Source organism: Musa acuminata, chromosome BXJ2-1, assembly GCF_036884655.1.
Source record: "Musa acuminata AAA Group cultivar baxijiao chromosome BXJ2-1, Cavendish_Baxijiao_AAA, whole genome shotgun sequence".
In the NCBI taxonomy this organism is placed as follows: domain Eukaryota; kingdom Viridiplantae; phylum Streptophyta; class Magnoliopsida; order Zingiberales; family Musaceae; genus Musa; species Musa acuminata.
In genome coordinates, this window is record NC_088338.1 from 3,545,364 (window position 1) to 3,781,289 (window position 235,926).

The 235,926-nt window shown below is 38.9% G+C and overlaps 31 protein-coding genes and 1 non-coding gene across 48 annotated transcripts in view; 18 read left to right on the forward strand and 14 right to left on the reverse strand.

The window, feature by feature from the left end:
• LOC135598475 (tubulin gamma-2 chain) overlaps positions 1–4,053 on the reverse strand; it is a 10,695-nt gene extending 6,642 nt beyond the window's left edge. The window contains exons 1-3 of the mRNA XM_065092313.1: positions 3,787–4,053; positions 2,558–2,758; positions 477–588 (exon numbers count right to left, since the gene is read on the reverse strand). Of these exons, the coding sequence (XP_064948385.1) occupies positions 477–588; positions 2,558–2,758; positions 3,787–3,915 (442 nt within the window). The 5' untranslated portion in view covers positions 3,916–4,053. The remainder of the gene's footprint in view (positions 1–476; positions 589–2,557; positions 2,759–3,786) is intronic.
• Positions 4,054–5,445: 1,392 nt separating this feature from the next.
• LOC135598016 (translationally-controlled tumor protein homolog) lies at positions 5,446–9,032 on the reverse strand. The gene is made up of 5 exons (XM_065091542.1): positions 8,879–9,032; positions 6,723–6,796; positions 6,345–6,470; positions 6,091–6,248; positions 5,446–5,760 (listed from the first exon to the last, which is right to left on the reverse strand). Exons 1-5 carry the CDS (start codon positions 8,904–8,906, stop codon positions 5,643–5,645), a joined length of 504 nt encoding a protein of 167 aa, XP_064947614.1. The 5' UTR covers positions 8,907–9,032; the 3' UTR covers positions 5,446–5,642.
• Positions 9,033–11,634: 2,602 nt separating this feature from the next.
• Positions 11,635–18,687, forward strand: LOC103985503 (importin subunit alpha-1b). 2 transcript variants are annotated; one of them, XM_018818211.2, is made up of 12 exons: positions 11,635–11,773; positions 11,853–12,127; positions 15,314–15,410; positions 15,526–15,617; positions 15,732–15,863; positions 16,005–16,190; positions 16,279–16,442; positions 16,526–16,604; positions 17,263–17,391; positions 17,624–17,751; positions 17,830–18,202; positions 18,287–18,687. In XM_018818211.2, exons 2-11 carry the CDS (start codon positions 11,918–11,920, stop codon positions 18,197–18,199), a joined length of 1,587 nt encoding a protein of 528 aa, XP_018673756.2. In that variant the 5' UTR covers positions 11,635–11,773; positions 11,853–11,917; the 3' UTR covers positions 18,200–18,202; positions 18,287–18,687. The 2 variants fall into 2 exon arrangements, with proteins under 2 accessions (XP_018673756.2, XP_009401503.2); XM_009403228.3 differs by lacking the exon at positions 11,635–11,773 and having other exon boundaries at positions 11,791–12,127.
• A 389-nt stretch (positions 18,688–19,076) lies between these two features.
• On the forward strand, positions 19,077–20,235 carry LOC135598476 (GATA transcription factor 16-like). Its single transcript, XM_065092315.1, has 3 exons — positions 19,077–19,548; positions 19,638–19,739; positions 19,831–20,235. Exons 1-3 carry the CDS (start codon positions 19,525–19,527, stop codon positions 20,122–20,124), a joined length of 420 nt encoding a protein of 139 aa, XP_064948387.1. The 5' UTR covers positions 19,077–19,524; the 3' UTR covers positions 20,125–20,235.
• Positions 20,236–21,589: 1,354 nt separating this feature from the next.
• Positions 21,590–26,896, forward strand: LOC135598017 (beta-galactosidase 11-like). The gene is made up of 19 exons (XM_065091543.1): positions 21,590–21,972; positions 22,428–22,523; positions 22,606–22,718; positions 22,824–22,890; positions 23,036–23,128; positions 23,245–23,385; positions 23,520–23,614; positions 23,857–23,962; positions 24,038–24,122; positions 24,224–24,342; positions 24,483–24,650; positions 24,755–24,936; positions 25,146–25,255; positions 25,343–25,452; positions 25,546–25,653; positions 25,729–25,830; positions 25,895–26,040; positions 26,115–26,460; positions 26,532–26,896. The coding sequence occupies exons 1-19, from the start codon at positions 21,766–21,768 to the stop codon at positions 26,661–26,663; spliced, it is 2,526 nt and encodes an 841-aa protein (XP_064947615.1). The 5' UTR covers positions 21,590–21,765; the 3' UTR covers positions 26,664–26,896.
• Positions 26,897–28,601: 1,705 nt separating this feature from the next.
• Positions 28,602–34,375, forward strand: LOC135598477 (rac-like GTP-binding protein 5). Its single transcript, XM_065092316.1, has 8 exons — positions 28,602–28,925; positions 29,156–29,356; positions 30,169–30,256; positions 30,373–30,482; positions 30,606–30,669; positions 33,730–33,794; positions 33,902–33,967; positions 34,056–34,375. The coding sequence occupies exons 2-8, from the start codon at positions 29,258–29,260 to the stop codon at positions 34,155–34,157; spliced, it is 594 nt and encodes a 197-aa protein (XP_064948388.1). The 5' UTR covers positions 28,602–28,925; positions 29,156–29,257; the 3' UTR covers positions 34,158–34,375.
• Positions 34,376–34,740: 365 nt separating this feature from the next.
• LOC103985487 (basic leucine zipper 19) lies at positions 34,741–39,711 on the forward strand. Its single transcript, XM_009403203.3, has 3 exons — positions 34,741–34,967; positions 35,215–36,081; positions 39,352–39,711. Exons 2-3 carry the CDS (start codon positions 35,280–35,282, stop codon positions 39,375–39,377), a joined length of 828 nt encoding a protein of 275 aa, XP_009401478.2. The 5' UTR covers positions 34,741–34,967; positions 35,215–35,279; the 3' UTR covers positions 39,378–39,711.
• Positions 39,712–40,657: 946 nt separating this feature from the next.
• On the forward strand, positions 40,658–46,370 carry LOC135598478 (uncharacterized). Of its 4 annotated transcripts, none has more exons than XR_010481566.1 (3): positions 40,658–42,520; positions 45,931–46,176; positions 46,252–46,370. XR_010481566.1 is itself a non-coding variant. In XM_065092317.1 (2 exons), exons 1-2 carry the CDS (start codon positions 40,713–40,715, stop codon positions 45,935–45,937), a joined length of 1,815 nt encoding a protein of 604 aa, XP_064948389.1. In that variant the 5' UTR covers positions 40,658–40,712; the 3' UTR covers positions 45,938–46,370. The 4 variants fall into 4 exon arrangements, 2 of the variants coding, with proteins under 2 accessions (XP_064948389.1, XP_064948390.1); XR_010481567.1 differs by having other exon boundaries at positions 46,325–46,370; XM_065092317.1 differs by having other exon boundaries at positions 45,931–46,370.
• A 907-nt stretch (positions 46,371–47,277) lies between these two features.
• Positions 47,278–52,158, reverse strand: LOC103985461 (SKP1-like protein 1). 2 transcript variants are annotated; one of them, XM_009403172.3, is made up of 3 exons: positions 51,770–52,158; positions 47,545–47,723; positions 47,278–47,452 (listed from the first exon to the last, which is right to left on the reverse strand). In XM_009403172.3, the coding sequence occupies exons 1-2, from the start codon at positions 52,067–52,069 to the stop codon at positions 47,550–47,552; spliced, it is 474 nt and encodes a 157-aa protein (XP_009401447.1). In that variant the 5' UTR covers positions 52,070–52,158; the 3' UTR covers positions 47,278–47,452; positions 47,545–47,549. The 2 variants fall into 2 exon arrangements, with proteins under 2 accessions (XP_009401447.1, XP_009401439.1); XM_009403164.3 differs by having other exon boundaries at positions 47,278–47,723.
• Positions 52,159–53,603: 1,445 nt separating this feature from the next.
• TRNAA-AGC (transfer RNA alanine (anticodon AGC)) lies at positions 53,604–53,676 on the forward strand. Its single transcript has one exon. It is a non-coding gene; the product is annotated as a tRNA-Ala (tRNA).
• A 1,065-nt stretch (positions 53,677–54,741) lies between these two features.
• On the reverse strand, positions 54,742–58,827 carry LOC135598480 (uncharacterized). The gene is made up of 5 exons (XM_065092319.1): positions 58,659–58,827; positions 58,450–58,546; positions 55,539–55,617; positions 55,327–55,408; positions 54,742–55,024 (listed from the first exon to the last, which is right to left on the reverse strand). The coding sequence occupies exons 1-5, from the start codon at positions 58,689–58,691 to the stop codon at positions 54,884–54,886; spliced, it is 432 nt and encodes a 143-aa protein (XP_064948391.1). The 5' UTR covers positions 58,692–58,827; the 3' UTR covers positions 54,742–54,883.
• Positions 58,828–61,691: 2,864 nt separating this feature from the next.
• Positions 61,692–62,356, reverse strand: LOC135598018 (uncharacterized). Its single transcript, XM_065091544.1, has one exon. The coding sequence runs from the start codon at positions 62,261–62,263 to the stop codon at positions 61,808–61,810; it is 456 nt and encodes a 151-aa protein (XP_064947616.1). The 5' UTR covers positions 62,264–62,356; the 3' UTR covers positions 61,692–61,807.
• Positions 62,357–63,297: 941 nt separating this feature from the next.
• On the reverse strand, positions 63,298–64,739 carry LOC135598019 (putative UPF0496 protein 2). Its single transcript, XM_065091545.1, has 2 exons — positions 64,332–64,739; positions 63,298–64,249 (listed from the first exon to the last, which is right to left on the reverse strand). The coding sequence occupies exons 1-2, from the start codon at positions 64,369–64,371 to the stop codon at positions 63,342–63,344; spliced, it is 948 nt and encodes a 315-aa protein (XP_064947617.1). The 5' UTR covers positions 64,372–64,739; the 3' UTR covers positions 63,298–63,341.
• Positions 64,740–66,599: 1,860 nt separating this feature from the next.
• On the reverse strand, positions 66,600–68,749 carry LOC135598481 (pentatricopeptide repeat-containing protein At1g20300, mitochondrial-like). Its single transcript, XM_065092320.1, has one exon. It carries the CDS (start codon positions 68,694–68,696, stop codon positions 67,104–67,106), a length of 1,593 nt encoding a protein of 530 aa, XP_064948392.1. The 5' UTR covers positions 68,697–68,749; the 3' UTR covers positions 66,600–67,103.
• A 603-nt stretch (positions 68,750–69,352) lies between these two features.
• Positions 69,353–78,734, forward strand: LOC135598482 (DNA-directed RNA polymerase II subunit RPB1). Its single transcript, XM_065092321.1, has 13 exons — positions 69,353–69,643; positions 69,756–70,019; positions 70,594–70,896; positions 70,979–71,137; positions 71,250–71,411; positions 71,490–71,710; positions 71,792–71,933; positions 72,019–72,354; positions 72,469–72,755; positions 72,849–73,107; positions 73,189–76,313; positions 78,181–78,234; positions 78,330–78,734. Exons 1-13 carry the CDS (start codon positions 69,560–69,562, stop codon positions 78,430–78,432), a joined length of 5,499 nt encoding a protein of 1,832 aa, XP_064948393.1. The 5' UTR covers positions 69,353–69,559; the 3' UTR covers positions 78,433–78,734.
• A 1,027-nt stretch (positions 78,735–79,761) lies between these two features.
• On the forward strand, positions 79,762–80,352 carry LOC135597911 (uncharacterized protein At1g76070-like). Its single transcript, XM_065091419.1, has one exon. It carries the CDS (start codon positions 79,762–79,764, stop codon positions 80,350–80,352), a length of 591 nt encoding a protein of 196 aa, XP_064947491.1.
• Positions 80,353–80,813: 461 nt separating this feature from the next.
• LOC135598483 (phospholipase D delta-like) lies at positions 80,814–101,155 on the forward strand. Its single transcript, XM_065092323.1, has 10 exons — positions 80,814–81,807; positions 93,446–93,566; positions 94,698–94,888; positions 96,080–96,364; positions 96,437–96,505; positions 96,745–96,892; positions 97,436–97,586; positions 98,219–98,381; positions 99,181–99,378; positions 100,733–101,155. Exons 1-10 carry the CDS (start codon positions 80,833–80,835, stop codon positions 101,024–101,026), a joined length of 2,595 nt encoding a protein of 864 aa, XP_064948395.1. The 5' UTR covers positions 80,814–80,832; the 3' UTR covers positions 101,027–101,155.
• A 41-nt stretch (positions 101,156–101,196) lies between these two features.
• On the reverse strand, positions 101,197–101,986 carry LOC103985417 (plastocyanin). Its single transcript, XM_009403105.3, has one exon. The coding sequence runs from the start codon at positions 101,862–101,864 to the stop codon at positions 101,352–101,354; it is 513 nt and encodes a 170-aa protein (XP_009401380.2). The 5' UTR covers positions 101,865–101,986; the 3' UTR covers positions 101,197–101,351.
• A 3,599-nt stretch (positions 101,987–105,585) lies between these two features.
• On the forward strand, positions 105,586–122,128 carry LOC103985404 (serine/threonine-protein kinase STY46). 3 transcript variants are annotated; one of them, XM_065092324.1, is made up of 19 exons: positions 105,700–105,997; positions 106,466–106,580; positions 108,519–108,616; positions 108,741–108,857; positions 109,528–109,582; positions 111,258–111,368; positions 112,402–112,452; positions 112,802–112,977; positions 113,064–113,171; positions 114,116–114,186; positions 114,287–114,462; positions 115,602–115,697; positions 117,765–117,845; positions 117,945–117,998; positions 119,356–119,490; positions 119,582–119,624; positions 121,017–121,300; positions 121,371–121,422; positions 121,513–122,128. In XM_065092324.1, exons 1-19 carry the CDS (start codon positions 105,774–105,776, stop codon positions 121,980–121,982), a joined length of 2,517 nt encoding a protein of 838 aa, XP_064948396.1. In that variant the 5' UTR covers positions 105,700–105,773; the 3' UTR covers positions 121,983–122,128. The 3 variants fall into 3 exon arrangements, with proteins under 3 accessions (XP_064948398.1, XP_064948396.1, XP_064948397.1); XM_065092325.1 differs by having other exon boundaries at positions 105,701–105,997; positions 108,519–108,610; XM_065092326.1 differs by lacking the exons at positions 121,017–121,300; positions 121,371–121,422; positions 121,513–122,128 and having other exon boundaries at positions 105,586–105,997; positions 108,519–108,610; positions 119,582–119,864.
• Positions 122,129–123,324: 1,196 nt separating this feature from the next.
• On the reverse strand, positions 123,325–124,427 carry LOC135597912 (high mobility group B protein 9-like; the record flags this gene model as incomplete). Its single annotated transcript, XM_065091420.1, has 3 exons — positions 123,325–123,995; positions 124,083–124,199; positions 124,265–124,427. Coding segments are annotated over 3 exons (951 nt in total), but the record flags the coding sequence as incomplete, so codon positions are not given.
• A 2,472-nt stretch (positions 124,428–126,899) lies between these two features.
• LOC135598484 (uncharacterized) lies at positions 126,900–134,492 on the forward strand. Of its 4 annotated transcripts, none has more exons than XM_065092328.1 (7): positions 126,900–126,918; positions 127,012–127,122; positions 127,966–128,046; positions 128,584–128,724; positions 129,882–129,944; positions 130,544–130,668; positions 132,450–132,934. In XM_065092328.1, the coding sequence occupies exons 2-7, from the start codon at positions 127,027–127,029 to the stop codon at positions 132,640–132,642; spliced, it is 699 nt and encodes a 232-aa protein (XP_064948400.1). In that variant the 5' UTR covers positions 126,900–126,918; positions 127,012–127,026; the 3' UTR covers positions 132,643–132,934. The 4 variants fall into 4 exon arrangements, 3 of the variants coding, with proteins under 3 accessions (XP_064948400.1, XP_064948399.1, XP_064948401.1); XR_010481568.1 differs by lacking the exon at positions 126,900–126,918 and adding an exon at positions 134,131–134,492 and having other exon boundaries at positions 126,958–127,122; positions 132,450–132,693; XM_065092327.1 differs by lacking the exon at positions 126,900–126,918 and having other exon boundaries at positions 126,958–127,122.
• Positions 134,493–140,115: 5,623 nt separating this feature from the next.
• LOC103985355 (ubiquitin domain-containing protein DSK2a) lies at positions 140,116–145,258 on the forward strand. 2 transcript variants are annotated; one of them, XM_009403032.3, is made up of 8 exons: positions 140,116–140,577; positions 142,704–143,480; positions 143,547–143,755; positions 143,843–143,950; positions 144,023–144,081; positions 144,473–144,504; positions 144,680–144,766; positions 144,878–145,258. In XM_009403032.3, exons 1-8 carry the CDS (start codon positions 140,337–140,339, stop codon positions 145,024–145,026), a joined length of 1,662 nt encoding a protein of 553 aa, XP_009401307.2. In that variant the 5' UTR covers positions 140,116–140,336; the 3' UTR covers positions 145,027–145,258. The 2 variants fall into 2 exon arrangements, with proteins under 2 accessions (XP_009401307.2, XP_009401299.2); XM_009403024.3 differs by having other exon boundaries at positions 140,132–140,577; positions 143,544–143,755.
• A 1,063-nt stretch (positions 145,259–146,321) lies between these two features.
• LOC103985338 (uncharacterized) lies at positions 146,322–148,196 on the forward strand. 2 transcript variants are annotated; one of them, XM_009403005.3, is made up of 2 exons: positions 146,322–146,422; positions 146,757–148,196. In XM_009403005.3, exon 2 carries the CDS (start codon positions 146,906–146,908, stop codon positions 147,872–147,874), a length of 969 nt encoding a protein of 322 aa, XP_009401280.1. In that variant the 5' UTR covers positions 146,322–146,422; positions 146,757–146,905; the 3' UTR covers positions 147,875–148,196. The 2 variants fall into 2 exon arrangements, with proteins under 2 accessions (XP_009401280.1, XP_009401287.1); XM_009403012.3 differs by having other exon boundaries at positions 146,324–146,422; positions 146,718–148,196.
• Positions 148,197–149,671: 1,475 nt separating this feature from the next.
• LOC135598020 (histone H4) lies at positions 149,672–150,323 on the reverse strand. The gene has a single exon (XM_065091546.1). The coding sequence runs from the start codon at positions 150,247–150,249 to the stop codon at positions 149,938–149,940; it is 312 nt and encodes a 103-aa protein (XP_064947618.1). The 5' UTR covers positions 150,250–150,323; the 3' UTR covers positions 149,672–149,937.
• Positions 150,324–151,410: 1,087 nt separating this feature from the next.
• LOC103985320 (callose synthase 3) lies at positions 151,411–179,698 on the reverse strand. Its single transcript, XM_009402983.3, has 43 exons — positions 179,547–179,698; positions 179,230–179,441; positions 177,754–177,854; positions 176,975–177,099; positions 176,788–176,881; positions 176,424–176,534; positions 176,215–176,331; positions 175,978–176,070; positions 175,777–175,868; positions 175,463–175,589; positions 173,334–173,471; positions 173,186–173,262; positions 172,986–173,079; positions 172,381–172,503; positions 172,164–172,278; positions 169,077–169,411; positions 168,940–168,992; positions 168,791–168,851; positions 168,420–168,501; positions 168,297–168,346; positions 168,115–168,201; positions 163,803–163,940; positions 163,588–163,682; positions 163,416–163,509; positions 163,079–163,242; positions 162,844–162,964; positions 162,659–162,756; positions 161,727–161,862; positions 161,470–161,621; positions 160,630–160,739; positions 160,382–160,510; positions 160,160–160,228; positions 159,885–160,074; positions 159,414–159,567; positions 156,716–156,835; positions 156,523–156,641; positions 156,358–156,441; positions 154,561–154,673; positions 154,250–154,479; positions 153,369–154,166; positions 153,209–153,259; positions 151,975–152,160; positions 151,411–151,891 (listed from the first exon to the last, which is right to left on the reverse strand). Exons 2-43 carry the CDS (start codon positions 179,414–179,416, stop codon positions 151,646–151,648), a joined length of 5,859 nt encoding a protein of 1,952 aa, XP_009401258.2. The 5' UTR covers positions 179,417–179,441; positions 179,547–179,698; the 3' UTR covers positions 151,411–151,645.
• A 4,367-nt stretch (positions 179,699–184,065) lies between these two features.
• LOC135598021 (calcium-dependent protein kinase 26-like) lies at positions 184,066–191,473 on the forward strand. Its single transcript, XM_065091547.1, has 8 exons — positions 184,066–184,927; positions 185,620–185,763; positions 185,841–185,993; positions 186,653–186,768; positions 188,197–188,364; positions 189,723–189,947; positions 190,640–190,788; positions 190,964–191,473. The coding sequence occupies exons 1-7, from the start codon at positions 184,201–184,203 to the stop codon at positions 190,769–190,771; spliced, it is 1,665 nt and encodes a 554-aa protein (XP_064947619.1). The 5' UTR covers positions 184,066–184,200; the 3' UTR covers positions 190,772–190,788; positions 190,964–191,473.
• Positions 191,474–193,177: 1,704 nt separating this feature from the next.
• Positions 193,178–200,937, forward strand: LOC135598485 (plant UBX domain-containing protein 7-like). The gene is made up of 10 exons (XM_065092330.1): positions 193,178–193,424; positions 193,788–193,894; positions 193,973–194,089; positions 197,093–197,264; positions 198,981–199,058; positions 199,137–199,205; positions 199,397–199,540; positions 199,689–199,791; positions 200,173–200,435; positions 200,522–200,937. Exons 1-10 carry the CDS (start codon positions 193,323–193,325, stop codon positions 200,684–200,686), a joined length of 1,320 nt encoding a protein of 439 aa, XP_064948402.1. The 5' UTR covers positions 193,178–193,322; the 3' UTR covers positions 200,687–200,937.
• A 764-nt stretch (positions 200,938–201,701) lies between these two features.
• Positions 201,702–206,421, forward strand: LOC103985292 (uncharacterized). Its single transcript, XM_009402949.3, has 5 exons — positions 201,702–202,082; positions 202,191–202,403; positions 205,268–205,351; positions 205,445–205,573; positions 205,948–206,421. Exons 1-5 carry the CDS (start codon positions 201,891–201,893, stop codon positions 206,083–206,085), a joined length of 756 nt encoding a protein of 251 aa, XP_009401224.2. The 5' UTR covers positions 201,702–201,890; the 3' UTR covers positions 206,086–206,421.
• A 1,300-nt stretch (positions 206,422–207,721) lies between these two features.
• On the reverse strand, positions 207,722–213,448 carry LOC135583685 (uncharacterized protein At2g02148-like). Of its 4 annotated transcripts, XM_065092334.1 has the most exons (10): positions 213,319–213,448; positions 212,939–213,220; positions 212,707–212,833; positions 212,278–212,616; positions 212,017–212,179; positions 211,521–211,644; positions 211,358–211,423; positions 209,367–209,444; positions 209,184–209,261; positions 207,722–207,970 (listed from the first exon to the last, which is right to left on the reverse strand). In XM_065092334.1, exons 2-10 carry the CDS (start codon positions 213,104–213,106, stop codon positions 207,863–207,865), a joined length of 1,251 nt encoding a protein of 416 aa, XP_064948406.1. In that variant the 5' UTR covers positions 213,107–213,220; positions 213,319–213,448; the 3' UTR covers positions 207,722–207,862. The 4 variants fall into 4 exon arrangements, with proteins under 4 accessions (XP_064948406.1, XP_064948404.1, XP_064948405.1 ...); XM_065092332.1 differs by having other exon boundaries at positions 209,184–209,444; XM_065092333.1 differs by having other exon boundaries at positions 209,184–209,444; positions 213,323–213,438.
• A 2,170-nt stretch (positions 213,449–215,618) lies between these two features.
• LOC103985266 (zinc finger CCCH domain-containing protein 32) lies at positions 215,619–220,806 on the reverse strand. Of its 2 annotated transcripts, none has more exons than XM_009402920.3 (3): positions 220,439–220,806; positions 218,859–218,969; positions 215,619–218,010 (listed from the first exon to the last, which is right to left on the reverse strand). In XM_009402920.3, exons 1-3 carry the CDS (start codon positions 220,550–220,552, stop codon positions 216,085–216,087), a joined length of 2,151 nt encoding a protein of 716 aa, XP_009401195.2. In that variant the 5' UTR covers positions 220,553–220,806; the 3' UTR covers positions 215,619–216,084. The 2 variants fall into 2 exon arrangements, with proteins under 2 accessions (XP_009401195.2, XP_018678977.2); XM_018823432.2 differs by having other exon boundaries at positions 218,859–218,984.
• Positions 220,807–223,251: 2,445 nt separating this feature from the next.
• LOC135598022 (peroxisome biogenesis protein 22-like) lies at positions 223,252–227,359 on the forward strand. Its single transcript, XM_065091548.1, has 8 exons — positions 223,252–223,486; positions 223,596–223,823; positions 223,925–223,972; positions 224,818–224,874; positions 224,955–225,056; positions 225,862–225,927; positions 226,886–226,987; positions 227,080–227,359. Exons 1-8 carry the CDS (start codon positions 223,382–223,384, stop codon positions 227,176–227,178), a joined length of 807 nt encoding a protein of 268 aa, XP_064947620.1. The 5' UTR covers positions 223,252–223,381; the 3' UTR covers positions 227,179–227,359.
• A 5,732-nt stretch (positions 227,360–233,091) lies between these two features.
• Positions 233,092–234,449, reverse strand: LOC135598487 (small ribosomal subunit protein mL103 (rPPR7)-like). Its single transcript, XM_065092337.1, has one exon. It carries the CDS (start codon positions 234,399–234,401, stop codon positions 233,262–233,264), a length of 1,140 nt encoding a protein of 379 aa, XP_064948409.1. The 5' UTR covers positions 234,402–234,449; the 3' UTR covers positions 233,092–233,261.
• Between the last annotated feature and the right edge of the window lie 1,477 nt (positions 234,450–235,926).

The following is a 235,926-nucleotide window of genomic DNA, read 5'->3' on the forward strand; positions in this document are numbered from 1 at the left end:
CTAGTCAAAGAAACCAACTATAGATTTCTGTGTAGCTCTAACCTCTGACTTTATAATCTATATTGTCGCCTCTCATATCTGTCCTTCATGAAATTGCCTTAATAAAATAATAACAAAGAATTGCAGTAAAAACTAAAACAACCATATCAGGTATTGGAATTAACCATGATATACTGCAAAGTTAATTAAGCACTAGGACGCATGTTCTTCAGCTAATAATATGCAAGTACTCAAGAACTCCAAAATACATATAGATATGTCATGATATCATCAGAATAGACACTAATAATTATTGCTCATATGTGGTTGGAAAACCAACCCTAAACTCCAATTTGGTACAAGCTGTTAAGTCCATTTGAATGGACAAAAGGGATGCACTATAATTACCCACATGAGAAAGGTGTCAAAAGTCATATGAGAATGTAAGATGAACATTTTCAGATATTACAAATAAGAGAGAGGGAAAAGTCCAGCACCTGATCCGGTTCCACCAGCAATCGAGTGGCATAGAACAAAACCTTCAAGGCTATCACTTCCATCTGCTTCTCGGTCAACCATGTCCATGATATCATCTACAACTTGCTCTCCCTAGGTTTTAATTGTGTTACAGGAAATCAACATTAGGGCACGCCAACATTTAAAATGTGGTTAAAGAACAAGTATGACAACAGAAAAGATCACATTTTTTAAACATGCTGATAAAATTGAAGTGTGATGCCTGTATGTCTATTTTCAGTAGAAATTACTCACCGAAGAAGAAATCAAGAAAACTAGATAGATAAACCTCATTAGAATCAACAAGGCAATCATAGAATAACTACGACCTGACAATGTATTGTGAAGATATCCAATATCTAATGCATTGCCATCAGCCTTAGCATGCTTCTATGATCTATCAACAAAAAGATGTTCTAATCTCTAAATCACTAAAGAAAAAGAAATGGAACAAGAAAACTGTGATAAAAAATTTGCTAAAATATGAAGTCCTTCATTGCAAAATTCTTGTGAATAAACAGGTTATATTTCAACTTCTAAAAACAAGGTATCTAACAAAATAAATGATTATTAATGACCACAGAATGCAACTTGGCCGAAGTATGTTACATGATAAAAACTAAAGTTGCAAGAAATTCTTCTTGTATGGATTTACACTTCCAACCGAATAATCAATCCTTGCAACCGCTATGTTTGACAGTTAAAACTGCTTTGCAAAAGCTAACAGCTTTATCATGAACATGTCTAAATGCATGGATCCTTACAACTTACTTTTTATATCATTTATTATATTCAATAAAAGGTCAAAAGTAGCATTTACAGTGCCTGCACTCACCACTGTCCATATTAGGCTACACACCAACACCAAAAGTCATTTGATAAGTGTACCAAATAAACAAGTTTATCATATTTTTTTTGTAAAAAACAATTGGTTAAGAGCCGGAAAACTTCAATTCACCTAACAGAGCATTGAAAACTTTAATACTCCATGATAAAGCATTATAACATCTAAAGTTATCATCGTGACAAACTTTGCAACAAAGAGTGAAATGAAATTGCACGTTGTTTGCAATTAAGTTATCGATTTGCTTTCTACCAAAAGTTCATTATGTAATGACCTCAAAGTTCAGTCATAAGACAAACAAGATGACTATTCTGAACACAATTATGGAGTAACAGATGGGACTGACATAGAAGAGTTTTATTTGGTTTGTGAAAACTGAACAGCACTAACGAACTTGTCTATTTCCATCATCATCACATGGATTTTTCCTTGAATTAATTGTCCATATAGCAAAAATCCAACAAGTTAAAACACAGTGCCAAACTAATGCTTGACTGACATTCCAATTAAATATGCATTATGTGGTAAATGAAAAGATTTTTCCATTATCTGGTAAATTCAGATTAAATTGCTGGACACAAGAAATCATCACAAATAAAACAACAACGGGTGTCAGGAAATGGTAATCAGAAGTTACCAAATATTTGGTTCTCTCTTGTTCTTAATTGCAGGTGCATGTTAAGAGGAATGACACCTCACTCTATGTTTAAGAATTTATGCAGACAGGAAACACAATCATGGCTTAACTAATAAAGCTTATTCAGCAGTTCAAACTTCAAACTTCAAAGGACACAGTATCATGGATTTCCAATTCATGTTCCAAAATTCCAACCTGCAATACGGCACCTCTAGTTTTTCTTTCAGAGTTCATCTCATTGAGTATGTTTTCGAAATTGTTGTTTCTAGTCAGTAGTATTATGTGCAAACAGGAAATAAGGTGTGCAACTTTGAATTTCACAAGAAAAATATCCAGGAGGACTATCATTCTAGTAAGTTTAGCAATGTGTACAAGTTAGCAAAATATTTCAAAAATAATATGCAGAAAATTCAGTCTATATTTAGCATGGTTCCCTTAAACAGAAAGGTGCAATTGAATTATACAAAATGATCAAATACTGAACTAGTGTATACCAGAAACTGGAAATTACATGGTCACCTAAATTAAATCACAAAAAGAAGAGGAAGAATCTGATAGGATTTACCAATGTCATGTCATACCTGGTGATATCCACTAGCCCAGTTGTTTCCGGCACCACCTCCATGATCTGAGACAAAAATGTTTTCATGATTGTAAAGGTTTCTGTATTCACTATTTTGTATGCCATTAATAACCCTTGGTTCTAGATCCATTAGAAGAGCTCTTGGTATATAGTGTTGATCATCTGCTTGATAGAAGAAGACATCCTTCCTGTCACCACCCTGCAGCAAGTAAATAAATATTTATTATGTTTTAGTATCACATAAACCCTGAACTCCAAAATTTATCTGCATAGTGCTCTATCATCATGGTGTTTCACATTTTTGTCCGATCATGCCATTGTCTCCAGCCATCAGAGTGGAGAAACTCCATATGGTATAACATCAATAGGTTACAAACTTATCTACAGCAAGATTTTTAATAGAAACTAAGTAAGCAGGATGATCCAAAGAAGAACGGAAATCTTTTGTCGATAACTTCAGTTGCTAATAGAAGGAACCATATAGAAGAAAACATAGGAGCCACAAAGACTTTGAAAGAAACATAAAGCTTATCTTTTTTTACATTTGTAGCAGGATATTAAGTAATTGTGATCGATGACTGTCAAACCTAACATCAAATGGACACCAAGGCTCAGTCACTACTATGGTAATCACTTTTTCCATAAAGTCAAATTACAAGACCGTATAAGTCTTTTTTCATGTTTCATGATCCCAAGGGAAGTCACATAGGAGTAAAAGGAACCTGATAACAAGTGATAAGGTACAAAAAAACGATTGTCCCAAGAAGACTGATGCACAACTTCTGCCAACTCCTCCTCATTGCATTAAGAGATTACTTAAATAGGCCCTTAATGTTAAAATGTATAATAATTTAGAAACGAGCCACAAAATCATATATGTTTTATAACCACCTAAGCCGCTTAAATCACATCCTCTCCCGTGAAAATTCAGCTCAAACTGGTTGTCCTAGAGTATACTGCAGCAATCTTAAACTCCTTGCTACGGAGACAACACGCATCTCGTTGGAACTGGCAAGGCAAGACAAGTATCTGGGTAAATAAACTGCCTTCAGGTGAAAAAAATCCAATCTCGGACACCCGAGATGAATTCATTCCGAATCAAAATGGGAACCGATGACTAGGTGTAACTATCAAATCTTCGGCGTTCGATACGGATATATGCTAACGGACAGACAAAGCCAAACCGGATCCAGAGAGGGCGGAGAGGGAAGTAGGGATCGGACGAGCCTGAGTGGCGAAATCTTCGAGGAGGCCGTCCTTGCCGATGCCGTGCTCGAGGCAGAGCTGCTTCCAGAACTCCATGCCGATCTGGTTGCCGCATTGCCCCACCTGAATGGTTATGATCTCGCGCGGCATCCCTTCGAAGCAGATCAAAAGCAGAGGATGGTGTTCCTGGAGGAGAAGGGTTAGGGTTTCTTCCTCCCTCGCGACCGGACTCGATCTCCCGCCCCTCTGCCGCTTCCTGGCTCGCTCGTGGGAGAACAAAGAGGGGTTTAAGAGAGATGCGACGGAGATTGGCGAATACTGAGGAGTTAAAGCGGCTGGGTCGGGTCTGTTCACGACAGAATCCGACCCGAACTATGTTTTTGTTCATAATTCGTTGATTTTTTTTTTAACCGGTTTTAAATTTGTTGAATCGAAGAAAGATGAAAAATAAAAGAAATAAAAGAGGTGGGAAAACAGAACATACTGCTTTGGTGATAACATTAAACCCCTACAGTAAATACTCAAAATGGGGGCCTCTTCAGGGTAAAAAGTAAATATTCTTTTTCCAAGAAAAAGAAACTGTGGATTGTTTATAATACTGTTAACTATCTGTCAGAGTTTAACGAATAAAAAATATTTTTTTATTAAAAAATAGTATATTATTATATAAGTGATGAGTTATGTACGTCATTTGATATAATAAATAAAAAAAAGGCTAATATGTTTAAAAGAATAAACAACAACGCTTCACGAAACAGAGGATTTGTTAACCAAAATGTCTACGATTATTTTAGAGTACTATTCGAAAGTTATGCATTGGATTCAATCTTGTTTTGCCACTATTCGAAGATTCTCCATAATAGTTGTTGCTTCACTGTATTGGCATTAATAATTAATTTACAATTTGGATATTAAAACTAATACTTTTATCTTTCAACCCAAGTCAGTTGATGCCAACTACAATGTGCCGCGTTGAACCAATCTTGAAAGGATATATATATGCTGCCAAAAATCTTAATATTTGAATATATATATATATATATATATATATAATTTTAATTTAGTTAATGCTTGAGTATTTAATTTTACCCACAATTAAGAGATTTTGTATTTTGCATTTATATCTCTATAAACCTTATACACTTTCATATATCATTCTAGGTAATCTTTATGTTGAATCCTTGATGCAAAATTATAACAAGGTAGATCCTCCATCTACATCGAAACAAAATGCACTAGAAAAGAATAATCAACTTAATTAATCAAATTTTCCTACATAAGTGAATATATGACAGATGAGCCCGTGGCAGCGTTTCAACATATGCTTATAAGGTGGCTAAGGAGCATTGTGATTGAAATGGTAACAATTCTTGTTGCCCTTTTCGGATTCAAATAAATCAACTGGAAACAAACAAATCTTTAAAGCTTTGAGTTTATAGTGCAAAGACTACAACATCTACAGTAAACAATCCTTTCCCTGTTGTGACTTGGCATCTCGGCAAGAACTCGCAAACATATGAGACTTATTACTGATATTTTTTTGTAGGTGTAAGGACTATATATACATGTATAAACATATAGCTTATGGTAAGCACAATCAAATACCACAAATGCTTACTATTTCTTGAATCTGTAAACATGTTTGCTTACCGAAGTGATTTTGGCTCACCTCCTTGCAAATTTTCTGATAGCAAACCAGAGAGTAGAAACTTAATTAATTCAATAATTGGTGGTGGCACAACCCATGAAAAATCAAAACTGAATACTTGTTCTGTTTTCTTGACTCCAAACCTAAAATAACTCCTGAATTCCTTGAAAGCATATCCAAAACAATATTTAAGAAAGCTTGACCATCCAAAGTACATGCAGCATGACATTCAGCATTTGACCTCCTTCAATCCATAGGCAAAGTATAAAAATGTCGGATCAGTCGCACCATCCTTATAATATGCAAACACCACGCTGCCATCATCGTGCATACTTTCACCCACAAAACTGCCAAAAGATATTTGTCAGAAAGAAAGAGATTCTAAAAGAATCACAACCTACCTTCAGAACTGTCATTCGATTTAAAAATATAAAGTCTGATGTCTTAATAAAAAGTGACAAAGTGCAGTAATTTATACTAGTATTATGTGCTAAAAGGCAAAAGAATGAACAAAGTTATGCTACAAAGAGTAAGAGTTTGATGAAAACAACAACAATGATATGCAAGGAAAAAATGTAACAAAGATTGTGATGGTTTTTAACAATTTTATTCTTTGACAAATAAATGAAAGAAAAAAGTAAACTAACATAAAATATTAAAAAAAAAAAGATCCTTACAATTGTAGGTCTTTGAGCTTTGAAAGTAAGAACTTTGTAGCTCCCTCGATATGTTTTTTGAACAGTTCTTGCTTCTCTTCATCAAGTTTCGGTGTCAATAACTTGATATAACGTTTCATATAGGTCACAAATTGTTTCTTGTCAAAAGCTGGTTGTTCCTGAAAATGATATGAGGCCACTTTCATACTAAATAAAGTCCAAAAATATCTAAATAGATCTAACGAACCACATAAAAGACATTAAAAAATGTTGACCTGGAGCCTGAACGTGTCGACTATATCGACCACCTTAATAGCAGAATCATCAACCCCTTCATCTTCTCCACCTTCTGCAGAAGGGTTTGCACCAATGTCTACATCAATAGCTCCTTTAACCACCCACTGCCAAATGTCAAGAAATTTGAGTGGCATTGAGGTAACATATATGCAAATTTATGCATAACAATTACCCATCTTGATATGGTGTCATGGATTAGTACAAAAGAAAGCAGCAGAGAGAGTAGGTGGTGTACCAAAAACAAAGGGCATACATCAATAGTATTATAAAAGTAACATATAAAGAAAGGCATAAGAAAAAAACATACAAGTTTAATATTCAATTGATAACAACGTAGAGTAAAACCATATCCTTACCTTCCCTTCAACTTCCCACAACATCCCATTTTCAATTTCCTTGTAACAGAATGAGTCCGACAATAGCTCATCATCTGTAAAAACACAAAAGACAAATTTACAAGTTTTAAGGCGTCGTCGGCAACTTTCAAAAACAAAAATAAATAAATAAATAAAGCTTCTCTCCATCGACAACAAGCATAGATAAAGTCATAGAATCAACCAAGAAGTGAAAGTGACAGACTTTCTTTCAAGGAACAATTTACTAATTACGAATATTAGATATTGTCATATGAAATGAACAAAAAAGTGCCATAATCTGTTTAGCCAATCTCCAAGGTTCAGAAAAACAAAGTGTCACAAGCTTCTCAAAAGCAAAATTGGAGATATTTTGAAAACTATAGTATACATTACAATGGAACTTTATCATATTGTACACCATTCTGACTGCCACATAAACACCACAGTACCCTTGCAAGTCCTAAAGGCCTGTATGTTATAGATATGTTACAATAATCAATTTTTTAAAGCGGTTCTGTAACTTTCCTTTTTCAGTCTTAATATATATTTTGTGAAAATATAGCATGTAGCAAGTACATCAGTGCAACATGATGAGACATAACAGTGGAACCTAACAAGGAGCACCTATACCAATGAAATCTAGTGTGATAAAAGGGATTGAAAAGCTATATTCTCCGACTTCCGAGGAATCAACTTAGTTCCATATAATTGATGAGAAATAAACCACATATTAGCTTCTGTCATGAATTTTATTTCATTAAAGCCTAGGTGGAATACCAATTCTCCAAACAAGAAGGACTTGATACCTCCATTTATAATGGTGCTTCGATTTGTATTCCTAATTATTTCAAAAAGTGTATCAAAATTCCACCCATCTAAGATCATATTCACATTCTTGTGATCATGACACAGAAATGTACAAGGAATTGGCCATTCAAATCTAAGATAAAATTTAGTTCGCCATTGAAATTGGAACAGTGGAATTGAAGTTAGATCGACTACTTTTGGTTTGCACATTTACATAAATCATGTAAAAAATCAGAATCTAAAACATGGAATAACCCACCTCGATCGTATACAAATTCCCTTGATGGGATCAGATTCAATCAAAATCATAAAGTGATATCTGATTCCCCCAAGCAGTCATTATATTTACCAACTTCCAATACTCAAGCTCTTCAAATGAAATAAAATGTTTGTTTCAAATATATCTGACTGCTTCTATATCTGATTTGATGAAGATCAAGAACCAAAAGCCATTCAATGATGACTGAGATAATGGACAATGTCCTGGCCTTCTCCGTTCAGGTAATGGACAAAGACAAGCACAACCGACATCGACAAGGCATAGAGATTCCGACCCAAACAAAATTTACCGGGCCAGTTACTGTACATCATTTTTATGTTTTATGATTCATGGAGCACAAACAGACATGAACCAGAGCACTCATAGCGAATAAAAAGCGCTCTTAAACACCTACAGATAACAACATAAGCTCCAAACAATCACCCAATAACATAAGTTGAAGACCAATATGATACAAATCTGATATTGACATACAAATATCATTCTGTAAACCATGACACCAACTTCGACTTCCAAGACACTCAGCCCGTTCTCCCATCCATACTCAAAATCGACTCAAGGACCACAATAGTTGATCAACAATAAGCTCTGATGCTGGTTTGCAGTATTCTTGAAATATAATTCAATTGCTTAATGTGATCAAAGTTCTGCAGTGCCCGGATTACAACAATAATCTAAGAGTGATCCAAAACACAAGCACAAACAGAAAAAACAGATGAAGAAGTAATTTAATAACGAGTATAGCATAAGAAAATGGGTCTTGTACATCAACAGAACGAAAGCGACTATCCCACCCCAATCCAGTAACACCCGAAGATAATTAACCACACTACAAATAAAAGCGAAACAACACGCAAAATACTATCGAAGATGCGGGAATCAAATCAGGAGGAAGACAAGAAGAGCAAGTTAAGAATGCAGCTTCAATTATGAGGTCGTGATTCCCAAGATCCAATGTTTTCTTCGGATCTACGAATTAGTTTCACTGTGCAATCCGATTCCGCCACAAGGAACGGCATCGGGAGTTCAAATACTTGATGAAAAAAGAGATAATAATCTTTATTCATACCAGTGAGCAAATCCTGATAAAGCAACATAGTTCCACCCGAGATCAAACCTAGCGAGGAGAGCGGCGGCGAGAGAGGGGAAGGTGGGGTTTGGACCGACGCAGAGACGCGCTATTTATACCAAAGGTTTGGGCGTCTTCCGCGGTGCGGTGTTCTGCTCGGGTTATTTCTATTTTCAATTTTCTTTCAAAGACACCAAATTTGACGAACATGTCGATTTTTGACCGCCCGATATGGAATGAACGGCTGTGACCTTCCTATACTGCGGAATGCGAGTGGCTTTCCTCGGACGCCCGAAAAATAAACAAAAAAGCAACCTTGAAGTGATGATTTACCCAAATAAGACCTAAGCTCCGAAAACTATTCTTTTTTTCCGAATTTATCTGTAATTTTTTGAGTAAATTATGAGATAATTGTTGAGAATTTTGAGATTGATATGTGAAACTACCACTAAAGATAGAAAATTTATATTTTTATTTATGAATTAAGTATTACTTAGATAAAAGATAAGAGAAAATTATTTAAATTTATATAAACATTTGTATAGAAAACTTTCGGACACGAAAAATCTGAAATGATTTATGTTATGATATGAAGAGAGATAAAATAATATCTAAAAAATATATTAATATAAATTATAATTATATATTTAAGTAATCTAAGCTTAATTAAATATATATATATATATATATTTTTTTTTTTTATATCTCAAACCTTAAATAGTTGAGACTTATGGTTTTATCGTTGTTGTTGTATATAATATAAACTTCTTTGAAATTTTTTTAACCATCAATTGATTTTTTTTATCCAATTAGCTCAAAAAAAAATTTAGTTGAATTTTGGATCACACCCTTAGGGTTAGGGTAGACCGTAGACCTCTCGTCCACTCATGAACTTAACATTATTTTAAAAGATGAGACAAGTGAAATCAATTTAAATACATCAAGTTGGCAATAAAAAATAACTAATAGATAGATTCATGATGTTAAAATACTTAACAAAATTTGATATTATGATCTTACAAATATTAACATTGTATTATATATGTATATAAATGTACCTTCAAATTTTTAGATTTTTAATTAATAAAATTGGTTGTATGTCTATTAAATCGAGTTGTGATATGATGTGAATAACATTGATGATGCTTGAATCAACTCAACTCGGTTTGGCCTATGTGAGCAACAAGTCTAGTGTAGTAGTTAAGGAGGACTTGAATGCTTGCTCATAAATTGAGAAGAGCTTATATGCTTATTTGATAGTCGAATAATAAGGTTCGGTAAGTCTTTCAACATAATCCATCTCATGCTTGAGTCAATGATAGAATGAAAATAATAATAATAATAATAATAATAAATAATAGCTAACATTGATTACCATTACTAAATGGCCTTCTATAGTGAGTCGATGAAATATTTTTTAGATATAGGTGAAGTATTCTCTTGGTATTTGTCTCATGTCGATTGAGTTGTTAAGTGTTTGAGTCATAATCGAGACGAATATTTATCATATCATTTGTGCTCCCACTCTCTCCAAATAGGTGTATTACACGATTTCTCCCAAAGGGAGAAATTATGTGATGGGCATATTATGTGCCTTTTGATGCTTAGCATAGGGCAAATGCATCGGTAATGGGTGAGACAACATGAACTAATATAATATTATTGAGGAGTTTACGTTATGTGGTAGAGTACATCGACGATTAGTTCATCAATCCTCTTTAGACGACAGAGGGTGAACGTGATTGACCCAATATAGTGGTATAAAAGCATCCACATTAAACAATAGAGAAAATGATAATCGATTCATTACAACCACTAACTGATTTGCTATAAAGTAGTCGTGATGGCCACATCGAGTGGTATAGGACATGATGACTGATTATCAATTATTGATTTATGTTTTTCTGCTACGCATGTGATGTTGCTCGTAGATTTTCCTTCAAAACACTCTTGATGATTTTATTCACAAAAAACACACAATACATCATTCGTCCACGAATAATGAATTAGTTATCTCCGAAGCTTTTATCTTGCTCCTCGTGTTGATTGGGCTGCCATATTTTAAGTCTTAATTCTGATGAATATTTCATATTTTTTTTAATTAATTTGATATAAAATTAAATAAAAAATAGATACTAGTGTTGGTTTATGTTTGAATATTAGTATTATTAGAATTCCGGAGAAGAAGGCACTCGATTACCGTAACAGGTTCATACCCATTGTATAGTACAGATATCCAACGGTTGATATTTGATCATTTTCCACCCACGATATCTAAAGCCAAAGCCGGGAGAACTCGCGTCGGTACATGGTCCCCTGCTCCGTAAACCAATTTAACTAACATACACCAAAATAATTGGCGTGATACTATACCACTTATGACGGCACCTAAGCCGTCAGCTCATCGGACCACATTTATTGACGTCGAAAGTGCCATCCTCGATCGGGTGTTACGCGTGGCACCTGCCAGCTTTGCGAGTCGAGTGAGCGATGGTCACGTGGGTCCGCGTCGGCGGTCCAATCACAAGAAGCTATGAAAGGGTTTGTATGACGCTGTTCTTACTCTTCGGGCCTGCTTCGGAAGGCAACTCATCCTAACGTCACTCGGCCGGTCAACCACCTTGCTTGTGTCGGAGGCCTAGTGGGGCCTGTGTCGGAGGCCTAGCGGGGCTCGCGTCGGGCGGAGACTGAGTGCAGAAACGGGTGGCGACGGAATTGAGCTGTGTTGAACTGGAACCAACTTAGCCGCTAGGGTTCGGTTTTCGGCAACCAGAAAAGAAACTCTGGCCGTCCAACAGGTATATTGCACAGATCTAGAAGCATAGTCTACGCCAATCTTCCGTTGGAGTTGGCGTGCCGTAGTCCCCGGTCTCGTCATCCTTCGCTCCTATAAACGTACTCGCTTTGACGACTCCTTCCCTCTCTCCTATTGGTCACTCGATTTCACCTGAACTGCGTAATCTTCACTTTCTAGGGCTCCATCCGATCCCTTCCTGCTTTCATTATTGTCGTTGGAGTCGGTGCCTGCGGCGGGCAGAGATGTCTCTGAGGCCGAGCGAGCGGGTGGAGGTCCGGCGAAACAGGTACAAGGTCGCCGTCGATGCGGAGGAGGGACGACGGCGGAGAGAGGACAACATGGTGGAGATCCGCAAGAACCGTCGGGAGGAAAGCCTCCAGAAGAAGCGGCGGGAGGGGATGCAGGCGCAGCCATTTCCGCAGCCGATCCACGCCTCCGCCGTCGAGAAGAAGGTGATCCCCCTCTCGTCGATCCTTCAATTTAGGGGTTCGATTGGTAGATCGGATTAGTGTAGGTGTTCTAGGAAATTGGATCCGCTCGGTTAGGTTTTGTAATGGCTGAATATTTTCCCATAATTAAATAACTATAATTAATGTGTTGCCTTAGTTAATGATTAATTGACTTGTTTGTACTATAGGGTTAAAGAAATGATTAAAATTGATTATAGTGGGCAAGTTAAGAATTTAGTCCATCAATTAATTAATTAAATAATTTTAAAATTATTAATTGATGTATTTTCTAGATGTGACTTTTAGGAAGTAATTCTTTCGATACGAACCATATGAAATAAATATTGCAATTAAATAAAATAAAAATAAATTAAATATGAAAATTAAATTAGATATTGTCTTTTGGGGAGGGCTCAGCATCTCTTATAAAAAGGGACTCTTATCTTTCTCATTCCTAGTTGAGCTTGGTAGTGAGAGGATTGAGGAAATAATCTCCCCTCTCTCCATTCGTGTCAGGCAATAGGAGGATTGAAGAGACCTCTCGAGGAGAGGTAAGATTCTTTGTTCTTTTCTTATTGGTTTTATTCATTTTATAATTATTATAATTTTTATGAAATATAATAATATTTTAATTTCGAAAATTTATGATTAACAAATAATAATCATTTAATTGTAATGTTAAAGTTGTTATTTAATTTAATGTTGATAATGCTTGACTTATAATGGTCTCTTAAGCTTAAATGAATTTTAAGATATATTTAATTATTAAATTCTTATTTTTGAATTAAATAATAATTTTAATTGATATATATAGGCATATCTTTCTTTTAAGGAATTATGTAAGATTTTATGTTTAATTATTTTTAAATTTAAAATCATGAATTTATTATATTGTTTGATTCATGAAAAATAGATTTAGAAAGCTATTTAATGAATCAATATTGTATTATTGAATTTTTTTAATGAAATACTTATTATGGTAATAAAACTTGGGTTTGACCTGAGTCAAGTTGATCGGTTTGATCAACCCATGTGGTCAGGTACGGCTCAGTCCTTGTGGTCAAGAATAATCCAACTCATATGGTCGGGCACAACCTAACTCATATGGTCGGCCACGACCCAATTCATGTAGCTAGGCATGACCTAGCTTATGTGACCAAATATGGTTTAGTCTATGTGGCCAAGCACGACCGAGCCCATGTGGCTATGCATGGTCCAAACTATATGGCCAAGTACGATTCAGCTCATGTGATCAGGCATGGTCCAGCTCATGTGGTCAGGCATGACCCAACCCATGTTGCTAGGTATGACCCAACCTGCAAGCCATGCATAACTCGGTTCAATAGTAAGGCTTGGTCTAACCCGTGAGTGAGGCTTGACCCAACTTGTAAGGCCCAGCTATGTGACCACTGCAAGGTATGTTGTTGCCTCTCTATCCGGCCCCCTGCACTTCAACCCAACCTGCTATCTGAGATAGGCATGTGCAGTGCACGTCAAGGTTCGCAATACCGTACCGTACCGGAGTTTCGACCTGGGCTCGGTACCGGTACGGTACGGTATACCGCTCGGTACACCCAGGTGTACCGAGCGGTATATTCAGGCGTGCCGAGCACTGTTACAGTGCTACAGTGTCAGAACGGTAACATATGGTCCGCGTACCGGAAGTCTGGCGGACCGGTACGTACCGCCCGTACCGGGCGGTACGGACCGGTACTGCAAACCATGGTGCATGTGACCATTCCAGGGCTCAGGTGGGTCGGTTCAATCCGAGTTAACACTGTGTAGTCTAGTCCAACTTCCTCTTCTTTTATTGGTTTGAGCTCCTTAGATGATTGAACTAGATCGAATTGATTGGTTCAAGCCAATTCAGGGTGATTTCAGACCAATTTGATCGGTTCAAATCCACTTGACCTAATTGAAACTAACCAAATCCAAATTAAACCAGTCGAAGGTGATTCTAGATTGATTCAATAAGGATTTAAGACTAGTTTTGTTAGGTCCTAATTGAATTAAGTTTGATTCAAGTTAATTGGGCTGTGCTATTTAGGGTTTAGATCATTTGAAGGTTGTTAAAAAATTGATACCTCATGCTTTTATGATTTAAAAAACTTAAAAGTTATATTCGAAGTTATGATTTAAAAAATAATTAGTGGTTCTCCATTATTTTTTAGATTAAGTTGATATTAATGTGACTGCTACCTTGTGATTATATGATTATGCTGAGTGATCCACATTGGAAGTGCACCATCTGAAAGGTGATACTGGCCTATTAAGTGTGAAGCCACCAATGGATATAGTCTAGTCGGTCATACACGAAGCATAGTCTTTCATGATATTTTATCATTTCACTTCTCTGAATGCATGAATGATCATGGATGATTATGTATCTCTGCCGAGGGTAGCTAGGGAAATTTCATTCGGGGATTAGCAAGTCCTCAAATATGGCTGCTAGATGGTTCCTCCATCCGTTGTTGGGAGGAATGTGTCCCTACTTGGACAGGTGAGGGAGACCAGTCCATTTATTGCTGGGAGTGTAATGTAGGTTTTCTTCATTCGTTGTTGGGAGGAATCCATCTTGTGAAGTATGTTTCTCCGTTCGTTGTTGGGAGAGTGCACAATTGAGTGTGATATACGTGTTTGTTGCATGACTAGTATGCATGTCATCGTGATGTGTTGCATGTGATTGATGCATAACTTTGTTTACTAAATAAGAATTATTATTATTTATCTAATACATGAGTTTCATAATAAATTGATATATTGTTATTTCATATTAAATTGTTGATATGTGTATCATGAGTATTAGAAAATTTTTAATGATTTTTTTAGAGGTTACTACCAGCATATATAATTACTGTTATGTTTTTATCCTATATTTGCTTTTAAAGTATCCTACTAATTTGTAACAGATCCGAGGTTTGGATGAAAGAATTTTTCGTCACTTGTGGCCCTACCAAGAAGATGCGATCTTTTTTTTAGTTAAAAATATTTAGTGTTGTAAAGATAGGGATTTTGAATTCAAAATAATAAACAAGTCTTTTGCAAATTATGAAATTTGAAATGATGATTTATTTTTTTATAAATCCAGTGTGTGATAGGTTTTTGGATTTTGGATATTTGGATTTGGAGATCATGATAATTGCCCTTGTTTTTCTGTCATCTTTAAATGTGCTCTCTGCTAATTTGCAGTTAGAAAGCCTTCCGGCTATGGTGTCGGGTGTTTATTCGGATGATAGAACTCTGCAGTTGGAGGCAACCACACAATTCCGTAAATTGCTTTCTATAGGTATTTAACCGAATGAATTCCTTTGAATAATTTACTTTATATGATTCCTGATGCTCTATCCGAACAACTAGATCACTAATTATACTGATTGTGAGTACTTTTTTTGTTTTGTCAGAAAGAAACCCTCCAATCGAGGAGGTTATTCAATCGGGGGTGGTTCCTCGATTTGTGGAATTCCTTACTAGGGAGGATTATCCGCAACTTCAGGTCAGCATACCATTTGTTTAAATTTATGAAAACAAGGATTCGTAACTTCCATACTACCCTGTTTCAATCCGTTTCTAGTTTTGTCATACACTTTGCAACGGATCATGCTTGCAGTTTGAAGCTGCTTGGGCCCTCACCAACATTGCCTCAGGTACCTCAGAGCACACTAAAGTTGTGATAGATCATGGGGCCGTTCCAATTTTTGTGAAGCTTCTCAGTTCCCCTAGTGATGATGTCAGGGAGCAGGTATAACTTATACCAAAAAACTTTGAAAGTAGTTGTTTGAGATAGCTTAGTGTTTGTAAGAACAGCTCCATGATTTTCTTTTTGTTTTTTTTGTTGTCTGTGTCATCTTGGCTTATCGAGGTATATCTTACTGAATGGTAGGCAGTGTGGGCTTTAGGGAATGTTGCTGGTGACTCTCCAAGATGCCGAGATCTTGTCCTTGCTAGTGGCGCATTGATCCCCCTTCTGCTGCAGCTAAATGAGCATTCCAAGCTATCCATGTTGAGGAATGCCACTTGGACCCTCTCAAATTTCTGCAGGGGCAAGCCACAACCAGCATTTGAGCAGGTCTGAATTGGGTTGCATACACATCATGAAGTCTACTAATATGCTTCATAGTTGAATTGAACTTTTTTTTTTCCCTACTTATGACCAGGTTAAGCCTGCTCTTCCAGCACTTGAGCGGCTTATTCATTCAAATGATGAGGAAGTTCTAACTGATGCATGCTGGGCGCTTTCATATTTGTCAGATGGTACCAATGACAAAATACAAGCTGTGATTGAAGCAGGTGTTTGTGCTCGCCTTGTTGAGCTTCTTATGTATGTATTATGTGTCTCATGCCCTTTATGAAGATTTTATGTTTTTGTTTGGGGCTTAAACCTTATTGTGCTTGTTGTGGTAGGCATCCTTCACCTTCTGTGCTTATTCCAGCCCTTCGTACTGTTGGTAATATTGTCACTGGAGATGATATGCAAACACAGGTATTAATTAGGAGGATTAGGTGTACATATATTTGCTGTATTTTTTAGGTTTCTGTGTTCTTTTTATCCTCTAATGCTTACATTTTCTAATTGCTAAGATATTTACTAAGAAAAAGAGCATGCATTAGTATGTTGTCTCATTACCTGGCCTCTATCTCTGCAAGTATACTGCATATGATGGCTTGCAAAGTTGAGTTATTTGAACATGTTACCAGTCAGACAAATGCAGTCTGATATTCTTCGCATCCAAAATTGGTCAGAAAATTTCTGTGTTGCCAGATTTGTTGCTTTTTAATTATAATATTAGAAAAATCATTTAGTGCATGATAATCATCCTTTATTTTCGTGTCATGCTAGCGAACTTAGTGATTGAAGTGTTATGACTTTTTGCATCATGTTCACTTATTAATGCATGAGATAACATTAATTCATGATCACATTGCAGAAACAAATGGTTTATAGAGAATCATGGCAGAAACATGATAAGTTCTAACTAGCATTTCTTATTATTCAGAGTTCACTAATTTTAACAGACTAGCAATTCTGGGATGAATTTTGATTATATTTCATAACCTTGTTTCTCAATCGATCTGTATTGTGATGCTTTCTCTTCTCTGCTACATTCTTGTCTCATGATATTCATGTTTTCCTGCTTCAGTATGTAATAGATCACCAAGCACTTCCTTGTCTGTTGAACCTCTTGACCCACAATCATAAGAAAAGCATCAAGAAGGAAGCTTGCTGGACCATCTCAAATATCACAGCTGGAAACAAGGAACAAATTCAGGTTTGACTTACAACAACAAAAGAATGATAACATACTTCAGTTGTGCCTTTCCTGTTGTATAAATTGTATTGTCGATGGACTACACCTAATTTCTTGATCTTCATGTGAAAAAATGGTTGCCATTAAATCTGAAACAAAACCTCTTGTATTATGCATTTAATTTGAATCACCTTCCCCTGAGTTCTTCCCTCCATTATCAGAGTAAGAATATGTGCTATGGGATTAATTGCAGGCTGTGATTGCTGCTGGTATCATGGGTCCTTTAGTGCATCTGCTGCAGACTGCAGAATTCGAGATAAAGAAAGAAGCTGCATGGGCCATTTCAAATGCTACTTCCGGTGGTGCACATGAACAAATAAAGTATGATACATGTGTTTCACCCGTAAAGGTTTTCCAAAGTTACCTCTTAATTCAATTCTTTCTTTTATATTGTATTAGGTATCTAGTTTCCCAGGGCTGCATCAAGCCCCTGTGTGACCTCCTTCTCTGCCCTGATCCAAGGATCATTACCGTGTGTCTGGAAGGGCTTGAGAATATCCTGAAGGTCGGTGAGGCAGAGAAGAACCTCGGAGTTCCTGGAGGCACTAATCCATATGCCCAGCTGATTGAGGACGCCGAGGGCTTAGATAAAATTGAGAATTTTCAGAGCCACGACAACACTGAGATATATGAGAAATCTGTTAAGATTCTTGAAACATATTGGTTGGAAGAGGAAGATGATGCAATGCCAGGTGATACTACTCAAACAGGATTCGACTTTGGCAACAATGACCAGTCAGTTCCTTCTGGTGGATTCAACTTTGGCTGAAAGGTAGATAGCTAATCTTCAGGTGAGACTTGCTGAAAGACTATTGACATTTTCATATTGAAGAAGGCTATTATGTTTAAATTGTAGGGTCTCCTATGAGGAATGAGTGAAGGACTGTGCCCGGCTCGGGGCTATGGTTTTGCTTAAAAGTCAGTTTGTGCGAAGTGGCTACGTTGTTAGTTGGGTCCCGTTGGTCAAATCAGGCGTCCATGGAGGGACCGACAGTCGAGTTTACTTAAGATGCCATGTTTTGGTTCTCTGCAGATTTATATGATTTCTTGCTGTCAGTTTATGTATGTCAGGGAGGAAGACATGATTTTGCATTTCAGAGGTTTTTTTTTTAATATCTCATTTCAGTTTATTTATAAGGATGCCATTTCTTGCTTCCTGTATGGTGTGAGACCATGTTTTTCTTTTTTGAGTTCAGTGAAGTTTGTTCTTGGTTAGTCAGCATGAATTAATGCAATCGATTGGCTGCTGGATTTTTAGATTGTGTTTATCTAGATTTTGTATGATCTAAAATTTCATCAACTCTTTGTACCAAATTGTTTAAGTGTTCTTCTTATCAAGGTTCGCAATACCGTATCATATCGGTATTTCGATTTAGGCTTAATACCGGTACGATATATCGAACGGTACACTCGGGTATACTGTAGCACTGTTATAGTGCTACAGTATGCTACTGCGATATTACGGTACACTGCTACAGTGCTCTTACCCCTTCTTAACAACTCGTCTAATCAATCCACCAGATTACTTTCCGCCGAGTACTGGCCCATTCACCCATGGCAACTGCCCAAATGCAAAGCCTCCCCTCTCTTGGAAGAACCTTTACCTATTCTTAGACAAGTCTAAGCAAGGTTGGATTGACCTGAAAGGACGCTTCAGGTGGCGTCCTTTTGATGCTCCGCGTTTCTTCGAGGGCAGTTGTGTCGTTTCCTGATTCCTCCGCCGCAAAGGGAGGCGTGGCCGGCGGTGACCACCAGCTCGCTCCTCGCGACAGCGAGCAGGTTAACAGGCTACGGGTATCGTCGGCCCTATTACGACACGTGCCCGCTCTCGTTGATTCGACGGCTTCCCCCACACCAGGTGGCGTTGCTCCGGCCGTCGGTCGATCGCCCCCGGCGATAGCTTGTGCCGCAAGCCTTCTCATGGCACCCGGTGATGGACTCTGTTTCCCTCCACTCCGCCCTGGGAGATGATCTCCCTTAAGAGAGAAGTCTCGAAAGGGCTTCCATTCTTCATCGGAGAGGGTTCAGCTGCTAGTTCTATTGGCGATCGGCAGACGAATCATGGCCTGATGATTCAACGGATCACAGGGTAGGATGGATGATCCAACTCACGAGATGGTGAGCCCCCTCTCTTGCTCCCTGTTTCTTGTTCCCGATCGACACGGCTCGTGTCGGATTTGTGCTTCTTGCTTCCGTTCGATCTGCAGCCCTCCATGGATGCAAGCAGCAGCGACTGCCAGCTGAAGTGCTGTGCGGATTGCCGGACGACCAAAACCCCTCTTTGGAGAGCCGGCCCTTCTGGCCCCAAGGTACCACTACTGCTACTACCCCCGCTTCGACCTTGTGTTGTTCTTGGAACGAGGCAAGGCTGATCTGTCGATCTGTGACGTGTGATGCCAGTCGCTCTGCAACGCGTGCGGAATCCGGTACAGGAAGAACGGGAGAGCCTTACCGGTGTCGAATAAGAAGAAGGTGGAGATTGGCAGCGGCGGGGGTGAGGGGTTTGGGGTGTCTTTCAAGCTTCGGAAGCTGGGGTTGGGTTTGCGGGAGCAGAGATCCATGATCCAGAAGCAGAGAAGGAGGGGCATGCTGGGGGAGGAGGAGGCTGCCGTCGTCCTATGTTGTGTATGCTGGGGGAGGAGCAGAGATCCCTTGCAGTCTCTATGCTGTGTATGCTGGTGTTGTAGAAATTAGTCGAAAACAGTTTTTGTTGTGGGAAACAGCTCAGAGAGCCAAACGATAACACTCCTTCCCCATGTTTACGACAAAACACAATTTAATGACATCATTAATCTTTGCATTAAATGTATTAAGAGTGATAATTCACAATATAAAGAAGGATAAAAATGGTATGTAACCATTTTCTATGGCCGTGTATAATATCAGACCGGGAATCAAAGGAATCTCTTCCTTTATATGGGTTCAGACCGGCATTAACCCTCACCAAATGTACATTATGTTACATAATGTACCAAATGACATTATTATTTTTATCTTAATCGAACTAAATATAGACATAATGGGGTTCATCTTATACCCATGTGAAGAATGCATACTTTTAGTTTGGTATAGGAATCATTGTCTATGAATTGATAAGCTAACTTTTATATTTTAAAATATAAAATGAGCTTCAAAATCAAGCTTTATTATTATTTTATATAATTCAGGGTATTAATGATAAATTCATAAGAAATAAAGAATATGTGAGCTATGCGTTGGATCAAGACCTAAATCTTATAATCTCTTTATAAGATCATGATAGGAAAAATATTTATTTCAATTAGGGCTCCGTGATAGGAAAAAAAATATATTTTATATTAAAATTTCATCAGATTATATTAATTGAGATCGGTTATTACTTATTTAAATTTTTTTATTTTATTCTATTCCTGAGTTAAGAGTTATAAGAATCAGATAATCTTATTCGACATTAATCTTTGTGTAAGTCTTTTCTTAAAGTTTTCATCAAATTATATTAATTGAGATCAATTATTATTTATTTAAATATTTTTATTTTATTCTATTACTGATTTAAGAGTCATAAGAATCATATCGAGAATCTTATCCAACATTAATCTTTATGTAAGTCATTTATTAAACTTTCTTATGCACATTAATCATTGACATCTTTCGTATGATCAGAAGTAACATTTCTTAACAGCTAAAACTAAAGCATACAGAACCAAAGGCAGGCTATAATATAGTTAAGATTAAAGAAATTGAACAAAAGCTATGAATTTTGATGAAATCAATTTTATGACATGGAGTTTTTATTTAGAACAGAGAGATTAATGAGATCAGGATTACAGTGGTATGAGTTTTCATCTAAATCGTCCGTCTCACTACAAGTTTTAATCTCAACCATTCAATCCTAAAATCAGTTTAATGATATTTATCTTTATTTGAAAAATACGAACGGTTTAGATCAATTTTTATGGTGGAATAGACGTTTTCAATGGACGCATGGGATTTGCACTTCGAGGAAGCGAGGCTTCGTCAACGTCACCACGATTCCCGCCTCCCACATCGACCGGAGCCCAACGCTGCCGAGCAATGGCAAATGGCCATTCTTTGGACGCCTCTCCTCCCTTTTCGTGGCCTCCCCACGGCCTCCGGAGACCGAGCCTTCCTCGCCTTCCTCCCCTCTTTCCTCTCTTTAAACTCCTCGCCCCCTCCTCCCCTACCCGAGTGGGTGCATCCGGATCTCTTCCTCTCGCCCCTCTTCCGCAAAGAAGAGGGAGCGCGGCCCACCTCCGCCGTTAGCCTAGCATCACCTTCCTGCTTCCGTTCGACGAGCCAGGGCGAGACCACGTTTCCCCGTCGAGGTGAAGAACCATGGCAGCGCTGCAGGAGACCGCGGCAACGCGGTCTCTCGCGTGCTTCTTTCTCCTCCTCCTCCTCCTCGTCCTGCCCAGCACCGACGCGGCCCGCCAACTCACCGACCAACAAGGGGTGTCCTACGACGGCCGCTCGTTGATCATCAATGGGAGGAGAGAGCTGCTCTTCTCGGGGTCGGTCCATTACCCTCGAAGCACTCCTGAGGTAGAGATTGGGCCATTTTCAAGACATTGTTTAAGCTCTTGAGATCATTAGTCATCCAATTCCAAATTTTTATTAGTGATTTTAAAGCATATTGGTAACCCCAATTAAAATCATCATCATGGTATCAGATTAGGTTATGAGATCGAAGCCTTTATCTGCTCCTCTCGATTCCATCTGATATTTAATTAACACACTACAATGTCTTTCTCTAGTTGGCCTTCATCATTCGCTTGGGATGATATCAGAATGTATCCTTTCCTAAAATCTTTGATATATATTTGTGCAATGCTATTCTTTAATTCGATTACATCATGAATTTGGTTTCAGTTTTACTCATAATCCGACTTGCACATGAGGGGATTCTATAATTCAATGTAGATTAGGTCCTTTCCTAATGGTTTAAACTGTTGGGATTATTGTGGTGCTCATGAGAAGTATCTCTTCTAATTGATCAGATGTGGCCGGACATCATCAAGAAGGCTAAGGAAGGCGGGTTGAACACGATCCAAACATATGTCTTCTGGAACGCCCATGAGCCTTTGTATGGCCAGGTAAGGCTACCCGCACGCTGCCTTTGCGGAGACCAACCCATGCCCCAGATCATTGAACTGAGAATTTGATTGCTTGCAACAGTTCAATTTCGAAGGAAGATATGACTTGGTGAAATTCATCAAGTTGGTGCAAGCGCACGGGATGTATGTGACCCTTCGGATCGGCCCCTTCATTCAAGCAGAATGGAATCATGGGTGTGTAGCAGTGGGCTTTTCTTGTGCAGCTGCTTTGGCATTGTTTACATTGCTTACAAAGGCCATCAGTGTCATTCTAATGCTGTCTTCTCTGATATATTGCAGAGGGTTGCCTTATTGGCTCAGGGAGGTCTCCAACATCACTTTCCGAACAAACAACCAACCTTACATGGTAATTGCACTCTCTAATTATTTTCAGCGCCTGGAGTCAGACCAAGCATACGTGATTCGTGTGCTATCTGTATAAATGCATAAGCCAAGAACCATTGACATGTTGCTAAGCTCCTCTTGGTAAAGTTGTTGATTTGTTCATGCAGTCCCATATGGAAAGGTTTACAAAGATGATTGTGCAAAAGATGAACGATGAGAAGCTATTTGCCCCTCAAGGAGGTCCCATCATTCTAGCACAGGTTCAATTAACTCAAGATTTGCATTTCCTTCTTTTCGTGGTTGCTTCCTCATTTACCTCACTGTTCAATTATGATAGTTTACTGACTGAATCATTGCATGACTCTGAATGCAATAGATCGAGAATGAATACAACAATGTGGCACGGGCATTCCAAGGTGGCGCTGATTACATTCAGTGGGCCGGTAACATGGCTGTTGGGCTCAACGTCGGAGTCCCATGGGTGATGTGCAAACAGAACAATGCTCCTGGTCCAGTGGTATGTTCTTTCAATTGGATTCAATTTGGTGAAATTTTAGATTAATGATACCGATGGATGCTAAAAAAATTCACAGTTGTAAAGATGAATGACCATGTAGTTGTCTGATCCAATTACCATCGTGTCACATGTAGATCAACGCATGCAATGGAAGGAACTGTGGAGATACTTTTGCAGGGCCTAACCATCCGAGCAAGCCTGCCTTGTGGACTGAAAACTGGACTGCTCAGTAAGTTTGCATTCGGTATCGATTCTGTTCAATTCCTGTCACTCCAGTGAACACACAAAAATGTGATTTTCAGAAGAAAAAAACAACTACTAGAACAAATATTATCTCTAAAATGGTCTGCATCATTGCAGAAATGAATCTGATTTGAGTGCCTTAGATTTTAAGTAGCTCCTTCATTTTGACACACGGGAATCTGATTTTGGTTTTGCATTGTGCTAAAAAATCCTTTCTGATTATTTCAGATATAGAGTATTTGGTGACCCACCATCTCAAAGATCAGCAGAGGATCTGGCATACTCTGTGGCACGCTTCTTCTCAAAGAATGGCACACTCACAAACTATTACATGGTATGGAGTTTTGCTCTGAAATCATGTCTAATATAAGAATAAACATGTAATCCTCTAACATCTGGCTGTATTCAGTATCATGGAGGAACCAATTTTGGGAGGACTGGTGCTGCCTTTGTGATGACTAGATACTATGATGAAGCCCCACTCGATGAATATGGTCAGATTCCAGGAACCTTCATCCCTGATCTCTTTGTCCTTTTGGTTTCCTTGTCTAACTCATTCTGAAATCATTCTTTCTACCGCTTTATCATGATTCAGGTTTGCAGAAAGAGCCCAAATGGGGCCATCTGAAGGACTTACATAATGCGCTGAAGTTGTGCAGGAAGGGATTGCTATGGGGGACTCCTTCTGTCCAAAAATTTGATGCTGGTTTTGAGGTAAGCAGAGTGACATTTATCAAGCTCAATCAGCACTTGGATCCTATTCACCTTTAGAGAAGAGTTGGATCTGATGACTGAAGTACTTGCCTAATGAACAAACTGTGTTGCTGCAATAAGATGAGTTCTTGGACTTGCAGGCTAGATTGTATGAGATACCTGAGAGTAAAGTTTGTGTTGCCTTCCTAACAAATACCAATGCGAAAAAGGATGGTGTTGTGAATTTCCGAGGTGTGGAGTACTATCTGCCTCGCCACTCCATCAGCATCCTCCCAGACTGTAAGACCGTTGTGTTCAACAGTCAGCAGGTAAACAGAACACGAATACCATGCACCATATTCTTCTGCAGCAATACTATCAAGAACCAGCGACAGAATATTGCCAGTAGCGTAACTTTTGTGCATTTTGACAGGTTAATTCTCAGCACAATGCCAGGACATTTGACGTAGCGAAGGCGACAAAGGAGAACAACCAGTGGCAGATGTACACAGAGCATATTCCAACCACCCGTGATGCCAATGTCTCAGCAAAAGGGCCCCTGGAACTTCTGAACATGACCAAGGACACCACAGATTATCTCTGGTACACAACAAGGTAACTGTAACCTTAACCTCAAGAGACTGGAGATGGTTTGGATGCCATCAAATTAAGCATATCGAAATCCTTTGATTGGATTTCCTGTCTGAAAGACCATTCAGATTACTTCAAGAATGTTAATCCTATGCGTGCTGTCGCTAACGTGACTAACTGTTAGCTGAATGCTATGTAATTAGTGATCATTTTCTCTCCTCATAAAAATTCAGCTTCAAGTTGGACGACGATGATTTACCTATGCGACATGACATCCGCCCTGTGCTCCAAGTATCAAACCTTGGCCATGCTATGCATGCCTTTGTGAATGGCAAATTCATAGGTATCATCTTTTTGTTCCTCAACAACCAATTCTGGGAAACACCATGATGCGTCTTCTAACGATGTTCGTATCTGATACTTGTTTCAGGATCTGGACATGGGACCAAAATCGAGAAGAGTTTTGTCTTCCAGAAGCCGATGGATCTGAAAGCAGGAGTCAACCAGATAGCCATTCTGGGATTGACAGTAGGATTGCCGGTAAAATCCATATCGAAAACAGGATGAACTAGATTGCATGACAAAGCATGATTATGTCTTACTGATTCAAGTTTTGATGGTTCCTCCATGAAGGATAGTGGAGCATACTTGGAACACAGGCTTTCTGGTGTTCATACCGTCGTCATCCAAGGTCTCAATGCCGGCACATTGGATCTGTCGCAGAATCTGTGGAGGCACCAGGTACATGAAGAACCGTGCAACCTTATAGTTTCCGGAGTCAAAACTGTAAATTGAGTTGGATTTCTCGCCCTACAGGTTGGATTGACCGGAGAGAATCTGGGCATTTTCGATGAGCAAAGAGCGAACGCTGTCAAGTGGGAGGAGGCTCAGAGTGACACTGCAGTCACATGGTACAAGGTAAACGATGAGATGATCCTTGTTCGATCACAGTAGACCGTGCTTGACATGAGGTCCTTCCCAGAGATACTTCGATGCTCCTTCGGGGAACGACCCGGTCGCCGTGGACATGAACTCCATGGGGAAAGGACAGGTGTGGATCAATGGCGAAAGCATCGGTCGCTTCTGGGTCTCCTACCTCAGTCCTCTCGGCAAGGCTTCTCAGTCAATGTAAGTCATCATCATCAAGCTCTTAGTCGCCATGCACAAACAAGCTCACAGTGTTAAGACGCTGCATGTTGCAGCTACCACGTGCCGCGGTCGTTCCTGAAGCCGAAGAACAACCTGATGGTCGTCTTCGAGGAGCACGGGGGGAAGCCGAAGGACATTGTGATCCTAACGGTGAAGCGGGACAACATCTGCACCTTCGTGTCGGCACAGCACCCGGCGCAGATCGGGACGTGGTCGAGGGAGGACAGCCAGATCCGGAGCGTCGTGGGCGACGCCAAGCCGGAGGCCCGCCTCAAGTGCGGGGAGAAGAAGGTGATCCGCTCCATCGTCTTCGCTAGCTTCGGGAACCCCGACGGCATGTGCGGCAACTTCACCGTTGGCAGCTGCCACACGCAGCAGGCCAAGAGCGTGGTCGAGAAGGTAATGGTCTCCATGGAAGCCACCAACGCCAGCTTGTTCTCCCACTGACTCGTACTGTTCCGCCATGGCAGGCCTGCTTGGGGAAGGAGTCCTGCGCACTGCCGGTCTCGGCGGAGGCATACGGCGCGGACGCTGCGTGCCCGGGGACGACGGCCACTCTCGCAGTCCAGGCCAAGTGCGCCCGGAAGAGCAAGAAGGATTGATCTCTGCGGTCTCATCGAGTGCAGATGGAGAGTGTTGCTGATAGTACCACCATGAACAGTCGATCTGATGGAATCTTGAGGACTTAGTCTTCCTTGTCGAGATGGAGATGGAGATGATGATGATTCGTGAGCTTGCTTTGTCTCGGTAGCAAGTGTAGTCTTGTGTACTACGCTACTAATTTGGAGATCTTTATTATAATGGTTAATGAAATCTCTCGGTGACACGTACGACTTTTGATGCATTCGACTCATTAGTTATTCGATCAAGTCGAATCGTGATATTTGTTATCAAATAATTGATTGATATCATAATCGATCTAGTATTTAAAAAAATAAAAAAAAATAAATATTTAAAATTATTAAAACTTTGTGTAAATGTGGATCCAAGAAGTCAATCAATCGAAACTCTTACAATTGTTAATTTATATTTTAATTTAATTAATAAGTGCCTATAGAGGGGAGATTTTGAGTTTTCGCCCTTACTTTCTAACATAATAATTATAGTGAATGAGAAATGATATGGTATGGTAACCATAAATAAGTCCCTCCTAACTTCTCAAGTAGTCAAAGGTAAGAGATACTCTTTGCCTCAAATGACATTGAAGTGGTAGATATGTTGTAAACTATATATGAAGCAAGATTTTGTTCCTTATTCTCATGAATATTTATCAATACATGCTTGATGTTATCATATGATAGCACTATTACATTCATTGTAAATCATTTAATTATTTCCTATGTAGTTCTATGTTCCTATTTTTTTGTAACTTAATACTTCAATTAATCTTTGCATGTCTTCTTCTACTTTGTATGTTGTATATTTATATTTGTATGGTCAAGATGAAAGATTTGTGCACATTGGAAAATGGAAATGGTGTTATGAGGTGAGACTTGTTGTCATGGATGACCACAGAGTTCCAATTAGAGGCTTAGGTGGGGAGGATCACTGTCCATCAAACTCTTCATGCCTCCTAAATAAGCAAGCATGAAATGACTTATTTGCTTACCGAGAGAGCAAGCAAGTATATTTAATTAGTATCACAATTACAATATATATATATGATCGTAACATATTTAGTTATATATTTTAATATTATATATATATAATATCCACATTATAAAATCAAGTTTATCTATCTCGAAAGTCATTATATAATAAAAATCAAATTTTCGAGGGATTGAATATTCAAATATGTTCGATAAAATTAATATGAGATGTTCGATAAAATTACTCAAATATTCTAATGAATGAAAGGTTATATGTGATTAAATTTTTGAATCACAAAACATACTTAAAATAAGTAATATTCTAAGAAAAATAAGTAATGACTCTGAGATAAATCCTTTAGGTCACGGTAAAACTATGTTGGGAAGATATTTGAATGATCAAATCAATTGGAGGATTGATGCAAAGTTGAAAGTAAAATTTTGAATTGTAAAGCATCAGTGATATGCTGAAGAAATATATTATAATTTGATTTAAATTTACATGTTTATTTTATTTAAAAAACATAAAAATATCAAAATAAAAAATCCCTATTTAATCTTAATAAATTTAACAATAGTACATATAAATATAAAGATGGATATACAGATAATTTTGCCTAAATAATTTTGTTGCCAAGTATAATTGGTGAACATGATATTTAATCCAACACCTCACTATCAACCATCAAAGTTTCTCACTCCTTTGTATAACTTTATTGATTGAGATTAAAAACTAAATTTTTATTATTTTATATTAAATTAGGTATGAGATATTTTTACACCGATTAAATTCTAACTTCTATTAACTGTGTAGTATTATACTGATTATTTTTGCTAGAAAAATCAGATCAAATTAATAAGATGTTAATCAAATAAATCTTAAATATTATAAATATTTTCCTGCTATATATATATATCATTTTCCCATGAGAAAACATTACAGACAATCTTTCCTCAACTTGTGGGGAAGACGGAAGAGAAGAAGAGGCGTAATGATGCTAGCTGGCGTTGAACTGTGTGTCAATTGCCTTCCGTTCGCTCTCCCTCTCCATGTCTTCTTCTTCTCCTCTCTCTCTCTCTCTGTCTCTCTCTCTCTCACGCACACATTTAGTGCTGCTTCTGTAGATGAATAATTCACAGCACAACTCCCAAATATACATATCCTCTTCCCTTCCACGCTGTTGATCTCCTCACCGCTCGCTGCCTCTTATCGGCGACCGATTCAACCGCACCATTTCTGGCGAAGGATTTTTTTACAACCCCCGACAGCCGAAGGTGCGTCGCTCTCTCGTTCTTTCTCTATCTTGCTCGCCCTTTCTTTAGGGGAAAGAAACAGGGGGCGAGAAGGAGGAGGAAAGGGAACCCAAAGGTGATCTCTTGATCTCTTTGTGGATCTCCTTTCCCTCCGGAGATAGGGTTAGGGCTGCTTCCTTCTTTCCCCTTTGTCCTCGATGGAAGCCTTTGGGTCGGCTGAGCAATGTGGGGCTTCCTCTTGGCGCTTTCAGATGTGCACTAGCTAGAGCCGCGCGGAGGCCGACTAGGACTCACCGGACGAGGAGGAGAGAGAAAGGCGGCGTTTTGTGGGGGGAAAGGCACCGGCCGATGAGATGAGTGCATCCAGGTTTATAAAGTGCGTCACGGTGGGGGACGGCGCCGTCGGCAAGACCTGCATGCTCATATCGTACACCAGCAACACTTTTCCCACGGTGAGTGCCGAAAAATCCCATCTTTTATGATATTTTAGGTGCTTCATGATGGTTTGCGTGTGCTTCTGGGAGAAAATTGCAGGCTTTCCGTCCTTTTTCGGGTCTAATCTTCAGGAAGGGGAGAAGGGAGGGAGGGAGCTCGAATCGAGGATTTATGCTTTTTTCGTGTTGTTTAAGGCAGTGTGTTTCGAAAATATATCCTTCCATTGTTTGCTACGTTTTTTATCCGGTTTGAATACCTATTTAACTAAATGTGCAATATATCATGAGCATGCTATTGCTTTTAGCCGATGCTTATATCTTGTGATGTACTCACAAGAAAAAAACTTCTTTTTGTTGTTTCTCTTTTCTGGCAATGATCCCAGGAAAAGAAAAAATGGTTCGTGGATTTTGTGTTTCTGCAGCACAATCTCCTAACTCCATTTTATTGGAGAGCATGTCAGTCATGTCCAGACAGGTCATATTTTAGTGAGATGTTTGTAGATCGAGTTTCACGAGTGTCGAATCCGAGACAATGCTTTGTACGAAGCCTCAGCATCAATTTGGATTTGTGGAGCTATGCATCATGCACCAAAGAACCATCTTTCGTAATTGCTTTCAGACATGAGCCTAGTTCTTTTCTTCCTGGTCCTGGATATGATATTCCACATGCCAACATTTTGAAGCATCTGGTCCTATGAAGTTCATTTAATTTGGACATAATTTTAATTTCCCTATAAACTTTTTGCTGTTGGTTATAGCTTAGAGAGATAAATGTGGTTATGGTTCTTTTTTGTAAATCTTAGATATAAGTTCTATTTTTATGATGACAGGATTATGTCCCGACGGTCTTTGACAATTTCAGTGCAAATGTAGTGGTCGATGGCAACACAGTTAATTTAGGTTTGTGGGATACTGCAGGTAATGTTTTGCATTTTCTTTTGCTTGATTACCTGTTTCATACTTTTTACTTCTGTAATAAGGCCCTCATTTGCATTATAATGCACTCGATGTGATGTTATTCTTTATTGGATCAGGCCAGGAGGACTACAACAGACTAAGGCCTTTGAGCTACCGGGGTGCAGATGTTTTTCTGCTGGCCTTCTCTCTCATAAGTAAAGCCAGCTATGAGAATGTGGCTAAGAAGGCAAGAGATTGATCCCTTTTCTTTCATGAATATTAATTTCTGCTTTGTCAAACTTGGTTTTCTCTGCCGACTCACTACTTCTCCACTTTTCCTTATCTGGTTTGTTCCTTTTTCACCTTTTAGTGGATTCCTGAATTGAAGCACTATGCGCCTGGTGTGCCCATAGTTCTTGTTGGAACAAAGCTTGGTAATTATTTTGACTTTGATCTTTTCGGTCAATTTTATGGCTATACCAATACATATATCAATATCAGATACATGTTATACTGTCTTTTAAATTTTTATTGTGTGAAGCAGGTAATACGTATTCACACATGAAGTTGTTGATATTTTTATTGCTATGATTATGTTGTTGCATCACATAGTGCCAAGAGCATTCAAATGAAAACATAGAAACATCAAAAGTCCATGTTATGATTCCATTATAACCACGTATAATTGACCATTCAATATCAAATCTTCAATCCATATAGTTGTGTACTGACCATTCTTGGTGGTATTGACAGTTAACCTTTTTTTGTTTATTTTACTAGTTCACTGATGCTTTGCTATACCATATCGCTTGTTATGTATGAGTGTAATATGATTCCGATCCGGTTTTCAGTACTGTTATCTAAACCTTGTACTTGACTATAGCAAGTACATTTTGATGATGGCCAGAATAATCTATTTTAGCCTTTTAATTGCCCTTTTCATAAACAAGGTAGCTTGTATATATGTAGGGGTTAGATTCAAAAGCTTATGATGTCATATATTGTATTCTATTCTTTCCTGGAATGGTTAAAGGTAAGTAACAATGACATGGTTCTTCTGCATTCTTGCTAACTGGAAAGAACTTGTAGTGGCTAATGCTCATGTATATCTCCCATGGCTGCAAATATCACTCAATAAGTATCCGATTGACTTTCCTTGTTCCAGTTCACTATTTGTTTTCTCTCCATACAACACTGGAGAAAGCAGTGTCTTTGCTCTAATACTGATGATTCAATTTGGTATTGCACATATACCATCTTCCTGTACAGCCAGATTTAGATAAAACAAGGAGTGAAGGTTTTTGCCCGAGTTCTATGCATGTTAGTTTTACTTAATTGTTAACTTTTGTTTTATATTCAATTACTTGTAAGGTTTGTAAGTTATTGTTCTGTCTATGCTTTGAATGCCTTCCAATTTTACCTTAGTTATGGTAAATAATTTTTTCTTCTACTGAAATCCCCGTACAATTAACACATGCTTCAGTGCTACAATCTTCTCTTTGTTTCATGAAAAAAGTTTCATTCATTGCATCTTCAGATACATATAATAAGAGTATAATGGGCTAGTCCAAGCACAATCCTATTAGCTTTCAACCTAACACACCAGCTGTCAGGATCTCTTTATCTTGGAACAACCTATTTAATTGATTAAATCAGGTCAGGTGAAGTGGGCAGGTTAAGGAAAGCTTTGCTGTATTTCAAGGGAGGTTAACCTATTCAATAGATTAGATCAGATCAGGTGAAGTGGGCAGGTTAAGGTAAGCTTTGCTTTATTTCGGGTGAGCAGGTTATCTAGGTCAGGCTGTGTTGGTTTAAAGCTTACAATCAATGAAGAATATGCTTATGTTGAACTCAAACTGACTCCAGAACAGGTCAAATTTTAACTTACCATGCCAAGCATCTTAATGGCCATCTTTGATTTTGGTCTGGTTTCCTATTTTTAGAGTTCGGAATTATTATAGGTACAATGATGGAACCGTGAATGTGAAGATTTTGCCAACATGGAAATATGTCATTCATTGAGCAAACAAGTTCCTCAACAAAACTTTATCCACCGTCACCATTTGGCATCAACAGTTATTGATTATAGAAGGATAGTTGTTCATATTGAAGTTTGAAGGCAGCTATTGTTCAATGTGTAGCTGGCATCTTGGAGAAAAGCATTTTAGGTTATGAGCATGAGGAGCATTTGAATGATGTTTTTGTGGAAAAATTAATTATAGAGCTCAAGTTCTTCCTAGCAGAAAGTAATCTATTTACATGATCCATTCGTGGAAAGTCAATAATGAAACCTGATTTATTACTGGCAGAATGTTATTTTTTTCACATGAAATAAGATAACTGGTTTCATTGCTGATCAAGTGTATAAAAGCAAGGTATGTGGACCAATGCTCGGTCAAATTCTGAATTCTGAGGCAATAAGAATAAGCATTTTGGGTAATCATATCAGAGACAGTTGAGATATTAATGTGATAGATGTGACTAGAATTACATGATGTTGCACAACTAACTCCGGTGACGACTGAAGAGGGGAGATTATGCTGGTGATGTTGGGTTTCCGAGAGATTTCCACTGAACACTGAACAATTTAGTAACACTTTGAAGCGCTATAGTTGTTGTTTTATGCTCATCATATTTTACTTAAAATATGCGAGAGCAATGAGAAATAATTCAAGATATTATCCCACTAGTGAAAAATCCTGTTAAATGGGTGTGTATTGGTCTTTGATATACTGCTTTTGAGTTTGCAAATGGCTCCAGCTTTGTTGGAAACTTGAAGATCCTATTGCTTCTAGTTCCGGAGTTGGATGCACAATGGTGCCTATTCATGTTGAAGGTTTGCATCAACAGAAGTAACCATGCTATTTACTAATTGTTTATTGTGTTTTACATTATTCATAAAGACAATGATTATAATAAGAGGTTTGTAAAGATGCTGGATCTCATATCTAGATTCTGAAGAAATACATAAACCAAGAGATATTTGTTTAATTTGGAAGTTTGGAGCTTCTCGTGCATGGTTCTGTAGGTAAGGATTTTAGGCTCTTGGATCCCCTTGGGGCTCTAAAAGTTAGGAAATATAGAATTGGTTGCACTTCTTAGTCTAATCCCACTAGCCCAAGGTAGGTTTTCTTGACTAATCAAGTCGTTGTAAGTGCATGTTACATGTATTCTGAAACTTCAGAATCAAGGGTGTTCAGTTAGACTCTGTGTTTCTCAGCATTGTATACGTACCGGTCTTTGGATGGTGGAATGGCATACAGGTTCACCTCTTTTGTCAGGCATTTTGACTGTTGACAGATTTATAAGATCAGCTTTTAACACTGTTCTTATGACTTACGAGTCAGGGAATTTGTGTTAAAGAATGTTGCTTGGTTAGTCATTCTCCTGTAGTTTATTTTTCGCTCACACTATTATAATCCTAACTTGATCATGTTCGGTGGATTTTGGCTTTTTTGTTTGTTGCAAATAATTGTGCATGACTTTGTTGGCAGATCTCCGGGATGACACGCAATTTTTTGTAGATCACCCTAGTGCTGTACCAATAAGCACCGCACAGGTACAAGTTGCTGCAAATTCTGCAGCCTGAATTGTTGTTTCTTTTTTCCTTCTACTGTACCATATCACCTTGCCGAATTGCTTATGGTAATTCTCGTACGGTTCAAGGGGGAAGAGTTGAGGAAGGTAATTGGTGCTCCTGCCTACATCGAATGCAGTTCAAAGACCCAGCAAGTATGTTCTTCCTCTTCACCATACATTTAAAGCTTATAATGATATCTTGCTCATCTATATCCACCGTCATGCCAAATTCACTGTGCAGAATGTCAAGGGAGTTTTTGACGCAGCCATCAAAGTGGTACTTCAACCACCCAAGCAGAAGAAGAAGAAAAGGAAGTCGCAGAAGGGTTGCTTCATCATGTGAATACTATGCACATGAACAAGAAATATGTAATCTACCTACAGCAAGTCATGGAAGCTTCAGGTTATCGGTTTCATTTCTCTCTTATGATCTGTCGCAGATTTATCAATCATGTAACCTCCTATGCACATCTGATGTTTGGGTAAATATTGGAAGTCTGTTTGACTTGCAGACATGTTGTACTTGGTGTTTTTTTTACCTCAATTACTCGTGTTACTATAGATTTGTGTAGTGATTAGGATCTGCAAGATGGCTTGCCGTGCATCTGTCTTAGTGCATTTGATGTTGCATGTTTGTTGCAGTGAGCTATTTGCAGCTCTTTTCCATAGCCTCAAATCTGTGTTCTCTTTTTGGGGTGTCGAAATAGATTCTTGTCGTCTGTGGCTGTGCTGCGGAGTTCACTCACGCATCAGCATCAAGCCCGTTTCGCTGACGCGGAATCAAAATCCTCCACCGTCCCCTCTACATCGGACGCTCGAGATTTGATCTCACGTTTCCAACAATCGGAGCCTTGGACGGTTAAGATTGATCGAACCGTCCTTTCAGAGATTCGTATAAAGCATCGTCGTGGCATCTGTGGTTTCGTTTCCGCTCGCCCTCTCGTTTGTTTCCCATCGATCGATGTGTGGATCGCGATAACTGGGAGTAGCTTCGTGTTGTCTGTTCTTTCTGCCGATGTCTTTGCTCCTTTAGGGTTAGGGGATTTGGAGCGCACCCTCTCGGTTGGATCTGGGATTCCTTGGTCCTGTTCTTCTGCTGCAACGGAGATCGAGTCGCTTTCCCTGCTTCATCAGCAAAATCTTCGATTTTGAGGTTCTCTGGTGGCTTTTCCTGATTCGATTCCTTGCTTTTTGCTCTTGGTCTTGGTTAAAAATCGTTTCTTTGCTCCGCGACTTTCGTGATTGGTGTGGCCATGTGTCGACGTTCCTCGCATTGGATGATGTTTCTACTTGATCTTGTATTTCCGGTGTTCTGGTTTCTCGGCTTTCCTTGGTGCGCTGCTGGTTGAGATCCTTATTGTGTTTGTCTGGAATCTGAAAATTGTCGTCTTTTGTAACAGCTATCGATCGCTGGCCATTGAATTCCTTCGCGAAATCGACACTTGGTTAGCTTTCGCTCTTGATTATGGACGAAGGGGACGTCGATTTCTCTAATCCGGAGGTCTTCTCTGGCCCGAGTGCTGGTGAAGATCTTCCAAGTAGCTGCTCAATGGATAGTTTCTTCGACAACATCTTCAACGAGAGCCAGCAGCATTCATGCACCCATACCCACACTTGCAACCCTCCCGGGCCTGACCTCTCTCACACCCATACTTGCCTCCATGTCCACACCAAAATTCTCACTGCTGCGGCGGATGAGACTGCCGAGTCTGTGGAGAAGAATTCTTCGACAAAGAAAAGGTCTTGCGGTAATCGAGAAGCTGTTCGGAAGTACAGGGAGAAGAAGAAAGCTCATGCGGCGTCTCTGGAGGAGGAGATTGCTCAACTAAGATTGATTAATCAGCAACTGGTGAAGAGACTTCAGAACCAAGCTGCCCTCGAAGCTGAGGTTGCAAGGCTGAGATGCTTGCTTGTAGATCTAAGGGGGAGGATTGAAGGAGAGATCGGAACTTTTCCTTATCAGAAACCGGTGAAAGGGAGTGGAGATATTGGTTCCAATGCGTTCCAAGCAAACCTGCTGGGTGATGCCCAGGTTCTAAACTCATGTGGTTTCCGTTGTGACGATCAGGTTTCCTGCCTCCAACCAGGGATGCAAGGAAAGAACATTGGAGAAAATGGTGCATTTAATGGTCAGGGTGTTCGACACTGTGAGATTGGTAACATCCAGTGCATGGGGAGTTCAACCTCTGGATCTAAGAACTTCTTTGGCTGCGGAAGAGGGCCTGCAAGACAAGTTGATTGCTCGTCTAATACCACAAAGATAGAAGGTGATTTTGTTTTCCATTTTGGTTAAGTGATATTTCCAATATATTTCAGTTGTTATCTGCTCTCTCCAATAAATATTTTGGTTAATTATATATCTATGTTTTGCATGTATAATTTGCTTCAGCTATAATGGTGGGCATGAACGATTTTAATAACCTTGAAATCCATGTTGTAATCGTCAGACGAATCAAACTGATCCTATTGGTAACTACATCACTGATCTTTGAAATTGGGCATATATCAATTGGCCTGTAAGGATTAACTAAGACCACCTGTTTAAACTATACTTAATGCTTCAATTAAGTCTGACCACTAATTTTCATCTATAAACCGTGATAGGAAGTTGATCTAGTTCGATGGCAGGATTTGATTGTCAACCTGACATAAATGACAGTGAAAAAGGTTATCCATCATGCTCATATAGGTTGACAAATCAATGGAAGTAGTTCAAGTTGTCCTATGAGGTTTCCGAACCACACATAGCACATTGTACAAGTTGGATGCAGATAACCAGATTGGCAAGTCAATTCTTATCATGCAGCTGTATTAGCTTTTGTTACGTCTTATGAATACAAGTTGACAATAAGACTAGATCAACACATTAATACATGGAGTTCTCTGCACAATTTAGTTCAGTCACCCAATTGACATTTACCCTAAGGTTTAAGGAGTTATGGTGTTATCTATCAAATTATATTTTATATGCTTATGATATTCAAGCTTGAGAAGAGCTTGGATTTGGATCCATTGAGGTCATGATGAGTTCAAACTTTTCAAATTCGATAAGTTTTCTAAAGAAAGAGCTTTAAATTTTGTCTCAAAGTCAAGTTGAATTTAAACCAACCAAAATGCTAAAGCACAGCTTGGCTCAATTGCATTATTGAGCCACTTGAGAGGAACATTCCTTAATCCAGTTGCACCAAGTTGCATTCCCAAATTCCTTTCTCTTTGTTCAGGTATGTATGTATGTTGTTAATTATGTTGCTTGGTTAATTTGTGTGGAACACATAATATATCCAAAAGATTAGTGCAACATAGCTACAAATTGTTTGTATGGACACTTGGTGTTACTAGGACAAGAAATGCTTGCAATTTATACGAAGTCATCATAGTACCACCAGGTGATTAAATGATGAACAATTGTTGAGGTATTTCATGGTCCCTAAGTCCATCGACAAGGTTGGTTTAGTTTATTTAGAGTACAATAGGAGAGAGATAAGAGAAGGGAACAATGGAAGGGAGGATGGGCAAAAGGAGTCAGACACTTGACATGAATGGTAGCCATAGCAGGGGAAGAAGAAGAGGAGGGGAGAAGTTGAGGAGAGCGGAAAAATTGACATGACCTTGAAAAAAGGAAAACATTTCACTACTATTACATCTATATTTGGTCGCTTAAACAATACATTGTTAAGATGGGAATAGGCTGAAGGTTGCCTGAGCGCCATTACTCATTTTCCGATGCTGTTGGTGGAAATATATCCATGTTTGAAGATATGTTTGCCTAGAGTTCAAATGTATTTGATATGGTGTCTAGATCTCTGATTAGTTTTTTTCACTCAAATGGCCTTGCGCTTAACTACGATTTTAGTTTTTAAGTCTAAGGCTTATTGTTGAAGTGTAATTGTTAATCCTTAAAAACCAAGCGACATGGTTTGCATAAATAGTGAATCTTGTGCAGCTATGCTGCAAATGGGCTCCTGGATAAAATGCCCTGCTTGCACCAATACAATCTCCTATCACTACGCAGTTCAAAGTGCAACTGAATACATATGGGCCGAAGACCGTGGAAGAGGAGATGCCAAGCTCACTGGATATAACCTAGGATGAAAATGATGTGGACCTTGTATTAGATTGGACTTTCTTGGTGATTTTAGTTATGTTTATTGCACAATGAACTAATCATGGAACTAATACAGAAAATTTGCCAATTTGATGAAACATGATTGAATAATAATCTACAAAAATATTTGAATTTTCTTTTGATATCATCTCCATGTGAAACATATCAAGTTGATATATCAGCTAGTTTTCCAAGATTATTCTTTAAAAGTTGATAGTCACTGTTCCCTTTCTTCTGATAAGTAACAAGTTATAGACTAAATCGAGTCCAAAACCATAGAATAATTCTGTAGCTGAAAAGATATCAATTCAATCACCATAGACTACATGCATTAGAAATTAAGAAACATTTTGAACTTTCTATTGCGTTGCCTGAACACCATCAGGAACTACTTTGTTTTGTGCTAGTGTATTATTAGACATTGTATACTGGACTCTAGTTGCAAGATACACAAAGAAAAATTATATGTTGGTACTCATATTGCTGTCAACTTTGTGTTGACTTCTTGTTGAAGAATCTTTCTTATGTTAACATTATTAGATGCGCAAAATGTGAACCGTTGGCAATTAGAGTTTTTGGCTGTTTCAGAAGGAAACATAACATGGTCATGCAACTGGTTGGTTTTATAAAAAAATTAGCTATTGATGGGTTGGACATGTCAAAATGGTAATTTGCAAAGAGCCCTTAGTGATCCAAAAAACTATTGTATTTATACGTTTAGGCAACAGAACATATTATTTTGATGATAAGCATGTGGTTTTCATGCTTTCTGCAATGACTTGGATTTTTAAACATTGCAGAGTTAGTTTTGTGAAAATTGTGTGGCTTGGAGTGCTTATACAGCAAACTTAAATGTCATATTCTTTCACATTTCTGTATCTGGTGAAGACTTTGAATTAGTTCTTGTGTTGTCACTATATCTACCTTGGAGTTCTAGTTTCTTTATAGTTCTTGTTGTTTTGCATTGGATATGGAAATGAAAACCTTAGTAAAATGCTTAATATGTATGGCATTCAAGAACGTGTGTCTTACTTCCTGCAGTTTTAGTGGAAACATATTGTTTGTGTTGAATTAATACTTATTTTCATGGTTTGACATTTTGGATACCCAACCTGTGCCGATCCTCAGCTGGATTGGTATGAACCGTAGCAACACATGGTGTAGGCACAGGCTATGGAATCTTCTTTCAGTGTATATACGGTGTTGGAAGGCACATGCCGTGACTTGTGCCGCCGACCTGACTATGTACTAGTCCCGACAAAACATAGAATTGTGCTTATTTTGTTCACTTACAGAAGGTGTTCATATCATGTTGCTCTTGTGATACTCATGTTCAGATTTCTCTTCCTCTATCTTTTTTCTTTTACTTTTTTGGCCTATAGCTTGTTTTTCTTTCACTTTCTTATTGTTCCTTTTCTGCTGGTTTCTGTAGGTGCTCATGCAGCGGAGGATTTATGATCTGTTTTCCAAACATCCACGGTGGTTGAGGTTGTGAATCAGTAGTGGTTCAGCTTTCTTTTGGTCTTACTTTTTATTCCAATCTGTAGCCTTATGAATTGAACTCAGCAGCTATCTTTGACGATCCTTGAACTATCGATTTGTCAAGTGATTTTGCAGTTAGTTTCTTTGTTTTTTTTTCCCCTTCAAGACTAAATATGATGTACAAGGTAGAATTAAGTGAACAAGACTGTTCTGGATGAAGCTATGATCATATGCATTATCAAATACACTCCAATTGTAACAGTTGCAGATGTTTTTATTGGAATAGTTACAATAAGGAACTTTATGGATACATTTGTATTTTAGTTGGACTATGTCTTCAAAGTCCTTAATTTACTGGTGAATGCATACTGCGTTTTAGCTCCTGTGGATGCTTGAATGTTCTTCAAGCTTGGCCTTGTTTTGATAACTTCACTTATCATCCTACTACATCAATCATTTATGCAAAATTTGTTCTGTTCTTTATGTATCTGAATGATTGTAAGAGTCATGATCTATTTCTTCTGTTTCGCTTAGGAAAGAGTTTATCATTTTGGAAATAAGTAACAACCAAGGAAAAAGGAAGGATAAGAAAATAAGATATGGCATGAAAATGTTGTATATTTTTGCTACTTTTTATACACAAGTTGTGGAATTTTATATGTTGCATTCTATGAAGATGAAACATTTGATTTTTCTGGACTCCAAACTCAAATCTTACAGTAAATTCGGATCTGGACAATTTAAATGTAACAAAAATTGGAATTTATTAATTTTATTTGCTTTCTTTATTTTGTTAATCAGTCTACACTTTGCCTGTACATGTATTTAATCCTTCTTTTAATCCTTTAGAACCTTCAATTTTGAGAAAAAAGTTGAATTTCTATTGTTTCATTTTTTCTTTATAAAACAAAAAATTCCAAGAAAGTTCTTTGGATAATTTTTAAGATATATCAGAATTTTCTTCTTCTTTTTTTTTTTTTTGCATGTTAAGCACACCCATAAAATTTCTTTTCCAAATAACAATTTATCTCTGTTTTATGTAAATAGAATTATTGAAAACTACTTTTCACTTGCGACGAAAAATTCTTAATGTCATTTATGCAAAAATGGGCCCAAATTGAGTTAACCGGTCTATGAGACGATTCGAATTGGTCCGGAAATGGGAAACGGTTCGGTTTTCTTGATCCGGTTCGGCATGAATTCGAACCACGGCTCGACCAACACGGGCCTATTTCTTCTCTTTATGATTTGCTGTTTTGCCGTTGCTCTCTTCCTCTCGCGGTCACCGTCACCGTCTCTAGGGTTTCCACCATGGATCTCCTACGAGGCTACACAGAAGGCGACGACGACAACGACGGACCCGAAGAGATGTCACGAGGAGGAGGAGGAGAAGGAGAGAGGTTGGAATCCGCCGCAGCGACGGAGGGGGAGGGGGAGGCGGAGGGCTCTTCGTCGCCGGACTCTTCCCCTCCGCGCCTGCCAGCGAAGTCCTCCGCCCCCCGCGTGGACGACACCACCCTGGCCCTTGCCGCCGCCGAATCGGCCCGCGCCATCCACCGACCCCTCGATCCGGCGCAGCATGCGGTGGCCTTCAACCCCACCTACGATCAGCTCTGGGCGCCCATCCACGGCCCCGCCCACCCCTTCGCCAAGGACGGCGTCGCCCAGGGCATGCGCAATCACAAGCTCGGCTTCGTGGAGGACGCCGCCATCCAGCCTTTCCTCTTTGACGAGCAGTACAACACCTTCCACAAGTACGGCTACGCCACGGACCCCTCCGGCCTCTCCTACGTCGGCGACCTCGAAACCCTAACCAAGAACCAGGCCCTCTCCGTCTACAACATGCCCCAGCAGGAACAGAAACGGCGGCGCCTCCAGATGAAAGCGCCCGATGCCGAAGAAGCTGACCCTTCCGCAGCAGGGCCTGAGGTTGAGAACCCCGCGTCTGACGAGTGGCTCCTCAAGAATCGAAAAAGCCCGTGGTCCGGGAAGAACGAGGTCGTCCAGGGCGAGCTCACGGAGGAGCAGAAGAAGTACGCCGAGGAGCACGCGGAGAAGAAGGCCGAGAAGGAGCGCGGAGAAGGGCGGGCTGGCAATAAAGCAGAGCATTCAGACAAGAGCACATTCCACGGGAAGGAGGAGCGTGACTACCAGGGTCGTTCATGGATCGAGCCGCCCAAGGATGCGAAGCCTAAGAACGACCACTGCTACATCCCAAAACGTTGGGTTCATACATGGAGCGGCCACACCAAGGGTGTCGCGGCAATACGATTCTTTCCGAAGCATGGCCACCTTCTACTCTCGGCTGGTATGGACTCGAAGGTCAAGATATGGGATGTGTTCAATTCTGGTAAGTGCATGCGGACATACATGGGCCACTCGAAGGCGGTTCGCGACATCTCCTTTTCAATTGATGGTACCAAGTTCTTGAGTGCTGGGTATGACAAGAACATCAAGTATTGGGACACTGAGACGGGGAAGGTCATCTCCACCTTCTCCACTGGGAAGGTTCCCTACGTAGTGAAGCTTAATCCAGATGAAGACAAACAGAACATTCTTCTTGCAGGAATGAGTGACAAGAAGATTGTACAGTGGGACATGAATTCGGGCACAATCACACAAGAGTATGATCAACATCTAGGAGCAGTTAATACCATCACTTTTGTTGATAATAATCGAAGGTTTGTTACTTCTAGTGATGATAAGTCACTTCGGGTATGGGAGTTTGGGATTCCAGTTGTTATAAAGTACATCAGCGAGCCTCACATGCATTCCATGCCTTCAATCTCGCTTCATCCTAATTCAAATTGGTTGGCTGCTCAGAGCTTGGATAATCAGATACTTATATACAGTACGAAGGAGAGGTTTCAGCTGAATAAGAAGAAGAGATTTGCAGGCCACATTGCAGCAGGGTATGCTTGTCAGGTGAATTTTTCTCCGGATGGACGTTTTGTTATCTCAGGAGATGGAGAAGGGAAGTGTTGGTTTTGGGACTGGAAGAGTTGCAAGGTCTTTAGGACGTTGAAATGTCATGAAGGAGTGTGCATTGGATGTGAGTGGCATCCATTGGAGCAGAGCAAGGTTGCAACTTGCGGATGGGATGGCATGATCAAATATTGGTGAGTGATCATTCTTTGTACTCCATATCTGTATGTGGAATATAATTTTATTCTGTTTTTCATGGTTGTTCCAGTATAATTTTTGTGCTTGCCAATTGAATTTTTGTATGATTGCTAGTATGTTGCCTTTCGATATTTGGTCAGTAGCTGTAGATGTAAAAGCCAACTGCCCTGTGGTTTCCTCTTAGTGCATCAGCCGAGTTCAAAATTGGTGGTCTTAAAATACTTGATAGGTGAAGTTATAGCATATAGAAAACCATATCATTTTTTCCATGCCAAAGTCTATGTTGACTGAATTCCTGTGAGTGACTCTGAATTATAAGTCGATAAAAAAGCATCATAATATATTTTTATCTGCTACATTATGTTATATAAAGAAATCCTGAGACAAAGAATCTTGATTCTGGTAATAAGGGTTAATGATATCTGATGATTGACCTGTTTCATGTTTTAAAATTGGGAATTATCATCATATTCTTGTGTATTTATTAAATGCTGATTTGTGCACTTTCTGGCACCTCATTATTGGTTATCCAGTATAGCAGTCTAGAAAGGACATTTGCAATTTTATAGGATATCAAAATTTCACATCATATTTTGAAAATGAAACCTCATTTTTATGCACAGTTACTATCTCATAGAATTTTTTGCATCATCTTATCTGGCTCCTTGTTTTTTTGTAATTATCTAGCACCTACTAGGGATCAATTAGTAATTGTATCTAGCCATCATAGTTTCTTTATTATTCTTTTTCTGTTGATCTGTAATCAAATTTGTATAAAATTAATGAGTCGATGATTCGACTCATTAAGTTAAACTAGCAAGCACACTTTTCTTGATTAACAACTCTTCAAGCTATATATAAATAGCTTATAATTTAATTTTAACTGAAATTGGGCATCACCAAATGGGTAATATCTGTAATCTGATGGCATAATGTACTCTATTGGCTATGATCTCTATTCTAGTGGCTAACATCTTTATGGGATGACATGCAATAATTGATGCATGCATCTAGTATTGTCCAAAATTATATTATAATTAAGCATGTGATGGCTCTATGAAGGTTAATAACATGAGATACTTGATTAAAGCAATCAAGAAGTTAGAGAAGATCTCACCAATCATGAGAATGCCTTGATGAAAATTGCATGGTTTCACCTGTCAAAGTAAGGGCTATCAGATCTCTTTTGTATTATTTCTAACAAAGTTTTCTTAGGCATTCATCAGCCTCTCCCTTTACTATTAATCATGATTGAATCACCGCATAAATGATGCATCTATTGATATTCTCTGGACATTCTTATAGTCTTATAAAAGGCCTCCCCTCATGTTAGTAATAGAATTATCTCTCTGTCTTATCTTGTCATCTCTAATAATACCCCAATCATCTTAGCATTATAGACAGTGTTTCCTGACTATACACAAGTTCATTTCCTCTCACACATCATAATCTCTCTCTCTCTCTCTCTCTCTCTCTCTCTCTCTCTTTCACACACACATATTTTGTTGACATCTGTTATCATAAGAAAATTTGCTCAGGTGGTGACATTTGTTCTCAGAAGGATGTCATGGTCACTAAATTTTATTCTAATACGCATATATTAAGATATTGTATGACTATATATTTGAATTTGCATTTGACCTTTGTGGTGCCTGCTGTGACTATTGCAATTAAAGAAATATCACCTTTTTTTTTCATGTACCTCATGTCACGTTTGTCCTTTTGCATGGATTCTTCTTGTGTAGACAATTGACAAGGTGTATTATGCATTAAACCCTAGTTTATGGGCTGTCAATTTGGGTTGTTTTACTAGGTTTAGAATGCATAATACTTGCCACATTGCTATGGTAAAATTGCAAAGGATTTTTTGGGAGGTTCTAAGATCTGGTCTGTAAGTTTATGGTCTATGGGTAATAGTTGGCAAGTTGAAGTTTTGGCAGGAAGACACCTGTAAACAATGTTTTTAAAGCAGCCATGGTATGGAGGCAAAAAAGGTCTTACATAACCCATACACATATAAATTGCAGACATGTTGCCACATAATCGGTTCATATTAGAATATTGGAGATAACATTTAATTAAGTATAAAGAGATATAATCAAGCTTAAAGTTTTAAAAGGTAAACATGTGCTACAGTTTAAGTAAACAAGGGTATGGGGGCATTTCATCTCCTGATCTTTTTAAGTTGCAAATAGTAATGAGTATTCGTGAATCACATGATCCAATTTTTCATATTTACGTGGATTGTATATGCTTCCATAGATTCTGATGCAAAGTAGCAGCCATATAGCCACACATGTGGCTGCATAGAGTGTATCTTGCAACACTGTATAATAAATAGGTGCATAGGACTTTAACCCTTGGTTGTTGGAATCAAATACGACTTAGATTTTCTTTCAGAGATTCTATGTCATGCTCTTCTTTTTAAGGATGTGTATTTCAATCAAATGTTGTTCATGATCCAGTATCCTTTCTCTTCAACAAGAATTGTTGATCAGCCTTGGTGACTACTATCCTCCAAATTTTGCCTGGCATTCTGCCAACGCGTTACACATGATGTTAGTTATTCATAACTATCTACCCACTGTCCCTGAAAAAACAAGTTTCCAGTATTTATTATAAACTAGAAAAAAGTGTTACAGTATGACCTCTGAAGGCTTAATTCTTGATGTCTTCATGTTTTGCACAACTTGGTCTTTGTTCTAATTATATGCAACATGGAATATGAAATTTGGACAGACGTGGGTCTACAGGCTTAAGAATAGTGTTTGGGGTCCATGAACTGAGTATTTCAATTGTACGAGGGGAGTAAGAGGAAAAGAAGATAGTTGTCGTAAGATATTCGAGATGGCTTATTGGTGCTGTGCTTGAAAGGAATTGAGATGGTAGATGTACTTTCGTTGATAATTTGTTATGTATTATTGCACATTGCAATGTGCCATCAGTTGTGAAGTGACTACAGTAGAAAGGCGCACACATGCAATTAGTGTTTCCCCAATTTTGGTAGCGTGAGTTGCAAAAACTGATAACATCTATCTATCAAGAATCAAACCAAGCTAAGCACGAGTTGCAGCACATAAAAAATTTACCTGTCATGACAAATTCACTGAATTTTGTTAAACCTATTATAAGTTGGAAGCCATCAGTTGGTCAATGCTGTAGAGTCTGATTTCGTTAGTAGGTAAAAATATAATTCCTTTGCATTGTCATGGTACTACTGAGACCACATCAAGGTTCAATTCCTTTTTGTTCCCTTTTTTGGGTTATGTTATCAAATTTTGCATATTTTAAGGAACTATTTAGTTTCTGGCAACAGATGATAATATTCCACACTCGGCCCCTTATTCTCTTCCCCACATGATATTTACATTTTCTATTTGTACTCTTTTTTTTTTTTTACTTTCAGGGATTAATTCCTGTGGCAGCGTGAAAATTTGCTGGTTGGGTACAACATCATGACGATGTTGGAAGGCGTGCATATGCTGTTCGAAAATACCTGTCACTTCTGTACGAATCCAAAGGCGTATGCATTCTCCAGCTTCGAAGTTGTGGACCTTCTGGTCATGACAAACTGGTATTGCAACAATTGTGATGCAATAGCTTCCCAGCAGAATGTTGAGGTCTTATGAACAATGGGACTCTTGTATTTTATGTAAGCTTGTTTCCGAGGTCTCCTTTTTGTCGGAAGACAATTACGCTGATTTATTCTCTGTTCATGAAATTTTAGGAAGAAGTTTGTCAGCAACATCCTGGCTGTCGAGGAAACGTGACTAACATTCTATTATACTCATATTATGCAGCTCTGATACTTCCAACGGAAATGAAACTCGAGTTGTCTCATGGTAATTTCTGTGTGGTAGTCTGCTCACGCCATTATTCTTATCGCACTTCGTTTGGCATTTCCTCTCTATTCTTCTTGGGACTGACATTGCCGGTTGTTGCTCCCTGTGCCCAGAATGGTTGCGGTTCAAGTGATGCTTCATGAATACCTCTCGACCTCTGCTGTTTCGGGTAATGTCATGTTGCACATAATTCTCTATGACGTTTTTGTGTTTACCGGTATCCTACTCCTGCATTGATGTGAGAATATGACCGTAGGGACCATATGTTTGATTAAAATGCATCATGAAATATGTCATATTATAATTTAAAATTATATATAGTATCAGATATTTTTCCATAAAAAGGATGACGGAAGGGAGGGTAAGGGGTATGAAGAGAGCGAGAGAGAGAGAGGGAATGGTCCCGTGATGCACACACCCCTTATCTTTAAAAACAGTGCTCTCTTATAAAATTTTAATATAGAGTTAACATATGCATACGTAACATTCCTAAAACAAACTAGAATTTACTAATAGAAGACACTGCTAGTGTCAATCAAAATTTCAACTGACAGTGAAATAATAATGACAAAGGAAGGTTAATTAGAAGAACATAATTTATGTGCGCTGAACTCGAGGTATTCATATACCATTAAGAAAATAATTGTTTATGTGGACATTTTGATATTGAAGACGTCGACATCACTCCACATTTTGATGAAAGGGAATCAAAGGGGTAATCATGGGAGAGCCAAGTATCTCGTGATAGCTAGAAAAAGCATCGCTCTATTTGAGTTTACCTCATAACCTGCTATAGTGGAAGCAAAAAAAAAAAAAAGGAATCACAGAATATTATTTACTGAACATAGGCAACATAAATCCATAAAGATTTATGCTGTGCGGGCGTGTAAGCAGACCAAACGATCCATGGCTCAAAACCAAACAGGAGGAAGTCTTCCCATATCAGAGTCAGATGATGCATACAACTGGTAGCACTAAAGAGGGTCATAACATTACAGAGCCAAAGTGAACACCGAAGTCACCATCCTGGAGCCCTTTGACACTTTCATATTGGGACTTCTTAAGCCAACTTACGGACCGGAAACACTGCATGTAGAATCCACAATACCACTACTAGCAATCATAATATGAGAGACGTTAAAAGGAAGCTTTAATGGACAGGAGAGGAGACACTCAACTCGGATCACTCGAAGGCCCACTGGTTCTCCCTCCGCACCTCGTCTTCCTCCTCGGGGGTGAAGTCATTTTTTATGTTGAAGGTCTTGCGGATTTCTTCAGGAGTCTTCCCCTTTATCATGTCGGCGACAGTTTGACAAGTCAAGTCAAGTAGCCCCTTTATGTTCAGATAATTTGCAGCCTGAATGCACCACATGATCGTTGAAACAATTCATCCGTATTAAACTTGTGAATAAAAATTTGTATCTGTAGAAATTTACAATTCCAGTTTAAATGGGTATAAGATACCAAACAACAAATGTGGCAAGGACACCGTGAATCTAAAATCCAACAACAATCAACTCTCAGCAAGAATCACAAACAGCTACAACCGTTAATACCCGAATGTTAAGTACACAAGTAAATCAATGGGCACATTATACTTCTTAAATTACTATAAGGTCTGCCCATTATACTTCTTAAATTACTATAAGGTCTGGAATTTGATATACTAGGCACTATACTACTTGCTAACTTCTCAAACATATCATGAGAACACTCTGATCTTGTGGATAAAAAAGAACAGCCCTTCCATCAGAGAAGAGACCTTTCCGTCGACACAGGATCGAGTTTATAACCACCTACAAGAGGTTAAGCTCTCTACACTACATGATTGAACACATATCCAATCCAGTTGAACCACCCTTGTCCTGATGTCCTTCACTGGTCTTGCCTCATTACCCTTCACTCCGTCGTACACAAACAAGTTCTTATATCCTGTGGGACCCATGAGCTGTGCTCACCACACAAGATGGCACGATTCACAGCTTCCCTAGTTGAAATCTATTAGCCTAAAGATATAGTTAAAGCCATGGTAAACACTCTTTCACCTGAATTCAAGCCTTACTGCATTCATAAAATATGGAGGACCAGTAACATCTTCAGGTTCAGAGATGATTACCACTATTTGGTTATGTACCCATGTAAGCTAAGAGCACTGACTGGAAAATGTCAAGGACACCATACAGCTCAAATTGCAGAAATGGAAGACCAAAATTAATTGTTTAAGACAAATGTGATTTACATAAATTATGCTTTGCTTGAATACTAGTGTTTTGGTTGCTCTCCAAAAATGGATGGAATACAGGTACTGATAAAACTGATAAAAATGTAATGTGTGTGTGTGTGTGTGTGTGTGGAAAGAGAAAGAGAGAGAGAGAGAGAGCATGCAGCTCATTTCAGGTCAATCTGATGTCAATTCAGTTTATAAAATCTTTACTATCTTATGAAGAAAAATCAAAATCAATGTTCAAAATATTGAAGTTGATCCACATCATCCAGAGTCTCTTTCTTTAATTAGTTGTTACATTTGGAGTTCACTTGTCCATTGGTTGACTACTTGGCTTGTCTAAAAATTAATTATGTAAATCATCCTATATGGTAGAATCATTGCATCACTCGATATATGATTAAATGCTTTCAGGATCTCATAATTTATCACATAATTCTGAGGAAACAAAATCACATAAAAAAGTTTGATCATTGATTTTTGACTTGGTGTTTTGATCTTTGTATGAGAATTTTCAAATCAAAATGTGACTAACCACATTTATGTGTTTGTGTGTATATATGTATGTATGTGTGTGTGTGTGCGCGCGCGCGCGCTTTCAACATAAAGAACCTAAGTGAAATTAATCAAGTAAACATGCATGTCTAAAATGTTTGATTTTGAACCAAAAAAAACAGGCAGGACAAAGCTGAATAAGTATGACTACAACTATGCAGGACCTTAAATGTTTAATTTCCTATAAAAAAATTGATTTATTGTAGCATAACCCTCATGGATTTAGAGTTGATATCTCCTCAAACCTCAGTCAGGCACACACAATACAGATTAAATATCCATAAATATCAAGACATAATGACGTGTTAGAAGTCTAAACACCTGATAGTAATGAATGTGACGAAAGAGAATGACTCAATTAGAATTATTGCTTAATTCTTCTTCACTTTCATGTTTATCATTTTCACACTCTCTATGTGTGCACTCTTGTCACCATAGACCCTATCAATTGAACCAACAGCTTATTCTACGTCAAATACAAACCAGAGAATAAAACCTCTTTATCATATGCTCAGCTCAAGGAGAGAGAAAAAATTTAAACACCTTTAGGCAAAACAAATACTCTACAGAAATAAATGGTTTTTTTTTCTACGAAAAGGCCAATATTTAGAGGTCAAGAGCTTTAGGCGATGATTTTATATTTCCCATTCATATCATTAGTGGGAGGAAACTTGGGTGCCATACAGTAAGCTTTCACCATTCAGTTCTTCAAACAATGCCTGTGTGTCAACCTCATTGTCACAAGACACCAAAACCAAAACAAGGCAAACCACTCGTAATCAAGATAAACCAGGTTCCATGAGAGGCTACCTTCATTTGAAGAAAGTAAAGAAGATGTTCAGGACAAGCTCCACAATTAGCTTCAAAAAACGAGAGGAAAAAAATGGCCAGATATTTTTTGCTTTAGAAGCATGCCAAGTATCTGACTCAAACTTGAGGGATAATACATGGCAAGGGACATCGCTTGTGAACTTATATATACATATCAAATAGAGTGCAAGAAAAAAGGCAACAGAAAAATTAAAGAAAGTCTCTAAACTTATGATGAAACCTCTGACTAAATTGAGTAGCAAATTCTTCATTGTGGGCTTCACTGCTAAATAGGAAATGCACCGAAAGGTACACCACTAACTTTGGCAAGGGACTCAACTTCTGCTCTTACTGTACCAAAAACTTATTCTACTAGCGCACCAAAAAGTGATGAGTCTAGCATTCCTTAGAAAGCTTGAGTAGACCATTGCCAAACATAAACATAACAAAATTTCATAGCTAAATGGCATGCACTATTTTTGGTCGAACTATGAACTATCAATCATGTATTATTTTCTTGGACGATGAACTATTAACTAGGTAACTACTGTGTCTTAGACACTAAACTGGTTACTCTATGACCACTAACTGCTTACTCTTTGCCTTTGATCCACCGCTGACCAGTGACCATGTCAAAGTCTGATTGAACAAATTAGTTCCTTGTTTAACTCAACCTAAGATGTTAATAGCATTGACTGCTAATGTCACTCTACCTTTTCATGCTACCTCTTTTTCTAGGTAGAGGAAATAGCATTCAACAATCATTGAACTCTACTGTTCATCTTGTCATTTGACCCCTTTTAAATAGGCTAGAATATTGATCTCCATAGAATTTCCCTTTATCAAAAGAAATTATTAATAAAGTAAAAAAAAATCCAAAACAGTAAATTAAAGGTGAAAGCCACACACAAACATAAAGTAACTATAACCTAAAACGTAAAAGAAACAAAATGAATACAATTACTAAATTTTAATTAAATTTAGAAAACTAAATTTACCATCTACACCACCAAAAGTTAGTATCTACCAGTCACCACTCTATTCTAGTAAATGCAAATACTGGAAACGGTAAAAAAAAACATTAAAAAATGTCACTCTTCTTCCATTGTATCAACAGCACAACTTCCTCCCATGCTTATTCTTTCTTATCCTACCTCTAAATGATTGACCATTACTCTTCTTCCTTACAGCCAGTGCCATGTAATCCTTCCCTCAACTTGTCATCCACCTTATTGTGTTTCTTCACCTGATTTTGGCAGCGAAACCCATCATACTTCTACCTATTTACTAGCTAAGATATCATCTCCATTTCTATTCTGTACTCGTAGGTGTTCTTGAACTACAACAACTTATCATGGCCAACAAAGAAGATGGACAAGTGCATGAGGCTCCTGCTTATGAGGGATCTGATGTGGGTCAATATGTGCTCATTTAGTTGCTAAAATATCATCAACGTTTCTATACATTACTATTCTATATTCATAGGAGTTCTTGAATTAAAACAACTAATCATGACCCCAAAAAAAAAAAAAATCAGTGAACGAGACTCTCGCCAAAGCGGAGTCTGGGGAGGATCAATGTGAGCACCCTCACCCCAATACCCATGACCAACAGATAAATAACCATGTAGACTTTATAGTAGCAAGGCCATCCTGTAAAGGAGATCTGCAGAAGTCCTTTTATGGAAGGACATGATCTGACTTAGAGTCTTCAAGGACTAGCAATAAAATTCAGAAATAAGTTGCTGAAAATTTCCATAAGCAGACGGTCATTAATGCAACAAGTAAAAACAGGGAAGAGGAGGAGATCGGTACCAGAATGAGGTCGAATAGGGTGGCCTGATCGACCTTGACGAACTCGGCGTCCCAGGGCTTGAGCTCCTCATCAACCTTGGAAGCGTCGTCGGAGGACTTGGAAGCGGCGGCATCGACGTGCTTCCTGCAGTACTCGATGACCTTGGCGAGGATCTTGGCGTTGACATTGGGGAGGGGAATCCCGTTCTCGGCGCAGTCGTCCTCGATCATGTGCTTGATGGTCTGCGACTCCATCGCCACCGCCACATCCACCTCGAACACCTCGCCGTCGGAGCTCCTGAGGGTGATCTTCTTCTCCATGTCGGCCGCTCAATCGGATCGAATCGAAGAAGATACCCGACGACAAGGAGATGGAAAAGGATAAAGACGAGGATGAGATTGAAACCCTAGCGTTGAACCGACCCTCGATATTTATAGATAACTTAACATTTATGCAAATATTTTATTTTAGGGGTATTCACGACATTTGAATTTTTTTAAGGGAGGCATATGGCGATATTTTACATATGTTAAGGGGCACAAATGGAATTGCACTGTTCCACATCAAAAGTCCACGACTATATCATAACTGACTTAATCCGTTCATCACATCATAACATATATATATATATATATATATATATATATATATATATATATATATATATATATATATATATATATATATATATATATATATATATGCTTTGTAGTGCATACATCAACATATCGATACGATTGATTGATTATACAGTAAGTAAACATATAGTATAAATAGTTATAGCACTATATTAAGACTATGATCACTATTATCTTATAGCAATCATGTTGATTCCATGATATAATTGATAAGACATCATTTTGCTGTTGAAAAATCTTAAAACGACAAGTAAATCATAAATAGATCAATGCCATATTTAGGTCATGAAATCACACCAAGCACAAGTTGCAATGATTCAATAATCTCCCTTGTTAATGCCATGACCATCTGATTTCAAATTCTAGCTGACAATTAGCTCGCCCGAGTCAGATGACTAAGGCATGTAGGAACAGTTTATTGCGCAGTCAATTAAAGACTTCTTGGGTGATTTATTGCAATTATTATAGCCAAATTATTTATTACAATTATATTTTTATATTTAAAATTTCGTACTTCATTTTCATATAATTTTGCTGTACTAATTTATGTCAAAATAAATAATCGTGACAGGATTGTTATAATGAATTTAGAGTCAGTGTAACAAAAAACAATATGAAGGCGGTATAGCTTAAATGATATAGCGCTCATTTAGCATGCAAGAGATATGGGATCGATACTCCGCACTTTCAATTCGTTTTTATATTTAACTCTGTTATATTAATTTCTGTCAAAATAATTGTGTAACAATAGATATATTACTATATATAATTATTAGGTAAATAAAAAAAATACGAAGGGGATGTAGCTCAAATGGTAGAGCGCTCGCTTAGCATGCGAGAGGTACGGGGATCGATACCCGCATCTCCAATTATGATAGATTTTCTTCATTTATTATTTTAAGTTAAAACTCTATTATATTAATTTATGTCAAAATAATTCTTGTGATATATAGTTTAATTTTTATAGCCAAATTATTAATTACAATTATATTATTATATTTAAATTCAAAATAATTCTAGTGATATATAGTTTAATATTTATAGCCAAATTATTAATTACAATTATATTATTATATTTAAATTCGTTTTCATATAATTTTGCTATACTAATTTCTGTCAAAATAATAATTGTGACAGGATTAAAATTTGTATATGTTATTATTTGCTAATTGTTATAATGAATTTAAAATGAGTGTATAATGAAAAATTATATTAAGGGGATGTAGCTCAGATGGTAGAGCGCTCGCTTAGCATGCGAGAGGTACGGGGATCGATACCCCGCATCTCCAATTATTATAGTTTTTCTTCATTTATTATATTCAAATTAAAACTCTATTATATTAATTTCTGTCAAAATATTTCTTGTGATATATATAATTTAATTTTTATTACCAAATTATTTATTACAATTATATTTTATATTTAAATTCGTTTTCATATAATTTTGCTATACTAATTTCTGTCAAAATAATAATCGTGACAGGATTAAAATTTGTATAGCTTATTATTTGCTAATTGTTATAATGAATTCAGAGTCGGTGTAACAATTTTATTCTCATAAAATGAATTTATACACATTTCTATCCTCATTTGCTAATTCATTTCATTTTTATACTTCATTTGTTGGTGGGACTCGAATTCCATTTAATTTTCTGATATTTGTTTTTTTTTTTTATCAATGTATGATATTGTCCTTTGTTTACCAATGCAAATACTACAACAACAAACATGGTTTAATAGTTAAGTGATCTATATATGAATCTCTAATTTCGTAACCATACTATTTCTGTAGTTGTATTTTTCTAATAGAATATGATTCATGGAATACCACTGTGTTTTATCATTTTCTAAGTCAAATGAAATCCACTGATGAAATGAATATTTCATCTTTGGTTTAAAATAAAGAAAATAGGTTGAAGAAACAAAGAGGATTTAAAAAAAATAAAAATAATATAACTCAGAAAAAGAGTATTTTCAATGCAAAAAGAAATGAACCAATAATTATCATGATTCAGAACTCCATATAATGATCCAACTTAAGTTGTATAAGTGAGAATAAGAAAATATAATCCACTTTCTTTTAAAATTACAGAGAAGAGAATCCATATATTTCATCTATTCTATTTTGGATTTTGACTAACTGTCCAAATGATCATACTTATCCCACATAATAATAGTTCAAGTGGTCAAGAGTTTGAATGATAAATGAGACCGTGATGATTAGAGCAATGTGAGCATAATCATGTAAAAAAAAGCATATATGAAGTGAAAAAAACTTATAAAAGAAACAGGCTTTATGTATTTTTTTTTAATATATGATGGTGAAAGCTTTGTGAGCATAACCAAATGTGAAATTCTACAACATATATTTGTATATCAATGGTTGAAATATATTGGTCAAAACCACACAAACCAACCATGTAACAGAAGAAACTAGAGCATATACTCCAATTGTTTCAAATTTCACAAGCTTAATCGACGCAGAAGAAAGTTCATTTACCCAGTGGTTATGGGTCCGAACGATTTGACGATACCACTGACTCTTTCCGCAAAGGCTTTGGAGGTTATCTTCTTCCCTGGAACGTGGAAGGGGTTGGAAACAGCATCCACGTACGCAGCATGAAACCTCCTAAAGAACTGATCATAAAAAAGTACACTTAGGATGATAATGACGACTGATTGCATCGATGATGATTTACTTAGATGACGCAAATGTATCAGAGAAGTGAACAATTGTTAGGTTATATGTAAGCATATACATATACATGATTTTTGAAGGGGGAAAAATGGCAATAGTAATGTTTTTAAAGCATATGCAACTTTTCCCGCTTATAATTATGGGACTATCAGGAAAAAACTTACAGAATCAAATCAAATTCATAAACAGATGAGGATTAGCAAAAAATACAGAATCAAGAAATCATGCGTGAAAAACTCACACTTCTGACATCTGCATCTTTGACATCTAGATCAGTCGTAACCATAAGAAATTTTACCTTTGTGTTGGTTAGATAACCATACCTGTAAATGGCAGAACAATAAGAACGGAAACAGAGATACGAAAAACCACTAAGCCTCATAAACAGATGGATGTTAAAAAGGATGCATAAGCAGTGTAAAATCAAAAAGAAAAAATCTTACAATTACTTACACTTTGTAGTTCTCTGTTGGATATAACATACCAAGAAATGTCTCATTCAATGTAGGTCCACTTTTCTTTGGGTTGTTCACTGCCAAAAGGAAAGAGAACTCACAAAGTCATTTATGATTTCATATTAAACTATACAATTAAGCAGCTCCTACGAAGCAATTTCAGAGTACTTATAAGAGAAGAGCCCGTATGGTTGGAAACTTGGATCATAAGGTATTCTTGTTGGTAAGTCTAAAGAAGTGATAGGAACTTTTGCAACTCTTGATGTTTGATGAACCTTTGGTGGGAAGATACAAAAGATCATTTAACAAGGATATATATATATATATATATATATATATATATATATATATATATATATGTGTGTGTGTGTGTGTGTGTGTGTGTGTGTGTGTGTGTGTGTGTGTGTGTGTGTGTGTGTGTGTATGCATATATATATATATATATATATGTATATATTTATATATGTTTATATATGTTTATATATGTATATATGTATATATATATATATGTATATATATATATATGTATATATATATGTTTTATAATATATGCTTAAATAAAAGCTTTGGACAAGGGATCATTCACATATGATACACTGTATTGGGAATTCTGTCTAAGCATTTCAATATAGCAATGTTGCAACTGATGCATCAAGTGAAACCTAGAGTACGAAGATAGAGTAAAACTTTAACAGTAGACAACTTAAAAAACAATAAAAACAAACCACAGTAAGCTTCAGTTGGATATGGATAATAATATGAAGTCATAATCTTTGACTGATTGACAAACAATATCATACTAAGTTACCTAAAAACATCAAGCACAGAATAAAAAAAAACAATCTAATTATTTAAGATAGCAGTATTGTACTTAGTGTAAACAAGAAATGAGAATTTTGTACCTAGTATTAGTTGTTTGGTTAGACATTCAAATTACTGAATGCCTAGCATTATAACAGAGATCCTCAACTGAAAGTGGAAAGAGATGATCTCACAACAAAAATGGAAGCTAGGCTAAGACTCATTTCTTGCATTGTTCTTGGATAGATAGAAGTTTAAAAGATTGAATTGGAACATTTGAGGGTAACTTTTTACAAACTGAGGATGATTTTCCTTGATGATTGATCAGAATAGTATTATCATTCATACAATTTAAAATGATTCTAAGTATACAACCACGTATATGCAACTGATCCACAACATTCAAAGATGAAAAACTTATGACAATAAAAGTTAGCAATCAATGTCGAATGCATGATGATGTCTCAGAAGAATCAAGGATTATCTATAATGAAAGAGCAGGCCTTATTAGGTGTTAGGGCATACAAAAGATGTTTCCATATCAGAATGGTGAATATGTGAGTTAGATATTAACCATTAACCAAGTAATATGATTAACGAGTTCATCATGTGTAACAGAATTCTGACCATCTAATGAGTTTCAGTTACAAACTGGTAAGTATATTATTATGTGAATCACTAGACTGGGAGGGCTACTTGTTTCTGAAATGATATGAAACACTATAGTGTTTCCTATATGTGAATCAAAATACATGCACTAATGATTCTTCAATAGACCAAAATGAACTATTAACAGGATACACATGTAAATGTCATCCATCATAAGAATTCAGAATCCGAGGATGTTTAGCATTCTCAAAATAGTTCTTCAGTTCCATCAACAACGAAGGATGTCCCCATGTAAGAAGTATATGGAATTCTTGTGGACTAAATGAAGTGACAAACAGTTTGAAGAATCAATGTACTAGATATTCTTATATGAGGCCATGAACAGAAGAATGAACCTTAGTAACTTACATACAGAAGTGATATTATGCCCAAGGTTTTCAGAAAGCAAGTGTTCATCTGCGTTTAAGTTAATACAGGCAAAAAACAGAAGCAATATGCAAAACATGTACATGATAAAGAGTAAATACCACAAATCCTTCATGATGTTAAGTAAAATGAAAACATTCCCAAAAAAAAAGCAATTGCTTCTAGTATGCTTCAGCAAGGACTGGACATAAAGTGATAATAGAAAAATACAAGAAACTTATAGGCACGTATAAGAAAATTTTGGCTGAAATATGAGTCAACGTTTCTTTACACGTACTTAGAATTTCTCACTAGATCAAATTGAACCAATCCTAGTGAAACTCAGTGGTTTCTTTCACTTTACACAAAAATGTTAATTTACCATAAGTCAACAACTTTACCATTAAAAAATATCCACTGCATCATCTAGCTTAATTCAGATTTTGTTAACAAAAATATCCTAACTCGTAGAAAGTACTCGATTGTTAGTTTTCCAACAACGAATCACCGATCCTTTTATCATCCAGGAGACATGACCATCTTATGCAATTATCAATCTTCTCCAAGATCCAATCGCCTAGCTTAATTCGAACAAACCGCAAAAATTTCATAATTCTTATGAAACCAGTAGATAATTGGTACTACAAAAATAGATCCTAGTCTTTGTTAGAATCACAAGAAAAACAATGATATAGGCAGAATCCAAGTTGTGAAATCGATCCTCTTGTCATAAAGGATACAGCTTATGACCATCTTATGAGTTCTTGATCTTCTCTTATACTGAGCTCAAAACTTTCTTAACAAGAAAATATCCAACCAACACTGTCATCTACTCAAGCAAAAATGATATGGCCTCTTTCAACAACATAAAAGACTCTCCCATTACTCGTAGACCAAATCTACATCCAGACCACCACCACACAGTAACTTATGTCTGATGCCGCATCCGACCAACCATTGAGTACCAAGATCACTCCAAACGGACCATAGCTATGTGACGAGTCCTTCGTTAGATCCACGACCAGTTAAGCACGCTGGGCATAAGAAATCAGTAGAACAATCAGCGAGTACCAACGAAAGAGGAAAAGGGGAACCTCTCTCGTCGACGACGTCCAAGGAGCAATGGACAATGTGGTGAAGCTTCAGCGCGTCGTCCGCCTCCGTGAAGCTCTGCAGGTACAGCGGATTGTTCTGTGGGCCGCAGACAGATCAAATACGTCAGATCAAGGAAGAGGGGGGGGGGGGGTTCTAACCCTTGCAGCCGCGCGGAAAAGGGATATACGTAGACGGAGACGGATGTTACCTGATGGCCGACGACGGCGACACACACGATCATCTTCTCCGCACCGGCTTGTGGCGGCGCCGGTGGCCGTGCAGGCGGAGGGAGCGAGGGAAGGCGGAGATTGGGGCGCGACCTGGGCCGATCTGGTAGTCTAAGGAGTCGCTGTTTTGTCCGGAGCAGCGGACCGCAGATTTGTTTGGGATGAAACGGTTGGACCCGTCCGCCTCGTGCCACGTGTGCTTTGGACTCCGGTTGAAGGCGGTTTTACATATCTATCCTTTTACGGTTTCCAAATCACATATTTATCCCTCAAAATTTTGGTATAGCATATATCATTTTAAATATTCAAAGATATATATAATCACTAGAAATAGTGCTTCCAAATGAATTTAAAATAATATTAAAGTTTCTTCAAAGTACAATCTTTAAATTGTAATAAGAAAATTTTTTAAGTACAATCTCATAGGATAGATAGGAATTGTCGAACTAATTTAAACATAATGTTTTTGAAAATTTCTCTCTCTCCCCAATACGATTGATATTTGATGATAATTAGATTTTATTTTTTACCCGTGTTTAGTTTCGAATGGACACCGAAAAATAACTTGAATGAATTGTTAATTTCTCTCTGATGACTTGATCAATCCTTTTTTTCATGTTTGGGATCCAATCCTATCCAATGGGAAGAGAGCAGCGCTACAAGAAGACAGTATGAGTCTGCTACCAGATTAGCCACCAGATTATTCTTTCAAGCTAAAAGTCGATTAGATTTGGGTTTACGTTTCTGGAAGTACATCAGATGAGGAGGATAAAAATGACGACTTCCATGTTTCCAGTACTTTCATCATTTTCTTGGTGATGGTAATGGACTTCTCATATACAACTTCTGCATATTTTCATACAATTCAATATATACTTACACATGATTCATTGATGGTAATGTTTCATAATTAAGTAACGAGCTAATTATATATTAGTCGATGTAATTAATTATTTTTAGCCTCGTTTTTCCTTGTAGAATCTACTAACTAACAGAAATACCACGTCTCAATAGTAAATCGAAATAAAATAGAATCAATATATACTCAATGATAAACCTTGTGATATTTTTAGAATCTACATGAAGAGAAAAGAAACAAGACTAAATATTTCACTTATAAAAGTATAGAGATCCCAATTAATTTAAAAAATATAAGAATTAAAATACTAAACATAATTAATTTTAAAAAATAATCATTAATTAACCCGGTGTTGTAGTCTTAACAAACAAAATGAGCACAATCAAAATAAGATATTTTTATTGCACTCATTGCCTCTTCTTCCACACTACTAACTTCATAGCAACTTAGAACATCTGCTTCCTTGAGGTTCAAACTATCCATCTTCCCTCTTTTCCCAGAAGTCAGTCAGCAATACAAGAACAAATTTCACACAATTACAACTTTCATGATCATTTTGACATAGCCTCAGATGTAGTTTGGAAAGGACATGGATATTCCACCCAGGAGGACAACTCAAAGTTCAGATAATTTCAGGGAACCAGATTTACATGGCTGACCAAGAAAGAATAAAAACTAGCACCTGCTCTGAAATTGCCAACTTGAAAATGAAAACATGTTATGAGATACAGAGCAAATTTTCTCAAAGCTGGAGATGTCCTGAGCAAATTTGCTCCATCCCATTTACACTGCCCTTGTCTATCTATCTATCCATGCAAATGGCCTTGGGATGAAAATAAGAAGCTTACTTGTTTCCTTTGAGAACTAGAAAAAACGGCATTTTTTGTCTGATGATACACAAGAGGACAAGTCTCGTCGCTGGCCAGTGGACTAGAAGTTAACCTATTGTTTTGGCAAAGCACTTAACCTTCGTTATCCTCTTTCACATTCCTAATTCATAATGCATACATCCATATTCTCCAGCGGTACCACTAATTTATCCGATTTCAAGTTTATTCCTTATGTACTCTAATAACATTTGGCTCTAGATAACCAAGCATATGAAACTTCTTGACAACTACAAGATGAATAGTTTCACCTTATTAAGAAACTACTACAACATAAAATATGAAATGTTGTTGAATCGCACCTACACGAGTTTCATCCCATCAAGTCAACTAGGAGTTAACCTATTGTTTTTACATATCACTGAACCTTCATTATGCACTTTCACATTCCTAATTCAAATTGCAGACATCCATATTATCCTGTAGCACCGGTACTATCAGAACATTTAGCTCTACAGAAGTAAACCACATGAGACTGGACCAAAGACCATGACAAATAGACAACAAGTTTTCACCTTCTTAAGAAACTATAGGTAGTAGTCACATGAAATATGAAAGTGTTTTTGAATCACACTTTGCTAGTATACTCTTCCTAAGCAACACTAAAGCCAAAAGAATAAGTTGAAACTTGAAGAATTTGGCAAACACACATAAAGAACATTGTTTACAATACTTATTGAGATAGAACTTTTATTTAGTTACAATTATTCCAAGTGATCTTAACACAACAAGAAAGAAAAATGAAATACAAGAGAGGAGGTAGAAATAGAAAGTCAAGTGAAAATAATCCTGAAGAGGACTAGTAAAATTAGCCTCAGAAATATTACATTCATGATAACAAACTAGCGAGGATACCCACAATAGAGGCAGAAATTTAATATGAAAATGTACTTTAAGTGCTATTATTCATCCATAATTGTGCATGAGATTTAACATCTAATGTGCAACCAGTATCCTTGCCATATTTACTCAACAATATATCCAAGCAAAAGCGTGTAATGAGACTAGATTTTGTTGTACTTCATAATCACAGTCTATACCAAGCAAAAACATGCAATGAGACTAGATTTTGTTGTACTTCATAATCACAATCTATACTCATATTATAATGCATTTAATATTGATAAGAGTCAACTATTAACAACCTAATAGGATGAAAAGAAATGAGATCGAAGACACTGAATGTTCACATCAAACACTTATGAAAGCTCAAGTTATTCATTATTGAACAAAACCACAACAAATACTCGTAGTAGAAACCAGAAGCAGGTCAAAATGCAATCTTTCCATTATTTCTATTCATAAACTCAGCATGTCTACTTCCCAAAAGCATTTCAAATCAAGAAGCACAAGGTGAAAAGGATCACAGATTTGGGCAGAGTTATCACACGTGATTCTTGAGGAGGTTCCTCCTCGCCAGGAACCGGGCTATCGGCGGCGTGAGGGCGATCGTTATCGGGACCCGAACCGGAAACAGGGCCTTGTTGCAGAGTATCGCCAGAGCTAGGGCTCCGCCGCTGGACGCCGCCAGCTCCGCCGTCCTGTTCCTTCTCCGTTGCTGCTGCTCCTCCCTCGGCGCCGAAGAGTCAACGCCGTCCAAGATGACCGCGTCGCCTGAGGGGAAAGAGGAAGAGGAGGATGAGGAGGTATCAGCAGCGCGATCCTTCTCCGAGACGCCCGACGAGAGGCCGACCCTCTCGAAGACGGACTCGACGTCGACGTTGTTCTTGATGGCGACGTAGAAGCCGGTGATGGATGCGAAGGAGACGGAGAGGTGGACGCCGAGCGCCACCTTCCCGTACTTCTTCATCAGCTCGCGCAACCGCCCCGTGAACGCCATCTTGGGCAAGGATTTGGGTTCCGGCCAACGGCTCGATGATACGATCGATCGACAGCTAGGGTTTTGATGAGGGGGTGTTTGGGGGCTGGGTTGTGGTACTTCGCGGTGCGTTATAACCCTTGCGACCCCGACTCAGTTTAGTCAAAACGTAGGAAGTGTTAAGCCAGTTTGGTTGTGTTTCGAGTGAGCTAACTGCATATTACTTCACCATTTAATTACCTTTAGTACTTTTAATTTTTATATTTTTTAAAAATATATTAATTTTTTATATTTATGAAAGTAAAATATTTAATCTTATTTTTTATATATAATCAATTTTGTTATCGAAAATACTAAAGAATTTATTAGTGAGTACGGTATTTCCAGAGTCGAGGTAAATAGAAACGAAATTAAATAATTTTATTATTATTATTATAAAATCTTAATATTATTTTTAAAAATATAAGAAGTAGAATACTAAATAGTTAATTATAAAAGATAATATGTAATTAATCTATTTTTCAAGTACTATTTTTTTATATTAATAATACTATTTTTGAAAATAAAAATTTAAACCTATTTTATAAAAATAACAAATAAAAAATAAAATATTTTCTTATCCCCTCCTTATCAGAAAAAAAAAAAGTTTAATTTGATTACGAATAACCCTTAATTTAGTCATATATGGGATGTAAGAGGATGAATAACTAATTTGGATTCATGTCACTTCCATCTTAATCTCAACAAAATTATCAGTCAAGTTTTCTCTGGATCTTCACCAGAGATACTTATGTTGATTTAAAATTAGGTTGATCTTTATAGTAAATTTAGATCTAAAGAATAACTCTTTGCACACTTAAAAATGAAACCACTAATCTTACTAAGGCAATTTATGTTCTATTATTATTATAAAACAGTAATAATAATAATAATAATAATAATAATAATAATAATAATAATAATAAAGTCCTAACTATTTGAGATAGATTTATATTATTGTTACTATTATTATTACTATTATTATATTAAAAAATTATGAGGTATATATACCATGATTAAGATTCACAGTTGAAATCGACTAAATACACATTAAAAGAGCCTAATCCAAGGCTTCAGTTGTATAGATCTGTCGTTGCTGGTGAGCCACTATCTCCTGTATCACCATCCTCCTCGTCCTGTTGATGTTGAGGAAGCACGTAGAGACGTGCTCTTCGAGCTCCGCGAGCTTGTTCATGAACTCGCACCCGCTCACCTGCAGCTCCCTGGCCACCTCCTTCAGCATCAGCCCTTCTCCCATGTCGTCGTCACCGTCGTCGGTGAACAGCTTGATCACGTTCCTCGTGTGCTCGATCTCGTCGCCTAACCTCCTCACCATGCTGCCCATGGTGTCGAAGTCCCGGTCCAGCGCGAACGCTCCCCTCGCGGCGGCGCCGAGCTGCGCCTCCGCGCGCGCGAACGGGGCCTGGATCGTCACGGCCACCCCGCAGGCGAAGAACGACGCGGCCCTGGCGGCCAAGTCGGCATGGCTCAGCCGCCGCATCGCCCGGCGGTGCGCATGTATGAGCCGCCGCACCAGCGGGTCGAACGCCTGGTGGATCCTCTCGAACTGGAGCCGTGCGGAGTCGGAGAAGGGGTTGTGGAGCCTGGAGAGGCGGCGGAGGGTAGCCGTCACGGGCCGCCGCCGAGCGTCGGGGACCGGGAAGCCCTCGTGGAGCTCGATCTGGTCGACGCGGGCGCGGCGGATCGACTCGACGAGGGAGCCGCAGAAGTCGCTGGCGCCGAGGGTGGCGTTGAAGAAGTCGGGGAGGAGGGAGGGGAGGCGGTGCCGGGCGCTGCGTATGACCGCAGCGAGGGCGTCTTGTTTTGGCTCGAGGAGGAGCGTGTAGTCCGGCCGTCGTGACGCTTCGCCATGGGCGCATGCGTTATCGCCTTCGATAGAGCGCCAGCACTCCTCGGTAGCGGAGAAGCTGCTGCCGCTGCTCCTCGTATGTGATTCTACTGGTTCACCTGCAAGATTACAAGTTAGCGATGACACGAAAAAGGTAGATAGACACAAGAAAGGTTGATACAGGCGAACCCATGAACTCACCACTGATATGGTACCAGAGCAGAGACATGGAGGGAAACATTCTAGGCTTCCTCCGTTGCAGAGGTGGTAAAAGACCAGAGTCAGGTGCTGCCTTCTTCCCTGGACATTGAGGAGAGGAGATGGAGGAGGAGGGGATATAGGCCTCATGCTCGTCCCTGTCTCCAAGATATTAACGCAAACGCCGTCATTTTCGAATACACGTTGCAGACACCACCACAGCACACAACGTCGACAACGTACATACAAACACGGACAGATTCGGGAGGACAGAATCGTGGGAGTTCACAGCGCGCCACCGAAATCGGAGGGCGAAAAGGACGCGTGACGAACCTCAAAGTTTGGAGATGTGGAGCCACCTGCGCCTCGTCCGCTGACGCGACGACGAGATTCCCGCGGCTTGTGGCTTCACTTCCCGCACGAAGATACTGAGCTCGAGAGGGACGGAGGGAGGGGGGGGGGTTGTCTTGGCGTGCACGAGCCATGTTTAGGGTTAGGTGATGACGGTGACGGAGATCTCTTGCGATGTTTCTCTTTGGATTTGTTCTGTTCTTTTCTTCGCCTGATGAGTTGGCGATGACATGGCATCGGCATCGGTGTCGGTAGACACGACGAACGGGTGGGGAGTACTCACGAATTTGTATCCATTTAAGTGGGTTGAATAGAGTATGTTTCACATCAGGAATAATTAAGGATGGAGTGATAAAGTCAAATCCCAGTATGATTAACTATTTAGGTACTTTGGACTAACTTGGTAAATATTTTCCTATGCGTACGTACTATCTTAGATCAAATTGAAGTGCATCATAAATCAATTTAAGTTGATCGAGTACAAGGTGTATTTGAAGAGAAAAAGAAAAAGAAAAAAGATCTTTAAATTTTGTTTCATGAATATAACTTTAATTACCTGTAGCAATTCATGAATAAAAAAGATCTATATTTTTGTATGAGAGTTCAGATGTCTTCCTGCAATGCTATTCTATTAAACATGAAGTATATATTATAAAATTAAAATAATCTTATGTTGCTAGACATTAAAAGCGTTCATTAATATATATTGAGTTTGAATCACAATTTAATAGCTTAACCTTACAAAATATATTTTGTTCAGTCTCATATATGTTAATTCTAATATTTTTGACTTGGATTCATTCAACTTACACACACACACATAATAAATAATATATATGATTTATTTTTGGCCTTTTCAATTTAATCTAACAAACTCACAGAACATAGCATGATGCAATCCTTTATTTGTTCTTTCAACTTGTAGGTCCATGCAACCATGAGTTCTCTTTGCTGAAGCTTATCTTTCATGTAAACCAAACAAAGAGGGAAAACAACAGGCAAAACTGCAACAGTCTACATAAGCTTATAGTTTCTGCAGATCAATCATCACACAGAGAAAAGGAGAGACAGACAATTAGTCAGAAGAAACACAGACAATGAGAAGTTGAAACACTAATGTATCACACACAGGTACAAGGAGAGACGATTAATCAGAAGAAACACAGACAATGGGAAGTTGAAACACTGTAATGTATCACATAGCCATCTCAAAAACACCAACAACAGAATTGATGTTATGATCACAGTTCTTACAAAGAGAGAGACATTAATCAGAAGAATCAGAGACAATGGGAAGTTGAAACACTGTAATGTATCACGTAGCCATCTCAAAAACACTATAACAACAGAATTAATGTTATGATCACAGTTCTTACAAAGAGCAAGGATAGGCCATGCATTTAACTGCTTGTTATATCCAAGGGAAGAATATGAATCAGAATAGGCAACAGGGAAGAATATATGGCAGCTCAATTGCTTGTTATATATATATGGAAAAAAAAGACAAAGTTCAAGACACAGTATTTAACTGAAAAAAGAAACTAGAACATAAGATATTAAGAACTAAGGATCACATTTAATGTACTTACAGATATTTTTATTGGGTCATCATAAATTACAAAAGCTTAAAAGCTTAAGTTGTTAAGAAAGGATCCAATATAAAATTTAAACTCATAACATGTAATATCCAATGCATGATAAGAACATAGCCCTATATACAGCATCATCTTCCCAGAGGCATATGTCATATATTGGAGGCTGCTAGTTTTCTTCTACATCTTATTTTAAGTACTGACAGTTAATAACAAAATATGGGCTCATGATATCTCTGCTTGCATACAAAAACACCAAAATCGTATGTCCCAAGCATTGCATTTTAAAAGGATGATACTTCTTCCTAGTAGAATCACATACAACAAATTGCTGTAAAAGCGTAGTTCTTATTAGTACTCACTGATAAAACAACAAAATACAAATACACCAAAAATCTTATGTCCCATGAATTGCAATTTAACAGAATGACACTTCTTCCTAGTAGAAACACACACAACAGACTATAGTTGCTGTAAAAGCCTAGTTCTTATTAGCACTCACTGATATATCACAACAAAGTATGAGCTCATGAAATCTGCTTGGATACAAAGACACCAAAATCCTATACCCCACGAACTGCATTCTAAAAGAATGACACTTCTTCCTAGTAGAAACGCATACAAAAAACTACAGTTGCTGCTAAAGCCTAATTCTTATGATTCAGTACTCAACGATATAGCAACAAAGCATGGCTCATGAAATCTCTGCTTGGATATAAATAAAATAAAAGAGCATATCCCGTGAATTGCCTTTTAATGAGATGATACTGCTTTCCAGTAGACAAGCTATAGTTGCTCGTAGATGATCATCAGTCAGTACCACATTGTGCCATCACGAGGGTCGATTAATGAATCCACGCTCAACCATCTTCTCCACAAGTTCCTCATGCTTCATCAGCTGCCCTGCTCTCCTCAGCAGTGTCATCGCCATTTCATACACCGGAGCTGTTGGCTTGAGACTTTTCTCCTCCAACATCTCCTTCATTAACCCATAAGCTCGCTTCCAATGTCCTCTCTCGCAAAATGCTGTGATCAATACCCCATATGTGTTAATGTTTGGCTCCAAGCCCTCCTCCACCATCTCCCTCTTCATCCTCAGCATCATGTCCATCGACTTCTCCTTGCTAAACATCTCCATTAACAGATTATATGTAACTGTGTTCGGCTTGCATCCAAGCTCTTTCATCCGATCATATAGCTTGTGTGCTGCATTAATATTCCCAAGATTTATGATGCAACGAAATATGGGGTTGAAGGAGTGGCAAGTTGGGATGCACCCTCTTGCAGTCATTTGGTTAAGCACTTTGAGGGCAGCATCGAGGTTCTTCTGGTCCTTCCTGCAGTGGGTTTCAATAAGGAAATTGTAGGTTATAATGTCAGGCTCGCACCCTAATTGCTTCATCTGGTTATTGACCTGCAGCACCTTCTCCGACCGCCCAGCCTTGACATGCGCTCTCATCAGGCTATTGAAAGTAGCTGCGTTGGGCGAACACTCAGCGTCAATCATCTGGCAAAGAAGCTCATTTGCACGGGGAATCTGTCCCGCTCGGCACATTGCATCAATCACAGCAGTATAGGTATACACATTTGGTGGAATTCCATTCGCCACCATCTCGGCAAAAACACGCTCGGCCTCGTCGAGCTTACCGGCACGGCACCAGGCATGGACGAGTGAAGAGTAGATTACAACGTCAGGAGGAAATTGGTGCTTGAGGGCGTCAAAGAGAGACTGGGCCTCAGCAGCAAGGCGTTTCTTTGAAAGGGCAGCAAGGAGGGAGGCAAATGTACTGGGTTCGGGTTCGCATCCGTAGTTCGGCATGCGGCGGAAGGCCTCGGCGGCATCTTCGGGGAGACCAGCACGAACATAGCGGCGGATCAAGGTGAAGAACGTCTGATTGGTGACGGGGATTCCCAAAGCGCGCATTTTGTCGAGCAGGTGCCAGGCGATGTCGAAGTGGCGTAGCTTGCCGCAGAGGTCAATCATTTCGATGAAGGCGGCAGCGAAGGCAGGGGAAGGGGAGGAGAAGGGCGACGCAGCGAGCCACCAGTTGAAGAAGGCGAGGGCCTGCGGAAAGGGAATGCCGTGGCGGAGGGAGGCGCAGCGGTCGACGAGGAGAGCGGCGAGGGAAGCGGAAGGAGGGGAGGGGGAGAGGTTGGAGAAGGAGGAGGAGAGGGACGGGATGGTGAGATCAGGGGGAGGAGAAGCGGCAGACGGGGCGAGGTGGGGGTTGTCGCGGTGGTGGTCCCTGATGAGGACATGGAGGTTATCGAGGAGCTTGGACTCGGTGGGGGAGATGGAAGCGGTGGCGATGGTGATGTCGGAGGGGGGAGAGTCGATCGGAGAAGGAGAAGTGCAGAGGGGTTTGCAAAGGAGAGGGAGAAGGAAGGAGCGAGGAGGCCTTCTTGGTGTGTGCAGGAAAGCCATGGCCGACGGTTGGCGACAGCAGCGGACGAGTGCGGTTGTAGGGTTTTGTTTCCAGAGTACAGAGAGACGAGGTTTAATTGGGCCGGCTTAGGCCCAATTCCAGATATTTTCGCCTTTAACAGATCGAAATTAAAGCTTATATATATATATATATATATATATATATATATATATATATATATATATATTCTCAGTATTTTTTTTTTGGGATTTGATTTTTGGCAACTTCTAATTACTTTGTGGATATAGCAGCTGGATTTAATCTTATTCTCGAGCAACAAAAATTATAATAAATAACTTTTTGTTACTAAAAGCTAACATTGGGACAACAAAGCTAATTAATAAACAATTATTTTCCCCCAAAAATATTTGTACGAGACTAAATCTCGTTTTTGCTTAGAAAAAGTGAGAAGTGAACACTTACAGAGTCATGTAATCTATCAGCCAAAAAAAGGATTTTAAATCCGATAAAATGAAAGTCCAAGTCAACCGCGCACGTGCCGACAACAATCGGATGGTCCAGATCAACCATCACGAAGCCAAACACCAATTGTCCTCCGGCGCACGATAGCAGAAACCCGTCGCCCTAGGTCGGCCTCCGTCTATAAATATAGACCCACCCCCCTTCCATCCCCTTTCCTTTTCTTTCACTGGATTCGGCTCGCGGTTGCCTCCTTTTCCGCGTGAGATGGGAGGAGATCGCGCTATCCATCAAGTTTGCCGAAGCAAAAATTGACCGCCATAGGACAAATCGAACTCCAAAAACGAACTCGAAGCAGGAATTCGATTGGATTCTTTCTCTCCGTCGCTGAAAGCCCCAATTTTTTGATCAAAACCCTAGTGTTTTCCCCTCTTCTGCAGTCATGGACACGCGATTCCCGTTCTCACCGGCCGAGGTCGCCAAGGTCCGCACCGTCCAGTTCGGCATCCTCAGCCCCGACGAGATCGTAATCCTCGCAATCCCGCCCTGTTTTCTTTCCCATTCTAGGGTTCTACTGATGCTTGGTTTCCGTGGTTCGTTGAGCCTGATTTGGTTCTTGTTTGGGTGTCGGGCGGCAGCGGCAAATGTCGGTGGTGCAGATCGAGCACGGAGAGACGATGGAGCGGGGGAAGCCGAAGCCAGCAGGGCTCAGCGACCCGCGGCTCGGCACCATCGACCGGAAGATGAAGTGCGAGACTTGCATGGCTAACATGGCGGAGTGCCCCGGTCACTTTGGTCACCTCGAGCTCGCCAAACCCATGTTCCATATCGGGTTCCTCAAGACGGTGCTTGCTATTATGCGTTGCGTCTGCTTCAATTGCTCCAAGATCCTTGCTGACGAGGTACGATTGATCGGCACCTTTCAGATGGCTCTCTTAGGAATCATTTGCTCAAGTGGAAGGAACACGAAGAAAATGGTCCTTTAACTTGAGTATACTAAAAAAGATCTAGACTTTAAGGTTCTTAGTAAATTTAGAACTTCGTTTTTGGTATTCTTCTGGTTGTATTGGTGGATGTGAAGTTTTAGCTACTATATACAATCTGAGCGAAATTTAGTTTGTCTGCACAACTTAGAGAAAAGAGCTGCAACATGACTTTGGTGGGAGTACTTTTAGTTTTTTACTCTTCAAAAAACTGATATTTGACATGATAGTTACTTGATCATTGGTTTAATTGTTATCTAAATAATAAGATTGTTCCTTTTAGTCGAATTTTTGCGCCAAACTTCAACTTATTTGGATGGCTAGGATGTGAAACTCTATGTTGTTTTTGCAGCAGCAAGCTTAGGTTCAGCCTCTCTTCTATTTCTAGAATTGTGATAGACAGTGGTTTTATGGTTGTATATGTGATGAGCATATGACTACTTAGCATTTTAAGCACAAACTTCCTTCTTACCACATTTGTTCTTTGTTTCAGGAGGATACCAGGTTCAAGCAAGCTTTGAAAATTAGGAACCCAAAAAATAGGTTGAAGAGAATATATGATGCCTGTAAAAGCAAGAAGAAATGTTCTGGTGGTGATGACATTGATGTCCAGGGTCAACAAGACTCAGAAGAACCAATGAAGAAGAGCAGGGGTGGATGTGGTGCTCAGCAGCCAAACATTACCATAGATGGAATGAAAATGGTTGCAGAATATAAAGCTCCAAAAAAGAAATCTGATGAACAAGAGCAGCTTCCTGAACCTGCTGAGAGAAAACAAATTCTTTCTGCTGAGAGGGTATTTCCTTGGAACTCTTCATAATGGACTACATAACTGGAGAATGCATGCATAAGTCTACCTTTTTCAAACATGTTTGCAGGTTCTTAGTGTTCTAAAGAGGATAAGCGATGAGGACTGTTTGCTATTGGGTTTAAATCCCAAATATGCCCGCCCTGATTGGATGATATTGCAAGTTCTTCCAATTCCTCCACCTCCTGTAAGACCTTCTGTGATGATGGATACTTCTTCGAGGAGTGAGGTGAGTTCGTTCAGAGTTAAAGGCACATGAGCCAGAGCACTTTAACCTGTTACAATTAAGCTAGTTGCATTTTTTTAGTGTCTTAAATGTGCTGACTTTTTATTGACAACAGGATGATTTGACACATCAATTGGCAATGATAATTAGGCACAATGAGAATTTGAGGAGGCAAGAGAGGAATGGAGCTCCAGCTCACATTATTTCAGAATTTGCTCAATTATTGCAATTTCACATTGCCACATATTTTGATAATGAGCTTCCTGGTCAGCCTAGGGTATGACTTGCCCAGTTCTGTGCTTCCCTTATGATTTTGTATGTTTGTTTTTGTGAAATCCATTTTCTGTTTGTGCAGGCTACACAGCGGTCAGGACGGCCCATTAAATCTATATGCAGTAGACTAAAGGCTAAAGAAGGCCGAATTAGAGGTAACTTGATGGGAAAGCGTGTTGATTTTTCAGCACGAACAGTTATTACACCTGACCCTACAATCAACATTGATGAACTCGGAGTTCCTTGGAGCATAGCTTTGAATCTTACGTACCCAGAGACCGTAACCCCATACAATATTGAGAGGTAATTTGCTCATGTGGTGCCTTGTATAAATGTCACATAGAGGATGATAGACAGTTTCATAACAGTTGTTTGCTTCTGCAGATTAAAAGAACTTGTGGAATATGGGCCTCATCCTCCTCCTGGAAAAACCGGTGCAAAATATATCATACGAGAAGATGGTCAAAGGCTTGATCTTCGATACTTGAAAAAAAGCAGTGATCACCATTTGGAGCTTGGATACAAGGCCAGTTTGTATAATTGGTTTTTTATATTTATTTTTACTTTCGTTTCTACGGTTTACATTGTATTAACTTATTTTATTTTGGTAGGTCGAGCGCCATTTGTGTGATGGTGACTTTGTTCTTTTCAACCGGCAGCCCAGTCTCCACAAAATGTCCATCATGGGGCACAAGATAAAAATTATGCCTTACTCAACTTTTCGCTTAAATCTATCTGTAACATCTCCGTATAATGCTGATTTTGATGGTGATGAGATGAACATGCATGTTCCCCAATCTTTTGAAACCAGAGCAGAAGTCATAGAGCTAATGATGGTACCAAAGTGTATTGTTTCACCTCAGTCAAATCGCCCTGTTATGGGTATTGTCCAGGATACCCTTCTGGGATGTCGCAAGATTACCAAAAGGGATACATTTATAGAAAAGGTGCTAGCAATAGAAAAGTGTTGTTTGCTTGCCTTTTTGTGCTTTTGCTTCACAATATCTAGTCTCGATGAATCAGTATTGAAGAGGGGATTTTTTTTTATTATGTTGTGACAGGATGTCTTTATGAACATCTTGATGTGGTGGGAAGACTTTGATGGAAAGGTACCTGCTCCTGCTATATTGAAACCTAGGCCATTGTGGACTGGAAAACAAGTTTTCAACCTGATCATCCCAAAGCAAATAAACTTAATAAGATTTTCAGCATGGCATTCAGAATCAGAAACTGGTTTCATTACTCCAGGTGACACTCTAGTTCGAATTGAGAAGGGTGAACTTCTTTCAGGCACCCTTTGCAAAAAAACTCTAGGAACATCTACTGGAAGTCTTATTCATGTCATCTGGTAAGTCTAACTAAGCTGTTTGTTTGGAAAATGATGACTTTGCTTTGTATCCCATTAGCACTTATTTTGCTTTGTTTCATACTTGTATATCAGGGAAGAAGTTGGCCCAGATGCAGCTCGCAAATTTTTGGGGCACACACAGTGGCTTGTGAACTATTGGCTGTTACAGAATGCTTTTAGTATTGGAATTGGAGACACAATTGCCGATGCAGCAACAATGGAGAAAATCAATGAAACAATCTCAAAAGCTAAAAATGACGTGAAAGATCTTATCAAGCTTGCACAGGAGAAGCAATTGGAAGCTGAACCTGGGCGAACCATGATGGACTCGTTCGAAAATAGAGTAAATCAGGTACAACACATGAAATTTTCACTTAGCCCATCATATAAAAAATATCATGTTCATCTACTGAACAGGTGCTTTGCCTCTCAGGTACTGAATAAGGCTCGTGATGATGCGGGTAGTAGTGCCCAGAAGAGCTTATCCGAAAGTAACAACTTAAAGGCCATGGTTACTGCTGGATCAAAAGGTAGTTTTATCAATATCTCACAGATGACTGCCTGTGTGGGGCAGCAGAATGTTGAGGGCAAACGAATACCCTTTGGTTTCATTGATCGAACATTGCCTCATTTCACTAAAGACGATTATGGGCCTGAAAGTCGTGGTTTTGTGGAGAATTCATACCTTCGTGGGTTGACACCACAAGAGTTCTTTTTTCATGCCATGGGTGGTAGGGAAGGTTTGATTGATACTGCTGTCAAGACTTCTGAGACGGGCTACATCCAACGTCGTCTTGTAAAGGCTATGGAAGACATAATGGTTAAATATGATGGTACTGTCAGAAATTCTCTGGGGGATGTTATTCAGTTCTTATATGGAGAAGATGGTATGGATGCTGTTTGGATTGAGTACCAGAAATTTGATTCGTTGAAGATGAAAAAGGGCGAGTTTGATAGTGTTTTCAGGTATGAGATCGATGATGACAACTGGAATCCTAGCTACTTACAACCTGAGCATGTTGAGGATTTGAAAACTATCCGTGAGTTTAGAAATGTGTTTGATGCAGAGGTTCAGAAACTAGAAGCTGACCGTTACCAGCTTGGCACTGAGATTGCTACTACTGGTGATATCTCAATTCCTATGCCTGTGAATCTCAAGAGACTTATCTGGAATGCACAAAAGACATTCAAGATTGATCTGAGAAGGCCATCTGACATGCACCCAATGGAGATTGTGGAAGCTATTGATAAGCTTCAAGAAAGGCTCAAAGTGGTTCCTGGTGATGATTTTTTGAGCATGGAGGCTCAAAAAAATGCTACTTTATTATTCAATATCCTTCTTCGTAGTTCATTTGCTAGCAAACGGGTTATGAAGGAGTATAGGCTCACTCGTGAGGCATTTGAATGGGTTATTGGTGAAATTGAATCTCGTTTTCTGCAGTCACTGGTAGCTCCAGGTGAAATGATTGGCTGTGTAGCTGCCCAGTCTATTGGAGAGCCAGCTACACAGATGACCTTAAATACCTTCCATTATGCTGGTGTGAGTGCCAAGAATGTCACTCTTGGAGTTCCCAGGTTGAGGGAAATTATTAATGTTGCTAAGAAGATTAAAACTCCTTCTCTTTCTGTTTATTTGAAGCCTGGGGTTAATAAAAAGAAAGAACTGGCTAAGAATGTACAATGTGCATTGGAATACACAACACTGCGAAGTGTTACACATGCCACTGAAATATGGTATGATCCTGACCCTATGAGTACCATTATTGAGGAAGATGTGGAATTTGTCAAGTCATATTATGAAATGCCAGATGAGGATATTGCTCCTGAAAAGATATCTCCTTGGCTGCTTCGTATTGAACTGAATCGCGAGATGATGGTTGACAAGAAGTTGAGCATGGCAGACATTGCAGAGAAGATCAATCATGAGTTTGATGATGATTTGACATGCATCTTTAATGATGATAATGCAGACAAGCTCATCCTCCGTATTCGTATCATGAATGATGATGCGCCTAAAGGTGAATTACAAGACGAATCTGCGGAGGATGATGTCTTCTTGAAAAAGATCGAGAGCAACATGTTGACCGAAATGGCACTTCGGGGCATTCCTGATATCAATAAAGTTTTTATCAAGTCAGGAAAGATAAATAGGTTTGATGAAAATGAAGGCTTCAAACCAGATGTTGAGTGGATGCTCGACACTGAAGGCGTTAATCTTTTGGCTGTTATGTGCCATGAAGATATTGATGCAACTAGGACTACAAGCAACCACTTGATTGAAGTTATTGAGGTTCTTGGCATCGAGGCTGTTCGGAGATCTCTCTTGGATGAGTTGCGTGTGGTCATATCTTTTGATGGATCTTATGTGAATTACCGTCACTTGGCTATTCTATGTGACACAATGACCTACAGAGGTCACCTAATGGCCATCACCCGGCATGGTATCAATAGAAATGATACTGGCCCCATGATGAGATGTTCATTCGAGGAAACTGTTGACATCCTCCTTGATGCTGCTGTCTATGCTGAAGGTGACCACCTTAGAGGAGTTACTGAAAATATTATGCTTGGTCAGCTTGCACCAATTGGCACAGGTGATTGTGCACTGTATTTGAATGATCAGATGTTGCAACAGGCGATTGAACTCCAACTTCCTAGTTATATGGATGGTGGTTTTGGTGGTCCTGGTGGATTTGATTTTGGAATGACACCATCTCGATCACCCATATCCGGGACACCATATCATGAAGGAATGATGTCTCCAAGTTACTTGCTGAGCCCAAATATTCGTGCTTCACCGATTACAGATGCTCAGTTTTCTCCTTATGTTGGTGGAATGGCTTTCTCCCCCAGTTCATCTCCAGGTTACAGTCCATCATCTCCAGGCTACAGTCCATCATCTCCGGGATACAGTCCTACTTCTCCAGGTTATAGCCCTACTTCTCCAGGATACAGCCCTACATCTCCCGGTTATAGTCCCACTTCTCCGACCTACAGTCCTAGCTCTCCTGGATATAGTCCTACAAGTCCTGCTTACTCTCCGACAAGTCCATCATATTCGCCAACTTCTCCCAGCTACAGCCCGACCTCTCCCAGTTATAGCCCTACCTCTCCTACTTATAGTCCTACTTCCCCCAGTTACAGCCCAACTTCCCCCAGTTACAGTCCTACTTCGCCAAGCTACAGCCCTACTTCTCCAGTTTACAGTCCGACTTCCCCAGCCTACAGTCCAACATCTCCTGCCTACAGCCCAACCTCACCATCCTATAGTCCAACATCACCTTCCTATAGTCCGACATCACCTTCATATAGCCCAACATCACCTTCATATAGCCCGACTTCACCATCATACAGTCCTACCTCACCTGCCTATAGCCCAACTTCTCCGGGATACAGTCCAACATCTCCTAGCTATAGTCCTACATCCCCAAGTTATAGCCCCACATCTCCAAGTTACAATCCTGCCTCAGCAAAGTACAGTCCTTCGCTTGCTTATTCTCCAAGCAGTCCAAGGCTGTCACCATCCAGTCCATACGGTCAATCATCTCCAAATTACAGGTAAGGGTTTACATCTGTTGTAAAAGATCGAGCTTTCTTGAGTGCCTTATTATGTTGTTTCTTTAGAATCGATAATTAATTTTTTTTAGTTTTGTCTGACATTATTATGAATATTTATAGTTAAAATATCTAGTTTTACTAATTGAAGATTATACTAAGTTTCAATTATTTTCTTAGATGTAAAAGTTTTGATAATTTTAGGTACAAAAATTTTATAGGATCTTTTAAAAATATAAATTAAAAAATATTTACCTTTATAATTTTTGTTAGTATATATTATTCTTAAAATTAGGATTATATTTTACATGTGCTAGGATAGTTTGTAAAAGTTATTGTTGACATTAGTAAAATATGTACCTTTGAAGTTGAATAAATTTGATCATGCATTGATATTTAAACTTAATTATATGGGTAATTAATTTGAATAGAGTTTTGATTTAATATCAAATTAATTATAAGATATTATTTGTTTAATGTAATGACGAGATCTAATGAGAATTAAATATAATGTTATTTCTTTGACACATATAATATATAAATAATTTGAAATTATAAAAATATATATATGTTGAATAGTTGGATAAATTTTTATCATTTCAATTGTTTTTTATTGTTGAGTTGCACCTCAACTTATATTTTATGTCAACAATCAATCAATTTTTAAAACTTCAAAATTTTATTGATTTATCAGATATAAAATTTAATATACTTGTTATGGGTAACCTAAAACTAAATTTCTTCAATGAGTTTCATTAATTTGTCATATATTTTATGTTAAAAAATATATATCTTTTGATTTAAAAGTTTTGGAGTAACATATTAAATCTGAATATTTTTCAAGCTAATTTAGTTTTGTCATTTGACTTAGTATTTCAAGAGTTAACTATATTGATTAATATTATTTTTAATCAAATTTGAGGATCAAATTTCTATTAAGTGGGGGAGAAATGTAATCACCGAATTCTCTGTTAATGTCAATTTCAGTTTTTGCTTGATTATTCATGCACCTTCATTGTCACTTATAGATTTATGACATGGAAAAGGCCACTAATAGATATATGACATGGAAAAGGCAACTTTTAGAATAGTTGCCTTATCTAAAGTTCCATATTTTACTCATTGGAAAATTTGGGTGTATGTCACCAGCACCATTATTATTGTTTCTTTCTTCATACTTATTCATGTTACTGGTTGCAGACTCATGGAGTAAGATGATTAATAACATATTTAATATCTGTATTCAAAGAGAAACTGTTCCATTTGTTCGTTCACCCCTCATATTATTTCACTCATATTAATTAAGATATTTGATGATAAACTTATTCAATTTGTTAACGTGGAAGCATCAGTATCACAACAGAACGGTGGTTCTATTTATACGAGAAGAAAGAAAACAAATTGCTCGGGAAGTTCAGCACTAACTGAACTCCCTAAGATGACTAGCAGAGGTGTATCTTGATAAATATCATAAAGTGTATTATTGAATTTTCAGTGAGTATAACTTTTTTTTATTGTGCTGGAATCTGATTATCAATCTATAGATCAAAGTTAGAACTACCATGAAGTAATGATTTTACAAGGCCCAAGTTCTTTTTCTGAAATTATCCTCATTTATCCTAGTCAGTAAAAATTTATGTCACTCATCCTAAATGTATCATTTTGTGCTAAGCTCGCTCTCACAACTAGAAATATTGAATAACACATTTCTGTGTGAGATGAGTGGAGGGAAGATGATAAACCTACCTTGAAACTAAACTGACTCACCGGAACATATGTGACTTAGTATGCCACTTACAAGTTTGCCTCTTTGAGAACACTGAACATAGTTGACTAATATCTTTTTCTCTTTCTTCTTGTGCCTTTGCAGCCCATTTAACTCCCGTTCTGGTCCAGATTACAGCCCAAGTTCTCCACAGTACAGGTTACTCAAAATTTCATTATTTTCGGTTTACAGTTTAAACCACAAGCCATCACTTCTAAGAACAAAACTTGACCTAGCTTCTATTATAATTGCAGTCCGAGTGCAGGCTACTCGCCAACGTCACCGGGTTACTCCCCATCATCCACCAGTCAGTATACTCCACAGATGAGCAACGAGGATGAGGAAAGTACCCGCTGATCTTTGCGTTGTTGATTCATCATCAGAGTGCAAGAATCTCTTGACGTAAAGGTTCGAATGCTGGACTAGGACTACGAGATGCCTGATGCCATGGCATGGTGTTTCGGACTATGATCTTGTCGCCTGGTTTACTTGTTTGTTTTAGATCACAAGTGAATAAATAGTTAGGTATCCATAGGTGTGTTTGTAACCTCAAGACTCCCCCCGTGAACAACACTGGCTGATAGAGATGTCTATGGTATCGGAAAACAGTTCCGTGGAATGTGATTAAGCCTAAAATGACAAACGGGTTTTGGTTATTATATACGTTTCATTAGATTAGGTGTTTGATATATACATTTGGAATGACATGGATGTAGACAAAACTAAATTACTTTGGATGAATGATCGCTTGACTTGGATGACAAAATCGACTTGTTTTGATGGATTATGGTACCAAATTTGACAGGCCAAATAAATCGTTTGGTTCGATCCAAATCAATATAATGTGGTATATGATTAGCTAATTAAACTGTTTATCTCAAAAAAAAAGTTAAATTATCATTATTTTTTTAAGAAGTATTTATTTTTCTATAAGGGTGATGAATTAATTACATATTATTTTATGTAATTATTTATCTTTAGTATTTCGATCTTTATATTTTTAAAAATTATATTAATATTTTTTTTATTTTTATAAAATAAATGAAATATTTGATTTTTTTTTATGTCGTCGGTTTTGTCATGTATTTTTTTTTTGAAAAAACGAGATTAAAAGAGGTTAAAGATAATTAATTATAAGAGATAATTTATAATTAACTTATATTATAATTTAACAGAATATATATATATATATATATATATATATATATATATATATATATATTTAAAATAGTATGATAATTTTATCAATTATAAACACATTATTTGTTCTTAATATCTTACTATCAATAGTTGTAATCTTAAAAAATTTATTGAATCAAAATTTGAATCTTAAATATTTAATAATCAAAATTAATTTTAAATCTTTAATATTTTTATTGTAAAAATTCCTCGACCGAGTCTTTTCTTGACGGTCAACCCCCGACCGGGATTATTGTCATCTTCAGCGCAGAAATCGTTGACCGCAATCCTTATCCGCATTGCCACTAGTAGCACATTGACAGCTTACTACTACTCGTTGTTATTCTAATGTCCGATGGCTGACAGTTGGAGATGGCCCTTAATATCTCTTCCATTGACCATGCTCATCGTCGTTCGTCTTCTTCTTCCCATCACCATCAACATCTTCTTCTCCATAGCTACAGAAGCTGTCACATCATACAGACTCATTCAGCTTTCGTTCTCTACATGGAGAAACCAGATAGAAGCATCATCACATTCCTGCCAAAGCTTGCCACCGGACGCGAGAATCCGATGAAGCCGAGGGCTCATGGCCAGAGCAGATCCTTCTCGGGGCCGATCACAGTCTCCATTATACCCATAGAAGCTCGACGCAAGCAGAAGAGACGCGGCGGCTTCGAGGCGCCGCAGGAACCCTCGTCCCCGAAGGTGACGTGCATGGGCCAGATCAAGCTCGAGAAGATGACCGCCGGGTGCTGCCGGAAGCCCCCACCACCGGGTCGAAAATGGAAGCTGGCATCCTTCATCCGCCAGATCTTCCGGCGTCCCAAGGTGGGGCCGGCGGGCGGTGGCGGGAAGAGCAGGCCGCCGGTGTCTGCACCACCGTCGCTCGGAGGGATGAGTAGGTCCGCCGGCGGACGCAACAGCTTGGGGGATTTCGACTGGAGGAAGGCAGCGGAGACGGAGGAGGTGATCATTGCTCACTCTGCACCCATCATGGTGGGCGGTGGGGTGGTGGCCGTCGAGCCAAGGAAGGTGTCGTCGAGCCTTTGGAAGAGGAGGGCTGCCGCTCGTCTCACTACTCTTCAATTAAACTGATATCTTTATTCTTTTTCTCCTTCTCAACTGTAAATACGAGAGAAGGAAAAGGCTTTCCACATCGAATGTTGTTTTCGATGGACAGAATTATTTATGTACTTTGCATAGTTAAAGTAATTAAATTTTGTTTTTTGAAAGGAAATTATAATTTCTATTTAAAATTTTACATCTAAAATATTATAATAAATCGTAAAATTTATTTTACACTCCCAATAGAAACCCAAAATGTGAGATTTCTTTCATGAATTCTTACAAAAACACGTGTGTTGGGGTTTATTGGGTACACGTGCATCACGTTGCGAAGTGATGATGCGCCGTGATTCCCGTACGCGAGGCATCAAAGGGGTTTCGCGAATCTTAACGCATGACCCCGCACGACCTGACCGTTGCGCCAGTTGCCACCTCCTCGGCCTCCTCACCGCCCCACCCCAAATCTCTCCGCTTTATCTCAGACCGCGAAGCCTCCTCCTCCCCTCCTGAATGTTCCATCTTGACGCCCCTGCTGTTCCCTTCGCCATCGGCTCGATGGGATCCCACTCCGCCGCCGATGAGGCTATCCTCCTCCACGGCGACATCCACCTGTCCGTGCTCGCGGCACGCCGCCTCCCCAACATGGACATGCTCTCCGAGTACCTCCGCCGCTGCTTCGCCCCATGCAGCCCTGTCCTCCCTAGTAGCGACTCCGACCCCACCCCCGACCACGGCCGCCGCGGCCACCGCAAGAAGATCGCCACCGCCGACCCCTACGTCACCGCCTTGCTCGCCGGCGCCACCGTCGCCCGCACCCGCGTTATCCACAACTCCCAGAACCCCATCTGGAACGAGCGCTTCAAGATCCCCGTCGCCCACAGCGCCGCGGCCCTCGTTCTCCACGTCAAGGACAACGACGTCTTCGGCTCCCAGCTCATCGGCACCGTCTCCATTCCCGTTGCCCGCGTCGCCTCCGGCGAGGTGATCGACGAATGGTTCCCGGTGATCGCGCCCAGTGGGAGGACGCCGAAGCCCGATACCGCCCTCCGCGTGTCCCTCCAGTACACGCCCGTGGAGGAGAGCGTGGAGCACAGGCATGGGATCGCCGGGGATCCCGACAAGCGCGGGGTGAGCGATGCCTACTTCCCCGTCCGGAAGGGGTGCTTGGTGACGCTCTACCAGGACGCACATGTCAGGGATGGCGAGCTCCCAGAGATTAGGCTCGAGGAAGGAGCCATCTTTGAGCATAACAAGTGCTGGGAGGACATCTACCATGCCATTCTCGAGGCGCATCACTTGATTTATATCACCGGTTGGTCTATATATCACAAGGTGAAGCTGGTGAGAGAGCCGACGAGGCCGCTGCCGACTGCGGGGCAGCTGACGTTGGGGGAGCTGCTCAAGTACAAGTCCCAGGAGGGGGTTCGGGTGTGCATGTTGGTTTGGGACGACAAGACTTCTCACCATAATTTCTTCATCAAGACGGTAAGAGGAATCCAATCTTCAGTTCTGCATAGATTACTTCCTGGCAGCATCGTTGTTTCCAGTGTCATTCATGATGTTCAATCTTTGACTTTGTCAGCACAATCCAATCTGACTGGACACATATTTTCCCAATTCTTGAGTTCCTTGATCTTATAGCGTTCGATTGAGTAATACTTTTCAGATTTCTTGAGTACATCTTCCACTGGGAGATGTACCACTCTTTACAGATGTGTTTTGTTCCACAACAGTGAGTATTAGATTTGACAGGGAAAATAATGGCACGGTTGACGCACCATGACGACAGCCTCCGGCCAAAGCAATAACGCCGACTAGACTCGCCCTGACGACCCCCGCTGTCGAGAGGCGACGCCCGACCCTGCATGGTTGACCACGGCCAGGCCGGACAACAACCTGCCCCTCGCCCATACCCTGCTACGAGCCACTCCGCCACGCGACCCCAGCGGCCGTGTCAGACGCCATCAGAGGTACCACCTCACTCCAGCAGGCGGTCAAGTCAGGTAACACGTGATTTCTCTATAAATACCCCCAAGTCCTGAACAAAAGGGGAGACTCTCTCAACACGCTCAATACTGGGGAGACTTTTCCTCCTCCCAAAACCCCCTCCACATCCTTCGTTAACTTGATCGTCGGAGGGGCCGGGTCAAGCACCCCGACCCGGCCTTGATGCAGGTGCAAAGCCTTCGGAGATCACCGCCCAGGGGGACCCAGCGGGCTCGGGGAGACTCCTCATCCTTTGACCACCACCTTCCGGACCCGGACCAAGCCGCGACGACCTCAGGGCCACGGCTGAACAGTTACTGACCGTAACATTTTGGCGCTAGAAGGAGGGCCCGGAATGTCGACTGGCCAGCAAACCCGCCCCGGCGATTCCCCGGCTGCGAGAGATCATCCTCCACGGGAAGAGCCCCAAGAGGGGCGCCTCGCTTCGACTTCGGAGCAATACTGGCGCCTGTTCAATGATCCGGGCCTGTCACCGCCCGACGCCACCATCGTCCCCCCGTCAGTTTCCCCCGAGGCCTTCCACGACCTCGTCCACCAAGTGAGGACACTGGCAGGCATGGTGCAAGCCATCGTTCCGCTCATCCCCCAGCCGGAGCCCCTGCAAACGGACCAGCCCGTGCACCAACGGGAGCCTGCCCCTCGGGAGCACGCGCCACCCCCCAGGCCTCCTCAGTCGCCCCGAAACCAAGCGACCCGGCAAAGGGATCGGGAAACCGTGGGCACGTCGAGTCGCCCCGAGCCCGAATGGCCACCCGAGAACTCAACCCACGCCTTGCAGGCGCAACTGCATCTCTTTAATCAACGCTTGAACGAGGTACAACAAGAAGTTCGCAGGACGAAGGGAGAGCCCGGAACGGAAGGGTATCAAGGATCCCCATTCGCGCCCGAAATACAAGACCAGGCTATCCCGCAGCACTTTCGGCTCCCATCCCTGGACGCCTACAACGGCGCCGCCGACCCCGCGGATCACGTAGCCGCGTTCCGCGCCCAAATGGCGCTGTACGGAACCTCCGACGCCCTGATGTGCAGGGCATTCCCGACAACCTTGAGGGGGCCGGCCCGCGCATGGTACGGTAGCCTCAAGGCGGGAACCATCTCCTCTTTCGACCAGCTTGCCCGGGACTTTGAGCTCAACTTCCTCGCCTACGCCCGCCCGAAGCCATCCACGGCGCTACTCCTCGGACTCAACCAAGGGGAGGATGAGTCCCTTTCCCATTTTCTGGACCGCTTCACGACGCAGATCCGAGGGCTCTCGGACGCTCATCCTTCCCTATTGATGCAGGCATTCACGATAGGCTTACGACCCTCCCGGTTCTTCTGGTCCCTGGTAGAACGACCACCCACAACGGTGCCAGAGATGCTTCAACGGGCGAGCCAATTCGTCGCGGAAGAGACATGGATGGCCGGGAAACCAAGGGGACACAGGGGAGCCAAATCGGAGCCGCCTCGGCAGCAACAGCCGCCAACATCTCGGCGCAGGTCGGACAGATCTGACCCAGCGGTTCCGAGGCCCCCCCTGCCGGCCTTGAATTCATCTCAAACAGACATATTCCTTCATATAAGGGGAAAAGGTTTGCTCAAGGAGCCCTACCCGATGAGTGACCCTCGGGCACTGGCAGATCAGTCGAAATACTGCCGCTTTCACCGACAACGTGGGCACGACACCGAACAATGCCGGGAGTTGAAAAAGCAGATTGAGGAACTCATTCGCAGGGGGCACCTCGACCAATATCTCCGCCCGAACAAAGAATCTTCTCCCCGCCCAGAAGGACCCGTCGAGCGGCGGATCGACGTGATATCAGGCGGCCCCGCATCCGGCGGAGACTCCATGGCACGCAAGAAGGCATACGCCCGAGCCGCCTCAGCTGAGGCTCCCAGACACGCGCCCGGACCCAGTGTCACTTTCCCGGCCGGGGCGTATGAACAGGCCGAACACGATGATGCACTCGTGATATCGGCCAGGATCGCTAACGCGCAAGTACAAAGGATCATGGTCGACACCGGAAGCTCGGCCGACATACTATACCTCGACGCCTACCGAAAGCTCGGCCTCCCCGGAGATAGCATGAAGCCGGTGTCCTCGGCACTCACCGGCTTCACCGATGACTCAGTCTCACCACTGGGGACGGTTACTTTGCCTCTGACCCTGGGAGTTCCGCCAAAGTCGAAGACGACGATGACCAACTTCTTAGTCATCGACCTCCCCGCCGCTTACAACGCCATCCTTGGCCGCCCGACACTCAACAAAGTTAGAGCTGTCGTTTCGACCTACTATCAGACTGTGAAGTTCCCGACCTTGGCAGGAACCGGCGAAGCTGCGGGAAGCCCTCGAGAATCCCGGCGCTGCTACCTGACTGCCGTCTCGCTACCTAAGAAGCTCAGGGTCGAACCACCGTTGACGGACCCCCGAGAAGCACAGAGGTCGGCCCCCCATGTCGAGCCGAAGGGAACCACAGTCGCCATACCGCTACAAAAAGATCACCCGGAACGGGCGATTAGGGTCGGGTCAGAGCTACCCGAGCCCGAACGAGAGCAACTTGTCGGCCTCCTTCAAGAAAACGCTGATGTCTTCGCTTGGTCACCATCGGACATGACGGGCGTTGACCCAGGGGTCGCCCTGCATCGCCTCAGCATCTCCACCGACGGTCGCCCGGTGAAACAAAAGCTGAGGCAGCAAGCCCCGGAGCGGCAGACAGCCATACAAGAAGAAGTGACTCGCCTCTTGAAGGCAGGCTTCATAAAAGAAGCTGGGTACCCACAATGGCTGTCCAATGTAGTTCTTGTCAAAAAAGCAAATGGAAGCTGGAGGATGTGCGTTGACTACACTAGCCTTAACGAAGCATGTCCGAAAGACTGCTACCCCCTACCAAGGGTCGACCAGCTGGTTGACGCTACGGCAGGGCACGCCCGCCTGTCATTCATGGACGCCTTTTCAGGCTATAACCAGATCAGGATGGCACCTGAGGATCAAGAGCACACGGCCTTCATCACCAACCAAGGGGTCTACTTTTATAAGGTCATGCCCTTCGGGCTGAAGAACGCCGGCGCGACCTATCAGAGGGCAGTAAACAAGGCATTCGCCCACTAGATCGGCCGCAACATGGAGGTGTACGTCGACGACATGATCGTAAAGAGCCAAGAAGCTGGGACTCACTTGGCTGATCTGACCGAAGCTTTCGCTACACTCCGCCAGATCGGCATGCGGCTCAACCCCGCGAAATGCGCCTTCGGTGTCGCGTCAGGAAAATTCCTCGGATTCATCGTGCATGAGAGAGGGATCGACGCCAACCCCGGGAAGCTCCAGGCAATCATCAACATGCAATCGCCCCGGACTACCAAGGATTTGCAGCGCCTCAATGGGAAACTCGTCGCCATGTCCCGATTCCTTGCTCGGTCAGGAGATCGCTGTTTTCCCTTCTTCAAGGCACTACAAAATCCGAGAGGCTTCCAATGGACGACAGAATGCGAGGAAGCCTTCCAGCAAATAAAACGACACCTGGCCAACCTCCCGCGGCTCGCCTCGGTCACCCCCGGCGAAAAGCTGAGCGTCTACCTGGCCGCCTCCCCACGCGCGGTAAGCTCCGTCCTGGTTAAAGAAAGCTCCAGCGGCCAACTCCCGGTCTACTACACAAGCCACGTCCTCAGCGGCCCGGAGGAGCGATACCCTCCGATCGAGAAGCTGGCGCTCGCCCTTGTGTTGTCCGCCCGGAAGCTGCGTCCCTAAATTTGATGTGGCAGGACGACTCCTCAAATGGGCAGTAGAGCTCGGCGAACATGACATACGGTACGTACCCCGAACGGCCATCAAAGCCCAGTCCGTCGCCGACTTCATCGCGGAGCTAACCCAAGACGAGAGCGGGAGCCTCGGACGACCCCCCGAGGCCTGGGTCCTGCACGTCGACGGATCGGCCAACTCAAAGGGGGCGGGCGCGGGGTTGGTGCTCCGAGCCCCCGACGGGCGGTCATTCGAGCGCTCCCTCCGCTTCGGGTTCCGCGCCACTAATAACGAAGCAGAGTATGAAGCACTCCTGGCGGGGCTCAGATTGGCGCTCGAGATGCAGGTGGACTCCCTCTGCGTCCACACGGATTCCCAACTAGTGGCCGAGCAACTCCGTGGAGGATATGAGGCTCGCGACCAGACCATGGCAAGATACCTGGCACAGGTGCGGAACTTAGCCACGAAGTTCCATCATTTTACATTGTCTAATGTCCCAAGGGCGGAGAACGAGCGCGCTGACGCGCTGGCTAAGCTGGCCTCGAAACCTGCCCCCGAAGTCGGGCCGGAGGTCGAGGAGCTACCCGCCCGTGCCTTTAAAGTCGCGACCGCGGCTGCCTGCAGCGCGTCCTCCTGGGTGCAAGAACTGCTGCGCTACAAACGGGACGGAATTCTTCCGCCCGACAAAGCAACAGCCCGGCGCCTGCTTCGCACGCACGCAAGGTATATTGAGGCAGGCGGGCGACTCTACAAGCGATCCTTCTCGTACCCCCTCCTGCGGTGCTTGGAGCCCGACGAGGCGCAAACCGTCCTGGCGGAGATACATGAGGGTGCCTGCGGCGAACACATCGGCGGGCGAACCTTAGCACATAAAATACTCCGCCAAGGCTACTATTGGCCGACCATGCGCCGGGATGCGATAACACACGTGCAGCGGTGTATCTCATGCCAAGAGCACGCCCGCACACCTCGGCTCCCGGTAGTCCCGCTAGCCCCTATCGACTGCGCTTGGCCGTTTGCACAATGGGGGTTAGACATCCTCGGGCCCTTCCCCTTAGCCGCAGGGCAGCGGAGATACCTCATCGTCAGCGTAGATTACTTCACGAAGTGGGTTGAGGCCGAACCACTGGCGAAAATCACGGCGCAGCAAGTGGAGAAGTTCATCTGGAGAAACTTGATCACCCGTTTCGGCCTGCCCAAAACCATTATTACGGATAACGGGCCCCAGTTCTCCAGTCAGAGGTTTCGAGAATTTTGCGCAAGACAGGGAGTCCAACTGAAGTACAGTTCGGTCGCTCACCCCCAAACGAACGGGCTAACAGAAGTGACCAACCGGTCCATCCTGGACGGGCTCAAAAGAAGAGTGTCCGCGGCTCGGACGACCTGGACGGACGAGCTCCCGAGTGTGCTATGGGCGCTGCGCACCACGCCGAAAACAGCAACCGGAGAATCCCCATACAGCCTAGCATTCGGTACCGAGGCGGTACTTCCCCCCGAGATAGCCGTTGCCACCCTCCGGACGAAAGTCTACGACGAGGAAACCTCGGATGAAGGACTACAAGCCGCCCTCGACTTGCTAGAAGAGCGGCGCGCCGACGCACATGTAAGAGCCCTCTCCTACAAGAGGGCGGTCGCAAGGGTCTACAACCGAAAGGTGAGACCCCGACCTATTAGGTTGGGCGACCTGGTCCTGCGGCGGGCTGAGGTCAGTGACCCGACCCGACAAAGAGGCAAGCTAGCCCCCAGTTGGGAAGGCCCCTATCGGGTGACCGAAGTCATCGGAACCGGCGCATTCCGGCTCACCACAATAGAAGGTCAGTCCCTGCCAAGGACCTGGAATGCACAAAACCTCAAAAAGTTCTTTCCATAGGACTTGGCCGGTTACGGAACTCCGAAAAAAGAAGATAGATCATGTTCATTCTAAAGCAAAGGAGGTGTCACAAAAAAAAAAAAAAAAAAAAAAAAACAGAAGCAAAAAATACAAAGGACATCAGTCCTCGGGGGCGTCAGGGCTATCATCAAAAGGAACGTCGGCCGGCATGTCGACGCTCAGATCTTCAGGGAAGGAGCCGAAGGGATCCTCCACGACCTCCGAGTCGGGGTTGCGTGCCTTGAAGCGGGCGAGGGCAACCCGATACCCATACTCATACGAGACCCGCCCGGTCCGGACAAGACCTAGCTGAAAGCACGAGGAAGCCTTGTAGTCCTCGACCAGCTTCTTGTCCTTCGCCGGCCGTTGGCGGATCTCGGCCTCCAAGGCCTCGGTAGCCCTCGACGCCTCAGCCCGCGCCTCCTCCAGACGTCGAATCAGCTCGACGGAGTCGGACCTCGCCGAGCGGGACTCTACCATTGTCGCCCTCAGGTGAGCCTGCGACTTCGCGTTGCGCGCCTCGGACGCCTCCAGCTGCGTCTGCAACTCCGCGAGTCGCTCGGAGGACGCCTGGAGTTCCGAAGTCAGCCGCGCCACCTCGGCCTCCAGGCCCAAGGCACGTTGCTCAGCAACGGCCACCGCCTCGGGGCCAGCCCCGGCACGGGCCTCGTCCGCTTGCCGCCGGAGCTCGACGTTGCGGCAGCTCAAGGCAGCAATGACTTGTCCCGCGTCTCGAACGCGGTCCATCAAAGCGTTTGCATAGTGGTTGCCCTGAGGGAAGGACGAGGTCAAAGTTAGAATCAGACCCTTCCAAAAACAGACGAACCAAGGGGCGAGAGGATGCTTACCCACAACAAGGACTTTGCTGCCTTGCTGAGCAAAGCGTCGGAGGGCAGGGAGTACAGGTCCCGGGCTATGTCAGGGTGAAGCCCGCCACGGATGAACCTGCCCGCGACACCTCCGTCGGCCCACACCCGGGTGCCCCGGGTAAGGCCCTCCCACCGGGCCACCAGTGGATCGGTGGCCACGCCGCGGGGAAGAGCACCCACCTCCCGCATCAGGTACGGCTCATCCTCCCTTAGCGGAAGGCAGAGAAGCTCGCGGACGGAAGGATGGCGAGCCGCCTCCGCCACCGCACCCCCGCTCGGACCGGCCTCGCCTTCTCCGAGGCTTCCAGCAGGACCCTCCACTGCCGGCGCCACCGCGGCTCCCGTTGCCGGAGCGGCAACCACCTCGAGATCTCCGCTTGACGGCGCCCGCGCCCTCTTCCGAGGCCGGCCCGCCTCAATGTCCACGGGAGCCTCCCTTGAGCCCGCCTTGGCGACAGAGGGAGACCGGCCCGACGCAGCGGCGGTCTTCCCCCCACGCAAATCCTCGAGACGCACCATGTCTGCCAAGAAGGATCAGAATGGCTGTTAGCCAAGCGGCAACACGTAAAAAGAACAAGGGGAAAATGGAGCCGCTCCTCGGAGCGTACCTAGAGGCACTGGGCTAAGACCCGCCTCTACTAACCACCGCTCGGACATGCTCCGGATGGCTTGGGAGGACGGGAGGATTTCTCTGAGCCGCCGAAGCCCCAGGCGCTCATCGTCATCTAAAACCGGGGGGGTATTGTCTATCACGCGCGCCCCCCAGCGGACGCCGAACCCCCAGTCTCCCGAGCGACTGACAAAAAAGAAGCGCTCCTTCCACCCCTTGTTACTGGAAGGAGCCCCACTCACCCTGAAACCCATTCGGGCGGACAGATGGTAACCCCCCGACCCCCGGAAGAGACGAAAGCAGGAGAGGAAGAGAGATCGTGTCGGGGGAATCTCAGCATAATGGCATTCGCCTAAGAACGCCACCAGATAGCGCCATGAGTTCGGCGCCGTTTGGGACGGGGAGATACGCCACCAAGAAAGACAGGAAACTATGACAGGGTGCAGAGGGAGGCGTAGCCCGGCCTCGAAAGCATCAAGGGTAAGGGCAAAGCCCCTAGGGATGGGGTCGTATGCACGTTGGCCAGGCTCAGGGGCTTGAAGGACAAACTCCTCCGGGACGCCATAGCGATCCCGGAGGAGACTTAGCGCTGACTCACTCACGGTGGAGTCGTGATCATGGGGCCACATCAAGGCCTCAAGCGCCTTGGTCTTCTTCCCTTCCGACGACGACGCGAGGTCCGACGAAGCCGCCGCCCCGCCGGCCCTCGAGGAAGAAGAAAGTGAGCAGGAAGAAGAGGACGCCATTCTTACTGACCTTCGGCAAGGGAGGACGGTTAGCACGGACAGGGCAAGGAGACGCAAGGCAGTAGGACGCGTTCAGAGAAAAAGATGTTCCCCCTACAGCCTGCCTCACACTACTTATAAGCCGGCCGCATCCCTCCGGAGCCGGCGACTCCTCATCTCCCGAGGTCCGCTGCAGGGGGGAAAAAGGGGCGCCCCCTCGCAATAAATACGGCCTGTCACGGCAGAGGGCTGCGGCGCAGCACGGGCATCAAAGCACTCATCATACCAGCCTCGGGGGCAGTAATCGAGGCGAACTTAAGCGCGTTAACCGCGCTTAGCCCTAATCATATCAAGCTCGAAACCCGGCGGACGCCGAAAGGGAACGGGCCCCTTGACCTTCCCCAGAGAAAAGCCGGCGCAGACCGCCCGAGGCCTCCTCGGTCGCTCAATGCCCGAGGCCACCTCCTCGGTCGCTCAATGCCCGAGGCCTCCTCGGTCGCTCAATGCCCGAGGCCTCCTCGGTCGCTTAATGCCCGAGGCCACCTCCTCGGTCGCTTAATGCCCGAGGCCTCCTCGGTCGCTCAATGCCCGAGGCCTCCTCGGTCGCTCAATGCCCGAGGCCTCCTCGGTCGCTCAATGCCCGAGGCCACCTCCTCGGTCGCTCAATGCCCGAGTCCACCTCCTCGGTCGCTCAATGCCCGAGGCCTCCTCGGTCGCTTAATGCCCGAGGCCACCTCCTCGGTCGCTCAATGCCCGAGGCCTCCTCGGTCGCTCAATACGGCCTGTCACGGCAGAGGGCTGCGGCGCAGCACGGGCATCAAAGCACTCATCATACCAGCCTCGGGGGCAGTAATCGAGGCGAACTTAAGCGCGTTAACCGCGCTTAGCCCTAATTATATCAGGCTCGAAACCCGGCGGACGCCGAAAGGGAACGGGCCCCTTGACCTTCCCCAGAGAAAAGCCGGCGTAGACCGCCCGAGGCCTCCTCGGTCGCTCAATGCCCGAGGCCACCTCCTTGGTCGCTCAATGCCCGAGGCCTCCTCGGTCGCTCAATGCCCGAGGCCACCTCCTCGGTCGCTCAATGCCCGAGGCCACCTCCTCGGTCGCTTAATGCCCGAGGCCTCCTCGGTCGCTCAATGCCCGAGGCCACCTCCTCGGTCGCTCAATGCCCGAGGCCTCCTCGGTCGCTTAATGCCCGAGGCCACCTCCTCGGTCGCTAAATGCCCGAGGCCACCTCCTCGGTCGCTCAATGCCCGAGGCCTCCTCGGTCGCTCAATGCCCGAGGCCTCCTCGGTCGCTCAATTCCCGAGGCCACCTCCTTGGTCGCTCAATGCCCAAGGCCTCCTCGGTCGCTCAATGCCCGAGGCCACCTCCTCGGTCGCTCAATGCCCGAGGCCACCTCCTCGGTCGCTCAATGCCCGAGGCCTCCTCGGTCGCTCAATGCCCGAGGCCTCCTCGGTCGCTCAATGCCCGAGGCCACCTCCTCGGTCGCTTAATGCCCGAGGCCTCCTCGGTCGCTCAATGCCCGAGGCCCCCTCCTCGGTCGCTTAATGCCCGAGGCCTCCTCGGTCGCTCAATGCCCGAGGCCACCTCCTCGGTCGCTCAATGCCCGAGGCCACCTCCTCGGTCGCTTAATGCCCGAGGCCTCCTCGGTCGCTCAATGCCCGAGGCCACCTCCTCGGTCGCTTAATGCCCGAGGCCTCCTCGGTCGCTCAATGCCCGAGGCCACCTCCTCGGTCGCTCAATGCCCGAGGCCACCTCCTCGGTCGCTCAATGCCCGAGGCCTCCTCGGTCGCTCAATGCCCGAGGCCTCCTCGGTCGCTCAATGCCCGAGGCCTCCTCGGTCGCTCAATGCCCGAGGCCTCCTCCTCGGTCGCTCAATGCCCGAGGCCACCTCCTCGGTCGCTCAATGCCCGAGGCCACCTCCTCGGTCGCTCAATGCCCGAGGCCTCCTCGGTCGCTCAATGCCCGAGGCCACCTCCTCGGTCGCTCAATGCCCGAGGCCACCTCCTCGGTCGCTCAATGCCCGAGGCCTCCTCGGTCGCTCAATGCCCGAGGCCACCTCCTCGGTCGCTTAATGCCCGAGGCCTCCTCGGTCGCTCAATGCCCGAGGCCTCCTCCTCGGTCGCTTAATGCCCGAGGCCTCTCGGTCGCTCAATGCCCGAGGCCTCTCGGTCGCTCAATGCCCGAGGCCACCTCCTCGGTCGCTCAATGCCCGAGGCCACCTCCTCGGTCGCTCAATGCCCGAGGCCACCTCCTCGGTCGCTCAATGCTCAAGGCCACCTCCTCGGTCTCTCAATGCCCGAGGCCTCCTCGGTCGCTCAATGCCCGAGGCCTCCTCGGTCGCTCAATGCCCGAGGCCACCTCCTCGGTCGCTTAATGCCCGAGGCCACCTCCTCGGTCGCTCAATGCCCGAGGCCACCTCCTCGGTCGCTTAATGCCCGAGGCATCCCAGCTCGGTCACCCCACTCCTCCGTCGCACAACCCCCTCAAAACAAGATGAACTGAGCCGCCCATCGCCCGTGGCCGCCTCAACACCAAGAGACGCAGCCATGCCTCGAGCTCCCTTCCCCACCGGCGCATGGCTCCTTTTGGGGGGGGAATATGATAGGGAAAATAATGGCACGGTTGACGCACCATGACGACAGCCTCCGGCCAAAGCAATAACGCCGACTAGACTCGCCCTGACGACCCCCGCTGTCGAGAGGCGACGCCCGACCCTGCATGGTTGACCACGGCCAGGCCGGACAACAACCTGCCCCTCGCCCATACCCTGCTACGAGCCACTCCGCCACGCGACCCCAGCAGCCGCGTCAGACGCCATCAGAGGTACCACCTCACTCCAGCAGGCGGTCAAGTCAGGTAACACGTGATTTCTCTATAAATACCCCCAAGTCCTGAACAAAAGGGGAGACTCTCTCAACACGCTCAATACTGGGGAGACTTTTCCTCCTCCCAAAACCCCCTCCACATCCTTCGTTAACTTGATCGTCGGAGGGGCCGGGTCAAGCACCCCGACCCGGCCTTGATGCAGGTGCAAAGCCTTCGGAGATCACCGCCCAGGGGGACCCAGCGGGCTCGGGGAGACTCCTCATCCTTTGACCACCACCTTCCGGACCCGGACCAAGCCGCGACGACCTCAGGGCCACGGCTGAACAGTTACTGACCGTAACAAGATTCATTATGTGCTTGTGGCAATTCAAGGAAATTAGTACAGGCTAATTTGCTTGTGATTTACGAAATATATCATGATCAGGGAGTCTTGACTGGCATTTTAGTGAACTTAATTGATATACTTTAGTTGGATATCTGACCTTTCTCTGGCAGGAAGGAGTAATGCAAACTCACGATGAAGAAACTCGGAAGTTTTTCAAGCATTCCTCTGTCATTTGTGTTCTAGCACCTCGTTATGCGAGCAGTAAGCTTAGCTTTGTCAAGCAGCAGGCATGTTTTACACCATAATATTTCCCATCTGTTGTGATTCTTAGATCAACTAATCAAGATTTCCCTTGAATTACAAAGATGTTTGAAGGACCAATCAATGAAGTTCTCCTTTGGTAGTGAAATTAAAAGTAAATGGTTTTTTGTATATTAAACTCTGAAGTCTTTGGAAGTTGCATATGAATTCATTAATTTGTTATTTTCACATACTTGGCCACAAAAAATCAAATAATAGGTCACATTAATCCTTCAGTTTATGTTACCATAACAACAAGATATTAATATGTCCTTTTCATGGTTGTTAGGGCTTTCTTCTTCCTTGGAACCATACCTTTTCGAAGTTGAAAAAGAAACTTTATGCTCTCTTTTTAATATACTCCTAACCATTTTTAAGCCCCTATCCAGAATTCAATCTTGACATTTTAAACTGTCTATATCTTTATGAGGCTTTGCATTTGGTTCAAAAATTTTTATACTTTGATTTTTTTGAAAATAAATGTATTTCCATTAACATTTCATTTAAATTATAAAGTCTTGCAGGATGTGGTCACAAGGGCTTGGAGAGATACATTTATTCAAATTCCAGATGTTTACATGGATGGTCTTTTAGGGACAAAAGATGGATGGTTAGAGAAAAGAAAACTATCAACTATCAGGATAAAAATAAGAACAATAAATATAGTATAAAACCAAAATTAGACATCATTTCCTCTTTAGGGTATATAATTAGTGTCATCTCTTTTTCTCAGTAATCAGAACAATCTTCATGGTTTTCTTGCATGCCACAGAACTTGGTCTATTTTATTTATCGTTTTCCCTCTCAATTATTGCTTACTTTGATAAAAGATATTGGATATATAAAATCTTGTGAACTAACTAAAGTAATAAGTTTATAATGGTAGCTCTTACACTTAACAGAAGAGTAGAACAGGAGGAAAGTGAAGAGGAGGAACAAACAAAAATTGCCATAGCCTATGATTAGGACAAAATAATCTACTATGTTTAAACAATTGGTGCCAATTAGCTTACCATGTACACTGTACAAATATACAGCTTGTTGTTTTATCTGATTTGCACAGGTCCATTGAGAAGAAAATAAAATTGTATAGTTACCTTGCGTTTCCTCTTTATCAGGTAGTTGGAACTCTCTTTACGCACCACCAGAAATGTGTACTTGTTGACACACAGGCATCTGGGAATAATAGAAAAATAACTGCTTTCATAGGAGGTCTGGATCTTTGTGATGGCCGCTATGATACACCAGAGCATAGACTTTTTCGTGAACTTGACAGTGTCTTTTTGAATGATTTTCATAATCCTACATTTGCTGTGAGTATATTTTTCCTTTCTCTTCTCATTTTTCCTCTCAAAATGTTTTTTTTTCTTGTGTAATTTATAAAGTTTAGCTATTCAGATTGCAAGTTCACTTAATTCTCTTTGATTAGTTTTGAGGTCCTTTGTTGTTGAAATGACTCTAGTGAGACACTTACTAAACCAGTTTTTTTATTAGATGACTCATTCTTTCTACCTATTGGTCTTCAAGTGTCAGTTACACCAACTTTCTCTTCCTGAATCATTTATGAACTGCTTGGTCAGCTTATTGTCATCACTCATCATAGTGTAGTTTCCTTATGTCCATATTTAAGTTAATGTAGTCAGTGATAGACACTAGACAGTACACACACTGATAAAATATTGCTGTGCACATTCCTATATCTTCTGGTAAGCCTTGTTTTCAAACAATGATCCATTATCTTATAATTGTCATGCTTAATAAGTAATCAAAGTTTTATCAAAGATCTAATGAACCTGAGACGTTTAATCATCACTGCAGAAGGAATTTATTATAACAGCAATATTAGAGATTTTATAATCAAAGCCAAGTATTGTGAAGGTTTACCTCTACCTCTCTATTTCTCTGTCCAAGTGGCTTTATCATTGTGCATTTACAGCAGAGCTGTAGCAAACTCATGATTTTCATTTAATATCACCTAATAATCAACAAAGTATATGATCATGAAGTCTTCTATGAATACTAATCTTTTCTCTGCTATATCTTCACATATATGGTATTTTCTCAAAAAGAAATAAATCATTAGTTGTACAGACTCAGATTGTTGGATGCATACATGTACAGGAAGGAATCAGGTATAGAGTACCTGTCTATTAACCGTTAAAATTGAAAAAATGTTGACAAAAATGAACAGACTTCCAAATATTTTGGCATCTACAATTCTCAGGATGATGCATGTGCTATTTTCTTTTTTTATGATTTGTGATCATAGTTGATAGATTAATTTACATCAACATAGACAGATCAATATTGCAATGGTAAAAAGAAAATTCTAATTTTCATGATTAGAGCAAGTCAGTTATGTTTGCTTAATTCATACTAACTATGATTTTGACAGTCTGCTTGCATGAGCCCTAAACATACATGTTTGCTTATTGAACATCTACTAGCTTTGATATTATATTGGTTCATGTTATCTTTTTCTTTTGTATTAGGGTGATCCACAGTTAGAAACTAAAGGACCAAGACAACCATGGCATGATTTACACTGCAGAATTGAAGGTCCAGCTGCTTATGATGTTCTGGAGAATTTTGAACAGCACTGGTGTAAGGCAACAAAATGGCGAGAATTTGGGCTACGTTTTAAAAAAAAGGTATCCCACTGGCACGATGATGCTTTAATAAAGCTTGAACGGATTTCATGGATAATTAGTCCTTCACCTACTGTTCCAAATGATGATCCAAGTTTATGGGTTGCAAGTGAAGAAGATGCTGGACCTTGGCATGTTCAGGTTGTATAACATACAATTACTAGTAATAAGAAATTTTATTATATTTTTAGTGACTGAATGTTAAGTTTACAGATTTTTCGATCTATAGACTCTGGATCAGTAAAGGGATTTCCGAAGAACCCTCAAGAAGCCTTACGAAAGGTTAGTCTCTTGTCATGGAGTATGTCTACTTTATACTAGTACAACTTCTATTACAACTTATCAAGTCTATTATTTTTCTATTTTGATGATGCCAATTTATACAAACCTATTTGACTCATACTTCAGTTTTAAATAAAGTTGTATAGCTTCATCATTTCCATTATTTTTTCAATAAAAGCTAGTTACTTGGTTCATTTCAATCTGGATCTTATAGGCTAATCTACTATCAACTGTTGCAGAACCTTGTCTGTCAAAAGAATCTGATCATCGATAAGAGCATCCACACAGCATATGTGAGGGCAATCAGATCTGCACAACATTTCATATATATTGAGAATCAGTATTTTCTGGGGTCTTCTTATGCTTGGCCATTTTATAAAAATTCAGGTTCGCTCAAGTCCATTTTACTAGTATGTTATTTTTAACATGTAATAAAACCACACCGTAATCTTTAAGTTGCCAGTTTTCTGAAAACTCGACCCTTGGAGCACCCTCCTACATGTAAGAAAATCGCATCTCCCAACATCACAAACATGTCTATCACTTTAGTTTGCTTGCAGCATTCCTAACAATGATGCTGAGTGAAGTAACCAATGCTTCTACAAAGATGCACTCAACTATTGATCACATGATTTTTTTTCTTAATTAGTTTTCTAGATGCTTATATCATCAATATTTGGCTTTATTTATATTAACTATGCCTTTTCTGATGTGAATTAAATTCGAAAAATGTAGTTTTATGTCTGGTCTTCATAATCTGGCAAAGATTTATGAGCACTTTGCTAGACTATGAGCACTTTGCTAGATTTGGTTAAATAAAAGTATAGCTGCAGACTTATGCTAAATGATGCATAAGAGCCATCCTTTCTTTGAAGAATTATTGTTAGTTGCTGAGGCTCTTTTTAATAAAAGCTTCCTTGACATCAACAGGTGCTGATAATCTGATACCTATGGAATTAGCATTAAAAATTGCTGGCAAAATTAAAGCCAAAGAGCGGTTTGCTGTATACGTGGTTATACCTATGTGGCCTGAAGGAGTCCCTACTACTTCCAGTGTGCAAGAAATCCTCTTCTGGCAGGTATCATCTCATTTATATAGAACATCAAATTGTTTGTTTTTTCCTGAATGGCAAATGATTGATGAACATTTTATTGAGCTTCTCTTAAACAAAAAAGATGTTACTTTTTTTCCTTTTGCAAAATCAATTTAGTTAAATTAATTATATTATTGTAGTATTCTATTTAATTGATTTATGTATAGGGATGTTGAGCAGTTAGAATACAACATGGACAAGTGTTGCTGAGATGAGGGTGTTGAGATTGATGTTTGGGATTGTTAGAGGACATAATAAGAAATGTTTATGTTTGTAAATTTGATACAGCTTCAACAGAAGACAAATGAGGAAAATTTGTTTATGATGTGATGAACATGTCCAAGGGAGACATTTGGTTAAATGAGATGAGTTGATAACAACTGATCGTGCGAGAGAAGTAGAGGGAGACTTAAGAACTTACCAAAAACATTTACTATTCAACTTAGGGATAAGTGTCATGCAGCATTCTTACTACAAATAATCACACCAACCAAGTGACAGCATAGTTTTTGGATTCTTTGAGTTGATCTTGCCTTCATTTTGTTACTTTATGGGCTTTCTTAATCTCTATCTCAATGCTACTTAAATTACATTGTTTCGTCCTTGCAGGGTCAGTGACTATGCAGATGATGTATGAAATCATTGCAAAGGAGCTTAAAGCTGTGAACTCCGAAGATTCACATCCGCAAGATTATCTTAATTTCTACTGTCTTGGAAACCGTGAAGAATTGTCCAAGGATGAGTTGCAATCAAATGGTCACTCTTCAGAAAGAAGTCCAGTGGTACTATATTCATAAGCATCCAGGAACTTGACTATGTTATTTTTTTGTTCAAGTATATCAAGTCTCAAAAGCTTTCTTGTAGTACTTGGTAATCTTATAGACCTAGACTGCTTTCTCTAGGTTGATACGCCTTCTCATAGCTACTAATTTTGTCAGACTCAAAGCTCTTCTGTGTGTGCAGCAAACAAGCAAAGGTAAATTAGATCTACTTCGCAGTGCAAATAAATTCATTTCAAGATTAAATAACTTGTGTTGCAATCATAACCGACCAAAGATTCTGAGACATTTTTAGAAGTGAAGGAACTTATAGGCAATCAATTTCTTTGCTTGTCTTTATAATTTGCTGTAATCATACTAGAGAGTTCATATGTGGAGAACTATTTCACTCCCACATTGGTTTTATACATGCAAAAGCGGTTTCATCAGAGTCACACAAGCTAGATAAAATAAGAAATTAAGAACTATATCAAAATTGGTAAACATTCATGAGTATATGGTTAATATCCATGAATATTTGCTGGTTAAAATGTCAGCTGTTTTCTTTGTGAACAATATGTTTCTTACTATTAAGATGGTTATCATTATCTTCTCATCATTCAGCCAATTCCAAATCATCTTTCCTTCGTTTTCTTTTCTTTATTGATACATGTTCTCTTCTTCTCTGATTATTAGAACAGCATTTGTGCTTCTTTTTTAATATAGAAACAGATTCTAAGGCCTTTCGAAAAGATATAGTTGTTAACTTATTGTATTATGGTTCACAATAATTACTTACAGTTGCCATCTAAATTTTACCCAGGTCTTCACACAAAAGTCTCGGCGATTCATGATATATGTTCATGCAAAAGGGATGATTGTAGATGATGAATACGTTATAATGGGATCTTCTAACATCAATCAAAGATCTCTGGCTGGTTCAAGAGATACCGAAATCGCCATGGGTGCATACCAACCTCATCAAACATGGGCTGAGAAAGAAAGGCACCCACATGGTCAGGTTGGTGACATTATATTCTTGGCTCTTTTCCTTTCTGTGTCTTCTCAAATTTAACATGGGCATTTATTGATATAAATATCTATTTGGAACATGTCTGTTTTTAAAAGATCTTATTAGCATTTATTAATCTTCTCAAGTTGTTTTCTGGTCATTGATTAGAATGTTTTTTTCTTTGTTATATAATCATTACAGTTTCCTGTTATTGGATCAGCTAGTGTGAGAGCAATCTAGGAAATAGTTAATTGCAAGCTTAGAAGAGACGTGGACTGGGTGCAACAATTACTCCCTAGTTAATCTGCTACACTAAGAAAAGCTACACAAGCTTAGATGGACAATTTTAGAGATAAAAAGTGCTACTGAATACTTGAAATTATGTTAGAACTTTGAAATATCGCAACGGAAAAAGTATCGTAAAATGATTGGTGCAGACAGAACTGCCCTGAGTAATGATGTCGATTGAAGTGATATCATGATATCAATGCTTGACATGATTTTTAATGGAAGGAATGCAAAGTTTCATGTTCTCCAGTTGTGTCATGGCTGAAGACACAAAATTATGATATCAATTAAATAAGGTTGTTTTATAGATGCAACCAATCTTTTTTTTTTTTTGTCTTGAAACATTGACTACACTTCCCACTTCATATTTCATTCACTCCCAGGGCAAAGCTTAGACTTGAGGAGATCATCAATGAAGAGTAGGTTTCGAGATGCTAGTATTTCTAAATAGGTCGGAGAAGCGGCTGAGTGATGACCTATTTAAATGCTTGAGCAATAATATGACAATAAGTTGTAGGTTGTTAATGTTGTAAGCCATATCCAATTTGGCACTAGGACACCGAGGAGTTGCACAAGGCTTCCTGGGTATATGAATCTCATCTCCATCAAAATTAAGAAAAGGAAATGCCTTCAAGGAGATCATAGTTGAAAAGTAGGTCTCAAGATCTAGTGTTTCTAACTAGGTGGGAGAAGCAGCTGAGTGCAATAATATATGACAGCATGTTATATTTAACACTATGATAATTGTTGTACAAGGCTTCCTGCATATATGAATGCCATCTCCATCAAAATTAGGAAAAGGAATTGTGTTCAAGTAGATCGTCGACGAAGGTTAGATTTCAAGATTCTGACCAGATGGGAGAAGCAGCTGAGTGCATTACCTGTTCTAACTGTTTGAGTAGGTTGTCAATGTAGTAAGCATTTGTGCTCTATCTAGATAAAATTTTGATTCCCAAGTTAGCGTTAGGATATTGGAATTGTCATCTCCATCACAATTAGGCAAAGTAAATGTCTAAGTCCTGTTATGAAATTTCATTATCTTGTATCCTGACTGCATTTTGATGCTCTGCTGCAGATATATGGATACAGGATGTCTCTCTGGGCAGAGCAGCTGGGATCGGTAGACGAACGATTCGAGCAGCCCGACAGCTTGGAGTGCGTAAGACTCGTGAACAAGATAGCCGACGATAACTGGTGCAGGTACGCCGCTAAGGAGGTGAGTTCACTGACCGGCCATGTTCTCAAGTACCCAATCAAGGTAGAAGCTGATGGCAAAGTAGGAGCTCTGCCCGACCAACAGTGTTTCCCCGACGTCGGAGGTAAGATCTTAGGAGCCCCCACAAGTCTTCCTGACACACTAACCATGTAGCAGTATATCCTCAGATCAAATGCAGTCATACAGAACAAAGATTTGTCATTTTAGTCATGCTAGATAACTTTGACATGTTCATTTGCATGGAGTTCTAAAATCTTATTCTGATGCAAAGATAAGCACTCATTCTTCATGGATCATCAATTTCTTTTTCATCAGAAGATAGCTTCATACAACAGAATTATTATTGATAATAAATGTCAAGACAAATATACAGATGAGTAGTGAGCAAAACACTACTCGAATTCTTCTTCCATTTGACACAGAAGAGAAGAGGAGAGGAGAGGAGAGGAAAGGAGAGGCGGCGGTGGCAGACTAGGCATCAGTTGACTGTGACTTTTCCGACCATTCCTGCTCCCTGGTGCGGCGAGCAGTAGAAGGTGTAGGTGCCCTTCTCGTTCAAGGTCACCGAGTAGGTCTCCCCGGGGGCGTTGAGTAGGTCCTCCTCGCTCATGGAGATGGCCGCGGCGTCGACGCCCTTGGGGATCTCGTCCTCGTCGAAGATGACGTTGTGGGGGAAGGCCTGGTTGTTCTTGAACACGATCGCCTCCCCGGCGGCCACGCTGAACTCGCCTGGCACGAAGGCCAGCGACCCGTCGTTGCCCCCCAGCAGCACCTCGAGGGCCAGCGCGTTGCCCGTCGCGAGCAGCGCGCTGGCGGCCGCGGCCGCGGCCACGGCCGCCACTTTCACCTCCTTGAGGGAGGCCCTCGCGGACACGCCGGCCACCTTCGCCCTGGGGCCCGCCACGGCAACGATGGCGCCGGACCTTGCGGCGGTTGCCTTGAGACCGGTGAAGGAGGGGATGGTGACTGCTGTGGTGGTCATGCTGGCCATTGCTCACGCTGTTACCGTCTTCTTCAACCGAGGTTGCAGTGGTAGGCTACATATATCTATTGAGAGAGAAAGAGAAAGTAGATGATGAGATCGTGTCTGAGCCAATCGAGAGAGAGAGAGCGGGGGCGGTGGGCGCTGCAATGGGTGGCGGAGAGAGGAGGGGAAATCGTATCGGGCTGCTTCTATAGGCTGAAACGAGATGTGATAAGGTGATGGTATTTGCCGACATGGCATGGATGTAGGCGAACGAGCGGTGGTTAACAGGAGTTAACCGACGGTGGAGATCGTCCTAATCAAGAACAAAGGTCATGATCGTTACTTTCGTAAATATCCATGGGCAAATACCTTAAAAAAAATCTCTTATTTTCTTTTTTGTTTTTTCCCTAATCAACCTCCTATTTCTATTTATTCAAGCGCACCTCTTATTTTCCAAGAGATGAAATTGCTTCTCGCCTTGCCCTATCGGTCATCGCATTTGCCCCATCGCCTCTACCCCTAGTGTCGCTTGCCACCTCTATTGCAAGGCCACCCCACCTTTGCTGATTGTTGTATCTGCTTTTTATTGTCCTTGCTTGTATGCCCTCACTCTCGTCATCATTCTTGCTCACGTGTTCTCGTTTTCATTATCGTCCTTGCTCGTGTGCCCTCATCGGTGCACTCTCGTCATCCTCGCTCATGCACTCTTGCCCTTGTCTCCCATGCACCTACAATAAGAGATGAAAAAAACTTTTATCTTGTGACAAGAGTGTTAGATGGAGGTGACGAGACATTACTCATCTTCGTGGCAAAACTCTAAACACAGAGGATAAGATGCCTTGTCGATGACCCTCGGGAGGAGGAGGGGGACCACTATGTGTAGAGCAACATAGAGGGTGACTAGTGCTCGATGATCATCATGGTGCACAAACAAGGTGGATGGAGGATATGACGATGAAGACAATGGTGCATGAATGAGGTGAGGTTGATGATTAGCAAGAGCGACAGAAAAAAAGGAGAAGAGAGACGAGAATGACGAGACCTCATGACGAGGTAGAGGTGGTAGACAGCAACGAGGGGTGAAGACGACAAAGGATGGTGAGAGGCGAGTGTGACGACGACAATCGACGGGTCAAGGTTAAGGGTAATTTTGTTCTTTAGAAAATAAGAGATACAATACGAAAATAATCGAAAAGAAGGGGTATTAAACAGGAAAAAATAAAAATAAAAGGCTTATTCAAAGTAATCTGACTAATATCTTTTATTATAATTATTAGAAATGACTTATTTCTAAAAGAATTGTGGGAAATTTGGGGAATAGGAATCTAGTGGATGAATTAGAATTACTAGTTGGGAATTACTAGTTAGTAGTGCTGAAATCCATTGATGCAAAATTATTAGAATTACTAGTTGGGAATAACTTATTCATAGAATAATTGAAAGAAATAAAGGGAATAAAAATCTCATGGATCTGAACATCATAGTGATTGTGACGTTTGTAATCATAAAGTCCAACCATTTTTTTTATTCCAATGCAAAATTATTACAATTACCATTGAGGAGAGATTTAATCTTAACTTTCAAATGATAATTATTTTTAGTTTTGTTGAAATATGATGGATGGTTCCTTTAAAACTAATAATGATATCTTAGGTATAGACTATTAATTTTTTAAGATAACATATTATTTTTATCTGAGCTCCATATTTTGTGATTAGATTTCTTAATATAGAATGTATAAGCTTGGAAGTAATATAAAATAGGTTGGATTAGAATCAAATAACTCATCCAAAACAAGTATTTCAGAAAAAAAAAATGAAGTCAATGTTGTGAACTATATTGTCAAATCAAAATGACAACTGTGAAATTAATATGCACAACTGATATTTTAAGCATGATTAAGTCATGAAACCTTACAAAACATCATGAAAATTTGGATTATTTTCATACATCAAGAAGTCCCAAAGGACAAACAAAAAGGGGAAAGTTGGATTTTAACTTTATGATGGCAAATACCAACTTCAGTTGATTCAAAATATTGATGAATCATCAAGGATGTACGATACCAAGACTTTAATAGATCATCCAAGTTCTTAGATTTCGAATCCCATCTTCACTATCTAAAAAATATTATCTCTATCGATTACTATTTCATTGTCAGTATCAAAATGATACTGCCAAATCTCAATACATCAACATGATAAAGACAGAGACTGTGCTTAATTTCTTTGTTAATTAGAGCTTCATTGACTTTTTACTTGGAAATTATCTTCAACAATATATAATTACAAGTCTAGATTTTCTATTCCTTTGTGTGCGAGCATCCTTTTCCTCTATTATAAGTACTATACTTGTTTTAATAAATCATTGACAAGTCAAATTATCATTAGATCTGAGAACTTCATCGGATTATCATAGTACGTAAAAATGATCTAAAAATTAATTAAAAATAATTTTATAAATGCTTGAGTTTGGATTGAATTAAAAAGCAATCTGTATATATATATATTAAAAATCTTATAATGTTTATATTTATTTATTATAAAATAATAAGAACGATTTTTTTAGAAAATATTTTTATTTAGGATATTTTCCAAACAATTAGCCCATTTTAGTTTTTCTCAAACCATATCGTTAATTTTAAATACATAAATTACCCTGCATCCTCTACCCCTCTCCCACCATGCCTCCTTCTCTACTGCCATCACTGGCTGCCCCGTCAGACCTACAATCGCCTCCTCCTCCTTGCACCATCGTCTTGTGCCACTTTCACCATCGCCCCTATGCCTTACACCGCCTCCCCTCTCCTCCGCTCTGCCCAATTGGAGCCACCATCCAGAGCCCTCGCATGAGGAAGGAGGGGGCGCAATAGTGCTGCCAGCTTTCTGTTCTGTTGTCGCCATTTGCCCCGTTGGACTTATTGCCATATGCTCGAACCTCCTCCTTCCTCACGCGAGGGTTGAAGACGATTACGTTAGGATCCTGAGCTTTGAATAATATTTTATTAAGTTTGTCTAATTTAATAAGAGTCGGATAGAGGTTTATTTGATATTTATTTATTTATTTATTAGAAGTCCAAGTCTTGATGGATTCAGGGGTGGAACTCTATAAATATGGATGTCTCTGTTTCTTTTCATCTATCTATGAAATATTATTCTAGTCTTTTGGCAAACCCTAGGAGATCGATCCCCTCAAAGTGATCAAGGAGGTCAATCCGTTCGAAATGATCATCCATTTTCTTTATCTTCTTTTATGATAAAACCTTAGGATCTTATCAAATGACTTCGGTGGAGTAGAGGGCCAACGACGGCTCTCGCGCCCTCTCCTTCCTCACGTGAGGGCTACATGCGACAATTATAACGAGACAAAGGATAGGAGAGGCGGTGCAGGGTGATGGTAGAGGCAACACAGGGAGGAGGAGACGATGGTGGGTTCGACGAGACAACCGACGATGGCAACGATGATGGAAGAGGGATAATTTGAGTAGTCTATTAATTACGGGTATGAGTTGAAAAAATTTAAAATGAGATAACTGTTTAAAAAATCAAAATAAAGATATTTTTTTTAAGAAAATCGCTCAAATAATAATAATAAATGCGGATATCTAACTAATATATTCTCATAATAGTTAATAGCCTTACAATTTAATCCCCTGCCGCCGCTTTCACAGTCGCTGCTCCCCATCTGCTTCATATTATCTCGCCCGTTCTCTGTTGTCCTCTTCCGTTGCCTTCCCTTTCAATAGCCGATCCTTTCTCCCTTCCTCCTCCTCTCCTGCTCGCCTCGTCTCACGTGAATCATGGCCGATGGCGACGCCCACCACACACCCCCCACCCCGACCCCTCCGACCCCTAAAAGACGGATATTTTTTTTTCTGCGAACAATAGCGCAATTAATGAGCCAAGATTCGACTTTTGACGTTCGACTCTGCGGATGGCGATGAAGGACACGCCCGAGAGCTGCAGCAGTCGCGCCGGGGTGGATTCGTCACGGACCCACCCCCGCCGCCAGCAGCAGCAGCAGCAGCAGCAGCAGCGCCACAAGTTGGAGGCGTACGCCGAGGTCCTTCGCCGCCTGAGGAAGGCCGGGCGGCCGGAGGTGCTGTCCCCGTCCTTCGAGGACGGGTTGCTCAACCACTTCAATCGTCTTCCGGAACGGTGGATGTTTCACGTCCCTTCTGCTGTTGCAAAATTTTCCCTTTTCGTTTTACCGGAACATGTTTGGCGCCACTTACTCGTTGACCTTTTGATCCTACGTTTTCATCGATTGGGGCCCTCAACCATGGTTCTTGAGTAGCCTTTCTTGGTAAAGTTTTGTTCTTGTGATACTCGTTGCACATATAGTTCACGCAGTGGTGGTGCTTGCCGGAATGTATTCCAGCTACTTGTCCCGAGGATTTGCTTAGTTGAATTTATGATTCTTATTAGGTTCTAATGTTCTGTTGGTCCTGCGAGTAGTTTCATTATAGTTCTATGGAATTACCTGTCTAGGAATTGGCCATTTGTGGGTATGTGAATGTGCTAGTAAAGTCGTCAGAGCATTTTTATGGTTGATTTTGGTTGAACATGTTGCCATGATTTCTTTTACCAAGCTAACTGCTGATATGTGACTTTTTCCTGTTGCAGTTATGCCTTGGATGTAAACGTGGAGAGGGCAGAAGATGTGCTGACACATAAAAAGTTGCTGGAACTGGCTCAAGAACCTGCCAACGGGCCTGTCTTTGCTGTGCGCTTGGTGCAGGTAAGAGTTTCAACAGCTCTTCCTTCGTTTGAACATCAGATTTTGATTATAAATTCAAAATCAATTTATAGGTTAGTTAGTGATTATATCACATCTCGTTCTGTTTATATGTCTAATGTTGTATGATTTGTCATGCATTTACTGTGTAGCTTCTAGAAACTTCTGAAAACTTGTTCTTTTGGGTAGTCATTTGCATCTATTATTTGATTTTTGTTTGCATGGGTCATGGTAGAGTTTCTCCATTTATTTAATTATTTGTTATTCTCTTGAGAACAGTTATATTAATTAAATGCCATAACCTAGCTATCTGGTTAAAAATATTAAATTATGACTGAGAGGGCGAGCTAGGTGTCACTGTAGGGTTTTCTTTTCTTTGTGATCTAAGTGACCCAGGTTCGAGTCATAGGAATAACTTCGTTGCTTGCAAACGTAAATTTGACATAGATCAACCCTTCCAAAGTCTGCCATAGTAGATGTCTTCTGCAGTGGGCGACCCTTTTCTCTAATCATGTCTGGCTTGGAAAAATTAGCAAAATGCTACAGATGAAAAAAAATTTATGATATATGTTATATCTAAAATAAAAATATGGTCTCCAACATAGCCTTGATTAGGTACATTATTGAATAAGCTTAACTTTAACTTTGGTTAACACTTATGACCTGCCAAAATTTAAAATTGTTAAAATTAAGATGTGAACAACTTAGAAATTTGGAGCTCTTGACTACTTCAATTAGCATGGACAGAAACTAAATAGTTGAATTATGAAGCAGGAATTTCATGCAACTAGTTTTGCTGGTTTCCTAAACAAAATTGCTAAACTTTTATATTTAGACACCTATACATGTATATATGCACAAATATATCTTTACACAATTCACAAGCTTAACTTTAAGGCCTGATTTTTTGTTGCCTTTATCAATGCCCCTCTTACACATTTAGGTTGAAGTTCCCTTTTAAAAGTTAAAGCACATGCCTTATGCTGGTCGCCTGTGTTTTCTCTCATATCTAAAGCAATATTTATGAAATTGTATTGTCATGATCTAACTTGATGGGATAATCGACTCATCAATTTTATTGAGCTGAACTACTGGTCCAAAATACTGAAGTCCAAGTTAATGATAGTAGACTCATCTAGCACTTTTTAAGTGCATTGAAAACTTCTCCTACTTTTGGGATTAAACTAGGACTTGATGTTCCCGCCAATGAACAATATATCCCAAAATCAAATTCTAATGTAGTGCATGTGAGGCCTATTCCAACGCGGTGGTAGTCCAAAATTAAATCTTAAAATAGTGCATGTGAGGCCAAGCCCAATAGCAGCTCTATATCATGATGTGTCATCTAATGTCATTTATGAGTAGTTTTTTCCTACTCAAACCCCTCACTATGCATAATATTAGGTTGCCTTTGATGAGATAACTTACCCATTAAGTTTGTCAAATTCGAACCACCAGCTCAAAATACCTAGACCTAAGTTAATAGTGATAAATCCATCTAGCACTTATAATTCTATCTGAATATTTTGTGCTTCCAATGTGGGACTGAACCGAGGTATTACATTTACTCCCTCCTCCATTATTAATTTTTGATATTTGCTAATGATCATTGTTTAGTATCCAGAGAACTAACAGTCCTATTGATTCAAGCATTTTACATTGTTGTAAGTCAGAAAATCTTACATTCGAAAAAAGGAGATGTTTATTATTAGCAAGATCATATGGCTTCATTGAGTCTATAATCTTGTTTTTGTTAACTGACGTTTTTCACCTTGCCTGGACCATGAACATAAAAATTTTGGATTTCTTATGAATATTACCTTATAATAATAGGATTTGATGAATAATTACCTTTGACTAGCTGTATCTAGTATGTTTATCCTTTTCTATACTCTGTCATAGTCTATTTGTTGCTGTATATCTTAATCAATTGTTCTTTAGGTCCCTCCATTTCCTGAAGGAAAGCAAGTTGATTCTTCTGATTCTGATGCACCAAGAACAGGACATGCTCAGTCTGATTCAACTTGCTTTAGGCAAGGGTGCAGTTCTTTCTCTGTTTTCCTACTCAATAGAATGTCCTTCACTTGCTGCCTGACTTATGTATTCTTAGATATTCACTTTTTTTTCTTGTGCCTAATCATGTACACACAATACTATATTTAGTGTTCATCCTCCTCCGCTCTTTGGTTCATCGCCCAATCTCGAGGCTCTTGCTTCTGAAGGCAGCAGGCAACAGGTTCAAGATGGAGCTAGTGTTGCAAAAGCTATACAGCATCTCAGGTTTTTATTTACTTCTTTTTTCATGTTGTTTCATGATTTTAAGTGTATAACAAAAGACCTTGACTTCATTTTATGTATAAATTATAAACACAGTGAAATTTGTCCTGGCAGGTCCCATTAACATTTCTAGAGGTTTCAAAGATCTTGATTCCACTGGCCGTAGTATATCTTGATGCTTGATGACATATATTCCTGATAAAGTCACAGGAACCTTTGTTCTTGTTTCTTTATAGTTTTCTGTTTGGGCATATTGATGCAAGTTAAGTTTGTTTGAGCATTGTTCTTATCACGAGTTGGATTTTTCAGTTCTGATGATCAGTAACTTTTAACTATATTCTTTGTTGGCCATCCCATTTGTCACAACCTTATTTGCAAATTAACAATAGCATTAACTTATCAAGAATTGATTAGTCATGCAAGTTTTTGGTGTCAGTTACTTTTGTAACTAATGTCCAACAACTCAGCTCTGGGCACTTTGTGTTTCAGTCTTCTATTCTTATTACTAAGTTCTAGTAGGACTTCTCTTTCAAATTTTAGCCATGGACCCAAGATTTTGTGTCCCTGATATATGTTATTATCTCTGAAAGAACACAAGACTATGTGCATATCTTTCGATGCCATTTATCTCATATTTCTTTGCACTATAAAATACTAACTTATTTTGTTACAGGCCCTTGCATGAAATCACCTTTTCCACACATGACAAGCCAAAGCTTCTAAGTTTGGTAAACTATCTACATCCCAGTTGGTCCTTAGTAGTAGTACATTGTTTTCATACTACATGTTTGCAATTTCAAGCTACTCCTGTGAATAATTAGTGAATGTCTTTTCGCTTGTTGCAGTCATTTTCCGATGATTTATCAATGTGATATTTTGTTCAAGGTTTGTATCTTTATGGCATAGAGCTTCGTCATTCATAAAAATGATATTCACTGGTTTCACTAGTGACTACAAGTATTTAATGCTACTCCAGTAGTTACCCTGGCAGCTTCCTGCATCACAATTGGTGGTTATAAGGGGCCAACATAAGTGTTTCAACAAGTCAAGTGGTACAACAGATAAGTCATAAACAGTATGGAAAAATATATAAGGTTCGGAAGAAATCAGCACGGTTCAGTCAAGCCAGCATTGAGTGATTGTTCTGAGTGAAATAATCTCAGCATAAGTTCTGCCCAACCCCAATCCCAATTTCTGAAACTGTACAATGCAAGTCGGTGTCCATGTCGGTATACTATTTGATATACCTGTATCATACTAGTCTGATGGCCTTTTGGAACTAGTATTGGACCGTTATTTAAATCATTGGTGACAATCATCCATCCTTTTTGATGTCATCAAATTTGGTTCTTGCAATGATCAGCAGACTGAGAGAGATTTTGCTATGTAGTTCAATTGTCTTTTTGATGGAATGTGAGTGGATAGTTCTTCAAATCATGAAATAAGCTTGATGGTTTTGAGTCGATCATTGCCCTGTCTTTCAGAGGCTGTTTTAACTCGATAAAGCTGTTGTCAGGCAATGCATCTTTATCAGAGTCTAGCTTTGCATAAAATTCTGAATATATCTTAATTGTCTTTTCGGGGTGGAGTACAAGATCATCCTATTTCTTCTTCTGATGAACTAGACTTCAAAGCATATTTCATCTTTTTTGATATTATTTGTATTTTTTTTTTTCTGTAAAGATAAACTTGTGGTGAATTTGTTCTTCAGCAACACTTTTTTCCTTTTGTGTGTTTGTCGCTCTGGTTTTAACTATTCAGTTATAAGTTGTCACAATAAAATAATTCTAACACTAACCAATGCCTTGTTATTTTAGTTTAATTGGCTGTTGACTTTCTCTGGTTACTTCCAGTGATTTTTTAAATTAGGATAATTAATTAATATCTTTTGTAACCTACGAGTTGTGACTTTCGTGGAATCAGACGGATTGCTTCAGAACTTATAAGAACTTATTTATCTGGTTTTTCATTTTATGATGGAAGCCATATTTTGGCATACAATGTAATGTTCAAGTTGAATGTTCTGCAAACATACAACTTGAGAGAGTAATACAGTACTTATAAAAAAATTTCAAGGCAATTGATTGGTATGCATACCAATCTATATTTAAGTTCTAAGAACATGTTTCTCAATTTAACTCTCAGATAGTTCCACTGTATATGTGCTGTACGATTGTAATCGGAATATATATCTTTGTATGGATGAGTTTATAGCACTGAAAACTACATGCTTCACAATCCCTCTTAACAATTCTTCTTTCCACTGGTTTTTAGCTGCTATAGCATGGTACTATATTGAATAAATTAATCATAGATAAACGTTACCTAGTTCTTCAGTTTTGTTTGTAGGGTGAACCCGTGAAGTATATATTTTTTAAAACCTATTTATTTTTGTACTTACAGCTGACCTTTTTGCTCGCGGAGCTTGGCCTAAACATTCACGAGGCACATGCATTTTCAACAAGTGATGGTTATTCGTTGGATGTGTTTGTTGTTGATGGTTGGCCTTATGAGGTACATCCTATACTATTTTGCTCATATAAACCTAATTGCACTGTTGTATTTATGTCATGTATCCTTCTTGAAGAATACTAACTTATTCTAAGAGTTTATGTACTTGCATAACTTACATTCTGATTTATATATTTTACTATTTGTATATCAGGATATACATGCACAATATTTGCAATCATTTACATGGTTATTAGTTGGTAGAAATAATGTCGGGCATGTGTGATGCATGTGAATTACTCTTTGATGCAGGTGTTACGTATTTGTTGTTTGTTCTGGAGAGGTGCATATTCTTAAGGATAGCTGAAGTTTTGAGGATGTAACTGAACCCTTACTGCTTGAGTTCTTGACCACACATGTATAGCCATAGGTAGATATGACCTTGCACTATGATATTACAAATAGTCATAAATGTTGAAAATTCTATATAGCTGAAATATTGATATAGGTTGTGAATATGATGGGAACTATTAAGTGGTAGTTAATCCAATGAGCTAAACTAAATTTTCCTGGTGTTAGTGAGGAGGGAACTGGTGACTCAAAAGCACTACTACTAAGTCTCACATTAGTAATCGATTTCTAGAATTTTCAAGTGTTTGGTAGGCTGCAATTCAAAATTAGTTTTTCTTTAAAATATTTTATTAAGGGCTCATACCAATATTTGAATGAACATTTTGTGGTTAACTTTTTTTTTCTGAAACAATTATATATTACGAGATTGGTATAAAAAAATGTTATTGACTAGAATCCTTAGATCTATATCTTAATATATTACTAGGGGTTTGACAAGTTAATAACTTTCAAGATGAGTCTAATTCATATCATTTATTATTGTTATTGCTTGATTGTGAAAGCAGTTCAAAATTTTCACTGTATTGTACAGTATTTTGTTGTTTTTTATTAGAATGTGATGCTAATCGACTTGTCATTATTCTAAGTTCATGTTGTAAGGCACTGTGTAATTGTTGTTTATTTTATTATTTATTCCTTTAATCGTCATAGATGAATGCTTAGTTACTGCTCTTTAATTTTGTAGGAAACCAAGCAGCTTAGGGATTCATTGCAGAAGGAAATTCACAAGATGGGGGTAAGCTTCCTTCTCTAGTTCTATTTTTCCCTTTGTTTTGAAACCTCATTGACCCCATTATTTGTGAAGCTATTTGTAACTATTGTTATAATGAGGTTGAATAGATCTTATATTTGTAACTATTGTTATCTATGAATGCATGATCAATACAATTGCTGAGGGAAACAATAGTGCACTGAACCTGAATATGTGGTTTAGTGGGTTGATTATTCTATATATCATAGTTTTTTATTTTCATGTAGCTTCTAATACATAGTCTTTTTTATATAATTCTCCAACTCCATGAGATTGTCTGGTTATGATGTCTCCTTTGTTAATATCTAAATTTGTTCGGCAACTTCCTTTGCAGAGACAAGCTTGGTCAAAGTCTCATCCATGGTCTCCTCTAAATGAGAATGCACAGTGTGGATTCGACTCTCTGCCTAACCATGTACAAATACCAACAGATGGGACTGAAGTATGGGAGATTGATTTTCAACAGCTCAACTTTGGAAATAAAGTAGCATCTGGATCACATGGTGATCTGTATGTTTCAGTAGTTGACCAATTGAGGAATTGGGTTAAACTAATAAGATGTTTATCATGTAATTACTAGTGTTATCCTTTTCCAGTTATCATGGAACATACAATAGCCAGGACATAGCAATTAAAGTACTAAAGCCCGAGAGTGTAAATGTAGACATGCAGCAAGAATTTGCACAGGAAGTCTTCATCATGCGGTTAGTAAAGGATACTCAAATCTTTTAACTAATTATCATTCCTGCCATAAGAGCTAATTATGACCCCCATTTGTAATGGCCTGAGTGAATACATGTGCTACCAAAAATTGTAGATATGTAGATGATTATCATGCTTTGTGTATGTACTTTTTGTGTATATGCTTAGTTACACTTCCACACAAAGTGTACTACATATGTAGATGTCTTCTGCTATATTCGGCTGTGTTTTGTGATCACATGCTGTGTGTATGTGCTTTTTGTTGCAATGTATTTGGTATTTGGTAGTCACAATATAACAGCTTCCAAAATTTACTTGATTATTATGAAAATGCACTAATACAAGTACAAGCATAGGCTTTCCAATGAGATGACAAAAAATTGATTAAGAATTTGGATGTTCTGTGCATACAATAACTTGTGTATCAAACTGAGTCTTCTGAATTATTACCTAGCTTCTATTAGTAGGATCCCCAAGCTCTGGTGCACCCCACCCCAGCCTCTACCGAAATTTGCTGGATTGGAAATCGGGATGACATTCCAAATGGAATTGAAGTTATCCTTTTAAACAACTAATGGGGAATAACTATTTTGAAGAAAGGAAAATCATTAAATTGAGGAACCAGATAATTTGTTGGGTTGACTAATTGTGTGCATCAAACAACATTTAGATTTATGCATGAATTCAGTTCAAATGCAGTGCAATCCAAAATTATTTACAATCTTAGTTTTTGTTTTAATTTGGATTCTTAAGGTTTGCCTTTGCTTTTATCATGAAACAATGAGAGAAAATAATTCTTTTGTCCTTTTCCCAATGATGTTTTTCCCTGAACATTATTACTCCTACACTGAATCACATGTAACTTGGCTTCCTTGAGATTGTTAAATTTTTTTATCAATGTTTCCTTAACTTGTGATTGTCTCTCTTGCTGCTCCTGATTTTGCAGGAACATACACCACAGGAATGTGGTGCAGTTTATTGGTGCTTGTACTAGGCCTAACTTCTGTATTGTTACAGGTACTAAGATCTCGTCAAACTTGAGTATGTGTGGCTATGGACATGTATAGCTTCTATGAATTATTTCACCATTTATGTATTTCTTCTTTTTTCTTTTCAGAATTTATGTCAGGGGGAAGTGTGTATGACTTTCTTCATAAACAGAAAGGAGTCTTTGAGCTTCCAGCTTTGCTCCAAGTAGCAATTGATGTATCTAGGGGAATGAACTACTTGCACCAAAATAATATTGTCCATCGGGATCTAAAGACTGCCAATCTTCTGATGGATGAGAATGAGGCAAGTAATTTCAGCACATTTATACATTAATGTAACTTCTGGATTTCTTCTGTTTGTAGTCTTAATACCAAATGTGAGTTTATGGGCCCCATCTGTGTAGCTCTCTACCTTGGTTTAGCACATGTTTGTAAAATATGCCTAGGTGGAGAAGAGCCAGTGGACAGTCTCCTGAGTTATTTGGAGCAGTAACTCAAATATTTTGATGTCTTTTATGCTATGATCAGGTTGAGTAAAACATCCAGGCTTAACATTTAGCATATCATACAAATACTCTCCAGCAGATCAAGAACAATCTGGTTGTACGTTAACTTGGAAATTTATGTTTGTTTATGGGCAAGAAAAGTAGAATTCATGACATGGACACATGATTATTTTCTTAATAGAAACGTGAGATGATGGGTGATCTTTGGTCATATATCTTGCTGTAGGTCGGATTGGTTAGTTGTTCTGGTGAACGACTTCTTGCAGTAACGTTGTTTGAAGTTTTAGTGTATAAATCAGCAATTTTGGGATCCATATCAACGAACTCCCTCAGTAGAATCCACATGACATCTGTATTTGTTGGAGTTAACTACTTCAATTTTATAGTTAGTTTGTGTATCTAATTTATACATTTATGGTGCGCCACCTAGGTATGATATCAAGTATCTTAAATATAAAAATGTAACACCTACACCTTGCTATATTTACCTGTTCTTGTTAGGCCATCCTGCATATCTTCCTATAGTCCCATTTGACAACCAATCAGTTGCACAGGCACCTCAGTAGAGCTACTTCATTAATATCAATGGAGCATGGCACACCAAGTATATCCTGTTGCTTTCTGATGCATTAGCTGTAATATTCAATGCTATTGTTTGTATGTAAATAAATATTTTATCTATGTATATTATTGATCTAATGTGTTTCCCCTTATTTTTCAGCAAAACATAACTTAGTTTCCTTCATTTAGTTTAATGTCCATATCAACACTTAATGTACCTGTTATGTCTAGGTGATTGTTTTAGCTGTTTAAGTTACTGCTTTGCCATATCTCTCCTAATGTTTCAGCCCTTGTAACTTTGTATCAATCTAAAGCATTGCTTTACTTCTGTACCTTATTTTCTTAGAAGTAACTAATCAACTTATTCTTCTGGCAGGTTGTTAAGGTTGCAGATTTTGGTGTTGCACGTGTTAAAGCTGAGTCTGGAGTTATGACTGCTGAAACAGGAACATACCGCTGGATGGCTCCTGAGGTAATTTACTGTCCTCCAACATTTTTATTTACTTCTTGATGTCTTTTACCTCAAATACTCGGAGTGGACACCATGACTATCTGAAGATATTTAGAACATTAGCGGCACTGTGCACCTATTAATCAACATATGTGCCAACAAATATATGCATTGACATTTAGGAGAATTGACATTGCAACTTTGTTCATTTTATATTCTGTTTAGATACATAACTATCACACCTAATTTTGTTAATTGATTTATTTTTCTCTTTCATGTCAAAAAAATTGAGTTATTCTACAAATCTGAAATGGTATTTTGCTAGGAAGCCTTGCATATATGCTTAACTATAGTTCTATGTTCTTTCTGGTGTTGGTTGGCTGTATTAGGTTATGGCTCAAAATTAATTCTGCTTCGGGTAAAAGTTTCAGCAAGTGTTTAGATGTCTATTTTTGTTCAATTCATAAACATATAATAAAAAATTGTGATAGAAAATATGACTTATAATAATTGCATGCACAACATCAGAATATTGTGTAATAATTACAATATACAAAGGGCAATTCACCTCATAGACTTTTGGTGAACCAGACTTCAACAAACAGAAACCGATAAAGTTTCCTTTTAACTTGTAACATGATAAGTATACACTGTGAGTTTTTTTCTTTGCATATTAAGATGACTTCATTTTAACATTGCTAAAAAGGTGCCAATATGTTTCAAGATCAAGATTTAGGAGGGAGTGATCTCAAGCCAGATCGATTGATCTGGATTCGAATCAGCGAACTATGAAAACCAGAGTACAAGCATTGTATTGCTGCATGAAATAAATGTTATTATCCTAGATAGCGAACTCCAGAAGTTGAACGTATTACTAGCTGACTCTTTGATTGAAGTAGCATGGGGCAATTGGAATCCCACGTGAATCAACAATGACCACCTAACAATAGAGTACTGCAAGGGGAAGGTAAAAAGAACCCCTTATTTCAGAAGTGAAATAGAATATGCAATGTGAGTTCGCAAGCTATGATAGGAGAATGGGATCTTCAACTGCATACTTCTTGTAGAATGAGCTGGCATTTCACAGCAATGATTTGTTTAAGGAACCCACCAGAGCAATAGCGGAAGCGAGTCTTCATTCTTCATGGTACCATCATTATTGCTTATGGACCTGAACTAGGTGACCTGTCCATGGCCATGATGAAACTTGGACAAGCTTGAGGCATCTAACCTAGACAACACCCCTAAACTACCTCTCAGTGATAAAGGTAGAGTGATGCGTAGACAGCCAAGAGATTTGCATCGAAGCAACTACCCTCAAAGGAGATAATATTAGCGGACCTACCCCCAACCTAGGGTAGGTAGGTGCGGAAGTAAAATCAATCCTTGTTCATACATGGGTTCCTCTTGTACGAAACGAACCACTTCAAATAGGTTCATTGCCCCACGAATTGAGTTCTCTTTGCTCTGAAGATGAACGAAACTGTATCATATGCTGAAGCTGTGGGATTTAAGTGTATTGATAGTGGATTTTTCCAACCTTCGGCGTAGCACTCACATAAGCCACATGAAGCACAAATGTCAGCTTGAGTAAAACACAGGTGAGAATCCAATTCCCAAAAAATCTATAACCACCCTTGCAAGCATGCGTAGTAGCTCACTGTTTGAGCACTCTTGCATATGAATGAGGCTTAGAAATCTGCTAAAGCTGTGGGATTTACTAGCATCAGAATTATTATTACTTTTCTTTACAACGATGAAGGAAAATTCCTACACATGCAATTAAGCTATTGTAGATGTAAAATATGGAGACATACACGAGATACTATGGATTCAAACATACTCTCTGTATATTGTGATGGAATTGTGCTTAGCTATTCATTTATCTTAATGCTGCATTTGTAACAGGATTAAGCATCTTTATGTGGTTTTTCTTGATTCCCTGAATAAAATACCTTGTCTTAGTTTTAGTTCTTTGACTGTTGGGTGGCTGTTCCTCAAACATTTTGTGGTTCCATAAATTTGAATTTTTGTATTTCATATCTCCAACATATCCACGAATTCCTTCCTTATTAACTCAAAATGTAGGTCATAGAACACAAGCCCTATGATCACAAAGCTGATGTTTTTAGCTTCGGAATTGTACTGTGGGAGCTTCTTACAGCTAAGGTAACTTCAACATGTGTGGTATAAACTTTTATTTGTTCGCCTTGTCCAAATTTAAAATATTTATGAAGTTTATTGTGTATATTCTGTTTCTCTGTCCAGCTCCCATATGAAAACTTGACTCCACTCCAAGCAGCAGTTGGCGTGGTTCAAAAGGTATGCTCGTCTGCAATTTCACTTGCATGGCCAAAATAATGTATCTACGGTACTCATACATAAGAAGCATTGAATTCGTCATGTATCCTTTTTCTTTCATCACAAATATATTATTAACGTACTACAGAAAAAAAGAAGGTATACTATTAAGGCATCCTGCCACCACTGCCAACTTTTACGATTAAAGGTTTGGCTTTAATTTTGTGATATCAACCATGTGATTTGCTGTAGAAATAGTCCTCTCTTCGGTTGAAGCATTTAAATATTAGACACTTGGTTGAAACCAAGGTTTAGGTGCCGAAACTGGCTGGTGGTTGGATCAATATGGTACCAGTCCAAATCAATGTACTGACTCAAGACTGATCAGTATCCTCCTAGATCAAAGAGAGAGGGAATTGAACAGTAAACTTTCCATCTGGGACAATTCAGTTTTGATCTATTTACCACCCTATAAATCCTGTATGGTAAACTTACCCGGAAGGTACAAACCATATGAGACCAAGCTAGATGAAATAATTTGATATAGATTGACTGTTGCTGTAAGTACCGCCCTGCAGTGACCGGTATAAATGATACATTAAACCTTGGTTGAAACAATAAAAAAAAATCTCTTCGCTCTTCTCCTGAAGGGCATAAATTATGTATTCCTATGAAACACATACATGGGAGCACAATACTATCTGATACATATGCATTCCCTTATATGAGGTATCTTGAAAAGAGCAGGGTGCAATAGGACGACTGTATGATTAATCCATCTTATTAGGAATTGTACTTGTAACTTTCATTAGGTTTGAAGAAATAATCACATGAACTCCATAGCTTGTTTGAAAGTGCAAGTGCTAATTTTATGACAAAACTTCAAATATTTATAAAGAAATAAAAGCTTATTTAAGGAAAAAAAATTAGAAAGTACCATTCACATAGGTGTATCCTTTTATTTTTACCAGAAAACAACAGTCATAACCCCTTTGTTCCCCTTTCACACTAAAGATTTTTCCTTCACCATATATCACTCAACAAACAGTTGCTCACAAAATTCCAGATAAGGCTCTTTATGTGTTTCAGTCAGTGTGGAGAATACAAGTGATGTGTTCAGAAGCGTTTCATTAGTAATTTCTAATCAAAACACTAAAATTAATTGCAAAGCTGCTTAGGCATTTTCTTAAAGGAAAAGTACCCTAAGAATTGCATCTTTATATCAGTACCAAACCTTCATGTATATATGTCCATCTATGAAATTATGATATATATAATCATATTTTTCGAAAACTAGTCATCACTGTATGTCATGTTTCTTTACATTGTTTCAGCAACAGGTAGTACATGTGGTTCCATTTCCTTTTTTTCTTTACAGGGCTTGAGACCTACCATCCCAAAGAATGCTCATCCAAAGCTTGCTGAGCTGATGGAGAACTGTTGGCTGCAAGATCCAACTGACAGGCCTGATTTCTCAGAAATACTACAGATACTACAACTTATTGCTAAAGAGGTTTACCATCAAACACTGAATCTGTGTGCCTAAATTTCCTACCTCAGCCTCAAAAAAGTTTTCGGTTAATCGGATTTGAACTGTCGAACAGGTGGGAGATGAATCGGACGATTGGCTCATGGAATATCCATCAGGTTGGTTTCTCTCCATTCTTAGATCGTGGCCGCTAAATCTTTACCGTTGTCTATGAATTGATAAACAATGGCATCATTGATAGCGGTCGTAAATAAACTAAAACTGTACTGTGTATAATTTGTATTGTATTCCTCTCTGGTTCTTAATTATAGAGGTGCAATTCTTTTTCTTAGACTTACCTGTATGTGTTTTGTTCTTTGTTAGTATGTGATGCATAGGACTGATACATATTTTGCCTCCGTTGTTGCATATTTAACCTTCTATACCTTCACATCTCTCTGCTTGTTCTTAAGTATTGGTTTTCTTTTGGTGTTTATATCGAGTGTTAGCTATATATATATATATATATATATATATATAGGAATTTTATGATAATTTAGATTTTTTGGAAGTTATTAGTCTATTAAATTTTCTTTTGGAAGAACATATATGTGATTTTTCTAATAACATACATACTACTACTACAATAACAAAATTGTAACATCATTGCTGTGGGGAGAGTACCGTTGATCTTGGGCGGCTTCGAGGTGATCTTCGGGTGGAGTCCAAGTTCGAGTGTTCGAGGTGGGCCCAAGGTTGGGCCTAAGTGGAATCTGGCTCGTCGTTGGGTTTTTGCACAAAGGTCAATGGTAGAGTGTGCATTCTAATCCGACCTCTTCGACACTCAAATTAGCTTTGGGGTGATATGTAGTATAAAGGGGTTATTGTCAAGGATATCTGACCCTTGGGCTGATGTCGGGGGTTGGCTTTTATAATTGTTTAGTCGAGGGAATCATTTGTAATGGCTATAATGCCATCCCTCTAGCGTTCCGTCCATGGGAGCGGTAGGCCTGTAGCGATCGTAATGCCTTACCCCTAGTGTTTTGTTCACGGGGGTCGATCGAGGGGAGGTAGACTTGAATGGTCGCTCGTACATCGCTGTCCATGGAGATTGACTTTGTCGGTCCAAGTGGCCTCTTGTGAATTGTCATCCGTGGGGTTTGACAGGTAGTAATTGTATCCATGTCACTATCCTATATGGGGTGACTTGACTTACTTTTTTCATGTTATCGCCCTCATGTGACCAACTGGCAAGATGGGATTCATTGTCAGAATACTTTTTATAAATCGTTAAAATTGATCTCAAATTTTCTATAAATCATTAAAATCGATCTCAAATTCGGATGAAAAAGATTATGTTACAGGTAAGTGTAAAATTACGTCAAATTTAATTTATATGGGTTAAATTCCATAAATTTAGATCTTTTACTAACATATGTTTAATATTAAAACCTAGAAGGCATATATATACTTATCATGTGTGTAAGACCCTTAAATAAATAATAATAATAATACAGGACACTTCTTAGCCATCTAATATGGTGAATTGTGGCCACCATCCTGCAACGTAGGAGACGACGTGCGCTATTCCTCACTCTTCACAGCTCCCCCGCATCATCCTCATCTCTCTCTCCAATCACTCTTCAAGATCAATAGGCACGAATCCCCACCAGAATTCCTTCTTGAGAGAGAGAGAGAGAGAGAGATGGGGAGCGTGAAGGTGTACGGGCCGGCCATGTCGACGGCCGTGTCGAGAGTCATGGCTTGCCTCCTAGAGAAGGAGATGCCCTTCCAACTCCTCCCTATCCACCTCCCCAAAGCCCAACACAAGTCTCCTGACTTCCTCAAGCTCCAGGTTTCTTCTTCTCTCCTCTTCTCTTTCGACTGCGTGATAACAATGCTTTCTCTTCCTCCCCCTGCAACAGCCATTCGGCCAAGTGCCAGCCTTCCAAGACGGCGACGGCACCACCCTTTTCGGTAGGTGAACGCTCCTCTTCGCTCGCTCATACATCCAATCCCTTTTCATCCGTAGTTGTAAGCCTAACCCGTCACCTGCCTTCATCGCAGAGTCGCGGGCCATCTGTCGTTACATCTGCGACAAGTTCGCCGGCCAAGGCAACCGGTCGTTGCTCGGCCGAGAAGGCGGCGGTGCCGCCGACCGGGCGCGCGTGGACCAGTGGGTGGAGGCCGAGGCCCATAGCTTCAATCCCCCCACCTCCGTCTTGGTCTTCCAGCTGGTGTTCGCGCCGAGCATGAGGCTGAAGCAGGACCCCGCGGCCATCAGAGAGAACGAAGCGAAGCTGAGAAAGGTGCTCGGCGTGTACGAGCGGCGGCTGGCGGAGAGCAGGTTCCTGGCGGGGGACGAGTTCTCGCTCGCGGATCTCTGCCACCTCCCCAATGCCCACTACATCGTTAGCGCCACGGACAAGGCGGAGCTGCTCACCTCCAGGAAGAACGTGGCGAGGTGGTGGGAGGAGATCTCGGCCCGCCCGTCGTGGAAGAAGGTGCTCGACATGCGCGGCGCTCCGCCGGCTTGATTGGCCTGCCGTGTGACTAGTCGACAAGCCGAGATCGGGCCGTCTCGTGGGGCGACTGCAGGAAAAGCCCATATGGTCCTCTATATATATATATATATATATATCTTATGATTCTGATACTTTTAATGCGATTAGAATTCAATTCATATTTATGCGCATGCGTATTTACTTCAATAAATATATTTCAAGAACTTCCACGTGGGAGAAGAAAATTAAGGTAATCAATAATAAAAAAATATAAATTCAAAAAATAATAGACACAATATTTATACAAAGATGATCTTCCTAAAACTTTGTTTTTGTGTTTTTTCAAAAGATATTTCTATTTTTATTTTTTATATATGATACTCTTATTTTCTATTACGGAGGTAGTCTTCGTTCTATCGCAAGACCTTGTAACAAAGCAACATTATGAGAAGGAGACGAAGGATGATTTCGTAAAACAAATAACAGAAGTAAATAGAGATAATACCATCCGATACGAAGAATACGTACTGATCCGAAAAGATATCGAGATAACGGATCATTTTCTACGGGACGATACCAATGTTTTGATTGGTACCAAAGTGTACTGATCGATATCGTCTCAGATTTTGTTCGTTACTGAGACATATCGACCGATTCACCTTTACGTAACATATCAATACATATCATATCGAATAGAACTTCGATAGACTACTTTTTATAACATCCCGATTAATCTTACATCGAGACATTATAACATCATCACTAATTAACTGACTCGAGCTTGATAAATTAATTCACCTAGCAATTTCATTAGATCTTGTTGACTTCTGATGTGAAATTAATATGAAATTAATTGAGATATTATAACTTTTCTCACTCGAGATTGAGGTCTACGGATCAACACCCTTTACGGATCACGATGACTCTACACTGTAACAAATACTCGGACTCCATCTACGGATCAACACCCTTTCATGTGTCTCAAGAATACTTGGATTTTCTGATAATAACATTAAAAGAGTCATCAGAAGCTCTAAACTGTTCTTTTGGAATATTAATGATTACCACCATGAGCTTAACATCATTCGATACTTTCTCAGATTCAGCACAACAGTTCATACACATCCTCAGCTGTGACTTGAGATCCTCCCTGCTTCCTCGAGAATATTTATATAGATCTTAAAGATTTACTAGCCAATGCTACTAATCTTTCATGGAAGCTTAGAAAAAGCAGCTCTCAAGTTAGCTAATCTTCAAAGACTTAGATTTTGGTACCATCCTTGACCTTTAGATGAAACCTCTCACCAAAACATGGTATCTTGATCTACCTTAAAATGCATCCATTGCATACATCTTTTAAGCTTGTCTTACATATTTAATGCCCATCAGCTGATTCCTTCACTTCTTCAGTTACAACTTCTGATGATGGCTCAGCCCTTGCCACCGTCACTTCCTTTGGCTGCGCAAGCTTCAATCTCTCCTTGTATTCCTGCATCTCCATCTTGTATCTCTCCTTGTCCTTCAATCCATAATCTTGATATACCTGGGAAAGAGTAGGAACACAACATGCGAGGCACTCGATGATGATGATGATGATGGTACATGGCAGTATATATGAAGCCATCAGAGAAGAAGGCCAACGCACCAATCTTTCCTCTTCACTGAGCTTGCTCCAGGACTCCCCGATCATCTTGCTGAACTCTCTTTCCCTGTGAGGGTGGAGAGATTTCAGCTTGGAGTGCGTCTCGGCGAAGAAGAAGTTGTAGGCGCTCCGGTTTGGTTTCGGGTGGGCGGGGTCGCGGCGCCTCCACCCCCTCCTCCGCCTACGCCTTGTTCTTGTTACGGCGGCGACGTCAGCGGCGTGAGAAGTGTCGGCGGCTGCTGCTGCTGCTGCTGCCAAAGAGGACGAAGACGCTGCCGAAGGCTGTTCTTGCTGGACACGATAAAGCACACCTCGCAGTGTCTCGGCGCCTATCTTCACCGTCACCATATATCCATACTCGAACTTCCCATCGATCGACCCCGTAACCGTGAAATTGTAAGGCCCTATGGAAGAAGAAGAAGGATGACATGACCTACTCTCTCTCTCTCTCTCCCCAAGATAGAAGGATAGTTGAGAGTGATCTCACTGACCTTTGCTCTGTGGCTCAGGAAGCGCTCTTTTCCGAGCTTTGGGGGTCTGCATGGTGGAGTCGGAGACGACGACGCTGTGGTCAAGCTTGCTGGGAGTTGCCCTGGTTTGGGAAGAAGCTGCGAACACCATGGAACATGATCCATCTTGCTCGTGTCACAGATCAAGATCAGCAACATCTCACCTGCCGGGGGAACCAGAGGCCCCTGGATCCGGAAGTAGTAGACCTGCTCGTAGTGGTGGAGCAAGCTCAGGTAGTACCTCCTCAGCACGAAGGAAGCGCTGGTGGTGGTGGGTGGAAACTTGAATGCCGCAATCACTTCCCTCCATCTCTTCTCCTCGATCACCTACTTCCATCAGTCACAGACCCAACACAACACCTCGTTACACTTCAATCCGAGCGCTGGAATCAGTATGAGTCGATCATAAAGGGACACAGAACCGATCAACCTTCGCGAGGCCACCTCTTTGAGTCACCTCCACGTACAAGAGATGCAGGTCTAGCTCCTTCCCTCCGATCACAGGAACCCTTCATGAAACAAGCTAATAACATGTGGATTAAAGGAAGAAAGATTAAGCAAGAGAAAGCTTGTGAAGGGGCTGCGTACATGAACTTGGTGCTCATGGAGGAGTGGAACCGGCGCAGGCTCTCCATGAAGCCCACGCTATCCCTCACCACCTCCTCATGGGAATGGAGCGGAGCAGGATAAAGCTTCTCCTGGACCTCCATCTCCATTATCTTACTTGGGCGAAGTTAGCAAGCAAGCCGAAGACCTTGTCCCTTCCCCTTCCGCATCTAAGCAGGCCATAAACCCATGGCAGGAAGCATAGCTATAAAGCCAGCAGCTTTATCATCCTGCACCTTGTAACGGCTACTTTGTTTGATCTCCCTGAGCAACTTTATGGCGTGCAAACATATTTACGGTGTCAGTAATTAATTTCTTTGATCTGGAAATATCTGGGGGATGGTCGAATGGTATGCGGCAGCCAATGGGCAGGAACAGGGCTTAATGATCTTGAGCTGGCCGTAATTATGATGCCCTCCTGCTGTACTCTTCCCCCTTACCTATATTAGCTCAGTCATCAGCGTCAATCTATGCATCTAATCAATGCCTAGAGATCTCCATGTGTGATCTGATGTTGGTATGATGGCATTGGCTCTGTCAGCTGCGGCTCGCAGCAGCAGTTCTGGCCGCCGTACACAACCAGCGTATCCTTGCCGTATCACATCCTCATCGCTCCCGTATCTTTTGCCCAACCTCTCGATCTATTTGCTTTCCATCATCCCTCGTTTATTTCTTTTCAGATCATCTCATAAAGCTCCGACATAAATGATCTCTCTCTTTCTCTCTCTCTCTCTGGGAGCTTACGTTTCTTCTGCATGCAAGAAGATGCTCGGCGTTTCGTCAAGAAGCGACAAGCTGCTTCCGACGAAGCAGGCCTTCTGTTTCAACGAGTTTACGTGAGGAAGCTGAAGCTGAAGCCCCGTGGGATGCTTGTTCGCAAGTCACCATACCGCTAGAGGTGTCGTCGTGCTTCGTCTTCCTTGAGTGCATGGGCTTTCGGCCATCGCTGCTGCTGCTGTAAATCCAAGGAGAAGTAGACATCGTCGTACCTGTACGTGGTTGACCGTCGCACGGGACACGGCGAACAGGAGGGTTGAGTTTTGATCTGTCGATATGGTGGCTAAGTGTTAGATTTGCAGGTCACAAAAACATGTCTTTCCTCGGTGAAGTCAAATAAACGCACACACTATGACACTACAAGATTGCAGAGATGAACACTGCATGCATCTTTATCTTCTTCCTTCAGGCAACATGTTTGCATGGAGTGAGTGCACTCAAAGACATGTTTCATATCTCATTCCTTTTTCGTTTTTATCATTGGCATGCTGGAAAATGGAATAGTTTGAGCTGCTTTGCGAAGATGTTGATTGCATCCACTTACTTTTCTGATCGATTGATTAACGAATAAGGCTCATGATGAAACCAAAATTAATCGTGATGGAACCAAAATTTGTCTAATCTAAAATTAAAATCATATTAGTTACAGATAATTTTAATTTTCTATTCAAATTTGACTAATCTGATTTTGGATTCCAATGAAATCACTTATTTTATTTTTGTTAATTAATTTATCAAGTTAGAATAAATTAATTATATATATTATCTCATATAATTAGTTATATTTAGCAAGGTTCGTTGTATTGTATCGTATCGACGTTTCGACCCGGGTTTGGTACGATACGGTACCGGTGTACCGGGCGGTACATCAGGGTGTACCGAACGATACGTCCTAATGTACCGAATATTTTTTTTATTTTTTTTCATTGTAGCAGTGCTACGGTATAGTACTGTAGCACTATAGCGGTACCGAGAGATCTGCATACCGATAATCTATCGGATCGGTACGTACCGTCCGGTATGGGTAGTACGCTTCGGTACGACAGACCTTGATATTTAGTATTTCAATCCTTATATTTAGATAAATTTTTTTATATTTATAAAAATAAAATATTTAACTTCGTTTCTTTTTTACCATTGAGTATGTGTTAACACACTTCAGTTTATCATTAAGTTACGTACGATATTTTTATCAATAAAATTAAATATTTTTTTATTTTTTAATATAAATTTTAAAATTTTAAAAATATAAAAATAGAACTATTAAAATAATTAAATTAGAGAGAAAATAATATATAATTAATGCTATTGGAATAGACCTATTCTTTTATCGAGTCGAAACTAAAATAGATGGCTTTGATTTTATATAACGGGACTCGAAATCGAACTATCGTAACGAATCGATTCGAAACCATCAAATCGTGTATGCTTTTAGGTTTGAAATATTTTATTTATGGATATTTCATTTAATTTTGTGCGGCGATAAGGAGGCTTGGATTCCTCGTTCTCGTGCTTCTTCTTCTTCTAGGGCTCGCGGAGGGAGATGGAGCAGACGCCGCTGTTCCTTCGCAATAGCTACTGGGTCTTGAGACACGGGAAGAGCGTCCCCAACGAGAAGGGCCTCATCGTCTCGTCCTTGGTATCCTCTCCCCCTCGATTTCGCCTTCCGAGCCGGTTGATTTAGGCATCGGCTGACCATTGCCCATTGTTTCCCGGTGAACAATTGTTCTGCTAATGGATTTAGGCGAGGTTCTTGATTTTATTATGATTCCCGATGAGTTCCTTCTAATCCTAGTAGAAATGTGGTCGGGAGGAAGCTTTGCTTCCCAATCTATTCAGTTTACGGATGTTAAAGCAGCGAAGTTTCCATCTTGTTTCTTCCTTGAAGTGTATGCTAGGCATCATTCTCGAGATTATCGTGTTCCAAGTTTGTGGCTACTTAAACTAATCGGATCTTGATGATCTTGTTGTGAGTCGAGTCGGGTGTCCATGACAGAGGCATGTTTTCATATGCTCCATGCCTCGCCCACAAGGTGACAGTGAAACAATTTTCTTTATCTTGCCAAGCAACAAACTTGTTATGGATATTAGTTAAAATGAGAGGGTCCATTTTTCTTTTCTCAGTGTTTTTTCTTTTAATAGAACTACAACAACCTACATGCATCTGGTGCTCTGCTTGGTCTCTTTGCATGATGGAGCAGGCTTTTTTCTTGATGTATGTGAGGTGCTTGTTGTCTGTACTCATGAAAAAAAACCAAAAAAAACACCTTTTAGTTCATGCTCACCTCCGGTATCCATATTCCATTTAAAGCTCATAAGACAAATTTCAGACTTTTTAACACAGCAATTCTCATGTATCTTTCTATGTGCATACAGGTGTGAACTACTTATCCATGCATCTGAGTTAACAGCCTAATACTCCCATGACGTATTACCCTTTTTCTGAAGGTTTTTATTTTTAAGTTGATGCTTTCTGTATCAGGAGAACGGCACACTTGAAAAGTTTGGATTAGCTTCTGAAGGTTTCAACCAAGCACGATTGGCTGGAGAGTTGCTGTTGAAGGTTTGGATCTTTTAAAACGTGACCTTTCTTTTGTCTATTTAACATAGGTTTTTGTAAACAGCTGAACTATTACGACATGCAATTAAACTTACTGTGGTCTTCAATTCCTGCTTAGAACTAAGGATTTAAGTCTCAACAACATGGGTGTGGCAACTGAATTGCCCTGAAGGTTCATCTATGTCTGTTGTGCCAGTAGAATAGAATAGCAAAAACAAATCCAGTTTAAAATACTTTGATATAAAAAAAAGGTAGGCATGCAAGCCATCTTGACTGGCATGCTTTCTCCTCCTCGTCAGCCTCGTATCAGATAATTCCTTCTCACTGTATCATCCTTAACAAAGCTCCATGGCAGGAAAAGTTCCATGTAGCAAGCCCTGATAGTTGGAACCTTAGAACTTGTAATAACCTTTACAGAAAAAGATGTGCTTTCTAATGAAAAACTTAATAGACATGTACTAACTCCTTTACTTTGTGCAATTATTGGCCTTGCACCTTTTCTTCTTGATATCCATTTGATATGTTTGTGCTCAATGATAGATTTCTATGCAGGAAATCGACGAGAAGAAGATTCTTCTAGAAAATGTTCGAATATGCTATTCTCCATTCTCGAGAACTACTGATACTGCTAAAGTGGTTGCTGATGTTTTAGGCATCTCATTTGACAGTTGTCAGTGTAAGGTAAACCCTTCTATCTGAGGTCACGATGTTTGCATGTATATTTGCAGCGTAGGCTTTAAGCTTCAAGGAGTCTCTTGTGATTATGAATTTCAGTGATGACAAGACACATGGTTTCATTCTAATGATCTATACATATGCCCGGGAGGAAACTACATTTCTGTTTCTCCATCTAAAACACTGTTGGAAAAAGACTCAAATGGATGAAAATAATCCTTATTGTTATAGGCCCCCCTTTTTTTGTCATTTTTACTTGCATTCACTGCATGTTTTCCTGAAATATAATTTAGACCTACATTAAGAATTTTATATATTTACCTTTCTGTTAATTTCACATAAGCTTTACAGAGCTTTAATTATCTTGACACTCATTAATATCATGTACTTCAGTTGAAAGGCTTTCGTACAGTAGGTGAAAGAAGCATCTGTAGTTGAACAGAAAAAGAGACTTAATTCCTCAAGCTTGTTGGACAATTAGCATGGTAAACTTTAGTGCTTTCAAGGAGATAACTGCATTAGAACAATAGTCATCCAATGCAATGTCATAGTTAGCACAGCAGATTATGCTACACATTTTGCCACTTACGACTTTCCTGTTGAATCTATGTATGCCATGCTACACATTTTGCTACATGGTTATTTGTGCTATGTGGTTATCTAAATATACCTTGGTTCAGGAATCATTAGTCCTCGGTACTATTCCACCAATAGTAATAACATTTACTAAATGTTAGATATACAAAATATAAGAAGAAAACACTAAATAGTAACTCTTTAAAGTTGCAAACAGAGGTTGAAGCCAATCAAGTACTTAGGACCTTAGAAATATGATGATACCTGAAATTTTTGAATATTGCAGCAGTACCTAATTAACACTAGGAATTTCATTTCTGTTAGGGCTAATTAGCCCTAATTAAATGGAATTCTATTTCATGCAGCACCAAAGGTATATATAAATATAATTAGGTACTACTAAACTCCTGGTCGCTTGATGTTTATAGAAAACATTGATGGGAGGGTAGACATTGGTCATTTCTGTGCTTTTCTCAAATGTACTAGAAATTGTGATTTTTTTATCATGTATGAACTTGTTAGAATTTTTATCACCATATTTTCTTTTGGTTTTGCTGATATCTTTTTGTAATTATTTCACCCTGAAGGCAATGCTTGAGCTTCGAGAGCGTTACTTTGGACCATCATTTGAGCTCTTATCTCATGATAAAGTAAGTTTCTCTCTAACTATAATGTTTTTCTAGGTGAAGACATGGGTATATCAGATTTATGTGAAACCAGCCTTGCAAAATGAGGCATCTTGTATAGCATTTTTGTCTTAATAGTATGATACATGAATTTGAGTGTCAATTAAAGTTATAACTTCGACAAATATATCAACATTTTGCATACCTCATGGGAGCAAGGAAAGAACAAATAAATAGCCTTCTTTGTTTCTGTGCATTTCATGTTTCCATAGTTTTAAAACCCCCATTCTGGAGGAACTATTGAAAGTTCATATTGGTTGTCAATTGTTAATACCATTGCCTAAAATCTCAAAAAGGAGTTGGTCATTTCAGTGTATCTTCTTATACTTTGTGGTCTTGGAATAATCTTGTTATTTTTAAGGAGGCTTTTAAATGTATAGTCCTCTTAATATGAAACCTTGTAAAATTAAGTTACTCTTTGTTGTTTAATCAATAATTAATTTATTATATCATTGATTGTCAACAAAATCGAACAATTATTATGGAGTTCATTACTCTACCTAACTAGATGCCTGAAATAACTTTTTTATTATTGAAACAACTGTTTTGGCAAAAATTTTCAGTATGCAGAGATATGGTCATTAGATGAGAAGGATCCTTTCTTGCCACCTGAAGGTGGAGAAAGTGTTGCAGATGTTGTCTCTCGACTTGCAGTTGCTCTGGCAGCAATAGAGGCGGAGTTTCAGGGGTATGTATGTGTACCTGCCATATTGTGCTAATGTCTGTGGTTATCATTTTACATTCATCTTGTTACCTTGTTAAGTACGCTGTTCTTATGATTTGATGTTTCAGCGACGCTTATGTGAACTATATTTCTGTTAGCTGATCTGTAACAATTACAAGGCCTGATTGCTGCTAAGTCACATCTTTAATGTCACATAAACAAAATAAGCGCACTATTTATGGTAAAATGAATTTTGTGTCTGAATAATGATCTGCTGCCTGGTTTCATACAGTGAGCAAGAAATGGATGCTTATGGAAATCTACAAACCAACGATCATAGCATAAATGTGCAATCAATCATTGAATACTTTCCAGTATTATTCCTGTTTCCTAGTTGAGTTGTTGAGTCTACTTCTGGAGCGTTATATCAACCATGGTATGCAATTTCGAATAGTATTGCTGGTACGGGTGGTACATACCGGTCCGATGGCGTACCGGTACGTGGACCGTCCGCTATCGGACGGAATGTGCTTCAGTGCTACAATGCTACAGTAAGAGGAAGAAATATTTAAAACCACTCAGTACGCTCTGATGTATTGCTCGGTATGCTCTGATGTACCGCTCGGTACACCCTGGTGTACCGAGTCAACCTCGAAACACTGGTACGATACGGTATTGCATACCTTGATATCAACCAAGTTGAATTTTCAATTATGTACCAAATCATAAAACTACTTTCTAGCGCCAGATTAGTGTCTCATGTTTCTCATAGAAATCTTTAACTTTTATATTTAGATCATATCTGGGGCAAGGAGATTGTCTGATATGTTTAATTCCTGTTGGAGAAATCTTTTTCTTAAGAGGAATTTTTTTCTTGATACATTTGCTATCACACACATCCAACTAAAACTGGCATATGTTACATGTGAGTACTAGTCAACTGCAAATTTCTCCTCTTCGTACTTTCTCTGCCTAGACATGTTGCAATGAGCAGCCAAGAAGAAGCAGAAATCTATTGAAAGTTGGGTACCAAACTATCAACTTGTTTGAGCTTAGTTTTTTTCCTGAATTCCTGTTTTAGCTCAGTTCATCAGGATTGAGTTTACTTAGGTACAACTGAGGACTCAATCTCCTATCTGGGGAATTATCATTGATATAAGAGACATATTTGTTGTTATACTCTAGATAATTATACTGCCCTAGAATGCTGAAGTATGATTCCAGTTGTCATGTTGTGATTCATCTGAGTAGTTACCCTTATTTCTTTTTTTATATCTATTATATCTATTTTCTCCATTAAACAAGGTTTAGACCATAAAGAGATTTATATGTACTGCATCTTAAAAAGAAACCATGTTCTCACTTGAAGACACTTAGGTTGGTCATATTTCTTTTTGTTGGGTTTCCTATCAATGGAATTAATGTCTTCAATGGATTATAAGCAGACAACTGCATTTTTTATTATCTATCCCAATAACATGCCACGTCTGCATAAATGCAAATCTCAAAGTGCCTCATCTGCATCTAGTTTAGAGTTTTGGTTAGCTAAGCAATTGAACAATAAGAGTTTAGATTAGAGCATTATGGAGGCTATACAACATGGAATTCTAGATTTATACTATTTTGTTATATATATATATATATATATATATATATATATATATATATATATATATATATATTTCTTTCTCGAGCTCTCTTTTATTTTCCCATGTTTATATCATGATTTAATTGTTGATCATGCTCTTGTTGTGATACTATATTGTTGATCATGATTTAATTGTCATGAACATTTCCATTTGCAGATGCACAGTCCTTGTTGTCAGTCATGGTGATCCACTTCAAATCCTGCAAACTATACTTCGTGCAACCAAGAAACTTGCATCATCCAATGGGATTGATATTTTATCGAGAACTAAGGAAATTATGGTGCATTCTATATTATCCCAACACCGAAAGTTTGCCCTGCAAACTGGAGAGCTACGCCCAATCATTTGACTTCGTATTATTGTCAGATATGGAGAAGTATGCTGTATGCTAATCATCAAGGTTGCGATGGCATTCTGTCACAGCAAATACCTTTACATCCAGAGAGTAGTCATCAATAAAATCTGTCTTTAGAAGTGGCTTATCAAGAAATTTTGGCCCTTCACTATATCGAGACATATAAAGTTGGTCTGGAAATTGCTTTGTTAATCTGCAAACAGTGCCATTTCTGCTGCTTGGTTATTCATTGAAACTCTTATGAACTTAGTTCGTTTTCATAACTATAATAAATATTCTTTGGTTATGTGGTTGTATTCAGCTTAAGAATATATATATATACATATATATACATATATATATATATACATATATATATAGCTTTATTTAAGCTCTTACATTAAAGTGAGAGTTCTTACTAGGACAGACTGGTTGAGAGACATACGGTTGCTTAATTGTTATCTAGATCCTATGGTGCCATTCTAACTACAAAACACATGCTACCTCATTCGTAAGGAAAGAAATGCAATACCAGCAATCAGCATTACCTTACAAATGAGAAACCTTTTAAAGGATCTGGTATATAAATGGTTTAGCAAAATGAAATGGTAATCTATAGGCAATGGTAATCCTCTAGATTTTTTAGTTTATTCCCTTTCCATTTTAGGAAGAAGTTCTATATTTTTTTGTGTCTGAGTTTGTCCTAAAACATGCAATGTTCCCTTCCTCTTATCCTAGACCTCAATTCAGGCAAATTTTGTATTCGGTCGATGGAGCTGATCAGACAAAAATAATATTTAACTCCCCACCAAAGGAGCCTTTTCTTATTGAAGTTGTGTTTTTTGGGACTGAAGACAATGAACTAAAAAATAGAGTTTTATTTTAGGGTTTATGGGTGCTTGATTAAGTTCTAGTAAAATTTTGGTTTGTAAGATGAATGCAACCGAAGGAGATTTATCCATGTTAAATGCTCTCTCTCTCTCTCTCTCTCTCTCTCTCTCTCTCTCTCTCTCTCTCTCACTTCATTTGCTTCCTAATAGAAAGTAAGAATTGTGCCACATGGCTTTTATTTCCCTCTTATCCTGTATTTGAAGGTAAATTTTTTTTTTTTGTATTTACAGCAGTGCCAGTAAGCTGTCTAGTTATTTGTTTGAAGTTCCTTAAACTTTTCTGTTTGGTTTACAGTTTACACACGTTATTTTGAGTTTTTTTATCAGAATTGTAGACATCTTGAGGTTTTTTCTAATTTTAGCTGATTATAGTAAGATGGATTGCTAGATTACTCTATGGAATATGCATATCATATTAACCATGTTTTGCTTTTGAAGATGGAGTTACTGCACATGCTCAAAGTTGAAATAATGCTGGTGGTTGCTGCACTTTACTAATTGGTTGTTGAAATTAATGTTTACTTACATTGATCCTTAATTAAAATATTTTATTTTGTTCCTTTCTCTTTTTGATCTAACTAATTAATGATTAGCATTTTTTTTCTTTTGATAGGACTATGAAGTGTTAACAACTGGAGCATTTTTTGTCCAAGTCTTAACAACACGCAAATTGATGCCTTATACTTTGTTCTATTTCTGTGATTCAATGCCTTTCAAATTGACTTGAATTAAGGGCCATGTCTTGGTCAGATTGATTCCTGCACTGTCTGTTGGGAAGAGCTTTCAATTGGAGGGAGGTGTCTTTGGTTTCCAGTGGTGGTATTAACACTCGATGCACTTTTCATAATGGATTCAGATGGGCTAAGAGCCTTGTTTCTGACATGTAACAATAACTTGTTTATGGAAATACATATCTGAGTTTTCAACATACTGATATGGAATACATAACATAATTCTAGTGAACTATTTTTCTCATAGACAATTTTGAAATAGATGAATTATTGCACATCCATCTCTAAATGTAGCACATTCTGCAATCCTCACTCTTGATGGATCCCAGGCTCTAGATGCTAATGAAAAATTGGCTCTTCGATTTTCTCAATAGTTGGCCCTGGGCATCTATATGTTCTTACAATCATCATTTATATGTTGTCATCTCCTGTTGCAGGTTCAAGCTATTGTAATCCTTGGTGCACCTGGTAGAGTGTTGTGTCTCTCTGAAAGGAGGTGGCAACCTTTAGCCATATTTAGGTTCCCACTTTCACAAAGGTTTCATGTCTCTTGAGATTGTTCTTGTTTCATCAGCCTTGAATTTATACTCTACACTTGGAAACAGAATGTGCATTATGTCTTAGTTCTAAATCTTCTAATGGAAGTTATCTGCAGGAAGCATCCAATCCATTAGTAACCTCGGGTACCACGAGAGCTTTTGAACTGGCATTGAATCAAGGACATTGGCAACTACCAAGGACATGACTGAGGCTTCATGAATAAGAGTTTCTGATGATTGATAAGGACATCTGAATCTGTAATTGGCATGGAATCTGAGCTACCCTGCTGCATCTGAGCTTCCCACCTTCACATAGGTTTCACGTCTCTTCAGATTGCTCTTGTTGCATCGGCCTTAATTTTTATTCTCCACGTGGATATGCGTTGTCTTGGTTTTGAATCTTCTAATGTAAGTTATCTGCAGGACATATCCATTAGGGTTCTTGGGTACCATGAAAGCAGAAGTGACAGATATTGGCAAGTATCAAGAACATGACTAAGGCTTCATGAATAAAAGTTTCTGATAATTGATTGCCAAGCATTTGAGTCTGTAATTGGAGCTACCTTGCCGAAGTTTTGCATCTTAACACATGGATTTTACCTGGAAAGGAAGCTCTCCAATTGCCTAGGGTACTGTAGAATAACTGTGTTCCATGAAGCTTCTCCCAATCAGGTCAGTTGTCGCTTCATCAGGTTAATTTTTTGGAGGGAGCGTACTTTATACCATGCATGCTGATATTTTGTTCAGTTGCATTAAAGTGTACAGAAGTTTATGGCATCTAGGAGGGTGTTTAACTTCCATATTATTAGATTAAGGCTCAATATCTTGACATCCTTTTACTAGTACTCACAGTGAAGAAAATTGATCTTAATTGGAGTAAGCTGCAAGATCAAGCCATCCACTTAGTCTTGCAAAATTGTTCAAAGCTTTCAGAATGTCTTTAGTGACTAGATGTGCTGTGCTACAATCTTGGATGCTGGTCCACAATTCAAACAAAGGCCTGCTGTTAAGGCTGGAGTTAAGACTAGAATTAGTAGTCTTTCATAAATTAATTATGTTAGGTGTCAAGGTCCCTAAGTGTTGATTCTGGCTCAATGTGGTATCAAATTTTGTTAGATTTTTGTGTCAAAAGCTCACATTGTGAGTCTCTAGTTTGTGGCTTATAACTTTTTAAATGGGTTAAAAAATGCCCATTTTGAGTTTCAAAGTTTGTGAAACTATTAGATAATCGACCCATTAATTTAATAGGCCTAAACCACTAACATAAAATGCTCAAGTCCAAACTAATGGTAATACATCTATCAAGTCCTTATATACCAACTTAAGTTGTTATAATCCCTACTTTAAGGCTTAATATCCTCCTTAAGGCCTGGACATAATCTAGAATCAAACGATATCATGGTGCACACAAGGCTTGTAGGCTCCATATTGTGATATGCCATTAGCCCAATTCATAGGTAGACTTTCTTTCTCGAGTCGTTAACTATGTCCAATGTTAGATCGACTCTAACATCATTTGTCACAATTTGGTTTGATGGCTGTACTACCGTTAATACGAGCTTAAACATTTTAGGTCAATCATTTAGGCTTATCAAGTTAATAGGTTAGTTATCCCATCAAATTATAAGATGAGAAATAGAAAACTTAAATAGTTTTAAAAAGTTGAATAATTATGAGACCCATCAATTTTGTTAGATATCTAATTATCTTTTTAATAAAATAGAACATGCAAGATTATAGTAGCATAGTGGATGTGTGACTTGTGAAATTTGGAGGACCAAAATTCCTTGAGCGGGAGAAATTGTGATATCCATGTTTTGATTATGGGTCTTTTAGTAATTTGAATTAATTTCTAACTAAAATGAATCTAGGTTTAGGGTTGGCCGCCCTCTTTTAAATATCTCATCACTCTGAAATTATCATCGAGAGCAAGATTGGCACCAACAAAAAAAAAGGGAGAAGATGACAAGATCATTGTTGGACAGGGGACATGTGGCAATCTATTTCGAATGCTCTTTTTATCCAAGTAAAAAATTGTTTTAGTTTCTTATTAAAATCTTAGGTCAACATGTAATATATTCTTATTCTGTGATTTGTTGGATATTCATTCACAGAAATCATGAATCATAGAGATTATTTTCGATATAAGGTTTTCCTATATTTGGTTTCTATTCTATTAATTGCTCATCATATTTTATTCTATTGATTTCTATACTCATGATGAGAAAATCAATAAAATGGAAATTGGATATAGAAGAATATTCCTATGCTATAAATAATCTTTACAAGTCATGATATCTTTGAATCAATATTCAATAAATCGCAAGACGAATAAATAACATGTTCATATAAGATTGTGATGAGAAAGTAAGATAATTTTCTAAAGGAATGATAAAAATAGCAAAGAAACATATTCCTATCTATCTTCCTCATAGCAATGATCTTATCATATCTTGTTTTGCTTGTCTTAAAATCTGCCATCGATCTTGCTCCTCGTGCTGACTAGGGAGGTGGGGTGATGAAATTATTGAGGTTGTCAACCCTAGATCTCCTTTTGTTATAGACTAATTTAAATGACTAATTTAATTGAGTTAGCAAGCATTGCTAACTCAAAGGTGCCAATTAGCTTAAGCTAATAAAGAATTTGTTAATACATTGTAACATCTTGGGATCCCATCCTGCTTTCGCTACTTACCAATTGCAAAATAAAAATGCATCAGACATTTCAAAACATTACATTCCCTGCCAAATGAGATGAGTTATATTTTGTTGCATGCATGCTACATATCAACTACTTGCATTATCAGTATCAGACCTCCAAGAGGTGCAATTTGGTTATTCTTTTTCACTCCATGTGTGTATTATCTTTAGACTGGGCACTCTAGATCTTAATGGCACTCCAAATCCTTGATTTATTGATTGCGCACACAACGCCTTGGACCACCATGGTGTTTTCTCAGAGACATCCCAGAGGGACAGTTGGTCCTTGGCTTTTACCTAAAGCTAGCCGAGGTAGATGAACAAACTTGCTGCAAATTTAATTTTCCCAGTGGCTTCTTCGACATCAAACGGAACTTTTTGCTGCATCCCCCAATCCTGCACATCTCTGCAAACACATAATGGTGGTGCTTGGACAAATCTAGCTTCACCCTGGTAACAGTTGTTCCTCAGTCTTAATGATCTGCTTTCATGGATTTGATACCTACCATGACCATGATTCACTACTCTCCCCTGCTTTATGTGCTTGCATGTCCTGATTTCCATTGATGAATTCTGTATTCTATCAACAGTGCTGCCACTGATGCTTCCAATGAACTTGTGCAACTGGCATCCTTGATTCTCAGGTTCCCCCGGTCATGCTTTCTCATGTTCTGAGAACATTGTGTTCATCTTTTCTCCAGGTTCTCCAAACAACAGGTAGGAGGCACTAATTCAAGCAGACAAGATTTCTGTACATGTATATTCCTCTTTTGTGGTGATGATTTGAGTCTCTGGTTCAGGTTATCAGCTGTGTTACCAATTCAGGTCATGTCTTCCATGATGGTGTACGGTTTCATCCATAATCAAAGGCAAGGTAAGCAAATTCTGCTGAAGCTTTTTCTTTCTCAAATCATGATTTTTTGCAATCAGGACTCTTCAAATGACCTGATTCACAAAGGAAACTATGTGAAATTGGGATGACGGTCTTTAAACTATGTGAAACTGATTGACAAAGGATTCTTCAAATCTTACGGTAAACTACTTTGCTGCCCTTTAAAATAGAAATGTTAGCAGTGATCTCAATATCTTTCACGCACTGTATCTGTTTGAAATTGATAAAGACAGCAGAAATATCATTAAAAATCAGAAGCTAAAATAACACCTATTTCTTCGTTGAATGGCAAAAGCATCCATATGCGAGCTTTGTTTGTTACCTTAAATTTAGTACTGCTTGATATCTCTTAAAGACACGGGTGTTCGAATTGAATCATAAAACCGAACCGAATTGGAATCGGACCGGTCTAAAATTGGTTCGATTCCAATTGGTTTACTATTGAAAACCTTTAATCGATTCAATTAATCAATCAGCCTAAAGATTTGATTTTGTAAACGTTGTAGGTTCAATCTTATAGTTCTTATCGTGTTATCTCTATTGGATCAAGATTTTAGTTAAATTAAATTAGTTAATTTAAATAATTAAAATTGTAATCAAATTATAATTAATTTTGTTTATTGGTTAACCAAATCGGATTAATTGGTTTTAAATTAGTTTAGTTATTTGCATTCGAATCGTTTTTAAATTGGTTTAGACTATCTTATTTTAACCAAATTGAATCCAAAAAAAAATAGTACGATAAATGCTCCTAATAGTTCGTTTGAAGAATAATTGCAAGTCTCTTCACCTTAAGATAAATGCTCAATAAATTGAAGAATAATTGAAGAAACAATAAAATTCCCATGAGTATACACAATATCCCCGAAAGAACCAATAGGCTTGACATTTCTCTATCAATTTAAATGGTTGTTGGTGTTTACTATCTGTCCATTATGATACACAATTAGTTGTCTGTGCATTAATTTCGTTTTCATCAGCCGTTTATTTCATCAATTAAAAAATATTATATTTTAGGTACATTAATTGAACTTATTTTCAAGTTATAGAAGAATGTTAAAAGAGTGCCAATCGAAGAAAATTCCATATATATTCAAAGATCCTTTAAAAATTCCTGATCTTTTAGATCTTTTGTCTCAAAGGCTATTCAGTTATCAATCTCATTAGAATTAGATTATTAGAATTTACGAGAAATATTAATAAATCGAGTATGATTTACACTCTTTTCTCCATACAAAAGAAAAAAGAGATATGTGAAGAGAAAGGAATAAAAAATCAACATCTAAGTTTAGTTAACTTGATAAATAGTTGAGATGAAGTCGATATTAGTTGTTGTTTCATATCGGGTGGCATAAATTAAATACTAATGTCTCCTTTAATACTAATATCCCAAAAGCGAGAATCGGATTTCTTTTAATGTCATCTGATGGCACTTTGTTTACTTGCATGATAGGTCAGTTGCAAACGAAGGAGAAGCGTCTCACTCATCTTGAGCTCAACGATGATCCTTATTTGGCTGCCTTTCTATTCTATTTGACTCCTTCGGTCAGTCGTACTAAAGTCTCTCATATTTATCGGAATTGTTTCTCTTTTTTGGGGGGGAGGGGGGGGGGGGGGGGGGGGGGGGGGAAATTGGCAATCTCATTCCTCTATCACGTGAGAATCACGTGACGCCTACCAACCCACGAGCACGTCACGTGTTGGGGGCCGAGGGGGGCGGGGGTGTTCGGGGTCTCCTCTCCACCCTTATCGGCCCCCTTGAAATAGATGCGGAACGAGAGCCTGTTCTCTCTTTCTCTCTTCCATCTCTCTTGTTCTTGATCGCTTCCTCTCACCCTCTATCTGCGCGTTTCTTTTGGTCTGTCGCGAGCCGGAGAGAGTCTTGAGGTTACTTTCTTTTCTCGATCTCCCTACCCGGTCTTTGTATTGGGGTCCGATCGCCCTTGGCATAGGGCACATGGGCACCGACGGCGATTCCTGCGGCGCTGGCGATTCGGACGCCGTCGGAGGATGCGCCGCCGTCACCGTCCACGTCCGATGCTCGAACGGGTCCAAGTTCTCGGTGCAGATCGCCCTCGATTCCACCGTCGGGGCCTTCAAGGCTGCCCTCGTCGAGAAGTGCGACGTCCCGGCGGAGCAGCAGCGGTTGATCTATAAAGGCCGGATCTTGAAGGACGAGCATACCCTGGAGAGCTATGGTGCGTGGATTTGCCCCCTTGATTTCGATTCCTTTTGCTGTTGCGGCCGATGCCTTGTTCATCCCCTTTTGATCGTATCATGCTGATTACGGCTTAAAATAGAGAAGTCACTTTCATAACTTTTTCATTCTTCTTTCGTGAAGTGATCGAGATTCTTGAACGTTATTGGAAAAGATGATTCTTTGATCAAACGTCAAACGAGAAAGGTATTGTTAAAGAGAAAAGTTGACTTTTGGTCCTTCGTTGCCGTATTGACTGCCAGATGCCCCTTAAAATTGGTTAGATTTTCCCATCCAATCAATAGGCCTTCATTCTTCGAGGGAGGAAGGTATTCTTCTAGTGATGGAGAGAGATTTTCGTCATAGCAAAATTGAAAGTAAAAAAAATGTAATGATCAATCTTTCTCTAGCTACAAAAAATTGGATCTCTTGGGGAAATATATGAGACTTTGAAATTGACCAATATTAGCTACTTGGTGAGTGCTGACTTTATATGGAGGATGTTGACCCTATAGAAAGCAGAGGTTTCGCCAATTTTTCACTATTGACTAGTATTAGCTACTTGGTAACCAGTGAGCTAATATCTTCTGTGCTCCGTGAGTATTTGCTTTATATGTTTTATTCAAAAGCTGTAGGGAAAATTCTGTTTGTTTTTCTTTGTACGCATAATTAGTCAAGAGAGGTAGTCTAATGGTTTGGCTTGTGTTTACCAATATGGAATATGTATTTGTATGCATAATTAGGCCTTTTGTTTTCTCTTCAATACAAGAAATATGTATTTGTCACGTTTAAGGTCGATATATTCTTTTCTGTTATCCATCATATCTTGTCTCTTTTTCTTTAGAAATATACAACTTTTTTTTCTGAACAGATGCCCACTTTAGTTGATTTTTTAATGAAGGTGTCCTAAGCATTAATGTTGAGTAGTTTTTCTTATGTGTTGATCAGCGAAAAGTCTGGAGTTTTTGTTTGTTCCATTGTGGAGCTGAATTTATAGCCTCTTTCGAAAAGGTGTACAGCGAGGCGAATGTGCTGATGTCTATTGTCCTTCCAAAGGGGGCAATGCTGTCACTGCTAGGTATTATAAGGCGCCAAGGTCCCTTATTTTCCTAGGCACTTGCCTCGATAAACTGAGGTGCTTTGTTTTAAAAAAATATGAAAATAAATTGAGAAAGGTAATCATTATTCACAAGAATAGGGATGAGAGGGAAATGGTGACAATAATTGTTGGTTGTGGAGAGTAGAGCGGCGAAGAAAGGGGAGAAAAGAGAGAGAGACAGAGAATAGAGAATAAATGCAGGCTGCCTCAATTGAGGTGCTTGCTTAAGTGGGACTCAATTGCTCACTCAGGGTTCAAGGCGCTCAAGAAGATTAACTAAGTGTTAAACAATGTTTTATAACTTTTGGTAGTTAGGCTAAAGAAACTAACATTTGAGTGCAATGAGCTGTCTCCAAGGAACATTGGAATATGCATTTGTCATGATCATTAGATTATGGAAGAAGAATTTCCTTTATCAATCATTTGGGGTTAAGCTTATAGGGTATGAGATCTAGAAAGATTTGATTAATGTAACCGTGATTATTTTTTGTAATATCAAAATGTTGGAACTAAGATCATCAGGTTTATTATCAGAAAAAAAAAATAAACATCTACAAGGAGATGCAAATTATTCAACTACTACAGAAAATTTTGCAATTATATTTTTTCTCATTTATAAGACATGAGAAGTTTTTTATTCATACTTGGAGGTTAAAAGTTTCTAGACTTTAGCCATACGAGGTTAATGTCTTGACATTCTTGTTACAATTGGACTTGCTTGAACAATGTGTATATTTTTTTAATTGTACAGTGTTCAACTTTCACCTTGGAGTAGTAATAGAAGGAAAACTTCCGGTGTCTTAATATTTTAAACTTTTTGTAATTTTGGTCGTAGGTGATAGTGACTACCTGAATCATCTAAATGTAATTTGTTAATGCTGCTTAGTATCACCCAAGTTCTTGCCAGCTGCTATATCACCTTGTTGCTTTGTGTGCGTGATTAATGACCATGAAAGCTAGATGGCTATGGATGTGGTCAGTTCTATTGTGATCCATCTTGACAATGTTTTGACTTTTGTCTTGCCAAGGATTGGAGTCAGATCACACAATTCATTTGGTACGTGGTTTAACATCACCAGCTGCATCTGCTGATGTGACAACAGCTAGCAATGGAGCTTCAAGGATTCCTGCCAACAGTGCTGGTGTTGAGAATGGTGGTACTAATGAAGGTCGGCGATTTGGAGGAGCTGATATTGGAGGCTCACTCTTTCCTGGCCTTGGTGAAAACAGAAGAGATGGTAATGGATCAGGTTTTTTGGGATTTGGCTTACCGGATATTAATCAGATGCAGCAGCAGCTTGCTCAAAATCCTAACATGATGAGAGAAATAATGAATATGCCTGCCGTTCAGAGTCTGATGAATAACCCTGACCTACTGCGAAACATGATAATGAATAATCCTCAAATGCGTGAGATCATAGACCGCAATCCTGATTTTGCGCATGTCCTCAATGATCCCAGTACTCTCCGGCAATCTTTGGAAGTTATGAGGAATCCTGAACTCATGAGAGAATTGATGCGGAACACTGATAGGGCTATGAGCAACATTGAGGCATCCCCAGAAGGATTTAATGCTCTTAGGCGCATGTACGAAACTGTTCAGGAACCATTTCTGAATGCTACAACAGGGTCAGGGAACATGGGGAATGATTTGGCTCAAAACCCATTTGCAGCACTTTTGGGGAATCAGAGTGCTTCGCAGGCTAGAGATCAGACAGCAAATCATTCTGGTACTGGTTCTGATGTCACAACCGAGTCTGCTGCACCAAATAGTAACCCACTTCCAAACCCATGGAGCAGTACTGGTAAGTTGCTTTGTAATCTTCTTATGGTTTGTTGTTTTTATTTATTAAAAGTTAATGCCACAGCAGGAGGTGCACAGTCTACAAACTCGAGACCTGTGCCTGCAAATGATGGAAGATCTCCAGGTGTTGCTGGGTTAGGTGGGCTTGGTTTACCAGACTTGGAAAGGATGGCTGGGGGCATGCCAGATCCATCCCTTATGAATCAGCTTCTGCAGAACCCAGCCATTATGCAGATGATGCAGTCTCTCCTCTCCAACCCTCAGTTCATGAATCAGGTATCTATTATCTATAATGAGTGAGAATGTGAGATGGAACTGTTACTGTTTCTATTCCACTTTTTTGTGATTACTGCTTGTTGCTAGGTCTTGGATCCACAACTCGGTGGCATGTTGGGATCCAATTCCCAACTTAGGGATATGTTGCAGAACCCTGAATTGATTCGACAGCTTACTTCTCCTGAGACATTGCAGGTAGATTGATTTGCAATCATTACTTGTACGAGGTTTCTTGTTATTAAAAAACCTCTGTTTTCTTGTTTGCAGCAACTTCTGTCTTTTCAGCAATCACTTGTATCCCAGGTTGTTCGGCAGCAATCGAGCCAGTAAGTTACATCCTATTTAAGACTGATTCCTTTTATTTTGATTATTTTGCTTTCTCATTAGCCTTTCCAATTTATGGCATATAAAAAGAAGGTTCTGATCTGATACATGTTGAGATTTGGTTGGTCTTGTTTCTTTTTCTTCTACTACCCATGGTCTACTATTGTTTTTAATTAACAAAAAATAATAAATAAATCAAAAAGACATTTTAAGTTTGATGTATGAACTTGTTCAAAATATAAGTTTCAGCTAATGCTTGACAGTCTGTTGTTTTTGCACCTTAGGACGGATTAGTTTCTGGCATGCTCTTCGTGACATTGTCAAGAGGAAAATTTTGCTCTAGTTTGGCTTCAAGTTTTGATTAGTTCACTTATTTCTTATCCATTGTTGTAGGGAACAGAATCAGACTGGCGGTGGTACAGCAGGTATGAGAAATATGGTCAGATGCATCTGGCCTTTGGAGCCTCATGATCACATGTTCTCTCATTACTTCTATGATTTTGCTGTCCTCAATATCTAAAAAATTGTTCTGACCTGATGATACTATTGGACAATGGACATTTGAATTAAAAGGTGCATTTATCATTTGCTCTGCTGCAGGGACAATGAATAACAACGGACTGGAACTTCTGATGAACATGTTTGGTGGGCTTGGGTCTGGCGCTGGTGTTCCCAGTAATCCTGATGGTTATATGCATTCTAGCCTGTCGTTTAGTACTTGAATACCTTTTTACAGTGGAAATCTGCAATCCCATAAATTCTGAGGACTAAGCATTCTATGGATATTTCCTCTTGCAGTGCCTCCAGAGGAGCGATACGCAACACAATTGTCCCAGCTACAAGAAATGGGTTTCTTGAACACTCAAGAGAATATTCGTGCTTTAAGTGCCACCTCTGGCAATGTCCATGCAGCTGTCGATTGGCTTTTAAGGAATCTTGATCGATAAAGAGACTGTTTTCATGCTTGCTTTGTCATTTTTCTATTAGCTCACAACTAGCTCCTGACTTCATAATTTGGGCAAGGCATGATCATATATGCTGTTCATGATTTGTGTAAACCTGTACGAAGTTAATTCGGTGTTTATGCATTTTGCCTTGGATATTTGCAGATGTCTTTGTAAATACAAAATTGAAGTATCTTCAGGCTTGACAGGAGTCTTGACTCCCATTTCTTGGTGACATGGTCTGATCACAATAAATCTCTTGATTGCGAGTGATTTATATTCTCTTTTTCATCCGAATCGCAAATTGGACTGCATATAAATTCTTCTTAAATTTGGTATGTACTGATGCACCAAATGTTGGTAAAATTTTATAAACCTTGCCAGTTTATTTTTTGATATCGAACTGTATTCATCTACGCAACGGTGCAAAGCAGCTGATAACTTCATATTGGTATAGAAATACTGTTCCTTTGTACATCTACAATGTTGCATAGCTCCCTTGTGAGTTCATAATGGTGTAGTTATTTCCAGAAGGAAAATATCAATGCTATCATATGAGATAGAATTAAAAGATTAAAGAAGTCTACCTTTTAGATAAATCAGGATTTTTTCTTACAAAGTTAAGATTTTGAATCAAGGATCTTATAATGAATTGATAAAATCTTTATTAGTTAAATTGGTCAAATGAAGATTCCAACTCTCAATTAAAGAGTTTAGTATAATACACCACCACCAAACTAATATGATATCATATTCGTCATCATTTTGATCCATAAAAGAAGGCTTGGATACAATGGTTGCATAACAAAGTGAACTTTCACATTACCAAAACCACATGAATGAGTTTGCATTAGCAGTCTCTCAGTTAAGAATTAGGCATATGGCCTCATAACTCAAATACAGAAGAGAACACAAAAATACTTACCAACATTCCAAACACCAATCCAAGTTTATGAGTCAAATTTGTCTTGATTTCCTCAAACAAACAGAAAATAATTCTCTACTAATATATTTTATGAATGAGAGAATATCAACCAATTTAGCTGATAAAAATCTTAATAATTTATCACAAGATTTTAGATTCAAATCTTAGTAACTCATCAAACTCATTTCTCTTTGTTCTCAACATTCTCAAGACACATTCTTGCTGTTTGTGTGTGGCCTTTCCAAATGCCGCTGCGGAACGTCTCACAACATCTAACAAAACAGTAGGAAATATGAAAGCGAGGGGGCAGTCTTGTAATTTCGGAAAAGGAATTCGTCGTCGGCGACGTATATATGTCATCCTCTCTCTCTCTCTCTCTCTCTCTCTCGTGGGTTTTGGGCGAAAAATTGCGTAGAGGCAATCATCGGAATCTCCCCGTCGAGGAAACCCTAATCGCCGCTCGCGAGGAACGAGGTAGGGATCTCGATCGTTCCATCTCATGATCTCGTTACCTTTAATTCGATCCAGCGAATCTGTAATTTACCTAGTTTGGCATAATCCTCGCCTCAAACGACGATCTTCGGATCTGGTTCGAGGCGTTGCTTCTCCCCCTTGAATTCATATTTCCTGATGAGTGCTAATTCAGTTGGCTGTAGTTCAAGTTTTCTTGCTTGATTTATTGTTCTTCCTGAAATGAAAAAAGATCTGCTCGCTTCGATCGACGTATCATTGAATCGTTGCTGTTCTTTCTGTTTGTTTTGTTCGGTAGGTCTATTATTGTGTTTGACCTGTGCGATTTATTGGGTAGGCCTAAATTGTCGGCAAGGGTACTCTGGTTCTGGCCTGAATAATGATACGATTGGAACTAATTCGTGACATTAATCGATCGAGATCGATTTTTTGATCCAAAAAGGCCAGATTGGGTTACATAATCATTGCTTTGTAAGGGCTATTCAGATGGAGTCCTTCGATGCCATCACCCATTTGCCGCCTCGGAAGCGTCTTCTTGCTGAATTGAGGAGGGAGAACTCCGAATTTGACTTCTTGCCACCAGTTCCCTGTGTTTCTGGCGATCTTGGTGCTCGGCTTCGTGACATTATCAATTCCCCGAGTTCGACTCTGGAAGAAATCGTCAAGGTCTCCAAGTCCGTAGCTTTGGCTGCGGTGGAAATTTCAGCGACAGCAAGAAACAATGCAGTTGAGAAAGCAGCTGCAGCCACAAAGGCCAAAGCTGCTGCTAAGAGTGCATTACTGAATCTGGATTCTGTCACGAGAAAGTCCAGAAAGGGTTACCATACTAGAACCAAAGTGAGAAAGAAACAGGTCCCGATAAAGCTCTTGTATAAGAACAATTATTCTGCGGGGACCCAAAAAACAGATGAAGAACTAGCCAGGAAATTGCATCTTGCAATGAATAGTTCACCTAGAATTTCAGATAATAAGGCGAAGAACAGTTTTGGGAAAGAAGTTCTTTGTAACAGTGATGCTATCTGCGTTGAGAATTCACATGTTTTGCATAATGAGGGTGTTAGGATGAATGATAAATGTTTTATAGATAAATCAGAAGGGAAAGACGTTTTCCGGAGGAAGGAAGAAGCATCCAGTAACTGTACAGAGAAACAACAGGATGGATCTAAGTCTAGATCATTGGCTGGTGGTAGGAAAGTAAGAATTAAGCAAAAGAAATTACCTTTGAGTCAATATGATGTCAGAGGCAAAGCAGAACTAAAGAGGCCACTGGCAAATCACTATTCTTTCACTGGAGAATCAAAGTTGGATTGTGCACGGTACAATACGTCTGCAGATGATGCAGGACCTTCTAATGATGGTGGAATGTCAATGGAGATTACTTCAGCATGGAAATGCAAAAAGATCAGGGCATCACAGTGCTCATCTGATAGCAAGATTTTGCGTGCTTTATGTTGACAATTCTTCGGCAACCAAGATCGCAACTGTTGAGTGCCCGGATGATAGTTTTGTGCCCATAGATGATGTTTCTGGAGCTCGTATTGACATTCTTGGCATTTGGAATCAGTCACAAGTTCCATATGCAATCTGGACAGGAAGTCAAACAGATCCTTTGCAGTTGTTTGCTTTATGGTTTCATTTCACAAGGTGCTTGCTTCATATTTTATGTCAATAGTGGCTTGATTTTGTTTGTTTTAATCTGTCACTTGATGTATTTAATACTTCTTATACATTTGAGTTATTATCATTCCTAAATCAGTGATAAGTCTATTATTAGCTATTGATGGATGTTATACTGATTCTTATTCTATTTATGATGAATACTATCTTGCTTGGAATGCCTCACTTGGTGATATTTGTTTGGTGAATGGTACAAATATCACTGTTTTTGGCTAAAACAATGCATCCATGAATTAAGCGCGAGAGAGAGATTATGCCATCAAGTCAAATAGTAATAGTTCAGATCATAGACCAGGATTCTTTTGGTTTTGGGATTTTGCGCCTTTCATGATCAATGAAAGTATTGCTTATGCCAGTAAAGTGTCTGCAGTTCCTTGAATGTTGAAAGAAGTCATAATATTTGGGTCGAGAAAGCTGAGCGGCATTGGAGATTGGTTGGCAGATCTTTTGAATTGGCATGTGGAATTTGATACAGTGAGTATTATTTTAACTCCATGCTGTAAATGATAGGAGTAGATAATTCTGTATCGTATTATATATCTGTGTGTTTTAGCATGGTTTACAGTAATAGGGTGATTTACACGGAAGTGACTTTAGAACATCTTAAGCTTAGGGCCTAGTGGTGTGTCACAATCATAATGTATTATTAGATGAGATATTGTGGACTAATGAGAGATGACATTAAGTACCATATAGATAGATGTCCAGGATGCAGATTTATATGCTGACTGTGAAGTTCAATGCATTAGGTTTTTCATGTGTTATTAAGTTATTTGCATTCTCATTTCTGATTTTTCCAAAACTTAAGATAGTGTTTGTCACACAACTTTTAGAATGTCCTGTGAGAACTGATTTTACCATAGAGAAAAAAAATATTTCTACTGCAACTGATATTTGGCAGATGAGTGAACTTCTATTGTTTTCTTCTTTCATTTTGCAGCTCCATTTGTAGTTCCTCTCAAGTGTTGAACCTTCATTTCTTCTAATGCTTCTATATGTTTGCAGTGTTATGAGAGATGACAAGTCAGTGTCTGTATAGTACTGTTTCTTAGGTTGAAACCTGTCCTGCACATGAACAATGGTCCTTGTTCTTAAAACTTCTTCCTGAATCAGACTACCCATGAGATGATTAAAATGTCAGTGATGGTGAAACAACAAATACAAATGCCCCTATAAACTTAGGTGAGTTCATCTTGCAGGCGAATATTTTAGCTCTCTCACTAGCATGGCTGCAATTTGCATGCTGAGGACAAGCTCATAATGGTAGAATGCTACTGTAAAATTGATTGGCACAGTGATGAAGTGAGGCCAACATGCTCTGAGGATATGCTGTTGGAAGAATGATTGTGACATCTCAATTTAGTCTCATAATAGTAATGCCTATTACAGTCACTAAGATTGCTTCTTGCTTGGCTGATCAGTAAAACACCATCCAAATCATAACAAAATCTCACCTTTCTGATTGCAACTTTCCATTGGCAATCATAATCTTTTGACCCAAAAAAAGTCGACTAAGGTTTCAGCAATAATACGATGAGAAAGTTTGCTCAGCCAAATATGAACCAAACAAGCGGCTTCAATCATTGAACAGTTCATACTGCACATATAGTCAGTCATATTGAGGATAACTTGAAATCACATAAAGGAAAGTAGGAACTTTTCATGCAGAATAGTCAATGATCACATGTAGTCATATTTGCAAATCTAGCACATGTTTTGAACAGCAACAAATCTTCAACCATAGCTTCCACTTTCCAAAGGCTTCTCTTTTCTTTCGTTTTCTTCTCCAATCGACCAGACCAGACTCCAAATTCCACCACTACTTGATGGAGGGACGGCGCTCAGCCTCCGAAGCCATAGAGGGTTCGGCCCTGGCGCTTGAGGGCGTAGACGACGTCCATGGCGGTGACGGTCTTACGTCGGGCGTGTTCGGTGTAGGTGACGGCGTCGCGGATGACGTTCTCCAGGAAAATCTTGAGGACGCCGCGGGTCTCCTCGTAGATGAGGCCGGAGATGCGCTTGACGCCACCACGGCGGGCGAGGCGGCGGATGGCCGGCTTCGTGATGCCCTGGATGTTGTCGCGAAGGACCTTGCGGTGGCGCTTCGCCCCGCCCTTGCCCAACCCCTTGCCTCCCTTCCCGCGCCCCGACATGGCCGAATTGGACGAAGACCACTCGGAAAAATTAGGGGCTGAAGAGAAGAAGATGAGGAGATTCGATGCTGGATGAGATCAAAGTGAGGTAAGAGGGGATTAATATAGACGCCAAGATTGGGGGAAGGCGCGCGTTTGGAATTCGAATGGGTGAAGCATCTCGGCGGGAGAATCCGAGGCCTTTTTAGGATCCATGGACTGTGGATTGGGACCGTTGGATTACGGATCATCGGCTCAGATTTAACAATAGTTTTGGTCCGGATCCCTGACGTGTTATTAAGTCGCCAGCACGGTGTCAACAGAAAAAGAAACATAGATCACAAACAGAAGAATTTGTGGGAGGAAAAGAAAAAGACGATTCATAATAAAAAAAAATACAATAAATATATTTTCACTGGAATGTGATCTGTTAATGTAATATATCAATTTAAGGACGTATATTATTAAAAATAACGTATAAAATAAATATTATAAATAAAAACTACCTAAGCCCTTACCACTATTGCGATTGTCCGAGATTGATGATCGCAACAAAAGCGAGAGTCTAGACAACAAGGACACGATCGACGAGAGCGAGTATTGATGATCGCAACAAAGGCGAAAGTCTAGACGACAAGGACACGATCGACGAGAGCGAGTATTGATGATCGCAACAAAGACGAAAGTCTAGACGACAAGGACACGATCGACGATGGCTCGAGTGCGATCGACTAGTCAAAGGTAGGGATAATCTCATTTTCTAGAAAAGTGAAAAAACACTCTTCAGAATAAAGCAAAATATAACGCTCTTGAAAAAAAACAAAAAAAAATACCCTTTTTTGAACTTTATCATCAAATCAGTATAGTTCATTCAAAAACTCTTATCAAAAGCTTGATTGTCTATCATCTGTTTTTTACCTTTTGTTTATCATCGTATAAAATACCTTTTAACAACTTTTTTTAAAGAGTTTTGATGTGCACAACTTTTGTCTCCAAAACTTTCTTCCATGGGCTTTCCCAACACCCAAGACAGAACCCTCCAAAAATTTTGAACATCTTACTACCTAAAGATATTAACAAACACATTCGGTTTTTCATTTTTCGTTATATTCTCAATTTTTTTTTTTATATGGACGGGAGGTTTGGCTTTCTTTTTCTATGGACAAAAGTGGTCTCTGCAAATTCAGCAGAAATTGGACCGTATGGAGGCCTCTATCAACAGAACTATTACGTATCTGAGAATGAGCCCTATGCACATCACAGTAACTCCTGGCATCGTCACAACAAAACCATAATCCTAATCTATCGCTAAAACACGATTGCAAACGACTGATAGATACATGTCATGAGTTAGACACCAGCTCAAGTCGAATACGCTTCGAAGATCACAAAAGAGAATGGTCTTCCAAGCGAAGGTCTACTCCTTGTTCTTCGATGACCGATCCTTCTTGGGCCCTCCGAGAATGCGGGAAATCTGCAGACCTCTACTGAACGCCTGGTTGAACAGCATCCTTGTCTGGAACTCAGAGACAAATGGGAACCAAGCTAAGAACGCGATCGGAGTGAACAGGAGCAGACCCATGATGATTTCGTAGCCTCGTGCAAGTGCCTTAATCGATCCCCAGAAGTTGGAAGGGACAAGAGGTTTACAAGCTTGTGCAATCTGACAAGTATGACATGTATCAGTTCCACAAGTTGGTGTTTTAAGGTAGAATGGATGGGAAGAGTCGGTGTGGTTTGACTTACCAGAAGCAAACTCCATCCAGTAGGCATGAAGGCAAGGAAGCAAACAAGTATATCTTGAACCGTCATGTGCGCGATAGCTATCAATATGATCAGAACGGAGACAAAGGCTATGAAGATAAGCCCCTTTATCAACCGGAACACAAGCTGAAACTCCGCACTGAATCTTCGCCTCCCTACCGACACGGCCTGGAAAAGCAGAGAAGTAGAAAAGATTCGTAAATTCACAAAGAAAGTTATGCAGATACAAGGCTAACGGACACAGTGCAGCAATACTCTAGTAAGAACACATGAAAACAAGCCACATTTTGAATCAGCAAAAAGAGCACTATCTTCACTGTTTTATATACAACCATAGGACTGCAGTTTATAGCAAATAAAGACAAGCCAAAATGTCACCACAGCACATCCAGAATACAAAGGTAATGGAAATGATGCAGAATTACTTTAGTAAGAACACACGAAAACAGACCACATCCTAAATCGGCAAAAAGAGCACATACTTAGATTTCAATTTCTATTGGCACTATCTGTAGACCATAGTACTTGAATTTACGCAGTTTATGGAAAATAAATACAAGCCAAATGTCAACAAAGTACATCGAGTCTTAGTAGGTTCGCTAAACATTTTCAAGGAACTGTTTGAAAATATGGAAGAAATGTATGTAATTCATTCATCTCTAGAATGACAACCCTCAAATATACAGAATTCTAATAATCCCATAGTCCTTGGCACTAGAAAGATGTTATATAGTCACCTTATTGTCACGGTGCGTATTACGAAATCACTCTGAATCAAGTAAAGTCCACTTTAACGATCCAAGGAAAGACAGGATGAAAAAAAATGGATCATTAGCAATAACCACCTAACCTATAATTTCTCTTTAAGATAACTGTTGGAAAATTCAAGAAAAAAAATTTGTCAGCTGCCATTAGTTATTTTGCATCAAAATTCTTATTGTATACCGCGAAGAGAACTCTTACTGGATTCAAATGACAAAAGCACTGTAGAAAAAATAGTATGACAAGATTACCAAATCCTCAGTTGTATAACACTTTGCAGCCATGAGATGAAGAGAAAGCTATGAAATTATACTAGTTAAATGAAACTTGTTTTGTAGGAAGTATCTCAAGTGGGTCATCCAGTGTTTCAAAGTTCTTCCAACACAATACATCAAGTAAAATTACTAAAATATCAGAGAAAACTTATCTATGAACTCAGAAAACGCTGATGTACCTTCATGATGAACAATATCCCCAAGATCACAAGCCATGAGATACCATAAACCTGAAAATTATTCACAATTTACTTGTTAGGTTACTTATATTCTTCAGATATTCTAGTTAAGAGATAACAAAGAATGAATCAACAGGACTCCATGCTGTTTGGTAATTACCAGCACACTTCTGGTATGTTTTGTTATATTCAAGTGATAGACGAGACCATATTGGTAGATTAGAAAGCGTAAGGCGAGCACTATTTCGGCAATGATACCACGCTTCCCAGTGTACCTAAGATGTTCTTGCTCCTTCTCCCACCATGATTCCCAGCTCTTCTCTGGTAGCACACCAATTCCCCCACGGTTACTAATCCATTTATTCCAATCTGTCCAATCATCAACAATCTTTTGCCACTCAAATCCTGAAGGATTAAATAGGAAAGGGGAGAATAGCCAGGTGCCAACCATAAACCACATAGAAGCAGTGATAAAAATGTATGCCACTGGACCTCTGTAAGATTGCCCAAAGATCTCGTATACAACAAGCAAAATCAGCAATTCTAGACCCTTAACAAAATGGCTACGTGAATATAACCTATAATTATCAGCAAACTTTGCATGGAAGACAACAAAGCCACGCCCTGTAGCTCTGTATTCAGCACCACCATGGAGCAATGTCCTCCCATAATAGTGTGTCTTGGTCCCCAGCAAAAAAGTAAAGAACACGGAAGCCAACTGTAACTGCATAAGTATGAATTCACTAAGTGCATTGCGGAATCCTCTTTCCAGACCACTTTCCATCACCATAGGCAGAGCCATTAGAAATCCAAGTTGCACAAAGGACTGGGAAGCAAGAGCAACTTGAAGAGGCTGGTTGTGCATGAACTTTCTTCCAGTGGCTAGTGCTTCATCAAGCCCACTGAGAACAAGATATAACCGGCCATAAAGAAATACATACACGGTTAACACAGTTACCTGCAAGTAGTAAACAGACTAATGTTTAGCTTCAGCATGAACCAGTTACAAAATCAGAAAACAGTGGAGGATATAAGTCATACCAGTGTACTGAAGTAGAAACCAACAGTGGTGAAGTAACATGACAACATTCTAAAGAAATCAAAACGGTGACCAAGCCTGTATATGTCACGACTCAATGTCTGTTCTCCATTTCCATTTGCAATCTTTGCCTCGAATAGTGAGATCTGGTTAAGACCCACGTCTCTCCCCTTACCAACTTGCATGTATTCATGATGTGTAACATTGCCTTCACGAAGTGTGGAGTTGAAACCTGCCAACAAAACACCATATCTGTTACAATATAGACACCCAAAGAATATAAAAATCAAATTCTTGAAAATTAGTGACATGCCTGCAAATATATCTTCACTCAAATTGATAATCTTGGAAGCCTTGCTTACACCACCCCGGGTTAGATGGAAAAGTCTATCGAAGACATCCGGATGGCCATAATGAAATCGAACCCTACACACGAAGACAAGAAAACATAGGAGCTGGGACAATACACAAAGTTAAAAAGAAAAAAGGCTATTGAATACTATGCAGGAAGAAGCCAGCAAAAGTGCTACTTTCATTTTTTGTGGCATTTTGATTGGTCACAAAATCAAATGGATCTACGGCTCTCAATAAAGATTATTATGTCAGCATAAACATCACTTGAGCACCTATGCATGTGAAGGAAAAAAATACTGAAGTCCTAAGCACCATGAATAGATAAAACGCAGATATCTCCTCCCACCTCAAACTCTCCCTGACAGCAAACAAAAAAAGAACCTAGTAGTCTAGTAAAGTACCTTGCAAAGAAAGATGTAACCTGTGAATCCAGTGCAAGATCCAATAACTGGAGTCACAACCAGTACTGCATGGAACAATAAAAGGTTGCAATCTGGACATTAGAGCATCATACATCCAATTATCAACTCTTCCATGCATTCACACACCCCAATACAGATAAGAGCATCCCACACCTGTACCCATATCTCAATGCATTCTTCATTTCAAATCTCCTTTTTAGTTCCTTGCAATGCTACAATTCCTGGTATCGGTTTCTAGGTAATCTACAGAATTCAAAGTAAATAACTTGTAGAAACAACTCCACCTTAGATCACCATATCTTTCAAAAAGATACTTTGTACTTTATCTTTAATAATAACTTGAATAAATACTACTTCATCAAGCCTACATCCCCCTTATAACTCCAAAAAAAAGTATCATAAGTTTCACATTTGTTGATGCTAAAATTTTTTTTAGCATCTCAGTTAATTAACATATGAAATTATATATTATCATTCTAACATTAATTCAAGAATAATGACAATTTTTAATATATAAATTAATCAGATAGCAACAATATGAGAAATAAATTGTATAGCATTTGAGGCTTAATGCAGACCACTTAATAAGGCAAATAAAAAAAAAATAGCACTTAGATGGTAGTTAACAGAGTCAACTAGTTCTAAGGTCATGATGCACTCCACATTTGAAGAGAACCATGGCTACACACCTAAATCTTTTATTATTATTATTATTATTATTATTATTATTATTATTATATATATATATATATATAATTATTACATTAAATGATGCACATGATGCTCACAAGTGGACTCGAACCTGAGACCTATATTACTTGTGCAACAAATGCAATAACTTGTCTCAACAGAAATCTATCACTTGTGTTACACACCTAAATCTCATGAGACTAAAATGCCAAAGTGGCAGAAGCATGATAGAAAATGAAAGCTAATAAACATGACTATCATCGATAAGATATAACCAAACAAGCAACCAACCTTTACTTGTATATCAACTGAAAAACCCATGCCATCAAAATGAGGAAACATTTTTACTCCTTGGTAAAAGCTAAAATATCTAACAGACAGGAATCAACCATCAGCAAGGTGGAAACTTGTTACCTACTTACAAGAATATGATGCAAATACAAGCACACAGGGTTCTTGGCATTCCACCAATGCTATTGCCTATTGTGAGACATCTTATGACAGTAGCTAATAATGATATCGCTACCACCAGCATGGTTTCTTTCCCTTACCAACATGGATTTTTCCCCTTAACAGCATAGTTAACATGATGCTCATCCTACCATAGAATAAGGCGACATTGAAGCTGAGGAAGTAAATCTCACCTCAAAGGATTGGCAAGTACACGCTGTCCAATAGTCACGAAGCTAGTCTCCTGATTTGACATAAACCAAGCGAGAGAAGAAACACTGCCAAAATTACTTGTGGTCAGTATCAAGCATAACACACAGAATATCAAGTTATATGCATAAAGTGAAGTGAGAAAATACCTCCCAGTAAATATATGCTCCCTGACTCCAAGTATTGATGGATACCTTACACCATCATGTTTCTTTAGAAATTCTTGCATTAAATTTCTCATTTTCAGTGCCTCCTCCAGATAGTGTTCCTACAATTAATATGCTGAGCATGGCTGTAGCAACCAACAAATATACATAAGAAATATAGAAAATTCCTCTCTACCTGGTTCATATCTATAGTTTGTAAACCTTCACCACGTGTAAAAATAATGGCATGATTTTGATTTTCTGGCTTCCCTTCACCTAAGATGGCAGGACCAGGAAGTTTTATGCGATAAATTACCTGTTCACGAAAAACATAAGAAGCATTGGAATTAAGTTCATCAACAGTCAACACTGCAAGAATAGAAGCATTGTGTTAGCAGCTATTCTTCAGGCACAGCATACCATAACACCTCCACCAACCACACAATAAACTTACGTTTTCATATCCAACACAAATTCTTTTCTACTACAAAAAGGTAAAGAATTGTTGAGATTTGCTCTTCTCCTAGTGCTCACTCCATCATCATCAGGAAGATTGTGGGGCCTAACAAAACAACTCAAAAGGGGCACGCCTTTGGCAGATTTAGCCACCAGTCAATACAATATTCAATGTAGCCCTAGCCCCAGTCAATACAATATTCAATTCAAAAGGAGAAAAAGGGCCTACCAAAACAAAATCCCTTTGTCAATACAAAGGGACTTCGAAAAGATTGAGGAATGTGAAAAGACAGATATCGATCTAATAATTTGTCAAAGATATGTATTCAATGTAGCCCTAGCCTATATGCCGAGATGGAACAACGAGAAAAGGCACAAGAACAGGAGGTAGAAAGATAAAAGGGAAACCCTGTTAGTGCTTATAACATAAATAGTGAGTACTGAATGTTGTGGGCACGTATAATAGAACACTAAGAAACACTAAGACGAAACACAAATGTGGACATGACAATTAACAATTGTCTATCTTCTACATATTTCTAAATATTTTATATGTTAATACATAATAGTAAAAATTAAACAATTTACAATCATCCTAATATAACTTAAGAAAAAAGAATGGATAAAACATCAAGGAGGCACTGCTACATTAATCTAGAAGAACAGAGTAACACATTTATAGACAAATTTTAACACTTGCAGAACATCAACTATAGTGTTAATCAGAAAGTGAAGCAAAAGTGTGAGGTTTCGGCAGAAGAGGCGGACAGAGAATGGCCATATGCAGCATAAAGTGATGTGTGAAGTCCAATCGATTTCAAGCATTTCTTCCTCATCTCTTCATTTTCTCATCTTCACTAATTGCTGCTGATTTGCTGCCATTTGTACCCATTCTCTCTATCTCTGTTTTGCTACCACTTCTTTGCTTTCAACCAATAATGCTTACAGCTTCCTTCCAGTTCTGTGATTCCTGTGACTGCTGCAACTGCTTTTTTTTATTTCAGTCCAATGTTTCTTTATTTTCCAGGTCATATAATCCTATTCTTTGTTGTCTCCATTATTAATTATTTGATAACAACTTTTCAGCCTTAGACTTTATACTAGTACTTACACCACTAGCATAAGCAAACACTTCCAATAAGACTGTGTGACACCTTCAATTTCTAGCCACTCTTTTTTGTGGCTTTTCTTAAGATCTCAGAGAGAAGCTATGCATATGTGACTTGAGTCGGTGTATACAAGCTGGCATAGTTCCCCTTTGGTTAGAGTGGTAAGATTATAGGTAATATTAGTGTCAATTAGATGTCAAATTTTACATATGGCCTAACATTACCATGTTTACAGCATTGCTATTGCAATAAGTGATCACTTGTGAAGTGTGAACTATCACAGAAAGCCTTTTTAGTAAGTCTGGCTGACACCTTCAAATTCTAGCCATTCTCACTTTTGTGGCTTTTTTCAAGACCTCAGAGAGAAGCTATGTATACATGACTACAGATAGTGTATGCATACAAGATGATGGTAGTTTTCACGTCAATTACAGTGGTGAGATGGCAATATTAGTATCAATCAGGAGTCATATTTTATCACCATGTTTACAGCATGACTATTGCAACAAGCAATTATTTGTGGTTCATGGATGACTGACAAAAGCATAATTGTTTGATTTCATTTGCTGACAAAAAGAAAATAGCAAATCCTTAAAGGGATTTCAGAAAGATATTTAAATGCATATATAAGCATGATTCTTATCACAGCAAGCTGACTTCTCAAAGAAATCAAATGCCAATTTACAGATTTTAGCATGGAATAAAGTTGTCGTAAAAGTGATCACCAATCAAATTCATTATTTTGACAATATGTTGTTGTGTGGCCTTTAGATATTTGTATGGATTCACACATTAACTAATCTGCAAAACCTAGCTCACCATAAGAAATACAGGAGTGATGAAAAATCATCTTTCATCACAAAAAATTTAAAGATCAAGCATTTAGTTAGTAGATATAAGGATTGGAGGTTGCAAGCAATTAGCAGCAGACTAGAACCTGAGGAATTCTGCCAAATGGCTATAAGATAGATTATATTTCAGTGAACCTTACATATTACGACATTACTTTGAATAGTTAAGTTTATGCTGAGATCAAGAGAGTCCAAAATTTCACTTCCATCAGTCTGAAATAAAAGTCAGAGAGTAAATTACAAAAAGAATCCTGGTGATTAAAAAATTTGTTAAACAAATCAATTAGGTTTCTTTCTCAAATGTAGGGACTTTCGAGGACAATAATTAACATAGAATTTGGTAATATTATGAAAACATTTGCATAAATCACATGTCCAATTCTGCTTCTGGTTAACAACTTAACAATAGAAATTGATACTCAGATTAACTATCTCAAGAATTTACTACTCTTGTTAAAATATAATAAAACAACTATACCTGGTCAAGATTCTGCACTGGCTCTGTAGAATCACCAGCCTTGGCTAAAGAAGCCTTAACCAATGCAGAATAATAAACCTTCTCATTTTTTTTATTTCTATCAGTGCTAGGTTCTTCAACCTCATCAATATAAGCAACACGAAGAGATGGATACCTGTCAGATAAAACAAGACATAAGCACTCTAAAGCAATTATGCAGATTGAAGCTTCAAATCCTATGCTTATATAATTACCAAAAAAAGAAGGAATAAACATTCTGGTCAAGAAAATTAGAAGATCTAGATACCATATTATCCATCATTCGGCAAATTTCATTCAGCACTTTAAAGAAACAGCATAAAAGAGTAGAACAGATAAAACAAAACATGATTGTTTAAAGTTGCAGATGATCCCATGTGAGCAACCAAAGATCTTTTCTCGTCACAAAGTATCTTCATTACTTTTACCCCAAAGCATAAGATCAAAGCATACGTGGTCATGAGTCTTAGAATATCCTGAGCACGAGAGTCGCCTGAACGCTTCTGAATTCCATATTGCTGGCAGGAGACCACATAAGTAAACTTCATATCAGCCACAGCTTGGCATTGTGCCCATAGAGACCTTCCAACTTTTGAGTTCTCCTCAGATGTTAATTCGATGGCTTTATAACCATCCATAAGATCTGAAAGGTAGCATGTTGTCAAAATTTCTAATACACGAGTTTTATTGGAAGTGGTGGACAAAGAAACAACCAATTACTAGCATACCTTCATCTTTGGCCATGTCCAGAAAAGCTTGAAGTTCCAAAGCTTTCCGGTAATACATCATACCTCTAACTAAAATCCGATAGAAGCATACATTAAACTAAAATCCAATGATTTGAAAGGTGAAAGTGATGAAGCAAAATGGATTAGATGTATCTGTATAAGTTACTTGGTTATGAAATCATGTCTACATCTCATACTAGCAAACAAGGAACAAGGTATTACCAGTCCTCGTCAAAGTCTGGCCCCGATATGATGCCCAAAGTCGTAGTTCCTCTTCAAATTCATCATACCTCTCACGAAGTTCTTCTTCTGTCTTGCACCCAACTCGCTCCAGAAAATTAGTCCATTCATCTGCAGCACAATGATAAAGCAAGAAAAAACTCAGCTAGTACAGAATAGTCACAAGAACAGAAAGTGCGAAAAAACCTCTAAAGAGTTGCATATTAGTAAAAAAAGAAAGCATGAAAAACCTGGATAAATTTTCTGCAGGTAAAAAAGAATGGAAACACCATCCTCATTCGGCTCCTCAATCCCCTTTAGGGAGAAAAGAACATCCTCCTTATAATAGGGGGTCAAGACGCTACATCAGCAAATGCTACAACATTATTTATCATCAACATAAATATTAAATCTTTAAAAAAAATGAAGAGCAACAGCGAAAAAAGAGGATAGGGAACTTAAAATCATAACGATTAAGCACAAATGCAAAATGCCTAGATGTGTAACAATTATTACAAGCCTCAAGCGAGCACCCTTTCATATTACTAGACTCAACTGAAAATAATGGATTTTCATCAAGCATCATCTTAGAAACAATTTGCAAATATATAAAATAATAATAGCGTCAGTTATACTAGTAAAAATCAATGTTATCTACATGAATATAAAATCTCAAAAGATTAGGAGACCCTCGATGAACATTCCATAGGATATTGTTAATGAGACTTAAAGACTGAACCAATCATAGCAAGATAGTGGTGTATCGTACAAACAAATTAGTACAAATCCTGTTGTTTTTCTCCACCAGTACTCACAAGGTAGGACAACAAATGTAAGCTTAGATAAGTTGGAACCAGAGCAATTTAGCCTCAGAACAAGCTATTATATAACATAAATCTATCAATGTTGCAATACAATGATCAGTAAACCTGAATTTATAGGATACAGCTTACATTTTTGTAGTAATTATGTGCAATTAATAGTGAGCTGGAAATAATAAGTCCATATTCCCAATTTATATATGCATCAGATAATATTAATAAAATATAAAGGGGAATAACAAAAATGACCACAGAGAATTGTCAACTTACGAAAATGCCAACATGTTACGGACTTTGGGTGCATTGGGCATATTCATAAACAAAGAGTTGCAGAAGAAGGAGATTCGCCTTTTTGCATCTATGTTAGCCGGCACATCCGATCCAGATTCCTTCACAGTAAGCAATAGATGCAGCCGCTTGATCTGGAAAAATCATGATTTGAATATTAACATGAGAAAATCCAAACTTGCATGTAAAGATTGACTAAAATAAACGAATGGAATCATACAATCCTTAGAATAGCAAACCTTTTCTGTCCAAGCATCTGATTTTGGTAAAGGAAATTTGATAGTTCCAGCTTTTGCAAATAACTGAACTTGTTGGTCCAAGGGTGTAATTCCCTCATGCCTCCTATACGGCCCACCATGGTTGGAGTCCAGATAGCTGCACCAAAGAATTACTATTATGAACTAAGAACTTGATTTCAAAGCTAAACTCCATCTGGTGGTGGAAGCAAAACTACAGAAAATCCAGTACTAGCTAGCAGATGTCTACAGTCAAGATGCATTTTCGTGAGTTACAGTGAGAGTAATGTGTAAAGTAATATAAAGTATAATGTGACAGAGGGTGCCAAAAGCCGGTAATCAGCAAGCTCAAACATAAAAAAAGGGCATCATAAATACTGAGTTACCAATTACACCCACTAAGTTTATGAAAGCAGCCATTTTCTGTCATGACATTGGCATGCCATTTATTGGTCATTGACTAGTAGCGAAATTCTTGTCAACAACAGTCTTAAGATGATCAAGTATCCTATTCTCACTTTTTTTTTACTAATGTTTCCTGAAATCATAAATCTATGATGAAATATTTTCATGAATAGAATACAATGTTTTAGGTGGCCTAATTGCATGTCATATAGTAAATCATTATTTTAAATAATTTTATGAATTATAAAAAACTATTAATATCTGGTGGATTCAATAAATCTTATCAAGATTGTCCTATTTTTAATATAAAATATTCTATTTAGTATTTATACATTGTGGTACATCAGAACTGATGTCAATTGAAGATTGCTCAGACTTCTTGATAAAAATATATTTCTATATAGGAATGTTACCTAGGGATCAAGACAGTGGATTAAGAAGAAAAAACTTCACACAATTTACCACCTCGTACAACTTTTGTGCAACCAATAAACATTTGCTCACAATGAAATCCCACTAAAATATCTTACCCGGGAAGGTCATCTTCCATAATATCCCTTGTCACCACCTCAAGCATGTCTTGAAAAAGAATAATAACCTGGTCTCTGTCGGCCTCATTATTAGTCATCTGGCAGAACAAACAGTTAAGTGAACACTGCATCAGAGGAAACTGGAAAGTACTACATAACCTTTTAAAAACAAAAAACACTTGTACCAGAAACTTAATCAACTCAATAAATTTGTTGCACAGACTGGGAAGATGACTCATGTTCAGCTCTTGCAGACTTCCCTTATGTACAAGTTCATCAACCTTGGAGAAAATATTGTTTACAACCCTACCATGCGTCATCAATTCAAAAAATATTACAATTGAATATTTTGAGAAAAGGTGACTCAACAAAAAGAAAAGCAATAAAAAGTTTCAGCAGATATGGCAGAAACTAACTCACTCTTTTTCACGAGAATCATCATCAACTAAACCGTTAATGATGCTCTTAAATGATGCATAGCACTCTTTAACAGCACAATTCATATAAGTATCTCCAGTAATTCTCTTCTTCAGTTCACTATCTTTTCCATAGCTATCTTTTGCCATGTCAAGTGCTATTGGGATCTAACAGCGGCAGAATATAATACTCAAGTAAATTAGCATTAACTCAGCTTAGCACTAGACAAGAAAGTATTAGTGAATTCAAAACTCCCAAAGAACCTTCTCTCCTCTCTTTACAGCAAAAGAGAGGAGAAAGGAGGCCAACACAAAAGAAATGCTATCTATCACTGGAATACCTTGCTAGCGAGTAAGAAAGGAGGCCACTGGACAATATTCAGATCATTCAGATCCCGGTCAGCTGTATATGGAACAAGCAACAAATCCATTTCCCTGTTTTGAATATCAGACTGTTTATCAAGCCTGAAGATAAAATATAATTCAATGATACCAAGAAGGTTAGCATGATACTTATTGCTTATTAGATCTTCATCTCGAAAACTGGTGATTATTTTATTCCACATTTGAGCAAATCTTGCTGAGTCCTTGCTACCACTAACCGGTGACTGAAAGAACCAGCAAATGAATATTAATTGCACAGAAATATGAACTAATCATGACATAAAATTACTGGCAAGAATAAATTTAGCACAAGTTTGAAAGTATAGCAGGATAAGTATTTGAACCTCCTCAATCTTGCTAGATAAAGAAGCCCGAAAACCCTTCCTTTTGCTTGCCTCAGATTTTTCAGGTGGAATCAAGCGGGAATTAAAGGCACCAGGAAGGGATCGAAACCTTGATCTTAACATTCCTAATGTGCGAATCTGGATCATTATGAAACAGAGAGTAATGGGATTATTAAGACATGCAAGCAATTCTTTCCCTTTCAAACAACCAACTTAACTAGTTTCTAGCATCCACTACGATGTCAGCTGGATCTATAGCAACTCTGAGATTATTTTATGCATCTAAGATAAATATGATAAAAGAAACTAAAATTGGTGACTAGTGAAGTACAAAGATGATTAAAGATAACTGTAAAAGCCCTTTCAAGGTGATTCCCAAAAATGACTTCTTCATCTTATTTTTCTTCAACATTAGATGATTCATCCTCCAACTAATAGAACATGAACTTGATTTTGAAATAGCAAGGGTACTATATTACTGATGCAGTATGATCTAAACAATTTTGTAAGAACAGTTCCTGATAGGTGAACCATAAGAAGCTCTGGTCCAAGGATTGTCACTAAGCATCATACTCATGATAATAGAAGTTCAACCAAACCTTCTACCATCAGATGATAGCATGAATCCTAGTCTCTACAAGATCTAATATCAAGATACAAAATGTCAGATTGCCCCTACTAGACACGTCAAAACCATCCGAGTCTCTGGAAGAATTGCACAATGTCATCCCAAATGATTCATACTCCTAATTTACCCAACTTAATCCAGTACCTCCCTAAACCCAATCCGATCGGTGTGGGGTTGATCACTGGAGCATTGTCGTGTTGGTAGAGAACAGAATACGAGCATTTGCAACCTCTTGGCATTGCCTTCACCGAAAGGTAAAGCTACAAATGCTGTGCAGGATTTGGGGACCGGGAATGTTGTTGCGTTGTGGTCAGTTGGCCCCAGTAAAAGCCAATGCCACCCTACCACCAGCGCTATTCTAGCTGAATTAATTGTTCTCTGTTTCATGCTTTCGCCACCATTGGTGGCCTCCTCACTTGGCTAACTAGGTATGCCTCTTATTTTCCCTCCTTGTCCCTCTTCATTCTCCCCTCTCCCTGTGGCCAATACCTGCCACCACCTTCTCTTCCCTCTTATCTCCGTTCCCTCCCTCTTTTGCTCTCCCCCCTCCTATCTTCTCTCCCCACAACTAGCAACCACCATCCCCTCCCTCCTCCCTCTTCCCTTCCGCTTATCTCCCCTCTCTCTACAACCAGCAGTTGCCGCCACCCTCTCCTCTCTCCACAACTAGCAACCACCATCATCACCATCATCCCCTCCCTCCTTCCTCTTCCCTTCCACTTGTCTCCCCTCTCTCTACAACCAGCAGTTACCACCACCCTCTCCGCTCTCCACAACTAGCAACCACCCTCATCACCATCATCCCCTCCCTCCTTCCACTTATCTTCCCTCTCTCTACAACCAGCAGTTACTGCCATCTCCTCTCTCCACAACTAGCAACCACCCTCATCACCACCATCCCCTCCCTCCTCCTTCTGCTCTCCTCCCTTCTCTTCTCTTCCGAATCCTTCCTCTCTGCAACTTAATTCATCAATATAGCATTGCAATTCAACCCACATTTCAGATACAATAGCAACCTAGCATACACCATGAATCATCATCAGAAATACTACAAGGAATCCTAGCTGAAAACTTGGAAGCAAGGATTTTAATTTCGAACAATACCGCCCACTACCGGGCGGTACCAACAATTGGGGCTGCTTCCGCCTCGTTACCACTCTAAATCGGTCGGTGACGGTCGATTTCGCCCGTCGCCGCCTACTACCGGGTTGTCATGGACTTAGCTGGAATTACTTAAGTTGTGAGGCACCCTTGCGGCCAAGATACGAACTTAGCTTGAGTTGCCTAAGTCGCGACGCACCCTTGCGCCAGCTTCTCGAACTTAGCTGGGTTTGCCTACGTCTTGAGACGTCCTTACGACATATGCGTCCGCAAAGGTTCAGCCTAGTTGCAACCTCGTACAGGTCTCGAAGGACCTGTAAAACAGAAAGTTGATTAGATTGAAAACGAGCGACGGACAAGTCCCGACGTCTCGCAAAGAGGGAAGCTTTACAAGCAATTCAGCAAGCACCTTGTGTGCACAGGAGAAAAGAGAGAGAGAGGAGGAAAACAAGAATTTTAGAAGGTAGAACGAACAGTTGCAAATCCACAAATAACTGCTCACCAGGTGCTGAGCGCGAAGGCAAGTTCCCGTCAAGTCAACGTGCGAACTTGTGAAGATTTTTCAATGCCCGACAATATACCGAAGCCCCATCCAGCCCTGTGCCACCTGGGGGGTTCCAGGGTGCTGAGATGGCTGACATTTCGCGCGCTGCAATGGGCTGCAAAAAACAGCCCGTGGCACGCGAAAACGGAGCCATTTTGGGGCTTTCTGGCCCGGCGCGGTAAGCGGTCGCACTATGCACTGCAACATGTTCTAACATTTATTTTTACAAGCAAAAACACACAAAACCAATGCAAAACAGGTTGTCATGTCTCTGTTCAAGCACGCAAAAGGGACGAACGGTTCGTTGAACGAAGTTGTTGCGAGTGCGCGACGACCGTTCGTGACAAGGTGGTAATAACCTAGAGATTCGACGTCGCTCTCCCTCGACGATCCCGATTCATCGCCGCCCTCCCTCGCTGGACGCCGCAGATAGATGTTGCCTCCTCGTCTGAGGTGACGAGGCCTCGGCGTCGTCAGCGACTTCTCATCCGCGCGAGGAGAAGAAGCCTCAACGGCGTCGTGGGGAGAAAAAACGAAGTGTCGTCGAGGCGTCGTTTCTTCTCCCCACGCGGGCAGAAGCAATGAGGTGACGAGGCAGCGACATCTCCTCGCGCCCTTTTTTGCGCGAGGAGAAGGAAACCTTGGTTTCTTCTCCCCACACGAGCAGAAAAAGGAGACGACATCGCCCTTTATATATGTATATATATATATATATATATATATATATATATATATATATATATATATATATATATATATATATACACACACACACCAAGCGGTACACCCTGGTGTAACACTCGATACTCTATACTGTACCGAGCTACGCTCGAAACTCCGGTATGATACGAAACTACGATCGTTGCTTGGAAGTACAATTATTTAAAGATCCAAAGACCCTAGTTTTGTCACTTTGATGTATTGCAACCAAACTACTTATAGTGAAATATTTTGGACAATAGCATCAATATGGAAAGATTGGAAATGCAACAACATGCAAATGTGTCCTCCATAAGTCAAGCAAGAGGAGACTTAGGTTAAAGTGAAAAAAAGATGACAAAAGATTGAATTTTTTTTGTCATTTGCCTGATTTTGATGATATCAAAAATGGACATCATGTTTGATGAGGAAGATGATATATAACAATTAAATTATAATGGCAAGAGATTGTGTTGATATGAAAAGAAACTAGGTAGTAGCAAGAAATTCAACATCAAAACATTACTAGAAAGTGTTTGTTGGACTTGTATATTTTTCAACAATATAAAAAAACATGCAATGCGAAAAGGGACAAAGAAGAAACAAGCATAAAATATTCTTGCGACAAGGAAGAGTTAAGACAATTCAATATACTACTTGCTTCTTCCATCATGCAGAAGTTCCATTCAACGTTACTCATTTAAAAAGCTTTAAGTGGATGGTTGAGGTTGTTGGATGGTGTGGTTCACTTCAAGCCTCCAAGCTACATGAGCTCAGAGTCTCATTACTTAAAAAAGCTAGCTGACAGATATAACTTGATGAAAGGGGCAAAACATAATTACTCTATAATGTCATACGGATAAGCTGATAAAAGTTAGACAACTGTAATTAACATCTTGTTGATTATTCATTGGTACACATTTTCAGAGTTAAATAAAATGGATCCCAGCCAAAAAGTCTCTACCCTATCTTCTTACCACTTGTTGAAAGACAATGCTTCAGATAACAAAGATAATGGTCTCCATTTGCAACGAAGATCACCAACTGTAAGTTACCCCATAACATGCAAGGTACAAATAGTTTGAAATTTTAGAGTTTTCAAGCACCAAGTTGAAATCAAGCATACATTTGGGGACAACAAATCCATTCAAAACAAAGTGAACACGACAAAAAGAACCCCAATCCACTGTGTCTTCTAGATTTTTGAAGAACTACAAACTTTAGCAAATACATAACCAAAAGGTTGGAACTCAACAATGAAACAACCACTTAGAAAATTAAAAACACTTTTTGATCCCAACCTAATATCAGAATAGTTAAGAAAGTTTGCAATTGCGCACCTCTCCAAGACGTCGGCAAGCTCCATATATACCACCAATCAATGTTGAAAAAATTGCATACCAAATCTGAGTATCCATGAAGTAAACCTGAAAGGACAACACTAATAGGATGAACAAACAACTAAAAATTAAAAGGATAAATGAGATTAAATAGTCAAAACAATCATGACAAAGAGGCTTACAAGAATAATTGGAGCCCACAGCGCAATCACTACACCGATGTTGTTATTGGCTGCAAAGAGAACAAGACATATAAAAATCATATTATTGAAATTTGAAATACTACATTATCAGAAAGTAAATACCTTTAGGGAAAAATTCATGCCATTTAAATGTTGTTATCCGTTCACGCATGATATCTTTTGTTGGATTTACAAGAGGCTTGATCTGCATTAAATAAAATTTTAAAAAAATAAAACTCAATACTTAGAAAAAGAGGAGACGAGAAAGGAGGGGGCCTACAAGTCATACAAAAATTTTTAAAAACAACCTACAAGTTATAATATTATTTCGAAGACAAAAGGAAACCATATAGGGTGGAGTTAGTGTTGCAGATCAACAAGAATGTTTGTCTGCTTGTTCAACTACAGAGAAAAATTCTGACTCATGTAGGTTACAACTGTAAGCACAATGTTCAAAAAGCAAATTTAATAAATGCAAAAAGCAACAAATTCACCTCAATATAGTAACTAAAGGCCAACTTTGTAACTATAAGAAGCACCCAGAACATGGTATACCTGAAAATCAGGAAATTGGTATTGCATTAAATAAGATGGCATGCACAGTAAATAGCTTCTAACAATGATAAAAATATCCTAATCATACTTGAAAAGTGACCATGAGCTCTCATGCATCCCCCTTCCAACATAAAGACGAGGCTGTCAACATTGAAGAAAGAAACTCTGATACCAACTGCATATCGTATTTAAATAAAAGTAGCTTTTATCAAGAGCAACAATTACCTGAGACCACCACATCATGAGTGTAATTATCTTATAGTTCGACCTCTCAAGAAATCGTCTGAGGAATGGAAATAAAAATAACAACGCAGCAAGCATATTTGGTGATAGATAAATGACAACAGCCAAAATGTAGAGTGAAGGCTGATTCTGCCCATCTCCAAGCCAACTTTTGATAGTTCTGGCTAAGCCGGTGGGATTTTTCCAAGAATATGCATAAGTTACAGATAATATTATCACCCAAGCAGCTGCCGAAATGACCTTTAAAATATATCTCAGCTTAACAGGAAAAGACATCCTCCTCCTTGCTTTCCAGCTAAAGATTACATCAAGGACAGCTGCAGAAATGTTAAAGAAGAATGTAGATCACATAGCTAGGTAATTAGGCATCACAAATACTGGCTTTGGAGAAAATATCTCTGAAGGTTCCCACAACAAATAACCAAACGTTTGAGGCATCAAAAGATGCATTCAAACCAATGAGGAACTATCTCAAAGGCTCAAAATAATGAAAACTACTTCCGAAAGCATCTAAAAAGGTCATGCTTTTGTTCTATTAACAATTGCATGAATCTGATATTAGAAAATATTTGAGTTTTCCAAGGATGAAAGTTAGGAACTCAAAGTGACATTATAGTGCATACAAGTTACATATTGATTAGCAAAGATATCTGGAAGGGCTACATGAAGTGGCACAGTTTCAGATCAATTTTCTGAACCTTAACCAATGTTCCAAATGACCAGGACCTATAAGCATCAAGTTTCATGTTTCAGTTGAATTCATAAGCAAAGATATCTTGAAGGATCACATATAACAAATGATCTAAGATTGAATTAACATTAGATTTATAGGTCATGATAAAATTTTATATCCTGAAAGAACTTAAACCAATAGTTTTGGGCTATTCAGAAGGACCAATCGATGGTAAATGTTCTCCACAAAACAAAATGAACTTCAAATAATTCAGAACTTTCTCAATAGAAATTCCGTCGTCACCATTTCATTAAGAAATAGCAGAACTCTTAACCAACATGTCAGCCACACTGCAGCATACCGCTCAGGACGGATGATACATATCAATCCAACAGAAGACCGGTATGGGCAGTACATACCAGTACGTCGGTATGTCCCACCATACTACGTGTCGTTATATCGGTACGGCTCGATACGAACCATACCAATGGCCAATTGATACACCGGTGTGGACGGGTAAGACGAGCCATGATTAGTTATCACCTAGAACTTACAAAACTACTATGGTTCTAAGACCAGCAAGGAGGGCATCAAACTCATAAACACTGACCAGCACTAAAGCACCAAACTATGCTTTTATTCCCAAACAAACCAGTACACTAAAATTTTCCACTATTTTACAAATTATAGTCTACATAGTTTTTAATCCTTCATAATTATGTTGCATTTCTTCTGAAAATTTACATATCTTATGAAATATGAAGGTAAAAAAGTCTTTTAGCAAAAAATCATCTCATATTTCGTTATTAATTTTTGTAATATTTTTATTGTCTATTCTTAGTAATTTTCTTAGATGATTCTAATTCCAGTTCCGCAAACCTGATAATATCCTTACTGAATCTGAAACCCGACACTTCCTGGACGTGGTTACAAGAATCTCCCGTTTTAACAATCCCACGAGAAAGAACCACACTTCATGATTATTTTTCATGATAAGCATTCCAATGTAACTAGTTATTATAGTCCAGCAGGTCATCACTTTTTTTATTCTGAAGTAGACAGAGGAAAGGGAAAAAAACTGTTTGTTTTCCACTTCAACCATTCACATGAGGATGAAACAAAACAAGGTACTTATTGTCATTCTACAGTCCAAATTCTAGGCATCTATCTCTATGAGAAAAGTCTGTAAAACTGAATCCATGATTAAGATTTTATTCTCCTTTCTCTATCTTGCTATGCCCCTTTTTCTTTGGTTTGAGAAATCACCCAGACTTCTTTAGTTTCTTCTTTGACTTGAGAAATTGCCTACACTTATATAATTTCTTTGGGAGAATGATATCATCCCCAACGTTGAGGTTCTCCACATTCAAACTTGAAGCAAACTTAATAACCAATATGAAATTTATATCAGATATATATTTACCGGACACATTATCTCTACATCATATTAGTATCGCTCCTGTGGCAATTTGTTTAGCATACGAAAATGAGTAAAGACCTATCATTAACTTACAACACAAAATATCTCAACATTTAAAACACCAGGTCGGACAGGCACAAACAGACTGATATGTACGATCAGACTAAGCACCAACAATGGTTTGTGTGCAGCTAACTTTTTTATTAATTTCAGTGGAAAAAAGCATTATAGTTTGGTATACAGCTTGGCATCATGCTAAAAAGTACCGGTCCAACATGTTGTCATATTAGTATAGGACTGGAATATAAAACCTCGGACTCAGCATCATTCATCCAAAATAGTTGTACCACATGTCCTTTGAAGGTGATTCAACAGAGCCTAGAGTCTTAATCTTATTAAAGGTTCTTTGTGACTGTCAATATTTAGTTAAAAAGCAACTCAGACTTAGTAATTTCCCTTATGGTAGAAACAAAACTAAAAGTCAGATGCCTTAAAATTCAAAACGACCTTCCCCAGTGACCGGGAAAAATGCTCACACCCAAGGTTATGGTTTCTATGGAAAATGGATTAATTAGAACTGTCCTTCCAGACTGAACATTGTTTTATAACATTCATGTAAAGCTAGAAAAGAATTACTACTTGCAGGGTTAGATTAAACAAAATTACGAGGACCCAACACAAGTTCAGAAAGAAATGTAGAAGCAGGCTTTTAGAAGATATGACCTGCAGCATTTCAAACAAGGAAGCTACAGTGAACTTTGACAAGAAAGAAACTATCTACAAGAAAATATAAAGGAAAATTAGAAAATTCAAATTGGCATGACAAACAGAAGATTAACATTGAACAACAGATTGCTTCAGTAACTATAACACACATAAAAGAAAAAAGAAAATGGGCACGACAATAAGATCAAAACAATTCTCATGATTATAAGAATAATTTATATATCAAGCATAAAATTTTGCTTGCACAAACCTTGACCCAGCTTCATTATTGCAGCCGTTATGAATATGCTCAAGACCTTCTTAAATACTTCAGCATCAAAAATAGCACTTGGTGAACCATCATTCCAAGCAATTACAGTCATGGCCTTAGAATGAAAAAAGAGGATATTAAAAGAACAGAACCAGATAGGAAAGAAGAAAAGGAAACAAGAAAATTGATATAATGTCTGACAATAAACAACAATCACCTGTAGGCATAAAATAAAGAAGATCCACATTCTATCAAAACTTCGGAAAATATGCCAAAATGACCGTATTTCAACAAAATTAATCTTTCCAATCCAACGATCTGAACTTGACTGATTGTTGTCCTGAATCAAGACAGAGAATGATGTTAAATTATCATTTTTTTCACTAAAATTACAGCAAATGCAGCTTTTCAAATTACAAAATAACAGCATGTCAAACTTGGGTTTGACTTTTTTCTTTGTAGATACATTAACAGATGCATCAAGACAATAGACAGATGTGAAAAAGAACTTTATAGTAAACATTCTATAACAAAGATATTGCAAGAAAAAAACAACACTGTCGATCTCCAGTAAATTGAGAAAATATCACCTTGGATAAAAAACAACTCTATTAAGTGACTAATGACTTTAGTCTGTAAAAGCTTATTGTATACGCAAAAATTAAATCTCATACAACGCAGAAGTGAAAGCAAAAATGATAAGTACTACATATGAAATATCAGCAACAACAAAAGTATGATTATAGAATTTACTAATAAAAACAACTACTACTACATCGCATGGAATATCAGCAACAACAAAAGTATGATTATGGAATTTACTTCATTTTTCTTATGATGCATTGATTCTGGAGACTGGCAAAAGAAATCAGCATCAGCTCTCATAGGCCAGCCTAACCGGAAGCAATCGACAGACCTGAAAATTTGAGAAGTTAAAATTGTTAATAAAATTAAACTATTAATCTACTGATATCATGTAACTTATTAATGTCAAAAATCCTACAATTATGTTTTACAATTACCAAAAATATTCATTTAAATCATCATAATTCCTCCATTGTGAATGTTTTGATTTTTCTCTCTTGCTCCGCTCAGCTTCCTGCAATAGACAATATATCACAATCAAGCACAAGGTAAACGAACTCAACAAATAGGACATGTATATCATACCTTTGCTATAGTATGATAAATTGGAGTTACAACTTTTTTTAGGAAGGCTTCATTGTCACCGCCATATGCTGGCTTTATATTTTCACCTGTCATTGGGCTGACATTGCCAGCTAACATTCCATATAGCTCAAAAGCCATCTGAAAACAATGAACAGTATATAAGGAGGAAGTAACTCCTTTGAATTTAGAACCTAGATTATGTATATGCTGTGCGATAGAAATTATATATATGTGCTCATATATCTTTCAGGCACCTATTTTCTTCAAAGGAATTATTTGATATCAGAAATGCATATTCCTTAATTTGAATAGGAATTGGAGTAAAAGTCCCAGAAAGTGGAGAATGATTAAAAGCCAAATAAACAAATCACAACTGCAAAAATAGTCAATAAAAAATAACAAAACAAAGAAAATTCTAGTGTAAACCGGATTCTTCTAATCGACATACTGCTAATATTTGGACTTTTGGTCCAGCTAGGACAAATCTTTTGACCACCTTTCAAGCACCCATCAGCGTATTTAGAATAAGAACCACTAATATTCTGAAAATTCTCATCTGATGCAGGAAAAAACTAAGGTGCAACTTCAGATAAGAAATCACATGCAAATAGACACTTATGGAAAAGAATTGATGCTGATCAGTGAAATCTATGATATACACGTCTGACGGCAATTCTTTGCTGCCTTCTATTCTGATTATGCAGAAGCTCTTTCTTAAGTGCATCTTGCTAAGTCTTAAGAGGAAGCATTTATACATGTTTTGATGCTTGTTATCAACTTGCTCTAAATGCACTTACCAACAAATATAATGGAGGCAATCCTGGAGGCCCTGACAAGACTTACCAATTACATCCCCACTTGTCATGATAAATTGTATTTTTTATTATATAATATATGCATCATGAAAGGAATAAATGGAAATCTTGTTATCATGCACCTACTAGATTATACAGTTCTCTCACCTGCTATAACATCAAACTAAAGGAATTATATATTACATGATACAAATAGCGATTCAAGTTACCAGGGTCTTGTACCAAGAGACAAGAGTGTAAATCATATATACCACATCATATATGAGGGATCATGTTGTCACAAGACAGACCCAAAACCATGTAGATGTACGTCATAAGCAGAGGTTTGATCATGACAATATAGATCACTTAGAGGCAATTAGGGTTCTAAAAGAATTGCATGAGCATTACATTAGTTTATATAGAACAGAAAACTGAACGTTTTGACCATAAATCAAATTCAGAACATGTAAAACAGTTGGCTGCCTAGACCCTAATAATTCAGGAATTTCCGAGAATAACATAGCTAGTTTTCTTCCCAGCTCCCACACAACTGAAAGAAGTCAGAAAAGCTAAGTTGGAAGATCTAAAGACAGTGAACACAAGAACAAGGATGGCATAAAGCTCTATGCAACTTATGTACATTAACAATGCATAGAATGGACAATGATGCTGTTCTCTCCATCAGGGTTAACAGCAAGAGCATAATAAGTAATACTACATCATCACAGATTGCATATAGTAATACGATTACCATAAATTGAAATAATTGGTTGTAATAAACAATTAAACAAAATCCTAAACATCAGAAAGAAACAGCAATATAAGAATCCAATTACAGAAGTTCTGTGCACACTGCCTTGTGCACATGAAAGCTGACTGTTTGTGATCACATACTTGAAACCATAGACCTTGCTGCAAATTATCAACTAAAGAAAATGGCATATAGTAATACTATTACCATAAATTGAAATAATTGGTTGTAATAAACAATTAAACAATATCCTAAACATCGGAAAGAAACAGCAATATAAGAATCCAATTACAGAAGTCCTGTGCACACTAACTTGTGCACATGAAAAGCTGACTGTTTGTGATCACATACTTGAAACCATAGACCTTACTGCAAATTATCAACTAAAGAAAATGGCACTCAGAGCAACATCAAAATAATGCATCAAAGAATTATGTGGTATTAAAGAAAATGTGATGATGTGGTCAACTGACTTCACAAAAAAAAAAATATAAATCCACGAATTGCGAGGACCTGACCAGTAAAAGACACTTCATGGTATAAAAGAATAGGCAGCAAAGAACTGATATTAAACGACATACATGATGATAGATGTAGCAAAGGCATTCTGGCATAAATCTCAAGTTTGCAGCTTCCCCCCAAATAAGAAGATAGAGACCCATATATAGAAGCTTTCGCTGTTGCACTTCCTGTTGGATGGTTGGCAACCTGATGATTTTATAAATCAAAAAATATATATAAGAAACTACAAGGAATAGCAACCATAATTCCAGCTAAACACATCATGAATTATGTCCTTCAACAAAGAGATTATAAGGGGATGCATAAAAATGAAAAATGGTTGGTATTCTTCAGACATTTTATATGAGTTACGTGCATATCTGAACATCCTTACCATAGACTACTCTTCCGATTTAAGTACTTGCACCACTTCTTATAGTTCTTAAACAGTTTCTTCATTACTTCCGTCAATGCACGTTCATCCAACTAAACAAGCAACCTTCAAATATTAGTGCAGTCCAACAAAAGCAGAAGGCAAAACATCGTAATGCTACATCATCATTGGAGCAATAGACAGCACAGTGTTGAAGAGAACCTTGGGTTGTTGGTCAGGCTTTGGAATTTGACGTATGTGGACATTTGCAAGTAACAAAATTAGGTGTTCCCTTTGATTAGAGACATTATCCTCCTGCATGAATTAACAAACATAAAATACTTCAGTAAGTTAACAGAGATGGAAGGACAATCAAACTAAGACCATTTAATGGTGGAAAAAGTTTGACAGAAAGCATAGAAGTACACTGGAGAATCGATTTTTTTTCCAGTGCTTTACCTGAAATCCAAACATAATCTGAAGCCAATCTAAAAGATCTTCATTAGGTTTCTTATTGTGGCCCTTAGGCCATGGAAGTCCCCTTATGTTTCTAAGGGCATTTACAGCTGCTTGAATCTACATAAACAGAAGACAGCTTGTCAGATATCACTTCACAAGATAATATAATTGATTCATTTCCTACAAATGAAAAGCAATTAGTATAAAACCTCAGGATAACGCATGATAGCTTGATTTGCACTATCTGGATCGAGAGGAAGGATATTGTATGGACCAAGAGTCTTGATATTCTCCTCAATCTCATTATGAGTTTCTAATATCTGTACCAATCGCAATTAATGTGAATTCGAGCATGACAAATTTTAAAAAGCACAAATCAAATATAACAAAGCTTCCACTTGAAACAACTAAGACTGATGAGTCAAGGACTAAGTTCAACAAGATAACAAAAGAGTCTTGTAACAAATTCAAGAAACATAAATCAGATCTAGTAAAGCTTCTATGCTAATCATCTAAGAGAGATGAAGTGAGGAACTACATAATATGAGATTTAAAAAAAAAAATCAAACTTACCTCAGGTTCAACTTCAAGAGCTTGTGTCTGGTTAACAGCTTTTAAGACCTCAAACAAGACAGCAGCAGTTTGATATGCTTTGGTAAGTTGAGCACTGATTGGAAGAAGTTAATATGTCAAAAAGTGCAGGTGTTTATGATTCAGCCACCCAAACATCCTAATTATTCAAGTTTGAAATCTTGCTCACCGATCAGCTTTATCAGCAGCACTTTGGAGTGCTTGGATATACTTCTTATAATAATCTCTGTAGAAGCTCTGCATCTCCCGTGTATCACTTCTTTGGACTCTTCCCTTCAAAGTAGGATCATTTTCCTAATAACATAAAATAATAATACATCAACTATACTCAATCACAGGTGTGTGTGTATATATATCAGTCAAGTTCAGCATTCAGTCACAAGACAGCATCATTCTAATACATAATGAAATTGACAGCAGTATCCAAGGCACAAGTATCTATGCTCTACTGTATTTTGCTCTAAATTTTTTCTTACAGGTTATGCAGATATACGTCAAAGTTTTGATCATTAGATAGGTCCCCAGATAAGATGCCATTTATACAATCCCAACTAAACCATAATAGACATGCTTGATTAAAATAAAAGTTGCTCGTTTGTGTAGCAAGTGATACACTGTTGCGTTATGATTCAGTCCACGATTAAACATCTAAATGAAACTCTCTGCACAAAATAAAACAAAATGCAACTATATCCAATAAAAGCAATCATAAAACTAAATTCATCATTAAGTTAACAGAAATCTAGGATGAGCCTTTTTATGGAAAAATCAAATTCCAAATGAAGTACATCTCCTAACATAGCTATCTTTTCTGATAATGTAAGGGATGGAATAAAATAGTTTTAAGGCACTGAAAAAGAAATAACCTACCAATGCATGGGAGAAATCAAAATTATCGAGATATCACAACTTAGCTTAAATTAAGCTTCAGGAACATGACACACATACCCTTTCTAACCTCTGCAGAAGTGCAGTCTTAAATTGACGAACGCCACGCCCACTCGAAGTAGGATCCAAACGGTGAGCTTTCTCAAAAGCATAGAACCGACCTATTCCATTAGGAGAAATCATCACTCTCATACCCAACATGATTGTGATAAGGAATACCAAAATTTTGTGCACAAAATAAATACTACTATAAAATATGCTCAAACAAAAATGAACAAAAGTGAGAATACTACATCAATATGACCTTCAAAAAGTGAACAGGATAACTATGTCGTACAAGTTTTGACCACTGTAAAACACAAGCCCCAAGAAAATGTTGTGTGAATAACACTTCTTGTCAATGAGTAAAAACCATGAGGTGGGAAACAGCATCTAAAATGATTTATAAGGAAAAATGTATTTTTCTGTATAAAATTTCCTAGTTATACTTATGCAACTTAATGTATTGTATAAAAGTTTCGAACAGGCCAGTTAAAGGTGTCCCAAATAGCCATCACATTTTGATTTAAGCTAGTAGTGTACTGAATCATACAAAATCTTGTACCATACAGAGCATGAAACAGCGAACATCTTCTACTTTATTTTTTGTGAGGAAAAAAAATGAATAGAGGCTACCATCAATGAAAATATTAGCATTGTATGCTAACAATTTTTTTTAATCCCTAACAAAAAGTTACCCAAAACATGGTAAGCTATCATCAATCCAGTGTTGTACCTTGAATTCTTGAAGGACCTTACTGTTTTCTTGTGCCCTCAACATTAACATATTGGAAAATTCAAAACAAAGTTTGTTTCTAAGATTAACGGCGAAGCTCTAGCCAACAAGTACAACAATTTATCCTACTCAAAGAGCAGAATTGGACTGATGACAACGTGAATCTCCTTAGCAAGTCAATAGATTCTTTTCTAGAGTGCATGAAAAGGTTTCCCTTGCACCAAGCAGCCATGGGTAGAGCCTGATAATACTTAAACCAAAGGAAGTTGCTAGTTGACACATGAGTTTGAAACCTTATGTGGACTAGTTTACTCAAATTCAATGATGACAGTGACTGATGAACTTAACATATGAAAACTGTACCAAGTTCATCTCTCCTGCCCCCTCTCCCTCATTTTCCTGTAATGATATAGGTGATGACTCTTCAATAGGCAACCTAACAACCCAATCATATTATCGTAAGTATCCACCATGCAACAGCAAAGTGACCGAAAGAAATATAAAATCAGATAGCGCCGACAACACGTTTTGGAAAATACCCGATCACCCCTTCAGACAGATGAAGTTATATAATCTCGTATCAAATCCCAAATTAAAATGCCAGGTAAACCACACGATAAGCTAAGTGAAATGTCACTCATTGTTCAAACTAACAATACGCTCTAAGCAAAAAAGGCTGGACATGCTATTATCAACAAGAATCATCTAGAGCCAAAAAATTCAAACACATCACAGACAAGAGATGCGCGGAAAGAACTCACAAAGATAAGCAACACGGGGGTTCTGGGACTCGACTTCGTTGGCGACTCGAAGGATGGGCGCGATCTCGACGAGTGACGACGGCACAACCTCACTGTCAAAGATCGACTCCCCAAGGTTCCCCGCCGTCTGCGTCCGCAGTAGCCGCCCGCGACCCAGCGGATCCGGCCCCCTTCTCGAAGAAGACATCTCCCTCGTGCCGCTTCGGCAACACCTACGTCTCAGAGAGCAAGACAACCTCAACAATAACCCCCGAATGAAAACCAAAAAAGCAATCGGAGGGATCCGAGCTCGGAATCAGTAGCAGCACACAGCTTACCAGGCGCTGGAGGAAGAACCTGGAGATCTAAGCCAGCTCGAGAGAAGTCGAAAGGAAACCCTAGGCGAGGAGGAGTGAAGTGGATGGGCGGAGGTTGAAGGCGGAGGCGGAGGCGTGCGCTGCTACTTGACGCAACGTTTAGAGACCCACCGTCGGTGTGGTGGGAGTGAGGACAAGAATGATGCAGACGGGGGCGGGGGCCTAGAAAAATAGGCACTGTTTTCCAAGTATTACGACTTTGCCATGATAAACCACAATATTTAATCGTCTGCTTTTAATTCTATAATAATAATAATAATAATTCACCCCAAACATGTATATAAGTTGGCAAATACCGATTCAAATTTTTTGGAAATATTGTGATTATTTAATTACCAGTTGGCCTGTTGTGAACCATTTAAAAGGTGGCATAGAATCGAAAACAAGGGTGATTTGGTCATTTAATGGTCCCCAAAGTTTTCGAACCGAATGTTTCAAACTATCTATTCCAAAGGAGTTTTCCGCAACGGTCAAATGCGTTATATATAACACGACCACCGAAATGGGTTTCCTTTTAATGTGGTCAGTGGTCTCGCGCATTTGCCCCCCGCAGATGCTCGAATCACTGCTTTAACCAAAACGCACTCCCATTTCCGTTTCTTGCGTCCATCCACAACCCGTATGAGGTGGCGGAGGGTGGCGCATCAGTTTGGCGTGCGGGTGACGCAGGCACACGGGACCGATGGAAGGGGCGTATGAGTCTTTACGGTCGGAGACCACCACATCAAAAGGTGCGCAGCTTCGATGTGGGACCCACCCCTGCTGGAGAGTACCCCTCTCATCAGTATGCGCCTCTCTCTTTTTTATGCGGCGACCCCATTCATTGATTTCAAGTTTCAAATACGGATTATGAAATAAAATAAAAAAATTCTCGAAAAAATAAATCATCATAAATTCATGCATAACGTCAATATTTTTAAATATATTTTTTTTACATCAAAAATTATTTTATCCCTATCACTTACGAAAAATATATATGTCTCGTTCTTTTGACGTAACGCTCATATCACTTATGGTACACGTGGAGACACAAACGATCACTCGTAATATAAACGACCATCGAGATATGTCTAGAAGAAGCACAAGGGTCGATGAATTAGAAACGTAAAAAAAATATTACTATACTTAAATTATTTGAGAAAAATTAAAAATTATATGAGGAATATTTTTATATAGAACTCGAACAAGTATTAAAGTCAAACGAGAAGTTAATTTGAAGGTTGATTACGTAAAATCACTGACCATTATTCGATCAAAGAGGCATCCGATCAAACTTAGGATGTTCAATCTGACATTAACAAGATATGAGAGAATGTCAATCTATATATTACTGTACATGATAGAAAAGAAAATGATTTGAGCGTATTGTTTATCTAAAATTAATCTCTTTTTTTTTTTAACTCCGCTTTCATTCGAACCACGACTCTAATTTGATATATGAGTTAGGTTAGATAAGATGCCACTAAGGAAGAAACATGTAATGACGTACATGAGGAGGAGGCATTCGGGCCAATCCGCTTTAGGAGATGCTGTGGTCCCAGGTGGGTCCCACTGTCGTCTTCACCGCCCTAACTCCTGCTGTCGTTTCGCGCCGCAGCTCACAATCGGAAAGTGTGCGGCTTCTACGACACGTCGAAGGCCATGGTATAAAGTACCAATTAATGGGTGGACGCGTGGTCTTCTTCCAATTAAATGGTGACATAGATACGTAAATTATTGTAGTCTCCCACCCACCACCCAAAAAGAAATTTTTTGGGCGAATTTCCAAAAAAAAAATATATTAACTTCAAAGTGTTTTTTTCTATAGATTATCCTAAGTTAAAAAATTTATAAAATATTTTTAAAAAAATAATTATTTTACTCGTGTCTGTCATTATCCTCCATCCTGCCTTCATTCATTCATGCTCGATCGTATATTTACTCATATTTGATCATGCTTTTACTCCATTAATTATCCCCTTCCTGATTAGGTGACCGGGTTAGGTGAAAACCTGATTGGGACTAGTGGGCTGGTTGGGTAGAAACCTGGTTAGGACTGAGGTTACAATGAAAATTTTTATAATTATAAAAGTAAAATATTTTTTCATACGGATAAAGATAGTCTATAAAAATCTTTCGAATTTGGGATGCTATGGGAGAAAAAAAACCAGAATTCACCAAAAAAAAAATTATCACTATACAATTATATAAAGTTTTAGATGCAAAAATAATAATATGTTTTCCACTTAATATGTTTCACATAAAGTCACTTATACTAAGAGTATAAATAATATTTGAACTTAATTTAAAAATTATGTTTAATAATAGAAAATAATTATACTCGAATAATTGAGATATTCAATCTAGTGATTTTGTAGTTATCTTTAAATTTATGTTATATATATTTATATTGAATATCTCAATTATATGAGTAAATTTAAAATTAAAAAAAACCTTATAACTTTGAGTTTTTTACACTTTTGAATTTTTCTTAATTGTTATATAAAAAGATCATTTCACCCCTAACAATTTAAAAAATATTATGCTTAATCTATCGATCATTGTGTTACCAAACAGCTCGACCCGTCCACAAAGACATAGGTGATCGGGCACTAGGTAGAGGAGGGCGCTCGATAGAGCTAGTAAGCATAAAATCACTAGGAGTAAGACGGAGGGAGGCAACTGGTGGAGGCATGAAAAAGGATAATGATTGATCAAGATAAAATATTTATTTAAAAAAAAAGGAGAGCTTTGCAAAACACATAAAGTTTGAAAATTTTGAGAATGTATCATATATATATTTATAATTTAAAAAAAACAATAGTACTTGAATTATCATTTGAGTTAATCACTATACATATATACTTATACGCTATAATTAAAAATTTCCTATGATTGATATTAAAACTACACATCATATTCTACATATTATAATAAGGAATTAGATGTATAATGTACTTGAGATGAATTCTTATTTAAACTTCAAAAGTTTGATATTTGGATTATGATATCTTTCAAGCTATTTTTCACATATCTTATTGCTTTAAAATTATTTATAAAAAATATTTTTTTCATAAACTAATACAGTTCTGAATGTTTTTGGATCAGTGATGAATTTGTGGAAACAAATAAAAAATAAAATAAAAATAAGTGACAGAGGTTGAAAACATTGCAGTTTACTTTGAGGCAGAAAACTGAAAAAGCTGAATAAATAGGCTTTCTAAGGGAAAAAGGGGAAAGTAAATAACTCTTTTTAGGTAAGTGACTCTAATATCTTTATATCTTTGTCATCAAAGTATTCTAATATACTTTTTTTAATACCTGTTAGATAAATGCTTTGAAAAAATAATTGAAAAGTAGAGTATATTACTCTTCATCAAGTAAAATTTGTTTTGAATTTCCTTTAAATCAATTTTTCAAGAGATAAAGTTGATGGGAAGAACAGTATTATTACCTTTATTTCATCTTTGTCGTCATTAAAGTACATTTAATTTGTTTTATATCCTTTTACGTCAATCCTCTAAAGAAAAGTTGATGGAAAAGAAAATAAAGGCGCCATCTTCGTAAAGGAAAAGTGCACAATAATGATAATTGAATTAATAATGATATTATAATTCATAAGCTATGATCTCATCAAAATATCATCTCACGGATAATTACAATTATCTTTAGTATCTTGATCTCTATACTTTCAAAATTATATTATGATATATGTAATTATGAAAATAAAATATTAAATTCGTTTAAAATATAATTTTATAAAATTAAAAATTAAGAGAGATGAGGTTTATTAAAGTAATGAGGCAAATGTTTCACTTACATAAATATAGAAATATCATAATATTTGAAAATATAAAGATCAAAATATTAATGATAACTAATTATAAGATATAATATATAATTAGTATTAATCTCATATATTAACATGACATTTGGTTTAGTATGATACATAATTAAAAAAGCAAAACATAAAATCCACCATGAAGTTTACATTTGTACATATCAAACATGACAAATGTCAAGTCTTTGATACTTACTTAAGACAGTAGCATTTTTTTTCTTTTTTAGCATTCCATTTACTTGGTTTATTTTAATTAAGTTGATGTACCTTTCATCCATGTTTGATGCAAAATTGGATAAAAAATTAATCATCTATGTCTAATTTAATTTCACATACCTAAATAGTTAGTATGATTTGGTTTTATTGAGTATCAGATATATATAGCTCGAATAATCTTAAATCAAAAATAAAATATTAGTAAAACATAAAATGATTTATATTAAGAAAGGCTAATTAATATATTAAAAAAATAGAATATGGGTAAAAAATAAAAACAATTTTGAGGATAATGATTCACGGATCATGTTATGTTGACCAAGAAGTCAAAATTCACAAAAATAGATCGATTAAGACCCACAGAACCCACGCTAAATTTAGCCTACAGACCGGTCAACGCCTCCCCTTCCTTTGCTCCCCGCCCTCTGCACTCTCGAAGCCCAACCCATACAAAGACGAAGAACCAGCCATGTCTTTCTCCACCCATTCACGACTCCAACCTTCGTCTCGTTCTTCGACAGAAGCACGATGATCCTCTCGACGTCAACGTCGCCTCGGTGAGTGATCTCGCCGTCGTTGATGGGCAACACGTGCCGTGGATCCTTAGCAGGAAACAAGTACCTCCCCAACTACAGCGGGCCCGTCGAACGCTCCTCCTCCTCCACCTCTTCCTCCGACGGCACCCCACGCCGCCGCCGCCACCGCCACCACAACCACCTAACGTCCTCCACCATCGCCGACCCGACGAAGCCCGAGAGCGACGCCGTCACCATGCGGCGCAGCGGCGGCGGCGGCGACACCTGGGTCCTGGGCCACAAGACCGCTAGCCTCCGCGACCTCTACACGCTGGGGCGGAAGCTCGGGCAGGGGCAGTTCGGCACCACGTACCTGTGCACCGAAGGCGCCACGGGGAAGGAGTTCGCCTGCAAGTCCATCTCCAAGCGGAAGCTGACGGCGAAGGAGGACGTGGAGGACGTGCGGCGGGAGATCCAGATCATGCACCACCTGTCGGGTCACCGGAACGTGGTCACCATCAAAGGCGCGTACGAGGACCCGCTCTACGTGCACATCGTGATGGAGCTGTGCGAGGGCGGGGAGCTGTTCGACCGCATCATACAGCGCGGCCACTACAGCGAGCGCAAGGCCGCCGAGCTCATTAGGATCGTCGTCGGCGTCGTGGAGGCCTGCCACTCGCTCGGCGTAATGCACAGGGACCTCAAGCCGGAGAACTTCTTGCTGGCTAATAAGGACGACGACTCCTCGCTCAAGGCCATAGATTTCGGCCTCTCTGTCTTCTTCAAGCCCGGTAAGCAAGACTGTCATGGTAGAGAAGCGCTTCTATCTGAATCGATTACATCATAATTGGTTTCCCCTTTTCATTTCCGAGTTCATGTTGTTGCATCAATCGGAAGACGCACCATTCGGTAGAACGAATTGGTGCATTGATCAGTAGGAGATTATGTAGTGCCCCTTAATTCTATTATTTGCATTGTCTCACTATACAGCATAATGCATCATAGAACACCAGGCTTCTTGATTCTGCTGTCTCCAGAGAAAGTTAAGATTAAGCCTAATAGTAATCTTCTTGATTGTTTTCCTCCAAGTCCATCTCATATGCATATGATTTTTTTCTTCCTCATGAGCTCCATGAATTTCTACTGCATCTTATATCTGTTTGTTTTAGTAAATGCTATGGCTTCATAATCTTCAGGCCAGATCTTCACATATGTTGTAGCATGAACTATTTGATGATGATTTTAAAAACAGTCCCAGATGCTTTCTTGCTTTGTTCACATCCTTTCTCCATCCAAGTTTATCTCATATGCAGATGATCTGTTTTCTTGGTGATGAGTGATAGCAGATGAGATTTCCCCAACTGCACGTGGAAATCTTATCTGCTATCAATGAGTTCCATTATTCTTTACCAGAGAACAAGTTTTTCTACTACATCTTATATTTGTTTGTATTAAAAAAATGCTCCCGATTCGCAATTTTCAGGCCAGATCTTCACAGATGTTGTAGGCAGCCCTTATTATGTAGCTCCTGAGGTACTGCGCAAGCACTACGGGCCAGAAGCTGATGTCTGGACAGCTGGGGTGATACTATACATATTATTGAGTGGAGTGCCTCCTTTTTGGGCTGGTATAATTCTCATCTATTTTTTTTAGCAACTTAGTGATCACAACAATTCCTAGAACTAACCCATGTCTACTCTCCAGAAACACAGCAAGGAATATTTGATGCAGTTTTGAAGGGATTCATTGATTTTGATACGGAGCCATGGCCAATGATCTCTGACAGTGCGAAGGACCTGATAAGAAAAATGCTTTGTTCTCGTCCTTCAGATCGCCTTACTGCTCATGAAGTACTTTGTATGTCATCCATTTCATGATGATAATGAGCATATAGTTTGTAGTAGTTCTTTACAGAATTTTGAGTACCAATCTCAATTTTTCTTTTTTTTTGTGCACATCTTTCAGTTCCAGACATTATTATAACTTCTGGGGGAGAATCATAATTAGGTGTAGTCCACTAATTAGAGATTGCCTGATAAGTTTCGATTTGTCTGTGATCCTAATAAAGTACTTTAGCTGTAGGAGTATGTAAAGTATGGTATAATTACAGGCTAAACTGAAAACAGGCAGTTGCATCAAAAGCACAATATGTTACATTAGATTGAGGATGAGCACAATAAAATTACAATTATTTATTTGAAAATATCACCAGTACATAGAAGGAGGATCAGTTCAAATAGGGTGTCCACCTCTGCAAGCAATCTTGTTGTCTCAAAAAATGTTGAAGGCATCGGCTGACTTAACACACTTGTCAAAGAAAACAATTATACAAACTTCAAGCATCTGCCAAGCTCTCTTTGAGCTTATAGCAATTATCTATCTTTAGTGTTGAATTTGTGTGTTCTAACTTCTAACTATGAGGAAAGTATATTACACAAGCATGAATATGGGAAAAATTTTAATTCTAGCTGAAAATAATTGTTTGGTGACAGCTTTTCAAATACTCTAATTCTTAGGTCATCCCTGGATATGCGAAAATGGAGTTGCTCCAGATCAGGCACTGGATCCAGCTGTACTCTCTCGCCTTAAACAATTCTCAGCAATGAATAAGTTAAAGAAGATGGCTTTAAGAGTAAGTTTATCTTTTCTTCTGAGAGATTTTCTTCGATCAACTCATGTGCCATTGAACAAGCTGATTAATCTTTCTATGTTTTGTCTTCACAAAATATACATTTATCACCTTCTGATATCTAAAAGCAGCACTTGTTTCTTCCATATAAGATGGAGAAAGTCTCTTTTGCAGAACAAGACAGTCTTTTCTTTATCCTTTATTTTGTTTTCACGTAATTATTCATCTCCTTGGAAACATTATTAATTGGATTGGCAAGTTGAGGTGGAAGACATGGCACACAAAAATATTCATCGATTAAAAATAACTCCTATTACTTGAGAATTTGATGTATCTGTTTTTGGTTTACATAAATTTCTTATCCATTCCTTTTATAATAATTTTGTTGATGGAAATGAAAACTGTTAATGTCAGCTAATGCAATTGAGCTTAAAGACAGTTGGAAGCAGTTCTGACAGATTAAACTTGTATTATGTGATTTTCTGTTGGTTTCCTATATCAATTCAGCAAGTGATTAACATCCCTAATGCAGGAAACATAAATTTTAACACTATTCAATGGTTAGTAGAAAGCTTCAACTGTCATGCCCAGCTCTGCAGGAAGCATCAGTTTTTCTGCATCCACATTTTCTGGGAGTTTCATGGAAGTGTCTCCTATGAATTAGCAGAACTTTTCATGAATTATTGAACAAGCCTTAGCTAGTTGATAGAACCCTGCTTCCAGTTATGATACTGCAACGTTTTGACTGTTTTCTGGTTCTTTTTTGGGGTTACCAAGGGCATTGATTGGGCATATAATTTTCATCAATCTCTAGATATATGCTGCTATTTGCAGTAGTAGAGATAGTATTAATATCACCTAATTAGGCATCTTGAGCATGAATTGCTGTACAAAGTGATAACAATATTATTAACTGTGCCATAGTTATTTGCGTGAGTACTGTTGCATAATCTACAACAAACCAAGGGTGTATGTATAGACTCTTGCCAATCAGAGTAAATCATAGTTACCATGAGGCCCATGCCATATACTTCTGATAAGTACATACTAATGCACCAGACATCTGTACAGGATCAGTACACTAGAATGGCTGTTCTTGATCTCAAGTTTGACTTTGATGCATCTTTTTGTGTGAAGGGATCAAGTTATTTGGTACTGTCCATATTCTTTCATCTTTGACGATATTTTTGGCCGGATTGTATTAGTTCTAGGTTGAGAGATACTAGATATATAGATTGTGTTCCTTAACCATGACTGACAAGGAAACCTGCACCTTCTTCTAGTTTTGTTCTCGAGCTAGTATTGCATTTAAGTGGATTGCACTATCCAATCACAAACATTTTCTAGCTCAGGACAAGTTGACATCACTCACATTGCAATTAAGATCAATTACTTTTCAAGTTTATCTCATATTGGTTCTAACTGTACCAGGTAATTGCTGAAAGCCTTTCCGAAGAGGAGATTGCAGGACTGAGAGAAATGTTCCAGGCAATGGACACTGACAACAGTGGTGCGATCACATTCGATGAGCTAAAAGAGGGTTTAAAAAGATATGGCTCAAACTTGAAGGAGTCAGAGATCCGTGATCTCATGGATGCTGTAAGCAAATCATCTGAACTGCTAAATTTCATCCATGTTATTGGAAATAGGATTAACAAAGGAAAGAAAGAGACACTGAAAACACATTTTGATTTGTAATAGTTATTCTTAACGTAAACCTAAAAAGTGTCTAAACCAGTGCACTTTGTCCCTTTCTTGCTGGATGATGTCATGCAGCTGAGGCAAAATTCACTTTACCACCCGACAAACACATTTAAAATGCTATGGCATGAACGGGGAGATGAAATTTTAGCAGCCTGCAAGTAGCTTTTTCTAAGGCTTGTGACAACCTGATATAGTGAGTACACAAGACCACAATAAGGACATAAGTGAGTGCATGAAACACAAGAAAACATGCAAAACATATGCAATGATGCCACAAGAAATTTTCAAGCAATTTTACTACATTAGAAACCCTTACTTTCTAAAGGTTGGTCTACTGTCTATGATGACGAGGTAGGACATAACTGTAGGATTTAGAATAACTGGAGGTTAAACACTTGAAAAAACTTGGGTTGAAATGGTTGTTTATGTCATTAGGGTAGACAAGACATCTGACTGTTTAAATATGCATGTACACCTTATTTTTTCATTTATCTCACTTTGAGGGTTGAATATTGATTGTCATTGTGTAGTTGAAATGATGAGTTTCTTCTGCATCTTCTTTTTCTGAGAATACATTTTGGCTAAGAAGAGTATAGTTTTCATGAACTGAGATGGTTATCATCTTTTATTTTATTGTTGCTTCAAAGTTCAAACATTTTTCAGATTTCAGTGAGATTTCCATAGTAAGTTGGTGAGTTAGTCGAGCCAGTAAGGAGATCAGGTTTCCATGGTATTAAAGTATGAAATTAAGGACATTGTTTTTGGAAGGTTGCAATAGAACATTTCTCAGATCAGGTTCTACAATTTTTTCCTTTTAAGGGAAAAAATTACAAAGCAACTGACTCAAGTCAGACTTCTTTTTTTTATGATATCCATCCTGGCTATATGCTAAGTCGGCCCTTAAACTTCTATTATGTATCACCCTCTTACAAGAAAAGAGCAACTAGGTTTGAAAATTGACCAGGAGCAGTCTATGCCTGCATCTTGAGAATAGGAGTATCTAGATCTTAAGCTTTATCCAAAAACCACAAGAATTTCTGAAGTTTATTAGGAGCTTAGATCTTAAATATTGAGTGTTTTCTTGGAAACTGCACTGTGCTGTTGGACTTGTTTTTCAACTAAGTTTCTGAATTCCCCTAGCACTTTGATTTACCGATTCAGAAATACCTTGCATTCATTGACATCGATGATTGTTAATTAGACATTACGATTTTCCTTCTGTGATCTAAATGAACAATTCATATGTAAATTAGGCTGATGTGGACAACAGTGGCACCATTGACTACGGGGAATTTGTAGCTGCAACGATACATCTTAACAAACTGGAGCGTGAAGAGCATTTGGCAGCAGCATTTTCTTACTTTGATAAGGATGGAAGTGGTTATATCACAGTTGATGAACTTCAGCAAGCTTGTAAAGAGCACAATATGACTGATGTTTTGATCGAGGATATTATCCAAGAAGTTGATCAAGATAATGTAAGTGACAATTCAGTCTCCATTCTATCCGATAAAAAGTAATTCTTCCTGGTTTTAGTATTATTTTTAGTTCTGCAACTTTATTCATGATCAACAGCCATAGCTTTTGCACTTGGCTGAATGTGTTGTTCTATTCACATATCATATCTCATGAATATTTTGATTTTATGAAGTATTTGACATGTGAAACTTCAAGCATGCTGGAAAAGAAAAAGAAGAAAGAATCATGACTTTTGTAAGTAATTCTAGACATGATGTGGTATGATTCGTTGCTCGTTGCTTCCTATAATTCTCACTGTGGAATGATCTATAAAGAAGAACGTTTTTTTGGATCTTCTTACTAGTAATATTATTCTTTTACCATTTAAAAACTGTTAATATTGAGATTTTTTTTAACATTTTTCATTAAGATGTTGTATATCTATCTGAATTTTGATGCATAATGATCGTATGACTATGAACTAAATGAAAATGAATATTTTTATGCTGTTGTAACATCTCCCCAACTCCAAAAGTTAGTATGAGTTCTTGTGTTGTGCACATCTTATGATGTCTCTTCGAAGTTTAATATGGCAACTTTGGATTGGACACTTTTAACTTCAACATTTTCGGTGCTTGTATATCGATTTTCTAGGCCGTAAAAAGTTGACCGAGATTTTGAAGGCTCACCTGATGCTGATTTCATGTCTCAGGATGGTCGTATTGACTATGGTGAGTTTGTTACTATGATGCGAAAAGGCAACATGGGACATGGAAGAATAACCATGCGGAACATGCGAAATAGTCTGAAAATTTCCAGGAGAGATGAGCCGGAAACTCCCTGATCTCTAACCACATACAGGTTCTGTCAAAATAAACTCTTCTCTTGCCATAAATTGAATGTGGAAAAGGATGGTGTTAAAGATTTTGATGGCATTCATTTACTACGAATCATAAAAATTTGAACTGAAATGTGAAGAAAATTTGGCACAGTGTTCGGTCTTTGTTGAAACTGATTACTTTCATTTTAATTTCAGCTTGGCACGGTCTGATTCAGACAACACAAGCTTCTGACTTTGCTTCGATAAATTGTATTCTGACAAAGAACAAGCCTCGGACCGAACCATACATCTCAGGACTTGTGTAAAGAAGAGTTTGAGTTCTGCAATCCATTAAAATGTGCCCCGGCTCTTTTCTCCTTCCATTTCAGCTGCACTCCCATCACCTTGTTGAAAAAATGAAGCTGGTGGAGAAAGAAAAGATATGGAGGGAGATACAAAGTCAACCTCATGTTGCATCTGCAGTCTGATTCATTAGAAAGGACAGCATAGGAATAATAGTCTTTGGTAGAAGAACATCCTCAGGGAAGTGGAAGTCATGAGAAGCCTTCCATGCCATGCAGGGATAAAGAGTTGTACTCATTTCATGTTTCTTATTTCTTTTGCTTAGTGTTTCACTTGGCATTTCTCCAGCTTTAATAGCTGTAACACAGTCAGAAGTATATGAGTTGCTTGTTATCCATCTATATTTCATGTACATGAAAATTAAACAGCCAAAATGAGAAGATGGTTTAATTACTCTTCACTTTTACAAGCATTATTTCTTCTTTTATTATTTAATTATTAGTTGATACTCTAAAAAACACTAAATATCCTTAAAAACTCATCATAATTATAAAAATATTAGAGATATTTTAGGCATTTTATAATTTTGTATTTTTTTACTCTTAACTAATAATGTTAACCAGGATTAGCCATGATTAACCTAAGTTATCTGCATGAATAGTGAAAGAGGGACACATGAAATGTTTTTGGAGGTATGTACATGCTATATCAAAATTTGTTAGGGAAAATAAGCTATTCCAAAAATTTTAAAAAAGTAGATATGTAAAAACAATTGTGTTTATTGTGAGGTAACTTATTTTTGTTATTTAGTAAGTGGAATAAAATACTCAACTAAACCATTTTATGTCCCCAAAATGTGTAATAGAGATTGTACTCATCCTTGTATTGATTCAAAGAACAAATAGGTCAGCTCAATCTCTATTTCTTCCATGCATGTAGAACAGTTCAACACAATACAACTAATCATCCTTTTTGCTTTGGATGTCATGGAAGCTTATGTTCATGGATTGATGAGTGTGCATCCTTGCATTTTTGCTAATATGGACAACTAGGCTTGATACAGAGCTACGGCCTTAAATATTGTCCACGATGCGTTTATTATTATTATTATTTAATAATGATAAATGATAGACACGATATTCGAGTCAGAAAACTTACAAGAAACTGTCAAAATCTTTACCAGTTAAACTAATATTCAAAATAAATTTATTTATAAAAAATATTATAGAAAATAAAAATATTGTAGAAAGATACAGTTATTATTTATAATAGATAGATATAAATTTTACCTATGTATATATAATTATCATAATCTGGCTAAATCTATGGATCAAATAGTCAGAGCATGAGTTTAATAAAAGATATAAATAAAATAAAATATATTAGATTGAAAATATAAGACATACATGTAATATAATTTTTTATAATAAAATTGAAGAAAATGAAAGGAGCAAAGCAAGACGTAAATATAATTTTCTAATATCATTCTTATAATTAAAAAGACATGAATATTATTAAAAAATTTGAAAATCTAAATAAAAAACATTTTGATTTTTTTCAAAGTTTAAGTGGTCTAATTAGTGAACCACAGACCTATTCGATCTATGTTTTATAACTATATATTTTTATATAAGATTTTATGAACGAATCGTCGTAAAGTTTGAAGTGACAAATTTGCCCTCATAAGCTTAGACATCCTTTCAAGATTACATAACTACAATTAGCATAAACTCGCTTGAATTAAAGAAATACATAAAATCATAAAATACCTAAAAACTCATGAATATATTATCATTATCAACAAAAATTAAAGAATTTAAGATTACCCTAAGTGTGCACGCAAGTTCGTTAGCTTGAAGGATTTATATTCTACACGTAGGGTTGATTTAAAATATATTTTTATTATAAAAAATATATCAGATAAGATTTTGAAGTGTAAGATTAATGAATATATATATATATAATCTATTTTTCTAAAATAAAAGTATAGGTATATATACACACACACATACCTATAGGTATATAAAATCTTTTTTTATTAATTAAAAATATTAAGCATATATATATATTATATATCTTTTTTCTTAAATAAAAGTATAAGTATACGACGGCGTGCTGAGAAAGGAGAGAGAGAGCCGAGAAGGATCTGATCGTGGTGAGGGTTTCTGTTCTCTTGCCACCCACCTTCTCTTCTCCTCGAGGCTCTCGCCATCGCGTCTGCCAGTGCGTGTGGACTCCCGACCCCATCGAGATTTGTTGGTCGGGGTGGAGAATGGAGACCCTCCCAACGGCGGCGGATAAGCAGCAGCTCGTGTCGTCCTTCCTCGAGATCGCGCTCGGCCAGACCCCTGAGACCGCTACGCAGTTCCTTCAGGTTCGGTTCCCCACTCCTTTTGGATGAGTTACCCTTTTATACGGTTCTTGATTGCTCGATGGATGTTGGCTTGGTACAAATCGTAGGCCACATCATCCAAAATCCTCCCAAACTCGAGGTTTTCCTTTCTCCTCTTTTCTTCCCTCCCCGCCCCCCCTCCTTCTCTTGATTCACTGGAGGCTAGCAATGAGGAAATCAGTCTATGTGGCTGCGCGCCTTGGACCAATCCATCATGGAGGATCTGGTGTTGATGTTGTTCGATCCGTTCTTTAGTTGGAGATTAAGTTGGGTTTAAAGAGTGGTGAGAGTTTTAGGGTTTTCTGTACAGTAGTATGTTCTTAATGTTCTGGATAAATTCGGCAGGCAACGGGTTGGAAGCTTGAGGAGGCTCTCCAACTCTTTTACGTCGGCAATGAGGGTGGTGGGCTGGCGACGTCTTCCTTTCCGCCGCCTCCCACCGGAAGTCCTAGGTGAGTTTAAGGCAGCCATCGATGATAGTTCACTTCTTGTGGTGAGGAATTGTTCTGCAATTTCTCTACTTTTTGCAGCGAGCAGGAGAATGTTATGTCAAGCGGAAGTTTAGTGCAAGGTGCCCTCGAGGATGAAGTGCGTCCACCGTTACCTGTCAAAAGAGATACACTTTACGGGGATACACCTTTATTTAGGTTTGATTTTGTCGGCTCATATTGGTTTTGCAAAAACTTGCTATTAGTATTTCTATGAAATTTTAATTGCTTGGACTGTGAATTATTATTATTTTTTACTCCAGTTGTTACTTCAAAATTAGTCCTGGAAGCCAAGATAGCATCAGATAACATAAATATGATAAAAGAGTTTGCTTTTGCTGCAAAAGCTTCAGTATAATGACCGTACCTATTTTTCGTAGAAGACATGTCCTAGATAAAATATCCAAAATAGAGTTCATAAATAATTTATCTTGAGCCTTCAAGTAGAAAGTTGAAAACAACACAATAGGTAAGAAAGTTGCTTTAGTATCATGCTCTGAAGTTTCCTGGTAGTTAGCTGACTCGTATCAAACATAGATGTAACTTTAGGAAGTTTGGTTGTGGAGGGAACAACCAATTTGTTTGAAAAGAATGTATGAAGCTAACCTTTTGAAGAACATGGTCAGATTGTTTCTTATAACCAGCTTAAGCATGGAAAGAATTAAGAGCTTCTCTGTGGGTGGATGGCACAAAGATAGAGCTCGTAATGTGCCAGGCTGAGACAGGCTTCTATATGATTCAGTAACATGAGGTGACCCTAAATAGTAGGCTCTCACAGTGCATATTTGTAGCTTTTACAAATGCTTCTGCAAGACACAGGAAATACCTCAAGATCAGTATTGCTAAAGCTTCTTTGGTACTTTGAACTGTCACATGCCAACCATCCCAATGCCACCATTGCTTGGGTCATTTCAGTAGCCTGAAAAGCACCTCTCCCGTCAATGCATCCGCAGCCCATGGTGCATCAACTGCTACCAGATCTGCTAATCAGTTTCCAGTCAACTCTTATCATGGCCACCCTCCTAACTGTAGTTGATGAAGATACACATTCACAGCTCGTCTCCTTCCATGATTTTCACATGGAATTATACTTCCATGGCATCACCATTTGCCTGACGCGACCACTGCCACTGGCATCATCTGGAATCCCAACTGGAAGATTGGCTGGAGTGTGATGATGGGAAGATGCAGATGTTGCTGGCTTACATTTCCTTGCCGCTTTCTTCTCTGCTTCCGATCACAGAGGTCAGGGAGAATGACAATCCTCCTCGATTGGTAAAGCGTGGTAATGGTTACGATCTGGAGAGGGTATGCTTTTTAGATACGTTTGAGGTGGCTTTGGATCTGTTGTTTAAAATTAGGGCCCGAAGTATGACTATTTTGGAAAGTTAATTAGTTCTGAATATCATTGAATTTTGAAGGTGGTTGGGAATCCATTTGAAGCCAAATGATGCTGGATAAAATTTTGAAGCCACTATTGATAAGTTGGAGTTCCTTTGGGTTACAGTTCAATTTTATATTTATATAGTGGTCTAGAAATAGAAAGCTAAGGGGAAATGTCAAGAACTGTTGAAATTTGAGAAGTTTTGAATTCAATACTTTTGGTGGAGTATTGCCTTATTTGTTAGTCTTTTCTCTTATCTTTTTTCTCTTATATTTTTTATTAGTAAAACTTAAACTGAGGTTGTGAAGATCATTGAATCTCAATCTGAATGGTCCATGCGAATTTACCAAAATCAGCCTGAAACCATTGTAGGGCCTTCCCTGAGTGAAATTAATAAATTTGTAACACTTGAGTCTTAGCCTTGGTCCCAAAAAGTTGAGCAATTTTTATGCAGCATACCTCCATAGCACATTTTTGCTACAATGGTTTGTTGCTCAGAAACTTGGTTAACTACAATTTGCTAGTGAACTTGGTCAGTGACTAAGAAGAAAGGGAGGGTCAGGAAGATGCCATCTATCCAGTGTTTCCCACTCAGTCTACTGCTAGTATGCTGTTACCACTGGGAACTGAAAGGAGGAAGAGAGAGATGGAGATGCAGCCATTACTTTCATGATAAGTTTTTAGTTTCAAAGAAACCCTCCTACCAAGTCTGTTAATTCTTTCATGATTTTTTTTCCAATTAAGACAATATCTAATTAGTAAACAACTTGCCTATCCTATACTATAACCATATCAAGGCTCTTCGGTATCAGAAAGACTAAAAAAGAGATTATAATCTCCCTAAAATATCTAGGAAGTTTAAGGATAAAATTTGTTAAAAATTATTAAAATAGAAATCCTATTATACTCTTGTTCTAACTAGAGAACTAACAGATCCTACATGTCCTCTTTCAATTTTAATTGAAGTATATCATATGGGCCGGTGTATCACTTTGTTCTGTCTTTCCCATGGATGGTTTGAGTTTTGGCTTAGTACTTCATGATTTAAGTGAAACCTAAGGGCATTGCATTTTCTGGGTAGCTTTCAAATTGCATCAGGGGACCATTCTATGGGCATTATTCTTCTGGACTTGTTAAAATTTCAGAATCTGCCATAAACAAGCCAAAGGCTTTTATATTTATTGTGGTCTTTACCAATTTACTTTCTCCATGCCATGGTTTCCTTTTTTAGGTAGTAGTTATCCTTTAATTAAATTTATAGTTTTGGAAGTTAATTTTGGTTTGTTGTTGAGCATAGACATATCTTTTATGTTTTCTTTGACATTGACCAGTGTGAATGCTTGCATGTTCCAACTATGAATTTACAAACTTATATATTTGTTTGTTGTTCTTACTGAACACCGGTGTTAATTCTTGCAAGTTCCAATTATGAATTTACAAACTTGTGTATCTTTGTTTGTTGCTCTTACTGAAGGTGGCATTTTAGTTCATCTTTTTATTCCTTCTTTAGCTTTTGTTTGGTTTGCCCCTTAACCCTACTTGCAATGAATGCTTTCCTTGAATTTTTTTCCCTATCCGTTTGGCCCTTTAAGGATTGCACCACAAAATATCATTTATTCTTTAGAATTGAATCATTTCCAAAATCAAGCATTGCTTTCTTCTACGTGTTTGAATACATATTTTCTAATCTTTTGTCCACCATTTGGTGCATGATTTTATTATCATTCCACTATTAACGATTGCATAAGTTAATCTCCTTTTTTATTGTTGAACCTCAGGCATCAATCAAGTGCAATGGTTGCGTTCCGCAATTTTGATGAGGAGTCAAAACGATCTGCTGTTTGGGAATCAAATGAAAGTTCTGCATCAACAGCCAATGGTTCCCGTGATAACCTTGCTTCTTTATATAGTCCACCTTTTGCTTTGATGTACCAAGGATCTTTTGACCAGGTGAGCAAAATATGTTGCAGAGCTCTCTTGTTTCTTAGTTAAACAGTAGTGTTTCTTCTATTAATTCAAACGACAAATTTTTCTACTTGTTTAGATAAGGTTGGAAATCTTGGTGATCGATAACCAGATTGGTACAATTTCAATATGAAATCTGTGTACCAACACTCAGTACGGGTTGATATGGCACCTGCTGAAGAGAAAGAGGGAGAGAAGAGGGGAGGAAGAGGAGGTGGAAGAGAGGGGGAGGGAGGGTTTTAAAGACCAAGAACATGGATTTACCACTTTGGAGATCCATTTTACACTATTTTATTAAATTTATGATAGAATGTCCACTTGTTGCACATCGCAATTTCATTTTTCTTACTTGTGGATCACTTTGTAACACTTGACTGGAGTTTCATCTGTCGCACATAAATTAATAATGTGGTAGTAGATGAGGAACCCATGTCACGATTTGACCTGTGAGCTGGACCCTGCCTTCTTGTTCTGTGCTGAACAGGAGACTCTGCTTAGACATCCTTTTTTTTAAACATAAAATGCTTGATTCTTTCAGCTGAAAGTTATATTGGAAGATATTGGAAATTCTTTTGAGAGCCTTAAGGCCCCCCTGCAAAAGGGAACATGACCATCACATCACCATTATGCATGGAGTTTTGCCTGCTATTTCATCCCTTCTCATGTGCTAATCAGATGTTGGAGAATGGGATCATCAGGCCACCTCATTGTCCTGACTCATCCTCGATATTGCTAGTGAAGAAAAAAGGTAGGACTTGATGCTTTTACATAGACTAGAGGAAGTTAATGACCTTAGAGTGAAGAACTACATTCCAGTGATGGATGATTTGTTGGTTAAGTGGAGCTTGCTACTTTCCAATGATGAATCTTTAGTTGGCCTACTATTTAGATTTGTGTCTAGTCAGATGATATGGAGATGACAATTTTTAGGGCCCCCAATGGCATTACAAGTTCTTGGTCATGCCCTTTGGGTTGACCAAAAGACCATTGACTTTCTGGGGTCTCATATATACATCTTAGTCTGCATTTGCAGATCTGTTGTCTTTTTGACGTTTTTTTTTGTTCTACAATCCGACCTGGAATGAACAATTGAGTAGCTGTTGGAGATTTTACATTAGCACCATGTCTTATAATATTGAGCAAGTGCACTATAAATTTCGCATTAGTAAGTTGCTCGAGGCACATCAATAGTGATATAGGTTGCGTTGGACTGGCCCATTCCCAACTGACCAGTTTCTGCATATGGTTTGTCTGTGGATGTGGACAATCGACAGCACTCTTAATGACTCTTCTGATGAAGGATAGTTTCTCTTATATGTGACGTTTCAAAACTATGAAGAAGGCTACAGTATCCAGATGCATGCTTGTGCTTCCATGTTTTGATAGGTCATTTGATATCAAGATAGATGCTTCTGATATGGGGATTGATTGACGTATTGATTCTTTATCATCAGAAATCTGTATTTCCTGAAGCAGTTCATTGACCTCAATAAAGTGAAAGCATGTGTTTTCTCACATGATTGAGGTGGATCCAATTGTATGAGCTGTTTCGTGACTGGACTTTATGACTTTAATCATGTCATATTAAGAATGATATGAGCTTCTTTTAATCATCTTATTCTGTAAATATCAATTGGATTTTGTAACCCTGATGTATTTCTTCTATGCATTATTGGTTGCGCTGCTTCATTGTTTGTGTAGGCAAAGATCGAGGCTTCCCTTCAGGGTAAGTGGTTATTAATCAATTTGCAGTCCAATGAAGAATTCAGCTCACACATGGTAATTGTCTTTAACTTGTGTTTTTTTTTTCTGTGATTTAATTTTTACGAGATTGTCACGTTATGCTCTGTGTTGAAGCTTAACCGTGATACATGGTCCAATGAAGCTGTGGCACAAACAATTCGGACCAATTTCATCTTCTGGCAGGTTAGTCTGTTTTATTTATAGTGCATATATTAGTGTAGACATCTGATTTCCTTGGGTATTTACCTTATCAACTATCAAATCAATTGCGGGTTCTATTTGATTTGGCAATTTCTTAAGACTTAGTCACAGTTCCCTATTTATCTGTTTGGAGTTCTTGCTGCTTTATGTTGCATTTGTTATGAGAATCTCAGGTGTACTATGATACTAGTGAGGGGAAGAAGGTCTGCACCTACTACAACTTGATTACTCTTCCTGCTGTTCTTGTCATCGATCCCATTACTGGACAAAAAATGCGCGCATGGAGTGGTATGGTACATCCAGAGCGTTTGCTGGAGGTACTAGTAATACAAAGTTCGGGTGACCTGTAATTACATTAGTGATCCTGTAGGATCTGAGCCTACTAGCAAACTGCTCATGCAGATTTATTAAACTAAGAGCTGTGTTTTTGGTTCTTCCTTAATTATGATAGCCTTTTCTATGTAGGATTTGCTTCCATTTCTAGACAAAGGTCCCAAGGAGCATCATACTTTTCTTCCTCAGAAACGTCCAAGAGTTGCCCATGATTCTGCTCCTAATAACATACTAGGTAAGTCAGACAATGCTTATTCTATAAAACAGATTTCTTGAACTAAATTTTTTATTTACTTTATGCTCCTTATCGACTGCTGTTTATGGTGCAGAAAAATTCATGTCTGCTTCCCGACAAGGCACATGAATATATATATATATATATATATATATATAGTTTTCTTTCTTGAACTTTTTGAAATACAAATAAACTAGAAAGGTCATTTAATTTTGCATCAAATAGGGCAAGCAAAATAATAGTGCTGTTGGCTTTAGCGACTATATTGTCACACTCCTGTGAACTAAAACTCAGTAAACAGTGAATAAGAAGCATATATGTCATAGACAAAAAAAATTTCAACTTGGTTTATCATAATTCACTACGTTCTCTTTGTTTTAGACAAAGAAGCCGTGGAGGAGGATGTAGAGGTTCTGCAGGCGATAGCAGCCTCCATGGAGGATGCCAAAAGCCCTCCTAGGCCACCTGTAACTGATGATGATCCTAAACCTGAGAAAGATGGTGAAACCAGCTCAAACGGAAACCTGACTTATCCACCTCTTCCTGAAGAACCAAAAGGAAGCAAAGAACTTTGCAGAGTCGGGATTCGTCTCCCAGATGGCTGTAGAATCCAGAGAAAATTTCTTCGAACTGATCCAATAAAGGTACCAGATGCAGTTGGAGTTTTCTATATACTTGCTCTCCATACCTCTCAGTCGAAGCTCCACATAATCTTTGTCAACCCATGCAGCTTTTATGGTCTTTCTGCTCCTCTAAGTTAGAGGATGGACAAAGACGACCTTTCCACTTTACGCAAGCCATTCCTGGTGCATCAAAGAGTCTCGAATACGAGAGCAACTCAAACTTTGAAGAAGCAGGTTTATCAAATTCAATGATCACCTTGGTTTGGGATTGAAATCTTCATGAAAATAGTGGCACGGGGCTGACGGCTTGCTCAAAATTTCAGTTTGCGGACACGAAAGGTTTCTTTTAGTTTGTCTTGTAGTTTAAATGGTGTCTCTATACAGGCAAAAATTATGAATTGCTGATTTATTAGTTAATACAAAGACAGTAATATGTTACCTCAGGCAAATGGACTCTGTACAGGCACAAACCATGAATTGCTAATTTACCACTTAGTATAGAATTGACCACAGCATTTTTGCAGCTCTGTACCTTTTTCTTCCCGTAGGAGTAGTAGCATATGGATTGAGATTATCCTGAACGAAGAATGCCGTCAGCCAGAGGAGTTTAAGCACCAAATACTTGTGTCATTTCTCCTATTTGTGTGCAAATTACACTATCTATTTATAACCATGAAGCAGGAATGACTTTGGATCTGTTTACTAGATTGGTCAAAGCATCCTTCTTGTGGTCCTTCCTTTTGTGTGTTTTTTGTTCCTGAAAAGAAAGTTATTTGTTTATACGTGGATTTCAACCGTAAAACCTGCATCAAAGAGGTGCACTATTAGATTTCATTGCGAGTTAGGATGATAGAAACAAAAGAGATAATAAATTGAGAAAGAGTCGTAAGTATTTAAGATGTTTGTTAGGATGATAAATACTTCTTAATCCAATAATATTGTTGTTTCCAAAGTTTACAAGGCTACTAATTGTAGTTTGAATCTGATTCGTCTATTCCTCGGGTAATATTGATGTGTGTATTATTTCTCATGTGTTTCGAGAAAAAAAAAAAAACAAATTAGTTTAATTTTGATATGTATATTATTTCTCATGTGTTTCGAGAATAAAAATAAAATAACAAATTAGTTGGTTAGACATGTGAGGAAGGAAGAAGGGAGTGAGTCTTTAGTTGCTCCTTTGCTGAGAGTGTTTTTTATCCTTCCTTGATTTAGTAGTTAATCTTTTTTTCTTTCAGTTTAAGAAAAATGTTTACAAGGGTATATATGTCAAAACATCTGCATTCAAATGTGGAAAGAGTCGAACGGCCCATTGGCTTCATTTGTTCTCCCTTCTTCAAACGGGCATCAACCCTCCAACGATTTGAAACCCCAACGCCATTCCCTTTCTCTCTCTCTCTCTCTCTCTCTCTCTCCACATCTCCCAGTCTCCCCTTGCTAGGGCTCCAGTTCTTGATCGGCTCCGCGGCCTCGAGGGCGATGGATCTCTCTCCGGACACCGAGGAGTACATCAAGGAGTCCATCGAGAGTTCGCTGGGCCTCCCGGTCTCCGTCAAGAGCCTCAGCCTGAAGCTCCTTGCCTCGGAGGACGCCCGCCACCGCCTTCAAGATCAGATCTTTGTCTTGGAGGAGCGGCTCACGGAGGCCGATAAGCGATTGGAGCAGTGTAGGGTTGGTGTCTCTCGTCCCCCGCTCCACTAACTCTTCGTCTGACGCGGAAGCTTTGGTAGTTGATCGCGAAAGCTTCGGCCTTTTCTTCTTCTTTCTTGGGATTGGCAGGCGGAGGCGAACATGAACGCCCAAGGAGTGAAGAGGTGCGTGGAGGAGAAGGAGATGATCGCGTCCAAGTATGCTGATTTGGTGAATCACTGCCGCAAGTTGGAGGAGGAGTGCTCTCTGTATGAGCGCGACTTGGAGAGGATTATGGAGTCTTGTGACGAGTTGGGGAAGGAGAACGAGGAGCTGCGGGCACGGCTGGATGACAATTCTGGCGTACGTATTCCTTCTTAATTTGTTCTATTTCCTTCTTCTTTTTATAGAGATGATGATTGCCTTTTTGCTCTTAATGTCTTTATACAAATTAGGGTTTTTTATTTGTTGTGTGCTTTACCCAACCAAAAAAAAGGGAAGAAAGTTTTTTTGCAGAAATATTTATACAAATATTATTTTGACCTTCACATGTTTTTCGAGATTAAATACTAAGAAGCAGAGTTGAACGATGGGTATCAATTTGAAATTACATCAATTTGAAATTACATATATGCCTTTTCATTTTAAATTAACACAGCATTGTCGAAGGAAGGGAAAAAAGAAACGCAAACTTTATTGCCTGCTATATCATGTGTATATCATCTTTTGCTAGAGGTCATTTGAAAGATAATGTCTCTCAAGTACCATTAGAATAGATCTGATTTATGATTAATCTGCTAAAGCCATTGTATCATTGGCTGAACAATCTAAACACTACGATTATGATGCCATTTTAGAAGAATGAGAGCAGAGGAGCAGGTGTGGGCTTAAGGTCAAGGCCTAGTGGTTGTGATGTAGTGTTCATAGTCTATAGGTCAGGAGTCTGAGTCCTGCTGTAAGCGTCCATGCAATTATATATGGTGTGTAATGTTTTCCACGGAAGGACAGTTTTTTTTCTAATAGTGTTTGGAGAAAATATCGTTGACATTTTGATCAACTCGATGTGGTCCAGATCCGTGTGCACAAGAACATTCATGATGCTTGTCATGCTCCAAAGATGGCTCCGAGATGTCGCCATTTGCACCAATACCGAGGTCGAGAGATTTCTCCTACGTATGGGTTAGAATAGTTCAAGTTAGTAATCTAGATAGGAGACAGGATAGTTCCCTTCAATGGAGTTACATTTTTCTTAGTTTAGGATACATTTTTATACCTTCAAAAGGGAAGAAAATTTATGATTATCTTATTTGTCGTAAAGGAGGAGAAAAAGATTTAGCAATCACTCTTTGTCATAAAAGAAGATAATGAAGTTCGTGTTTCTCTTCCTTTCCATAATGAACGAGAAGAAAATTTATATTTTTCTATTATGATTCTTTGTACACGTAGATCGATGGAGGATGACTTGGTCTTATGTGACGACAACGTGTCAAATGTCGGTAAATTTCCTATCAAATAGAATATAAAATAGAGCTGTAAGCAGATTCAAAAGACATACATGGGTTGTAAGAAGCGTGAGCTTGCATGCAAGGTAAGTTATTTTTCTGGTCCAAGTGCAGACAAAGAGGATGCATGGTTGAATTCAGTAAGGCTTTTAGGTGGCTATCGTATTTGTTCTATATTGCACCAAACTGGTTGTGCACTCTGTCCTTCAAAGCTTCTACTTGTGACATTCTTTTGTGCTTATGGAATACTAATCTGAAGATAGTTTTCTGACTATATGCTCTTTAAGTCGACCCTTTTAACTTTGACTTGTTACTTTTCCTTTAGCTCTGTGGAGGTGTTTTTGGACATCATCAACCTTTTTGATGTTGTCACTGGAGATGCTCTATTCTCTCTCTTTACTTTTCCTATAGATAAACAATTGAGCCTTTTGAGAAGACAAAACAAACAAACAAACAAATAAATCGTTCTGTTTGACTTTCCCTTCTAAATGCATCCTTGGCTGTTAAGTATTTTGAAGAAAGCTGCAGCTCTCATACTCTTAAACTTGACCTAAGTTACCTATCAGTTCAGCATTTCAGCCAGGTGAGACCATCTGGATTCTTTTAAGCCGGTTTATCACTGCAATGACCATAAATTACTGCCACACAATGAATCATGGTGATTTGATTAGCCTTTATCCCATCTTTTTCCTGTAAACGATTGGTCTCTTTCATGTTGTTGCTATTCCTGTTTCTGAAAATAGAAGTTCTACTTGTGACATTCTTTTGTGCTTATGGAATACTAATCTGAAGATAGTTTTCTGACTATATGCTCTTTAAGTCGACCCTTTTAACTTTGACTTGTTACTTTTCCTTTAGCTCTGTGGAGGTGTTTTTGGACATCATCAACCTTTTTGATGTTGTCACTGGAGATGCTCTATTCTCTCTCTTTACTTTTCCTATAGATAAACAATTGAGCCTTTTGAGAAGAAAAAACAAACAAACAAACAAATAAATCGTTCTGTTTGACTTTCCCTTCTAAATGCATCCTTGCCTGTTAAGTATTTTGAAGAAAGCTGCAGCTCTCATACTCTTAAACTTGACCTAAGTTACCTATCAGTTCAGCATTTCAGCCAGGTGAGACCATCTGGATTCTTTTAAGCCGGTTTATCACTGCAATGACCATAAATTACTGCCACACAATGAATCATGGTGATTTGATTAGCCTTTATCCCATCTTTTTCCTGTAAACGATTGGTCTCTTTCATGTTGTTGCTATTCCTGTTTCTGAAAATAGAAGTTCTACCGAGTCATCGTTGGTGTGTAGTTCCAATAGTCTATGGCCGGTAGCGTAGCTCTTTCGGTTTAGTCTAAAAGTTGATTTGTCCCGTGGGTTTCCAATCCCTTTTACTATGATCTGTATGTGTGTATGCCATTTGCATATGACTGTTACTACTCTAGGATGGATCTAAGAACTTTTCATTCAGCAAGTTCCGTTTGATCGGAATTAATTTCAAGATAAAAGTATGCTCTGATTTCACTTGGCGTTTTTGTGGCCTGTGAGCTCTAGCAAGTTATATTCTTTACATAGTTATTGTTTTTTCTTGATCTTCCTATATCTTGGTGTTGCTATAATTCAGATCTTCGATTATCTAGTGCTGTTCGATGTTGACTTTCTTTTTTTATCTCTGTTCTATCCGTCTCAGCTGTATGCTTAATCTTTTGCCCCTATTGCTGCATGTTCAGCTAGAATCATTGGGTGCTGAAGTTGAGTGCTTGAAGAAGGACAAGGAACACCTAAGGATAAATCTCCACAGAGCTGAAGAGGAGGTTTCAAAACTCGATCTAATTAAATTTGTTCCTCTTTCCCCCTCCCTCTATGTCAGGGTAAGTAATCTGGTGGTTTACGTGTGTTAACTCAAGGTCAAGCTTCTCTTTCAAGAAAACAAAATGCTGGATGAAGATAACAAGAGACTGCTGGAATTACTTAAACGGGAAAGAAGTCGCCAAGGATCTGACAGCCACAAACGCTCTGCCACTGCTTCTGCTAAGGTGAGGTCAAACCTAAACAAATTTCTCTTTTCGGCATCATGATATGCATGTATAAAATGTTTATGCTGCTGATATGAAAATATTGAGATCGATCAAGTAGGAGTTATTTGAAAAGATAAAAATGAGGAGTTATTTAAAGATGATTTGAACATGCACGAATGAGATTTATAGTTTAGATGATATGAGACGATCAAGTTAATGGTACGAGAAGAGATATAAAGCTTAATGATAGAAAAAGATTGACGTAGCCAAACATAAATAATTGGGGCATATGATTTATTATTGTTTTTGTTTCAGAGAGAAAGACATGTTTATTTTTTTTTTCCCCACTACTTAAATTAGGGCTTTTAAAGCTTCCTGAATTAATTGTGCAGGGAAAACGCAAGTCAAGCCCAAACGACTGCAGCAGTCCTCCGGGGCGAATGATCGATTTTGCTGCGGCAGATTCATCAAGACAGCCTCTGTCACCTCTGCATCAGAACTCTCCTGAATCCAGAATGCATAGGAAGTGAACAACCAAGTGTCGCCGCTTCTTCTGATGCTACAGCTATCTTACTGCAAACTGCCACCCCCTGCTGGGTCGCAACACCTCTTGTTGTACGAAGCAAGATGAAGCTTTCTTTGAACATGGAATTGCGGTTCAAATTTCTCTCGCTTTCTCGTTCTAACTCTCTCTGTAGGCCATTTTCTACTGACATTGCATTGCTCACAGTTAAGTTGGCTGGTTTTACAAAGATAAATGTAGTTACGAGCTTCTGCTGCCACAGATGCTTCTCTCGGAGTCCTTTGAAGACTAGAATCGTGCAAGTTAAATGATTTCTGATGATGAAGTCTCTCTCTATCGTCAACTGCTTAGTTTCGTGACAACTAATAGAATGCTCAGTTTTTGATCCTGATGAAGATAGCTAACAATGTGGAGGTATATATAGTCTTATCCTTGCACTACAGAACTTCAATAATGCAGGACTCACGTACATGACCTACATACAAATTTGGACTTGAATCGAGAATTGCATAATTTGTATTTTTGGTGCAAGAGATGACTTTTATTTTTTGTTTTAGAGTCGTTGTTCAAATCAATAATTCATTGCTCAAACTGTTCTTGTGCTCAGATCTGGGAAGACATTATTTGATTTGAAGCCTTCTCACATATGCCACGAGATCATCTTCGTCGCAACTACCTTCCAAATTTCGGCAAATCTCTCAACCCCATCGATCCAAATTTGTTGCAACTTTGTCGAACCAACAAGATAATATACAGCACAAACAAACATATAATTTAATCGTCACTCTGGAATACCACCGATAAGTAAATATATTTTTATTCTTTGAACCAGTTTTGAATTATGGATTAAGAAATAAACCCAAACAGAGAAACTGCAGCAGTGACTCTGTAGAAATTAAAAAAAAAGAGTTAGAAGTTGAGAGCTTTTCTAGGAGCTCCCATGCCCTAAGAGACCTTTTCGTCGCCTTCATACCTTAGGCAATTGCCTCACAGCTAAACCAATGAATGCGATCTTTCTCAGAATTCCCTCTCATATTTGCGGAACTAAATCCGTTTTCCTTTTCTTTTTTTTCTGCCCCTACCATCAATAATCCTTTAACAGGATTTTTGCTCGGGCCAAAACTAACTAGGATTTCACTAAAAATAATAAAAAGTGCTCCAAAAAGAAACTCTTCCAAATGGATAAAAAAGGCTCAAAACATTGGACTTTTCTCTCACAAAATTTATTCTAATAATAAATGTAAAAATATTGCTCTGTGATTGACCAAAGTTCGGCCCATGATCAACAATCTGAGACTCGATCATCGATGTTAGGATCCGATAACTATGATACATGCATATGCCTAATTGTTACTGAATGACCTGAACCACAAGTATTCAAAAGCAAATGATCATCTAGCAAATTGCGATCTCGTGAAATGACCAGCTAAATTAATTGAGAAAATAATACCTCCTCTTCAGATCTCAAGAAAATAGTAATTTGATGATGAATTATGTAAGTAATGTCAGAAACTTTTATACCTTCCAATATGTGCCAATTTGTACCATTCAATCTGTCTCCACCTTGGAAACATTTGTGCCTCTTCAATATGTGCAAATTTGTGTGTCAGACAGATGTACATACAAAAACAACAAGAACAAAATGAAAAGTAACGTGTGTCATCATGGAAATTTTCAACAAACTAATAAAAGCAGAATCTACCAGCTGAACAAGATTTAGCTACATTAATTCACAGGACACCGATAAAACATCATACAAGAAAAGATCAGGGTAGCAAATGACTTCATATTGAGGTCCCTAACCTCTTTGTACCACATTCAGAGCAGAACTTAGATGTCTCTCTGAAGTAGGGCGTTCCACATTCATCGCAGAACTTTGCTGGGCTTGTTGGCTGGAACATAGAAGTTAAGATGGATCAGAAACTGTAAGCAAGGGTCCATCTTCTTGTTTGCCTTAATTAGTAAGAATTGCAATAAACAGAGGATGAACGGTCGCGCCATTTAAATGTGCATGTCCAATAGGGTGAGAAAATTGCATGACTTCCCATCGACTAACAAGAACATTGGCACTGGTCGGCGTTACTGCATTTTGACCTTTATTTTAAAGGAACAAGCATAATCTATCATGTGTACTTTCTGTGTAATACAAAAGTTCGCTAAACCAAGAATACATGTGAGAATAGGTTCAAGGGTCTAAGTTAAGCATAAAAGGACAAATTCTAATTTGCCTGATCATCCTAGACACGAGGAACAGTATCAAACTTATAGTCCAACCTAACAGATGATGCAAGTGAAATTTCTTATACACCTACTAAATAGATTTCTAAATCTGTCCTGAACAAGTCCTGGGAAACATTATGCATCAAAAACCCTAGAACTTTTCAGAATTTTCCTAATAGTATTAATATACTGATGATTGAGCATAGAACACCAGATGCAGTCAGAATTAGCATGAATGGCCAATAGGGCCACAGAGGAGATGATTTATCATATGCTCATGAAAATGTCAATTGACCCTGCCTGTCATTCCAGCATGCTTAATGTTAGACGACCTAACATAAAGGAACAATCAAGTTTCCATAAAAAAAATAACATTAATAGTCAAGCATAGGAAACTAAATGCAGCAGACAATGACGTTTTAAAATTTGATACATGGCAGCAAAAATAACATTTGATACATGGCAATCACTTCTTAGCTTTACAAGAATATTCTAATATTAACCCCTCATTTCTTAGCTTTACAAGAATATTCTAATATTTGATACATGGCAATCACTTGGTATTTTTAGATTTTTCAAGAACATTTTAAAATTTCACTGTGAATTAACAATGACGTTCCTAAGGTAATCGGTGATAAAAAAGTGAATCAAGTACATTTCCTTTATCTGGTATTTAGTCTTTAGAAGTGCCTTATGATCAGCCAAATTTTGTAAAGTAGTTTGTGTAACTTGTGAGAGACAATTAGCATTTTAAACAGATGGGAGGAAGCAGTACTTTGGTGTGCTGTATGGAGTCGCCTGTATAATCTTTGATAATACACTGGTGTATGCAAAATTAAACAAGCAAAGGTATCAAAGTATTGAAAATCATTAAAGAAAACCTACCAGTATATGCAAACATCCTCCAAGATTACTTCCAGAGAGGGACTGCAAGGATGTGAGATGCGGAGGTATTGTCTGTGTCTGATGTTGGTGAGAAAGATCCGGCACATGTGAAGGATGCGGGCACTGATGTAAGTGAGAAAAGTGTGTAGAGTGCTGACTTTGCAGAATGTTCTGATGATGAACCTGGTGAAGAGGATGATATGTAGGTTGTGGCGATTGTTGCACATGATGTTTTGGTGAAGGTTCATGATGACTTTGGGACTACAGGAATGAAGTCCATTTTAGTGATCATATGCCATAACACTAAGTTTTAGTGCACAAATATGAGTCTATTTATAATTACAACTAACATTGGAATCAAACAAGTAAAAACAAGAACATAATGTAGTGCTACAACCTCCAAGTCATGAAAATTCACTCCAAAGTCTAGCAAATATTTCATTTATTGTCAACAAAAGTAGACTTTTGATAATTTTAATTTGGGCAAATGAAATACAAAAGAGATCAAATGATACTTTAGGGAGAACTTATCCCAAGTCAAGCAAGCATCTACTTTAATGTCAACAAAACTGCACTTTTTGAGGATCTAATTTGGGCAGATAGATACAGAATAGATCACATGATACTTGATGGGGTGCTTACAATCCTAGGTAGGTTGGATCATATTACCGCTTATCAAAGTTGCCATAGTTACAAATTAGGTTGCGATAGTTATTTAATCATAATCAGCAAGATTTGAGAAATCAAGACATCCTTGTGGAAAGAATTTTATATCATGATAAGATTTATTATTTCGAGAAGTTCCATTGATGTGGCCCAGCACGACTATGCAGCCAGTGCAAACCCGTCTTATATATTTACGTTATTTTTAGTCAATTTACATGATTGAATTAAGCTAAGTTTACATTTTTTTAATCTAGGAAACAGAAATATATAAACAAATAAGAAACTGTCCAGAAGTTGGGAATCAGCTATATTGGAATGAAGGTAAGGCGCAAATGCCATTACTTGGTTACCATATGTCACATTAACAAGTCACATTAAAGGATAATTAATTGTTGTCAGCACTAGAGATATAACTTGACTGAGGGTGTAGAAACCAAATTAGGAATTGCCTACCAAACATACGAGGGCATCAACCTCTCGCGGTATGAGAGTAGTATCCTCACTTAATCAACCTATAATAACCTTCTTTTGTGCACCAAGTTAGTATATTACATAATTGCTAGTCTAGTATGCAGATCATTTTATAGAATCTAAGGAACAAAATGATGATAATTATAGAGTCAAATGCTAGGGAAAATATAGATAAGAGTCGCCAAATATGTAATATAATCAACAAGTGCAATGAATAAGAGTTCAATCATAAAACTTCCAATAAATTTTGACATTGAAATTTTTTTTTGTCCATGGTATACTGAACACAACAAAAAAAAAACACCATCACCGGTCTCAAGCCCGGATGAAAAAAGAGGATGATTGCGTTAGGTCACTGACAACCAACGTAAAACTATGTCAGATCTCATGAACAAAGATCTTAACCGATTTTAGTATAGAGCTAGGTCGTCACCCGAAAATGACGCGAGGCACCTTCAATATCTAGATGGCTTTTGACATATCTCCATTGTGGCAAAAGATTCATGTAGCTGATCCCAAATAGTTGAGACTTATAGCTTTGTTGTTGTTATTGGTGTATTGAACAAAAAAAGAACTACAATAGAACATTGCTATGTTTATGGCAATCACTCCCATAGGTAGAATGATATTGACATACCCTAAGGACATGGTAGAAGGGTGCTCCATTAAACAGAGGAACAGTGAAGTTTCAGTAAGAATAAGATGACACTTTTCTTAACTTATATAAGTACAATATTACTAATAAACTAACAATAACATCGGCATCACTTTAAGCATTTAATATTTCTATAACCTGCCAAACCGAGTGATCATCTCTCGGAGCACATAATGTCATTCACAAGTTAAATTAGGAGTGCATCCTTCACAACAAAATTACAAGAAAAGTTGTTGTCTATGTATGAATTTAAGCCAACAAGGAACATGTTCAAATTAGTCAGATTATTTTACTCCAATAAGTACGTAAGAAGCCTAAAAGGTTTTGTGGCAAGCATGAGACCATGGGAAGAAGTATTCAACTTCAGTCATTCAGTCTTTACCTCATTTACTGGACGGAATCCGATAGCACTAGCCACTTGGGAAGAACTTTCTGTTACTGATATTGCCTAATTACACAAAAATAAAAACCAGTAGTGAAACTGGATGCACCTTCATTTAAGCATTTACAGACCCGTAGGTACTTCAAATTTGTTAAGGACTTACATTCAACCCAGGGATGTTGGACATGGAATGAGAAGCACCACGCTTGTACTTGTGCCTAGGCGAATAGAACTTGTAATCTCTTGCTGAAATAGCCACCTCATGCCGACCAGTCAAACGTTTGAACCTAGTTCAAGTATATCCTCAAAAAGCCAGATAACATAATCTAAACCTCAATTTTCATTTACGTTCTTGCAGTTACCAAAACTCTTGTATCACAAAATCGTTATCTGTCAAGTGCAATGTACATGGAAAGCTAATAATCATTCCTCTCCAAGTTTCATGACATAGTTTGCCTTGTCATACTTGGAACTTTCTTTCTTGCCATGTTTTCAGCAAACAACAGATGCTTTTTTATCAGTTCTTAGTCATGTCATTGTGGAGTTTAGACATTAATTACCACATTAATATGATGCATATATAAACAAGCATATTTAGGAAACTGTATGAACTAAACAGTGTTACAAGATGAGTTGAAAGATCAGAAGGCTCAGCATACCAGTCGGCATCATCTATACCAATATTGTTTGGTTTTTCAATGATCGACAAACCATTTACTACTACGAAGCGAACTCGTTTTTCTTCTTGCACCACAAGCTCAGGAAATCTGGTCCTTGTTGCAAGTGATGTAGCCAATTCTCTTCTCCTGAAGCTACAAGAGCCTAGGATAGCAAAAGCATCAATTAGGCTATTAGGTGATAAACAATCGGTTATATATTGGCATCTCCAAACCTTTTACATAGAGGTGAATGAAGACAACCTTTAGGTGGGAATTTTTTTGCCAGTCTTCTGTACAAACCACCAGCAGTTTCTAGAGCCACCCCAATATTTTTCTCGCGGATCCCGTCCAAGGAAGCAAGACGGACATTGACATCATTAACTAAGGTCTCGTACAAGTTCGCAACATACATCAAGGGCAAGGCAAACCTATGATCACCTTCATACTGGATTTCCCGTTGCTTTCTTTTGTTAACCTTCTCGTTCCCCTGATAACAGCGAACATCAGAAGTTTCTGCAGCTTCAATCACATGCTCGTCTATGAAATGATCGATGATGATCTGCAAGAACCTTGCTCTTGCAGTCTCTATTGGCGAAACATCTGTACCAAGTTTAGAAAGTGAAGTGCTCATGCTGACCAAAATGAACGCAGACCATGAAGTTAGGAACATCCATTGGGAGAAAGAGCCACCTTCGTGGGTCAGTATGTTATATGAAGGACTCGGCGACCTGCCACTATGCTCGAGCGCGGATCGATCATCGTCGACTCCAACCCCGTGAAGGGGAATCGAGTTTCTGTACGAGTCATGTACGCAGTCCTAGCAGAGTAACCAGCCGCATCAGATGGCAAGAACGCGTTTACTAAAAATCAAATCGTGATTTCAAGAAGCTCTCACAGCTAAAAGAGGAAGCAACGGAGTTACCACGGAGTTGGACTCGTCGTCGTCGTTGTCCAGGCTATCTTCGTTCACGGGGTCGCGATCGACGTCGCTGATGCCCTCGATCTCGCCGGGGTTGGAGTCAGCGGTGTTGAGGTCGTGCAGGGAGCCACCGATGAAGGAATTGGCCGGCCTCAGGCTGTAGTGTTGCATCGGTGGAACGCTAGGACCCACCAACCGCTGGATTCTTCGCCTGAAAACCTAGCCAGAGCTCATCCCCTCCTCTTCCTCCGCCGCCGCTGCCGCTCTCGTCTTCGGGATCGAGATCTGAGAAGCGTCATTCCCTGCTTAGGTCGAGTTTCCAGGCCCCATAGACCGGGGCGAAGGGCATAAAACGAGGGGGACGGAGAGAGGTAGTTCCGAACCTACGCTTTCGTCTCGAGGCAGTGGCTTGTTCCCGAGCCTCTCTTCTTCCTCGGCGCTTCGCCACCAGTCCAAGCCTGCTTCCGAGCCGGAACCGGTAGTCCAAAAAGACAAAAAAAAAAGTGAGAGAGAGATAAATAAATAAGTAAATATCATAATACATTAATAAAAGAAACTGTATTGAAGTTACAGAACTGCCCTCGTAGGTGTCATACTATTTCGAACAGATAAGATTTGATTAAAATTTTTTTAAAAATAATCCTAAATGACCATTATACCTCTCCATTGTGTACCCCCTCAACCCGTCGACAACTCTCTCCTCCGTTGCCCTAGTTAGAACCTAATAGTCTTTGAAGATGATACTTACTCGGAGTCGATTGGGGGATGGTCAAGTGCACGATGAAGGAGGGCAACTAACAATACGAGGATTAGAGATAAAGGGGAGCAACTAGTTCTCATGCAAGACAGTAGGTGGAGAGAGCTTATGAGTGATGACAAGCCCTCGTGCGAGGGCTCCGAGTTATGGTTGGACTATAGGTCCAATGAAAAAAGAGGTAAATTAATTTTTTCATATGATCTAAGTGTATTATTTTAGAATTTTATGTGGGCACTCTATGAGAAATTTTGAAAAATATAGATTTTTCTAAAAATTCACTCATCCTAATTTTTTATTCATAAATTTTTAGGATGGACGAGAAATTTTTAATATTTTCATGAATCATTAATGATATTATATATATATATATTAACTTAAATAAATGATAGATTCTATCATGATCAACTCATAATGACTCCTTAATAATTTGTTATCTCTAAATCTATATTATAAATATGATAAATTTTTTAAAACACTTGAGAAATTCTTGCATAACGTCCCAACTTTTAAAAATTCTCATACACCATTCCTTATTACGTGAAAGATCATTTTACCCTTGTTTCCGTCGAATCTATCATCATATTTGCCTTACACTATCACTCTACGTATCCTCCCTTTTGCCAAGGACAACTTTGGAGTGGGGGTCGCGAGCGGAGGTGAGCCCCTGGCCGCCTGTACCTCTACACACAGGTTAGCTTATGCACTTAGGGTACACCTTTCACCCCAAATAATTTTCCATCGCCATTATTCCACCCTTTATTGTTTGTGACCCCCTCCTTATTTATTTGCAGCTATTGGCTTTTCTCACCCTTACAGGTATCCCTCTCCTTCCTCGCAAGCATGGTCGGATTGACATGGGCAACTCATAGGGTCGACCAATAGTGGAGGTGACTAGGGTCAACATGGCCAAAGTAACCAAGGGTAAAATCATTATTTATGAAAAATACTTTCATACAAATTTTTGGATGTTGGGGTGCTTACGAAAAAAAAAAAGAAGAGAATTCACTTTTATAAATATATATTTTTATAAATATCGACTAAGTAATGATCAAATTTATTTTCTATTATATTGTAATTGAAACATCAAAAGGCATAAGTAGAATTTAGCTTCTAGCTTATGTAAGTTCTAATTCTTTTATTTATTTGGAATTCCACAAATGTTTTTGGAAAAATTGTGCCTTTAATTTTGTTCTTATTCCAAGGGTAAACTTGAGATTTCAATTCTTTGATGGAATTGAATAGCCATGAAGATGTATAAGTAATGATATACTTAGGTGCATGTATAAAGTGTTAACTAATGTAAGAAATGTAAACATTGTATTCATCCTTACTTAAAGAATCACTGTACTCTTATCATTAATTTTTGGTATAATATTAAGGATTACTTGTTTAATAAATGAAAATAGGTGGATTGACATTATTTTTAATCTGTTCCATTTGGATTGATACTTTCTCCCATCACCATTATTGACATCTAAAGAATTAACCTTAGACAATTTTTTTAATGTAAATGTAAGTCTATTCAAATAAAAAGTACATGTAAAAATATCATAATTGTTTATGTTGACTTCTTAGCAATAAAATCAGCTAAGCTCTTTAAAGACACACAAGTTTTTGGGTAAGAGGTCATCTTTGAAATTGAATCGATAGATAATCAACTATTGCTTTTCACATTTACATATCGAGCATTGTAATAATTCATTTGCTGATAGAAAATGTAACCATTTTCATATTGCCAAAACATTCTTTTTCTTTTTTGATACAGCAAAATCAACACAAAAAAAAAACACTTCACAATTTCAGTCAAAATTAGCTGTGTGATCATCTCTCATCACAGTCTTGCTTTCTTTGACATCATTTTCCAGTCGATATGCATATTATATGAACAACAATTTCAGAATTGAGAAGCAGATTAAATACCATTCAGAACCAATAGAACTCTTTTGTTTAGCACCATTTTCAAGTTGATTCATTCGTTATATATTTGATGCACTGAAACAGAATGAATACTTTGCCACATTAGATATCTAATACAAAAAAGATTCTGAAGACCTAAAGGCATTAAAACACAAGTAGGCCTCTACAGAGGGCTTTTGACTATATCCAACTCGCTATCCTTCGACTCGGTCTCCACGTGAACCAGACAGGAGAGAAAGGCTTTGGCACTGTTTGCATCTAAAATTTTGTAAGTGCCACCATTATCTTCCAAGAGTTAAATGATAGGCCTCTTGAAGAACACCAAGATAAGCAAAACTGATGTTCATTAACTTCTAACTTCAGGATAACATGACACTGACCTTTCTAGCATAGTCATCCTCATCGTCAAACTCATCTTCATCAACATGAAATGTGTTCTCTCATATTCTGCTTGATTAGCAAAACTGACATGTGTTCAGGATAACATGACACTGACCTTTCTAGCAAAGTCATCCTCATCGTCAAGCTCATCATCATCAACCTGACAGGTTTTCTCAGCATCTTCTGCTTTAAACTTCCCTGCTTCATAACTATTTTCCAGTTCTTCATCTTCCACATTTTCCAAATCCATACCATCTCCAATTTCAACAGCATCAGCTATGGTTGAAGATGGAGCATCATTGGTTTTCCCATCATCTTTAAGGATCAAACCCTCCTCATCAACTGCTCTAAGCTTATCTACTTCATGGTTGCCATTCATAAAAGTTGCTTCCTTTCCAGCTTCTGATGAAGGAACAGATTGCAAAATTGTTACTGCTGCAGGCACATAATCCCTGGTAGCAGATTCCCCACCACCTTGATTGTTTTCATATTGACTCAGAGAAATTCCACTGTTTGTGTATGCCGACTCTCTTTTTCTCTTCAAGATGACACTCAGTGGCTTTGGACCTTCAAATGATAGAGAATTTTCTGATTCCTGAAGCACCTCCACTTTTTCAGACAGCATTCTATTCATCTTGGTATTAGGACTGCTACTTCTGATTGACTGTTCATTCGAGTTCCCATTAATCTTTGCACCTTTCAACTCTGCCAGAGATTTTGGACTAGCAAAATCTAGAGAGTTCATGTCATCTCTTCTAGTTGGTTTGTTTCTAATACTTGTACCTTTGCTGAAATCCTCACTAAATTGCTGCCTTATTCTTTCAGGATGTGTTCTCTGATGGTTCATTCGCTCTGTTGGTGACTGTCTGCCACGAGGTCTCCTGCTCCTCTCTTTCTCCAATCGCCCAGGAAATGTTATTCTACCTTGTAGACGAGTGCCTATGGAATTCTCCAGAGGAAATTGCCTTTGATCTCGGGAATGATGACCATAACCTCTCTCAGCACAGTGATCATCCCTACAGTAGTGCTCACCATGATCATCACGGCTATCCATGGACCTTGAACCATGACACCTTTGTTTAAGTAGCCGATGGCGCAAATCTAAGTCATCCATCTGATCCAGTTTTGTCTCTTTGTCAAGCACTCTTCTTTTGAGTGATGATGGTTTGTCCAAAATTCTGTCAGAAACTTTTGGATCCCAGCTATATGTACCACCTGTTTGTTTGTAGCTGTCATATTTTTCTATGCCATTGCATTGATCCCTTTCAAAGTTGGTCATAGATTGGTAATTGTAATGGTGGTAGTCATAGTCATCTTCAGCTTCCAGGTTCTGTCCTCCATGATTAGATGCCATTCTAAAGTTATCTTCATTGTGAAAGTAATCAGGGTCTTTGATGTCATCTTCGACTAGGACATCAAAACCAGGGGAGTATTCACGCAAGAACTCATCAGTATCCTTATTGTTCTCAGTTTGCCCATCTGAAGGCTCCATCTGATGACTCCACGGTTTGCTTAGAGAATAGCCACTGCTAATGGCAACATAATTCTGTGGCAATTTAGGAAGCCCATCATCCAATGAGTAAGGTAAAAATAATTTATTTTCTGATGAATCACCATCAGGTTTCTCAGCTTTGGTGACAAGTTTTGCTTTAGGTGGCATTTCAACTGGCATCTCAATGGCCATCTTTCGTTTATCAACACTGAATTCAGTGACATTCTGTTGCATGGTGATGTTCTGCTGTGTATCCTCCTTAATGATTTGTGGTGGTTCAACAAGACAAGTAGAAGCCTTTGCAACCTTCTGTGAAGCATAACTGCTAACTGCATATGTCCCATGCGTGTAGGGACACCTTTCACCTTTCAAACACTGCCCCCGTTGAAAATAGTAGCAGGGAGCACTCTTCTTACTGGCATTATTAGGTGGAGCACGTGCATCTGGGATTTGTGTTGACACTGCAGTTGGAGGAGGTTGAAGAGGTCCTGAGGTAGGCATCGGTTTCGCGAACCAGGAATCAAGTGGCTGAATAACACAGCAATAAGTTCCATGTGAATATGCTAGTGATTAAAAAGAAGGGGAAGATCACAGACTACAGGCAAACAATTGATTCACATTTTTTATTCATGTAATGTGCACTCTCATAAGGATAATAAAAGGGAAAATTGATATAGACATTTTTTATTAAGGAGATCTATAGATGCCGTAGTTTAGAAAAAATGAAATAGTTTCATTTTAAAAAAATGAAGAGAGATAGAGGGAGACAAAAGAAAATTTTGATAGAAACTAAATAAAGATTTAAGGATATTGCTTTATACAAAGTTAAATTGCAAAGCGGACCCCAAATACTTGGGATGTCATGACTTGTTATATGTAATGTGCACTTTGAAACAAGGTTAGCACAAAACTCGACAATTCTGATACAAGTGCCAAAATTGAGTGTGCAGTTCCTGTTTAGAGAGTTACACTATTTCCTTAAATCTCATCAATCTCATAAACCTGAACAGTATAAATCTGTAAGGTAATAAATTATATTCTAAAAGGTTCCTTATTCTAATGGCAAGGATAAAGAGGCTCAATGGGCTCCCTGATGCAAGTAACAAGTTATTGGGACTTGGGAGACACCACAGCCATAGGCATCTAGCATTCTAGCAGGCCCTGACTGATTTACATGGCCAAAATGGAAATTAAAAAAGCATAGTCCTAAAAGCAAAAGTTCAGTCCGTAAAAGGAAGCAATCATTTCTACACTAACATGATACGAAGTGTCTGTTGATAGCATGTTTAATTAAATCATACACCTGTTGATAGCATGTTTAATTAACTCATACACAATATATACTAAATGAACAAGAAACTGTAGAATTGACTTACCGGATGGCGGAATGAACATTTGGGATTGAGGCAGTTACCATTTAACCAATACCAGCAATCCCTGGGGTTAATTCTGGCACCCTCACTATGACGATACTCACATTCACTCCCCTGAATGATGGAAAACTGTTACATTTTAGTTTGAAATATGATTATAAAAATTATACATCTATAAAATTATGAAAAAAAGATGTCAATCCCAGTATTCTGTGCATATACATTTCCGCTTACAGAAAAATCAGCAACAAAAACAATCAACAAATTTATGTCAAGGAAAAGAGAAATATAAGGGGTTTTTTGTAGAGCAACTATAGAGATAGAGAATCCACAGGTCAAGATATCAGACCATATACAATAGGGTTAAAATATTTACTAAGGTAGAATGAGTTCAATATATGTGTGATATAAACATAATTGTTAGTCAATGCATGGATCACATTTAGGGGCGGATTTTTTTATAGAGCAACTATAGAGATGGAGAATCCACAGGTCAAGATATCAGACCATATACATTAGGGTTAAAATATTTACCAAGGTAGAATGAGTTCAATGTATATGTGATATAAACATAATTGTTAGTCAATGCAAGGATCACATTTAGGGCGGATTTTTTTATAGAGCAACTATAGAGATAGAGAATCCACAGGTCAAGATATCAGACCATATACATTAGGGTTAAAATATTTACTAAGGTAGAATGGGTTCAATATATATGTGATATAAACATAATTGTTAATCAATGCAAGGATCACATTTAGGGCTCCGCCGAGAAGTTATGTTGAGCTACTAGCAACAAGATTAAAGATGAATATTTTAATGCAAATAAAAACCTAAGAAACTTCTGTACTTCACAAGAGCACACAACAAAAAAATCCTTCTTGAAACTTTTGATTACTGATCACACCCTTCATGACCCAAATCTGAACCACCAACTGCAGTGAGATTTATAAAACAAAAGCTTCATCTTTTTGTCTGCTTGGCCCGGAATCATTTATTCATATTTCCTAAAATTTGGGGATTAATACTTAGTGCACTTCATAAGGCAAGCAATTACACATCAAACTATAGCTACCAAGGGACCCTTCCAATTCACCCATCAAAATTCAAAGCTTGCTCATAAGCAACCATTGACAGCCAATAGAAAAAAAAACATTACTACGAAGAACATATGCAGCACAAATTACTTACTTCTCAATGCTATAAAAGTAGTCCATGATTAACACTTTACACGGGTAAGTACAACAAAAAATCTATTTCATCAACACCAACTTCTTTTTTACAAACTCAAATTTTATGCCTTCAATTAAGAGAAGTTTGCTGATGCCGTTACCACCAAACAACCAAACAAGAGACCAATACCATGATCTCAAGCAACCACCAACAGCATAATGTTTCCACAGCACCAAAAAAAACTCTAGGTTTCGACCAAGCGCCGACCAGGGTTTATAGAAAACGCAAAGAAAGACATACATATCAGGCGAAAAGAACGAACACATACAGGCTGAAGCAAAAAGTTTGCAACTTTACCAGCATTTAAGAACTTGAAATAATAGAAGAAACAAGAAAAGTAGGAAATCCACCTTCTTGCAGGTCAATGGTGACGCCAAGAAATAGACGCAGTCGGTGCTTCCTTTCACCGCCTCCTCCTCCGCCGTAGCCGGCCTGATCGATTCACGCCCGCCGTCAGATTCCATCTCCTAACTGCCTAACTACCTCCCGGCAACAAAAACGAGATAACCTCCGGGCCAAATTCGAAGCTTAGGGCACAGGGCAGAGATACACGCAGATCTAAGGAACGGATCGGGGCATGAAACGCGACGATCAAGATGAGAGAATCGAAACAATCAATGGTGAGGAGTCTGTGATTTCAATGCACAGGCGACAAGCTATCAGCCCCAGGGTTTCGGTCGTTCAAGGAAGTACGTCGACAGATATCGCTGCCGTCGCGGGGGAGAAAGGGAGAACTTCACCGTGCTTTCCCTTTTATCGCTCCTCCGCTAAACTGAAGAATGTGATTTGACCGAAAAAGACGTATAGCATACAGATACCATGGAAAAGCCACTAACGTTGTATGAGAGAGTGGCAGTCAGTAATTAAATAGATAAGTGGGGGCTTTTGTGATATGTTTCCTAGTGACCGTCAGATCTAATCGGAATCTGATCTAACGTTACTGTTTAAGAGTATTACTTCGTAATTGACAATATTTGCGGTTCCTGTGATGTGATCACATCGCTCACGACTTTTAAAGCCGTCTTCACTCTTACCTATACATGTAACGAGTATCTACTGTGATAACAATAATAATAAAATAGTAAGTTCTAATTATTTGAGTTTAATTATTCTTTTACTTTCATTGAGATCTAAAAAAAATACATATTTAGCTTAATTTTTTATTCATATTTTTTATTAAAAAAATTATCTTTCTCATTATCGTACTAACATTAATTTATTTATTTATCTTGATAATATCATTCATATATCTTCTCAAATCCATACTATCTTAAATGATTTTCTCTTATTTTATCTTTTATCAAAATAATATCTAATTATTTATAAATAAAGATATTTTTTAATATATTTTTTAATAACTTTATGCATCTATTTAAACATTGGCATCTTCTAAACACAAGGTTTTTGTATATTTTTTTTAACTACCTACTCAAATTCATAAAATTTTATTTATCTCATAATGCCTTATAAATTTATTTATTTTTTAATTTCAAAAGAGATATATTCAACCTTTTACTATTAAAAGAGATATATTCAACAATGTTATAAATATGATATTTCACAAGACACGAATAACATTTATTCATTAGATAAATAAAAATGAGATTATATGAATGGCCAATGTAAACCCTATTACCTAAGGTTTAAACATGTATATTTTTCATATCATGGTCAAGTGAAATCCCAAGACGTGTGAGTCGAGAAAACTTGACTTATATCAACTGAAATATATTATGATGGAAGCGCAAAGTGAAATATGTCATATGCTTGTAAATTAGTAAAATCCAACATATGCCAAGAGAAATCTACTACGATATAAGCACCGGGTGAAATGTACTCAAAACATATGAATCGAGAAAATCTAACCCAAGAGAAATCCATCAGAGGCAAAGGTTCAAATGTGCCTCAATGTGAGAAAAAAAACCCGACCCTTACCCAACTAATGTGTATCTTTTTAATGTCATAAAGGGACAAGTTGGCAATGTACCTATGAGATGAATTAAACATCACACTATAGAACCTTCTAACAAGAGTCTTGAAGTATGCTTGGGGAGGAGAAACAAATTATGGGAAATATATTAACGGCTAACCATCATCTGATGCATAATCATCATGTTGAAGCTATTATGGAATGAAAAGGTTCAAGTTACCCTCCACTCATCTGCTTACATGGGCAAAAGTCCAACATAGGTCGTTCGAAGCTATCTCCCCCTTGTCGGCCATATGAACAAAACACGAAGAGGAGGGGGGGGGGGGGATATTAGGGTCATTATAGATTATCCGCTCTAAGGCCATGTATAAATGCTAATGTCTAGCGCTAAGCCATTGGGCTCACTTTCTAATAAAAATCCACATTAACTGAGAGACCTTGATCACTAATTTGAACGTCAAAATGATCATGTCAGAAAAATTTTCATAACATTAGTTTTAATGCAAGTGGCACCTCAAAAACTTAACAAATTATAAGAAAAAATTTATAAAGATGATTGCTAAATGAACAATAGCGATCTATTATAGTTAAAAAATAACATATAAAAAAACTCATGTTTTTAAGAAAAAAAAGTTAGGATAGAAGTATAAAAATAAGAATAAATCGTTTAATGTGATATGAATATGTATTAAGAAAATATAAAAATATTATTGTTAAAAAAGGTAATATAATTAGTATATTTCGAGCTCCTTCTTATTATTTACAATTTTCTTACTATTCATAATTTATTAAAAAAATTAATAAAATAAATATTTTATTATTCATAATATTTCATTTTTACTCCTTTTCTTTTTATTTTTTTTCTTCCTCGTAGCCTTTGCTCATACACTCTATAAAGCATGAAACATGAGAGCTTCCAAGTTAATATAATTGACTTAAAAAATAATATCTTCTGGATTATTATAAAATATATATAATCTTAAAAATATTAAATTATTATAATAAATATCAAAAACTATTTTTTACCCTCTTCTCTTTTATACCATATTATCATCTATTTTTTATATATATATATATTTAAAATAATTAAAAAAAAAGAAGGAGGAGAAAAAAGAGAAGAAAAGAGATTTATAAATAAAGAATTAAAATTTATTAGGATCAAATTATAAATTAAAGACGTATACATATATTTATAAAAGAATAATTTAGATATTAAAATTCATGCAATTATTTCCCATTCGTATCCTCGTCCCGAGCCGCTGACTCGGTTCCTGAACGATTCTTTGGCTTCGCCTCCGCTCGCGCTTCGCCCGGGCACGCTCTTCCCCCTTCATTCGCCGGGCACGCCTCTCCGGCCGTCCCGATGGCGGATCGCGTGGCGGACCACGTTGGAGCTCTCGTGCGCTGCCTCTCCCTCCACCTCAATCGCAAGGTCACCGGCGTCATCGCCGTCCTCCTCAACCACCAGGTAACGAGTGATACGTGGCAATCCACGCACCCGCCCTTTTCCCCCAAACCCTAACAGGCTCGCCTAAACCCAACCGAATTTCCCGTTGATTTGCTCCTCCAAAATCTAGGGCGCGGGTTCCCTCGGGGCCATCGCCGGCTTCGCGATCGCCGTCTTGTTCGCCTGGAGGTTCCTGAGGCCGTCGCCGGGTCGACGAGCGAGCGATCGGCGGAAGCGCGGGGCTGCTCCGTTCACGAGTCGACTGGCGGGCGGGTTGGAGCCTTCCGGATCGCGAGAGCTCGTGCCCACAGGGCCATCGAACGACACGGTTGCCGTTGAAGCGATTACTCCAGCTGAGGTAGATCTCTCGGTATCGTATTGAGGAATCGGTTCTGCGGTTCCTAAGTCTGGCTGAGGCTTGCTAAAGTTTGACCTTTGTTTTGATTTGGATATCTGAAGCTATCTCTCGGAAAAACTGTGAAGCAGAGACTTGGTGGATACGGAAAGGTATGTGATGGGAACAGAAGGGTGAAATCATTCCATTTTTTGTATGGTGGAGTATTGATGTTTCGTTTTGTTGTCTTCCTTTTCATATGCTTGAATGACATGATTGTTAGGAGCATTCTGCATATTCTAAGTATGGCTTGTGATTCGACATTAACTTCTGTTGTTACTCATGATCTCATTGTGTTGTATAAGATTGTCGGCTAGATTTAGTGTTGAAGTTTATGTCAATGCCTTGTAAGGTGCTTATGGTATAACCTGACCAAACCATTTGCAACTCCTTCCGTCAGCTGGCACCTTGCAGAAATGATATTGAGCTGCTACATGAACTCCATGAACCAACTTTTAAGGCAATCAAACGTAAATTAACATACATAAAACAGATCCCAACATGACCCCTTAGGGTTAGTCCCACACTGAATGTGAGAGGTCAATTGAAATTGGTTTATAGGGTTAAAAGTGGGTCTTGAGTTTAAGCATTTTGGACCAGCGATTCAAGTTCATCAAGTTAATAAGTTAATTATCCCATCTAGACGGCCAGGTAGTAGCACTCAAAAAAGAAGCTAAATCTCAACATAAATCAATTTATCAACATAAACACCTATTATCAAACCTATGGTCGAATAAACAAGACACTAAAAGTTAAACCAAGTGATGTGATGATCCCCCCTGCCAAGTTAAATTAGCCAGAGAGACTGCATTTTATTTTTATCTATTGTATCTTAAATTGTTTGTATTATCTGTTATGGGGCTTTTCTTGTCACACTTATGGACATTTAGTAGCAGTTTTAGTTTCTACATTTAAGCATTTTAGTTTTTCATGACCTCTTCCCGTTGTGTCTCTGCAGATTACTTGCCAGCTGCTCGGTGTTATCCTGGAGGAGAAAACTCCTGAAGAGCTTCAGGTTAAAGATAGATTGTACCTTGGTGACCTTTTTACCTATCCTAGACTGATTAAGGGATAATATGAATACTATTTTTGCAGAAACATGCTACTGTCAGGTTGTCGGTGCTGCAAATAGTCGAGGAAATTTCTAAGTATTTTGATCTGTTTTTAATGGAAACAGTTCTTGACGATGAAAGTGAGGTAAACAATGTTTAAGTTGTCTTTTATTTCATCCACCTCTTTCTGATTATGGATAAATGTTATTTATTGATCAAGGCTAGTGCTACAGTATTTTCTTATAAATGTCACTCCTAAATAATATGGCTACAAGATTGATTATTTTCTCTATTGATCAGCCTACCTCTGAAAAGTTTGCAATGGATTTGAACATACATTTGTTTTCTCAAAACTTCTACTTCCAAACATAGAGTGTCCAGAAAAAAATATTGTTAACATGGTGCATGCCACTTATTGCTTCATCATCAAGTTTTGAACCAGTTAAAATTTTTATTTTCTGTGAACTCACATTTGCAGGCTACAATTCAGTTAGATTGAGAGGAAAAAGAAATTGATAAGTTTGATGCCAACTGCAAAACAATTTGATCTGTTTAAATGGATACTGCATGGTGTTTTGCAGAATGAAATGCTAAAAACAGTTCTATAATTTGTATCACTTGTTTGTATTGAAAAGAATAAAACTAAATAGGTATTTCTCCTTTCAGAACTTCCGTTTTCTCTCATTAGAGCATCTTTCCTTTTTTATGTGGTTCATCATGTGTAGTTAATTGGATTTTCAATTATGTTCTATGTCACAAGAGTAAATAAAGATATGCACACCTGATTACCAAGAATTATCAGAAAATTTTACTTTTGTTTTTTATATTTTCAGGTAGCTAGTTTTTTTTTTTGTATACAAACACATTCACCATGGCAGAGCTTTTTTTAAAATATAGTTTTTGTAAAACATATATTTCTTCTATTTATGTGAATAAGTCTTTTGTTTCAGGAAAAAGTTCTTTCAGCTCTTGAGAATGCTGGTATATTCCAAAATGGTAGCTTGATCAAGGACAAGGTATACTGGTTTTAGTGATGAATCTATTTCATACTTTGCTCAGATCATTGATCTTTCCCTGTTAAGTCATAGTTGTAGCTTTTCCATGTCATATTAAGTAAGTCATCGTTGTAGTTTTCCCAGGAAAGGTATAAGAAGATTTTGGGTTTAGGAATTGTTGGAGGTGTGCAAGATGAATGGATTAATTCAAGATTCCATATCAGCCTTCATAACAGATACCGTGGATCCTTTTGATTCTTGGTGAGAGAGCTTCATATGGGGTGTATATGGTTGATTCCATGACCATGGTAGATTACCAAATTGGGTCATGAGAGGCATTTCAGCAAAACACTCCAACCAGTTGGGGTATCTAGTGAACAAGACAATCCTAGAAATGAGCTTATTTGCTTATGTTAGAACAAGGGAATTCACTTAAATGGTTTTTAGTTCCTCAAACTTCGGAAGTGCTTGATGGAATATTAGCTTATTTTTCTGCCAATATAACTTCACACTATTTGATTTGACAATGAAGGTTAATTGAATAGAAAGAGCTTTTAAAATGCTGAGAAGGAATACTTGGCACCCTAAGGACATTTTGATGCATTGGAGTTCAATAACCAATGCCAGGTAAAAGGAAAGTGTAATGTTGATAAGAGGAACAATGACTTCTAGTGATGCTGTAGTATGAAGAGGGCTTTAACAGCTTCTGTTGGTTAGGACTTTATGCGCATCCCATCTTAACTTGACCACGATGTAAATTCATGGTTGAGAGGCAAACGGTGTTTATCGACTTCTGGTTTAGGGGAGTATAAGGAAGAGAGCTAGCCTTTCGATAGTTTAATATTGTGCACTTCAATCATTCTATTCTGTGAACTGTCTATAGTACAACTTTCTCTTTTCCAGCTCTCACAGTCCTTTTATTGTCTATAGTTTGTGCTTGAACTTGTTCAAAGTTCAGTATGTTTCTTCTCTTTCCCAGGTCCTCTTTTGTAGCACCGATATTGGGCGAAAATCTTTCGTCCGACAATTGGAGGCAGATTGGCATATCGATACAAACCTGGAAATAATATCTCAGCTTTCGGTAAGCTCCTTGCTTTGGTATTCATATCCTATTCCTGAAAAGAAAATCCGGTTCCTCTTCTGCTGACATGTAGATGAACCAATTCCAAACAGCGATTCATCAGATTCCAACTTTATATTTCGGAAATCGATTCTGGGCAAATACCACGAAATGTGAGTACATCGACAAGTTTGGAATGCTTCTTTTCATAACTTAAAACTGCAAACGGGAACTGGAATTGGCACAAGCTGTTTCTTGCTTCCGTTCTTTGCCTTTTCTTTTCCCCTAATTTTACCATAACTGATCTTTTACATCAGTGTACTATTATTGAATGATTGTAGATGTATTTTGCTCAGCACTTGTATATAATGCATTCAACTGCTGCTTGTTGAAGTCCTTATTACTGACACCATGACCTTCTTCTACATGCACAACCTGATAGAATAAGTTTCTGTTGGGTAATAATATTGAAAAAGAAATCCACTAGTTGAGATGGCATGAGGTTGTCTCTCGTTCCATTGACATACGTGAGAACTACGAAATAACTGATTTCATTCCCCATCACTCTTGTCTTATTATGTTTTCAACCTTCAGAAACATGTTTGACTTTATTCCTTACTTTGAATTGTTGTCCCTTCTGACTGTTCTACAAAACTATTTCTGTGGTATATCCATAATTTCAACAAGCCACTCCCAAGGACTTGTCAAATCAAGAAGGTTTGCCATTTTAGTTTGACCATGCTTGCTACTGGAAGTGCAAAATGACAGAATTTGACATGATAAGATCATCTTAGTACCTTCAAAATATATAATAAGATGAAATTTTGAACTATCAAAAGTGAAAATCATCTTGGTTATTACCTTCAAAATATATAAGTTGAAAATTGAACTCTCAAAAATGAGTTTGAAATATTATCACCAATCAAATCCTCAACCTTTGACAAGTAAATTTAATATATCATCATAAAACTAATATTTTATGTAAAATATATGAAATAAGATTTTAAACTCTTGACCTTTGATAGATGAGGTAAGTGAGCTTGATACACTAATTATCTTTAGTACATAGATTTGGTACACCAATTATCAGATCAATATTCTAGATATGAGAATCATTTTTCGTCTCACAAAATCCCCACACCTCTACTCCAATTATTTTCAGCACAAAAATAATATTTTTTATCCTAACAAAGGAAGGCACTCGAGAATGCATAGTCCACTAAAATGATAAGCTCATGAGACACTTAAAAGGTTCAGAAACTTTGCATCTCAATTCTTAGACTTAAAAATTTTATATTAAAATCCCTATAGTTATAAAAATAAAACATCTAGTTTTATTTATTATAACATCATCGATTTTACCGATGAAAATATGAAAATAAAAAATAAAAAAGATAATTTTAATATTTTAATTGGTGGAGACGAACGACGATATTGCTAAAAGCCACGAGTGACTGTTGTGGATGAGGAAGGAGAGCGACAACGAGAGGTGAGAGTCATTTTGCATATGCGTCGATACTAACGCAGTTGCCTAGCAATGTATCGGCGTAATTGTTGAGCGACAAAGGACTACTAGACATCTGCATCGACATCAACACTGATGCAATTATCAAGCGGTGTATTGACACATTTGCCAAGCGACGAATAGGCCACTTGACATCTACATTTGCATTAGTGTCGACGGAATTGCCGAGCAGCAAAAGAGCCGCTCGACATCTACTTTGACGTCGACACAAATGCAGAGCGATAAAAGGATTGCTCAGCAATTGCATCAACATCGACATAGTTGCCTTTGCATCTGCGTCGATGTCAGCACAGTTATTGAATGACCCTTTTGTCACTATACATCTGCGTTGGCATCGACGTAGTTGTCGAGTAGCAAAAGGGTCACTCAATATTTACTTCGACGCCGACACAGAATGACGAAAAGATCGCTTGACAACTACATCCACATCAACGCAAATGTAAATGATGAGCGACCCTTTCGTCACTCGACAACTATGTCGTCATATCGCTTGACAACTACATTGACACAAACACAAATGCAAAGCGACGAAAGAGCTGCTCGACAATTGTATCGACGTCGACATAAATACAAAGTAACCTTCACCTCTCACCATCGCTCTTCCTCCTCATCCACAACAATAACCCACGACCTTCAATGACGTTATGATCCACCACCATCAATTAGAACGTTAAAATTATATTTTTACCTATTGTTTTCATACTTTCGTCAGTAAAACCGACGATGTTATGGTAAATGAAATTAGATGCTACACCTTCGTAACTATAGGGATTCCAATGCAAATTTTTTAAGTCTAAGGACAAAGATACTAAAGAGATTTAACTAGAGGAGTAATCTATAATAAACCCTCATAAATTGAACTCTTGCTCACTAAAGCAGGTTTATCAAAAGAACAAGATGATAGATGAATCCACTTCTCACAATCATTAATACAAAACATAAACACTAAATAAGACCATGAATCCATTTCATGCTATAACTTTGAACACCCATTAAGAGCAATACAATAAGGGTCCCGATACTGGCAGACCCAAGAAGTTGGTTGATTGTCACAGCCATTACATTTGTTCTGCAGAAAGAATCGTGATGATGCGTCACAAATTATCGTAAGGCAAACATATAAGCTGTTGTGAGGTAAATGACCAAAAAACGAAAAAGAAAACAGCATTCTACTGATCCTCGATTATTTGGATGTTATTTCCCATGTAATAAACTATCGGCAATGTTGAGAATATACTCAAAATCAGTCATCAAGAATGCTGTCAAGACATAATAATGTTGGACAAGAACCATAAAAGATTTTAATCCAAACAATTTCCTCACATAAGTAAAAACCATCAAGAATTTAAAATTTCCCACAAAATAACTTCATCATTTTGTTTAAAGATAAATAGTAAAAGCACGATTTAATCCCGAGACCTTAAGATGATCTATCAAAATAGCTAAACTAACTAACATCTCCAGAAAATAGAAGATTTTGAACCTCAACTTCCATCAGAACTTCATAACCACTAATATGAAAAAAAGAAAAATTGCGCCGTGCATACATCACAAAGTCATCAACCTTCTGTGTATCCTTTGCCAAACCTCTAGATTTTAGTGCAACTATCTTACATAAATACCAATATACACTAATTCTAAAATTGCATCGAAGTTATACAAAATAATGATGTTGTTCTTGCAAAGAAACAATAATGATATAGAATACCTTTCAGTCAGTCTGAGAGCAACTTCTTTGCTGGTTTTTATGTGCTGCACACATTTCCTTGAAGTTGTTATTAGTATCAGAAATGTGTTCACTTGGCCAAATGTATTCGACCCATTATTTAAGGAAAATAGGACCAAATCTATTTAAGATCAATCCTAGTACAAACTTAAACTGCTAAAAATAATTTCAAATTTGTCTCATAATGTAAAGCAGAAATTTTACCAAAAGAAAAGAGTTCTATAGTGTTCCTCTGGCAGTTCATACTATTCAGCCATTCTAAATATTGTCAAAGAAAAAAAAGTTACTCAAACCGTCAATCATAAAAAAAAAGGTTATTAGATAACAGATCATGCCACCCTCAAGATTTCCTGCAATGTCTTTCAGACATCTGTCATTTTCATCCAAAATAAGCTTCATTTCTGAACACAAGAGTGGGAACTATAACTCAAACAATTGATAAACCATAATAACAACATCAAATGAACCAAAACAGAAAGAAACAGCATGATACTATTAACCATATACATACGATAACAAGCAGGAAAGGTTAATGAAAAAAAAAAAACTCATCAGTGGAATAAAGACAATAGTTTTGCAAATAGAAAAGATAACAGTTGAAGGTAACATAGTAAAATCATTAAATCCAAAATGTAATGGCATACTTTCTCATGCAATAAATTATGAGAATCCATAGCCCATGAAGCACACTAGAAGATTCCATAGCCCAAGGAACCACAATATACTATTAATAGCAACAAATTTAAAGAGAAAAGATTTGAAAAAACAAAAAAGTAACCGAAAAAGTTCCAGATGATGACATCAATAACAAAATGGTATAGGCCAAAATAACCCATATGGATGGACCTGGAGATTACCCCAGTCTGTATCATCTTAGGACTAAACAGGTCATATAATGCCCAAGTTTCATATAATGTGAAGATCAAAACTTCTGATATGCACATAAAGTGATCATAAACAACCCTCTTAGTGTAGAGGTTACAGACATAAGTTGACCTAATATATTGCTACTTCAAAGAAAGGAACATAATCATAAACCACAGATGCTAATGATATCTGGATAATGAAACAGCTCCAACTAGTTGCTTTAGTCTCATTTCAAGTAGTTCTGATGTACAAAACAACCAAATCGTCAAGCAATGGTAACAAAACTGTGGCCTTACTTTCAGTATCTTAAATTGCCACTGGAACTATAAACTTTAAAGCCAACATAACTAACATAATATGGTTATCTTTTCCATTCAGAGAAAAAGAAGCTAACATAACTATGAGAAAGAAAAAATAACAAAAATCATCCACATGTATACTACATTACTACGTATGAAAAATATATACAACATGAAGTAAGAATACAACAGTCTATTTACCCCTATCAGGGTATTCTCTTTTAGCCTGAATTTCATATATGTTCTTCAGTCACCTTAGTCCTTGTCTTGTCTGCTTGGATATCAACGATAAAGACCAATGAATTATTTTCTGAGTTATTTTGGATTTCTTTCTTTCTTTTTTTGACGTCTTTGGGTGATGAAAGGTTACACAAGTATGGATCTTCTTGGCCTTTTTTTTTAGATTAAAGTCGTCGACTTCATTATGAGGCATTGATACTACAAAAAATTCATAAATTTGTAGTCCTGACCTTAATCTTCAAATATTTTCCTTGAAGACAATGTTTTGAATCCAACTTGTGTTCTTTGGACTTCTGCTTCTCATTTCTTCTATTAAAGAATTATTTGAAAGACTTGATGTCCTTTTGTCACAACTTGTAAGCATTGGATGGTAGTGGACATATAAATAAATGGTCATTTCTGTATGTGCAGATTTAACTATTTTGGCATTATAGTGACAGTCTATTGCATATTTATATGCATAGATATGAGAACACTATTTTAAATAATCACAATTTTTTACAGAATTTGACAACACATTCATAAGAATGATCAAATGATAACCTTATTGTAAATTTTTTGATGCAAAAAAATTGCGTTTATAAAATATGCCAAATATTCTTTAATGTATTTAATCAACATTTCTTCTTTACCCACTCAATGAGAAAATAACAAAAATAACATCAATGTTAACAAAGTTCTAATTTATGCAGACGCCAGCCATCAACCAAATTGTAGCAGACATTCACATATGTGAGAACTATGAAATAATTGATGAGGGGATAACGAAATGATATATTTAGGTGGTCATATAATTCAGATGCATACTGCAAAACCAAATGCATGCATTTGGATCATATGCAGGCTGCACGCCACCAACACAACCTTATAAAAGCAGCTACTTAGTGAACTGAAGCAGGTGTAACAGCACAGTATGTATTTTCTAATATACTGTGAATTTTGTCATGCTATCTACAGAGAGAAGTTTGACTTGTTTAATGCTAAACCAACACCAGAAACATATTTGATTGGAACTTAGCTAGACTTCACCGAGTTAGTCAAAAGCTAACAGTCTACACCATTTGGTCCCTCCCTAAAGCAAGCCCTTGGATTGCATTTCAATAACATGGGCTCTGGAAGCCTGGCTATCTAAACATGTATGATAAGAAGGTAGATTCACAAACACAACTTTCTGGATTAAGCAAATAACGAAGGCTTAACTACAAATACTTCATCAGTTCGCCAACATTGCATAAGGCACATATTTATTCACCTTGAATAAAATTCAGAGACATGTTACCAAGATTAAACAAACAATATAGATAAGTAGATCCTGAAAAGTGGTAAGTTAATGTTAACAGATCAAAAGTACAACAAAGATCAAGTATTACCTTTATTTCAAAAATGAAGCCCATTAAGTAAACAACATCACTGCCACCAAATCACAAAAGATGCAACCCAAACAGCCTTAAAAGAGTAGCATGGGAAAGACACGAAAAGGAAGCTTCATACCTCATCAGAGAATAGAAGTATAAAACACAGTTAGAGCACTATCCAGCCACTTTATGACAAACTAAAGGACCAACATCTGTGTTCTCAATTGTGATCGTCAAAATCCACCATAAGATTTGCTAAATGGAAAAAAAATAATCCTCAATTTTAAGCAGTCATCGTGTTATCAGATCCCTCTTCATCAGCACTCAAACCAACCACCTTCTCCAACTTTTTCCACTCCCCCACGAAGTCTTCCGGGAACTTCTTCTTCAATCCACCAACTACCCTCTTTGCATCCCTTAGCTTAGAAGCTTTCACCAACCCCTCTACCAGCAGCTTCACGGAACCTAAATCAGGCAACTTGCCATGCTTCATGCTATCCATGAACACATCCAGGCCTCCACCGAAATCCCCTTTTTTGCACAAAGCCAACACCAAACTTTTACAAGTCGAGGAATTCGGCACACACCCCTTCTCCTCCAATTCCCTGTAGACCTTCTTTGCATCCTCAAATCTACCATGACTGCAGTAACAGGCCATCAAATAGTTGTAAGTTATGATATCTGGCTTCAACCCCGCGGACTTTATCTCACCGATCAGTTCAAGGACCTCTTTTGGCTTCCCATGGGAAGCTCGATACATAACCCGAACATTATAAGCAGGGAGATCGGGCTGGATCCCTTTGGTATTCATTTCCTTCCAAAGCCTCTCGGCCTCTTGAGGTTTGCCTTCTTTGTATAGCGAATCGAGGATGGTGGTGTAGATCACCGCAGTAACCTCGATCTTCTTCTCCTCCATCTCCTTGATGATCGGGACGGCTTTCTTAGCCTCGCCAGCGAGGCAGTGGTTCTTGGCGAGGATGCCGTAGGAGACCGCGTCAGGGGCGATGGAGAGCTTGCGTCGGAGGTCGGCGAACAGCTCGGGGACGAGACGGCGGCGGCCGAAGCGGCGGGGTGAATGGTTGAGGGCGGAGAGGAGGGCGTTGAGGGAGATGGCGGTGCGGGGGGAGCCGAGGCGGGGGATCTCGTCCAGGGTGCGGAGGGCCTGGTCGAGCATCCCGGCGGAGGCGTAGGAGGCGACGACGGAGGCGAGGAAGGGCTCCGAGGAGGCGTTCTCGCGGTCCTTCTTGAGGGGCTCGAGGAGCGACTCGATGTCGGAGAAGCGGCGAAGGCGGGCGAGGCGGCGGATCTCGGGATCGAAGGGAGGCCGGGGAGCGGCGGCGGCGGAGGAGGAGGAGGAGGAGAAGCGGCAGTAGTGGAGAAGAAAGGAGGAGATTTGGCGGCGAGAGGAGGCTCGAAGCGCCATGTTTGCCGTGCACCGTCTGCTGCGAAGGCGAAAGCGTAGGGTTTTTTGAACCCGGCGAATTTTAATTGGGTCCGGTTTGGTTCGAACGGATTTGGAGTCCAACGTGACCAAATCGACTCAAATTTCAATTCAATTGATGCGAATTAATCGCAAATGCAATATTTTAGATATATGATATGCTAATTATCTCCATTCCATCAACATTGGACACGTGGAATTCAGGATTTATAATTGTTGTTGTCTACTTTCTCCCTTTTCTCTCTCATTTATTTCATCCCCAATAAGATTTCTTGTGGTATATGACAGAATGAACAATATCATCGAGATTTATATGACATCTTATCGTTGGAGATTACTGTGACTTACAAAATATGACAGCACTATAAGAAAAGATAATTAATAAGGATAAACATAATAATAATTATGAATACATATTAGCCCTTTAGTTAGATCTATTTAATATTCATATTCATATAATTAAAAAATTTATATTAAAATCTCTATAGTTATAAAAGTTAAACATTTAATCTTATTTATATTAATATTATTGATTTTATGAACGGAAGATATAACGCATGATAATATATGTATGAATGGTATGGAAACGATGATCAAAAATATAATTTCAACGATGATGATGGATAATGGTACCATGGGTAACTATTGTGGTAGTGGTCGACGAGAATGACACGATGATCGATCTTGCCAATGTTAATCCAAACATGATGAGAAGAAAGAGAGGCAGAGCGATGAGATATTTACGTTGACGTTGGAAGAGGAAGAAGAGGCAAGTGAAGCATTTACATTGGCATTGCATCGCTTTACCTCCTCTTCCTTCTTCGATGTTACTATGCATCTCCGTCGATATTGGAGGACGAAGAGAAGAGATGTGAGTGCCCCATCATTTTGCCTCATCTTCCTTCTATGGCACTATCTACGTCGACAACAAAGGAGGAAGAGGAGGGAGGTGTGATATCTATGTCAATGTTGGAAGAGGAAGATGAGGCAAGTGAGGAGGCATGCAAGGTAGAGTGGTATGATGCTGGAGAAGGAAGAGGAGGCAGAGCGGTGCTACATCGACATAGATGCCACACTTTCATCCTCTTCTTTCTTTGGTGTTGCACTGTTCTATCCACCTACCTTATATGTATCTTCTTCCTTATTTAGTACTAATGTAGATGCACAATGCACAATAAAAAGAGAAAGTAGAGTGGTGTGACGTCGATACATATACCTTACCTCTTCCTCCTTTGATGTCGTCTCGGATGGAGCCAAAGGAGAAAGAGAAAATAGAATAGTGCGATGCTCACCTCCATCCTTTTCCTCTTCTTGTACTGACACAAATGTAAAGTGACACAAAATAAGAAAAATGAGGCAAAGTAGTGCCGTGGTCGTTGTCTCACTTGTCTCATCTTCCTCCGTCGTGGATGTTATATTTTTATATTTCGTTTTCACTTGTCATCTTCCTCCGTCGATATCAACAAGGTTGTTCATCAAATTATTTTTTTATATTTCGTTTTTATAT

Coding starts and splice junctions, on each gene's coding strand:
- LOC135598016 (XM_065091542.1), bottom strand. CDS start 8,906: ATGTTGCTTTATCAGGATTTGCTCACTG. Junction 6,797..8,878: donor TTATCAGGATTTGCTCACTG/GTATGAATAAAG, acceptor GTGTTTTTACAG/ATGATGAGCTATTGTCGGAC. Junction 6,249..6,344: donor TCGACACGTTCAGGCTCCAG/GTCAACATTTTT, acceptor TATCATTTTCAG/GAACAACCAGCTTTTGACAA.
- LOC103985503 (XM_018818211.2), top strand. CDS start 11,918: ATGTCTCTGAGGCCGAGCGAGCGGGTGGAGGTCCGGCGAAACAGGTAC. Junction 15,411..15,525: donor CCGTAAATTGCTTTCTATAG/GTATTTAACCGA, acceptor TTGTTTTGTCAG/AAAGAAACCCTCCAATCGAG. Junction 15,618..15,731: donor AGGATTATCCGCAACTTCAG/GTCAGCATACCA, acceptor TCATGCTTGCAG/TTTGAAGCTGCTTGGGCCCT.
- LOC135598476 (XM_065092315.1), top strand. CDS start 19,525: ATGGATGATCCAACTCACGAGATG. Junction 19,549..19,637: donor ATGATCCAACTCACGAGATG/GTGAGCCCCCTC, acceptor TTCGATCTGCAG/CCCTCCATGGATGCAAGCAG. Junction 19,740..19,830: donor CCGGCCCTTCTGGCCCCAAG/GTACCACTACTG, acceptor GTGTGATGCCAG/TCGCTCTGCAACGCGTGCGG.
- LOC135598017 (XM_065091543.1), top strand. CDS start 21,766: ATGGCAGCGCTGCAGGAGACCGCGGCAACGCGGTCTCTCGCGTGCTTC. Junction 23,615..23,856: donor ACTGAAAACTGGACTGCTCA/GTAAGTTTGCAT, acceptor TGATTATTTCAG/ATATAGAGTATTTGGTGACC. Junction 24,123..24,223: donor AGCCCCACTCGATGAATATG/GTCAGATTCCAG, acceptor ATCATGATTCAG/GTTTGCAGAAAGAGCCCAAA.
- LOC135598477 (XM_065092316.1), top strand. CDS start 29,258: ATGAGTGCATCCAGGTTTATAAAGTGCGTCACGGTGGGGGACGGCGCC. Junction 30,670..33,729: donor TCTTGTTGGAACAAAGCTTG/GTAATTATTTTG, acceptor CTTTGTTGGCAG/ATCTCCGGGATGACACGCAA. Junction 33,968..34,055: donor GCAGTTCAAAGACCCAGCAA/GTATGTTCTTCC, acceptor TTCACTGTGCAG/AATGTCAAGGGAGTTTTTGA.
- LOC103985487 (XM_009403203.3), top strand. CDS start 35,280: ATGGACGAAGGGGACGTCGATTTCTCTAATCCGGAGGTCTTCTCTGGC. Junction 36,082..39,351: donor TAATACCACAAAGATAGAAG/GTGATTTTGTTT, acceptor TGGTTTCTGTAG/GTGCTCATGCAGCGGAGGAT.
- LOC135598478 (XM_065092317.1), top strand. CDS start 40,713: ATGGATCTCCTACGAGGCTACACAGAAGGCGACGACGACAACGACGGA.
- LOC103985461 (XM_009403172.3), bottom strand. CDS start 52,069: ATGGAGAAGAAGATCACCCTCAGGAGCTCCGACGGCGAGGTGTTCGAG. Junction 47,724..51,769: donor CCCTATTCGACCTCATTCTG/GTACCGATCTCC, acceptor TGGTGCATTCAG/GCTGCAAATTATCTGAACAT.
- LOC135598480 (XM_065092319.1), bottom strand. CDS start 58,691: ATGATCGTGTGTGTCGCCGTCGTCGGCCATCAG. Junction 55,618..58,449: donor GGACGTCGTCGACGAGAGAG/GTTCCCCTTTTC, acceptor TCCTTTTGGCAG/TGAACAACCCAAAGAAAAGT. Junction 55,409..55,538: donor CCAACAGAGAACTACAAAGT/GTAAGTAATTGT, acceptor TGCCATTTACAG/GTATGGTTATCTAACCAACA.
- LOC135598018 (XM_065091544.1), bottom strand. CDS start 62,263: ATGGCGTTCACGGGGCGGTTGCGCGAGCTGATGAAGAAGTACGGGAAG.
- LOC135598019 (XM_065091545.1), bottom strand. CDS start 64,371: ATGTTTCCCTCCATGTCTCTGCTCTGGTACCATATCAGTG. Junction 64,250..64,331: donor GCTCTGGTACCATATCAGTG/GTGAGTTCATGG, acceptor GTAATCTTGCAG/GTGAACCAGTAGAATCACAT.
- LOC135598481 (XM_065092320.1), bottom strand. CDS start 68,696: ATGGCTTTCCTGCACACACCAAGAAGGCCTCCTCGCTCCTTCCTTCTC.
- LOC135598482 (XM_065092321.1), top strand. CDS start 69,560: ATGGACACGCGATTCCCGTTCTCACCGGCCGAGGTCGCCAAGGTCCGC. Junction 70,897..70,978: donor AAATTCTTTCTGCTGAGAGG/GTATTTCCTTGG, acceptor ACATGTTTGCAG/GTTCTTAGTGTTCTAAAGAG. Junction 71,934..72,018: donor ATTTGGAGCTTGGATACAAG/GCCAGTTTGTAT, acceptor TTATTTTGGTAG/GTCGAGCGCCATTTGTGTGA.
- LOC135597911 (XM_065091419.1), top strand. CDS start 79,762: ATGGAGAAACCAGATAGAAGCATCATCACATTCCTGCCAAAGCTTGCC.
- LOC135598483 (XM_065092323.1), top strand. CDS start 80,833: ATGTTCCATCTTGACGCCCCTGCTGTTCCCTTCGCCATCGGCTCGATG. Junction 96,893..97,435: donor GCCATTTTATAAAAATTCAG/GTTCGCTCAAGT, acceptor TGACATCAACAG/GTGCTGATAATCTGATACCT. Junction 98,382..99,180: donor CTTCAGAAAGAAGTCCAGTG/GTACTATATTCA, acceptor AATTTTACCCAG/GTCTTCACACAAAAGTCTCG.
- LOC103985417 (XM_009403105.3), bottom strand. CDS start 101,864: ATGGCCAGCATGACCACCACAGCAGTCACCATCCCCTCCTTCACCGGT.
- LOC103985404 (XM_065092324.1), top strand. CDS start 105,774: ATGGCGATGAAGGACACGCCCGAGAGCTGCAGCAGTCGCGCCGGGGTG. Junction 112,978..113,063: donor TCTGGATCACATGGTGATCT/GTATGTTTCAGT, acceptor ATCCTTTTCCAG/TTATCATGGAACATACAATA. Junction 119,491..119,581: donor TACAACTTATTGCTAAAGAG/GTTTACCATCAA, acceptor ACTGTCGAACAG/GTGGGAGATGAATCGGACGA.
- LOC135598484 (XM_065092328.1), top strand. CDS start 127,027: ATGGAGCAGACGCCGCTGTTCCTTCGCAATAGCTACTGGGTCTTGAGA. Junction 129,945..130,543: donor AGCTCTTATCTCATGATAAA/GTAAGTTTCTCT, acceptor AAAAATTTTCAG/TATGCAGAGATATGGTCATT. Junction 130,669..132,449: donor ATAGAGGCGGAGTTTCAGGG/GTATGTATGTGT, acceptor TTCCATTTGCAG/ATGCACAGTCCTTGTTGTCA.
- LOC103985355 (XM_009403024.3), top strand. CDS start 140,337: ATGGGCACCGACGGCGATTCCTGCGGCGCTGGCGATTCGGACGCCGTC. Junction 144,505..144,679: donor GACTGGCGGTGGTACAGCAG/GTATGAGAAATA, acceptor GCTCTGCTGCAG/GGACAATGAATAACAACGGA. Junction 144,767..144,877: donor TGTTCCCAGTAATCCTGATG/GTTATATGCATT, acceptor TTCCTCTTGCAG/TGCCTCCAGAGGAGCGATAC.
- LOC103985338 (XM_009403005.3), top strand. CDS start 146,906: ATGGAGTCCTTCGATGCCATCACCCATTTGCCGCCTCGGAAGCGTCTT.
- LOC135598020 (XM_065091546.1), bottom strand. CDS start 150,249: ATGTCGGGGCGCGGGAAGGGAGGCAAGGGGTTGGGCAAGGGCGGGGCG.
- LOC103985320 (XM_009402983.3), bottom strand. CDS start 179,416: ATGTCTTCTTCGAGAAGGGGGCCGGATCCGCTGGGTCGCGGGCGGCTA. Junction 173,080..173,185: donor GATTTAAATGAATATTTTTG/GTAATTGTAAAA, acceptor TCAAATTTTCAG/GTCTGTCGATTGCTTCCGGT. Junction 172,504..172,985: donor TGCATCATAAGAAAAATGAA/GTAAATTCCATA, acceptor GTCTTGATTCAG/GACAACAATCAGTCAAGTTC.
- LOC135598021 (XM_065091547.1), top strand. CDS start 184,201: ATGGGCAACACGTGCCGTGGATCCTTAGCAGGAAACAAGTACCTCCCC. Junction 185,764..185,840: donor AGTGCCTCCTTTTTGGGCTG/GTATAATTCTCA, acceptor TCTACTCTCCAG/AAACACAGCAAGGAATATTT. Junction 189,948..190,639: donor AAGAAGTTGATCAAGATAAT/GTAAGTGACAAT, acceptor TTCATGTCTCAG/GATGGTCGTATTGACTATGG.
- LOC135598485 (XM_065092330.1), top strand. CDS start 193,323: ATGGAGACCCTCCCAACGGCGGCGGATAAGCAGCAGCTCGTGTCGTCC. Junction 197,265..198,980: donor ACCAAGGATCTTTTGACCAG/GTGAGCAAAATA, acceptor TTGTTTGTGTAG/GCAAAGATCGAGGCTTCCCT. Junction 199,206..199,396: donor CCAATTTCATCTTCTGGCAG/GTTAGTCTGTTT, acceptor TGAGAATCTCAG/GTGTACTATGATACTAGTGA.
- LOC103985292 (XM_009402949.3), top strand. CDS start 201,891: ATGGATCTCTCTCCGGACACCGAGGAGTACATCAAGGAGTCCATCGAG. Junction 202,083..202,190: donor AGCGATTGGAGCAGTGTAGG/GTTGGTGTCTCT, acceptor TGGGATTGGCAG/GCGGAGGCGAACATGAACGC. Junction 202,404..205,267: donor GGCTGGATGACAATTCTGGC/GTACGTATTCCT, acceptor CTGCATGTTCAG/CTAGAATCATTGGGTGCTGA.
- LOC135583685 (XM_065092332.1), bottom strand. CDS start 213,106: ATGCAACACTACAGCCTGAGGCCGGCCAATTCCTTCATCGGTGGCTCC. Junction 211,424..211,520: donor CCAACATCCCTGGGTTGAAT/GTAAGTCCTTAA, acceptor TTGTGTAATTAG/GCAATATCAGTAACAGAAAG. Junction 207,971..209,183: donor GAGGATGTTTGCATATACTG/GTAGGTTTTCTT, acceptor TCTATGTTCCAG/CCAACAAGCCCAGCAAAGTT.
- LOC103985266 (XM_018823432.2), bottom strand. CDS start 220,552: ATGGAATCTGACGGCGGGCGTGAATCGATCAGGCCGGCTACGGCGGAG. Junction 218,985..220,438: donor CACCATTGACCTGCAAGAAG/GTGGATTTCCTA, acceptor AAAATGTAACAG/TTTTCCATCATTCAGGGGAG. Junction 218,011..218,858: donor AATGTTCATTCCGCCATCCG/GTAAGTCAATTC, acceptor TGTGTTATTCAG/CCACTTGATTCCTGGTTCGC.
- LOC135598022 (XM_065091548.1), top strand. CDS start 223,382: ATGGCGGATCGCGTGGCGGACCACGTTGGAGCTCTCGTGCGCTGCCTC. Junction 225,928..226,885: donor GTAGCTTGATCAAGGACAAG/GTATACTGGTTT, acceptor TCTCTTTCCCAG/GTCCTCTTTTGTAGCACCGA. Junction 226,988..227,079: donor AAATAATATCTCAGCTTTCG/GTAAGCTCCTTG, acceptor AATTCCAAACAG/CGATTCATCAGATTCCAACT.
- LOC135598487 (XM_065092337.1), bottom strand. CDS start 234,401: ATGGCGCTTCGAGCCTCCTCTCGCCGCCAAATCTCCTCCTTTCTTCTC.